This window comes from Schistocerca cancellata, chromosome 2 (assembly GCF_023864275.1).
Source record: "Schistocerca cancellata isolate TAMUIC-IGC-003103 chromosome 2, iqSchCanc2.1, whole genome shotgun sequence".
In the NCBI taxonomy this organism is placed as follows: domain Eukaryota; kingdom Metazoa; phylum Arthropoda; class Insecta; order Orthoptera; family Acrididae; genus Schistocerca; species Schistocerca cancellata.
Genome location: NC_064627.1, coordinates 297,635,958 through 297,924,315, shown reverse-complemented (window position 1 = coordinate 297,924,315; position 288,358 = coordinate 297,635,958). Strand labels below are relative to the sequence as shown.

Below are 288,358 nucleotides of genomic sequence, written 5' to 3'. Positions count from 1 at the left end.
AGGAAGAATGTGAAGAAATCGAAGAATAAATGGTTCTAGAAAGGACTGACACAGCATATATAAAAATCAAAGCAATAATCCGTCAAATTAAAAGCATTAAGAGTGCAATGGGTACGCCATTGTTACATGCAGAGGAGAGAGCGGGTAGGTGGAAAGAGTACACTGAAGGCTATGTTTGATGGCGTGATAGAGGAAGAAACAGGAGTCGATGTAGAAGAGACAGGGGATCCAGTATTAGAACCAGAATTTAAAAGAGGTTCGGCAGATTTACAATCGAATATGGGAGAAGGGATACGTACCATTCCATCATAATTACTTAGATAATTTGGAGGAATGTGTTCCAAAACAGCTATTCACGTTGGTGTGTAGACTGTACGAGACTGGCAATATACCATGTGGCTTTCGGAAAAACATCATCCATACAATTCCAAAGGCGGCAAGAGTCAACAAATGCGAGAATTATCGCACCATCAATCTAACGGCTCACGCATCCAAGTTGTTGACAAGAATAATATATAGGAGAATGGAGAAGAATATTTATGACGTGTCAGATGACGATCAGTTTGGCTTTAGGAAACGTGAAGGTACCAGAGAGGCAAATCTGACGCTGCGGTTGACAACAAAGTCAAGACTGAAGAAAAGTCAAGATACGTTCGTACAATCTGTCGAACTGGAAAAATCGTGCGACAATGTAAAATCGTGCAAGGTGTTCGAAATCCTGAGGAAAATAGGGGTGAGCTATAGGGAAAGACAGGTATTAAAAACACATACAAGAACCAAGAGGGAGCAATAAAAGTGGGAGACGAAGAATTATGCGCTCGGATTAAAAAGTGTGTTAGACAGGGATGTAGACTTTCGCCCCTACTGTTCAATCTACAAATCGAATAAATAATTAAGGAAATAAAAAAAGGTTCAAGAGTGGATTTAATACTCGAAATGCAAGGTTATCAATGAGTAGATTCGCTGATGACATTGTAGCAGAAATTCGGGTATTTGTGATGTGGTTTTACAGAAGAATTTTGAAAATTACCGGAGAATAGGCGAGGAAAGGACTATATGGAAAACACTGATACAAAGAGGGGACACGTTGGTCGGTAATGTGATGAGACGTCAGGGAATAACTTCCATGGTACCAGAGGGAGCTGTAGAAAAAAACAGATATTGAAATACACGTAACAAATTATTGAAGACATACGTTGCAAGTGCTTCTCTGAGATGACGAGGTTGGCACAGGAGAGGAATTCATGGCGGGTCGCATCAAACCAGTTAAATGACTAATGAATAAAATAAAGTTCCTTAGTGTTGCCCACAACCACACAGTAGATCTTTCTGCTCTTTATGCAGCTCTTTTCTTCTAGTCTCATCCTTCCGGCATGCCCTTTTGGCAATATCTTTCACTGAAATTTACGACTATCAATGTGTATTGATATTCTCCAGTAGGTTTCAGCGAAGCCAATGCGTAGTCTCGTAAGGTCCCGGTTCTTCCGTTGTTACCGTAACTGAACACCGCACGAGCATCATACGAGGAAATATTAACAGTTTTAAACATGGTTGTTTATCAGCAAACATGTACAGTTTTCAAACAGGAATTACACAGCCAACCGGTTGCAAATAAATGTTTGGTACAATTGACCTAATAAGGGTGTCTTCATTAGAATGCAATTTTGAGAAACCGTAAAATAACATTGCGAGAATCCAATGGTCAGACCTTACAGCAGGTATGCTAAAGTCAAAAATAAAAAAAGTATGTTCCAACCTTGCCACGTACGCCTAGCTAGGATGTTATTCATAGCTAGGCATTCTGCGAGTCGACATTTATATCTACATAATACTCAGTGAAACACTGTGAGATGCATGGCAGGGCTACTTTACATTGTACCACATACACACATCAAAAAAAGATTTGCATCACCTCGGTTCCGAGAGTTCCGGAACGTGTACAGAAAATTGGTATAGAGATCAACATAAACATCATTTCCGCCCTTTTTATTGCTCATGAAAACCACACATTGCATATTGTACCACCATACATCTAATACCCAGTAGCACGTCCTCTTGGATTGATACATGCCTGTATTCGCCGTGGCGTACTATCCACAAGTTCATCCAGGCGCTGTTGGTCCAGATTGTCCCACTCCTCTACGGTGATTCGGCGTAAATCTCTCAGAGTGGTTGGTGGGTCATGTCTCCCATAAACAGCCCTTTTCAATCTATCCCAGGCATGTCCGATTCGGTTCATGTCTGCAGAACATGCTGGCCGCTTTAGTCGAGCGATGTCGCTATCCTGAAGGAAGTCATTCACAAGATGTGCACGATGGGGGTGCGAATCGTCGTCCATGAAGGCGAATGTCTCCCCAGTATGCTGCCGATATGGTAGCACTATCGGTCGGAGAATGGCATTCATGTATCTTACATCCGTTACGGCGCCTTCCTTGACCACCAGCGAGGTACGTCGGCCCCACATAATGCCACCCCAAAACAGCAGGGAACCTCCACCTTGCTGCACTCGCAGGACAGTGTGTCTAAGGTGTTCAACCTGACCTGGTTGCCTCCAAACACGTCCTCGACGATTGTCTGGTTGAAGGCATCTGCCACATTCATCGGTGAAGAGAACGTGATGCCAATCCTGAGTGATCCATTCAGCATGTTGTTGGGCCCACCTGTACCGCACTGCATGGTGCCGTAGTTGCAAAGGTGGACCTCGTCATGGACGTCGGGAGTGAAGCTGCGCATCATGCAATCTATTGCGCACAGTTTGAGTCGTAACACGACGTCCGGGGCCTGCACAAAAATCATTATTCAACATGGTGGCGTTGTTGCCAGGGTTCCTCCGAACCACAATCAGTAGGTAGCGGTCATCCATTGTAGTAATAGCCCTTGGGCGGCTTGAGCGAGGCATGTCATCGACAGTTCCTGTCACTCTATCTCCTCCACGTCCGAACAACATCGCTTTGGTTCACTCCGAGACGCCTGGGTTCTTCCCTTGTTGAGGGCCCTTCCTGTGTCTGTGATACAATATCCACAGTCAACGCCTGTCTTCAGATGTTCTGGGAACCGGGCTGATGCAAAACTTTTTGTGATGTGTGTATAGCGCGGGATTAGCGGAGCGGTCTAAGGCGCTGCAGTCATGGACTGTGCGGCTGGTTCCGGCGGAGGTTCGAGCCCTCCCTCGGGCGTGGGTGTGTGTGTTTGTCCTTAGGATAATTTAGGTTAGGTAGTGTGTAAGCTCAGGGACTGATGACCTTAGCAGTTAAGTCCCAAAAGATTTCACACACATTTCAACACATTTTTGATATGTGTATAAAGGTTTCTTTCTGTTACGACCACATTTTAATTGTGTAAGAATGAGTGCTTAATTGCCTCTGGGTGCACTTTAATGATTAATGTTGTTTAAATACTCTATATAGAAGTGATACATATGGGGCTGCATCTACATTTCCATATTCTTATTATAATAGTGATTGTAGAAACTATTTAAGTGTGATTTCGCGGATAATTGGCTTCTGTCTTCATCTACATCCACATGTTTATTCTGCAACTGACAATGGAGTGCATATCAGAGGGTTCGTCGAACCATCTTCAAGCAATTTCTTTATCGCTCCTCTTTCGGATAGCGCACGGGAAAAACGAACACTTAAAGCTTTCTGTGAGAGCTCTGACTTTTCTTACTTTATTGTGATGACCATTTCTCTCTATGAATGTGGAAGACAACAAAACATTTTGGCATTCGGAGGAGAAATTTAATTCTGCAGCAACCAGAAACGCCTTTTTTTTAATTATTTCCACCCCAATTCTCGTATTATACCCGTGGCACTTTCTCCCCTAATTCGCGATAATACGAAACGGGCTGCCCTTCTTTGAACTCTTTCAATGTCTTCCGTCATTCATATCTGATGCAGATTCCACACGGTGCAGCAGTACTCCAGAAGAGGACGAACCAGCGTAGTGTAAGCAGTCTCTTTAGTAGACCTATTGCGTTTTCTTTCTGCGGATAAATCGCCGTCTTTGGTCCTCTTTCCCCACAGCATTATTTATGTGATCGTTCCAAATTAATTAAGTCCTAGTTATAACCCATAAATACTTAGTTGAAATCGCAACCTCTAGATTTGTGCGATTTATCGTGTTACAGAAATTTAGGGGAGTGTTTTTAGTACTCATGTAGATTACTTCCCACTTTTCACACCATACAAACATCTTGTCTAAATCATTTTGCAGTTGGTTTTGATCATCTTACGAGTTAAAAAGACGGTAAATATAAGGATAATCTGCAAACAATCTAAGAAGGTTGCTCGGATTGTTTCCTAAGTCGTTTATATAGATCAGAAACTACAGAGACTCTCTAATATTTCCGTGGAGAATGCATGGCATTATTTCTGTTTTACTCGATGACTTGGCGTCAGTTACACGAATTGTGATATTCCTGTCAGGAATTTACGAATCCAGTCACTCAAGTGAGACTATGCGCCGTATGCATGCAATTTGATTAGAAATCGCTTGTGAGGAACAATGTCGGAAGCCTTCTAGACATCTACAAATGTGGAATCAATTTGACATCTCCTGGCTACAGCATTCATTACTTGGTGAGAATAAAAAGTTAGCTGTGTTTCACAAGAAGGGTGTCTTTTGAATCTGTGTTGACTACTTGCAAATAAATCTACGAAGTAATTCGTAATGTTTGAACACAATCTATGATCCAAAATCCTATTGCAAATCAGCGTTAGTTATATGAGTGTGTAATTCAGCGTATTACTCCCATTTTCATTCTTTGGGACTGTTGTAACCAGTGCAATGTTCCAGTCTTTATGTACGGATCTTTCGACGAACGAGCGCTTGTATACGATTGCCTTGCCTTCATTGAGTGATTAAAATGCTTCGCTACACACGTTGAAGTTACTCATGTTGCTAACTTTTCTTGTTTTGGATTCTGGAATATTTACTTCTTGTTTGGTTAAGCAATTTAGGAAAAGCGTGTTTAGTTCAAAATGGTTGACATGGCTCTAAGCACTATGAGACTTAAAATCTGAGGTCATCAGTGCCTAGAACTACTTAAACCTAACTAACCCAAGTACATCACACACATCCATGCCCTAGGCAGGATTCAGCCTGCGGCCGTAGCAGCCGTGTGGTTCCGGACTGAAGCGCCTAGAACCGCTCGACCACAGCGGCCGGCCTCGTGTTCAGTAACGCTGCTTTAGTGGCACTATCATTAGTAACATCTCTTTGTGATTTCTGCCAGGTTTCGAGTTCCGTTGCAGATATTATCAAAAGCATTTCGCACTGAAGATTGCGTTTAATTTCGAATATCTGTAAACTTCGCAGATCTTGGGAATTTTGCGTTCTTTTAAATTTCGCATGCTTTTTTCGTTGCTTCAGCAAAAGTTTTCGAGCTGTTTTGTGTACCATGGGGTGCTAGTACCGTCTCTTATTAATTTATTTGGTATATATCTCTCAGCTACTGTCGAAAACCGAGCGGCTGAGAGCCAAAAGCGTATAACTCAGTTATTCTAAATTCTGTGAAATGAAAGGTTTTGCGTCTCGTTTAATGTAAATTCATGCTTCACAATAATTCGCGATTACGTTTACTATAGACATTTTAGTTGTTTTACCTTAAATTCCTTTTGATAGTCCCTCAAAGTTGGAGTACCACTTTTTCGCTCAGCAATTTACTCATAGTGAATTGTAAAGTGGTATAAATGAAACGCTGTATCACTCTTCTTACAAAATTTATGGTGAAGCTGAATACCTGAGAAGGAATGCGCTGTATTTTAATCTCCATGTTGCAATTTATTTATAAAACATAATGTGTTACAGCAAATGTGAGTCTGCACTTATTGCTCCCATTATGCACTTTTCTCTCTCAAATTGCGTTAAAATAACTGCAGTATTGTTCTTAATTGCTATAGAGTCAGTCTAATAGTTCAGCAGTTCGTTCATCTACGCATTATAAATAAATTTTAGTTTCTAAATGTCGAAATTTCTTAGAGTGTAGTTCTTTTCAGGCTGATATTTCAAGAGGCTATGTAATCGAGCATGCCTGTTTAGTCGATTTCACCGTCCACGTCATCTTTCTCTGCTAAAAGGACAACATGTCAAAGTTCAGATTCCTGAGTGGAACTTGCAGCTGTCAGTTGGTAAAAGAAACCGTGCTGTTCCTGAGGTATTTACGGGAGAAGTGTCATCATGACTCTTCTTTTTGCCTCGCTGACAGGACGCACAGCATTGTTGAGAGGGATGAGTTGAACACTAGACAATCGAGGGCGGCCACGAGCAAAACGTGAAGTTGTAATATCCGAAGTTTTCAAAGGGATTCCTGCATCAGGAAATTCTTTGTATAAAATGAGATGCGGACAGTCCTTCCGGAAACGAAAACATTGAACGCGAAGCCGGCTGAATTTTTCATTGTGCGTATTATTCTTTCTAAATGCCACACTTGTCTCTAGACCCCTCGTCGAGCCACAATCATTAACACCCATTCTACAAACGGTAAAGATTTTTTCTCTCCTTGCCTTTCAAACGACATTACACCAATCATCTGGGGTCAAAATTTGAGTGGTTCTTGATTTTGTCTCTGTAACTCCGAAATTCGGATCGTTTGGCAGAAAGGAGTCTCCCGATAACACAAACTTATGATCAACTGTATGGATTTCATTTGTTGAGTTCTTTACAATCTCTATCCAAATTAGCGGAAGTTTTGAATTCCGATTTTGACCAGTTGCAGCGTTACTGTATACTATTACGTGACAAGCATCGCGGGCATGGACTTCTACATGCCTTATAAGGCAGGAACCTATTTCTTGGGAGCCTTTTGATGCCAAAGTCTCATCCCAAATGTGCATAAAGCCACTGTCCGTTTAGAGACCACGAATGCCACAGTTCCTAAAATAATAAGCTTTTGATGTTGAAACCTGAGGGGAAAGGCAGTGCTTTCTGAAGATTAGAAGCTATGGTTACTATACTCATATTCCCTTGAAGTAATATGGTGTCCTCAGCCAAACACTGTTGCGCTACTTCTGCTGTTCTCCAATGTTTATTTTGTTTTTGCACTAATGCTGATGTAAGTGGCTCTTCTGCAGTCAAAATTCTCTATTTTAAGGAGTCGCATGTAGCACAGCAATCTTTCACTAGGGAGTGGAACGACGGTAAGGTGATCTCTCGTTGAAAATACGCCTGTTGAAACTCTGCTTTACTACACTCCTTTCTGGAACTTGTTTCTCAATGCAGTCATCTTTGTGTGCCCTAGTATAGTGACTTTCGTAAGGTGGGAACTGTTTACGGTGGTCAACTACCATGTTGACAACATTCCCGGAAATTTTGTTTTTTGGAATGTTCATCCCATCCAAATCCTCTCCAGGTTTTCGTCCCAGTTCTTCTAACTTTAGTGCACGAGTTAATCGACCATCGGAAATGGAAAAGGTATCGAAGTAAAACTGTTTGCAAATAAGAACGCTTTCTGTTTTTACAGTCACTAAGAATTTGTGTGTAACTGATTTTGGTCCCTTGCGCTTGCCTTCATCATCACTTGATCGCTGCTGTTGAACATGAAGACATTTCACCAGTCCGCAGAGGTAACCGTTCTGTTTTCTGAAGTTTCCCGAACCCCAAAATGCTTTAAAGAAAGCAAATCTCTAACCAGTACTTAACAGAGTCCCTCGTCCTTATAACAACCGCTGTCTTTTCCACTTAATTTTTATTCTTCACTTTGTTTCCCTTTGGTTGATGCATAAGATTCTCCTGGGTTTCTCTTTCTTGTTGTCAGCTGTTTCCGTTGATTTTGAGGTTGACGTTTTGGTTTTTTTTCCCCTGATTCCAACGTTTCCTCGGTTTCGTCTCTAGGCACTGGATCTTGTATTTTGCTGCTTGTTTGCTGTTGTTGGACCAGGCAAAAAACACTGTTCTAAACACTTGCAATTTCTGTGATTTCTCTCTGATTGACCTACTGTGAACTGTGTTCTCCCGTCTCACAATTATTATTTACGTTTGCAATTTAACTAAACCTGTGCCACATATTTTAAGGAATCGAGAACAGCGCTCTCAAAACTTCATCAGTCACAGAATACATTATAAAAAAAGGAAATATCCGACCTCATAACTTTAATGTCGATTAATTAAAATTGCTCATTCTGGTCGCGAATATTCTGTTATAAGATTTTTGTGAATAGATCAAACAAAGCAGAATGTATGGTTTATGCATTTAATCTGAGATATAACTGCTTGATTCGTGTAGGCTTTGACCTAAACTTCAACTTGGATTGCGAACTTCCCTTATAAAGACAATCTCCTTTAATAACATCTAAAGAAAGAAAACAATTCTAAAGAAAGAAAACAGTGCTAACACATACTGGCACTGTTTCAGTGTCTTTTTGATTTTAGAGTATAAATAAACACGCAAAACTACACAGAACAACACGACCACCTGGGCTTGCCGCTTGAGTTGTACCACTACTCCCGTGAACACACTTCACTCTGGCGTGAGAGGAAGAACGCATTTGGTGCTCTCAAGCGGCTCCGGTGGGAGTTATCGTTATACTTCTTCAAAACAAATTACCGTACGTTGTGAGTAAACTGAGTGGTATAACTCAAAATCTAATTTTTTTTGGACTTAGACCACTTTGCTTCACAGCGGCTCAAATTTGCCTTTGATTTAAGCCACATATAGTTTACACTTACATAGTCAGCTTGGAAGGAGTGGGAACAGTCTCTTAAGAAGGCATCAAGCGAATTTTTATCTGCTCTTTTAAATAAATTTTGCGGAATTTTTGATAGATTTAGACTTTACGGGATCCAGTCTTGCTATAACGACCTTGTGGTCACTCATCCCTATATCCGTCACGAAGCTACCTACTTGCTCAAAATTATTTGTTGCTAAGAGATCAAGTTTGTTTCCGCAACCAGTTACACTTCGAGTGGGCTATTGTACTAATTGTTAAAAATAATTCTTTGCAACAGCATTCGGTACGATTTCAGTCAACATTTTATGCCTACTACAGGTTTTACACATGTACACTCCTGGAAATTGAAATAAGAACACCGTGAATTCATTGTCCCAGGAAGGGGAAACTTTATTGACACATTCCTGGGGTCAGATACATCACATGATCACACTGACAGAACCACAGGCACATAGACACAGGCAACAGAGCATGCACAATGTCGGCACTAGCACAGTGTATATCCACCTTTCGCAGCAATGCAGGCTGCTATTCTCCCATGGAGACGATCGTAGAGATGCTGGATGTAGTCCTGTGGAACGGCTTGCCATGCCATTTCCACCTGGCGCCTCAGTTGGACCAGCGTTCGTGCTGGACGTGCAGACCGCGTGAGACGACGCTTCATCCAGTCCCAAACATGCTCAATGGGGGACAGATCCGGAGATCTTGCTGGCCAGGGTAGTTGACTTACACCTTCTACAGCACGTTGTGTGGCACGGGATACATGCGGAGGTGCATTGTCCTGTTGGAACAGCAAGTTCCCTTGCCGGTCTAGGAATGGTAGAACGATGGGTTCGATGACGGTTTGGATGTACCGTGCACTATTCAGTGTCCCCTCGACGATCACCAGTGGTGTACGGCCAGTGTAGGAGATCGCTCCCCACACCATGATGCCGGGTGTTGGCCCTGTGTGCCTCGGTCGTATGCAGTCCTGATTGTGGCGCTCACCTGCACGGCGCCAAACACGCATACGACCATCATTGGCACCAAGGCAGAAGCGACTCTCATCGCTGAAGACGACACGTCTCCATTCGTCCCTCCATTCACGCCTGTCGCGACACCACTGGAGGCGGGCTGCACGATGTTGGGGCGTGAGCGGAAGACGGCCTAACGGTGTGCGGGACCGTAGCCCAGCTTCATGGAGACGGTTGCGAATGGTCCTCGCCGATACCCCAGGAGCAACAGTGTCCCTAATTTGCTGGGAAGTGGCGGTGCGGTCCCCTACGGCACTGCGTAGGATCCTACGGTCTTGGCGTGCATCCGTGCATCGCTGCGGTCCGGTCCCAGGTCGACGGGCACGTGCACCTTCCGCCGACCACTGGCGACAACATCGATGTACTGTGGAGACCTCACGCCCCACGTTTGAGCAATTCGGCGGTACGTCCACCCGGCCTCCCGCATGCCCACTATACGCCCTCGCTCAAAGTCCGTCAACTGCACATACGGTTCACGTCCACGCTGTCGCGGCATGCTACCAGTGTTAAAGACTGCGATGGAGCTCCGTATGCCACGGCAAACTGGCTGACACTGACGGCGGCGGTGAGCAAATGCTGCGCAGCTAGCGCCATTCGACGGCCAACACCGCGGTTCCTGGTGCGTCCGCTGTGCCGTGCGTGTGATCATTGATTGTACAGCCCTATAGACCCTATAACCTAAAAAAAAGTTTCTTACTTCACTTGATTCAGTATTTTCGAGACGCTCTCTCGTGAGTCAAACAAACCTATGACCATTCGTACGAACTACTATCCTTAAAACGCTTCAGTATGACCTGTTAGTCCTATCTGGTACGGATCTGACACGCTTGAGTAGTATTCTACGGTTGGAAGGACAAGTGTTTTGTAAGCAGTCTCCTTTCTAAGCTGACTGAATTTTCCCAGAATCCTGCCAGTGAACGGAAGCTTGTCACCTACTTTACCTACAACTGAATCAATTATTACATTTAATATCCCTACAAACTTTTACACTCAGGAATTTGTGGGATTTGGGTGATTCGTGCTGTAACTCACTGATTTTGTAGTAGTAGCACGCTACTTTTCAGCGTTTTTTGAAGTGAACAGTTTTATATGTCTGTAAAGTTTAAGTATTTTGCCAGTCTTCCAATCTTATCATGATGTGACCGGACATTTTTAACTTGAGCTTTTCGCAAAGTAGGTATTCGAAATTGTCCAGTACGATTTCATTGGTGTCAATTCAGCACAATGTTTAAGATTGAACTATCCACAATTGTCCATCATTAAGTCACACTGCATTAGCGTCCAAGTATTCCACACAAGCGTTACTGCCAGAGGAGAAAAAAACCCGTAGCTGGTTTATTGTTAGAGACAGCTTCATTTAAACGTGTGTCGTTCGAAAAGTAACATGATCTAATGGCTTTAGAAATCCGATACCACAAGCACTCTTGAAATATACAAAAATATTTTCCGCTTGCTAAACGTGTCTCATAGTGTTGTTTCTGGGGCTCTCGGGTGTCGAGCCGGATGCGTTCGCTGAAGTCCCACGATATTTCGGCGAATAACCTTTCCGCCGTCACCAGGTGGTTCTGATGGGTTGGTCTGTCTGTCTCTCTCTCTCTCTCTTACTATAAGCCTTACTTGTAGGCTGAATTTGGTGAAGCGCTTTGTCTTCGTGACATTTACTTCTGCCTTTTGGAGGGGAAGGATAATGGTCCTGGCTTCTTTTGTGGCGTTCTGTCGTTTGTGAGAGAAGTGTTTTATTTCCCTGGATTTATCTGGGATTACGGAGTGGGTTTGTGAATTTTCATGTTAGTAGTGATTCAGAGGTTTTGATCCTGAATTCTCTGGGGTTGTAGTTACAAAGGAAACTTATCAGCGTATTCGGGGATTGCCTGTTTCTATTGTAGAGCACTTGGGCGAGATTTTTAAACCTTGTTTTAAGTGGTTCTATATTGACGGCAGCGTCCAAGTCTGCAGTGGGGAAACGAGTGTCCACATGTATGGCTCTTTTCAAGGCTCTGTTCTGTATTGCGTTCAATCTTTTGATGTGACTTTTTGCAGCGTAGCCCCATACAGGACAGTCGTATTCTAGGATAGGGCGCGCTAGACTCCAGTACGCCTTAACCCCCACACTGGCTGGTAGGCTGCTCTCTCTGTTTAGTATGGGGTAAAGTACTAGGAGCCTTTGACTTGCTTTTATCCTCAGGGCTTCTATGTGCCTACGCCATATGAGGCGTTAGTCCATAGAACAAATGGTTCACATGGCTCTGAGCACTATGGGACTTAACATCTGAGGTCATCAGTCCCCTAGAACTTAGAACTACTTAAACCTAACTAACCTCAGGGCATCACACACATCCAAGATTCGAACCTGCGGCCGTAGCGGTCGCGCGGTTCCAGTCTGAAGCGCCTAGAACCGCTTGGCCACTCCGGCCGGTGGCCCATAGTCACCCCGAGGTATTTTACGACAGACCGCCAGTCGGTGTTGAACCTGTGGAGGCGGAGGGTGCGATGTGGGTGGCGGCATGGAGGTCTCTTTCCTTTTCTATGCGTAAACATAATTGCTTGAGTTTTTTCACTGTTCAGTGTTATGCGTCATTTTTGGCCCATCTCTTTTGTCAAGGACGTTTTGTAATCATCTTGTGACAAGGTTCCTGTTTGAGCTCTGTGCGTAAAGGCAGTATCATCTGGGTGCTGCGCTGTTTCTACTGCCGGTTCGTTGGGGGTGTCCACTGTATATAAATTGTACAGGATGGGACCTATGACGCTACCTTGGAGTACTTCTGCTCGGACGCGTCTTTTTGTTGAGTTTGTGTTGCCGAGTTTTACTGCAAAACTTCTGCCTGAGAGGTAGCTTTTTATGAGTTTGACTATGGGCCCTGGCAAACTCTGCGTGTACAGTTTAATAGTAGTCCCTCGTGCCAGACCGTATTAAAAGCTTTTGCTACGTCTAGTAGGACCATTGCACAGTAGTGTATGCGGTTTAGGGCTTGGCCTCTGTCACTCTCATTAGCTGTTGTGGGGCAGCATGGCCTCTCTGAAAGCCAAACTGCGTCCTGCTATGTGCTCACGTATGGGGAGAAGCACGAGGCTTTCGTATAGTTTGTTCAGTGATGGTAGCAAACTTATTGGCCTGTAATGTTGTGGAAACATTGGATCTTTGCGTGGTTTCGCGATCGCGATCACTTCTGCATGTTTCCATCCCTTAGGGGACTTGCGTGATTGCGTGATCTCATTGAAAATGTTCGCAATGTGCGTAATGGTGCCGGCGACAGTTGTTTCAGCAGCTCGTTTTTGATTTTGTCGTGGCCAGGCGCCTTGCTAGTTGGTAGCGATTTTATGACTGCTACTACGTCTTCTGCAGTCTTGTGCTGCGAGGAAGGCGGCCAACTGCCTCCTGACGATGGCGTCGTGATCCCTATCCTGAGACTCTGACGATTGGAATTGTTTCTCGTCCGCGAGTGCGTTAGCCTTGTCAACAGCACTGAACGCGAGGCCTCGCTCACCGCGCAGAGGGGGCATTTTTGCGCGTCTTTTGGTAAACTGTTTGGTTGCCTGCCAGAGGCTGTTGTCTCCACTTTAAGAATGGAGACACGTGCGGACCATTCCTGGTTTCTGTGTTCTGTGAGGGCTGCTTACAGCTCTTTCCGGAGCCTGTTAAGCAGTCTCCTGGTGCCTGGTTTTCTTGTTAATTTCCATTCCTTCGCGATCCTGTTTTTGTTCTTAATCCAAGCAAGCAGGAGCGGTGGGAGCTGTTCAGAGGGGAGGTCGCTTTCTGGAGGCCTGGGTGTGGCTTCATGAGCTGCTTGTAGGATTGTTGCAGTGAGGCGGTGCGGCGCCTGTTCTGTGGTTTCCGCCTTGGGAGGTAGGGTGTCTGCAATGTCCGTGGATAAGTCATCACGGAATTGCTCCCAGTTGGTGTGTTTCTACGAGTACTGACACTGCATTATGGGGAGCCATTCGCTTACGTCGAGTTCACGGATGACGGGATTGTGGTCGGACGACATTCTGTTCAGTGAAATCGTGACCACAAAACGCGGTACCCTCTTTGTCATGGCTATGTCTAGGAGGTCCGCATGATTTCCGTTCAGGGGGAAATGTGTGGGCTCCTCTGAGCCCCACACGTAGAAGTGGTGTGTGAGCGCAAGTCGGCGGAGCTGGCGGCCGGCTCTGCTGACTGTTCTGGAGTGCCAGTCCGTGTGGGCCCTGTGGCCGTGAGCCGTGACTATCTCTATGGCTGCGGGGGGGGGGGGGGGGGTAGACTTGGTGGTGGGGAATTCTTCGTTTTATGAAAATCACTACCCCGCCGCCTCCTGCCGTTGGTCTATCTTTTCTGTAGCTAGAGTAGTTTGGCACCGAGGCTTTAATGCCTGGCTTCAGATGCGTTTCCGATATCAAACATACGTCGATGTCTTTGTCTTTTAGAAAGGAATTGTCTGAATTCCTGAACCTGATGACTGAGACCGTTTGCATTGACGATGCAAAAGGTTAGGCCTTGAATGTGGGTTCTATTCGTGTTTACGGGAGGTGGTGTTTACTGGGGTTGTAGCTGCGAATTGCGAAGATATGACTGCCACAGAGGCTGAATTTTTCGCAAGTTGCATTGCTAGTTTCTGCATCATGTCAAGAGTCTTCGTGACTGCTGACATGATTGTGTTCATTGAACTGGCCAGCTGTGCAACTTGTGTGCCCTGTTGGAGGTTGGGATGGCTACTGCATGCTGCAGGACCGACTGCGTGTGACAAACTGTGTCGTTCCCGGGCGGTCCTGCTTGAATGTCTTCTGCGTCCTTAGACTGACGTACTGGTTCAGATGTAGGGAGAGTGGCGTGGTGCTTGTCGTCTGATCTGTTGTCCTGTTATGGCGGATCGGTTCTGGCTCTGGGGGACACTGTTCCCACGTTGGTCGGCGATTCCCTGCCACTGTTCCGCGCTGGAATGGAAACACAGTAGAAAGCCAGATGAAGAACAGTCTAAAGAATAGGAATCAGGCCTTGCCTTTCTACCGTATGCAGGCAACGTGACGTCAAGAATTGGGAGACTGCTAAAACAACACAAAATTGACACGATCTTCCGACCACCGTCCTAGGAATTGGCGTCAAGAAAGCAGGCGTATATAATATTCCATGTGGTTGCGGCAAATCCCACGTCGGTCAAACGATCCAAAATGTCGAGGACCGCTGCAATAAACATCAACGCAACACGCGTCTCGGCCAGCCCAAAAAATCGGCACTGGCAGAACACTTCTTGGAAACTGGGCACAATGCGGAATACGAAGATACCAAGATTCTGGCCCCTACCAGCTTCTACTCGGACAGCATCTTCAAGGAGGCCATTGAAATTCGCGGAACCGTCAATCTCATAAACCGAGACACAGGTTTTCAACTGAGCAAGGCATGGAAACCACTACTTCGCTCCATCAAGGAGTTACGCCTCAAGCGGACACAAGATCCTTCCACGACGGCCGCCGGGGACACTCCACGGGATTCTGCATCTTCCACCACCCGGCGCGACGCCGGGGACGGCGCGGACCTGAGCCGGCGCCCGCAAACGGATTGTCGGCGGCCGCAATCGGACTGTCAGCGCAGTGAATCGAAGCCCGATTGACGGACATAAATAACACTGACTATGACCAGACAGACCAGATTATTTGTATCTGTATAGGAATAGCCAATGCACTATAAGCAAAGGCTGCCAAACCAAGAAACAGTTTCAAGCTACACCAAACCACAAGTACCCCGTCCTGCACGTTTTAAAGAGAGATACACTACTGGCCATTAAAATTGCTACACCACGAAGATGAAGTGCTACAGAGGCGAAATTTAATCAACAGGAAGAAGATTGTGATATGCAAATTATTAGCTTTTCAGAGCGTTCACACAAGGTTGATGCCAGTGGCGACACCTACAACGTGATGACATAAGGAAAGTTTCCAACCGATTTCTCATACACAAACAGCGGTTGACCGGCGTTGCCTGGTGAAACGTTGTTGTGATGCCTCGTGTAAGGAGGAGAAATGCGTACCATCACGTTTCCGACTTTTATAAAGGTCGGATTGTAAACTATCGCGATTGCGGTTTATCGTATCACGACATTGCTGCTCACGTTGGTCGAGATCCAATGTTTGTTAGCAAAATATGGAATCGGTTTGTTCAGGAGGGTAATACGGAACGCCGTGCTGGATCCCAACGGCCTCGTATCACTAGCAGTCGAGATGACAGGCATCTTATCCGCATGGCTGTAACGGATCGTGCAGCTACGTCTCGATCCCTGAGTCAATAGATGGGGACGTTTCTAAGACAAAACCATCTGCACGAACAGTTCGACGACGTTCGCAGTAGCATGGACTATCAACTCGGAGACCACGACTGCGATTACCGTTGAAGCTGCATCACAGACAGGAGCGCCTGCGATGTTGTACCCGACGAGGAACCTGGGTGCACGAATGGCAAAACGTCTTTTTTTCGGATGAATCCAGGTTCTGTTTACAGCCTCATGATGGTCGCATTCGTGTTTGGCGACATCGCGGTCAACGCACATTGGAAGCGTGTATTCGTCATCGCCATACTGGCGTATCACCCGGCATGATTGTATGGGGTGCCATTGGTTACACGTCTCGGTCACCTCTTGTTCGCATTGACGGCACTTTGAACAGTGGACGTTACATTTCAGATGTGTTACGACCCGTGGCTCTAGCCTTCATCCGATCCCTGTGAAACTTTACATTTCAGCAGGATAATGCACGACCGCATGTTGCAGGTCCTGTACGGGCCTTTCTGGATAAAGAAAATGTTCGACTGCTGCCCTGGCCAGCACATTCTCCAGATCTCTCACCAACTGAAAACGTCTGGTCAATGGTGCCCGAGCAACTGGCTCGTCACTATACGCCAGTCATTACTCCTGATGTACTGTGGTATCAAGCTGCATGGGCAGTTGTACCTGTAAACGTCATCCAAGCTCTGTTTGACTCAATGCCCAGGCGTATCAAGGCCGTTATTACTGCCAGAGGTGGTTGTTCGTGGCAGTGATTTCTCAGGATCTATGCACCCAAATTACGTGAAAATGTAATCACATGTCAGTTCTAGTATAATATATTTGTCCAATGAATATCATCTGCATTTCTTCTTGGTGTAGCAATGTTAATGACCAGTAGTGTACATCACTGATACGATTTAGAAGCGTACTTCCCTTTCCTGCCTTCGGCTCTGTTTTAAAATAAAATATAGATTTACTGCATAAACAGGACTGTCTTCCTTTTAAACGTTGCTTTAATAACACCTTCTCAAAGAATTATTAAGCACTATGTTGTACATTTGACAAATATTACTAGGCGAAGCGCGCTAAAAAGATATTTTTGTATATAAACTACCTGGTACAGCGTAGTAAAAATTACACAGCAACATTCCAGAACATTAAGAGCGAGTTAGTTCTGCGGACTACATAATATTCAGAAGTAGTTCTACATAATATCGTAACAATGTACTGCAAGAATTAAAATTTGTAAAGCTATTTAACTTGAAATATGAAATGATACGACGAAAATAAACGTTAAATTGCGATTAGCTTGAAGTGCACCACATATCTAAACATGCATACAAGTGTATACAATTGAAAGAATGAAGAAAAATTATGGTTTAACGTCTCGCCGTAAACGAATTAATTAGAGATGGAGCACAAGCACAGATTGTTTTAGTTAAGGATGAGGAAAGGAATAATATTACTTATAATTACAAACTGTGTAGGAAAACTAATCCAACAGAAATAGAGAGTTTTTCAAATCTTGTTAAGAAACAAGAGTGGCACGATATTGACAGTGCCGATAACATAGATGGCAAATATAATACTTTCCTTAACATATTTCTCATATTCTTTGAGTGGTGCTTTCCATTAGAACGTTCTAAACGGGGTACTAGCAGTAAAAGGCAGCCTAAGTCACTGATTACTGGGATAAGGATATCATCTAGAATAAAGCGGGAATTACATCATATTATAGAAGTAGTCATTATCAAGCTACAGTAGCCCACTGTAAAAGGTATTGTAAGGTGCTTAAAATGTTATTAGGAAGGAAAACAGTAGGTGGTACGCAAATAGAATAGCTAATTTACATGATAAAATTAAAACAATATGGTCAGTTGTGAAGAAAGTGTCTGGTCAGCACCACAAGGTCGACGATATAAAGTCAGTTCGTAGTAAAAATATTTCTGTACTGACAAGTGAGATATATCTACAGTAGTTATCAATCACTTTCTGAGCATCGCTGGTGAATTAAATGAAAACTTAGTTTCTACAGATAATCATATAACTCTCTTGGAAAATACCTTTCCGAGCTTGATGTCTGAAATACTCCTCTGTGATACTGATAAGGGGAAGAGTGAGTCAATAATTAAATCACTGAAGACTAAGGACTCTCATTGATAAGATGGAGTGGCTAGCAAAATATTGAAGTACTGTGCTGCACATGTTAACCCTGTTCTTAGCCATATTTGTAATTTTCCCTTTACGATTGGTCAGTTTCCTGAACCATTAAAGTACTCAGTAGTAAAGCCACTTTACAAAAAGGGAGAAAATGGTAACGTAGACAATTTTAGACCTATTTCTGTGCCATCGGTGCTGGTTACAGTTATTGAAAAGGCTGATTATGTACAGACAATTGATCATTTTATATCACTTAATTTGCTGTCAAATGTGCAGTTCGGCTTTAGAAGTGTTTAACAACTGAAAACGCGATATTATGTTTTCTCTGTGAGGTACTGGATGGATTAAACGAACAAAAGATTTCGATTGGTAGGCATATTTTTTGATTTGATTTAACTAAGGCGATTGATTGTGTTTATCACAAAATATTGTTACAGAAGTTGGACCATTATGGAATACGGGAGTAGCTCAGAATTGGTTCACCTCTTATTTTAACAACAGACAGCAAAAGATCATTACTAACAGTTGAGAATGGCTGTGATGTGGGGTCTGAGTGGGGCATGGTCAAATGCGGGGTGCCCCAGGCATCAATGTTGGGGCCACTCGTGTTCCTTATTTATATAAATGATATGCCCTCCAGCATTACGGGTGACTCTAAAATATTTCTGTTTGTGCTCATGACACTAGCTTGGTAGTAAAGTTGTTGTGTGCAACATTTCAAATAGTGCAGTTCATGGCATAAGTTCATGGCTTGTAGAAAAAGCTAACGTTAAATTACAGAAAGACTCAGTTTTTACAGTTTCTAACACACAGTTCAACAAAAACTGACATTTTAATTTCACAGAATGGGCGTATGATTAGTGAAACTGAACAGTTCAAATTTCTAGGTGTTCAGGTAGATAGTTAACTGTTGTGGAAAGCCCACATTCGAACGGTATCTGAAGTAAGTGATATTTGGACACGGAAATTAGTCTACTTTGCTTATTTTCATTCGCTTATGTCATATGGTATTAAATTTTGGGGTAACTCTTCCCATTCTCAAAGGACATTTTTGGCTGAGAAACGTGCAGTTTGGGCAGTAAGTGGTGTGAGTTAACGAACCTGTTGTCTACCGCCGTTCACTATCTGGGTATTCTGACATTGACTGCTCAATATGTATAGTCCTTACTGTCATTTCTTGTTAACAATATCAGCTTATTGTCAAGAATTAGCCGCTTTCACTCAGTTAATACTAGGCATTTGGATCGCACTTCCTTAACTCTTGTGCAGAAAGGTGTGGAGTATACTGCTGTATCTATTTTCAGTAAGCTACCACAAAAATTAAAAAATCCTAGCAGTAATCGAAGTACACTCAAACCGAAACTGAGAGTTTCCTCATGGGTTATTCTTTCTATTGTGGTGAGGAGTTCCATGATAAATTAGCTGATTCCTATGTTACACTGTTGATTGCGTTTACTTAAACTTATGGCTTGACTTTTTTTTAGTTCATAAACTATTTTATCTGTTATTACTTCTGTGTTGTAATTTCATGTATTGACACGTTCCATGAACTTGGAGACTTGCTCCTCAATTTGGTCCTACGGAACTAGATGTGTAAATAAAAAAATAAGTAAATAAATCGGCCGCGCCCTTTCAATGCAACCGTTCTGTCATTTGCATAGAGAGATTTAGGGAAAGCGCGGAAGATATAAATCTGAATGGCTGGAGATGTATTTGAACAGCCGTCCTCCCAAATGCGAATCCAGTGTACGAACCATTGCGCCACCTCCCTCAGTGATACAACTGAAATTAAGATGAACGATTTGTCCTCTTGTTGGTTGACTTTCAGCAGATAAAGAGCACGAATAATGATATGTAAATCACATAACACTGCCGTTTTTTATGATTCAAACTAAACTAAGAGAAAATTAATCGTCAAATAGAAACGGACTGTATTGGTTGCAATTATATTTAACCCAAGCTTTTATGACAAGGATGACAGAGTCAACCGAAATCTTGTCTATCACTCTATGTGACAGATAAGGAATAAACAAAAGTAGCTCTTTAAAACTTAATTTACAGGATATTCAGTCCTTAAACTATTCTGTTAGACACAAATTTCAATTACTGATGGCGAGAGCGAATTTATTCGCATTTATTGGAAATCGTCTGCATCACCTTATGCATAAAGATGAAACGGCAATGTAAAGCGTTAAATTTACTATAAACTTCGCCAAAGGGTTACTATGAACCTTCAAAGGATATGCTTATTTTCGTTAGTGTTTACTTGTGAGTTTTGATGCATTTTTACGAAACAGCAGGAAATTTTGTAAAGTGAAATGACTGAGATTGATTCTTGTTATGGTTTTGTGTACAGTTCTAAACACTAGATAAATTCAAGTTTTTTGGAACTGATGATATAGTCAACCAGTGGATAATGTCATACCTAACCAAAAGAACGCATAGTGATGTTAGTAATTCAACCAATGTAATGAGGTGAGATTCTTCTGACTGGGAAGATATAATATATATGGGGTTCCAAGCGGAATTAGTTCTTTTTGCGGATGGCACTACTACTGTAACCAATCCAAGCAACCATGCAACAACAGATGAAGTGGTAAACACTGTGCTTAAAAGTGTCAGTGACTGGTTTTCTGTAAATGGTCTCAATGTCTATTTTAAAAAGATACAACATATTGCGTTCCGAACATCTAAGACGTACTAAATCTGCGTTAATTGTAACATATAGTGAGGAAATAGTAAAGAAGGTGGTAACTTAAAAAATTTTAGTTGCCAAACTGATGAGAATCTAAAGAGAAAAAAAACGTTTTGTACCTCCTAAACGACTTAGTTCAGACAGATTTGCACTCATAATCATAGAAAATCTTCAGAGGGGCAAATTAGTAAACTGATATATTTTGCATATTTTGATTCAATAATGTCATGTTGAATAACGTTCTGAGGTAACTCAGATTTAAGAGAGAAAGTTTCCATTTCTCAAAAACGTGCTGTAAGAATAATTTTCTGTCCTCATTCACGACCGTTTTGTTAAGATCTGTTTAAGGAATTTGACTACTGCTTCGAAATACACCTATCCCCTCATGAATTGTTGTAAATAATGTACAGCAATTCAAAAGGAACAATGATGATCACAATTACAAAAGTAGAAGAAAAATGGCATTTATTATTCCACCTTAAAGGTGTCTTAAGCACAAAGAAGGCTGTAATAAAAACTTTTGACCATTACCCAGCGATATAAACTGTTTTACAGTCAGAAAAGGAAAATTTGAAAACAAACTGAAGAAAATTACTCCTTGAAAACTTGTCCTCTATTATTGTAATGTGATTGTTGATAGGAATTACTAACAGCTATATATTTTTCTTAAAAAAGTATAAATGTTACACATATACCATACTTACAAATTAATTTGTGATGTGAACGTAAAATGACTCGTTCTACATCATCACGATTTGTTGTGCAAGTGATCCATGGAACACGAAACTGACTAAATAACACGTAGGTGTTTGTTTACAGATATATTAAATGATTATCTTTTTTTAAATGAATTATGATGAGCACAAGAATTTTATTTTAAAGAAATTTAGGATATTTCTGGTATAAAGTGAGCCGAGAAAAGCTCATATGGAGTCCATTATCTTTTCCTGAATAATTTAATGCAGCGTGTCGCTTTTTCTCTTATGAGCCATTTTCTTCTTTCAACAATGAGAGTAGTGCTTGCACCGAACGTCTTTATTTATTTGTTGTCTACAATGAATTCTCTGTCTTCCCTCCCAATTTTTGCCCACTACGACTCCGTCTTGTACCGTGAAAGTTATTCGCTGATGTCTTAGCACACGTCCAGTCATTCAGTCCTTTCTAGTCATTGTTTCCCGTAGATTTCTTTCCTTGCCGATTCTACGAAGAAACTCTTCATTTTTCACCTCATCATTCCAATTCATTTTCAGCAACCTCCATTACCATATCCTAAATTCTTTTCGGTTTTCGTTTCTTACAGATCATTATTCACTCCCATATTGTGCTGTTGGCTACACGTACCTTCTCAGATGTGTATTTGTATAACGAAGGTCTATGTTTGGTACTATTATATTATGGCATGTTGGCACCTATGCATATGAAAATGGCATGTAAGGCGAAATTGGGAAGTTCAACGTAATTAGATAAAGCAAATATAACAGCTGTTGATGGTACCCTCTAGGAAGAAAATGATTACTGACTTCGTTTGGGGAGTAATGTTCTATTTTTTTGTTTCTTTTCTGCTGTGTCTACCATGGTAGATTTTCTTTCAGCTAATATAACTGCTTCACTTCGTTCATTACGACGCCTTCAGTTTTGATGTAACCCATCTCATTTCTGCAATGCCTCGGTACTTTTCTCCCTCTGTACATTTGTCTTTCTTTGGTTTACCTTCAGTACATATTTCGGGTTCAGCAGACAGTTCATTCATTTTAACTCATCTTTTAATTCGTCCTCACTTGGACTCAGAATAATAGTGTTAGCGAGTCTTATCATTAATATTCTTTAACCTTGAATTTTAATCCATTCCTGAAACGTCCCTTCATTCCCTTCCCTTCTTCGATTTGTAAGTTGAACAGTAAACCGTTTTGGATTATAAATCAAAGAAAATGATGTCGTCTGAGCACTGTGTGTGTGACAACACTTGGAAGTTTTCAGAATGAGATTTTCACTCTGAAGCGGAGTGTGCGCTGATATGAAACTTCCTGGCAGATTAAAACTGTGTGCCCGACCGAGACTCGGTCCCGAGTTCGAGTCTCGGTCGGGCACACAATTTTAATCTGCCAGGAAGTTTCACTTGGAAGTTTTGCTGAAATTTTATTCTTGGTTTACGGCAGCGTCATACAAGACCATAGGTTTAAGTACTGAATATTTCTTATTAAATTTTACGTCTAGATTACATTTAGCTTCATTCGCTTGAATTCACAGTATCGAAATAAAGAGATCATTGTTTCCACCAGCCTAGGCAGCAAGAACTTAGTTTTAAGATCTCCGTGACTGTAAACAACAACAAAATAGAAGTGTGACTATAATTATATTAATAGGTACCTAAGACAAACAACGACTCGGTAGTTTTACGGCGAAAATTTTCAGCAAAGGAACTAATGTTTAATACTTAGGGAGAAGGGTAAATGAAGACCATATTCATACCTGTTTCTACGGAACAGATAGTCAGCCTGAAACAGAGTGCTCGTAACAAATGAATGTATGCAGTAGATGCTGAGCAGTCGGTAATCTGTTGGTACCATACTTTTTTGTATGAACAAAATAGATACCCAGATGCAGACCTTTTTCCCTCATACGGACGTAAGTATTTCACGAGCAGTGGATGTTTTCTTTGGTAACTGTTATAAATGCCAAGAGCATTAATACCCAGAAAAATAGTGAACCTTCACAAAATTGTGCAAATTAGCGCAGGAACAATTTACTGCTGTCGTCCCTTGAATATCTTACAAACAATGGAGTCATAGCTCTGAAGATTATTCCAAAACATGTGGTAAGTTTAGAGTTCTAATTTGCATACGAATTATTTTTTAGCACCTTCTCTCTGATAACGTGAGATTCTTAAGGTGTTTCGCGGGAGACCCATTGTGTGTCTCCGACGCAAACGATGAATTACAGATTGAGCCTCCATCTTCGTGCCAGTTTTACTAGTGAACATTTCTTAGTCAGTACTAAGATACCGATTTCATTTACACCGCAATTAAAAGTGCAATATAAATTACGCCCAACGATTTAAATGATATGACTTTGGTGTGTCATTAGATAGTTACTTATTTAGTGAGTTAATTAGATATCTACGATTAATCGTAATGATGTGGAAGGAGTCATATCACATTCTTATTATACAATACATACTTAACTAACGCTACATGATGATCACTTTGATTTTTTTTTACATACAGCATGAATTTGTAATAATTACCCACTTTTTGCATATTGCATAAATAGAAATTCTTCTTCAGAACAGGAGTTGTGAGCGGAAAGTTTTTCATCCTCTTTTCAGATTTGACTTTCCTGACTCTCAAACGTTTCAGGTGATCAGAAATTATGTTATCAGCGTTGTGCACCAGTATTTGTGCTAAAGACAAGCTCAGTGTGGAATAATGAATGTCTTTTTTTTCTATTCTCGCATTGTAATTACGTAAGTCATTGTTCCCTTTGAGGTGTTCTTGATTATTTACAACAAGTTTAATGAAGGATTAAATGTACTGTGAAGCAGTAGTCAAAATCGCAAACTCCTTAAACACACGTCTATAAGTTGATCGTTGGTCAGCACCACTATTATCCTTACAAAAACTTTCTGAACAGTGAAAACTTTGTTTCTTAAAGATGAACTATCACAGAACATTGTTCCATACGACATAATTGAATGAAAATATGCTAAATACTTACTGATTCCCCCCCCCCCCAAAATCTGCGATCTTACTAAGTGCACATGTGGCTGAACTGAGTTGATTTAGGAATTCAAAAACGCTCTTTTCACTGTTTAAACTTCCGACAATAGGTACACCTAAAAACTTCCCATTTTCCACTCTCATTATTTTTTCCTCCCCACGTTCATGTGCTAGCTGCGTTAGTGTAGTGCCTCTAGATGTGCAAAACTGAACAGTTTGTGTCGTTTTAAAATTGATAATGTAATCACTCACAGAAAACCACTCAATAATGCCTTTAAGAATATTATTTAACATTTAACATTTCTCCTGTTGCTGTCTGTATGCTTGGATTGGTAACAATATTAACGACATTTCCTAAAACAACTAATTCTGCTTGTTGTGTGTTAGATGGAGTGCCATCTACGTACATAAGAAACAATAATGGATTTATGTTTGAGGGTTGTGACATCCCATAACTGATCTTCCAAACCAGAAGAATTTCCCCTGCTTAAATTTGTTGAATTATTAAGAACAACTGCCTGCACCCTTTTCATCAGACATGTTATTCCCATCTTGGCTGTACCACTAGTTGCATGAACCCTATGTTTATCTAGGAGTATAATTCGAGTGCCTTAGACGGGTCACAGACAAAGCCAACTGGTGCTATTTTGTTATTTAATGTTCGAACAATTTTGGTAAGTGAACGTGTAAATCGGATTCTGATTAGCGCAACTTTTCTAAAAGCCCAAATGTGATTTACTAAAGATATCACTGTAGTTCAGGTTGGATACTATTTATGGTAGGATGGTGTTCTAGGGTGCATTACCTTCTCACAAAATTTCGAAAACGAAGTCAGTAGTGAAACGGTCAGTAATTATTGACATCTCTCTTATCACTTCTACTATTGAGGGGCATAACAATGACATATTTGAACATCTCTGGAAAAATATTCTGAGTTCGTGGTACATTACATATTTCAGAAAAGATAGTACTCATTACTGTTCTCTGTGATAATACCCTGAGGTCTTACTGCATTACATATTTCAGAAAAGGTATCACCTATTATATGGGAACAACTCTTAAGTACATTGACGGAAACGGCTTCAGATCAAGATGTGCTTTTGATTTTGAGAGAATTTCCGAAGGAGAAGTGGGTGAAATATTCATTAATTTTTTTTTAAGTCATCAGTGTTCTGACCGGTTTGATGCATCCCGCCACGAATTCCTTTTCTGTGCCAATCTGTTCATCTCAGAGAGGCATTTGCAACAGACATCTTCAGTTATTTCCTGGATGTATTCCAGTCTCAGAGTTCCTCTACAGTTTCTATCCTCTACAGCTCCCTCTAGTACCATACAAGTTATTCCCCGATGTCTTAACGAATGTCCTGTCATCCTGTCTCTTCCTGTCTCGCCTATTCTGCAGAGAATCTCTTCATTCCTTATTTTATCAATCTGCCTAAATTTCAACATTCTTATGTAACATCACATCTCAAATGCTTCGATTCTCTTCTGTTTCGGTTATCCCACAGTCCATGTTTCACTACCAAGCAACCCTGTGCTCCAAACGTACATTGTCAGAAATTTCTTCCTGAAATTAAGGCCTACGTTTGGTACTAGTAGATTTATTTTGGCCAGGAATGACCTTTTTGTCAGTGTTAGTCTGATTTTGATGTCCTCTTTGCTCCGTCCGTCACTGGTTATTTTGCTGGCTAGGTAGCAGAATCCATTTACTTCATCTACTTCATTATCTCTAATCTGGTATTAAGTTTCTCGCTGTTCTCATTTCTGCTACTTCTCATAACCTTCGTCTTTGATTTACCCTCACGCCATATTCTATACTCATTAGACTGTTCATTCCGGTCAACAGATCCTGTAACTCAAATTCACTTTCACTGAGGGTAGCAATGTCATCAGCGAGTCTTATCATTGACATCATTTAGCCCTGAGTTTTAATCACATTGTTGAACCTTTCTCTTATTTCCTTCATCACTTCATCGATATTTAGGTTAAACAGTAAGGGGGAAATGAGTTCATCTCTGTCTTGCACCCTTTTGTATCCGAGCACTTTTTTCTTGGTATTCCACTCTTATTATTCCTCTTTGGCTCTTGAACACATTGTAATTTCCGGTCTGTCAGTATAGGTTACCTCTATTTTTCTCAGAATTTCGTATACCTTGCAACATTTGGCGTTGTCGAACGCTTTTTCCAGGTCGACAAAACCTATGAACATGTCATGATTTTTCTTTAGTTTTGCCTCTGTTATCAATCGCAACTTCAGAATTGCCTATCTGATACCAGATCATCTAGCACATTCTAAATTTTATTTTCCGTTCTTCGCATATTACTCTTGTCAGCATCTCCGATGCATGAGCTCTTAAGCTGGTTGTGCGATAATTCTCGCACTTGTCGGCTCTTACAATCTTCGAAAGTGTATGGAAAACGTTTTTCCGGAAGTCAGATGGTATTTCGTCAGTGTCATACATTCCACACACCAACGTGAATAGTCGTTTTGTTGTCACTTCCCCCAATTATTTTAGAAATTCCGGTGAAATGTTTTTACCCCTTCTGCCTAACTTCATTTTCAGTCATTCAAAGCACTTTAAAATTTTGATTTTGATACTGGATCCCTTATCTCTTTCCTGTGGGCACCTGTTTCTTCTTCTATTACGCCATCAGACAAGTCATCCCCCTCATAGAGGCCTTCAACGTACGGTTTCCACCTGTCCGCTCTGTCCTCTGGATGTAACATTGGAATGCCCACTCCATTCTTAATGTTATCGCCCCTTGCTCTTAATTTTACCGCTTGTTGCTTTGATTGTTCTGTATGCTGAGTCAGTCCTTCCGACAATCATTTTTCTTAGATATCTTTACGTTTTTCGTTCAACCATTTCGCTTTAGCTTCCCGTGTCCCGGGTCTTTCCCAAGTGTATCTCCTCCTCTTGTGGTTTTAGAACAGAACATTCGCTGCTATTGGCTGAAATTTCGCCTCTCTCATTCCTACTACCTACTCGATATTCTCCAGATATCCTTTCTTGTATTCCTCCCCCTACAACAGCTTCCGATTCCTCATGCCTGTTGGATTTTCATCTGTCCTTACGTAAAGAATTAGTTGTTCAATATCCTCATATACCTCCTCTCTCTCTCTTCATCTTTTGCTTGTGACGTCGACACGTGTATCTGAACTATTATTGCTGACTTTGGTTTGCTGTCCATTGTGATTACAGCAACCCTATCATTGAACTGTTAACAGTAACTCACTCTCATATTCCTGTGATTCGATTTTATGTGAAACGCTTTTTCAACATACAGCTGTCACTGATGTTCCTCTTGAACCGCTTGTCCCTATATTTTACACTCCTTTTAATAAATGATTTTTAACACCTTCTACCTGTGACTGCTTACATACAAACATTGTATTTAAATTAATAGTGATGTTACCCTGTTCTATGACTTGTTATCCTATCTCTACTTCCACTACATTCCGTGTAGACACAAGTCTGTTGATTTCTGATATAGCGTAAATGTTCTTTGTGTTTTAATAACAGTTTTTAGTCATTTTGAGCAGATTTTGTAGTGTATAACTATTGTACCATCTTTTTTTTTTTGTTCTTGCCAACAGTTTTCCTTTTCCTTTCACAAGACACAATGATCCACGGTTTTGTTACGTGGTCGTTTAATATCCTTTATTATTAACTTAAGATGAGAGCTAGTTTCAAATAATGATATGAATTTATCACAGAATGCATCAAATTTGACTCATCGTAAATTGCGGTCCAGCTTATCTCTTGCGAATTATTCCTAAAACCGTTTGTCCTGGAGACATTAACTATTCTGTTTTCCAATATGGCGAATCTATACTGTAAGGCACTATCTTATTTACACTAACCGTACATCATGAACATAGAGAGCTTTTGTTACTGTGTACACGTTATTTTCTTGCGTTGAGCTTCACGAAAGGCAATCAAATCTCTGCTGTATTAATCTACCAGTGCTGGAATATTAATTACTGCGATCGCATACAGTATCCAAAAAAGGTTTCCAGATCTTTTTCCTATCAGCATCCTTTAGAGAATGAACACTGAAATCACTACATACCATAAAAATGCTAAAAAATAACAGCTTTTTGTCTGTCAGACATGGAATCCATATACTTCGTAAATACACTGACGAGCCAAAACATTATGACCACCTGCTTAATAACTTGTTTGTCGGTCTTTCGAACGAAATACACCACTGCTTCTGCGTATAAGGAATACAACAGTTTGTTGGCAGGTTTGTAAAGGTATGTGGCAGTAGATGTCTATGCATAGGTCATGTAATTCGCTTAAATAACGGGCTACTGATTTGCGCACGCTGTGATGGCGCTCGATAGTGGCAAAGAAGGGTTCCATAGGATTTACATCAGGCGAATTTGATCGCCGAGACGTCAACGTGAGTTCATTATAATACTCCTTAAACCACTGTAGCAAAGTTCTATCTCCGAGACAGGGACATTTATTCCGCTGAAAGATGATATAGCCGTCGGGAAAGTTACCAATCGTGAAGGGATGCAGATGGTTCGCAGCTGTCATCTCGTCTTCGATTACTGCCACAGATCCCATGCAAGCGCAGGAAAATGTCGCCCATAGCATAAACCTGCTCCCACCGGCCTGCGTCAGCGGCGAGTTGCACGTTTCTAACCGCCGTTCACCTCCATTACGGCGTTTGTGGAGACGGCTATCGACCTAGTGTAACAAAAATTTGATTCACCCGAAGAGCTAACACGTTTCCATTGATCGACGGTCGAATCAAAGATGTGAACACGTAGCGGTGGTCTGCTGCAGAGCTCCATGTTCATCAACGTACGATGAATGGTGTGCTCCCAAGTACTTGTTCGTGCACCAGCATTGTGCTCTGTCGGCAGAGATGTCACAGACAGTGGTCTATCACCGTCTATCCTACATTACAGAACAGAAAAGCCTCCGAAACCCACGTTCTGTGAAAAGTGGTGGACGCCCAACCATTTAGCGCCTAGTGCTATTTTCACTGTCTTTCTACCTCTTTCTGTAGATGCTCACGACAGTAGCAGGTGAACATTCGACCAGATTCGCCGTGTTCGAGATAGTCTTTCACAGGTTCTGCATACTGCCCTTTGTGAAAATCGCTTATCTGAATGGATTCCCGCATTCGCAACCCATACCTTCGCTAAGGTGATCCCTCATCCGTGTCTGCCCCGCTTATATACATTTGTTACTGCATCACGTGCTCGCATTGCCACCAGGTGGCATCCATCTTCGCGGTGGGCAGTGGTCGTGATGCTATGGCTTAACAGTGTAGTTTAAACTTCCCAGTGGGGATCTATACGTAATTCCCATTGGAAGTGAACTTTTTATCAGTGTTAATTTATAAAGACACACTTCTGTGTGCTAACCTCCACAAAATCTATTTCTTTCTATAGTTTTGAAGTTGTGTTCTGTTTTAATATATTTTTCCTCATATTAATTCTAATGAGTTAGCTGCTAGAGTGTATTCTTTCATATTTAACTTCTGGAACCTTGTGGTTGAGCAGTGTTCTGATAGGCAGTGGATGTCTATCTTTTCAGGGCTCTGTAAATTTTCCCAACAGAGTCGTAGCTCTTATACCGTTGCAAACATTTGGTGAAACCGAAAGACTGTTTATTACCTTTTTATCCTTGCCAATCTGCGCCTCTGAAGGTACAACAGGCTGTTCGGGTTCTGACGAACTGCAGAGTCAGGACACTTTCAGCCAGATACCACACGGACTGTAATGAGGCAGGGGGAGTCCCAATTACAAATATTAGGGAGGGCTTTCCATTTTCAAAAGCTGCGTTTGAAACAAGGGTGGGGAGCAGTGTTGGAGTCCTCAGAGACATTTAGTTTTGAGTCCACTAAGTTGTGTTATGACACGTAGGATAGACTAAAATGAATGAAAAATAAGAACCATCCAATATTTCAATTTCTGGCGATCTGGTTTCAATAACTGAGAGGAACAGTCGGAAGAACATCCCTCATTTGGCCTTTCTGTTATTTTCCAAATAATTAGAAGCAAATGCCATGATGATTCTTATTGATTGAATATTATAATTCTAAACACAGCTAAGTTATAACTTTGGGTGTACTTTCCTATTGTTATTGTGTTTGTTATTACTGTTTGATACTTTATTATTAAGCTCTCTGACACTTATAATTTTTCCTTTAAAATAAATTCTCAACAGAGTGACATGGTACATGATCATGTCTCATAGACAAAAAGATTTAATGAAAAAACGAAATAAACACTTTAAAATTGGGAAACGTTCAAGTTTCTTTAAAAATAGTTGCAACATATTTGGCAGAATTTTTGAGTCAGGATTCAGACACCCCTGTGCGAAATAACTTACCATAATAGAAGAGCCTTATTACAATTCGTCTGGTATCTGGCTGAAAGTATCCTAGCTCTGCAAAGTCAGAACTCGAAGAGTCCGTAGTATCTTTAGAGGCACAGATTGGCAAGGATAAAAAGTAACAGGCAGTATCTCAGTTTCACGCATTTTGGAGCAGCACTCGCCTCCGCAACAAGCGCTTGTGCGATGGCGCCCGAATCGATTGCAGTCGGTTTGCTTCATAGTGGAGGAGGAAATTTTAACTGCTTATACTTTGCCAGTACCAAGAAAAGAAATCGTGGTGTATAGTTCCCGATGACGAGAGTTCTCAAATTCTATATTAAAAATTGATACTATGTTCTTGGGTTGTCAGGTAAGTGGCGGCGTCATCTTCAAGCAACGTTTCAAGTAGTTTCCCCTTCGTTTGCCGAGGGAGTACCAGGCGAGCGAGTCGCAAGCCGCCAGGAGAACGTGGCCCGGGGGGACAGGGGGGGGGGGGGGACACTTAGCCCTTGTGAGGCCCGTTGAGAAGCTACCTGATTGAGAAGTAGCAGCTCCAGTCACGGAAACTGTCAACGGCTGGGTCAGCGATGTGCTGTCCACATACCCCTTCATATCCGCATCCGGTGACGCCTATCAGCTGAGGACGATACGGTGGTTGATTGCTACCGATGGGCATTTGGAAACCAGTTCGGATAGAGGAGGATATATAAAAATACATGTCCTTTAAGTTCGATATCCTAGAGAACACACTACAGTGAGTTGTGGCCTGCCATGAACAAAGGTTACCAAAGTGAGAGCTGACATCACCTCGACTACAAACGAGGGAATTCTTCATACTGATTGCTGCCACGTGGATTTAGTTACTTACATCAGAACGCAGAAAGTAGTAACAAATTTGCTTTAGATTGACTTGTAAGGAAGGAATCACCACAGATGACACTAAAGAGCGAATGAATATGATGCAGAAAATGGAAAACGGCAGGCGGATCGTGTTTTAGAAGAACTGGAAACTACGCTGCAAAATCAAAAGAGCCAGACAGGGTGCTTAATGAGCAAAATGATTTTGCTCATTTATGGTGATCTCCTCATCTGAGGCAGGCGCTGCGGTTTATTTCAGCTGGAGTTGGCTCGTGACCAGACCACGGTGGTGTGCCGTCGCATCAGAGCCGCGTCGAAGACGCCATGGAAATATCCAGAAACGTAAATATCCTGCTGCCGGAAAACGAGCACCACCAGTGTTCGAAATTGTTGTGGACTGACAAGACAGCCAGTCCACAGTGACGGGTAACCGAAAGGCACGCGTTTACACACGCCGGCTGGCGTTATGTCTGAAACAGGATACGTAATGAATGCTATAAGAAAAGTACGTAGCTTCTGGAATACTTAACTTTAATCCATCATTTGTATACAGCATTCTTGATGATACAAGTGAGACTCTCTCTAGAAATGTTAATGGCGCCTTGCTAGGTCGTAGCCATGGACTTAGCTGAAGGCTATTCTAACTGTCTCTCGGCAAATGAGAGAAAGGCTTCGTCAGTGTAGTCGCTAGCAAAGTCGTCGTACAACTGGGGCGAGTGCTAGTAAGTCTCTCAAGACCTGCCGTGTGGTAGCGCTCGGTCTGCGATCACTGACAGTGGCGACACGCGGGTCTGACATGTACTAATGGACCGCGGCCGATTTAAAGCTACCACCTAGCAAGTGGCGTGTCTGGCGGTGACACCACAGAAATAACATTCGACGATATGCTTTCTTAAGTATGCAAACTGCACGTTTTCTAATTGTTTTGACGATTAAATCCTGCTTTTCCTCCTTGTATGAGGCATCTTCTTCTTCTCCTTCTTCGCGTTAATCCCGGCGTCCGCTGTACTCAATATTAGAAAAACTTATTTTATTTAACTTTGCGGCAGGATGCCCTCTCTGTTGCCGCAGTTGTCAGTTACCTGAAGGAAAGAAGTCGTGTGCGTCAACTCTGTGTGAAATGTATAAATTTTGTTACGTACGCGACTGTATTTCAACTGTTTGCCATATTTTTCTGAAGCGGAAATTGGGGGGCCGCCCCAGCATTTACCTAAACGAGTTGGGGAAACCGCCTAGAAACCACAGTCAGGGTGGTCGGTGCCGCAGTCACAGTCGTTAATCGGTCGCACGGAATGGATCGACGCCTGACTCACGTTATCTCGCAACCTGGTGGGCTGCGCTCTGTACTATAAGAGCGATTATTTTGTACTGACACATACCCCATCATATTATGAAGGAACGTCTTATGCATTATCACCGCAAAATTTTTATGGCCGTTAGTATGTAAATTATAGTATGACGCATGCTCCGTCCTGTTAGGGTATAGTTTACTTAATTTACAGTTTTAGATTGCTCATATACTCGTATCTTCCGCTCGGCAATGCTTGCAATGCTTGCACAATAAATTATAATGATAAAGAAAATCTTTTCTTGTTTTCTTGAAACTTACAGCTCTAGAGATTTTGTCACTTGAAACTACTACCGTCATTCATAGTTAGTGCCCTTGCTTCAGGATTAACTTCTTGCCGTGTTCTCGTTGTTTCTCATTTCCGTGTAATTTGGCCCATTTGTTTATGACGTCCTCTTCGATTCTGGCTATTTAGTAACAAAATCATACGCTCGATTGTGCTGGTCGCCCGACATTTCACATATTTTAGAAATCGAAGTCTCTTTCTCTTATTCTTAGTTTTTCACCTGATAACCTTACACGAGCTTACAATTGCGTCCTACCAAATCTACGGTTCGGTAGTTGCAGTACATCATATAAATAACATAGCAAATGGTAAGATTACCGGTAGTCGTGGTAGCACTGGTAGGGAAAGAAGCATAAATGTTGTGTTAGATAGAAACTGCGAGCCGAAAACTTCTTTTTGATTTTTTGGTGTTTGGTTGGATTTTTTTTTCTTTTTTCTTTTTTTTTTTTTTTTTTTTTTTTGTACGTAACTAGACCCGTACATCATTCAGTGTTAGTCCATTGTGTATTTTATGTTCTTATAGAATATAAATTGCATTTTATAAGTAGTATGAATTACTAGATCGGATGCATGTCCAAAGGAACTTTGCACCGCAATCAGAATAACACAGACATTGCAATATCGTATTTATCTGCAGATACCGGGCAAGCGACGCTCAAGCACAACGTCTGACCTGTACGGGAACGTACATAATGGATGTACTAGTACAGGTCATAGACGCATGGTTAACCACATATAGAAGTTTGGGTCTGGCCATGAGTTGTACACGTGTCGCCAAATGTTAAGGCGGCCCCTAGCCATAAGCAAGAACTCCAGGTTTGTGTCCCGGTCCGGCACAAATTTTCATTGTCGTCATTCCAATCTACAGCTGATGGTAGTCCTTATTCTCAATTGTGGAGTCATTTGATAAAATTTATATATAAACATTGTTGTTATTTTGTACTCAATAGAATGTTCTTAATAGCAGCCAAAGGCAAGTGTTTCCTTTTATTATTGATAAATGTGAAAGTTGTTTATGAATAACAGAAACATGTTTTACATCATTTTGACGGAATACTGAAACGATGTTGGGTACAGCGCTATGTAAGAGATATATATTTTTATACCACAACTTTTCTTTGTTTCCAATCGTAAATCAAAAATTTTCGAATACAACCAGGATTAAACATTGACAATTTCAGTATGCTATAAATACTGTTTATTCTTAAGTAACGTACAGGAAGATGTCTATTTGAGGAAAAAAATATTTTTTACTTTACCTGGCCGTTTATGAAGCCTCACTCAGTTTCTAGGCTGTTCACTGATTAGGGGAATCTAGTAAGACACTGACTGCTTACGTAAAGAAAGCGATCGTTATGAGGTAACGCCCGATAGGTATGCAATGCACCTCTCGTACATGTAATGCGGGTACAACATTAACTGACAGAAGCTACTAGGAAAGCTCCTGTAGACTTCTCTTACCTATGGTGTCTGTGGTGGCTTTTACAGCTGTATGCGAGCGTCATCTGGAACGCTAGACCGATAATCGTTTCAACTAACCACCGTATAATATTTAGTCTTCAGCATTTCTCTGCAATAAGTTGCTTCCTGTTTTGAACAGTGCCAATTTCAGTCCCATTTACTTTGGTTCTCTCTATTATATACGAGCAACTGTCATAGAGGCCACATATCATTTCGCAGACAGTCGTTGACATCTCCGTAACGAACCTATAAGTACACAAACACAAAAGGTGCAAAAGGGAACACTACTATATGAAAGTTAACATACGAAGTGTGAGTGTTTGGAGTGTCATCCACCGTGGTGAACGAGGCCTTTCCGAGCGCAGGTAGATCATGACATAGGGAGTCTTTCCGGTGCAGGTACGCTGTGCCTTCGTGAGAAGGAGTTTCCAGGAATACTGGGCGAAATTTCACAGATTTTTTATGTGTACATATTTTACTGGGGATATGTTCTATATATCCTTTATTTCGAGCCTCAGGATGGCCTGCCCCTCCCCGGGGATGTTATAGCAAAAAACCACGTACAGTTTTCCTCTCCAATTGTATCTAACTCCCAGTACCGCTGTAAAAATGCTAAAACACACTAAACTCACCACATTTGTCCTTTGTATCTCTGGCCTGCCATGCCACCATACATAATGAAAATTTGTCACCAAATACACTCCATGACAAGAAAAGTGAAATGCCCAGAAGACTTGATCATGTGTCATAGCAACTTCCTATACGTAAACGACATAAGAGGGCAGTAAATGATTCAGAGTTGCAGTCCTCTGTGACAGTAAGAGCGCCCACTGGAGGGTATTAGTCTCGTTCGTGTTTATCGATCTTAAGAATGCTGGTAGGCCACGTCAGTGGCGACAACAGCGTCAGATGTTGAAGTATCCCAGTGGAGGACACGGAGAGCTTGGGTATTCGTCTGAGACAGCGCCGTCAGTACCTTACAGAGTCTGAAACGTGGCAACTTGTGCGTCACCTGTGGCCGCCTGGTCGAATCGAGCAATGTCCCGAAATTTTGGGCATTCGGATGTTACTTTGGCCCTATGATGTACTAGATGGGAACGTCGTCAAAGTTCCTATGGACCACATCCAACCACCGCAAGAGAGGATCGCCGTATTGTTCGTCAACCCCTTCCCAACTGCCATATGAAAACGAAGAGTAGACTCCCTGCAACACTCTGAGGCAAGCAACAGCTGCACTGGGGAATTACCGCCCCCCTCGTAGACTACCGTTAACACCAGACGTGAGTCTGGAGTGGTGCCGTGACCGAAGCATGGAATGGCATCGCACTGTGTACAGCGCTACCCTGACGACGATCGTCAGCGTGTATGGCGACGACCTGCGGAGAGGTCCCATTATTTTAATGAATTTTAGAGGCAAAGTGGTGTTACTCCAGGAATGTCAATATGGGCAACCACTGGATGTGAGGGCTGGTAGTGATCGAGGGAACTCTGACAGCGCAACGGTGCGTCGCGGGTACCCTGCGACCACATGTGTTGTCTACAATGCAACAATATCGTGGTGCAATTTTCCAACAGGACAATTCTCTTCCATAGATGACACGTGTCTCTAAGAACTGTCTGAGCGATGTGGAGGTACTCAAGTGGCCAGCAATATCCCCAGACCTCTCCCACATAGAACATGTGTGGGACCAGCTCGGAAGTCAGTTCCGTCCCATTGCCAGTATTCAAATATGAAGGACCAGCTTGTCTCAGGAAACGATACGACGTCTTTATGACGAAAGCGCACATCAACGTGCCCTTGAAACGCACACTTTTAAGACTACAGTGTACTGCGTACTGGTAGAACAAGCATTGCATACCTATAGTAAAGAACTGCAAGCACTGGGACCAACGTATTTTGAGCCCCACATTCACTTCTGTCAATAGATTATCCACCGCAGTGCTTCAGTGAAGCGCGTCGTACATTTGTGTTGTTCACGTGTGAGGCACCATTCACCTTGATGATGTTTTCAACAGCCGCAACAGCCGTGTCTGGAATGAGGAAAATCCCCACACCATACACAAGGGTGGTGACTAGCAACTATTCTCTGTCAACGTGTGGGCAAGCATTGTCCAAGACCACTTAATAGTATCGTATTTTCTGCCTCTACATTTATCTGACGTTCCTGTGAGATGTGCTACCACTTGTTGCCCGTGGAAGGATGTAGTTTCAACACGACGGTGGACCAACCCACTTCAATATTATTGAACAAACGTCTCCTCATCGTTTTATGGGAATGGGAGGTCCCGTCCGATGTCCAGCCCGATCGCCCTATCTCACGCTTCTGAGCTTCCTCCTCTGGCGTCACGTCAAGACGTAGGTGTATGAAGACCTGCTTGCTAGGGTCCAGGCTGCCAGTTCTGGTACCACACACACCAGGGATCTTTGAGAGAGTGCTGCAGAGCTTCATACGCCGTTGTCATGGAAATAATGAGACTTGTGGTCGTCACTTTACTGGGAGTTACGTTGTGTACGGTGTGTATGCCCATAACACAATAAATATGCATTTCCAACCATTGGTTCACTATCTCAGTGTAATCAGTTGCGGACCCACTATCAACTGTTTCAATTTGAACCAAAGGGCGTGAGACACAACACAATGTATCTGTGTGTTTTATATTGTAACTTCCTTTCTACGAATATATGCTGCTTCAAATACCACTGCATTTTTATACGATTTGTTGTAGTAAAATGGAGGGAAACGTCAAATTGGTGGCACACGCATCCTTACAAGACAGGTAAACAGTCTCACGCCTGAGAAAGATCGTCCTGAAGTTCGCACATTCAACTCTGCACTGTATCAGAGGTGAATGAGAGATCTGCCCTGCAAATCAGGAACCAAATAGAGTCTCTGGTGCATTTACTTGACGAAGAGACTATACCGTGCTCCATGTTTAATCGCGAAGGCTGCTGTGGCCTTGCATCCTGTGAAAGCCTCCTCATCTCTGCATAACAGCTACAACCTACATAGGTATAACAGCCACAGCTTACATCCATTTGAACTTACTATACCCAAGTTTGGTCTCTCTACAATATTTTTTTCCCTCTTCCTCCCCCCCCCCCCCCCCCCCCCGCACACACACACTTTTCGCTCCAGTATCAAATTGGGTAGTCGTTAATGCCAGGGTCGTTTTCTGCAACCCTTCGCCGGCCGGGGTGGCTGAGCGGTTCTAGGCGCTACAGTCTGGAACCGCGCGACCTCTACGGTCGCAGGTTCGAATCCTGCCTCGGGCATGGATGTGTGTGATGTCCTTAGGGTTAGTTAGGTTTAAGTAGTACTAAGTCCTAGGGGACTGATGACCTCAGATGTTAAGTCCCAAGGTGCTCGGAGCCATTTTTTTTTTTTTTGCAACCCTTCTTTTAGAGGAGTTGGCCATTAATTTCTCTCCTTCCCATTTCAATTCACTTCGTTGGTTGTTCCATCTACCCGTCTAATCTTCAGTATTGTTCAGCAACACACAGTACACCAGCTTCTATTTCCTTCTTGTATGATCTGTTTGTCGTTCATGCTTCACTTCCGACGAAGGCTAACAATAAATTGAAAAAAAAAAATTGTTAATAATTAAATTTATATTCTATGTTAGCAAATCTCTCTTTTGCAGAAACGCTTTTGTTGTTATTGATAGTCTTCGCTTCGGACCCTTTCCGCTTCTGTCACCATCACTTATTTTCGTGCCTAAGTAACAAAACTCATATACTATTCTTAACGTCCCATTACATAATGTAATTCACTTATTGTCGTCTGATTTAAATCTGTTTCATTCCATTACCCTTGTTATATTTCTGGTGATGTTCATCTTACAATCTCTTTCCAAGACAGAAACTTCGGGGGGTTGTAGGAGCTGTCTTAGTAACAAATCGAGCACTGGAACCCGTGAAACTTCCTATCAGTTCAAAATTTGTGTGCCGGACCGATATTCTGCCTCAGGACCTTTGCATTGCGCGGGCCAAGTGCTCCACCAACTGAAATTCACACACACAACTCACCATCCAGCCTCACAGCTTTACTTCCGCGAGTACCTTGTCTCCTATCTTCCAAACTTCACAGAAGTCCTCCTGAGAAACCCGCAGGAGGTAGGAAACAAGATATCACGGAAGCAAAGTTGTGAGGAAGAGACCTTAGTCGCACTTGGGTGGCTCAGTTAGTGAAGCACTTGCCCACCAAGTGGGAAGTCTCGAGTTTGAGTCTCCGACTGGCACACAGTTTTAATCTGACAGGTAGTTTCATATCGGCTCACACTTTGCTGCGAGTCGAAAATTTAATTCTGGATAGGAAACCGTGTCCTGAAACTTCGTCCAACGACGTTACAGAGCGTCGAAGGTACAGGCGCCAGCGACTGTCACAAGGTCACCCCTTCGTCCCGGAACGTGACTTTATAAACTGGAGGACCGTAGGTGGAATGTCTTGGAATATCATTTGTTATTTAGTTATTGCGACTGATTTCCACGATCGCTTGTGGAGAAGATGGAGCTAGCTGCCATTCAGGAGGCATTGTCTCCTATTAATTCGATGCTCTGTTACGTTGGCGGGTCAAAAATGTTTCAAGTGGCTCTAAGCACTATGGGACTTAACATCTGAGGTCATCAGTCCCCTAGACTTAGAACTACTTAAACCTAACTAACCTAAGGACATCACACATCCGTGCCAGAGGTAGGATTCGAACCTGCGACCGTAGAAGCGGCGCGGTGTCGGAGAGAAGCGCCCACTTTGGTGGGATGACGGTTTCGAAGATGGGGTTCCCTCTGCCGTTTATTTTTCTACTGTTTACCGAAAAACGATGGAGATGTTAGAGAGCTCCAGGAGAAAAATAAACTGCAGATGGAGACCTGTGCCTGCAGTCGTCATTGAGCGACGTAAGACAGCATCTCATTCATAGGAGACAACGCCTTTCTACGCAGCAGTTAAATCCATCTTTTCCGCTGGCGATCGTGGCTATCAGTCGCGCCCACTGAATAACAAACAATACTGCGAGACGTTCCGCCTAAGATCCGCCAATGTACAAAACCACGTCTGGTGTCGAAGAGGTGGCATCGGTGCCTATAACTTCGACGGTCCATAACATCGTTGGATGAAGTTTCCGGACAAGGGTTCCGATCCTCGATTAGTTTATTGCAACATTTCTGGTACACACTGAATGTTCTGTTCAACTGCTCTTAGCCATCATCGACAAAACTTTAGTGTCGTCAGCAAATCGGGAAATTTTTATTTCTTATCCTTGAACTGAAATTTACTATGAAAATTTATCCTTCTTCCCTTGAAATATTGCTCTTCTCAGTTTCTGCTTCCCTTCCACGTCCTTCGACAAATACAACTGGAGCCTGATTTGTGTAGAAGTTGTAGATAACATTCAACTCCTTGCGTTTTGTCCCTGCTGGCTTGAAAATTTAGGCTGACATTATGTACCTGTTGAACAACGTTGCCTATCAAATAATCAGCGTATTTGAAGAGGAGAAGTGCTCCGTTTCTACGCGGTGAGTTTACGGAGAAATGATGACCATTTGCAGCGATTTATCTCCTTCTTTTCCTCCATTCAGTTAATTCTTAACACTTGGTAATAGTGTAGTCGAAGACAGAGAGAAAATTTGTCACGAGCAAAGATCAATTTTCGTGCATTTCTGGGTGAGGAATCCAAATAAATTCGAAAAACGAATATACTTGTTGGGTAACTGCATCGTTCCAAAACAGATATTGTATGATTATATGATAGCGGAACAAACACTGGTAGCAGTTACTTCTGTAAAATATCTGGGAGTATGCGTGCGGAACGATTTGAAGTGGAATGATAATATAAAATTAATTGTTGGTAAGGCGGGTACCAGGTTGAGATTCATTGGGAGAGTCCTTAGAAAATCTGGTCCATCAACAAAGGAGGTGGCTTACAAAACGCTCGTTTGACCTATACTTGAGTATTGCTCATCAGTGTGGGATCCGTACCAGATCGGGTTGACGGAGGAGATAGAGAAGATTCAAAGAAGAGCGGCGCGTTTCGTCACAGGGTTATTTGGTAACCGTGATAGCGTTACGGAGATGTTTAACAAACTCAAGTGGCGGACTCTGCAAGAGAGGCGCTCTGCATCGCGGTGTAGCTTGCTGTCCAGGTTTCGAGAGGGTGCGTTTCTGGATGAGGTATCGAATATATTGCTTCCCCCTACTTATACCTCCCGAGGAGATCACGAATGTAAAATTAGAGAGATTAGAGCGCGCACAGAGGCTTTCAGACAGTCGTTCTTCCCGCGAACCATACGCGACTGGAACAGGAAAGGGAGGTAATGACAGTGGCACGTGAAGTGCCCTCCGCCACGCACCGTTGGGTGGCTTGCGGAGTATAAATGTAGATGTAGATGAAGATGAACGTGTGCGGCGTTCGCTAGGTTGGGAAGCGCTCCTCGGTGCTACTCGCGAGCCGCGGTCAGCTGATAGGCGAGCCGGCGCCGGGGAGGTAGGCATCCCTTCGGGCGTCGGCGGCAGCGGGCGAGCATCGGGCGCGGCGCGGCGCGGCGGTCGCAGGCAGCCGGATCAATAGCGGGCCGCCGGCGGACGACGCCGCCAGCCGGGCAGCAGACGCTGCAGCGCCGCGACGCCGCGCCACACCACGCCACCTGCCGGTACCGCCGTCCCCCTCCCCCATTTACACGACAGCATTTCGCCCAGTACGCAACACCGTAACCTGTGGGCCATCACCAAATTCTGTCGGAGCACACGTATACACGGAGATGGCAAGTCATGGGATAGCGACGTACATATTTACAGACGCCACTAGTATCGCGTACACAAAGTACAAAAGCGGAGCTATCATTTGTATTGGGGTGACACGTGTAAAAACGTTTCCGTCGTGATTATGGCCGCTCTGAACACGGAATGATAGTTGGAGCTAGACGCGTGGGACATTCCATTTCGGAAATCGTTAGGGAATTCAGTATTCCGAGATTCACAGTGTCAAGAGTGTGCCGAGAATACTACATTTCGGGGGTTACCGACGACCATCACTTAACGACCGAGAGCAGCGCTGTTTACTAGACTTGTCAATGCTAACAGACAAGCAACACTGCTTGAAATAACCACAGAAAACGATATGGAAGTTACGACGTTAGGACAGTGCGGGGAGATGTGGCATTGATGGACTACGGCGGCAGACGGCCGACGCGAGTGCCTTTGCTAACAGCACGATATCGCCTTCAGCGCCTCTCCTAGGCTCGTGACCATATCGGTTGGAGAATAGGCGACTGGAAAACCGTGGTTTAGTCAGATGAATCCCGATTTCATTTGGTAAGAGCTGATGGCATGGTTCGAGTGTGTGGCCCAGACGCCACGAAGCCATGGACTCAAGTCGTCAACAAGGCACTGTGCGAACTGGTGGTGGCTGTGTTTTCATGGAATGGAGTGGCTCCTCTGAGCAAACTGAACGGATCATGGATTGGAAATCGTTACTTGTGGGTACTTTGAGACCATTTTCAGTCATTCGTGGACGTCACTTTCCCAAACAACAATGGAACTTTTATGGATGACCATGCGCCAAATCATTAAGCCCCAACTGGTTTGAAGGACATTCGGCGGAGTTCGGGCGAATGATTTGACGACCCAGATCGTCCAACAGTAAATGCATGGCATCGACACAATCGAGAAGTTAGCTCGTGCACAAAATCCTGCTTCGGCACTACTTTCGCAATTACGAACGGCTATAGAGGCAGCAGGGCTGAATATTTCTACAGGGGCTTCCAGCGACTCGTTGGGTCCATGGTACATCGAGCAGCTGCGATACGCCGGACAAAAGGGGGTCCGACATGATATCTGAGGTATTCCATTACTTGAAATGATAATGAAATCAAGACCCTAAGCTGTCGACAGGCGTTGATATGCATAAAGGGGAAGTTGAAAATTTGTGCCCCGACCAGGATTCGAACCCGGGTTCTCCTGCTTACATGGCAAACGCTCTATCCATCTGAGCCACCGAGGCTACAGAGGACAGTGCGACTGCATGGATTTATCCCTTGCACGCTCCCGGTGAGACCCACATTGCCGACATAATCTCCACACACACTACATTCGTAGTGATCCTGCCCATTACACGCATTACTCGCGGCAGACAATCTTACTGAGTCCCGTAAGAGTTCGGGCAATGCATGTGCATCCAGCACAGAAGAAGGTCAATGGCCGGTTAGCCTTAACTATACGTCCGAAAGAACAGATACCATCGGTGGCCAAGCAGCTCTCTTAGAATGAAATGATAATGAAATCAAGTCCCGAAACTGTCGACAGTTGGACAACTGAAAATGTGTGCCCCGACCGGGACACAAACCCAGCACCTTCTGCTTACAAAGCAGTCGCTCTATCCACCTCAGCCACTGAGTGCACATGTCCGAAAGAACAGATACCATTTTCATATATTTTCCATTACTTTGTCACCTCAATGTGCAAAGATTCGTGGACAGGCTTCAGGACTTCCTTGCAGACAGAACTCAACACATTTTCCTTGACCGGTCAAAATCGATAGATATAAAGCTAATTTCGGTAGTAACCCAAGGAAATGTGACAGTGCCGTTATTATTTACTATTTATACACGGTTATTCATATCTCTATGGTTTAAAAGAAAACTGCGGAAAGACGACAATACATGCAGAAAAAAGTGATACATATTAATGATTGGAGCATCTCTCTGAGTTTTGATTCGTAATATGTTCCGTGGTGTAGTTACGGTAGGGGTCAGATTTGTCAGAATGAGTGGACAGACAGTCTGCTCCGTATTGTCCCATACAGTGAGCTCGCTCCTGCAGACAAGAAACTCAGCGGACAGATTTATAAAGTGGTTATTGTCGCTTTCAAGTCAATCCGTGTCTGCGACTTCAGTGAATCTCAAGCACATACTGGCGTTTGCCACCATACAAACGCTACAAATACTGAACACTTCAAGTGTGAGTTAAAAATAGAAACGGTTTATCCACTGAGATCCGCATGTTTTCCGAATGTCCTGAAATCGTCGCACACTCGTCTTCTGAAAACCTCAGGTACCTACACTCATGAAAAAAACATACGGATTAAAATAATTTTCGCATCATATGCCACAGCCAAGTAATATACCTCGATGAAACTTAGATCACATATAGAAGAAAAAAGTTTCTGTATAGTACAGAATGTAACTGAAAGAAATACACCGTGAGACGAACAGAAGACGTCTCCAGCCCCAGTCGGGCTTCGAAATAATTTGATGGTGAAAATTGAAAATTTATGCCGGTCCCGTACCCGAAATGGTATCTCCCGCTCAACGGGAGACGTTCCCTTAACGCCTCGACCATCCGCACATTCTTCCCGTAGGACCCAAATTCTCATCTCCCACACGCTAGTGGCGTCTTCTGTCCGTTCACCTACTTGCTTACTGCGAATGCTGTTTTCCCACAAGAGGCTTGGACCCTTTTGTGCGTCCGCACTGAAATTATTGTCATGCCATCCGTGGTGGTCACACACCCTGTTAAGAAGCACGTACGCCTTTTCTAATGTCCAGGGGTCCATCATAAATCCCGATGACTTCAGTGTAATTATTGTCTTTGAATAAAAGTGTCATTTCTGATCGTCTCATAGCATATTCCTTTCAGTTACCTTCTGCACTATATTGTAACAGATATTTCTACGTATGATCCCACTTTCAGCGAACTGTGTTACTTGCCAGTGACACATCATACGGAAGGCAGATTCGTCATTAAGTTTCGTATACCAGTGTAAATGATCTAGTGCATAGTTTAGAAAGCACCACTAAGGTTTTCACAGACGATACACTTGCACATGGGTAACAGCAATGCCAGAAGTCAATAGCGAATCGCAGAAGACATGCAGATGACTGGTGCGTGGAGTGATACCTGAGTGGATCGTAATTAAATGTAACGTATTACGGATTTATAGGCGAAGGATTCTACTACTACAAATATACCACTGCAAACATAGCTACTGTAAGATATCTAGGATTGATCGTCCAGACCAACCTAATTTGCAACGAACACACAATACAAACTACGGGAAAATCCGTGCCAGACCGAGATCAGCAGAAGAATATTAAGGAAATGTAAGTGCTCCCCGAATGGAGTGGCTTTTAAAGAAAACTTGGGTGACCTTCGTGTGTATTTCTCTTGGAGCCTTACAAGGCGTTTTGTGATGGGATCGTTTAGTCAGCAAGACAGCTTTACAAAGACGCTCAACAAACTATAATGACAGACGCAACAGGCGTTGTGCATTATGGAGACGTTTAGTATTGAAATTCCGACAGAATAATTTCCGCAGAGAGACGATCAACATGGTCCTTCCTCCGATATACGGCTCACGAAATGACGATGACGAGAAAAACAGAGAAATTAGAACTCATACGGTGGTTATCGTCAGTTGTTCTTCCCACGGAACATTTGCTAATGGAAAGGAAACAAAAATAATTATCCTACCAGGAGTTCCAACACACATCTGAAGGTGGATTAGAATTATAGATATAGAACAACAAGCCTCTGTCAGAGTATCAGATTCAGGAGATTCACTAAGGTGAAAAGGTAGATAACGTGTAAGAGGATTTTGGAAGGTATGTAGCAATATAGCAATATAGCAATGTACAAAAATGTACACTAATACCGCTACACGATCTACTCAACCATGCCAGATATGTGACTATATCTAAGAATTTGTCCGTGAAGAAATGCAGTACGCCAGATTAGTTCCGCGTTCTGGCCCCGATGTGCCAGTCGCGACTGGCCGACCGACATGTCATCCTTTGCAAACGACGTCATTGATGTGGTGTGGAGAAGCTTGGAGCCAGGACACCACTTTCCCGCGGGTTGTCGGGTTTCTTAATCTTGGGGCCGCTACTTGTCACTTAAGTAGTTTAGCAGCTGGCATCACGAGGCTGAGAGTACACCGTTCCAGTCCTCCCACGAAGGGAAAAATCTCTGGCAGTACCGGTAATCAGACATGGCTCCTCCACATAACAGCCATAGACGATGACCACTGATCTACGGAGATGACAGTATGTCATATTAGAAGGTTAATGCTAATAAGAAGGGAAAGTGAGCTCGATGGAAGCGTAATAAAATGGCTAAAACTGAATGTTGAAAAGTCACTTGAAGACTTGTCTCATTCGAAGATGAGCCATGTATGGCGCTCGCATTTTTCGGTTACACGCTGCGTATGGTGTAAGTTTATAAACTATATCTGAGCAGTCTCTTGCAGACAGGTGTATGGTAAAGATGGTAGTACGTCACGAGTCAACCACCTTTGAACGTAGAGTGATAATCGGTGCAAAACGCATGGGTCTTTTCATATCGAAGACTAAATAAGAATTCGGTGCCGCGCGGAGTGGCCGCGTGGTTTGAGGCGCCATGTACGGACTGCGCGGCCCCTCCCGCCGGAGGTTCGAGTCCTCCCTCGGGCAAAAAAATGGTTCAAATGGCTCTGAGCACTATGGGACTCAACTGCTGAGGTCATTAGTCCCCTAGAACTTAGAACTAGTTAAACCTAATTAACCTAAGGACATCACACACATCCATGCCCGAGGCAGGATTCGAACCTGCGACCGTAGCGGTCTCGCGGTTCCAGACTGCAGCGCCAGAACCGCGCGGCCACTTCGGCCGGCCCTCCCTCGGGCACTGGTATGCAAGTTGTTCTTAGCATATGTTAGTTTAAGGTAGTTTAAGAAGTGCGTAAGTCTAGGGACCGATGACCTACTAAGCAGTTTGGTCCCTTAGGAATTCACATACATTTTTGAACAAGAATTCGGTGTTCCAACGTCTTGTCTATGGTGGATTTTCAAGATATCAGAGAAAATATTTCCATTCGTATAAACTGCTGCACAGGAGGACCATGAATATTTGAGGAAAGGGAGTCGCGTCGCCTCCGCAGAACCGTACGGGTCTATCGACTAGCTATCACGAGTCCGATCACCGCCGATTTGAATGTTAAGTGTCAATGACCCATTCCTCCCAGACAGACTCGTACACATGCGCTTTCCCCTAGCTTTGATCACTCAGTCGATTTACTATATTAGTTAGTGTTAGTGTGATCTCAGACCGCTCGAGTATGTTGCCGATGTCTGCAGAAATCTATCATCATTAGATCGTTGTAAGGAAACGTATAACGACTTAGCATTTCTACCTACAGTACTGATGCTTTCCCCGAAAATGGACAAATTCAAAATAATGGCCACAGACAAAGGCAGAGCACCCAAAAATTGCTGCAGTGCAATATCTTACACTGCACTGACGATCAACAGCGGCATTCAGTTAAGAATTAAAATTAAGAATGAACTCCCAAAGAGCGATTACAGTTCCGCATCAGCTGTTGAATGTTTCAGAACAAATGAAAAAGTCTTCCGGACCGGGACTCGAACCAGGATTTCCCGTTCGTCCCGAGCGGCAGCCATAAACACTTTGGCTATCCGATTACGGTCCCAGGAGTTCTCCTAATCCCCATTTGTCCTTGTGTCTTCTCTTCCTTGTGCGGGAACTACATTACCGATGGGAGAGTAGACATTGGGCAAATAGATGATGATGGTGTTTGGTTTGTGTGGCGCTCAGCTGCGAGGTCATCAGCGCCCAATTTTTTTCACACTCCAATTTTTTACGCAGTCCAATGTAGCCACTATCACGAATGATGATGATGACGACAACACAAACACCCATTCCCTAACCTGGCTGGAGTCGAGCCCTGGACTTCGTGATCCAGAGGCAGCAACGCTAGCCACTAGACCACGAGCTGCGGACTGGGCAAATACAGATTTGGGCCACTCCTGGAACCATGCTCAGATGTTCGAACTGATTAAGATCATCGCTCGCGGCCAGCGAGATACCCGTGTTCGAGGCCCAGTCGGGCACAAATTTTCATTTGTTCAGAAATATCCTACAGATGACCCAGAAACATAATCGCAATTTGCGAATTCATTCTTGTCCAAAAGAAGCATTTGACTACACCATTGGTTGTAAAATTAAGGAGCACATAGAAATAACATACAGGAAGGCGAATGTTTGACTTGGAGAGATCAGTTTGACAAGTAGGGGGTGGACAAAATAAAACTCATTCGGAAAATACTTTACAGTCTGGCATGAAACAAGTTACCGCAGTTTATGAAGAGTAGAACTACTGTTTACAGAAGTTACCGCAAACGGCCACCGTTGACGTCAATGACCGTTCACGATTTGTGAAAGACTGAGACTCGAGTAACAACGCTGTCTAAGGGATGGCAGGAGTAGCATCATCAGTGTGTTACGCTTTAGCTTTTCCCAATGTGAGAATTATCTGAGTACACCTGTCCAACTTACCCCACAGGTATAAAACATAGAAAAAGAGATCAGGGATCTTCGAAGCTAGGAGATTTGGCTCACTGTCCACCGACGATCAAAGTCGGTGGGCGAAACAGCGAACACTTTGTGCCAAGGTTGCATAAGAGTTGTGTACTACTACCACAGAGTCATACAACACTTCATTTTCAGTCAGATGATCCACGTTTCGATAAACATATTCCGTGCATTTAGAAAACACTTTTCATATTTTTGTCTCTCTGCACAATAATTTACATGTAAGGCCACAGAGCAATATGGAATACCAGCGGAATTAAACCAATGACACGCTGCTAGAGTCGCAACTCTTCTGTACAACTCGCATGAATGGAGAAAAGAAAAGCGAAATATATTTCAGGTAGGATGTGAAACTTGTAGATTACTGTAAAATGAATTGTGTTTTCTCATGTAAACAAGAAAAATTGCGTCTTTCTCAAATGAATGTTTTATTTGTGTGTACCAAATATTATTCCACTATTAGCCCTAGGCAACTTCAGTGATCTATAATAAACAAGAAAACTATTTAGTTATTCATATTTTGATAAGAGATTATTAGTGATTCTTGGCAGTTGACTTAATTATTTATTTAACACTATACGGTTAGGTTTTGGACGCTACATTCATTTTACTTTATTTCTATGATCTTCTGTGTGTACTAAATGCATGTAATACATTTTTGTCCAATTCGTAAGTCACATTTAAACACTTCACTTCACATAATCAATACTGCAGCGCACTGCACATGTTATTATTCACATGTTATTCTTCACATGCATTAGGGCTGACTGAGGGATCCATAGACAGTGTGAATATAGCGGGGTGTTGGCTTGGGGATCGAGTGAGGGTATGTGGTGAAGCAATGTGGGTGTGAAATATTTTTATTCATTTTGTTTTATTTTTTAATTTTTCTTAATAGTAGTCTTGAATTAGTGTTAGTGTTGTTCTGTTTATGGACTTTTTGTTACTGAGCATATATTCATTTTTGTTGGTTAATTAGTTACTTAGATACGTATTCCTTCGGTCAATCTCACAGCAGCCGTTATGTTGAGGAGCATGTCAAGTGCATAAGAAATGCACATATGAATCAAGGTTCTTCCTTTTTTTCTTTTTCTTTTTTTTATCTTTGAGTTTTTATTACCTATCCCATTCCGTTAAATGGCACAAAATGCATATGTTATACCTACGGATTTATTTATCCCTATTCAAGAATTCATCCATGGTATAGAAGCAGTTGTCAAGGAGATATGATTTTAATTTATTTTTGGAACTATTACTGCTGTCTGTCAGACATTTTATTTTACCTGGTAATTTAACGAAAAGTTTGACAGCATCATATTTTACCCCTAATTGTGCCAAAAACAGGTTAAGTAGAGGATGGTTTAAGTGTTTCTTTCTTCTAGTACTATAATCATGAATGTCACTGTTGTTTTTAAGCTGGTCCATGTTATTGAGAACAAATTTAGCTGCTGAGTTAATGTATTGTGACGTTATTGTAAGAATTCCTAACTTTTTAAACAGATGCCTACAATATGTGCGTCTATGAGCCACACGCACTATTCTAACCACTTTCATTTGAGCAGTGAATACTTCTTGCCTAAGTGTTAAGTTACTCCAAAATATTATTCTGTATGACCTTGGAGAGTGAAAGTATGCAAAGTATGTTAACTTACTAATTTCTCTAGCCTCAAAATCGGCAGTTACTATGATTACAAAAGCTGCCAAACCTAGTTGCTTTAGGAGATCCAAAATATGAATTTTCCAATTGGAAGATTCTCATCAATATGTAACCAAGAACTTAGTATGCTCTACCCTGGCTACTGACTTCTGTTAATGTGTTACATGTATTGAAGGAAATGTACTCCTTGCGGCAGAAAATTGGATGTACTCTGTTTTTCAAAGTTTACAGCAAGCCCATTCGCAGAAAACTGATTAATAACGTTCCAAAGACATTATTTGTATCATTTTCTATTGGAGTTTCTTTTACTGGATTAATAACGATGCTTGTATCATCATAAAATAGTGTCAGTTTAGCTTCTTGTTTCAGATAAGAAGGGAAGTCATTTTTATATATCAAGAACAGAAGAGGACTAATGATCGAACCCTGTGGAACACCTAATGTAATTTCACCCCAGTTACATGAAGCAGGAAACTTCCTTAAAACACTTAAACCATATAAAGAATCATTTTCCTTTCTGTTCTGTAGGTATGAATTAAAGCATTCATATGCTGTTCCATTTATACCATAGAATTGCAATTTCTGTAACATAATGCCATGGTTCACACAATCAAATTCTTTGCATTAGCCACAGAAAATTCCTATTGACTACATTTTACTATTTACAGTCTCTATTATGTGGACAGCGAAATTGTATACAGCCTTTTGAATGAAATATTGATCCTGTGGAGTAAGCATTCCCTTTGTTCTTTGTTGTGGTAGTATACTGTTATGTCTGTTTTTACACCAACTTGGAGATGATTTCCTTTTATTACAGTTTCTGAAGGCACTCTTCAGGATCCTTATACGTTTCCTGTATGTGATATTAAAATTAATCGCAGCCACCCCAGGATATTTACTATTGCAGCTTTTACATGTTAATTCATGTGCTCCTGAACTATTGTATTTATCTTTCTCTTCTGTCACAGTTTTAATTTCTTTTCTATTGTGTTATTGGCCTTGGGGGATATATTAATTTCATAGGCTTTCTAGATGATACTAGTATTCAATTTCTTTTCTGTTGTGCTGTTGTCATGGAGGACATACTGCAATAATTTTGTGGTCTTTGAAGATGTGACTAGTGTTGTGTGTGAGCTGGTTGTGGTATACTGTGGTGCGCCATTTTGTGTTTTTGTTGAGGCACCTGTGAGTATAAATTGTGTGTTACTAATATATGCTGGTATTCTGAAATTTTTTTTTAATTTTACTGTCCTCTGTTCGTATTTTTTTTAACAGTGTTGTATAGTTTGTGTAGTGTGTTGCTTTGCACCCATTGGTCTGTGCTATGTTGATGATTATGTTTAGTTTATCTTGATAGTTATTTCTGCTTAGAGGTGTACTGTAGAGTCTGTATACCATTTGTCTAATGGCTTCTCCTTTTTGATACTGGTAATGCTGATAGTTTGATTTCTTGTGTCTTATCATGTCTGTAGCTGTTTCCTTTTTGAAAATGATGAAACTGAGTCTGTTGTTAGATATTTTGATTTTGAGGCATAGGTAGTGTATTTTTTATGCTGTTTCTGCTTCTATAGTGAAGTGAACATTGTGTTGTGTGATAATTATCTGTCTGTGTAAACTGTTTACACGTTCTTGTGCTTCATCTATGCGACACAGGTCGATTTTATTTATGCGTAACTTCCGTTTTCGGTGTGATTCAGTAGGATATTTGCTTGTGTCTGTGAGATTAGGCTTTCCATTGACTCCTTCCTCTTTCAGTAGAGGCCTCTTGTCAGTAGAGGCCTCTTGTCAGTAGAAGTTAAATTGTAAGTAGTTTTTCTCAATGATTATTTGTATGATGTGTGTCAATTCTTCTATGGTTGTGTTTGGGATTCCTGCGTTTCCATTTTGTTGTTCCTTTACGATCATAATTATGTAAGCAATTGGTATTAAATGGTAGACGTCTTTCACATTAAAAGATATTAGTTTTTCAGTTGACAGGATGGGCATAACGATTCTCTTTTGTTTGTATTTCTGTTGCTCTCTAATTTGAAATTATTATTACTAATTTAAAAAGGTATTTGTGTAGGAATTCTGTAAAGTGATACGTGGGAGCATGCTTAAAACTGGTGACATTCTGATGACACCAGTTATCTTTAGGTATTTTTTGCTGGCTTCTGACCATTGATGCTGCTGGATTTTTTGTACAAAGTTTTGTTTCTGTGATTTTCTGAGTATGTTTCTTACCTCTTTGAAAGTGTACTTAGTTGCATTTGAAATCTAATAGTTGGATTAGATTTTAGCTCTTCTAGGACAAATACATTAGACTTGTTTGGTACACACACACAAAAAGAACATTCAGTTCAAAATATGGAGGTTTTTTTTTATATTATAAAGAATAACTTAAGGAGGCACAGAAAGAAAAGGCTACAAATATTAAGACTATTACTACTGCTTGCCAAACATATCCATTGCAAATCTACAACATGTACCACAAACTCTAATCCAGCTTCACAGTCCTAACAAGAATCTGAAATTGAATAAGAGGTGTAAGCAGTTCCATTAGAGACCAGATTACATTGATGTAAAAATATGTAACATTTTTTCAAGCGCAATACAATGCCAAATCAACAGTGCAGATATCTCGGTTAAATAATGAAATTAGGGAAAAGTACACAAAAAACCTGAACTAAACAAAAACCTTTCCAATTTTCACCCGCAAATGGAAATTTACCTGAACAGTCTTAAGGCACACGATGGATAAATCAGAACAGATATCTAAGAAAATGTCACCAGAACAGCAGAAGACACAAAAGATGAAATTAAATAAGTTCATGAGAAAACAACTCCAGGAGAACTTAAAACAAGTCCTCATAGTCAGGATATTCTAACACAGACGTTTACCTACGAATAATGGATCTCATTAGTAGACAAATGATGGATGTAGAAACAGATTTGTTCATAAAAGTTTTAAGTATAACATTAACATGAACGAAGAGCCAGATGCAGATATTAGACTCATAATAACGGAAACAAAGCATATTGTGGCACAAGAAAAAGAAATAATGAGATATGTTCAGGATAAATGATGGAACTGATAGCAAAACAAAGAAAATGACTTCATCAAAAACAGGAAAATCCAATATTATATTATTATAAATCCAGTCCTGGATCACAAATGTTTTCAATAAAGTTATTAATTTCAGTCAAAGAAGGTCGTCTTCAGACCCCAAAATAAGCACACAGAGTTAGCCTGACGTACAGATGTTTCCAAATTACACAAATATAGAACCAGATACCACTTTAAACATATATGACAACAGTCCTACACTCTCTTTGGTACAATATACAACAAATCTAGTGTCATTAAATATGTACATAGTACAGTAACGTTAATTAGCCATATATGGTTCATCGAAAGTTGCAAATTTTGAGTGTCATGAACACCATTGCAACACACATGTTGATACTTTGAGGAAACAAGGTATACTGTATTGCAATAACGAGTGATGTGCCAGCATTTGGGTATGTTCGTATATGTCGCTGCTGCACGTCAGTTCACTTATCTTCAATAGAAATATTCTTGTTAAATAAGTGTCTCTGTACAATGAGATCGATTATCAAAACAAGAGGTCTAGATCCCGTTAATAAACCAGAACAAAAATCTTCCCATCAAGCCCTCATCCTGTGCTCATGCAGTCCAGCTGCTAAACAGGAGCCCATAACCTGTTCACAGTTACATCAATAAAATGAGCAAATGTCATTCAACGTAACCAGCACTATTGTCACACATCATCTGTTCATGAGCTGCATTCAAAGCAATAAAATTTAAAGAGGGAGAAGGCTTCATTCAAAATATATCACTAAGCTACTTTATTGCTGGAGAACTATTTTAATTACTAATTGCACTGTACAATTGTACTGATAATTTTTGTAACGTAGTATTATATTCCTTGAAAATTGTTCTTCCTCGTTACAATTGTTTTATTTGTAGCTCATGTGAATATATGTTTGAAAATAGCGCTGATTTTGTCTAGTGACAATTGTTTTTCCATTTCGTGGCATATAATTGTGAACCCGTTTGTGTGTGCCTGTTTGTCAGGTAACTTGTGTGTGTGCTGAGAAAGAAAAAGTTTTTGTTCTGGTTTATTATCGAGCTGCAAACCTTATGTTTAATGATGCTTTGCATTGTACAATGGTACTGTATAGTTTTTGTTAGATAGTTAGTATTACAGTTTTAACAAACCTCCTTCCAATTTGCATTCCATTTATTGAATTGAGCAGATGAGTCCACGACGTTTGCTCACTTCATTGTAGGTAATTTTGAGACGATTATGACGCCCCTGTTTAGTGGGTGGATTGCATGGCCACAGTATGTGCGATTGGAGAAAATTCCTTTATTCTGATTTATTAACAAAATTCATAATTTTCTTTTAACGATCGACTGCACTGTACAACGACACCATAGAACTTTTCTAACATTTATCTATTTTTAATCCAGCCTCTCTCCTCACTACATTTTATTATATAGTGTAAAGTACAATCAGCTGTGCTTTGACATCTATTTGCACTAAACTATGCGAGAAGCGTTTTTTAAATTTATTTAAAAAGAATATTTTCATTGATGGGTAGCAGTGACCATTTAGCATGCCAGAATGCTGGCAAGTCACTCGTCGCTGCATAGCAATATAACATGTATGTTGGTATGGTGTTAATGGTACGGAAAAATTTGCAACTTTGTAATAAAGGTTGTGTGTACTTGAAAAAAGAGACAGCATTGGTCGTATATTTTTTATCGCAAAATCGATTTTCTGTCACTGAGTGACCATCTTCAGTGCTGTATGTGATTGCTGTAAGCTTAGTGACAACAGTGCATGACGGTGTGTGGTATTAGTGGGTAATTAGTTTCAGTCTCACGTCACCATATTTTGTTGATGGGTGACTACAGTTATGGCGGATGTGGAGAAGGTCCTCAGATCTTTGAAAGCCACAAACAGTGCTTTTCTTAGGTTCATTAACAGCACTGAACGCAAAGTTGATGTTGTGTGGATGAACTACCAGGGTCAACAAGTTCAAAACCCTATTACTAGGCACGTTCTTCGATGCAAACACTTATGAGTCACATCCGTGGCTTTTCATTGATGCAGATACTCGTGACAGACTAGTTGTAAAATCAAAAGATGTGTATTTACCAGAACCATGGTTCAAACAGTATGAAAGGATACCCATTCCTATAGCTGCATTGCCCATGAGGATTGAAAGAACCAAAGTATACATTAAAATACCTGTCTTTCCTCTGTGACAGAGGGCTCTTCAGATAGTAAGAGATATGCTTCAGAGGCCAGAAGATGCTTTCAAGCTTGAAATTCCAACAACACTGCAGAAGCAGCTGGCAAGAATGGTTAGGGAGTGTTCACAAACACGCTTGAATTGCAACCCACCATAATATTTATATAAGATGCTATGTTTTTTTTATATGTTTTTGTGCAGATTAAGTTATCCTTCAGTTAGGTTGTAATTTGCATAGGAGCTAATTGTCTGTGATCGTTAGGGTACTGATGAAGTTAGCCAAAATGACAGCAAATTATAACAGCAAGGATGAGGAGGGAGGTGCACATAATATGTGGTGCTCTACATGCAAGTCATATGCACTTGTTTTCATGGTAAAAATAAATAATTTTTATCTCTTAAGTGACTACTCCAGATAATGGAGTTATACTTCCAAATTTGCTAGCAATAGTGGGAACAAATAATTTTTTCAACACATTTTGATGGAAACAGCAGAATATATTATTGTTTTCTTTTTGAATCTTTTTGTGCTTTCATTATTCATCTGTATAGAGAAATGTTAATCAAGAAGTTTGACATTTGTGCATCCTAATTTAAGTTATACAATACAGCACTGAAGATGGTCACCCAGTGACAGAAAATCGATTTTGCGATAGTAAAAAATATACGACCAATGCTGTCTCTTTTTTCAAGTATACCTGTTATCTGGTCGTAGTGCACAAGACAACATGGAGTCGCCAATCAATAAAGGTTGTGTGGCTAATTTTTGTTACTGTACCATCAATATATGCAATGACATGAACTATGTAGTATATTGCATCTACTCAGGCAAGGAAATGTCAAATTTTCTTAACCATTTCAAACCTGATTTTTTTTCTGGATAAAGAAAGAATTTCCTTTATGTGGTAATGCTCTTAGGTGATTTTTTTAATGATCTTAGATGCAAGATTTTTACAAATATTTGTACCCATTTTCAAAACATATTTCCTAGATTTTGCTTCATTTATGGACTAAAATAGCTAATTAAGAAATATTCCTTATTGTAACAAATAGGTAAATGATCTTTCAATAATTACCAGGCAAAATAACAATAACAATATTCAATTATACAGTGGAATATAGCGAATCACCACATCCATGTAATGTGGCAGTCATGACCTGTTGTGCACTGCTACATTAACTTGCAGATATTTTCATAGTGATACCCAACAGTTGGCAGCAGTTGAGCATGATAAAAAGTATAAACACTCATAAATATTTACCTCAAATTTCCACTGGGAAAAAATACTTGTGTTGCAGCTATGGCAGAGTAAAAGTTAATGTGCACAATTGTAGCTAGAGGGTCTGAAAGGGTTAAAATGACATCTGACTCTCTACTTGTGTCATTTAGAACTACCTGTACATGAAGCTATCTCTCTGAGAAAAGTTTATGGTTCATGACTGGAAGAGTGGCCTGTGCTGCAACCCAGAAAATCAAAAAGGAAAATAACAAACTGGTACTAATAATTAAGACAATAAACAAACAATTTGAGGAAAGGGGAAGAATCTAGAATAGAAGGCAAAAGTAACACATTATAGTACTAATGGATAAACAGAACTGCATGAATAAAACAAAAGAACTATTACAAAAAAGTATGTAGAAGAACTACAATGTGATGCAACTAACATATTTCAAATAAAACTGAAAAACAAATTAAAATATGTCACTAAATATAGAAATAAATTTAAGTTTAAATGGTCAGGCACCACCAGTGCATAGAAAAGAGCCCAAAATGCATAAGAAAAATATTTTGATGTGTCGAGTTATCAGTTTCAATAGTGTTCCCACATACCACATTCAGAAGCTCCTACACAAAAACATCCGAAAAATTTGAACAGAAAAGAGCAGAAGTATAAAAAAACTTCTTTTAGAATTAATACAATGAAAGCAAGATACATGACTCCCATCAGCAACAAAACTGATACTTTGTTTAAATAAAATTAACCAAAAAATTTTAAAATATTATACTGGCACTGGTATATAAATGATGTCATATGTCTCATAGATGAACCACAAGAACATGTAAAAGTTTACACAGACATATAATTATCATACATCACAACGTTACTATACGAACAGAAAGAGAAGAAACAAATACACTTCCTAGGCTTCAAAATCACAAAATTTAACAACAGACTCAGTTTCAATATTTTCAGAAGGGAAACTGTTACAGGCATGATAAGACACAAGAAATCAAACTATCGACATTATCAAAAAGAAGAAGCCATTAGACAAATCGTATACACACTCTGCAGTACACCTCTAATCAGAAATAACTATCAAGTTAAATTAAGCATGATCATCAACATAGCACAGAACAGTGGATACAAATCAATATACTACACAAGCTACACAACACTGTAAAAGGAAAAAATTAAAAACAATCCAGATATACTCATATTCACACATCTCTCAACAAAAACACAAGAAGGCACACCACACAATACCACAATCAAGTCACACACAAGGCTAGTAACGTCTAGATAGACCACAAAATTACTGCAGTATATCCTCCATGACAAATAGCTCAACATAAAAGAAATTAAAGGCTAGTATGATCTAGAAAAATATTAAATTAATATATCCACCATGACAAATAGCACAATAAAAAGCAAATTAAAATTGCACCCAAAGAGAAAGATGAATACAATAGTTCTGGAACACATGAATTAACATGTAAAAGCTGGAACAGTAAATATTTTGTGGCGACTGTGAAAATTTTAATATCAGGTACAAAGAGCATATAAGGATATTGAAGCGTCAAGATAACCACTCCACATATGCAGAACGTCTAATAGAAGAAAATCACCTTCACACTGGGATAAAAACTGAAACGACAGTATTGTCCCACAACAACAAAACAAAGGGAATATGTACTCTATAACAAGAATATTTAATTCGGAAGGCCATAAATAAATATGTGCTCAGTAACCAAAAGTTCAATTACAGAGCAACAATATCCAAATTAATTCAAGATAATCCTAACAAAAAAATTTTTTAAATAAAAGAAAAGAAGTAAAAAAGTTACACACCTGCATTGCCTCATTGCCTACCTTCACTGGATCCCTAAGCCAACACCCTACTCTACTTACACTGTCTATAGCTCTCATGATCCCTGAGTCAGCCCTAATGTATGTGAACAATAACATGTGCAGTGTGCTACAGTATAGGTTATGTGGAGCTAAATGTTTAAATGTGAGCTATGAATTAGAAGAAAATTGTACTTGATGAACCTAGTAGATATAGAAGATCATAAAAAGGACTTAGAAATGAGTACAGTGTATAGAACTAACCATATAATAGTAAAGTTAGAGTTTAATGAGTTGCCAAGAATCCATATTAACCTCTTATTAAAATAGATATAATAAATTATATTCCTGTGTATTATAGACCATTGAAGATGCATAACATGAACAAGGGAGACACACTTGAGCACAAAAATAAAACATTCATTTGCAAAATATGGTTTTATTTCTTATCTATATCATAAAACGTCTTTGAAGCAGGAACTGGCAAGAAAAGGAAGTAAATTACTATAATAAAAAAATTGGTTAGTTGTTTCAACCCATTATTGCTTTCAGCAGCATTCTGTGTATGGAACTAACGTGTCGAATCTGGTCGTTTAATCATTTTCTTTCAGTTAGCCATAGGAACAGCAAAAAAATTTATCGAGACAGTGTAAGAATTCATCCGTGTCCATCACACTGTACACCAACGCATCTTGATTATTCATGGAAGCATATAATCATCTTCTCTCGCTACGTATGTAAATTGAAGAGGTAAGGAGAGTCTAATATTTGAACAAAATTTCTTTGCACTGTATTGTATAGTGATTTCTGGAGTATTCTTGTAGGCATGGGTTCCTTACATTGTGGTTGGTCACATAGATTTTCATCTTCATCTCTTCGTGGGTATTGCATCTAGCACATTCGTAAACTGAACCATGTAGTGCCTTCTTAGAGTTCCCTTTGCTCTGTTCCCGGTCACAGCCCTTCGTTGTTTTTATGAATCTGGTACGTCTGATTTAGCGTCAGATATACTGCATTTGTCTGCTACACTGAATTTCTCAAAATGATTGAGCACCTCGTGTCGGTTACAGGACGTCCGAGATCAAGCCCAGCCTTCAACGTCTTACACAGTGTTCGAGTGAAAAAAAAATTTCAAGGAAACCGATATCATTCAAAGGCTCTTACATTATAATTTGTTCGCTTTGTTTCAACATCTATCATTCTGAGAATATTTTATTCTATTGGAAATTTGTGGTAAGGCCTTATGGGACCAAGCTGCTGAGGTCATCGGTCCATAAGCTTACACACTACTTAATCTAACTTAAATTAACTTACGCTAAGGACAACACACACACCCATGCCCGAGGGAGGACTCTAACCTCCGAGGGGGGCAGCCGCGCGAACCGTGACAAGACGCCCTAGACTGTGGGGCTACCCCGCGCGACATTCTGCTATATTGAGAATAACATTGCACATATGTAAATGCGAGTAATGTGAGGTACTGGGTGACACGATATAGACAAGCCATCACCGCGAACCACGCAGCCTGTGAACACTAACAGTGACGTTAATCTGATGGCCGACACGGAGCAAACGCTGTGAATGAAATGAAGAAATTTAGGATCGTAGTAAACAACAACACACGAGCAATCAGAGTTTTAAATCAAAGTGCAAATCCAGTAAAGCTAATGGAAAACTTGTATTCACGAGGTGACGTAACGAAGAATTCACAGAACTATCGATACATCCGCCGCGCCAATGTATTTGTTTCCCGTAGCGAACCACGGACCATATTCAGGTGACGCGGCAGCCGAAAGGTAACTGAGCGCCATGGTAGTAATATTGCCGTCACCCTCCAACAATGGAAGCATGCAATGGAGGGGTCAGCGAGCTTGTTCATTTTTCGTAAGTTTCTACTTTTTCCCCTAACCTTCCGTCAAAAATGGGAAAGATACAATGTATCACTTTTCTTCAGAAACGAGCAATAACAATGGTAATGATAAAAATACTACATTTACTCGCTGACTGCGAATTCTTTCACATCATCTGTTTTGGGTATAGATATACGATCTATTAGTAACATAAGAAAATTTGTGCCCGACCTGGACTCAAATCCAGATATCGCGGTTGTCGCGAGTGTCTGCCTTAACCATTTCGGCTATCTGTGCACGCCCCCTGTCTTAGAGTGTGTATCACTTGTAAGTGATCTTGGAAATAACCACATCGTCTACATCCTTATGCAATAGTCCACTATATCTATCATTTTAAGTAGATTCATGATTTTCATATGTCACTAATAGGTACTTCATCTACCTGTAATGCAGATGATGTCAAATAATTTATAGTAGCGAATAAAATTCGAATTATTTCGTACAGCTGTGCCTCGACAGTAATGTCTGTTCTTTCAGACATGCAAGTAAAATGATAGTCGTATAGCAAAGATGTAAACTTTGGACATCGATTTCTGGAAAGCTCCTGAGGAGTGCATCGTAGCAGAGGAGTGTTTGCTACATCTAAGTACGAAAGTGAGAAAAGTTGGTGACCCGCTGAGGGTACGCTTACACCGTAGACCAGTGGTTTTCAAATTTGGGTGGTTACCCCCTGAGAAGCAGCGGGGTAAAAACCAAAATACACTCCTGGAAATTGAAATAAGAACACCGTGAATTCATTGTCCCAGGAAGGGGAAACTTTATTGACACATTCCTGGGGTCAGATACATCACATGATCACACTGACAGAACCACAGGCACATAGACACAGGCAACAGAGCATGCACAAAGTCGGCACTAGTACAGTGTATATCCACCTTTCGCAGCAATGCAGGCTGCTATTCTCCCATGGAGACGATCGTAGAGATGCTGGATGTAGTCCTGTGGAACGGCTTGCCATGCCATTTCCACCTGGCGCCTCAGTTGGACCAGCGTTCGTGCTGGACGTGCAGACCGCGTGAGACGACGCTTCATCCAGTCCCAAACATGCTCAATGGGGGACACATCCGGAGATCTTGCTGGCCAGGGTAGTTGACTTACACCTTCTAGAGCACGTTGGGTGGCACGGGATACATGCGGACGTGCATTGTCCTGTTGGAACAGCAAGTTCCCTTGCCGGTCTAGGAATGGTAGAACGATGGGTTCGATGACGGTTTGGATGTACCGTGCACTATTCAGTGTCCCCTCGACGATCACCAGTGGTGTACGGCCAGTGTAGGAGATCGCTCCCCACACCATGATGCCGGGTGTTGGCCCTGTGTGCCTCGGTCGTATGCAGTCCTGATTGTGGCGCTCACCTGCACGGCGCCAAACACGCATACGACCATCATTGGCACCAAGGCAGAAGCGACTCTCATCGCTGAAGACGACACGTCTCCATTCGTCCCTCCATTCACGCCTGTCGCGACACCACTGGAGGCGGGCTGCACGATGTTGGGGCGTGAGCGGAAGACGGCCTAACGGTGTGCGGGACCGTAGCCCAGCTTCATGGAGACGGTTGCGAATGGTCCTCGCCGATACCCCAGGAGCAACAGTGTCCCTAATTTGCTGGGAAGTGGCGGTGCGGTCCCCTACGGCACTGCGTAGGATCCTACGGTCTTGGCGTGCATCCGTGCGTCGCTGCGGTCCGGTCCCAGGTCGACGGGCACGTGCACCTTCCGCCGACCACTGGCGACAACATCGATGTACTGTGGAGACCCCACGCCCCACGTGTTGAGCAATTCGGCGGTACGTCCACCCGGCCTCCCGCATGCCCACTATACGCCCTCGCTCAAAGTCCGTCAACTGCACATACGGTTCACGTCCACGCTGTCGCGGCATGCTACCAGTGTTAAAGACTGCGATGGAGCTCCGTATGCCACGGCAAACTGGCTGACACTGACGGCGGCGGTGCACAAATGCTGCGCAGCTAGCGCCATTCGACGGCCAACACCGCGGTTCCTGGTGTGTCCGCTGTGCCGTGCGTGTGATCATTGCTTGTACAGCCCTCTCGCAGTGTCCGGAGCAAGTATGGTGGGTCTGACACACCGGTGTCAATGTGTTCTTTTTTCCATTTACAGGAGTGTAGTTAGGTTGCATTTCAGTCACGAAACTAAATTGGTTCTAAAATATCATTACTATTATCACAAGTTTGTAAAATTCTAGTACCGTTTACGTAACTTATCAATGATTACTTTTAACTCAATTACTAACATTAATACGTTGCATCATGCGGTGATGGTTACAGGTTCCTTTCATAGTCCACCAAATATGCAAATCCTTTGTGCCTTCTACAATACACTGATGACAGTAAAAGTAAGACCTAGACGTAAGAAACACTAAATATCTCGTGAAAACGTTTGATCCAAGTAGTAGACAATTGCTGCAATAGACCAGGAATAGCTCCGTTACTCACATCTAAACAGATAAATCAGCTGACAACACGACACAACTGTAGCTACATAAGGGCTACTGTACAGTATTTTTTATTATTATTATTCGAAACGTTAGACACAAAACTTTAAAAGCCTTAAGTCTTCCAATTTCTGCCATTCAGAAGTGAGGAGTCCAACAATCAACTAATTTACAAATAGTAAGTGTAGTCCACACATTTTAACTTGGTTGATTTTAAATGGAGGTGCAAGTGAAGTGATGGCCGCTATGGAGAGGAGCGGTGCAGGGGAAGTGCGTTTCGTAATAAACGTATATCCTTACTTCGGATGGTTCGTTTTCTAACAGAGGAGTTTAGGTAGCACCAGCGATACACTGAGAATTGCTTCATTACTCTTTCTAACACACGAACTCGCACAAACAAATACTACCCGAACCCAACACATTGGAAAGATATGTGGTATTCAAGATTCACGGATATGAAAGTAGATTTTTGACTATGATAGCAATAAAAATAAAAACAAGAAACTGACTGGAGTTGGAGCATGATTTAAGATGTGGACTGACTGTCAAAAACTCATGTATAAACAGTTTTTGATGTCGCTGAACAACAGTCATACAATAATTTTTAAATGAAAACACTGCCATTCGACTGTATTGTTATTTATTTAATTAGGATCGAGGACTCTGTCTTTTATGCCACTTCCAAGTGATTGTGTTTATATCATTAACATATACTGCTAGGTATCAAGTTCAAATGTTGTTAGACATAAGCAGTACCAGCTGTCTCATTGACTCGTTAAATAGTGGATTAGTAAAACACCCACAAAAGCTATGTACCATTCAATTTTCGTCATTTTAAGAATAAAAAAAGTGCAAAGAAAGTACTTATTCTTCTAAAATTTAGTTAGGCCCTTAAGTTGGAGAACGGAAGTAGATAGACACAGGATGACGTGGAGTGGCGGCACTGGCTATCAGATTGCGCTCATCGATACTGATCTAAGAAATGTTGAGAACCACTCCCATAAATTCACGTAGACTGCGCACACTTCTATCCCTGCCGTATTAAGATTTGAAACAAATATCTCAGACGCAAAAAACCGAATTTCTGTCTTTACACAGTATGCCAAGTCCAGCCGACAGTTTGACACTACCGTTTTTTCTCATTTACAGCTGAAATCTAGCACTGATTTTAACAACTGAACTGCTTGTTTGAATATTACTTATGGAGTAGCCTAGTTAATCTAATGAGACGCTTATCGTTTTTTGCGTTTGGCCAGGTAGGGGAAGAAAATCAACGTGCACTCCGTGTGCATACCGGGGGGAGTCATTCCAGATGTGGAAATGGTCCTTCCGGATGCCATGAAGGGTACAGGGTGCACCCATCTGCAGGTGGTCGTTCATGTCGGCGCCAATGATGTGTGTCGCTATGGATCGGAGGAAATCCTCTCCCGCTTCCGGTGGCTATCTGATTTGGTGAAGACTGCCAGTCTCGCTAGCGGGATGAAAACAGAGCTCACCATCTGCAGCATCGTCCACAGGACTGACTGCGGACCTTTGGTACAGAGCCGAGTGGAGGGTCTGAATAAGAGGCTGACACGGTTCTGCGACCGTGTGGTCTTCAGATTCCTCGACTTGCGCCATAGGGTGGTGGGATTTCGGGTTCCGCTGAGTAGGTCAGGGGTCCACTACACACAGCAGGCGGCTACACGGGTAGCAGGGGTTGTGTGGCGTGGACTGGGCGGTTTTTTAGGTTAGATGGCCTCAGGTAAGTACAGAAGGGACAACTGCCTCAAAGGGTGCGGGGCAAAGTCAGGACATGCGGGGGCCAAGCAGCAATAGGTATTGTAATTGTAAACTGTCGAAGCTGCGTTGGTAAAGTACCGGAACTTCGAGCGCTGATAGAAAGCACCGAAGCTGAAATCGTTATATGTACGGAAAGCTGGCTGAAGCCAGAGATAAATTCTGCCGAAATTTTTACAAAGGCAGACGGTGTTTGGAAAGGGTAGATTGCATGCAACCGGTGGTGGCGTGTTTGTCGCTGTTAGTAGTAGTTTATCCTGTAGTGAAATAGATGTGGATAGTTCCTCTAAATTATTATGGTTGGAGGTTATACACAACAACCGAGCTAGATTAATAATTGGCTCCTTTTACCGACCTCCCGACTCAGCAGCATTACTGGCTGAACAACTGAGGGAAAATCTGGAATACATTTCACATAAATTTCCTCAGCATGTTATAGTCTTAGGTGTAGATTTCAATTTACCAGGTATAGACTGGGACACTCAGATGTTTCGGACGGGTGGTAGGGACCGAGCATCGAGTGACATTATACTGAGTGCGCTTTCCGAATATTACCTCGAGCAATTAAACAGAGAACCGACTCGTGGAGATAACATCTTGGACCTACTGATAACAAAAAGACCCGACCTTTTCGACTCTCTAAGCGCAGAACAGGGAATCAGTGATCATAAGGCCGTTGCAGCATCCCTGAATATGGAAGTAAGTAGGAATATAAAAAAAGGGAGGAAGGTTTGTCTGTTTAGCAGGAGTAATAGGAGGCAGATTTCAGACTACCTAACAGATCAAAATGAAAATTTCTGTTCCGACACTGACAGTGTTGAGTGTTTATGTAAGAAGTTAAAGGCAATCGTTAAATGCGTTTTAGACGGGTACGTGCCGAGTAAAACTGTGAGGGACGGGAAAAACCCACCGTGGTTCAACAACAAAGTTAGGAAACTACTTCGAAAGCAAAGAGAGCTTCACGGCAAATTTAAACGCAGCCAAAACCTCTCAGACAAACAGAAGCTAAACGATGTCAAAGTTAGCGTAAGGAGGGATATGTACCGACTTGACACAAAATCCTAGAAGTTCTGGTCTTACGTTAAATCAGTAAGTGGATCGAAACAGCATATCCAGACACTCTGGGATATTAATGGAACTCAAACAGAGGATGACACGCGTAAAGATGAAATACTAAACACCTTTTTCCAAAGCTGTTTCACAGAGGAAGACCCTCGCACGAACGAAAAAATGGCTGACATTGAAATAATTGTCCAAGGAAAAGAAAAGCAACTGAAATCACTCAACAGAGGAAAGTCCACTGGACCTAACAGGATACCAGTTCGATTCTACACAGAGTACGCGAAAGAACTTTGCCCCCTTCTAAGAGCCGTGTACCGCAAGTCTCTAGAGGAACGGAAGGTTCCAAATAATTGGAAAAGAGCACAGGTAGTTCCGGTTTTCAAGAAGGGTCGTCGAGCAGATGCGCAAAACTGTAGGCCTATATCCGACATCGATATGTTGTAGAATTTTAGAACATGTTTCTTGCTCACGTATCATATCATTTCTGGAAACCCAGAATCTACTCTGTAGGAATCAACATGGATTCCGGAAATAGTGATCATGTGAGACCCTACTCGCTTTATTTGTTCATGAGACCCAGAAAATATTAGATACAGGCTCCCAGGTAGACGCCATTTTCCTTGACTTCCGGAAGGCGTTCGATACAGTTCCGCACTGTCGCCTGATAAACAACGTAAGAGACTACGGAATATCAGACCAGTTGTGTGGCCGGATTGAAGAGTTTTTAGCAAGCAGAACACAGCATGTTGTTCTCAATGGAGAGACGTCTACAGACGTCAAAGTAGCCTCTGGCGTGCCACAGGGGAGTGTTATGGGACCATTGCTTTTCACAATATATAAAAATGACCTAGTAGATAGTGTCGGAAGTTCCATGCGGCTTCTCGCAGATGATGCTGTAGTATACAGAGAAGTTGCAGCTTTAGAAAGTTGCAGCGAAATGCAGGAAGATCTGCAGCGGATAGGCACTTGGTGCAGGGAGCGGCAACTGACCTTTAACATGGACAAATGTAATATATTGCGAATTCATAGAAAGAAGTATGCTTTATTGTATGATTATATGATAGCGGAACGAACACTGGTAGCAGTTACTTCTGTAAAATATCTTGGAGTATGCGTACGGAACGATTTGAAGTGGAATGATCATATAAAATTAGTTGTTGGTAAGGCGGGTGCCAGGTTGAGATTCATTGGGAGAGTCCTTAGAAAATGTAGTCCATCAACAAAGGAGGTGGCTTACAAATCACTCGTTCGACCTATACTTGAGTATTGCTCATCAGTGTGGGATCTGTACCAGGTCGGATTGACAGTGGAGATAGAGAAGATCCAAAGAAGAGCGGCGCGTTTCGTCACAGGGTTATTTGGTAACCGTGATAGCGTTACGGAGATGTTTAACAAACTCAAGTGGCGGACTCTGCAAGAGAGGCGCTCTGCATCGCGGTATAGCTTGCTGTCCAGGTTATGAGAGGGTGCGTTTCTGGTTGAGGTATCGAATATATTGCTTCCCCCAACTTATACCTCCCGAGGAGATCACGAATGTAAAATTAGAGAGATTAGAGCGCGCACGGAGGCTTTCCGGCAGTCGTTCTTCCCGTGAACCATACGCGACTGGAACAGGAAAGGGAGGTAATGACAGTGGCACGTAAAGTGCCCTCCGCCACACACCGTTGGGTAGCTTTCAGAGTATAAATGTAGATGTAGATGTAAAAGCTAACATGCAGTTTAAAACGCTGTACTGATGATTTTCTTCCTTTTTGCAGGCGACAAACTTCCTGCATTTGTTACATTGCGAGTCATTTAGTTTACAGCTTCCGCAGGAGTGGAAGACAAAACATGTTTCGCAGGAAGCGTTTAGTATTGTCTGTTCCTCAGTAATCCCTGACGAATGTTTTATTGCGTATTTATAAGAAGTGACATATTTTTCTATCCATAATGTCCGATTTTAACAGAAAACAAGCGTTTATGTTTTATGACTTTTGCTTAATCCAGTACAAATACTGACACAATATCAAGATTAGCAAAACAAGTTTGTAAACCTTAATCATAGAGGAACTCTTATAGTGAGATCGATATTACCACTCTGGCGTCTGAAAATCTTGGTCATTCATCGAGGTTTAGATTCGAGTACCAATGTATTTTTAAGAGGTACCGGATGGCTATAATTAAAGTGCAGTTACTCACAGGGGTCCAGAGTGAGCCGTAATTATCATATAGCAGTGAAACTTGGTAGATATGTTAACGCGTTAATGTGAAACCGATTTGCTTGGGAACAAGTAGTTCCAATTTTGGCCACCAGATTCAAATCAGGGACTGTGAAAGCAAGACAGAAATAAAATACTTTCAAAAAGAAGACCAATCCATACGTAACATCACTCATTAGCTTCAGCCTGTAAATTCGCTGACAATCTGGAAAAATGTGGTTTATGAAATTAAAAGATTTTTTAAACTAAAAACTTTTAATGCCAAGACCGCAATTTTTCTATCACAAATAAACGTCGATAACCAGTTTCTTTTCTTATCAGCAACCATCTTCAGATGTGTAACACTTGTAGGAAACACAGAGTAAGAGCATTATGTACAATCAAGTAAAACACAAAAATTGTACAACACCTGAGCAAAAATAATGGGGAAGCAATTCTGGATGTAAAAGTGAACATTTGACAAAACCATTTACCAGTGTAGTATAAACTACGTTAGTGCTTATCAAGTAACGCACTGTTCAAAAAATGAAAAGGCGATGAATAAGCATTGGAAAGGATCGTTAGCTGTATTCATCCAACAACATGCATTCGTAAGTACCAAAAAATAACAGTACGTAGTTGAAAACGTTACCGTGAGCAAGCCAGGTTATAGACCTGTCGAAAGAATTGCAGACCACAAATCTCAAGAAAGTCACTGTACATCCAAATGGATTTTAAAGATAATAATGCCATAAAGTTAAGATTATAAGGCCGAAAGCTGTATTGCTTCCTGAATTTGCAGGTCCTATGTAATTGGCGTTAACCATGAATAAAATCCAAGAAGCTTATGCCTAAGTCCAACTAATTTTAAAACTATAAAGGTAACAGTGGAATTAAGTTAAAAACTACTAGCCAGGAAAGCTGCCTTATATAGCCAACTAGCAACGTGTCACATGAAAAAGATAGATCACATTTGAGAGTCAATTGATAAAAACGTGAAAGTACAGAGTAGTGCTACAAATATGAATAACATGCTGTAATTTCGCAGGTTATTCTGTAATTTACGTTTGTTAACGCTACTCTACTGTAGGTTCTTCATTTTGTTTAGTTTGCAAAGTCTTCGGTAGATGTTTCACATGCTTGGAAAGGACAAGGATACTCCCAAACGATGTGAGACAGTAATATCTGTATTGCAACAATAAGCGATACAATCGCAATCGGACCGAACTGATTACAAAATCTCGCCCCCCCCCCCTTTACCCCCTTTCCCCTTTCTCCCCTTCTTCTCCTCCTTCTGCGGCTGTTTTTTTTTTTTTTTTAGCTTTCTTAAGAAACTTTCTCCAAATGATAGCACGTAGTACTCATTCATGTAATTGGAGGCATTGATGTTGACAGATACAGAAAATCACTGTATAAAAGCAAATCGCCGGGTACATCTTTCTGAATACAAACAGAACAGAAAGGAAAGTGTTACAAACAAACAAGTTTATTTTAAACCGAAACAAAGTGGTTAACATTTCATGGTGGTTGAAATGCGTACGAAACGAATGCTACGCCATTGCATTCATGTTTGGAAGCAGCGTGGCATAAATCCAGTTCCACCAGTGTTCTTTATACTGATACCGTTATGGTTTATTGATCGCTGGTAACATCGATTATGTCGTGCTTCCTTGTCCAACTGAGCAACGGCTCCAATTATCTCGCTGTCGATAGAATATTAATTTCTACATTCATTCGCTTCTGCACCTTCCTCCACTATCCTCTCTCCCTCATATTTCACCTCTTCCTTTTCCTTTCTTTAAGGTATGTAGTTTTTCTTTATACTAAATTTTTAAAACAATATGGTATGAAGTGGTAAGTTTTCTGATGGTCTTTATTTACATAATACGACGACCTAAGATACATTGAGTCAAATACATGAAAGGGGGAAGTAAAGTTGGAAGCATTTAACCACGAAACGTGTACTTATACAATGTGAAAAACAGGTCTGACTTCGTGGCGGCTGAATGTTAGTAAATACACTGAAGCGTCAAAGAAACTGGTACCGGCTTGTGTATTCAAATACAGGGACATGTAAACAGGCAGAATACGGCGCTGCGGTCGGCGACGCCTATATAAGACAGAAAGTGTGTGGCGCAGGTGTTAGATCGGTTACTGCTGCTACAATGGCAGGATATCAAGATTTAAGTGAATCTGAACGTGGCGTTACAGCCGGCGCACGAACGATGGGGCACAGCATCTCCGGGGTAGCGATGAAATGGGGGTTTTCTCGTACGAACATTTCACGAGTGTACCGTGAATATCAGGAACCCGGTAAATCATCAAATCTCCGACATCGTTGCGGCCGGAAAAAGATACTGCAAGAACGGTACCAATCACGACTGAAGAGAATCGTTCAACGCGACAGGAGCGCAACCCTTCCGCAAATTGCTGCAGAGTTCAGAGCTGGCCCATCAACAAGTGTCAGCGTGCGAACCATTCAACGAAACATCATCGCCGGCCGGGATGGCCGAGCGGTTCTAGGCGCTGCAGTCTGAAACCGCGCGACCGCTACAGTCGCAGGTTTGAATACAGCCTCGGGCTTGGATGTGTGTGATGTCCTTAGGCTAGTTAGGTTTAAGTAGTTCTAAGTTCTAGGGGACTGATGACCTATGAAGTTAAGTCCCATAGTGCTCAGAGCCATTTGAACCATTTTGAAACATCATCGATATGGGCTTTTGGAGCCGAAGGCCCACTCGTGTACCCTTGATGACTGCATGGCACAAAACCTTACGCCTCGCATGGGCCCGTCAACACCGACATTGGACTGTTGATGACTGGAAACATGTTGCCTGGTCGAACGAGACTCGTTTCAAATTGTATCGAGCGGATGGACGTGTACGGGTATGGAGACAACTTGATTAATTCATGGACCCTGCATGTCAGCAGGGGACTGTTCAAGCTGGTAGAGGCTCTGTAATGATGAGGGGCATGTGCAGTTGGAGTAATGTGGGAACCTTGATACGTCTAGATACGACTGTGACATGTGACACGTACGTAATCATCCTATCTGAACACCTGCACCCATTCATGTCCATTGTGCATTCCGACAGACTTGTGCAATTCCAACAGGACAATTCGACACCCCACACGTCAAGAATTTCTGCAGAGTGGCTCCAGGAACATTATTCTGAGTTTAAAAGCTTCCGCTGGCCACCAAATACCCCAGACGTGAATGTTATTGAGCATATCTGGGATGCCTTGCAACGTGCTGTTAAGAAAAGATTCCACCTTTTCGTACTCTTAGGGATTTACGGACAGCCCTGCAGGATTCACGGTGTCATTTCCCTCCAGCACTACTTCAGACGTTATTGGAGTGCATGCCACGTCGTGTTGCTGCACTTCTGCGTGGTCGCTGGGGCGCGACATGATATTAGGTAGGTGTACAGTTTCTTTGGCTCTTCAGTGTATAATTACGTAGAATTTATATCAGTCGCATTCGTTTTCCAGTAGCAGTAAAATTCTGACAAAGTGGGAGCGCATGATATACAAAAGGGCAGTGACTGAAAGTAAAGGTTTACTGCTCAGGGTTTCCCAGGAGAAAAACTCAATATATGGAAAATTCGTATGAAAATATGCTTAATATCGGATGGTTCTTTAGATAAATTCCTGTAAATCTTTAATATCATTGCAAACTGAAACTTATTACAAACTCATTACAAATTGTTTCATTTGGATATTAATTTTCTGTATGAGTCATTTTTTTTTTATTTTACACGTTACAAGTTGACAATAGTTCGTAACATATTTCTAACGTTTCAAAATACGTTTACCAAAAGTCAACCATCAACATCAGTGCAGTAATGTAGCCTCGGCGTAACACGCTGCGTTGCCTGTCTTAGTGCTTCTCTAAGCTCCTTTTAAGGCAGCTGTGTCCGTAATATGACATGGTAGATCTTCTTGCGTACTCGTCTTTCATACCTACACTTCTGCCTTCGCCAAATCCTGTGGACAGAAATACGGAAAAACCACAAATACATCACGTTTCGATGCCTAAGCGTTGTAGGAAAACCTTTGGCATTGAAAACAACTTCCAGTCGTCTCGGATGGATAAATACAGGCACCGTCTCGTTTTCAGGGGAATCTTATACCATTATTCCTGCAAAACCGTGGATAGCGATCACACATCCTTCTCTCAAAAGTAGACCACAAAAGCTCAATAACTTTGAGATCTGGTGACTGTGGTGAACAGTGAAAATGCGACAGTTCATCCTAGAGCTTACAAAACCAGTACTGGACTATGCGATCTGTGTGAACATGGGGGTCCTGTCGTCTTGGAGCACAGTATCACAATTTGGGAAGAAACATTGTATCACGGGATGGACCTGATCAGCCAAAATGGTCACGTGATCATTGGCAGTGACGCGACCTTGCAGAGTAACAACATGGGGCCCATGGAATACCGTATTATCACCGAGGCCCCCGCTATGTTTCACTCTTCGGACGTAGATTCTGCCAGAAGTTGTAAAAGTGTGCAACAAGAATCATCCGACCAGATAACGTTCTTCCATTCCTCTATATGCCAGATTTTATGGCTTCGTTAACACGTTCTTGTGCTGCGGGCATTTGCTCCACGGAAAAGCGGTGTTTGAATTCCCGCTGACCTAGAGGTTCCCTGCTTCTGCAGCTCCTTTCGTCTTGTTTCGGTGGTGACAGTGTTCAAGTATGTGACATTCAGCTCTGCAATGACTTTTGCAACTGGGGTCCTCTTACTTTTCGTCACAACCCCCTTCAATTGTTATCCGTTACGTCACTCATCATACACTTTAGTCAGCGTTGTCACTCAGCAGATGGTGTTTTTCCGCATTCCCTGTCCGCATTATAAATCTTCCATACAGTGTGTCTTGAGACAACAAACACTTCGGCTCCTCGCTTACGGAAGCACCCACCATGCGAGCACCAACAATTTTCCCACTCCAGAATGAGACTTTCACCCTGCAGCGGAGTGAAGCTTTGAGGACGGGGCGTGGGGCGTGAGTCATGCTTGGGTAGCTCAGTTGGTAGACAACTTGCCCGCGAAAGGCAAAGGTCCCGAGTTCGACTCTCGCTCCGGCATACAGTTTTAATCTGCCAGGAAGTTTCAATTTTCTCACTCCTCAATTCACTTAGGTCCGACGTAATGCACTCACAACTACACAAAACTCTGTTCTCTCCACGATTGATAATTGCAACGCATTGGAGACGTTACACAAGTGCTGTTCACGGTCAAATACAGCAGTGAAGCTTCCTGGCTTGCTAGCATCTACATTTATGCTCAAACATTCATTTTTAGCGGTATTCACATTTTGTCCAACCACTGTACTTAGTGTGTTTGTCCACAGAACATTAACTATGTGCCGGCCGCGGTGGTCTTGCGGTTCTAGGCGCTGCAGTCCGGAACCGCGGGACTGCTACGGTCGCAGGTTCGAATCCTGCCTCGGGCATGGATGTGTTTGATGTCCTTAGGTTTTTGAGCCATTAACTATGTGCTTTATGCTCGTAATTGGTAAAAAAAACGTAAAATGATCGAAATTGCAGCTGTAATAAAAAATGGTTCGTTACTAACTAATGGAAGTGGCTTTTTTTTAACCGCTTGCCAGTATCGGGGGGAAGAAAAAGACAATGGGCCTACGCCTGAAACGTTTTATTGTCGCGGAAACAATTCGGAAAATACACTACTGGTCATTAAAATTGCTACACCAAGAAGAAATGCAGATGGACAAATATATTAAGACTAGAACTGACATCTGATGACATTTTCACGCAATTTGGGTGCATAGATCCTGAGAAATCAGTACTCAAAACAACCACCTCTGGCCTTCATACGTCTAGGCATTGAGTCAAACAGAGCTTGGATGGCGTGTACAGGTACAGCTGCCCATGCAGATTCAACACGATACCACAGTTCATCAAGAGTACTGACTGGCGTATTGTGACGAGCCAGTTGCTCGGCCACCATTGACCAGACGTTTTAAATTAGATGTGGAGAATGTGCTGGCCAGGGCAGCAGTCGAACATTTTCTGTCTCCACAAAGGCCCGCACAGGACCTGCAACTTGGGGTCGCGCACTATCCTGCTGAAATGTAGGGTTTCGCAGGGATCGATTGAAGGGTAGAGCCACGGGTCGTAAGACATCTGAAATGTAACGTCCACTGTTCAAAGTGCCGTCAGTGCGAACAAGAGGTGACCGAGACGTGTAACCAATGGCACCTCGTACCATCACGCCGGGTGATACGCCAGTATGGCGATGACGAATACACGCTTCCAATGAGCGTTCACCGCTATGTCGCTAAACACGGATGCGACCATCGTGATGCCGTAAACAGAACCTGGATTGACGTTTTGCCATTCGTGCACCCAGGTTCGTCGTTGAGCACACCATCGCAGGCGCTCCTGTCTGTGATGCAGCGTCAAGGGTAACTGCAGCCATGGTCTCCGAGCTGATAGTCCATGCTGCTGCAAACGTCGTCTAACTGTTCGTGCACATGGTTTTGTCTTGCAAACGTCCCCATCTGTTGACTCAGGGATCGAGACGTGGCTGCACGATCCGTTACAGCCATGCGGATAAGATGCCTGTCATCTCGACTGCTAGTGATACGAGGCCGTTGGGATCCAGCACGGCGTTCCGTATTACCCTAGTGAACCCACCGATTCCATATTCTGCTAAGAGTCATTGGGTCTCGACCAACACGAGCAGCAATGTCGCCATACGATACACCGCAATCGCGATAGGCTACAAACCGACCTTTATCAAAGTCAGAAACGTGATGGTACGCATTTCTCCTCCTTACACGAGGCATAAAAACAACCTTTCACCAGGCAACGCCGGTAAACTGCTGTTTGTGTATGAGAAATCGTTTGGAAAATTTCCTCATGTCAGCATGTTGTAGGTGTCGCCACCGGCGCCAACCTTGTGTGAATGCTCTGAGGAGCTAATCATTTGCGTATCACAGCATCTTCTTCCCGTCGGTTAAATTTCGCGTCTGTAGAACGTCATCTTCGTGGTGTAGCAATTTTAATGCCCAGTAGTGTAGCATATGTCTGCATGCTTTTACTTCGAATAATTATTTCTGTAATATCCTTGACTTTTTCCTCATGCGACTACACCCAGGATCTACATTTGGTGCTATGCCACTTAACAGTATCGCTTAAAATCCGGCATAGTTAAATGTAAGTTTGAACTTTGCTCTCAATTTCAGTGTCGTAATAGTAGCCTTGCATGTCACCTGATGTGTTCGTCCCCACTGGGGCACGATAAAAGAAAAGAACCTAATAGGTTACCACCACGTAATGAACAAAGTTCATCACAAATCTGATATGCTACGTACGGAAATTACGTGGTTCTAACAGTGTGCCGTATTTCCCAGAAACCGAAGCTTGACCAGAGCGCTGACTTCCCCTTACCCTCATTGTCTGCAGGCGCTTTTCAAGTCGACTCATCGTGCTGTTAACCTGAGTTCCGGCAGATTAGTTTCCCCTGGGAGGATTAACGGCCGGTCGAAGCTAATATTGACCACAGCGCTCTGCCGCTTTCGCCCGAGACGGCCGAAGAGATTTAATTCACCAGAAATTTAGTTGTGGGCTCACGTCACGTAAGAAGGATACTTTTCTCTCAGCTGGTGCGGCAATTAACTTGACGATGTCTGGAATTAAGTTATGCCCGACATTTAAATACACAACTACGGCGCAATAGGGTCTCTGCCTGAAGTCGTCCTTTATGACACATCAAGGTGAGAAAGTCGGTCTTACATTCTATGGGTTTTGCTGTTAAAAAAAGAATCTGGTACAACAAGACTGTGTCTTTCAAACGAATGGCGACGGTAATCTGTGGTGAAAGCCAACTTTTGCATAATTGCACAAAGGTTTTATTTTTATTACTTTTTTTCTTCAAAAGAACCATCTGATTTGATAAGAGTATATACGTACCAGGGCACTTTTTAAGGTTGCGTTTAATATCAAATTTGTCATTTAGGTTTCGCAAATGTTCAGTATCCTCTGAACTGTTAGATATCAACATGAAGGAGAGTGGATCTTGTACGTAATTTTTAAAATACTTTTAAAAATGTTCAACTTTGCCTTTGTATTTTTTCAAAATTTGTGTTAGACCTCTTGATCTTCCCATGTTATAGTCAACTTCAGGCTCCTAATGATTACGAATAAACTCGTATTACAAGGATGCAGCCTCTCACTTTCACTTTTTAACATGTATCTGGGTGAAAACTTACAAAGTTGAAAGAATATGTTGAAACTTAAAGGCGTAAAATTTGACGACAAAAGAAGAAAGATTTGCTGAAGGTCTTGTACTCAAGGACGACATGACAGAGAGAATGCAGTTCGCTATTTATATATTAAATCAGAGGCACTTCGACTACATTTCGCTGACCTCGAAAAAGAAATAAAGAATAAAGTTCTGATATTCGTAAGAAAAAACCAAATAAGTTAAAAATAACTATTCACAGTACGCCAATTCTCATTTTAGCTATTTAGACTGCGAAATCAGCTACAGATACGATAAGAATAAAAAAATTAATCTAGATTCTGAAATGTATTTGGAAAGAAAAACACGAATAGAAAGACAAATTTTATAGTAATGGCTCTATCGGAAACTTTCTATGGGTGCGAAATGTTGTTGTTGTTATGGTCTTCAGTCCTGAGACTGCTTTGATGCAGCTCTCCATGCTACTCTATCCTGTGCAAGCTTCTTCTTCTCCCAGTACCTACTGCAACCTACATCCTTCTGAATCTGCTTAGTGTACTCATCTCTTTGTCTCCCCCTACGATTTTTACCCTCCACGCTGCCCTCCAATACTAAATTGGTGATCTCTTGATGCCTCAGAACATGTCCTACCAACCGATCCCTTCTTCTGGTCAAGTTGTGCCACAAACTTCTCTTCTCCCCAATCCTATTCAATACTTCCTCATTAGTTATGTGATCTACCCATCTAATCTTCAGCTTTCTTCTGTAGCACCACATTTCGAAAGCTTCTATTCTCTTCTTGTCCAAACTATTTACCGTCCATGTTTCACTTCCATACATGGCTACACTCCAAACAAATACTTTCAGAAATGACTTCCTGACACTTAAATCTATACTCGATGTTAACAAATTTCTCTTCCTCAAAATGAAATATAGGTATGAAATATAGGTATGATTAAAAAGGACAGAAGATATATAAAGACAGCAGAGATGGATGTACTCAACTGGATAAGATAAAAAACCCGGTAGTAAGACAAGATGTTTTTAGTGTCAGTGACTACAGAAGGATGTGGAAGGAGCATTTAAATACGATTTTCAGAATTGAAGAATACCAAAAGTAGATCACAATTCAAGCCACTGGGTCGAAGAATTATCGGAGGACCTAGGAACAAGTAAGAATGACGGGCCCCGTAAAGTTCTACTCTTCGGTGCGATGACCAGTTGAATGCAGCTCTCAATGCTACTGTACGATGTGTAAGCCTCTTCATTTCTGCGTTTCTGCATCTTTTTTTTTTTTTCAGTCATGAGGCTTCCGACTGTTCTGATGCGGCCCGTCACAACTTACTCTCCTGTGTCAACCTCTTCTTCTCGTAGTAGCTGTTGCACCCACCGTCCTCAGTATTTGTTGTATGTATTCCAATCTCTCTCTCATCCTATAGTTTTTGACCCCCCCCCCCCCTTACAGCTCCGTCCAGCGCCATGGAAGTTATTTCCTTATGTCTTAACACATGTCCTATCATGCTATCCCTTCTGCTTCTCAGTCTTTGATTTGTGTTTCATTCTTCATCGATTCTGATGAGAAACCCGTGATTCCTAATTTTTATCGTTCTTTTCTAGCATCACATCTCAAACACTTCCATTCCCTTCCGTTCCTGTTGTCCCACAGTTCATGATTCATGACCGTACTGTGCTACTAAGGTACATTCTCGGAAATTTCTTTCTTACATTCAGGACAGTGTTTGGTATTTTTGTCTCCTTTTGACCAGGAACTGCTGAAACTTAAATTTATCTGAAACCGTTTACTGTATTCACAGCTTGGTCTCTAATTTTACCTCCCTTCTTCCCCCTCTCCATTCCTTTCCCTTCTCCCCTCCTCCCCCTTCAATGAACGCACTTCCATTCATTACCAAATTGAGGACATCTTCATGAGTCATGATGCGTCTTATCACCTGCATCCCTTTTGTTAGTCAGGCTGTTCGATAAATTACTTTTTCCCCAATTCGCCACTGTAACTCCTCATTAGTCAATGTACCCATCTAATCTCCAACATTCCTCTGCAACACCATGTACCAAATGCTTCTGTTCTCATAAGGGCTAAAATTACTTGAAAAGATACAAGAAGTATGTTGTTAATTTGCCAAGCCCTTGTTTTGTTACAGCAGTACTCCTTGTTACAGAAATACACAACTGCTGCGTTAATCAGTAAGCATCAACAACCTTCACGGAAGAAATTGGTGCATACTGAACGAGCTGGTCCAGCAGTCAGCATACTGTACTTGGTTGGATGTCAGTTCTGTTCATTGTCTGGCAATGCAGATGTATGTTTCGCCGTGGATCCCCTAAGAGTCAATGGTCTTGCTGGAGTGGTAACACGGGGTCCCGTCAGATCACTGTAGTTAAGCAATGTCGTGCTTGGATGGGACACCGTCCGGGTCTGCCGAGTGCTATTGGCAAGCCGGGTACGCTCAGTCCTTTTGTAGCCTTGTAGCCAGTTGAGAGCTACTTGATTGAGGAGTAGCGGCACCGGTCACGAAAACTGACAATGGCCTGGAGTGCAGTGTGCTGACCACATGCCAATCTGCATCCGCATCCATTGACGACTAAAGGCTGAGGATGGCACGGCGGTCGGTCAGTACCGCTTAGCCTTCAAGGCCTGTTCGGACGGTACTTTTTTTGTGGTTCCCCTAAAACGTTTAAGGCGAAAGCTGGGATGACTCAGCTGGAAACGACACGTCCAATTTTCTTCTTATCCTTGCCTAACCCGAGTTCGTGCTCCATCTCTGATGAGCTGTCGGTTTTGGGACAAAAACGATTCTGCCATTAAGTGAAACTTGAGAACAAGCTGCAACAGCTGCATGTCGTTTTTAATTTATAGCAATTTTCATAAAAATTCGTTATGATTATCTCTAAGCGATTTTGTGCTTGCGTCAAGGCACTGTTCCTGCAATGGGAGGATTGGGGTTCGATTACCAGTCCAGCCTGTGGACGCTTTAACCCATGCACAACAGTAAATTTGTGAGGATACAGGTAAGGTTTCGACATTATCTCGCCCTTGCACAGATGAAGGCCCTTGAGACTTCTTCGGACTTCTTTCCAGGCTTTCCTTCACCTGAGAAATGTTGTTGTGAGCATTTTGACACAGAAAACGAGCTGCAGACCAGGCTAGATAACCGGCGGAAATCGGGAGGACGACGGTTCAATCCCGTCTCCGGCCATCCTGATTTAGGTTTTCCGTGATTTCCCTAAATCGTTTCAGGCAAATGCCGGGATGGTTCCTTTGAAAGGGCACGGCCGATTTCCTTCCCCATTCTTCCCTCACCCGAGCTTGCGCTCCGTCTCTAATGGCCTCGTTGTCGACGGGACGTTAAACACTAATCTCCTCCTCCTCCTCCTCCGGCGGAAAGTACAGGCAGCTGCTTTTATGACGAGGCTTCGACAAATTTACAAGTCGGAACCGCGGCTATGTAGCGACGTATATGGAAGGTGTAGCTAAATATTGCAAATAAAACATTTTTGATTTTTACAATGGTTTCCGTTTCGCGACGGATCGCATTTTCCGGATAGCTTTCATTTTGCCTCCGCTGTAGTATCTAACAGTGTGTACAGGAAGGCTGATCGTCCAAGCATTTTAGACAGCAGCAGTTGCTTTTTTTGGAGGACATACCATAAGCCTACACCGCTCTCACAAAACTCACGCCACGGATCGTAATCTGTAGATATTATATGCTTAAAAGTAACTCAGGCTGCTTTTCTCATACTCCGCCATCATCCATTCTTATGGTTGATGTGTAATAGAGAATAAGGCGATTTGTTTTGGGATGGATAGCAAATGTTAATTACACGCAGTTAGCAATTGTGCAGCGTAGTTTTCATGTGGAGTGCGATTCGGGCTGAGGGTTGTGTAGGCGTGTGCTCAGTGAAACAATTAATTTATTAAACGTAATGTCTTCTCTACTACAAAACAATAACAACTAAACATAACTGAATTTCAAGCACAATATAAGGTTTGAACGCAAAGCTCAAAAAAAGAGACTCACAATTGAAACGCCTTCTGCGCAATGAAATATAATTAAAATCATCTTGGCCCCATTACATGGAATTGAGCAACAACAATACGGTCTTTGGTCAAATACAGTATAACACAATGAATACAGTTTCTGCATTTAACCATAGGAAATTACAAATACAACAACTCTCGGACTGATTTAGGATCACCCACATGGCATGTAACTGAACATTTATCTGCAGCGACTTCCATCACCAACTAGTTACTATGACACATTACTATAATGTATCTACAGGAGTACCTACGCATATATCTGAACAGAATTTCAGTACAATTAAACACATAAATGAAAAACTGTCAAGAGAAAAACAGCAAGGTAACTTCCTTTGTACAAATGGCATAAACGAAATCAGTTACACTCACAGTGTATTAAAAACGAGATCACCCTCTTTACAATAAAACCCTAAATAATTGACTCCAAATAACGAGAAGTGTGAGGTCATCCACATGAGTGATAAAAGAAATCCGTTAAACTTCGATTACACGATAAATCAGTCAAATCTAAAGGCCGTAAATTCAACTAAACACCTAGAAACTACAATTACGAACGAGGAGTGTGAGGTCATCCACATGAGTGATAAAAGAAATCAGTTAAACTTCGATTACACGATAAATCAGTCAAATGCAAAGGCCGTAAATTCAACTAAACACCTAGAAACTACAATTACGAACAACTTTAACTGGAAGGAACACATAGAAAATGTTGTGGGAAAGGCTGACCAAACACTGCGTTTTATTGGCAGGACATTTAAAAAATGTAACAGATCTACTAAGGAGACTACGAACACTACGCATGTCCGTTCTCTTTTAAAATACTGCTGCGCGATGTGGGATCCTTACCAGATAGGACTGATGAAGTACATCGAGAAAGTTGAAAGAAGGGCAGCACGTTTTTTATTATCGCGAAATAAGGGAGAGAGTGCCACTGACATGATACAGGATTTGGGGTGGACATCATAAAAACAAAGGTGTTTTCCGTTGCGGCGGAATCTAACGAAATTTCGGTCAGCAACTTTCTCCTACGAATGCGCAAATATTTTGTTGACGCCGACCTACATAGGGAGAAACGATCATCATAATAAAATAAGGGAAATCAGAGTTCGCACGGAAAGATATAGGTGTTCGTTTTTTCTGCGAGCTGTATTAGATTGGAATAACAGAGCTATTGTGAAGGTTGTTCGATGAACCCTAAGCCAGGCACTTGTTATGTGATTTGCAGAGTATCCATATAGATGTAGATGTACGTATACAAATCAATCACGCTCACGGCGTAATTAACAATATAAAAATGGCTCTTGCCTTTAGAGAACCCATTCATACGCCCAGAGTACCAACACCACAGGAACCTCAACACGTCACACTGTAACTTTGGACATTCCGTGCGTAGTGTTACTTATTAGCCAATACTCTGCATTGTCCACTATACCTGATCACTTAAATACTAGATGCAGCTGTCGGCTACCAAACCTCATTAGGTAGTGCCCATTTTGAAATACAGAAGCCTCTTTCCCCACCTTCACTGGAATCGCCATCCTGTAGCACTTGAAAAGACACCACCCAGTCCACTAGTTTTGTTACATCCATATAGCGGTTTGGCACCCTGCTGACCGTTATCGATGTCATGTAGACAGCTCCTTAGCGCAAAAGCTTAGAGAAGGCTTCCTATTCTCACACTGCGCACACACTGAGTTCCTCTTCTCCACCTCTTAGCCACTAAGGCCACTGCGACGTCTTCGCCCTGCTAAGCTCATCTGACACGAGTTGGGCCAGCGCCCCATTACTGGCCCCTCGATTCCACCAATACTAGCGCTGACCACTGGCAACTCCTTAGGCATCTCCCCCCGTCGGAGGTTCGAGTCCTCCCTTGGTATGGATGTGTATGTTGCCCTTATCGTAAGTTAGTTCAAATTAGATTAAGTAATGTGTAAGTTTAGGGACCGATGTTCTCAGCAGTTTGGTCCCATAAGACCTTACCAAAGATTTCCAAAAGCGTTCTTAGGCTTCCTGACCGTTCTCCCACTGTCATGATACTCGGTCCAGAACATGCGCCTACGCTTGTAGTGAAGCAGGTGACTGTCTCTCCTGCATTTCGATCCACCCCATCGAAGCTCCCAACGTCGCTATGTGCTCCACAAACAGTGCTCACGTGCCTACTAGCCAAGCTCCACAGTGATACCAGTGCCGACCAAGCCCGCTGTGCAGGTCATGAAGAAAGACGTGCCGCCAATTACAAATTTACGGCACAAAACGTAAACCAAAGAACTCAAATAATCACGTTATATGAGAAGGCATAGTAACATTGTATGATTTTTAAAATTTTTCCCTTTTGACTGTTGGAATTATTTTTAAAATCCATGACCGCACTTTCGACCCTTAGTCATTTTCAAGTAGAGTACGGTGAAATTTTCATGCTTAAGCACTTACGAAAAATTAAAAATATTAGGCATATGTGGTGTTTATAAATTATTCCTACAAAAGTTACCTATAATTCTGGAAAGGGTATATAACTTAAAGCAATGTTTGATTTGGTACTGAACGCAGTGTGTCTTCAAGTTTGAAGTACGCCTAACACTGTTAGTTCCTGATGTTCCCGCTAGGTGGCACGCACAAATGAGTTATTCCAGCAATCGTCTTGGAATCGTATAAAGACGCAGAATGTGCTCAGTGTTGTATACAGTTTCATGAACCCACAACATTCGCTACTACAATTCATAGACAATTCAGGACTAAATATCGCGAGTCACCACATCAAAGACAAACTGTTAGTAAATTGGTGCAATCGTTTCTCCGGAAGTAGCTGTATATCACATAGGACGCCGAGTCAGAGTTGGCTAACAATCTGACGCAGCAACTGAATAAGCTCGGCAGCCTCACGTTCCAGGACGTGCCGGATTAGAACTGAATACCCCTAGCGTTACAGCGAAGAAGGTATTAGGGAAACTTGTTATTCAAACCCTGTAAACTCGAACTGTTTCAAGTTTTAAGAGAAAGTTACAAAGAAAAATTAGCTGCGTTTTGTGCAGATATGTTTAACAAAACGCAGACTGAAGATGATTTTCTTAATAAAATTGTATTCAGTGACGAACCGACCATCCATGTCTACGGTAAAATGAATCTGCATAATGTTCCGATATGGGGTGCGTAGAAAGCACGCCACATAATCAAATGTATACGGGAGTCCCCTAACCGTTTGTTACCTGGACTACCAAAAATATGTAATTCTTTCAGTTTTTTTATGGAACACAGTAGTAAACTGTAACAAAATAACACTGAACATTTATCAGAATTTTTATTTTGTTGTTTTTACTATTTTACAAAGGTGATACATTCGAGAACCGTCTGGCCCTCTGGTGTCTTGCTCAACCACAGTTCTTTGCAGTGCAGATACTGAAACTATCGAAACAAAATTAGTTAGAACGCAAACAGGCTAAAATTAGTTAATATTAGGAAAGTAATTACAAGGCTACTAAACGGAATTAAATAAAACAATTTTTCTTTTCAGTGCAGCAGAGAAATTCTTGAGTGTGGGCTAGACTGAACATTTCTTTTAGTACATACCTAACTTCTTCCTCTGTTTCCTGCAAAAGTGACCACAATTATTTTATAATTTTATATCTTTTGTGGTTAAGTATTCTTATTTCCTCCTTTTGTTTTATATATTACTGTCTGTCAGAACTTTCCTTGCAGTTCTTGGTCTGATGTGCTTTACATTTGTCTGATCCATCAGGCCTCGAACAACATTTCACCTAAACTCCAGCAATCAAATCATTCTATGCATTTCACAGTACAGTACATAAGACTTAACAAATACCCCAGAACAGGCTCTGCCACCACCTTTTTTAGATTTTTTTCTTAGTCCAGGAGCAGATCCGTCTGTCAGCAAGTTCCACGCTTCCCATATTACAATTGTAGTCCTTCACTAAAGATGGATGCTGAAAATTTATTTTGGTGCTCTCTTTCTGCTTTCTGTACACAAAATTTACTCTGTTTCAATTGGAAGCCATACACACTGATTTGTTGTCTATCCACAAACACAACCCAATTCTAGAAGACGACATCCTATAGTGAAAGTCAACACTTTTTATTCCGTTGGAAATCGAAAGCCCTCAGGGGAAACAAAGATGTTGATCCTCAATGTGCCACAAGCTGAACTTTCCTGTGCTTTTATTCTTTCAAGTAGGGCTATGAAAGTAACAAAGTTGTAGGAGCACTGTATCCTGTTTTCGCCCCACATCATCTTGGCTAAACCTAAAACTACCCCTTCTCCTAATGCATAATTTTCAAATTCGCTCTCCAGAGCTTCATTTCTCCCTTTATAAATATCGTAGGCAGTAATGTAATCTTTCTGATCTGCAGTACACTCCTATTTGTAAAATCTTTTCACGGACTTTGCCGGGCTGTATTGTTTCAACACGAAAAGTGGTCTTTATCCTTTAAAAAAATTTTACAAAAATGACCACCGTGCTAACCTTGATGCACGCATATCAACATAGTTTGTAAAGCGCAACGAAAAACGCCAAAAAAAGCAACAAACTACACTTGTGTTGCATTGTACGAAATATACACACATAGCCAGACGGAACTCTAAAGTACCACACTGTTTTCTGATTACTGCGTGAATAAAAACTTCTGATTTAATAGAAGAGGTGCACGAGAAGAAAATAGCGACTAACCTACACCATATCAATGCCGGTAAACTCGAACATTTCAAACAATTTAACGACAATATACACAACAAATACACTCTTTCCAAAGCTGCCCTTCGGCTGTCACATACTTTTCGAACAGCAAACTAGGAGGTGTAGAAGTGTTGCCATTTCAAGAAAAACATGTTCTTACACGTACCATCTGTCCAGAATGTGGGATATATGTGTATAATGCCAATAAACAAGGACTGACAGAGGTGGTACTTAAAAGTGCCTACAGGCAACAAAGGGCTAAAGTAAATATCTTTTGCGCTGTAAGTCGTAACAAGATTTACGGTTCTTTCTTTTCTTCCGAGTAACTACAACTGGCACATCACACCTGGACATACTTAAAAATTCTGTAATGCCTCAATTACAACAGGATATGCACACAGAATTTATTTTTCAGCAACATAGAGCCCCACCACATTATCATCGTGAAGCTCTCGCGTATCTCCACTGGGGTGTGGCGACTTCAATGGACGTGGACTTCTGTATACTCAGTTTTGTTAAAGACAGAGGTTTAGTTCCTCAGTTCCCGGGGAACATCGACGAGCAGCGACAACGGATAACACAGGCAGTTGCCACCACACATCATTACTTGGTTCATAGGATATGGCAGGAAACTGATTACATATTGGATATCTGTCGTGTTACAAAAGGTAGCCAAACCGAACCATTGTAAATGAATCTTGAAGATATACTGTATTTACTACTGTATCACACATTTCTGTAAGTTATCTTTTTTCACAATTAGAGATTACTTTCGTATAATTAATTTATAAACACGATGTATACATCGACGTCTTTTAAAATATTTTGCATGGCTATGAACACCACACAAGAGAAGTAAAAAAGAAGCATTGCAACAAGTGACTTCTAACAAGGTTTTCCACTTCCAAAATAGTTTTGTGATTAATACCTGTTTTCCAGACGATAAGTACAATGGCACTCTGTAGTGAAAAGAAAACACAAGAATGAACTCGGCTTCACGCGAAGACATTTTGATATCGATTTGGTGATAACGCACGAAAGGTCAAATAATTGTTTTAAGTGTCAATTTAATCCGAACATCATTCAGACAAAAAAGTTCGATTTTGTGAAGAATATTCACCTATAGGTAATGTCACGAGATTTTTGCTGAACCCTCTCTAATGTGTTTCGACTCTCAGCTAAAGCGGTTACAACCCCCACAAATAATTCCATGTTGGTATAACTGTAACCTAAGATTTGAATAACTTTTCAAGAACTGAAGATGATCTGCCAGAACAGGAACACAAACTCTACCTCTAGTTCTGGATGCGTAAGTGAAAGAGTGGCACATTTGCAAGTATCTGTACTGCAGGAATGAAGCAGTGTTCCATCAGTTGGGACCACGTCCTCTTACCACCGACCACATTGTTGATTACACGAGTACCTCACTGTACCAGCCGGGCGGAGTAGCAGTGCGGTCTAAGGGCGCCTTGCCACGGTTCACACCGCTCACCCCGTCGGAGGTTCGAGTTCTCCCTCGGGCATGGGTGTGTGTGTGTGTGTGTGTGTGTGTGTTGTCCTTAGGATAATTTATGTTAAGTAGTGTGTAAGCTTACACACACACACACACACACACACACACACACACATCAAAAAAAGTTTTGCATCACCCCGGTTCCCAGAACTCCTTAGTTTAAATTAGATTAAGTAATGTGTAAGGCTAGGGACGGATGGCCTTAGAACTCTGATCCCATAAAACTTACCACAAAATTTCCAGATTTCACTGTATCATGTGACAGTTCTAACCCGAAACGCCAAGTGTTACCCAATACGCAGCGGTCTGCAGTGCAAGTACAAGTGGTCGTGGCCCCACCTTCTTTGCTGTCTTCACAGAATCCTCGTTCTCAATTTTTAAACTCAGTAGACCATTTCGTGACTGCGTGTTTATTTTTTCTACATTTCTGAGGTATCTTTCAGAAGCCTTGCGCATCACTTAAATGCATAACATACATCATGAGTTCTTCTGTCAATGGTACAAGATACACACTTCTCTCTTTGTTTTCCACTTCCACATTTTTCTTTCGTAGCAACGACGCTGTCGAAGTTGACAGAGGCAGTGGCTGCTCTGAGCCCACCCTCCTCCCTCGCCACGCCTACAAGCATTTATTGCAAATACTTAAGGGAATCTCTGAAATGATGGCAATATGTTGATCCGTCACAAACCCAATATTAGTTCCTCGACTTACATTCTCCATTCCTTGGTCTTCCCGTTCCATACAGGTACGGAACGCAGCAAGAGCTACAGTTCACATAAATCTGTTACGGACCCAACGATACTTCCGCATTCGATATTTTTTCGAGTGGGATATGAGCCGATAGAAGATTCAAATGGCTCTAAGCACTATGGGACTTAACAACTGAGGTCATCAGTCCCCTAGACATAGAACTACATAAACCTAACTAACCTAAGAACATCACACACATCCATGCCCGAGGCAGGATTCGAACCTGCGACCGTAGCAGCAGCGCGATTCCGGACTGAAGCGCCTAGAACCGCTCGGCCACAGTGGCCGGCGCCGATAGAAGACGTGGACAACATACTCGACAAAACTTTATCCTTGAAATTTTGTAAATAGCTCCCCGCCTATTCCTTTCTGTAGATGACTAGTAAAGTTATGTTCTCTGTAAAACTGAATTAAATACACCGATGCACAAAACTTATGAGCAACTGAATTAGCTTCTCGTAACGGGCAGCTTTACCTTTCACGCTGGTGACAGCGGGAGCTTGTCTGGCCTTGGAATGAATGACCTAAAAGAGGAAGCGTTGAGACGCTCAATAACCACCCACCTTTCGTAGCAGTTAGTCATATAAGTGCCCTTGAACAGAACAACTTATTATAAACGCTGGTTAGGATGAAGTCATGCAAGCTCTGTATCCATGCCACTGCTCTGTTATCCGTAAGTGTTATTAGAAAAACTGTCACACAATTCTGGAGCAATGGGATACATGTTCAGTTTTTACAGTAAAGATATGTAAATCCATTCTTAAAAATCTGGATTCAAGTTAAATCCTATTTAGCAGTTACACCTCATCCACTTCTCCACATCCAATTCGTTTCCTGCGGGGAGGTAGATATCTACACAGTGCAATGCTTTCTTGTCTGTTTCTTGTTGCTTCTCTGTGCTATTTCTAAAACCTATGTACTCGCTGCTCTGCTTCTACTCTATTCTAACTGAGCTACGCGGAACTATCTTCGTCTTCCTTTTCCATTAGCTTCGTGATTTCTACTGTTCTTACTATTGGTTCAAGTATAGTCTAAGAGCAGCTCTGTCCAGGACCACACACATATAGTTGCATCACTGGACAGATAACGTAGCCTGGTTGCTGGTAGATAAGCCTTCCTCCTACGGGGAAATATGAGGCTGCAGACCAGTGGTCGTTACAGCGGTATGTGCGAAGGAAGACCACCTTACGAAATTTTCGTTCTGATACCGTCCGTGTAAAAGCACCGGTCTCCTTCTTCCACAGTCCAGCCTTTTAGCTGACATTTATTTACTACACCAAAAAATGTCGAGGAGTATTTGCATGAAACTTTTAGTTCTGGTCCTTCCTCCGCTTCTAGCCTTTGCCAGGTTGTGCAGGGGAAACATATGGATAACAGAGGCAGACAGACCGACTAACGCGCTTCCTCTAATACTGTACCAGGAGATGTGACACAAAGGCTACATTACTTTATGTAAGTGCTGCCAGTTTGTGCAGCCTGTTCCACCGAAATATACTATGTGCAGAAGTGCTTTAATAGACACCTCATAGATAGTATGAAGAGGTTAAATTATGAGATAGCAAGTACATCAAAAATAACACTCTGAAAGTTCTTGTACTCATGTTTATGAGATATATCGACAGGTTAAAAGCGACAAGACGAGCGTAGCTTATAAAACATATGTACTTCCGTAAATTGCATGTAGGGCTTACCGATTGTAAGGCGCTTTTACCGATATTTTGATAGATGTGTGTGTGTGTGTTTGTGTGTGTGTGTGTGTGTGTGTGTGTGTGTGTGTTTGTGTGTGTGTGTAAAGAAGCATACAATACTCTCACAAATAAACCCCGATACTTTAAAGACATGCAGAATGTAAATTACTGATCCCCTAGAGAACAAACTTAGTAACGCGATCTAACCCGAAAATAAGTGGAGAAGTGTTACACACACACATATTCATAATTTCAGAGCAGAAAACATAAATGAATACCTGCATATCTAACAAGCGTAAGTAGCACATTAATGCATAGGTTCTTGAATGTTGTAGGTTGCATTGAATATGTGTTAGCTTCCCACTTACAGCGTCAAGCTGAGCAATTGGGGTCTTCCGCTTTTCCTGAACACATAAATGCAGAATCCGTAAAATGGTCACTTATCAGCGTGGTTAACTGCATCCCTAATTCGCTTCGTACAAAACATTGTATTAGAAAAGTGAGCGACGTAACACGGTGCCTCAAACCAGCAGGCTAGCAAATGATGACTTACCTTTCAGCAGAACCTGAAGCCAAATTAGTACGCAGAGAAATTCCACTTATTAGTATTTATAATTCTCAGTATCACCCCTATAGTCGAGTGTCAATTTGTCAGAGTGACTGTCACTAGTCAAGATCACATAACTCAACCACACGGTGACCCATTAGTGTGGCGTATTCAACCAGATCAAGTACAAAGAATGATATGTTTCTGGCAAATGAATTCATAAGACGTGAATTTAACATCGACTTTAAAGGCAAGACAAAAACTTTACAGCCCCGGAGGGAAATTTCAACCAATGTTCCATTTTACAAACCAATCAACATCATCTGAAATACGTAATTCTGATCACCTTAAAAATTAATCTTATCTTTCACGAAAATTTAATATAGATCAATTCATAACAGCATGGAATTAAATAAAGCAATCACTGATCCAACATTTAGTGATAGCAGCCTTAGAGCGCCTACTGCACTGTGCAGAAACATGGGACTGGCTACCTACGTGCGAAGTACTACAAGCGAGCACTCCCAAGCTAATATAGCCACATAAAGCTAATCTTCATCACGGTAAGTACATTGAGTTGGTCTCACCCATTGCAGTGACTGCTGAAAAGTGTGAACTTCGACTCGACACGAGCAGCTTCCTTGTCAACATTAGAAACGCAGCACAAAGTTCCTCTTCGACTACACACACCAAGTCCAGACAAGAAGTGGCCAAGACTCATGGCCAATTACTTATAAACCATTCATCCATGAATGAAAACTGTCGGTCAAGAAGAAATGCACTCACCAAGGACTTGAGTTAATCACAGTGTGCAAGCAACGAGGTTGCTGAAGAGCATGTGTCGGTACTTCGAAATTGGTTAGGGCAAAATCTCACAGATTATATCACATATGGAGGGCTTATTGCAGTAGTGGTACAAGTCTATTTTTGTTCATTTTGAGATATAGAGTTCTAAAGTTAAATGAGCGCTGAAAAATCTGCAGTTGAGATACCAGAATTATTCAAGCATATGGTTTCTTCATATAGATGAACCTGTCTTTCCGTTTGTTTGGATCATTAATTTCAGAAGCATTGTAGGCAGAAACGTGGAGGTGATGGACTTGTACCACTATTGAAATGACCCCTTCATGTAATCACAGCAGCACACAGAAAAGCAAAATACACTGCGACGAATTGAAAGAGCTAAGTAACGGGCAGCTTTCAACTTGACCTTCTCGTTTCATTGTACACATAGCTTAATGGAATTTCTTGTAGTAAATGCCTATTAACAGAGAAATTAAACGCTACAAGACAGTACACACATCAGGCTGTTGACAATATCTCAACTTGAAATGTAGGGGTATGAAAATCTTAGCTTCGTCGAGTGGGGCGGGTGGAGGGTGGTATGTTTAGAATGTAGCTGCATTCAGTTTCTGTGTTCAACTTTCACTTAATTATCTCCCTGTACATCCGCCGTGGATGAAAAAATCATCCGCATACGCTGTCAGTGTTGTAGGAATAATTTTATCCAGAAAAGTTTTAATAAGACTTCGTTTTATGCTATAGCTGTACTGTCTGAAGCACATCACAGCGAGTCATAAAAAGCTGAATGTTTCTCATCAAAGCAAACAACGAGTTACACTACATTTTACCGTCAGATTACATTTCCTACATGATGTCCGCCACATGCTGTCCCTAGGCGTTCCAAATCACTCTATAAATAAAACAAGGCTAAAATACACGCCGACCAAACACACGGCAGTACGCACACTAAGAGATGTAATATCACTGCCACCTCAGTATGCGGCTCCACATAACGACACACACGCCTAAAACCACAAAAACAAATGAGTTACCGGCGTTTCTCACTTGCCTTTTATCCCCATATACGTAAAATAACAGCAGATACTTCAACAGCGACAGCATAACAACAGAACTACCAGTCATATCTCTCTAGTAAAGATTCTCTCCCCACAAAGGAACATGCCTTTGCGACGCTAAAAATCTCCCAGAAGGTGAATCAGCGTTGGAGATCCAATGCAGGAAAGTTGGAAAACTAACCCTTGTGTGATTTCCTGGTGTTCAAGAACTATAGTTGTTTGCAGTATACTTAGATTCATTTTTAAATAAAAATAAGTTTATTTAAACCATATATAATATCATCATCATTATACAGACAAGTAAACGGTCTCGCATTCGGGAGGACGACGGTTCAATCCCGCGTCCAGCCATCCTGATTTAGGTTTTCCGTGATTTCCCTAAATCACTGCAGGCAAATGCCGGGATGGTTCATCTGAAAGGGCACGGCCGACTTCCTTCGCAATCCTTCCCTAATCCGATGAGACCGATGACCACGCTGTCTGGTCTCCTTCCCCAAACCAACCAACCAACCAAGTAAACGGTCATGGCTTATTTTCTACTTTTATTTTTTTGTTCACAACATCTGCATTGATCTGAGGTTAAGCTTGCGACTGTTTTAGGTTAAACGACAAGTAATACGCAGACCTTACAGTCACTTTCTTATTTAGTTGACCCACCATGTGTTTCGACGATTTTAATGACCGTTTTTTAGTGCTACATGTCTGTCGTACAATGTCACAACAGATACCCAAACAATTTATTACTTCTCAAGACAAACGATGATACGCATTAACTACAACAACATTGCCTATTGGTTATTTACAGTAGATCACAGGAAACGCTCTCCCCCTTGCGGAGGTCGATCGAGGAACATAAATACATTTAGATAACCAGCAACTTACTTCACAAGTTGATAGTGCTTCTGCCTTTGTCATTTTGTTAATATGATCAATGCTGAAATGAATTAGAATATTTGTGATTACGTGGGCAGTATTTCTTGGGATGTGTTCTAGGTAAACTGCTGACAAAATTACTATGAGTAGTGTTCAACAGCATTTTCCACAGCAATAACTAGTTGTGTAATGTTTATAGTAATATTACGCAACAAAAAGGCGACACTTCGCATAACTAACAAAACTGTCCAGCCGTATATGTAGCTGTATATGACGAAGCGAAACCCTCAGAACGACTTGTAGAACAAATAAATAACAAACAAGACAGTATTCAGTTTGTTTTGCCATGTAATTAAAACAAAAATGTGTTTCAAGTAGGTACATTATTACTTTTCCCAACAAATAAGATCTTACAAACTATCACTGATATTATTAATTTAAATTTTTATGCGATTGATTTACCTGGCAGTATTAACACAGACACATTCTCATATCTGGAAAGCATGAGCTCTGATAACATAAAATATGAAACCAGCTATTTTTAGCACAAATGAGATCAGTTAGAGTTAAATGAAATATAGCCATGGTAGTGTTGGTATCACTGATAATATAAGATCACTCATGAAATCAGCTGCAACATCAGTCGTAGTAGTCTTCTAGTTATCGAAGCTACAGACACGTTTAACGATGTTTAACACTATAATTTTTGTAGGTTTGAGCGTTTGACTGTAGCAGCTCATTGTAAACACGGTAGGTGGAAAACTTGCAATACTGACAGATCATAATGCCACATAAGACATTTCTCTGTCTATAATTACAAACATACAGTCACAAAAGATTTGGCTTTAAAGAACTTCGCTGCGGCCTATGTTTGACACTCATCATAATATTAATTATATGTATATTTCTTCAAATATAAATGACAAATAAATTCACACATTTTACATTCGCCTACAGCAATAAGCTTTGTGTAAGCATCTCTACAGTTTTCCATGCATACAGTGTCCGTCATGCTTACCAGAATCCCGTCCACCAACATTTTCTGTACCCATAAGGACCATTCTGTATGGAAATGATCTGTCGCTTCTTTGAGAACAGTTAGTTCACCAGAGAGCAACAATTACTAAATACTGAAGAACATCTGAGAGCTAAATCGCCAGTAGAAGCAGAGAGTTACTTGCTGTTCAAACCTGTTGCGTGCTTCATCTTGCCAGAAGACTTATGACTCCAAAAATAACTTAACCATCGACATTGATGCCCGCGACACGAACTGCTTCCGACCAACCTCCGTGCATTATGGAAGGCGTTTGCCTGGATGTGACCAACGTTGTTCCACAAAGCTGACAGAGTGCCGTGGAGTTCACATCATCATGATGCTTCTACGAGTAATAGAACTGTCATTGAGTGTACTGATTACAACAGCAGTATACTTGGAAAATGCGGGCGTTATAGGAATATAGTCTGTGTTATATATCTACACGAGTAAGACAAACGGAGGGAATATGCGGAATAAATGTGATGAGCGTGGCCCCACAACAAGAGACAGTGTGGCTAGGGCCTCCCGTCGGATAGACCGTTCGCCTGGTGCAAGTCTTTCAAGTTGGCGCCACTTTGGCGACCTGCGTGTTGGTGGGGATGAAATGATGATGATAAGGACAACGCAACACCCAGTCCCTGAGCAGAGAAAATCTCGGACCCAGCCGGGAATCGAACCCGGGCCGGTAGGTATGACGTTCTGTTGCGCTGACCACTCAGCTACCAGGGGCGGACAAGAGGCAGTTGAAGGATGGAGAAAAGACAGGTTATTTCCGGAACAAGGTTCGCAGGAGAGTTTCTGTACAGTTTGGAAAGTAGGAGACGAGGTACTGGCAGAAGTAAAGCTGTGAGGACGGGCCGTGAGTCGTGCTTGGGTAGCTCAGATGGTAGAGCACTTGCCCGCGAAAGGCAAATGTCCCGAGTTCGAGTCTCGACCTGGCACACAGTTTTAATCTGCCAGGAAGTTTCAAGACAGGTTATGTCAATCAGGGAGCAGCTACGGTGCATTGTGGTGGTGGTTCTCCCTACAACATGGCACTGAGACAAAATCTGGATGACTACACATAGGAAAGAATCATCGGGAAACTGGAAGAACGATAAAGTGCTACGAGTGTAGCCCACGAGTTTGGTACTGCTCGCAGCATTGTTTCAAGTGTACAGCGAGCGTTCCGATCCTCAGGCATTGCTGTCTGAAGGAGAGGAGAAGGTCGCAGCTGTCAACTACAGCAGCGGATGACCTATTTTTCTTTGTACAAAGGGCTAGAGGGAGCCCACGTCAAACAGCGGGTGCAACTGCAAGCACATTTGACATGACAAAGGCACTCAATCTCAAGCTCCACAGTGGCACGGCGACTGACCGATTATCAGTACGATGTGTTCAGCCACTGTTTGACGTTACCACGACACTGTACTACTTCCCCATGTGCGTCTCTTCATGGAGTCATTTCTCTCTTACTTTATTTTTGCGTATGACAACGCGCGACCGCATCGAGCAACGCAGGTGGAGGATCTCTCGGAACGACAGGTTACTCAGGGAATGGGCTGTCCTACCCGTTCCTCCTACTTAAATCCCATCTAGCACGTGTAGCATGCGATGGTGATACCTACTGCAACGCGTCGACATGCATCAAAGACCATCTGGTAGTTGTCAACCACACTGGTGGAGGAATGCAACTCCATACCAAGGAACGTGCCCCCCTTCTAGCAGCGGTGTAGCGTAGGTCTCTAGAAGAGCGTAGCGTTCCAAGGGATTGGAAAAGGGCACAGGTCATCCCCGTTTTCAAGAAGGGACGTCGAACAGATGTGCACAACTATAGACCTATATCTCTAACGTCGACCAGTTGTAAAATTTTGGAACACGTATTACGTTCGAGTATAATGACTTTTCTGGACACTAGAAATCTACTCTGTAGGAATCAGCATGGGTTTCGTAAAAGACGGTCGTGTGAAACCCAGCTCGCGCTATTCGTCCACGAGACTCAAGGGCCATACACACGGGTTCCCAGGTAGACGCCGTGTTTCTTGACTTCCGCAAGGCGTTCCATACAGTTCCCCACAGTCGTTTAATGAACGAAGTAAGAGCATATGGACTATCAGACCAATTGTGTGATTGGATTGAAGAGTTCCTAGATAACAGAACGCAGCTTGTCATTCTCAATGGAGAGAAGTCTTCCGAAGTAAGAGTGATTTCAGGTGTGCCGCAGGGGAGTGTCGTAGGACCGTTGCTATTCACAATATACATAAATGACCTTGTGGATAACATCGGAAGTTCACTGAAGCTTTTTGCGGACGATGCTGCGGTATATCGAGAGGCTGTGACAATGGAAAATTGTATTGAAATGCAGGAGTATCTGCAACGAATTGACGCATGGTGCAGGGAATGACAATTGAATCTCAATATAGACAAGTGTAACGTGCTGCGAATACATAGAAAGAAAGATCCCTTATCATTTAGCCACAATATAGCAGGTCAGCAAATGGAAGCAGTTAATTCCATAAATTATCTGGGAGTAGGCATTAGGAGTGATTTAAAATGGAATTATCATATAAAGTTGATCGTCGGTAAAGCAGATGCCAGACTGAGATTCATTGGAAGAATCCTAAGGAAATGCAATCCGAAAACAAAAGTAGTAGGTTACAGTACACTTGTTCGCCCACTGCTCGAATACTGCTCACCAGTGTGGGATCCGTACCAGATAGGGTTGATACAAGACATAGAGAAGATCCAACGGAGAGCAGCGCGCTTCGTTACGGGATCATTTAGTAATCGCGAAAGCGTTACGGAGATGATAGATAAACTCCAGTGGAAGACTCTGCAGCAGAGACGCTCAGTAGTTCGGTACGGGCTTTTGTTGAAGTTTCGCGAACATACCTTCACCGAGGAGTCAAGCAGTATATTGCTCCCTCCTACGTATATCTCGCGAAGAGACCATGAGGATAAAATCAGAGAGATTAGAGCCCACACAGAGGCATACCGACAATCCTTCTTTCCACGAACAATATGAGACTGGAATAGAAGGGAGAACCGATAGAGGTACTCAAGGTACCCTCCGCCACGCACCGTCAGATTGCTTTCGGAGTATGGATCTAGATGCAGATGTAGAAGAACTCCATACCGACCTAGTGGTCGTCACAAGAACACATCGCAAAGGATGCATCGCTGTTCGAGGTGATCACATGTGATATTACGAACCATGTCCCACCTTTTGTAATGTCTAAGGGCCATCATGAATATTGGTGACTTTATTGTAATTATAGTCACTGAACGGAAATACCATTTCTCCCCGTCTCATTTCCTGTTTCTTTCCGTTACCTTCTGTACTATATTGTAGCAATTCTTCCTACCTCGAATTATGTTACTTCGAGTGACATATAATGCGAAAGTTACTTTCGTCCTTAAGCACTGTACATCACTGTAATTGGCCAGGTCGAGGTTCAAATCCCTATCCTGTCATCGAGATTTAGGTTTCCCGTAGTTTGCCTAAATCACTTAAGACAAACGGAGGGATGGTTCCTTTGGTAGGAATATGGCCGGTCTCCTTCCTTTTCCTTCTCAGATGCCGACTTCTACTTCGTCTCTAACGAACCCGATGACTTTCGTCCTTTCTTCAGTATAGTTGCCACCGCAGCTTTGTTCTTTTCGTGAGTCCTATGTTATTTACTACAAACACTAATAATCTTCCATTTACAGTGTCACAAAATTGATATTGTTTTCATTTTTGAAAATCTTACAGGCATGGGAATTAAACATGGCGATAAATCTTTCACTGAAATGGCAATTAATGATATTTGAAAATATCAACAATGGTTAAATGCAAAATAATTGTTATCGCCTTTTGACTAGATTCAGCACACACAAGTCAGAACATCTCATAGACCACTATTACACACAATGATAATCATTTCTAACAAGAAGCACTAGCTGAAATTATCATCTTTTGACACTCCAAATAGATCAGAATCGGTATTCAATTACCCACTTCCCAAGCCTTACTTCAAAAATGTATTCAGTAGACATGATTGTACATTCAGGAGACATCAAAATGAAGCAAAAAGTTTATTTCCATCTACTAGAGAATTAAGGTATCTTTTTTTTTGTGTAGTGGAGGGAAGAGGAAGGCCAACAATCATAACATGACAAGATTACAGAAATGTGCTATGGGAGGTTCAGGGTGGGGGGGGGGGGGTGTTAAGCCTAGAACCTCTTGCAGAGATCGTTTTATAAAAGTTGAGTTTTGAGTACTATGTCGCGATACATATCGTTTTAACTATGTGTATCCTCAAGCGAAATTAGAATGCTATGGTATAGTTCACACCGAACCAAATGGCGCCGTGGTAAGACACTTTATCATTACCAAAATTTCTCTTCAGTAAGAAAACCGTTCAGTAGAAAAAATATCATATACTTATTTGTTTTTTGAACACTTGTGCTAAAGTTTTTACAATATTTTCGAGGATTTAATATTGTATTGTATGTTAACCGGGGACCCAGAAACGACGGAGAGACTCCGTCACCGCCGCAGCCGCGGTGGTCCACATCCCCACGACCACTACTGCAGTCCACTTCACACCTCCGCCGCCCCACACCGAACCCAGGGTCATTGTGCGGTTCGACCCCCGGTGGATCCTCCAGGGAACGTCTCACACCAGACGAGTGTAACCCCTATGTTTGCGTGGTAGAGTAATGGTGGTGTACGCGTACGTGGAGAACTTGTTTGTGGAAGGGAAGGTGAGGGGACAAGAGATTTCAGGTCCTGAATGATGTCTTGGACAGAAGCGCATACAGCGGCGTTAGGAAGGGGGAGATGGACCGCAAGAAATGTTGACACATACTCCAGCTAATAATACGGGTATATCAGAAACGCCGTGGTCGTGAGTATATTACAGTGGTATCGCCAAAGAGGGCTTGTATAAATTGGGGAGCTGACGTTGTTATGAAGAAACTGCAACATCGAAAACGAGAGATGCCTAGGATAAAGTTAACTGTACTACTGACTTGAAAAGTAAACAGGAATCGATTTATGGTAGAGCAATAAGTACCTCATTCGCTGCTAGTGTAGCATGGTAGGATCAGAAAAGTGTGTAAAACACTTAAATATGAAAATTAAGAGAGACGTTGCCAGACTTAACAGCTTTTTGGACAGATATTTGTCGATATCAAATTTATTTATTTATTATACAACTCATCTAACCAGAGTGAATCAGATTAAATAACAAAATAAGGAAATATTATTTGCTCTTATCTCCAATAAAAAAACATGAACATTATAATGCCCGGGAGTGAAGGGCCACTACAATGGATGGAGGAATTTGGGGTAGTAACACCAGGAGTTAGTACTTCATCAACATGGGAGCTATAGCAGCGAAGCGATCAGTGGTTACCCGGTTGAGACTGACGGTTTTCAAGAAAACATCATTAATTAAACATGTACTTTATTAGCGGACAAACTACAACGACTGTTACGACGCACTCCGGTGGCAAGGCCTCTAGGGTGTATGCTGAAGTGCTAAGACAGTATTCTGTGTCGGCATAAAGTAATAAGTTCCTATAGGACCAAACTGCTGAGGTCATCGGTCCCTAGGAAATCACACTACTCAATCTAACTTACACTGAGGACAACACACACGCTCATGCCCGAGAGAGGACTCGAACCTTCGGCGAGGGAAGCCGCGTGAAACGCGGCAAAGCGCCTGACCACGCGGCTACCCTGCGCGGCAGCGTGACAGCCTAATGTGAAATTTACAAAAATTATTACGTGAAAACAACATATATGAGCATAACATGAGCATGTAAGAAGATAAGATGCACACGTTGACTAGGGGTAGCGCCTTCTGTTAGAAAATCAAAACGTTCTCGATCTCGGCTTCGGAGCATGCCACCGCTTAAACTTCGATTAATAATCAGCATAGACGGCCGAAGACTTCCGACATAACAAGTTACCCTCATCCTGCCAACAGCCTTGTCAAAGAGGGCGGAGGAGCGGACAGGGATTCAGGGCACTCTCTTGTCCTTTGTGGTGGAAAAATCTCCCTAAAGGAGGAAGAATCAGCAACGATCAACGGCATGAGGATGCAGAAGGCAATGGAAACCACTACACAAGACACATACGCGTATCCACAGTACATGGACTGTAATTGAAAAAATGTCATGAGGATATCTCCACTGGATAAGATTCCGGAATAATCGTCCATTCGGATCCGCGGGACTGGACTGCCAATGGGGAGGTGGACATGAGAAAAAGGCTGGATAATCAACGAGTCAACCTTCTACGAGTCGGGGAGTGGAATGTCAGAATCTTGAACGTGGTAGGGAAGCTAGAAAATCTGAAAAAGAAATGCAAAAGCTCAGTCTAGATATAGTAGGGGTCACTAAAGTGAAATGGAAGGAAGACAAAGATTTCTGGTCAGATGAATGTAGAGTAATGTCGACAGCAGCGGAAAATGGTATAGCGGGCATAGGATTGATTATGAGCAGGAATGTGGAGCACAGAGTGTGTTACTGTGAACAGTTCAGTGATAGTGTTGTTCTTATCAGAATCTACAGCAAACCAACACCGACAACGATAGTTCAGGTATACATGCCGACGTCGCAAGCTGAAGATGAAGAGGCAGAGGCAGAGAAAGTATATGAAGACATTGAAAAGATAATACAGTACGCAAGGGGAGATGGAAATTTAGTAGTTATGAGGGACTGGAATGCAGCTGTAGGGGAGGGGTAGAAGAAATTACAGGAGACTATGAGCTTGGGACAAGGAACGAGAGAGGAGAAAGACTAATTGAGTTCTGTAACCAATTTCAGCCAGTAATAGCGAACACTCTCTTGAAGAATCACAAGAGGAGAAGGTATACTTGGAAAAGGCCGGGTGACAGGGGAAGATTTCAGTTAGATTACATGAAGGTCAGACAGAGATTCCAGAATCAGATATTGGATTGTAAGTCGTACCTAGGAGCAGGTATAGACACAGATCACAATGTAGTAGTCATGAAGAGAAGACTGAAATTTAAGAGGTCAGGAAGGATCAATACGCAAAGAAGTGGGATACAGAAGTACTAAGGAATAACGAGATACGCTTGAAGTTCCATAAGGCTATAGATACAGCAATAAGTGATAGCTCAGTGGGCAGTACAGTTGAAGAGGAGTAAACATATCTACAAAGGGCTATCACAGAAGCTGGAAAGAGAAACATAGGTAGAAAGAAGGTAACTGCGAATAAACCATGGGTAAAAGAAGAAATATTTCAGCTGATCGACGAAAGAAGGAAGAACAAAACTGTTCAGAGAAATTCAGGAATACAGAAGTACAGGTCGCTGAGAACGAAATAAATAGGTAGTGCAGGAAAGCTAAGACGAAATGGCTGCATTAAAAATGTGAAGAAATCTAAAAACAAATGGTTGTTGGAAGGACTGACTCAGCATACATGAAAGACAAAAAACTTTCGGTGAAATTAAAAGCAAGGGTGGTAACATTAAGAGTGTGACCGGAATTCCAATGTTAAATGCAGAGGAGAGAGCTGGTAGGCAAAAAGAGTACGTTTAAGGCCTCTATAAGGGGGGAGATTTGTCTGATGAAGAAGCAGGAGTCGATTTAGAAGAGATAGGGGATCCAGTTTTAGAATCAGAATTTAAGAGAGCTTTGAAGGACTTAATATCAAATAAGACAGAAGGGATAGATAACATTCATCAGAATTTCTAAAATCATTGGGGAAAATGGCAACAAAACGACTGTTCACTTTGGAGTTTAGTGTTTAGATTGTATACATTTGGAAACATACCATCTGACTTTCCGAAGAATATCATCCACACAATTCCGAAGACTGCAAGAGCTGACAAGTGCGAGAACTTTCGCACAATCAACTTAACAGCTCTTGGATCCAAGTTGCTTACAAGAACAGTACACGGAAGAATGAAAAAGAAAACTGAGGATGCGTCAGATGACGATCGGTTTGGCTTCAGGAACGGTGAAGGCACCGGAGAGGCAATTCTGACGTTGCGGTTGATAATGGAAGGAAGACTTAAGAAAAATCAAGACTCCTTCATAGGATTTGTCGACCTGGAAAAAGTGCTCGAAATGTAAAATGGTGCAAGATGTTCGAAATTCCGGGAAAAATAGGAGTATGTTATAAGGAGAGAAGTATAATATACAATATGTATAAAAGCCACAAGGGAATAATAAGACTGGACGGGACAGGATCTGCTGAATCGAATGAACAGTCTAATGAGCACAGAATATAGAGTAAGTCAATGAAAGACGAAAGTAATGAGAAGTAGCAGAAATGAGCAAAGCGAGAAACTTAACATCATGATTGACTGTCACGAAGTAGATGAACTTAAGGAGTTCTACTACGCAGGTATCAAAATAGCCAATGACGGACGGAGCAAGGACATCAAAAGCAGACTAGCACTGGCAAAAAGGGCATTCCTGGCCCAGAGAGGTCTACTATTATCATACATAGACCTTTACTTCAGGAAGAAATTTCTAAGAATGTGGTAGTGAAACATGGACTGTGGGGAAACCGGAACAGAAGAGAATCGAAGCATTTGAGAGGTGATGTTACAGACGAATGTTGAAAATTAAGTCGACTGATAAGGTAAGGAATGAGGAGTTTCTACATAGAATTGGAGAGGAAAGGAATATGTGGAAATCACTGACAAGGAGAAGGGACAGGATGATAAGACATCTGTTAAGACACTAGGGAATGACTTCCATGGTACTAGAGGGAGCTGTCGAGGCAGGCTGCATCAAACCAGACAGAAGACTGATGAATAAAAAAAAACTAAATTTTGAATACATTTCTTTCTCTCTTTTTTATGATACTCTACCCAATACTGCGAATATGGCAAAAAAATTCCTTGAACTTGCAAAAAACAATTATTCTTAAATAAGTAAAAACTATAGCGCCGAACGAAAAAATGTTAAGCAAGAAGGTTGTAGGCTTTAAAAAGATCTACCAATTGCTTTTTATATCGACCGATTCATTACATTACGAGATGTATCGAAAAACCCGTTAAAAATCGGATTCACGATAACTCATTTATATTCACGTTCCCATACTTGATACTTACTGTAAGCATTGCCCGCGGTATTCCGAAACAGCGCTTGTTTGCAAAAGTTTAATTATTTTTCTAGATACAGCGATTTAAAAAAAAATACTCTTCAGTAATTTGCTGGATCTCAGCGTATGGAAATACGGTAACAGTTTCAGGCGGCTCTTCACAAGGAGTTGCTTACTACGCCATTAAATAATTTTTACGACTTTTTTAATTTGTAAGGATGAAAAAGACTTCAAAGAATTCGCACTTTTGCTGAGCATGTTTTTTAACTAACTTTCGGAAATTTCATTGAATTTACATTTAGTTTATATTTGTCATCTTTTTAATAATTCGTATTATTACAACAGTATTTTTATGTGGGATCTTAAATGATTTGCTTATTTAATGATACGTTATACTTGGTGCTGTTTTATGTTTACTTCAGTATTTTGATGTAAATTAAAAATGAATTAAACGTTTCTAGAGCTATTTTGCTACTTAGACAAAAATGAGCTTAACATTCATGTATATATAGTCAAGTTACTCCAGAGTTGTACAAAAGGAGTTTTGTAAGTGGTACAGAAGTCCAGGCATCAAAGATTACGCAAGCGCAGGCCGTTTGGAATCAGTTTTCACAGCGGTTGCGCGCCAGTTCCCGCTACTCCGCCGCCTGCTCCAGCTGACGCACCCCGTGTTCGCACATTTCATTTTATTACTCAGTTACTAATACTAAAAGACGGTGAAACATATCCTAGTATTTTTTCTTGAAGTTTTAAGTATTCACTATCACCCTTAACCAAGCGCACAACTATAAAATGTTAAATGCGGCAAGGAGATACTTTTTAAAAAATAGTTATCTCAGCTCCAAAGAAAACACTTTTTTAATTTGTGAAAAAATCTCAGCTGCTTCTGTCTTTAAAAGTTACGTCCGTCAAATAAAATTGAGGTAGTTAGTTAAAGAAACGCGCCCAACAAAAGTGTAAGTTGCTCTAAGTATTTTTTTGGCCTTTACTGTTGAATCCTTGTCGCCACTGTACTGTCCTCGTACCCTAGCAGCAAGGAAGAGGATATTGTTTGGTGGCTGGTATCCTCTTTCTACAACACAACAGCACACATTTATTAACAGGATTCTTTATTTGCATAAATAAGAAGCTACATAATTTTAAGAGTCCATGTATTGTGGTAAAAGCTCTTCACTAATAGTCCATGTTAGCCTCACTGCTGGTGAAGTATAAGTCCCACTATGTGATGAATGACAGACGCAAGACTAGGATGCGAGTTAGTACACCAGTGGCTGAGCTAGTGACTGAGCGACTGCGCTGGTGACGGACTGAGACCTCCGGTCAACGGCGGCGATCTAAATACTAGCTGTGGAAAGGGCGTTGGCAGCTTGTTGCTAGTGAGTCTGTCTTTGGCCTCTCTCCTGACAGGCGTGCTTGATCCAGCGCTTCCCATCAGTCTTCGGTGCTACATCTTTGCCAGCAAGAGTGCTGGCGACAGCTTACGCCAGCACGCTTACAATTAATAACATCGTAAAAATTATTTAGTGGCATAGTATCACTAGGGTTTCTGAAGATAATAAGCTCAAAACCGTTACTGTTTCACCACCCACTGAGATCTAGTCAGTTATCGAATTTATTTAAAAAATTGATATATCTCGCAGAAAAATTAATATTTGTTTGATCTTTCTAGCAAGTACATTTTTTACTAACCGTGTGCTATAGAGTCCATGCAGAATGCCATCGCTGGGGAGAGCGGTAGCAGTGGGCGTGACGGGCAGATGCTATAGGGGAAATGCCGAGCCCTGGAGGGGCAGTGCCATTCAAGACTGAAGTTTATTCTCATATTTTTTGTAAATGTCCCATGGTGACCATCCAAAAAGATCTACTGTCACCTCTGCTTTGGTTAGTATCTAAAAAGAATTCCGCTGAAAATGCTGCGATTATTTTCGCTCTGATTGTTAAGCATTTGTAACTTTCAGAGAACCGTTATGAGTGGCGAATTTTGAGTCAAATCTACACATTTCTCTTATTGCCATGTTAAAATTTTCTTCTTTTTCCAAAACACGGCGGAATTTACACAGTATTGCCTCACTAACACATTGTGCACACGCAGTTGCGAGATAATTCTGAAACTGTGGTTCATTAAGTTTATTAAGTGAGTGACTAAGGAAAAATAAGGTCAGTAGCTTACGAAAAAGCGCATCCTCTGTATCAAATAAACGTCTAATGTCTTTACTCATGTTATTCCAAAACCCATATCATTTCTTGTTTCACCAGCTATCGATAACCCCTAAAAATTGCATTTTTCATCGATAAGGTTTGTAGTTAATGGAATAACAAGGTAGACAAGGAAGTTTTGCATAATAACCATATGAAGAAATACTCGCCTCTATGTGTATTTCGATATTTCAAACCGTTTATGAAATATAAGGAATGTTTTCAATATTTCACTCTGACCTTAACGCTGGCGCAGCGCGATCGCAAATGAGCGTGCTACATCAGATCAGTTTTCTCGATACTGATGACAAATAGAGACCTTCACCCAAGCCTAATGAAAAATTCAGCATCGAAAAATTCAGCATCTTAGCCAAATTTCATATGCAGCAACATATTACGTAATACACACCAAAAGCAATATCCATAGCGACCCCTTCTTCTCATTACAAACTTTTTCGAATTTCGCGCAATGGCTTACTTCCATATAAGCATCACACTAACTATGACCATTAACGAAATTTTGGCCACATCATCATGAGCCTCACATATAAAGCTGGAAGTAACGCTTGAATTATTTTTTTTACTGAATAATTCCTGTAAAATCGTCTGAGAAAGACTGCCGGGCGTGCGCCTTGATTCTGTCCTCGCCGACTGGCAGAAAGATGGCAAACAGTGTCGGCCTCCTCCTACCGAAAAATGAATGAACTCGCCCAGCTCTATGGTTGAAAACTGGTCACTGCGATTCTGCCACGGTATCCTGCACGACTCTACTTACAGTCAACATTATCTATGGGAACGTGAATGTTAACGAGTTATGGCGAATCCGATTTTTACTGTTTTTCGATAGATCTCTGAGCATAAGAAATCGGACGATACTTTAAAAAAAACGATTGCTAGATGTTTTTAAGCAGTCCAATTTTATTCTCTAAAATCTTAAACATGGCTGCGAAACAGCGACTGTGTAAATCTGAAAAGGTTGGAAAAAAAATCAGCCAATCAGTTGCAAAAAAAAAAAAAAAAAAAAAAAGTTTGTTAGCCCTTGACCTAGGTTTCGATATTTTTAAAAATATCTCCTGTTGAAGGAGATTATCACAAGACTAGGTTCAATGAAATATATACTTATTTTGAGTCATTGTAGATCATAAAATGGTGATTTTACTTATCCTTTTTTTTATCTTTTCGAACTTACTTATTTATTTCCATATGAACAGTTTTCTCGGTAACTTCAATTCTTTCAACTAGTACTTGCTGCACTCAGCTCTGACCACCATCAAGTCATCCCTAATACAACTTTTCTCTAGTAATCAGAACCAACCAAGTCGAGATTCCTTGCACATAAGAACCTGGAGATGCCTATTGCAACGACAACTAATGTAAGGTTTTGGAGGTCCAGTGTGTTGTAGCCTAAGAATCTGGAGATGTCTATTATATTGCAACGTCAACTAATGTAAGGTTTTGGAAGTCCAGTGTGTTGTAGCCTAATAAGAGCGTATTTTTACCAATTCTAATTACTTTTTGCAGGCTGTGTATTCATTCTAACTGGTAGAAGTAGTTCATTCTGAATTTTCCAAATACATTTAGCAAAAAAAAAAAAGGAAGAAAAAAAAAGATTGCTCTGAGCACTATGGGACTTAACTTCTGAGGTCATTAGTCCCCTAGAACTTAGAACCACTTAAACCTAACTAACCTAAGGACATCACACACACCCATGCCCGAGGCAGGATTCGAACCTGCGACCGTATCGGTCGCGCGGCTCCAGACTGTAGCGCCTAGAACCGCTCGGCCACCCCCGCCGGCTGCATTTTAGCAAGCACGAATTTGTTTTTCATATCATGTTAACTTAAAATGTACCTATCCGAAATAAAAAGCTTTTCTTTCATACTGAACTTTCTCTACGCTACGTTGCATGCCACCAGAATGTAGTTTTTAATATCCACTTAGCCATAATTTTTTTCCTATTGCAATCAACGTTTTTCCTAATTTTAGAAACTCTATATACTGCTAAATGCCAACGGCCTTTCCGCAGTGGTAACACCGGTTCCCGTCAGATCAACGAAGTTAAGTGATGTCGGGCTGGGCTACCACTTGGATGGGTGACCATCCGGTCTTCCGAGCGCTGTTGGCCAGCAGGGTGCACCCAGCCCTTGTGAGGCAAACTGAGGAGCTACTTGGGTGAGACGTAGCGCCTCCCGTCTCGGAAACTGACATACGGCCGGGAGAGCGGTGTGCTGACCACGTGCTCCTCCATATCCGCATCCAGTGACGCCTATAGGCTGAGGATTACATGGCGGCCGGTCGGTACCGTTACGCCTTCATGGCCTGTTCGGGAGGAGTTTTTTTTTATATACTGCTAAATGGCTGCAAGTCTTTAGCAACATATCCACACACTTGTGAGCCATTAAGTCGTTGTCCTTTTTCAGAATATTTATGGAATGAGGAATCTCCTGGTCAGAAGTGTTTAGAAACTTTTTACATAATTTGCATTGCGAGTCACAGATTTATTTGAATCTGCCTCAAACACGCTATAACTTTTCCCCCGCTAGACTTGGCTTTTGTTTCATAACTGGTATATATTGCCCAATCTCCTCTAAGTTTGGTTTATTCACTCTTGTGCTTGCACCGTTATGGTAAATGAGCTGCAGTGAAACCACGCAAGCAAACAAATACCTGGCGAATCACGTTGGGTTGACGACGAAACCTCTTGTCAGGTGTAGCAGGCTGAAGTGGCCCCGAAAAAGTGTGCCAGGCTTGCGAAAATCCAAATTGGCATGCTTTAACCACAGTTCTTGAATACAGATGCACTCTTGTGTCTCCGTACCGGCAGGTTGAGCTACATCAATGGTTGAGGCGGATATAGGGGCAGACAAGCTAGAAAGATAATTTGTACGTCCCTGATGTGAGCGGCGTGTGTACCGTCTGGACTCAGCTACACAGTTCAGGCCAGAATACACCGGAAGTCACGTCGTGGATCGCTTAGAGGAAGACAACTCTCGGCAGTAGGGCCTGCCCTGCAGCCGGAGGCGGGTAATAGTATGCCCTCTTACCTGAAGGTGAGTGGGCGGCTCTATCACCCTGGTCTCGAACGCTGGTCCTACAGGTTAGGAGGCTGCCGGCTGCTGGAAACAGGCTCGGAAATGGCCCGTCTCGAAGGCATCGGACTCTGAGTGAGCAGTAGGCCTGAAGCCAGCGGACGCTAAGTGCCTTGGTGGCAGTTTATAGACCCTTGTCGATTCGTAGACTTCACATAGTAGCCTATGGCTGCCGGACTGTATGCATCTACCTAAAAATTGAGGGTATTTACGCTGGCTTGGTGTGCACTTGTTTCGCCAAGCGATCGATTCCCGTCACGTAGACCCAAAAGAGCTTACGGAGCGGGTGTGAAGTAATCAAGCAACCGCATCACAATAGTTACGTCCTCCTGCAGTGTCGCTGTTACTACGATGCTGGTCCCACACCTGCTTCACGATGTAGTTGTCGGCCGCCGCCATAGCGGCAGTTCTTGTTTCAGCAGGTTGTCCATTACGTAAATGCGTTTGGTCGCTGTGGACTGGCCTGTTTCCATCGACTCTTTCGATAGCAGTGGCGCTGTCGTTATTTACTCAGCAGCGCCAAAAACTAGTGGTTGCGCTACAACAGTATACCTTACATTACACGTCAACTTGACAAAAATCTTAATACCTTAAATAAATGTTCTTTAACAGAATAAGGATAGCACAATACAAATCAACAAGCCAACAACTTATTAACTATTCACACTTGAAAAGAAAAATAGTAAAACAAGGTTGCTGGTCACTAGCTCAACGTACTATTTTCTAAATAAAATATAAATGAGCGATGACAGACGACACCGAAAGGCTCTGCAAATCATAGCTAAAAGTAGCAAGAAATAAACAGTTTAAACAGCAGTGAAATAGGCCTACACAACACTAGAATATGCGCAAGGAAAGACTGAGTCAAAAAATTCGTAAACATTAGTCCAGACTAAATATAAGTAAGGCTAACTAATTAAACATAATAATAAAATAAGTGCACGCAAAATACTAACACGTATTCCTTAAGGAAGAATGGAAAAACCGCTAAAGCCAACCTTAGGAAAGATCAATTCGGATTCCGGAGAAATGTAGGAAGATGCAGGGCAATATCAACTCTATGTCTTCTCATAGAAAATAGATTAAGGAAAGGCAAACCTACGTTTATAGCATTTGTAGACTAACCGAAAGCATCTGACAAGGTTACTGCAATACTCTTTTTGAAATTCTGAGGGTAATAGGGGTAAAAGGTAGAGAAAGGCTATTTACAACATGTACAGAAACCAGATGGCAGCTGTAGGAGTCTATGGGCATGAGAGGGAAGTAGTGGTCGAGAAGGAAGTGAGACAGAGTTGTTACCTAAACCCGATGTCATTCAATCTGTACATTGAGTAAAGGAAACAGAAGAAAAATTTGGAGTAGGAATTAACGTCCAGGGAGAAGAAATAAAACTTTGAGGTTTGCCGATGCCAATGTAATTCTGTCAGAGACAGTGAAAGGACTTGAAAGAGCAGTTGAACGGAATGGACAGTGTCTTGAAAGGAGGATATAAGATGAACATCAACAAAAGCAAAATGAGAATAACGGAAAGTAGCCGAATTAAATCAGGTGATGCCGAGGGATTCAGATTAGGAAACGAGACACTTAACGTAGTAGATGAATTTTGCTATTTCGGCAGCAAAATAACTGATGATGGCCGAAATAGAGAGGATATAAAATGTGGACTGCCAATGGCAAGAAAAATATTTCCGAAGAAGAGAAATTTGCTAACATCGAATGCATTTTTGTGTATTAGGAAGTTTTTTCTTAAGGTATTTGTGTGGAGTGAAGTCATGTATGGCAGTGAAATATGGATGATAAACAGTTTAGGCAAAAGGAGAATAGAAGATTTCGAAGTGTGGTGCTACAGAAGAATGTTGAAGATAAGGTGGGTCTATCACGTAACTAATGAGGAGCTACTGAAAGAACTGAGGATAAAAAAAATTCACAGCACAACCTGACTAAAGAAGAGATCTGTTGGTAGGACACATTCTGAGACACAAGGGATCAGCAATTTAGTACTGGAGGAAAGCGTGGGCGGTCAACATCGTAGAGGGAGACAAAGAGATGATTACAGTAAGCAGATTCAGAAGTACGTTTCTTGCAGCAGTTATTCGGAGGTGAAGAGGCTTCCACAGGACAGAGTAGCATGGAGAGCTGCATCAAACCAGAGTGAAGACCGTAGTAACAACAAGTGCACACCGATAGGATCTAATTTAACACAGAATCTTCCACAAATGTGTCATATTTCTTGCAAGCACAACTTGACCTTGCAGTGGCAGCTCAGTAAACAGGAAAACGCTGAATCCTACAACTGCTAGCACAGCTTAAACATGAATCACAGCCAGACCGCAGGCGACTGCACAGCCGATGTTCTCTTGCCTGCACACCACTCTTCTTTATGCATCACCTTTCACAAGCTAATACCTCGGGTATCATTCACTAAGCACAGCCAGTATGGCTATCACTAGAGCCAAGACTCCAGACACAATTCGCCTATTCGAGTCAGCAACAAATTGTTACATACAGCAAATAGCTCAGACCCGGATGTCACTCCAAGCATTACCATACCGCCTTTGAATGGCATAAATCAGATCTTTTAATTAGCATTGAGAAAATGAAATTAATAAAAGTGTCTGTGTTTTAAGTAACACTTTCTGCAGTGAAGCTCTGACAGTGCTTCGCGCCTGAAATAAACTCTTTTTGCCCTCATAATGTTTCTGTAATAATTAAATGCACGGACTCGATAATCATGGATTGGAAAAACATCGTACAGAGTGCGAAGTACTTTCTTGTTAGCTAGTGGTCGGCAGTTGCTGCATTACGAGTAAATTCGAAATTTGGTGTAGGTGCTTGTCGCACAACCACTTTCCTCCCCGTGAGGTGCCTTTGCTCTTTAATACAATGAAATGACCTAGAAATATCAGTACTAAATTCTCACCTTATATAGGCTTATTTATCTTGCAAGGATATATCCATGCAAAGACAAAAAATATTGTTGACATTTATATCAACTATTGGAGTCTCAATATTGAGAGGTAACAACTCTCAATTTACTTTTTTTCCACAGATAATCTAAAAAAAAAGAAAAAGAGAACATGTATACCGATTATTGTATCACGACCTTCCAGAATAATTCCTTGTTTATTTCCCCTAATAGCCGCGGAGTAAGGAACGCAAACCAACGAACGCTGAGCACAATGCACTCTCCGGAGTAACTGATTATGGATATTATCTTGGTGCACTGTGAGCACGGAATTTCTCTAATGATATAGTACGCTGGGCCAATGGTAGTAGAAGTCTTACAAGGATTAATAGTTCTGCTTAAATTTCTGCCCAAAATCTCTAAGGTTTCCAAAATTACAATGGGGAAAACATTTCAATCCAATTGTTTAATATTTGTATTAAAAGTGTCTGGAAAGAAAAATATAGAATCTTCTTTCAAATTTATGTTCAACGAGTGAACTACATTATTGAGCAAACATTATCACTAGCATACAAGAATAAACTTAACGTATTTAATTAAATTTAAAAAAATTATTCAACTTACATCTCAAAAATCAATTATTATCCCCTGTAGATTTTATGGAGTAAATGATTATCACCAACACACCTATCATCATACAAATCTTACTCAGTACAAAAAATTATGCTAAACACAAAAAGAAAACTTATTATGTACCCATATTAATGATAAGTACTTCATAGTTATCGGATTCGACTGGTTTCCCATCTACACCTTCCCATTCGTTCAATTAGTGATTTTCAGGAAAATATTGTCTTATACCTTGATGTGTATAAGAATCCTTGATTTTGTTATTTCTGGAACGTCCTCCTGATTTCTGTGTCCACTACTTCCTTCTGTGACCATGGTGTCGGATAAAAACTATGGCAAAATGTGTTATGTGGTAATGCTGCTAGTTGATAGGTATAACCTCGAATTATTACTGGCTTCTCCTCAAGCGCATCTACAGGGTGTTACAAGAAGGTACGGCCAAACTTTCAGGAAACATTCCTCCCACGCATATAAAGAAAAGATGTTATGTGGATATGTGTCCGGAAACGCTTAATTTCCATGTTAGAGCTCCTTTTAGTTTCGTCAGTATGTACTGTACTTCCTCGATTCACCGCCAGTTGGCCCAATTGAAGGAAGGTAATGTTGACTTCGGTGCTTGTGTTGACTCATTGCTCATTGTGCGTCTCTTTGCTCTACAGTACTAGCATCAAGCACATCAGTACGTAGCATCCACAGGTTAGTGTTCATCACGAACGTGGTTTTGCAGTCAGTGCAATGTTTACAAATGCGGAGTTGGCAGATGCCCATTTGATGTATGGATTAGCACAGGGCAATAGCCGTGGCGTGGTACGTTTGTATCGAGACAGATTTCCAGAACGAAGGTGTCCCGACAGGAAGACGTTCGAAGCAATTGATTGGCGTCTTAGGGAGCACGGAACATTCCAGCCTATGACTCGCGACTGGGGAAGACCTAGAACGACGAGGACACCTGCAATTGACGAGGCAATTCTTCGTGCAGTTGACGATAGCCCTAATGTCAACGTCAGAGAAGTTGCTGCTGCACAAGGTAACGTCGACCACGTCACTGTATGGAGAGTGCTACGGGAGAACCAGTTGTTTCCGTGTCATGTACAGCTTGTGCAGGCACTATCAGCAGCTGATTGGCCTCCACGGGTACACTTCTGCGAATGGTTCATCCAACAATGTGTCAATCCTCATTTCAGTGCAAATGTTCTCTTTACGGATGAGGCTTCATTCCAACGTGATCAAATTGTAAGTTTTCACAATCAACATGTGTGGGCTGACGAAAATTCGCACGCAGTTGTGCAATCACGTCATCAACACAGATTTTCTGTGAACGTTTGGGCAGGCATTGTTGGTGATGTCTTGATTGGGCCCCATGTTCTTCCACCTACGCTCAATGGAGCACGTTATCATGATTTCATACGGGATACTCTTCTACCTGTGCTGCTAGAACATGTGCCTTTACAAGTACGATACAACATGTGGTTCATGTACGATGGAGCTCCTGCACATTCATACGCTTCGCAACAACAGATTCGGTGACCGATGGATTGGTAGAGGCGGACCAATTCCATGGCCTCCACGCTCTCCTGACCTCAACACTCTTGACTTTCATTTATGGGGGCATTTGAAAGCCCTTGTCTACGCAATCCCGGTACCAAATGTAGAGACTCTTCGTGCTCGTATTGTGAACGGCTGTGATACAATACGCCATTCTCCAGGGCTGCAACAGCGCATCAGGGATTCCATGCGACGGAGGGTGGATGCATGTACCCTCGCTAATGGAGGACATTTTGAACATTTCCTGTAACAAAGTGTTTGAAGTCAGGCTGGTACGTTCTGTTGCTGTGTGTTTCCATTCCATGATTAATGTGATTTGAAGAGAAGTAATAAAATGAGCTCTAACATGGAAAGTAAGCGTTTCCGGACACATGTCCACATAACATATTTTCTTTCTTTGTGTGTGAGGAATGTTTCCTGAAAGTTCGGCCGTACCTTTTTGTAACACCCTGTATATACTCACTCAAGAGGTCTAACAGATGTTTTCTTTGATGACTGATAAATGTTCTGGATCTTATACTTTAAGCTGGGTCCTTACTCCACTCCTTACTCCTCTTGGCATCTCCAGCTATCCACTTAATCCAAAATTCTTGATAACATTTATCAAGCTTACCCTCATTCCATAATAGACAGACTTGAACTTTTACATCTTCGATCAAGAGTGATACCTGGCCTTTAGAATCGTCAGTCCTTGTGTCCCTCATTTATTGAATGAAACCAGACCCCCAACATATTATCGAAGATTAACCCTTCTACTACAATAACGTGCATGTTATCGCCATATTCTCTAGTTGTGCTTCCAGTCGCATCTGTATCGTCAAATTCTTTCATCTAATGCCAATTGTGGCAAGTGTCTTGCAGCTGCGCACCAGCAGTGCTAGTTTGCTCAGATACCTTATTAAAAAAATTGTTCGAAATTGTGTTAATAACATTACCTGTGTCCAATACAATTGTAATATATACGTCTTCTATAGCCAATGTTATGGCCGACAGCAGTGCCGAAGGGTATTCCTCATTACAGATAACATCAGAGCATAGTTCTTCTCTCGTATCTATTCTGTGATAAACCCTAACATTCGCAGACTCCAGTCATAGCCCATATCCCACACAACGGCCAAGATTCTGTGGCTAGATCCAGTCAGACTTAGTTTACTGGCCGTTGATCTGCCGGACGACCATTATTGTGATCGACCTCTGTGATTATTGGTGGTTGGGATTTTCGAACATTGTTAGTATGTTGCTGTTGCTACTGTGAGTTCTATTGCAAATAGCTTTTCTGATCTGAGGTACGCTTGGGACTGAATCTTGATTCACGTCTCTCTTGTTTATTCCAGTCGTAATGAAATTAGTCATTCTTGTCCCCATTTCCTTGGCTCTATATCGGAAAAACATTTTGCTGAGATGCGTGGCATTTGGTTCGTATGACTCTCCAAACCAACATCTGTTGTTTGTACAAGGTTCTCCTCCTTGATGAGATCCTTGACTATGTCTTGGTGTCAGATCTCCTTGGATCCGATCGATAGTGTCTAATATGGTTAAAATGTCCTCGGCTCAGACACATGGATTAGCTTTCCTCCGAAGTCACTTAGTAATTTTTCCTACAGAATTCTAATCTTTGTTAAGCATAAGCTCTTCCAGATACACTCCTGGAAATTGAAATAAGAACACCGTGAATTCATTGTCCCAGGAAGGGGAAACTTTATTGACACATTCCTGGGGTCAGATACATCACATGATCACACTGACAGAACCACAGGCACATAGACACAGGCAACAGAGCATGCACAATGTCGGCACTAGTACAGTGTATATCCACCTTTCGCCGCAATGCAGGCTGCTATTCTCCCATGAAGACGATCGTAGAGATGCTGGATGTAGTCCTGTGGAACGGCTTGCCATGCCATTTCCACCTGGCGCCTCAGTTGGACCAGCGTTCGTGCTGGACGTGCAGACCGCGTGAGACGACGCTTCATCCAGTCCCAAACATGCTCAGTGGGGGACAGATCCGGAGATCTTGCTGGCCAGGGTAGTTGACTTACACCTTCAAGAGCACGCTGGGTGGCACGGGATACATGCGGACGTGCATTGTCCTGTTGGAACAGCAAGTTCCCTTGCCGGTCTAGGAATGGTAGAACGATGGGTTCGATGACGGTTTGGATGTACCGTGCACTATTCAGTGTCCCCTCGACGATCACCAGTGGTGTACGGCCAGTGTAGGAGATCGCTCCCCACACCATGATGCCGGGTGTTGGCCCTGTGTGCCTCGGTCGTATGCAGTCCTGATTGTGGCGCTCACCTGCACGGCGCCAAACACGCATACGACCATCATTGGCACCAAGGCAGAAGCGACTCTCATCGCTGAAGACGACACGTCTCCATTCGTCCCTCCATTCACGCCTGTCGCGACACCACTGGAGGCGGGCTGCACGATGTTGGGGCGTGAGCGGAAGACGGCCTAACGGTGTGCGGGACCGTAGCCCAGCTTCATGGAGACGGTTGCGAATGGTCCTCGCCGATACCCCAGGAGCAACAGTGTCCCTAATTTGCTGGGAAGTGGCGGTGCGGTCCCCTACGTCACTGCGTAGGATTCTACGGTCTTGGCGTGCATCCGTGCGTCGCTGCGGTCCGGTCCCAGGTCGACGGGCACGTGCACCTTCCGCCGACCACTGGCGACAACATCGATGTACTGTGGAGACCTCACGCCCCACGTGTTGAGCAATTCGGCGGTACGTCCACCCGGCCTCCCGCATGCCCACTATACGCCCTCGCTCAAAGTCCGTCAACTGCACATACGGTTCACGTCCACGCTGTCGCGGCATGCTACCAGTGTTAAAGACTGCGATGGAGCTCCGTATGCCACGGCAAACTGGCTGACACTGACGGCGGCGGTGCACAAATGCTGCGCAGCTAGCGCCATTCGACGGCCAACACCGCGGTTCCTGTGTGTCCGCTGTGCCGTGCGTGTGATCATTGCTTGTACAGCCCTCTCGCAGTGTCCGGAGCAAGTATGGTGGGTCTGACACACCGGTGTCAATGTGTTCTTTTTTCCATTTCCAGGAGTGTATATGGTTTTATTGAAACACTTTTCATCGTATTTCCTTACACTGCCAGTGCAGAAACAGAAGGGCCCAGGTTAAAAACTACCTTTGATAGTCTGTTCAACACTGTCTGACAACAGCAGAAAGGAATATCTTTTCGAATTACACTACAGTTTTGACACATTTCACTAATCAAAAAATGCTTCAAATGGGTCTGAGCACTATGGGACTTAACATCTGAGGTCATCAGTTCCCTAGAACATAGAACTACTTAAACCTAACTAACCTAAGGACACCACACACATCCATTCCCGAGGCAGGATTCGAACCTGCGACAGTAGCAGTCGCGCGGATCCGGACTGAAAAGCCTAGAACCGCTCGGCCACCGCGTCCGGCTATTTCTCTAATCTCAGCAACCAATAGGGCTCCATCTTCATGTACGTATCTTATAAGGGAGCATGGTTTTTAGGTGTCAGTCCATGACTGCAATAGTTCTCCTGGAAACTCACTTATGAATACAACCAGATAAATCATTTTCTTGTCTGAGGAGTACAGCCGAAACCGAGGATGCTCTGAAAGTTTTTGCTGCATAGGCATTTATTGCTGGCAGCACGCCATGCACAAATACCTTTTCAGTCTGACACATCATGATGTTGGCACTTCGAAATGGGACTAGGTGCAGACGCCCTCGCAGAACCACGCAACTCATTTCGACGAATCAAAATTTTTACCGAGGCCGGGGTTTCGAACCTGGGTCTGCCGCTCACTAGACAGACGCGCTAAGCAGTACGCCACCCTGACTTTGCACACCTGCATGGATTACCCTAACGCACCTCTCTCCTCAGTCTAAAGTCCCATTCATGCCTCAAGCTCACTTGAAATTCCCCATAAACTCGTAGATGTTTCAGTTTTGTAAATATCTCTCGAAACATAGAGTTTCATTTGATCAAAGCACCTGTGCCAGGGTTTCAGGCAGGATTCCTCGTTTCCTTCAATGGAAGGTGCAATTCCAATACAGTTTGAAGAGCCTCTCCAATGCTATTTGTGGTTGGGGGCAAGTACCAAGTGGACTGAGTCGTGATGGGAATTTGAACTGAGGAGAGAAGCATGCTACTGTAGGCTGTGCAGTTGTACAAAGCGCTGGCGTAGTGGTTAGTGCATCTGCCTAGTGACCAAGAAACGCAGATTCGAATCCTGGCCTTTGTACAAATTTTCATTCGTCGCTTCAGTTTGTGAATATACATCATGGATGTTTGAGACTTAAAAATGTCTCTGGACCCATATACACTCCTGGAAATGGAAAACAGAACACATTGACACCGGTGTGTCAGACCCATCATACTTGCTCCGGACACTGCGAGAGGGCTGTACAAGCAATGCTCACACGCACGGCACAGCGGACACACCAGGAACCGCGGTGTTGGCCGTCGAATGGCGCTAGCTGCGCAGCATTTGTGCACCGCCGCCGTCAGTGTCAGCCAGTTTGCCGTGGCATACGGAGCTCCATCGCAGTCATTAACACTGGTAGCATGCCGCGACAGCGTGGACGTGAACCGTATGTGCAGTTGACGGACTTTGAGCGAGGGCGTATAGTGGGCATGCGGGAGGCCTGGTGGACGTACCGCCGAATTTCTCAACACGTGGGGCGTGAGGTCTCCACAGTACATCGATGTTGTCGCCAGTGGTCGGCGGAAGGTGCACGTGCCCGTCGACCTGGGACCGGACCGCAGCGACGCACGGATGCACGCCAAGACCGTAGGATCCTACGCAGTGACGTAGGGGACCGCACCGCCACTTCCCAGCAAATTAGGGACACTGTTGCTCCTGGGGTATCGGCGAGGACCATTCGCAACCGTCTCCATGAAGCTGGGCTACGGTCCCGCACACCGTTAGGCCGTCTTCCGCTCACGCCCCAACATCGTGCAGCCCGCCTCCAGTGGTGTCGCGACAGGCGTGAATGGAGGGACGAATGGAGACGTGTCGTCATCAGCGATGAGAGTCGCTTCTGCCTTGGTGCCAATGATGGTCGTATGCGTGTTTGGCGCCGTGCAGGTGAGCGCCACAATCAGGACTGCATACGACCGAGGTACACAGGGCCAACACCCGGCATCATGGTGTGGGGAGCGATCTCCTACACTGGCTGTACACCACTGGTGATCGTCGAGGGGACACTGAACAGTGCACGGTACATCCAAACCGTCATCGAACCCATCGTTCTACCATTCCTAGACCGGCAAGGGAACTTGCTGTTCCAACAGGACAATGCACGTCCGCATGTATCCCGTGCCACCCAACGTGCTCTAGAAGGTGTAAGTCAACTACCCTGGCCAGCAAGATCTCCGGATCTGTCCCCCATTGAGCATGTTTGGGACTGGATGAAGCGTCGTCTCACGCGGTCTGCACGTCCAGCACGAACGCTGGTCCAACTGAGGCGCCAGGTGGAAATGGCATGGCAAGCCGTTCCACAGGACTACATCCAGCATCTCTACGATCGTCTCCATGGGAGAATAGCAGCCTGCATTGCTGCGAAAGGTGGATATACACTGTACTAGTGCCGACATTGTGCATGCTCTGTTGCCTGTGTCTATGTACCTGTGGTTCTGTCAGTGTGATCATGTGATGTATCTGACCCCAGGAATGTGTCAATAAAGTTTCCCCTTCCTGGGACAATGAATTCACGGTGTTCTTATTTCAATTTCCAGGAGTGTAGCTTCATTCTGATGGAGTATCAGTTCAGTAGTGTCCGGTGGAGGTGTTTATTCCGTAAGTGTAGACACGTAAATTAGTGCTCATTTCACTGCGCGTGGTGCAGAAGTGCAGAAATGGTGCAGCACACTGGGGACTGAGAAGAGCGAGCTGGCGGACAGCTGGCTACCGGGTTCCGCTTTGTGGCGTCGGTACGTGCCTGAGGGCCACCTGCGCGACACCCCACGTGGCGTTTGACGCCAGGCGCCGCCGCCTTATTGATTTATTGTTGGCCGGCGCTGGCTGGCGTCGCAGCCCTCCTCTCGGCGGCCGGCCTTCGGAGCCGGCGTCGTCACGGCCGGCGGCGCCTCCCCCTCCCACTCCCCCTCCCCCTCCCACCCCCTCCACCCACCAGACGCAGACGGCGGACCGGCACGCCAGCGGCCACTCAGCCACCCCTCTCGTCACGCCTCGTCTCGCCAAATTTCCCGAGACCACACGGCGCGGGCCCTCCGCTGCTGCCCGCCCCGCACGCTGGCGCCTGAGCGCCCGTTTACTTCAGCAGTCGCCCGTGTCAGCTGCTGCTTGAGCCGCCTCTCGCCAATAGTGCCAAGTCTGTAAATCTTACGGAATGCTCAGGAGGGAACAAGTTCTTTTTCCGAAATATACTGACACATTAGTCAATTTTTTTTTCTCTTGAAAACAAATTTTATCGAAAGTTTTCCAAAATAATATGAAGGGCTTTCAGTATTTTAAACATAGCTGCGCAACAGCAACGGTTCCACGTAATAAGACTAAAAACAGTCGACCAGTTGCAATGGATAAAGTAATCTTTACCTAGGTTTCGGCAGATTTAAATCTGTCTTCTTCAGAAGGCGGCAGTATTACATTAATATGGAATGATGTATCATTGTCGTTTTTACAAATATCTGCATAGATCCATTAGTCCAAAATAAAATATAGCCCTGAAAATAGGGTTTGTCATGTAAATAAAAATTAGTACATGGATGTTGCAGAGCTCACAAGCTCATTCCATATTAATGCAATACTGCCGCCTTCTGAAGAAGACAGATTTAAATCTGCCGAAACCTAGGTAAAGATTACTTTATCCATTGCAACTGGTCGGCTGTTTTTAGTCTTATTATGAAGGGCTTTCTATAAGTAATACTACAATTTTCTTTTTCTCGGCAAATTTCGGTTGAAAAAAATGCAGAATCTTTTCTGGGTTGTTGTGAAATACACTACTGGCCATTAAAATTGCTACACCAAGAAGAAAATCAGATGATAAACGGGTATTCAATGGACAAATATATTATACTAGAACTGACATTTGGTTACATTTTCACGCAGTTTGGGTGCATAGATCCTCAGAAATCAGTACCCAGAACAACAACCTCTGGCCGTAATAACGGCCTTGATACGCTTGGGAAACGAGTCAAAGAGAGCTTGGATGGCGTGTACAGGTACAGCTGCCCACGCAGCTTCAACACGATACCACAGTTCATCAAGAGTAGTGACTGGCGTATTGTGACGAGCCAGTTGCTCGGCCACCACTGACCAGACGTTTTGAATTGGTGAGAGATCTGGAGAATGTGCTGGCCAGGTCAGCAGTGAAACACTGTTCAAAGTGCTGTCAATGCGAACAAGAGGTGACCGAGACGTGTAACCAATGGCACCCCACACCATCACGCCGGATGATACGCCAGTGTGGCGATGACGAATACACGCTTCAATGTGCGTTCACCGCGATGTCGTCAAACACGGATGAGACCATCATGATGCTGTAAACAGAACCTGGATTCATCCGAAAAAATGACGTTTTACCATTCGTGCACCCAGGTTCGTCGTTGAGCACACCATCGTAGGCGCTCCTGTCTGATGCAGCGTCAAGGATAACCGCAGCCATGGTCTCCGAGCTGATAGTCCGTGCTGCTGCAAACGTCGTCGAACTGTTCGTGCAGATGGTTGTTGTCTTGCAAACGTCCCCATCTGTTGACTCAGGGATCGAGACGTGGCTGCACGATCCGTTACAGCCATGCGGATAACATGCCTGTCATCTCGACTGCTAGTGATACGAGGCCGTTGGGATCCAGCACAGCGTTCCGTATTACCCTCCTGAACCCACCGATTCCATATTCTGCTAACAATCATTGGATCTCGACCAACGCGAGCAGCAATGTCGGAATTCGATAAACCGCAATCGTTATAGTCTACGATCCGACCTTTATCAAAGTCGGCAACGTGATGGTACGCATTTCTCCTCCTTACACGAGGCATCACAACAACGTTTCACCACGCAACGCCGGTCAACTGCTGTTTGTGTATGAGAAATCGGTTGGAAACTTTCCTCGTGTCAGCACGTTGTAGGTGTCGCCACCGGCGCCAACCTTGTGTGAATGCTCTGAAAGCTAATCATTTGCATATCACAGCATCCTCTTCCTGTCGGTTAAATTTCGCGTCTGTAGCACGTCGTCTTCTTGGTGAAGCAATTTTAATGGCCAGTAGTTTATTTTCTCGCTTTAGCCCTTATACATAGTTTCATGATGTTCACTAGGTGTCGAGGCTAAACATAGCATTCAAAATGCGTCTGTAACAGAAGTGCACTCCAGGCAGAGCGCTGTCTTTGAGTTTCTTTTTTCCGGAAAGACAAAGCATGGCAGATATTCATAGGCTCTTGCAAAATGTCTAGGGAGACCTGATAGTAACACTGAGTTGTTGAGTGAGGGGTCTGTCATCATTGAACCAAGGCCGCCCGACCTGTCCGATCTTCTTCGTGTCGGTCGGCCACACAGCCGTGACTCCTGCAACGTTGGAACGTGCGGACACTCTCGTTCGAGGTGGTCGACGGATCGCTATCAAACACCTCGTTGCTCAACTGGACGTCTCTGTCGGTAGTGCTCAGACACTCGTTCATCAGTTGCAGAAGACTATAAAGAGCAACGAAGGTCCATCTGTGTGGAATTGCTTGCGCGTTACGAGGCTAATCGTGCCAATTTTTTGTCACAGACGATTATACATGTATTCATAACTCCGAACCGGAAACAAGACGGCAGTGCATGGAGCGGCGCCACACCACGTCCCTCCGAAGAAAACGTTCGAAGCACACTTTCAACCGGTACAGTCATGGCGTCGGTTTCCTGGGACTCTGAAGGGGTTATTCCCTTTGACGTTCTCCTTCATGGTTCAACGGTCAACTCAGTAAGATGAAGAAATGACTTCAACACGTTCGTCGCCAAAAAAATGCACTGGAACGTGTCCTTCTCCGTGACAACGCAAGGCCTCACACAAGCCCGCACAATCGGCAGGAGTTCACGAAACCTCTTTGCAGTGTTCTTCCCTCTCCAACCTACAGCCCAGGTCTCGCACCTTCTAACTTCCATGTGTTTGTCCCAATGAAGGATGTACGCCGCGGAAAGCAGTACGGGTATGATGGGGATGTTATTGGTGCGGCAATGACGTTGCCCAGTAGAGTTGTACCATGTGGGCGCACTGATCCTCGCAGTAAGGCTGTGCAAGGCTGTCCCATTGACCGGAAATTATGTTCAACTATAGGGTTTTGTACCCAAAAGAGTGAGGAATAGTATGGTGTACTGAAATCCTGAATAAAACCAATTTACCTTCAGAAAAAAATAATGCATTAGTTATTGAATGCCCCTAGTGTGTAACCTCTTTGAGACTGATTGTTTCTTTAGTCAAGGCAAACAGAAATTTTCGGTAATTAATAATTCAGAATGCAGTGTAAAACATGACATCGCTTACATTTGTTGCAGGATATGGAATAAACGTCGAGTTACCGATAACAGAACGGAAGTCGATGGTAAACTGTTAGTGAAAAAAAAAAGATAACGTCAGTGAGGTTAAATGATGTTCCAGACTTAAATTTCAAACACCATCCCCGTCAAGCTTAAAAGCTACAATAATCTGAGATAAGTTCGAAGTTGGTAGGAAGAATGGACGGATCCGAGGAAAGAGATCTTCAGCTGACAATGGAAGTGCTGAATCATGCAGTGGTTCACCACATACACGACCCTGAAAAATTCTGTGAGGCAATACTGTCGTGACAATGGGATCAGCAAACCCGACAGGCGAACTGAAGTATGTGACAGGTTCTTCAACATTTGGGAAGAATATGAACGTTCTCATGACATAATACTTTGATCGCAGAAAGCTGTCATTAGACTTTTTTTGTATACACTATCCGATCAAAAGTATCTGACATACCTACTTAATGCGGAACTGACCAGTACTTAACGACGAGAGGTGGACCCGCTACAATAAAAGCAGGCGGGAGGTATAGTGTTGACAACAGAGAAGCTGCAACAGCACAATGGGTCGCTCAGGAGAGCTGTTTGACATCGAACGTGAACTAGTCGCTGGATGTCACCTGAGTAACAAATTCGACAGGGTCATTTCCACCCTCCTAAAGCTGGCGAAGGCAACTGTTAGTAATATGAATCACCAACTGCTACATAATCGCGTGTACAAACAGTGATCCAATACTGTAAAATGCTTTTTTATTCCAGTCTGTGATCACAAATGAATTCTTTAGACGATGACCGTTTTCAGTCTGTAATGACTATCCTCAGATCTTTTTTGCACCATGTCCTAAAGTGAAACGGCCATAATGGCATAGTCAAAACATATAAATATAATCAGCATAGCATCGTCACATAGATTTAAAATATGGTGTAGAATAGGCCACAGCCGGCCGGAGTGGCCGCGCGGTTAAAGTCGCTACAGTCTGGAACCCCACGACCGCTACGGTCGCAGGTTCGAATCCTGCCTCGGGCAAGGATGTGTGTGATGTCCTTATGTTGGTGAGGTTTAAGTAGTTCTAAGTTCTAGGGGACTTATGACCACAGCAGTTGAGTCCCATAGTGCTCAGAGCCATTTGAACCATTTTTTTGAATAGGCCACATCGTCCACATAGCGATTATTGCCAACTAGCTACTCAATGTGAATGACAAACGGGAGCGCTAAGGAATGGCCTGAGCTAAGCCAGGCAGATCTCATAAACTGATGTACAGATACCGTCGAGCATTGGGGAGGGTGATAGTAAAAAGTCGCACCAAATTAGCAGAAGGAATCGTGTGTAACTTCCCAAGTGCTGCCAGAAGTCCAGCTAGCAAAATGCGTAAGAGTTAAAAAGAATCTGGTACAATGATCGAGCAGCTCCTTATCAACCATAAATTTCTATGGCTAACGTTAAGAAACTCTCTTGAGATGGTGCAAAGAGCGACACCTCTGAACAGTAGGTGACTCGCAACGACTGATTTGGACTAATGAATCACGCTGTACCCTGTGGGAGTCCGATAGAAGGGTTTGCGAATGCCTGGAGAACGTTACCTGCCACCATGTGTAGTGCCAACAGCGATGTATGGAGGAGGTGGTGATGCGGTATGCAGATTTTTTTCTTGGTTATGGTGTGATCCTGCTAGCGCGCTTAATAAAGCCCTGTACATGGAAGAACATGATCACATTTCACTGATTTGTATACTGCACACAACAGATAAACAGTAGGGAGAAGATGACTGTTTGTAAGTCATGACAATGGAGCTTGTCATAGTCATGCAATGGTCTGTGGCCTTTTTTTTTTTTTGAGTCATCAGTCTTCTGACTGGTATGCGGCCCGTCACGAATTTCTCTCCTGTGCCAACCTCTTCATCACAGAGAAGCACTTGCAACCTATGTCCTCAATTTTTTGCTGGATGTATTCCAATTGTAAGTAGGCTGTTTAGGTTTTTATGTTGGTGACGCCATGTAGCGCTCTGTACGAAAATCGCTGACTGTGCTGTGTACAGTCTGTGGCTGGTTGGACTCATTGTTGGAATATTCGCTAGTGTAGTGCTGGGCACTTGGATGTGAACAGCGCTTAGCGTTGGGCAGTTGGAAGTGAGCCGCCAGCAGTAGTGGATGTGGGGAGAGAGATGCCAGAATTTTGAGAGGTTACTATGAGAGGACGATCTGGATGTCAGATCAGAAAAAGGAAATTTGTGAAACTGGATGTCACTAACTGACTTTATATATATATATATAATGACTTTTGAGCACTATTAAGGTTAATACATTGTTTGTTCTCTATCAAAATCTTTCATTTGATAACTATGCCTCTCAGTAGTTAACGACTTCACTAGTTAGAATCTTTTATTTAGCTTGCAGTATTGGCGCTCGCTGTATCGCAGAAGTTCGAGTATCGAAGATTTTTGTGAGGTAAGTGATTCATGAGAGGTATAAGTTATTATTATTCAGGGCCATTCTTTTGTAGGGATTATTGAAAGTCAGATTGCGTTGCGCTAAAATATTGTGTGTCAGTTTAGTGATGATTAGAATAAGTAAAGAGAAAACTGTCTGAGTACGTTCAGTTTTGCTCAGCTGTTTGAAAATGAAATAACGTAAGAGCTTTTAAAGCTCTGTCATTCTTTACATACACAGGGGAAGTTCCACAATCTCCGTCTTTTTCTACAGTTATTGCCCTCTACAGCTCCCTCTAGTACCGTGGAAGTCATTCCCTCATGCCTTATCGTCCTGTTCCTTCTCCTTGTCAGCGTTTTCCACATCTTCCTTTCCTCTCCGGTACTGCGCAGAACCTCCTCTTTTCTTACCTTATCAGTCAACCTAATTTTCAATATTCGTCTGCAGCACCACATCTCAAATGCTTCGATTCTCTTCTGTTCCAGTTTTCCCAGAGTCCATTTGTCACTACCATACAATACTGTGCTTCAAAGGTACTTTGTCAGAAATTTCTTCCTCAAATTAAGGCCTATGTTTGATACTACTAGACCTCTCTTGGCCAGGTACGCCCTTTTTGCCAGTGCCAGTCTGCTTTTGATGTCCGCCTTGCTCCGTCCGTCACTGATTATTTTGCTGCCTAGGTAGCAGAATTCCTTAACTTAATCTACTTCGGACCTGCAGTCCTGGTGCTAAGTTTCTCACTATTCGCATTTCTGCTACTTCTCATTACTTTCGTCCATCTTCGATTTACTGTCAGTCCATATTCTGTACTTATTAGATTGTTCATTCCATTCAGCAGATCATATAATTCTTCTTCACTTTCTCTCAGAATAGCAATGCCATCAACGAATCGTATCACTGATATCCTTTCTCTTTAAATTTTAATCCCCCTGCTGAACCTTTCTTTCATTTCCATCGTTGCTTCTTCGACGTTCAGACTGAACAGCAGGGGTGAAAGACTACATCTCTGTCTACATTTTCAATACGAGCTCTTCGTTCTCGGTCATCCACTCTTATTATTACCACTCGTCTCATGCGCATATTGTATATTACCCGTCTCTCCCTGTAGCTTACCCCAGTTTTTTCATAATTTGGAACATCTGGCACCATTTCACAGAGTCCAACGGTTTTTTCAGGTCTATAAATCCTATGAACGTGTCTTAACTTTTCTTTAGCCTTGTGAGCAATAATAGTCCCGAAAACATCCGCCCTGGCCAAGATCCCAGCCACAACACAGTGAAAAATTTTAGCAATGAGCCAGAACGTATTCTTCGCTCTAGATCCCAGTGTACAGTAACACTACCTAGATTTCGGGCTCTAATTGACCAAATACGGCTTGAAAAAGGGGAAAAAATGCAGTACGAGAAAACACTATCTTCCCTGGTTTCGGATCCTGAAGATGAATAGGATGTCATTCCTCCACAGAAATTCAGACACTTCTTTGGAAGTGTCTCCAGCAGAGTTCAAGTGGGGTGAAGGCGAAGGGTGGACAGTTGGACACATCCTACATTGATGTCCACTAATGGGTTCAAAAATGGCTCTGAGCACTATGGGACTCAACTGCTGTGGTCATAAGTCCCCTACAACTTAGAACTGCTTAAACCTAACTAACCTAAGGACATCACACACATCCATGCCCGAGGCAGGATTCGAACCTGCAACCGTAGCGGTCGTGCGGTTCCACACTGTAGCGCCTTTAACCGCTCGGCCACATCGGCCGGCCCACTAATGGGGGTCTGGATGCTTTTGACCAGATAGTGTATGCATTAGTTGTCAGTCTGCGTCCCCAGTTACTTGTCGGATGCAGTCCGGTCTCCTTCCTTACAATTTTGACTCTCTACCGCTCCCTCAGATTCCACGGTAGTTATTCCATGACGTCTTAATATATGTCCTATTATCCTGCCCCGTCTTGTCGGTGTTTTCCGATTGTTCGCCGATTCTGCGGAAAACTTCATTGTTCCTCATACTTTCATTCCATCTAACTTTCAACATCCTTCTATATCAGCACAACTGAAACGTTTCAATTCTTTCTTTACCGTGTTTCTCACATCCCGTCATTCACTACCATACAAAGCTGTACTCTAAACATACACTCGCAGAAACTTCAGATTAAGGCCAATATCTGATACTAGCTGAGTTCTCTTGCTTAGAAATGTCCCTTTACCTGCGCTAATCATCTTTTTATGTCCACTTTGCTTCACCCACTTTATGCTGTTTTGCTATCGAGGTACCGGAATTCCTAAGTTCGTCTACTTCATGGTATTCAATTATGATGTTAAGCTTATAGTCAACCTCTTTTTTGCTACTCCTAATTGGTTTCGTCCTTCTTCGGTTTTCTCTCAATTGGTATTCTTTATTCATTAGACTGTTCATTCCATCCAACACGTCCAGTATTTCTTCTTCGCATTCGCTGAGTACAGCAATGTCATCAGCGAATGTATCATTGGTATTCGTTCACCCTGATTTTTTTTTTCACTCTTGACTGTTTTGTTTTTCTTTCGGTCATTGCTTCTTGGAAATACAGATCGAATAGTAAGTGCGGAAACCAGCATCCTTGTGTACCATTTTTAATCCGAGTAATTCGTTCTTGGTCTTATATTATCATTGGTTCAAATGGCTCTGAGCACTATGGGACTTAACATCTGAGGTCATCAGTCCCCTAGAACTTAGAAGTACTTAAACCTAACTAACCTAAGGACATCACACACATCCATGCCCGATGCAGGATTCGAACCTGCGACCGTAGCGGTCACGCGGCTCCAGACTGTAGCGCCTAGAACCGCATGGCCACTCCGGCCGGCTATATTATCATTGTTCTCTCCTGAGAACATACTGCATATTACGTATCTTTCCTTTACTGCTATTGGTCTCAGAATTTTGAACATCTTGTACCGTTTGACAGTGTCGAACGTCGACAGATCCCATGAAGGTGTCTCGATTTTTTTCAAGTCATGCGTGCATGTCTGAAGGACATTCCAATGTGAAGATAAATTTACTGTAACTGTTATATCCTAGCCAGTAATGCCAACCGAGCCCGCTGCCAAAAGGTTGGCAGCATCAAAGTCCGGACGCCGTCCGCATAAGCAGCGCCAGCGATACGGGAAATCGCCGCAAGTCTGCGCGCGCCACTGCTGGCTTCTGGCTTCTTAAGCGCTGGAGTCGCGAGCGCTAGGACAGTTCTGTATTCGCCGCTCAGTTGTATACTCGCCACCGATTTGTGTACTTGCTAGTCAGTTGTGTGTTCATCGCAGCAGAGTTGTTGTTTGTCGTCAGCCGACGCTGACCTAGCCGCTCCGACTCGAACTAGACAGATTTCTGTAGACACGGAGTTCACTACTGTGTTTCTGTATCTTCGTTAATAAAGATAAGTACCGACTTTTATTTAATCAGAGTGTTTGGGTTTTCATCTTTCTGTTCACTGTTCCAGCGGACCGGTCGGCCCGCTATTAAAAGTGTGGCGGTGACGTCGTAAGCCGTTTCTATAGCGAAGTGTTTGTCGCTACGATCACCGCCACAAAAGTAACCATCAATGATGTATCCATGCCTCGACGGGCTAAAATGACGGTAATATATTTGTCTCTCCCTTTGCAGTAATCACGAAATGCGCTAGCGTAAGCGTTGTAGACTCAATGAAATATGGTAGTCTGGAGAGGTCTTGCGGGCCTGGGTGGCCGTGCAGTTCTAGGCGCTACAGTCTGGAACCGAGCAACCGCTACGGTCGCAGGTTCGAATCCAGCCTCGGGCATGGATGTGTGTGATGTCCTTAGGTTAGTTAGGTTTAATTATTTCTAAGTTCTAGGCGACTGATGACCTCAGAAGTTAAGTCGCATAGTGCTCAGAGCCATTTGAACCATTTTTGAGAGGTCTTGCAGACGTTCTCGATTAGCCGAAGCGGACAGTCTGCCTTTGGCATGCATGGCAACAGAGCGGAAACACCAGTGTTCCCGTGTACGGAGGGCGAGCTCGCCTTGTTTACATTCTGACGGTCGTTGCTTACGTGCCCGTTTGACGTCTACGATACATTGCGAACCGTTACCGTAAATTTACACTCCGGTTTACTTTCTGCAACGACGCTGCCCGACCCAAAGCACTGGAGGTGGAGCGTTTTCTGCGAGAGGAAGTGAAAATCCCGACGGCATTGTAGGAATACATCTATCGACCGTGAGCAACACGGTGTACGTTAAAATTGTTAACGTCGAGGCGAGCGAGCGCACTGTACGCGAGACCAAACAGGGGCTTCGCTTCTGTCATGCTGACGGCAATGTCGAAGCTGTAGCCGTCGACCACACAGCCTTAGGAATGCATACGACACACATTTTCGGATTGCCATTCGAACTTGCTGCAGAAGAAGTCGTCACGGCACTCCGACCATACGGCACGGTCCGAGACCATACTGTGGAGAAGTGGACGCAGTTTCGGACGTATCCTGTCCTAAACGGTGTCTGACAGTTCGCCATTGGCTGCAGAAGAAGTCGTCACGGCACTCCGACCATACGGCACGGTCCGAGGCCGTAATGTGGAGAAGTGGACGCAGTTTTGGACGTATCCTGTCCTAAACGGGGTCTGACAGTTCGCCATTGGCGCCTCGGAAGGCCCGCCGCCATGGCTGACCATCGACCCCAATCCTACAGTACCGACGCTGGCGGCGGCTGACCAAACTCTCGGCAACACGAAGAAGATCGACTCGCTCATTGTCCCTAGGGCAGCCATCTTGCCAGAGCGATGCGACTCTCTGTAGTTGTCGGACACGGGCAGTCGCGTAAGGAACCAACGTTCTCTGAAACGTCGAAGAGAAGACGTCGAAGAGGAGATATTGCAGGTCGAGGACGAGGCCGCCGCCGACCCGAACGACGCCCACAAATCCGCCACTGCCGAAGGAGGCGATGTGAGCGCGGCTGCATCCACCTGTGTGCCTGCGTCCATCCCCCCAAAACACCACGAGGATGCCGAACTATTTAATGGACATATCACAGCCGAAACTACACCACGAACCACTACTCCATCTTCCAAGGACAAAATGGACGATACACCGGTGCCAGCCTCAGAGCCAAGGTACGATGAGAAGGCAGAGAGTAGGACCTGTTACGGGACACTACGTCTTCGGCGCCGCTCTACTAATCATACTGTCCCCTCAACCACTTGGGGGCGAGCGTGATGACGTTCCACACGACATCCTCGCCCTTCCGTTGATACCAGTGTACCAGCTTCCAGCGGACCGCCACCAGGCCAATTGGATAGCAACAAACACCACCAACAACATCTGTTCAAGGTTGAAAATCCGCATTATGCAGGAAATGCTCTAGGCTTCTGATATTGATTTCGCGCTGCTGCATAACTTCATTTGGCCAGTGGCTATACGGCCCAAGCCTTCGCAAATGATCCCATGGACCGTGGATTGGCCATCTACGTTCGCAAAGGGATTCCTGTCACCGACGTTACCTTCCTTCCATCAGTTCGGGGCATGGCACTCCCTGCCATGGGGACACGCCTCATTAGTGCCCCTTGGGGCATCAACCAATGGTATGAACGGGCCCAGTTTTATTCTGAGGTCATCGCCCCCCCTCCCCCTATTTTTAGGACGATACAAACACTGCGGGCCAGAAAGTGATTTTAACTGCCTTCTGCACCCAAAAGATCAGGTTCCACTCTATACTACATGCCAGGAACTACGTATGGTGGTGCAGTACCTGTTGCTGTATGATACCTAGGTAGTCCAACATGGCATCTGTTCTCGCCATACCTTACTTAGAGTCATTCTGCAAGCCATCTGGACAGGATATATGTCTCACAGGATAATATATCTGACATACAGGACGCCGAAAACTGGCGACTGGACTTTTCGAATCATTGCGCTTACATCCTCCCTCCGCTCCATACTGTAAGGCGGAGCCGTGCGCCGTGGAAACTGAATACTTCTCATTTGCATGACTTGGCTTGTCGCTAGCAAATCAACGAGACATGGGCAGCCTGTGAACGACACCTTTCCTGCTTGCAAAACCATCAGGTTCTAGTATGCTATCCTCCGAGATCTGGACGCTCAGCTGTCAACCCCAAACAACCTGTTGGAATGGGAAGGCACTAAGGCGAGGATAATTGCCCTAGTACGCCACAAGTTGCAGGGAGTAGTGTTATGGACGCGGCGCCATCATCAGATGTGGTAGGAAATCCCATCCACGCATCATGTAAAGTCCCACGAACGACGGAGCCATTGGCAGCTCATCGAAATTCTAGTCACGCCTCATGGCTCGTAGGTGACCAATCAGAATGGCACTGTTAACGCGTTCCTCGAACACTACCAATGTACTTACAGGGAAGAAGATGCCTGTGCTGAAGCAGACGACTCCATTTTGCATTACACTACACGCACTCTCTCCCACACTTTCACAGTGATGGAGACATGAGACGGAGTCGACGACGCAATCCATAAAAGTGCAATCAACAGATTGCCCGACGTTGGCGGCTTACTGATTGAGTTTTACTGAGCCTTCTGGGGATTCATGGCAACTCGGTGGACTACTGTGTTTCAAGAACTGATAATATCTGACTAAGCATACCCACCCGACTTTGCTGAGGGCATGATCATTCTGGTCCAAAAACCAGCCCATGGTTCGACAGTCAGGAACTATAGATCGCTCACCTTGCTCAACGCCAATTACATCATCGCCCGCTTACTGGCAGTGCCTCTCCAGACAATACTCCATGTCCTATCCCCAGAGCAAACGACGCTTGTGGCACAGGTTAACATACAGACTGACGCAGGGAAGGCCGCGACTTAATTACGATGGCGGTAACCTGCAGACTGTGGAGCGGCCATCGCTATATATTTCGCTAACACCTTCGATGAAGCGTGCCACTGTTTCCTGCTTTCAATGACAGCCCGCATGGACATCCAACCTCCAGCGCCTTTATAGCAGTGCCAATTCACGAGTCCAAGTCAATGGACGCTTAGATAGGGCGGTACCATCCACCGGTCAATTCGGCAGGGGTGCCTCCTCTGTACCCTCCTGTATGCTACTGCCCTAGAGCCCCTCATTGGGGGCCCGACGACCAAGCTTCGCCATCACACTTTTCCCTGTCGGGCATACGCTGATGACCTTCTCCTCCTCGTCCGCTCCGGCTCCGAGATTCGAGCAGTCCACAAACTGATTACACGTTATGTGGCTGCCGTAGGCAGTGCCATCAACGTTGCCAAATCTTCTGTGATGTGCAATGGACGAGGCCTCCAGGAAGGTGGAGTGGCACCACTGCCGCTAACGCGGACTTTCCAGTACCTGGACATTTCCTTCACCCCTGCCGTCTATGACCGCGACTAATTTCAAATGGCTCTGAGCACTATGGGACTTAACATCTGAGGTCATCAGTCCCCTAGAACTTAGAACTACTTAAACCTAACTAACCTAAGTTCATCACACACATCCATGCCCGTGGCAGGATTCGAACCTGCGACCGTAGCGGTCTTGCGGTTCCAAACTGACGCGCCAAGAACCGCTTGGCCACACCGGCCGGCCGCGACTAATTTCCGTCGGCTCTTACACGTCATCCGTAACGACGTCACCAAAACCTTCTGCGCCGCTAGGACACACTTCAACGCATTGAGATCCTTAATTGTTATGTGGCATCAAAACTGGTCCATGTCGTGCAGATGTTTCCTTTGCTGACGGCGGTTTGGCGCAACGTACAGGCGGCCCTTGGCATTATCTTAAAGCTGAATCCTTGTTTAAATTCCGTTATGAGGCACTTACCTTGCCCCCTCAGAATGGTAGCCTCAGACTCGTCAGCTTCCGTATGTGAGCTGCGGATTTGTATTTGAGTAGTTTGAGAAGACAATGGACCAGACGGGGCACATCCATAACGCACAGCTTGTTTGAGGTCCTCCTGCATGCACCCACCTCTCCACCAGTGTCTCTCGGCCACATCGAACCTCATCTGTCCCACAATTGGAGCTTTTTCGTCGACTATAGTTACACACACTAACCTCCCAGGACCATAGATTTTTCCAACCCACTACTGTGCCAAGTTTCCCATAATGTGATGGTGACCAACTATGCCTCCATCCGGTGGCCCATAGTGTGTAGTACGTTCCACCAGCCCTTCCCTCCTAAAGATGTGTGTCACATAGTCAACAGGAAATTTGTCAACAGAAAATTTACCACAAAACAGCGACCACACAATATTGGTTTGTCGGAGTCCCGTCTTCGTCTTCTCTGCCAGGAACGCGACGCTAACGAACACCGTCTGACCCGCGCCTCTTCGCACGACGTCTGTCGATTAGTGCAGCAAATAATTGCCCGCTACATCCAAGTGCCACCAGATGTTTTTCTACAAGGTGGACAAACATTTACCCCCCGCCAAATATCATGCCATTACGCGGGTCAAGGAGTGGGCGGTCGGTTACCTATTCCGTGAGGGACCGCCTCGACTTCTGAACCTATTTACAAACAGCCCATGTAGCGCTCGAACACACGCCACGTTGCCGAACATTATTTTCCAACCGAACTTATTTGCCAACTGTCTTCGAGGTGTCTTTATTAGACATCAACTCAATTTGGGAGCATCTGGTCCTGAGGGCACCTCCCCCTTCCAACCGCCTCCGCCGGTGACTCGCTTTAAGCCTCTTATGATCGATTTTATTTATTTTTCCCTTCTTTTACCAGTATTTTGTTTTTTCTTTTGTATGTCTGTTCCACATAATTTCATAATAATGGTAAAAATTACAGAAAAAATAAATAAACAAAAAATAAAGCCTTACACTTCTGTAGATTCTAATGTCCAACTTTCCTGTGCCCCAACGGCTCGATGGCTGCGCGGGGGACACACTGTGGCTAGGTTTCGGGATTCAACATCTGCCCAATCTGCCCCCTGAGCCCCCACCAGTCCACCAGTCCATTCCTTAAAAAAAATTTAAAAAAAGGTTAAGGCGACCACATGCGATAAGCGAGAAATACGGGTTCGAGTCCCAGGGTGGCATAAGTTTTTATGTGTCACAAACAATTGATATCAATCTGGATTCGCAAATGCGAATCCATTTTCGTAATGAGCTTTTACCTTCCTTCCTTAAAGCTAAACTGATCATCTTTCAACAGATCCTCAATTTTTCCCATTGTTCTGGGTATTATTCTGGTCAGGAACTTGAATGCGTGACCTGTTAAGCTAATTACCTGGTAGTTCTCAAACTTATCTCAAAAATGGGTTAATGGCTCTGAGCACTATGGGACTTAACATCTGAGGTCATCAGTCCCCTATAACTTAGAACTACTTAAACCTAACTAACCTAAGGAAATCACACACACCCATGCCCGAGGCAGGATTCGAACCTGCGACCGTAGCGGTCGCGTGGTTCCAGACTGTAGCGCCTAGAACCGCTCGGCCACACCGGCCGGCTCAAACTTATCTGCCCTTGCTGTCTTGGGTAAATCGTCATATAATGTACGGTTCCACGCCGGCCGTTGTGGCCGAGCGGTTCTAGGAGCTTCAGTCTGGAACCGTGCGACCGCTACGGTCGGAGGTTCGAATCCTGCCTCGGGCATGGATGTGTGCGATGTCCTTATGTTAGTTAGGTTTAAGTAGTTCTAAGTTCAGGGGACTGATGACCTCAGATGTTGTCCAATAGTTCTCAGAGCCATTTGAACCATTTTTAGGGTTCCACGATCGGTGTTTGCTTCAGTTTAAACTTCCTAGATGAAAGATCGTGGTCGACATATAAAATTATTCTCTGACGTTCCTTCTCCGAATGAAGAAGACATCTTCGGACGTAAAAGACCTGGGGTTCCCCAATTTATAGTGCCGCATAGAGGGCACCACCATTCGTCAAGCGATGCCGATAACGCTTACGCTATCGTTCTCAATTAAAAGTAAGCTATCCTCATTGTGTTGATGCAAAATCGACTTCTACATCTATTCTTACTTAATAACTTCGTCTTTTCTGTTAAAATTATTATAGTGTTTGTGAATCTCTGCCGGCCGCAGTGGTCTAGCGGTTCTAGGCGCGTAGTCCGGAACCGCGCGACTGCTACGGTCGCAGGTTCGAATCCTGCCTCGGGCATGGATGTGTGTGATGTCCTTAGGTTAGTTAGGTTTAAGTAGTTCTAAGTTCTAGGGGACTGATGACCACAGTAGTTAAGTCCCATAGTGCTCAGAGCCATTTGAACCATTTTGTGAATCTCTATGCTGTCCCTGAAAACGCATGACAACTGGCTGTTTTTGCTGAAAAAATTATATTATTTTGTGCTATCCATCTCAGAAGGTATGTTCTGCTACAACCGATTTATCAGTATGCCAGGTGGTAGTTCCTTTTGTGTCAGGCTAACCGGATGTTAATACTTCTTTCTGTGGTTCCAATTTATAATTCAATACAACTACGTGGAATTTTGTATATACCAGGTGTCGCAGATGGGCGTCGTATGTCTTTTCCGTTTTCAAGCATACTTTGATGTTCTTGGTGGAGCTGAAGATCGTTTCAACCCCATAGATGGCCATCGCTTTCCCAATCCGATCCGAAACCTTGTTAATGACCGGGAGAAAAATTTTTACAGTTGACGACCGTCGTTTCTCTTTAGTCCAGCCGTTTGTGATCTTGTACGGAGAGCTCGATCCACCTCCTTATTGCAGTAACAGTTGATCTTGAAAGCCGATCTTAGATGATTCAGCTCGTAAATAAACCAGCTCGCAAATTTTATTAGCCTTGTCCACCAACTTTTTAATGATACCGCTTTTTTGTCTTCAGAGATGGTTGGATTCCTTATAGAGAAATCGACCAGTGTGCGTAGCTTCCCTGTGCACGCTGAATCCGCAGCTGTGATACATATTATGTAAATTGGAGTGGGAAGGGGGAGAAAGGAAAGGGAAGGAACTGATGATGTCAGCTGCATCGGATCTTTATGTGCAGTTAGCGGCAACGAGTGAAAATGTATATTGGACTCGGCCGACTCACACTCCCAACGAGCGCTACCCCTTACCTGCAGTCTTCGTCCATGTTGGCTTGGGCTCGATCACCAGATTTCTTTACAATACAGCACACCATCGGACGATAATTTCAGCGTCACACACAACAAGTATCAAGCGTCATGATTTGATCGGCCAAGTGCAACAGGCATGGAACTCCATCCCATAAACTAACATCCGGCACCTGTACAACACAATGAATCCACTTTTGCATGCTGGCTTATTAATGTACCAGCATTTCGCATTTGCAGCGGCTTATCCCGCGCCTACTTTACCTGTGACTTTGCAATGTTAATCACCTAAGTATGTTATCTAGACGAATTTCATTACACTACATTAATTATTTTTTGGTATTGCGATTTTCTTCCGTAAGTCTGTAACAACATTTGGATTAATTTTTAAATTATTTTTTGAAATTCATACATCAAAAAACGTTTTGCATCACCTCGGTTCCGAGCGTTCCGGAACCTGTACAGAAAATTGGAATACAAGATAAACATCATTTCGGCCCTTCTTACTGCTCATGAAAACCACACATTGCATGTTGTACCACCATACAGCGAGACCTTCAGAGGTGATAGTCCAGACAGCTGTACACACCTCTAATACCCAGTAGCACGTCCTCTTGCATTGATGCATGCCTGTATTCGTCGTGACATACTATCCACAAGTTCATCAAGGCACTGTTGGTTCAGATTGTCCCACTCCTCAGTGGCGTTTCGGCGTAAATCCCTCAGAGTGGTTGGTGGGTCACGTCGTCCATGAACAGCCCTTTTCAGTCTATCCCAGGCATGCTCGATAGGGTTCATGTCTGCAGAACATGCCTGCCACTCTAGTCGAGCGATGTCGTTATCCTGAAGGAAGTCATTCACAAGACGTGCACGATGGGGTCGTGAATTTGTTGTCCCTCAACACGAATGCCTCCCAAATATGCTGCCGATATGGTTGCACTATCGGTCGGAGGATAGCATTCATGTTTCGTACAGCCTTTACGGCGCCTTCCATGACCACCAGCGGCGTACGTCGGCCCCACATAATGCCACCCCAAAACAATAGGGAACCTCCACCTTGCTGCACTCGCTGGACAGTGTGTATAAGGCGTTCAGCCTGACCGGGTTGCCTCCAAACACCGACGATTGTCTGATTGCAGGCATATGCGACACTCATCGGTGAAGAGAACGTGATGCCAATCCTGAGCGGTCCATTCGGCATGTTTTTGGGCCCATCCGTACCGCGCTGCATGGTTCCGTGGTTGTAAAGATGGACCTCTCCTTGGTCGTCGGGAGTGAAGTTGCGCATCATGCAGCCTATCGCGCACAGTTTGAGTCGTAACACGACGTCCTGCGGCTGCACGAAAAGCATTATTCAACATGGTGACGTTGCTGTCAGGTTTCCTCCGAGCTATAATCCTTAGGTAGCAGTCATCCACTGCAATAGTAGCTCTTGGGCGGCCTGGGTGAGGCATGTCATCGAGTTGTCTGTATCTCCTCCAGCTCCGAACAACATCGCTTTGGTTCACTCCGAGACGCCTGGACACTTCCCTTGTTGAGAGCGTTTCCTGGCGCAAAGCAACAACGCGGACGATATCGAACCGCGGTATTGACCGTCTAGGCATGGTTGAACTATAGACATCACGAGCCGTGTACCTACTTCCTGGTGGAATGACTGGAACTGATCGGCTGTCGGCCTCCGTCTAACAGGTGCTGCTCATGCATGGTTGGCCGGCCGGTGTGGCCGAGGGGTTCTAGGCGCTTCAGTCTGGAACCGCGCGACCGCTACGGTCGCATGTTCGAATCCTGCCTCGGGCATGGATGTGTGTAATGTCCTTAGGTTAGTTAGGTTTAAGTAGTTCTATGTTCTAGGGGACTGATGACCTCAGATGTTGAGTCCCACTTGAACCATGCATGGTTATTTACATCTTTGGGCGGATTTAGTGACAACTCTGAACAGTCAAAGGGACTGTATCTGTGATCCAACATCCACAGTCAACGTCTATCTTCAGGAGTTCTGGGATGTGTGTAGATATATGAAGAACCCCGGAAAAAACGAGGTAAATCACATTTAGTACATTATTCAGGAGAGGACATTCAAACTTCCAATATCATAACTAATACTTGAAACACTACAATCTAGTGTAAACAATATAACTGCGATGTCAAATGTAATTATTGTACAGGAAGTATCTTAGAAAAAATAACAATTGTAATTATATGGTAAAAAAGACAGTACATGCAAAGAAAGTACATCTTTGTCACTAAAAGAACGTGGTAAAATCATTAACTTTTGGTAGACTTTTGTCCCCTCTTTGTGTTGTTTAGCTTTGGAAGTCCTTTTTATTGGTCTTGAATTTTGATTCGTTATGTGGTAGATTAGAATAGCGATTTCTTGAGTCTTGACCACAATACTGTTTAAGTTTTTGAAGGTCAGCATATATTTCGTAACTAGGAACTCTAAAAGTATACCCCAAGAGTTAGTTATCTCCAAAAACCTTACGAAAAGTTTCATATAACTGAAAACAAATCATTATATCCTCGATGAGGCTATACGAAATCGTCAGGTCCGAGCGGTTGATACACTGGCTACACGTGTAAGTGTAGATCATGTGAACATTTCAAATCTAAAGGTGGCCAGGTTCCATCGTAAGTAATCCTGTATGTGAACAACTTACCTTTCTACACAACCAAAGATTCTCTGAACGGTCGTGTCTTCAAAGAATTCTTCAGTTTGTAACACGCTTTTAAAAACGTCGTCTAGTCTCGTATAATTTATTGCTGAACAAGAATGGCTTTGTCATTGGATTCACTCTCGTGGTTGCAAAAGCTTTTAATCCAGTCTTTTGGTAACCCTGTAGTAGTTTTCTGTTTTATCAAACCGAAGTTTTATCGCATTCCATGTAGAAGTGTCCTCATGCTGGAAATACTATCTTCGTACTATCTAATCTCTGAGCCGTATGAACGACATAGTGAAGATATAAAAACACTGCATAGTTTTTATTCTCTTCTGAGTACGAATAACAGAATATTATAAGAACACTTACTTTTGATTTCAAGCACATAATTGTACAAAAAAAACTAACAAATTAATTCAGTGATTTACTCCCTACATTTTCGGTGTAAGTATTAAATATTGGCTCAGTCATGGTCATTTGATGAATGACGAAATGTTAAACCATAAATGACGCTTGTAATAAACATCACTTGGCCAAGGTAGGTACTTCTTGACAGTCCATGCGTGCTGCTTCATTTTCGTTTATCTTTTGACTTTCTTGCATTCCTATTCGCTTTCTTGAATTAAATTTAACAGCCCTTATCTGATGAACCTGGTCTTCCGAGCGAAGTACATTGATTTGTAACTTCTAATTTTTCTTTTTCAGAAATATTTTGGGAAAACCTTGCATTCAACGTTTAAATTCTGCTTGAACTTTGTCACATGTTGAGCTGGCATCAGTACGCAATACCCCAACGATAAGTTGAATTTTCTGTTAAATATATTCCGGTACATCCCATTGCCAACAGAAAGTTACGGCCAATTTTCTTTGTACAACTCAAGTCATTTTTTTATTTATAGGTCTTCTTGAAGGTACATTCTATCTGTCTTTATCTTGTTATAGTGGGTCTCTCTTCCCTTCAATGCACCTGTGTTTTTTATAACGGCTGCCTCCTTTTCTTTGGATAGTTTCGAAGCACGTATATTTCATTTGTCTTTGGGAGATGTTCCAACATCCTTTGTATTCGACTATATAGTATGCAGTCTGTGGTTTGTTATTTCATGCAAAGCAATAACAGCCTTTCGGCAAAGAGAAATTTCACTCATCGCATCATTTCGTTTGCTTCTTACAATGTGTTAGAAAAGGGAATATCTGGCATTGGAATCGTGAGACCTAGACCTTCTACGAACAATTAATGCCACAGAAGTTATTTCAGTTACCTAACAAATTAAAATCCTTTGTAAGCTGTTCTTTTTCTTGAGCTCAGATTTGTCTGAAACATTCAGACAGTGAGTATTTGCAGTCACTGCCTAACTTGTCCTAAGATCCTTGCAAACCTTACTCATTCTGCTAAAACTTTTTCTCTTTTTTAGCTGATTGATTAACAGATGATTTCTTACATTCTCGTGATAATCCACAAATTTTGAAAATCCTGAGAGGATCACACTACTGTCACATTTCTAACTAAACACCTTTACTATAAGGAAATAACACAGAGTAAGAAACACAATTTATCACGTTTGCAGTCGCAACTCAACTGACCTAAAAGGTGCAATGTGAACAGTGGAAGCAAACCTTGGACTTGCCCCATCCTTTTCGTGAAGAGACGGACGCAGAATGTTCTTTCCGTTACCACTAAAAGTGAAACCCTCTGTACCTCGGTAACTTATCACTGAAAGTCACTGTAACTGCCCTGTAATAACGACGACAAGCTATCAGAATGTGCCATAAACTCATTACTTATTAAATGGACTTATCCCATTTTATCCGTGAGTCTTCATGTATTACTTGAAATAACTGTCATTTTCTTTGGGAACAGTCCTTCTACAGAACGTTGATTAAGAACAACTATAGTAAAAATAGGGGTCTCACAGTAAAACTAGACGTTATAAAGGGTTCGACTTATGGAAACTGATAAATGCTGATCTACAACGCTAAACGAGCCGTATTTCTTTGAAGAGAGTGCCACAGATGACTCTTTCCTAGAAATACTGCTCATGATAACTCCAGATACTAACAACATTTCTTTCAATGAAGAATGGGGCGCCGCCTCATTTTCAGCTTAATTTGAGGTAGGAGCAGGAGGAGGAGATTAGTGTTAAACGTCCCGTCGACAACGTGGTCATTAGGGAGGGACGCAAAAGGAAAGCGGCTGTACCCTTTCGAGTGCCCTATCACAACATTTGCCCTAAGCCATTTAAGGAAATCCCGGAAAACCTAAATCAGGATGGCCGGACGCGGGTTTGACCCGGCGTCCTTCTGAAAGCGAGTCCAGTGTGCCAGCCATTGCGCTACCACGCTCATTGTTGACGTGAGGTAATTTCTCAATCGCAGATTCCCCAGAAGAGTATAAAGAGGGAGAGCAAAATGTTCAAATGTTTGTGAAACCTTATGGGACTTAACTGTTAAGGTCATCAGTCCCTAAGCTTACACGCTATTTAACCTAAATTATCCTAAAGACAAACACACACACCCATGACAGAGGGAGGACTCGAACCTCCGCCGGGACCAGCCGCACAAGTATCTAGCCATTTTGATTTATATCTTTGGGCCACTATCTGGAATACAGTGTATGCCAGAAACCACAGAAATGTGGCGACCTAAGAGAGAAAATTGAGCATATACACCATGGTCTTCCATAATAAAAAATACAATAGGTATGTCTCTCTATTCTAAATTGTTGTCGACGATATACTGCGATGGACGGAAGTCATTTTGTGCATATACCATCACAGTGTATACGACAACATAAACTTTTCATTTATATCTGTTTCAATTAGAGAAATATTCACTTTCAGAGATTCTGTAGGTTATTTTGGGACTTCTGTACACTTTTTCTGATAGATCGCCCCTGAATCCAAATCTGATTTTGTAATTTGCATTTCTGCTTCAGTTTTTCATGTCATAATGGTTTCTGTATATGCTTGCAGTCGCAATGTGTCCCCGAGTTGTATGTCCAAAGAAATTGCAATTACATTGAGATCTCCACATACCCGCCATTTGTATTTCTGTGGATAAGTGTGAGTAGTCGTTTAAAGTTCTCATATATCTCCGTCGGATTAACAACATGAGTAAGGGGAACTGAAGGAAATCTGTTCCCATTGTAAAGAAGTACTTTGCTGAATGAACAAACACCATTCGTTTACACTGGTCAAGAGTTTTTACAACCCTTACCCGACTCGACAACCTTACAAAAAATGACGTCACCTTCTTTGTAGAAATATTCAGAAAAACCACATGGCATTCACGATAAACAGTCACACACGTACCGCAGAGAAAAGATTCCGTACTTTAATTTCGAAGCTAGAAGCTCAACCCGTTACTTCGACGAATTTAATTCACGATCAAGATCGTTGACACACCCTTGATACAATTTTTTGTGCTCAGTTAATTGATAATGGCCTTGAAATGTTGGGTCGGTATGCAAGTATTCCTTGCCGTCTCCTTTTTGTCTGAATTAACACAGAACACAAACCACAAACGTCACGCTTGGAACAACTAGCAAGCAGTCACTTCCAGCAATGGTTAGATCTCAATGCTGAGATACAAGTAGTAACAAAAATTGCAACAAGGATAGGGTTGCAGTAGATGTGAGTGGTGGTGGATTGAGAGGAGAATGCATGCTCGCACAATTTTATTTATTTTCTTTAGACAACTTTCCTTCCAGGAAGGCGAGAGACAGATGGAATACGCTACTTCTAACATCAGATTTGAAATAGGTGCAATAATTTAAACATAAGAAATAAAATACATAATATCAATGAACATCCAAGATAGCAATTAAATATCAGTCACTTTTTTTCCTTCTTAGAAACCAAAAGGCCCTATAATTTAGCAACATCAGGCATAAGTTGCAAAAAATATTATATGTTATCACACAATCATAGTTCAACCCTCTACCATGGTACCCAACAGCTTTCGTTAGAATAACTTCAACGTATCTTGACAACTCAACTTAACACTTTTTTTTTCCGAAGCCTGTTACAAATGATTACTAATGCCAAAAAAAGGCCATTACAAGTACACATTCGACGATTCAGATTTTCAACTTTCGTACAGTCACCAAAATTAGCAGGAAAAAAGGTTACAAATGACAAGCCAGCAGTGGTGAAAAGTGAACGACCTGAGCCAATGTTTCGAAATACACCCTAACCGCTGATAGGCTGAACGAAAAACACATCAAATAAGCCCTAACCGTCCAAGCCAAGTTATCTGCTAGGCGCAGGCAGAATCACAATTTCCTTGATTAGACCTCCCCACAGGGGAATTCTGCAATAGTAGTAACACAGATTAATGTGTTTAACTTCATCCAGCCACCAAGGACACGAAGACATGTACAAGCATAATTTCTTATTTACCATACGCCAAAGAGATAAACATGTCATATCCGCCCGTTTCCTATCCACAGGTTTCTGAAACAAACTCGCAGAAGCAGCAACAAAGTTTCTCTAACTTAACCTCACTTTTGAAGCAGCTGTCAGGATGCGAGTCTGGTCAGAAGTATTTAGACACTTGTGCGAATGGCTACCAATGCAGACGAAATATTTTTTGCAGTGTTTAGCACTGTGCATATAGAAGAAAAAGGAAAAAAGAAGCTGGTCTACGGAATGGTTGAAACAGAGATATGTTTATCTACGAAATATCTGCTAAAGAAAATATTATACTCAGAGAACCCGATCATTATATCAACTTTTTCCGAATAGACAGTCAATCTTTTAATAACTTGTCATCATTACTTTGCATTCACATTAAAAAAAGACAGAGTTATTGGAAAATCTATTGTCTTCAATTGGTTCTCTAATACTATTATATTAAAATACCACAACATGGGAACATAAAGATCAGTCTTGGAAGACCTGGAGAGCTTCGATTTTCTTATTTTATTGTACTGCCGCTTGTATGTTGTACGTGGAAGATTCATTTTCTTCTTAATCTCATACTGTGTAATACCTGCCCAAGAAAGGTTCAACATCTCTACCATTTTCATAATTTCCAGTGTTTTTCTTTTTTTCTTGCTTTTATCCTTGGCCGTAATGTCTATAATTGTGTAAATTCACTAAACAGTAAGACAAATTGTACTAAACAGTCTTTCTCGCTAAACATACGCGGTGAAACATCGACACAAACAAAGTCCACCATCTCGTCAGGTAGGCCATCAATGAAAATTTTTCTTAAACACATCAAACACCGTCTACGTTCGTCAAACAAAGTCGCACACTACCAAATATTTGACAAAACTAGTGAAGTTTGAGTAATTACTTGATCGTTGGCAGGGATCTTAACGTGACTCACCGACAATGCTACCCAACTTCACTGCCTAACGATACATTTCTTAACTGAGGGTCACTGGCCGTAATTCCTTACACGTATTTCAATTGTTTTCCGAGAACTAAATCTGAAGGGAATTTAGTTTCCCAATTCAGCACCCACGACTTGCCAAGGAATACGGTACACATTCCTTGTAACAAAAGTATTGTTGAGAAGTGTTATTTTACGGTCGCTCTATTTGCCTGCGCAACAAGAAAGACGATCATTAGCAATGGTGCGGTATGTACGGTACGTGTGTAAATGTAGGTGTGGAGGATCTGTTTGAACAGTCAAAATCGTAGTTCAATTTTCGGGCTTCTCTGCGTGTTTACATGACACGTAGGCGAACAAATATCCACGACAAACAGACAAAACTGAATTTTACTTTACTTAAATCCTATCCCGCTTTCAGTTTATTTACAAATGACCCCCGTTACCGGTTTTACCTTCACTTTATTTTAAAAACATTTCAAATACTGTGGGCTCTCCAGGGATTGCTGTCCAATACCCAGCTTGGTAGTCAGTCCAAGTGGGAGGCGGGGAAGTCAGTGAGTACCCACACGGCGGTGGACACCTGAGTGCACGTGCATCCATTGGTCTCTGCACTGTTTCCTGCCCATGAATGCTGAGAAGTAGATGTACATCTAATTTGGGCCGTCGTTTATGCCGTGTAGCATCCATGAGAAGAACCCTCGTTAAGGTCGGTGGCACCAAGGCGGACCAGTCGCAACAAGGGAAATCGAACCACGCCGGCGGCCGTATGTCCCCAGCAGTCCCATCACAGTGATCATCTCACACCCAACTTCGTAAAATACACAGAATCCGCAATCGAATGGTATTCATTAAAACAGCCTCCTTCTCACAAAGCACAATCATGGGTATTGTTTAGCTGTTAGAAACTTCCCTGTCACAATTTCTCCTCAAAGGAACATAAACAGGATCAAGAAAATAATATTCCAGAGCAACCATACAATTTAGACGAAAGGAAGGAAGATTAACATCCTGTCGACATCGTGGTCATTAGAGACGGAAAACAAGCTCGGATTGTGTCAAGGATGGTGAAGGAAACTGGCCGTGCCCTGTAATAGGAACCATTCCGGCATTCGTCCAGAGCGATTTAGCCAAATCACGGAAAACCTAAATGTAGATGGCCAGAAGCGGGTTTGAACCGTCTTTCTTTCCAATGCAAGAGCTGTGTGCTACTACTGCGTCACCTCACTCGGTATGGTGTTCATTTTAACCGTCGGGTCTAACGAAGGTCTAAAGTGAACAAAATAGTCGCCACTGTAATTACGTTTTCAGAGTGATTTACTATCGCATATAGATTATAATTTATCTAATCGATTCCAAGCACAATACAGCATCCACTATTAAGTGCTTCAAGTGCAAGAAAATTTGGCCACAAATTTTCTAGTTGTCCACTGTTCAAAGTGCCGTCAATGCGAACAAGAGGTGACCGAGACGTGTAACCAATGGCACCCCATACCATCACGCCGGATGATACGCCAGTATGGCGATGACGAACACACGCTTCCAATATACGTTCACCGCCATGTCGCCAGACACGGATGCGACCATCATGATGCTGTAAACAGAACCTGGATTCGTCCGAAAAAATGACGTTTTGCCATTCGTGCACCCAGGTTCGTCGTTGAGTACACCATCGCAGGCGCTCCTGTCTGTGATGCAGCGTCAAAAGTAACCGCAGCCATGGTCTCCGAGCTGATAGTCCGTGCTGCTGCAAACGTCGTCGAACTGTTCGTGCAGATGGTTGTTGTCTTGCAAATGTCCTCGTCTGTTCACTCAGGGATCGAGACGTGGCTGCACGATCCGTTACAGCCATGCGGATAAGATGCCTCTCATCTCGACTGCTAGTGATACGAGGCCGTTGGGATCCAGCACGGCGTTCCGTATTACCCTGCTAACAGTCATTGGATCTCGACCAACAAGAGCAGCAATGTCGCTATACGATAAACCGCAATCGCGATAGGCTACGATCCGACCTTTATCAAAGTCGGCAACGTAATGGTACGCATTTCTCCTCCTTACACGAGGCATCACAACAACGTTTCACCAGGCAAGGCCGGTCGACTGCTGTTTGTGTATGAGAAATCGGTTGGAAACTTTCCTCATGTCAGCACGCTGTTGGTGTCGCCACCGGCACCAACCTTGTGTGAATGGTCTGAAAAGCTAATCATTTGCATATCACAGCATCTTCTTCCTGTCGGTTACATTTCGCGTCTTTAGCACGTCATCTTCGTGGTGTAGCTGTTTTAATGGTCAGTAGTGTATAAAGTTTCCTCTCCTGCACTATTGTTAGGAGGGTGGTTAGGTAAGTATAGTAAATTTCCATGAAAGAATGGAACGTCTTTGTTGCGCCTTCATCGTTGGTAGGCCTGATTAGTCCAAGGATCTTGAGACATGCGCGCCTCCTTCCAGTATTTCTGTGTGCAATCATATGGGACTTAACTGCTAAGGTAATCAGTCGCTAAGCTTACACACTACTTAACCTAAATTATCCTAAGGACAAACACACACACCTATGGATGAGGGAGGACTCGAATTTCCGCCGGGATCAGCAGCACAGTCCATGACTGTTGCGCTCAGACCGCTCGGCTAATCCCGTGCGGCCTTCCAACATTTCAACAAAGGCTTAATCAGTCTTATAAGAAACAATCAAATATTATATGTGGAGATAGGAAATCACGGGAACAGCTGAAGTAGCGCATCACTTCACCACAACTTACATTTATAGTAACACTTGATAACAGACCAAGAAATTTCGCGTGTTACGCTAGACAGATAATAGCACTAGAACAATAATAAACACCTGATTCAGTTTTCTGAACTTTAGTTAAAGTTCAACAGGCGAACACAATTTAAGTTCTCCCGTAAAACTCACATAAAAATAAATATGCGCGTAGGCGCGTTAAAGAACTGGTTGTGAAACAGTCACTTATAACTTCAAGGCAGGCACACCCCACTTAAAGGGAAAATATTTAGCATGTTTACACATTGACTAGAACATTAAGGTGAATAACAGGAAAGTACACCGTCGACAACAACTTACAGCGACAGTTAACCTCCGATATTTCTTTACACATCACATTAAGTACAGCTCAACAGTATATGCGCTTAAGCACGATTAAAACAGGTGGAAAAATAATAAATTGGAAATTGACAAATCGATACCCAAAGGAGCAGCACTCGATCTAAACACCCCAAAGATGGCAGCTTTAATAATGGGTAATAAAGGTCATTTTCCCATGTAGTGTTGTAGGTATGAACGTCACTGTTCTTCTCAAATTTCATTAGTGAATACATGTATTGTGACGGTGCAGCTGAAACGTCTATCTCCTTGAAGAATTACCAAAAGTAAAGTAAAAGTAAGTAAAGTATAGTAAGTGAAGTAACAAAATTAAGAATAGCATGCTTATAGATTGACTAGAATAAAGGAATAAATAACACATACACGGCTTCTGGGGGCCGACAAACTGTGTTGGGCTATTGAGTAGTGATTAATTTAAGCTAGCCACAACATACGCTAACCAGGTTAGCGGCGTATTTACAGACAAGCTTCGAGCAAGAACCCTGGTCAGAAGGTAATGGAACTACAGCATTGAAATCGACTGATGACAGGTTGACCATTGCCGATGTGGCGTACGATGGACAGTCAATAGACTGAACACTCATCTGAAACCCAAGTATAATACTGAGGGGCGAAACGCCCAGCCCAAAGCACGTTCAGCGCAGACACCTACTTTGAGAACAAACAAGCATGAAACAACAGGATTATATTGCAGCTTGCAGTACAAATGCCATAGCCCGAATATAGGCTTAACCCAAGGCAGGACTAAAGCACACTAGTTTCTGTCTCAACTTAAGTCTCGAAAACAATCAAAACTTGCAGTATTCTCTTACACGGCAGACGTGCCAACACTTCCGTTCAAACCCCAGAATCAACTAGCGCAACATAAATCATTGACACATTTCAGATAACATTTTAAAACAACACACTTAATAACTTTATTTACCACAAGCCTTAATTAGTTAACAGGTTAGGCTTTGTTACTTATACCACGCAAATAAGGTAGCAAGTTAAGATCTACAATTCTACTTTGTCATTTAACACGCGTCGTGACGAGGAAAGAAAGAATCCAGCTAATTAATTGAAAGTCTCTACTTGGATTCAGTATTTGACGATGCGCTCAAAATCAATAGACAAGGGTGAGAGTCAAGTTTACACCCGTAAGCAGAACACGAGCATAAGGTGAACATTAAATAAACTGCTCCTTGTTCAGTCATTTACACACCGACGAAACAAATAATCTCCGTCGAATTACTGCAGACGTCAGAATCCCCAGTTGCTTGCAAAGACGCAAGTAATGGTCAAAACGTGTTATTTCAAGTCCGATGACATGAGTAGGATAGGAGTTTCAATGGACGGCCAGGCCTCATCCCCTTGGATCCACCTGCGACCAAGACAGTAACATTGGCTGCTATCACGACTTCAACGATGCATCACACCAGACACGAGTCACGCCAAACCATCAACAAAACTGCGTGGCCTCCTGTACGTCCCCAGACGTCCGCAGAGTTCCTCCTCCCGCCCGACGCTCTCCCGCAAACACGGCAGGAAGCCGGCCGCAGCAACGCCACAGCGCCCTCTGGCTACGGTAAGGAAACAGCAGAGCGCGAAGCGGGAATTTCAAAAGGAACGCGCTACAGACAAGGAGGAAACGCAGAGGACCAACCGTGACATTTCGTCACGAATCAGATCGTATAAAGAATTTTAATGTACAGCATACAGTTTATTGTTGACAACCGTCTGAACTGGTCAGTGTGTCGATTAAGACTGGAAATGGAGAAAACCGATTCTCGTGCTGTTATTAAACATTTTCATTTGAATTGTTGGACTCCCGCCCAACCACAATGGAATTGGATAAAGTTCACGCTGGCTCTGAACCGTAACTGAAGACCATTTACTTTTGGATTTTTGAATTTAAACGTGGTCGGACAAACAACCAATTCGAATCGCGCTACAGCCGTCCAATTGAGATCACCAAAAAGGAAGTCACTGACAAAATCCATTATATGGTAACGCAAGACCGACGAATAAAAAATTAATGAGATTGCTGAGACTATGGGCATCTCAACAGAGCGAGTGCTGCACAGAGAATTGGCTACGATGAAGCTGTGTGCGAGGTGGGTTTTTCGATTGCTCACAATCGATCAAAAGCGCATGTCGCACAACATTTCAACATAATATCTGGTGATGTTTAGTCACAATTCATAAGACACTTGGTGCCGATTTGTGACTGTTGATGAAACGTGGATCCATCATTACACGCCAGACTCAAAACGGCAATCAAAACAATCGACAAAGGATGGCGAAAGTGCGCCGAGGAAGAAAAATACCTTTTCTTATCTGGTAAGGTGACGGTTACTGTTTTTTGGGATTCCCAAGGAATAATTCTCATAGATTACTTGGAAAGAGCCGTAACCATAACAGGACCCTATTATGCTTCATTTCCGGATCGTTTCAAACCTGCGTTGGCTGAAGAAAGAACAAGGTTGGCACACGAAACGTGCTCTTTCACCAGGATAATGAACCATCTTGAGGGGAAGGTGCACGAATTGGACTTTGAATTGGTTCCTCATCTACACTCTTCACCAGAATTAGCCCTAATTTACTTCCTCCTGTTCCCGAGCTTTGACTTCGTGGGAAGAAATTTTCTCGTGATGACTGGGTGTTGTGTGATGTCCTTAGGTTAGTTAGGTTTAAGTAGTTCTAAGTTCTAGGGGACTGATGACCATAGCTGTTAAGTCCCATAGTGCTCAGAGCCATTTGAAGAAATTTTCGTCAGATGATGAAGCGTTAGTTTCAGTCAACGAGTATTTACCAGATGGGCTGAAGACGCTAGAGGATTGCTGGACCAAGTGCATATCCCTCAAAGGAGACCGTGTCAAGAAGTGATTTGCGATGTTTAGTAAACAAACGTTTTTCATGCTTTTTTACTAGAGTTATACTGAGGTGACAAAAGTCATGAGATGGCGATATGTATACATAACGATGGTGTTAGTATCACGTAAACAAGATGCAAAAGGTCAGTGCATTGCGGAGATGCCATTTATTCTCAGGTGAGTCACGTGAAAAGTTTTTCGACGTGATTATGGCTGTACAACAGGAATTAACAGACTTTGAACGCGGAATGGTAGTTGGAGCTAGAAGCATGGGACCTTCATTTCCGGAAATCGTTAGGGAATTACATATTCCGAGATCCACAATGTCAAGAGTGTGCCGGGAAGACCGAATTTGTACCGAATTTCAGCCATTACCACGCACCACGGGCAACACAGTGCCAGATGGCTTTCACTTAACGACGGCAAGCAGCGGAATATGCGTGGAGTTGTCAGTGCTAAGAGGGAAGCAATACTGCGTAACGTAACAGCAGAAATCAATGTAGGACGTACGACGAACGAATCCGTTAAGACAGTGCGGCGAAATTTGGCGTAAATAGTCTATGGTAGCAGACGACCGATGCGAGTACCTTTGCTAATAATTTGCCTCAAGCGCCTCTCCTGGGCTCGTGACCATATCGGTTGGACCCCAGACGACTGAAAACCAGTGGCGTGGTCAGATAAGTCACAATTTCATTTTGTAAGAGCTTATGGTAGTGTTAGATCATGGCGCAGACGCCACGGAGCAATAGACCCAAGTTGCAAATAAGGCAGTGTGCTAGCTGCCGGTGGCTCCATAATGGTGTGGGCTGTGTTAACATGGAACGGACTGGGTCCTGGCTGTATTCGTATACTTGGAGACCATTTGCAGCCATTCATGGACTTTATGTTCCCAGACAAATATGGAAATTTTATGAACTATAATGCGCCATGTCACTGAGCCACTGTTGGGTTGGGTCGTTTTGGGGGAGGAGACCAGACAGCGAGGCCATCGGTCTCATCGGATTAGGGAAGGACGGGGACGGAAGTCGGCCGTGCCCTTTCAAAGGAACCATCCCGTCATTTGCCTAGAGCGATTTAGGGAAAACACGGAAAACCTAAATCAGGATGGCCGGACGCGGGATTGAACCGTCGTCCTCCCGAATGCGAGTCCAGTGTGCTAGCCACTGCGCCACCTCGCTCGGTCGAGCCACTGTTGTTGGCGATTGGTTTGAAGAACATTCTGGATAATTCGAGCGAATGATTTAGCACCCAGATCGCCCGACATGGATCCCATGCATCATGTATGGGATGCGATTGAGAGGTCAGTTCGTGCACCGGCAACACTTTCGCAGTTATGGATGGCTACAGAGGTAGCGTTGCTCAATATTTCTGCAGCGACTTGTTGAGACATGCCACATTGATCTGCTGCACCGACGCGATATTAGAGGTATCCCTTTACTTCTGCCACCTCGGTGTATCAAACCACCGAGGGTCGCCCGAATTTACACTTGCGGCTATTTTTATAATTCTTCCTCCTTCGCACGGTGATTATTTTGATGATGGTTGTGGTGGGGGTAATCACGATCGTGTAGCACAAGTAAAAGAAAGTGCACTGCCGCGACACGCGTACAAAGGTTATGAGACCAGCCAAATGGTGGCACTGGACGGGGAACGAGAAGCGATGGTAGCCGGGAGCAGGGAGCAGGGAGCAGAGAGCGCGGGCGGAACATTCCCAAAGTGTGGCGCCGCTCCGTCCTTATTACGGCGGCTGGGCCGGCAGCGGCTGGCGGCGGCGGCGGCGGCGGCGGCGGCGGGCTGAAAGCGGAAGTGATTGCGGTGTAATTAAAGCGGGTCGCGATGTCGCCCTCACCGCGCCTCACCGACAGCCTATCGACCGCCAATCAGCCGCCGGCTGCGCCCGGCACACAGCGCCGCCGCCGCCCCGGCGCTGCCACACTCCCTGCACTCCTCCAGGCTGAAGCTCACCACGCGACAAGGGGCAGAGCACTCCGTAATGTTGTTGTCTTCTTAGAATTCTCTAATGTCCGTCCTATGTGGTCTGCTTACTATTTTTAAGTCGGCCATAGCGCCGCTTTGATCATCACTGCAGGGTTAGCTTTTGCACATAGGCTATCGCCTGTACTGTCACGCTTACCATAGAGATGGCTTGAAAATGGACACAGGTGTCCAGAACCAGTCACCATCAAGAAATTAAAAAAAAAAGTATTTCTGAATGCAACTTATGACGAAGATGCGACTATTTATTTCAATTTTAAAACAAGTTGCGGGCCTATTTTTCACCTGCAGCATGCCGAAAGTTCGTAAAAAGACTGTTTCATCGCCGCTCGGTATTAACCGAGAGGTCTGGGGCGCTGCAATCATGGACTGTGCGGCTGATACCGGCGGAGGTTCGAGTCCTCCCTTGGGCATGGGTGTGCGTGTTTGTCCTTAGGATAATTTAGGTTAAGTAGTGTGTCAGCTAAGGGACTGATGAACTCAGCAGTTAAGTCCCATAAGATTTCACATACATTAGAACATTTTTTTGAACAGTTTCAGCATTGCTCAGGCTATCTCGTATTCTTTTCCACTTTGAACACTTTTTTTAAGACAATTCAAGGAGTCGCACACTTCCAGTCTGGATACGCCCTTTTCTTTTGTCAGGATATGTGGTCTGAGAATTTTTAGGTCTTAGTTTGAAGTTAACAAAATAACATTATTTATTTCCTAGTTTTTGTTCAATTCCTACTCTACTCTAAAGGGGGGGGGGAGAAAAAAAGATGGTGCACCACGAGGGAATCATCCGAAAGAAACGGAAATCTGTAAATGTAATGCCCATCTACAGACAAACCAACGATAACTGTCTCAGAGGAATTGGATGATTATCCAAGAGGAAGAGCTGTACAAATTGAGGAAGTCAATAATGCTTTGGTCCACTTACGCAAGCAGTTATTCGGCATCACATTGAATGATAGTGTTGTTAGATGTCCTCCTAAGGCATATCGTGCCAAATTCTGTCCGATTGGCGCTTTCGATCGTAAAAATCCAGAGATGGTTGGAGGGCCCTGCCCATTAAGCTCGGAAGGTTCTGAATTGGGGAGAGATCCGGCGACCTTGCTGACCAAGATAGGGTTTGGCAAGCACGAAGACAAGCAGTAGAAACTCTCGCCTTATGTAATCTCGGGATTGCTTGCCCTGAGGGCAACAAAAAGGGGCGTAGAATATCGTCGAGATACCGCTGCGCTATGAGGGAGCCGTTGATGACAACCAAAGAGGCTCTGCACAACACACCATCTCTCCTGGTCGTCACGCCGATGGTAGTCGACAGTCAGATTGGAATCCAATCGCTATCTGTGGCGTCCCCAGACGCGCCTTTGGTCTAGAATCTCATTGACTAGAGTAGCATTGTCTACAGTGATGAGGCCCACTTCAAAGAAGCCCCGAAGACCAACGAAGACGTTTCTGGACACGCCCAGACTGTAGTGAGATACCACTCTGAATGTCGCCCGCTATATGGCCCAATGAGTAGGAGTGATGGTGAGGGATACCATTTCTTTTCATAGCAGTACCCTTTGGTTGTCATCTGCATCACTGTTACAGCACAACTGTACGACGACGATATTCTACTCCCTGTTCTGTTTCCTTTCACAGCAAGCCAACGTGGGGTTACATATATGTGAAACGTTTCTACTGCTTCTCTTCGATCTTGCCAACTCTACCGTGCCAGCAATGTGACCAGATCTCTTCACAACTGGGAACGTTTGGAGCATTATGGGCAGGGCCCTCCAATAATCTGGCGATTTTGACGATCTAACGAGCCAGTTGGACAGAATTTGGCATGATATACCTCTGAAGGACGTCCATCAATTCTAGCAATCAGTGCCAAGCCAAATAGCTGCTTGCATAAGTGCCAGAGGTGGACCAATGCATTACTGAATTGCTCAATTCGTGAAACTCTTTTCGTGAATAAATCATCCAATTTTTCTGAAATTGTAATCATTTGTTTGTCTGTACATGTACATTATATCCACCGATTTCCATCCCATTCCGATGATTCTACCATGGTGCAGTATTCTTTTTTTTTTCTCATCTTAAAGTTTACATCTCAAAACTGTGGCCCAAGCGATGGCTGGTTGCTACATAGGCTGTTGCGGAATCTGCAGCCAAAGCATAGTCTAGACATCTGGTCTTCCAGGTTGCCTGCACACCGATCTGTAGGTGCTTCCCGTGCGGCAGTTCCACTGTAGAGGAGACGTGACCGCGGTGCATGTGTTACTGATTTACTCTTTGGTCACTGCCTCTGTTGTTCCATCAGGTGGACTGCCATGGAGTCTGTAGTGATGTTTGCTGATCCTAGCCTGCCGATTAAGTAGGTTGTCTGATCCAAATGATACCAAACTACCAGTGCAGCTTGGGCCCCGATCAGTAATGGTGTTGTTGGACTCGTGGACTATCCATCAATGGCGCTTCCGATCTGGACTCTGGCATTAGTTATCCGCAGTTACAGAACTACTGTCATCATACCAGGTAGCGACAGTGTTACTGGCACAGCATGACAGTATTTGAACAATCTTACATAAGATGTTACAGTACAGTAATCAGAGAACTGAGTGGAAAATTCATGGATCCCAATGATCCTACTAACCGACTGCCTCCAAGCTAGCTGGTTGGGGTATTTATATTGAACTGAGGAGAGACTTTGCTTTGACAAATCACCTGTAATGATCGAATCTGTCCAGTTTATTAGGAGTGATCAGTTGTCTCCAGTCCTGCTACATTTGCTTTCAGGTCTGTTTCAGTTTCGTAACTGCTCCATCAGGTCCCCAATAGGCGTTATTGCATCCCATCTAGTTCTTCTTACTCAGTGTTGTGAGGTCAATGAAGTCATATCAGTGTGTCCTTGTCTTACACTTTTCCACTGAGCTCGTTCGCACTCTTATACAGAAGTGTCGATGTCATACTCTCGGTTACCGTCTAGCTGTGTCAAAATGTCTGTGCAGCTGGTTTATATAAAAACATCCCTGTGCTGAAGCAGTGCTGGGCTGTGGTCCATTTCCATACTATCTCAATATGTAACAAAATGGTCAATTAAGTCGAATTCCCTGAATATTTTGGCACATTTGATGATGAAGAAATGGTAAAAAAAAGCTCTTTCACTAAAAATGTAATAGAGTAAACACTATCATGATCATGTGGGTAAGACTTCATTTCAGCTTCATTGACCTCTGACTTACTGGAACACATTTGATATTATGAGCAACAGTAATGAGTAACTACTTGTTATAGAGACTTCAGAAAGACAGTTGCGCAACAACACTGTCGCTTTGTCAGGAGAGAGTACATGTTCTGGGTTTACAGCAGAAACAGTTCTGATGCATTACAGGTAACAGGTGCCGCAGCAACTGGAAACGTACTACAGAGTTGAAGCACATGGGGCAGTACGATTCTTGTGGGTAAGACGCTAAAATTAAACGCAGATTCGCTATCAAATTCTGCCAGTATATAAACCAAATGCCATGTCACGTCCAGCCACCGAGATATGTGCCAACAATTTGAATAAGACCACACGGACGACGGTGATGTTGATCTGCCATAGTCTAGACCTTGCACAATGCTATGTCCATCATTTCGGCAAGCTGAAAGAACTTCTAGTGGAAAGACAGTTTCCAACGATGACGACGCTCGTACACAGATTCTCGAATAGCTCCGTCACAAAGCAGCGAATTTCTAACGTTAAGGAATTGAACCACTGTATACAGAGACATGGTGACTACGGTGAAAAATACACTCCTGGAAATGGAAAAAAGAACACATTGACACCGGTGTGTCAGACCCACCATACTTGCTCCGGACACTGCGAGAGGGCTGTACAAGCAATGATCACACGCACGGCACAGCGGACACACCAGGAACCGCGGTGTTGGCCGTCGAATGGCGCTAGCTGCGCAGCATTTGTGCACCGCCGTCGTCAGTGTCAGCCAGTTTGCCGTGGCATACGGAGCTCCATCGCAGTCTTTAACACTGGTAGCATGCCGCGACAGCGTGGACGTGAACCGTATGTGCAGTTGACGGACTTTGAGCGAGGGCGTATAGTGGGCATGCGGGAGGCCGGGTGGACGTACCGCCGAATTGCTCAACACGTGGGGCGTGAGGTCTCCACAGTACATCGATGTTGTCGCCAGTGGTCGGCGGAAGGTGCACGTGCCCGTCGACCTGGGACCGGACCGCAGCGACGCACGGATGCACGCCAAGACCGTAGGATCCTACGCAGTGCCGTAGGGGACCGCACCGCCACTTCCCAGCAAATTAGGGACACTGTTGCTCCTGGGGTATCGGCGAGGACCATTCGCAACCGTCTCCATGAAGCTGGGCTACGGTCCCGCACACTGTTAGGCCGTCTTCCGCTCACTCCCCAACATCGTGCAGCCCGCCTCCAGTGGTGTCGCGACAGGCGTGAATGGAGGGACGAATGGAGACGTGTCGTCTTCAGCGATGAGAGTCGCTTCTGCCTTGGTGCCAATGATGGTCTTATGCGTGTTTGGCGCCGTGCAGGTGAGCGCCACAATCAGGACTGCATACGACCCAGGCACACAGGGCCAACACCCGGCATCATGGTGTGGGGAGCGATCTCCTACACTGGCCGTACACCACTGGTGATCGTCGAGGGGACACTGAATAGTGCACGGTACATCCAAACCGTCATCGAACCCATCGTTCTACCATTCCTAGACCGGCAAGGGAACTTGCTGTTCCAACAGGACAATGCACGTCCGCATGTATCCCGTGCCACCCAACGTGCTCTAGAAGGTGTAAGTCAACTATCCTGGCCAGCAAGATCTCCGGATCTGTCCCCCATTGTGCATGTTTGGGACTGGATGAAGCGTCGTCTCACGCGGTCTGCACGTCCAGCACGAACGCTGGTCCAACTGAGGCGCCAGGTGGAAATGGCATGGCAAGCCGTTCCACAGGACTACATCCAGCATCTCTACGATCGTCTCCATGGGAGAATAGCAGCCTGCATTGCTGCGAAAGGTGGATATACACTGTACTAGTGCCGACATTGTGCATGCTCTGTTGCCTGTGTCTATGTGCCTGTGGTTCTGTCAGTGTGATCATGTGATGTATCTGACCCCAGGAATGTGTCAATAAAGTTTCCCCTTCCTGGGACAATGAATTCACGGTGTTCTTATTTCAATTTCCAGGAGTGTATGTCACTTTGAAGTGTAGTGGAAAATTCAATAAAAGCTACTTGCCCTCCATACCAATGTGTATCCCTTTTAAAGTCCTCTCGTACTTCACTTTTATGCGACAGACACTCTAAAAAATGTTACACATTTATAACATATTTTTTTGGCATAAAAATGTAATAATCACAACAAATCTATAACGTTTGTAACAGAAACACATATTGAAGGTTGCTTCACATTTCGTGAAAGATAGTAAAACGATCCTTTCCCTTCACAAGACAAAATTACAACTTGCATTTTGCCGGCCTTAGTCGCCGAGCGGTTCTAGGCGCTACAGTCTGGAACCGCGCTACCGCTACGGCCGCAGGTTCGAATCCTGCCTCGGGCATGGATGTGTGTGATGTCCTTAGGTTAGTTAGGTTTAAGTAGTTCTAAGTTCTAGAGGACTGATGACCACAGTAGTTAGGTCCCATAGTGCTCAGAGCCATTTGAACCAACAGCTTGCATTTTATGCACTATTAGTTCTGCATCTGCAGTGCTCATGTTGACATGCTCGTGGTGACAAAACGACATACACTCTGTGCCAGTATTCACAACCATCGTATGATCTTAGGTTACACCTGTATATGACAAAACTAAGTAGCATCAAACCTTTCTCGTAAGAAAAGTACTAAGAACTATGGTACAATAAACTCATAAAAGTGTTCATTTAATGCTAAAGTAACGCTAACGTACACAATCGTACTACTAAAAATTTAACTCAAAATTACTGTACATACACATGAGATTATCAATAATTGTCGACACTACGACATTACATTGCCCATCCAAACAACCTAACCCAGCAGCCCGACGGAACCACTGGGATTAAGGTAATTACGAGCTAATGACCTAGCGACAGCGGGGTATTTTCGTTTTGACAAAAATCAGTTACATGTGCCGTGATCCATGGGCGCCAACTGGCACCATGAACAAGAGAAATACGTAGCACATAACATGTAAAACGTTGCACATTGGTTGGAAGCAAGGCTAAAGACTCAGCACGGCAGAGAGAAATAAAAAATTAACGAAGAAGATCGTTGGACGCGGATGGAAGGAGCTATCAAACGATCTCTTCTTTTAGTCAAGTTGTGTCCAAAATTTCTAGTCCTCGCTATTCTATTCACAACTTCCTCATTACTTATTGGGTCTATGCATGTCATCGTTAGCATTCTTCTGTAACACCACATTTCAGAAACTTCTCTTCTTGTCTAAACTCGTTCTCGTCCCCAGCTCTCTCCCGTATATGTTTACACTTTGTACAAACATCTTCAGAAAGACTCGGTGTTAACAACGAGGGGGTAGAGAGCTGGTTGAGGAGTGGTAGGATGCTTGGTTAACAAAATTGCATATATGTAAATAGCTTTTCATTATCAAAAAACAAGTGAGGACTTTACAATTAGTAAAATAAGCAGCTTGAGTGCAAGGCGATAATTTTAAAAAATCAAAGATAGCCGCATGTTTGCAGATCCAAAATAAAGACTCCTTCCTTTTCGTACATAAACAATCTACAGTACTAAGTAGTTGCGTCAAGAATTATTGTCATACGGTATTGTTCGTCAAGACAAAGGTCAATAGCTTGAATTGATCAAACAAATAAATACAGTTAGCAACAGCACAAACTGATTAAGGCCCAGTAATAAATGTCGACCACGGCAATTAAACTTAACATACAAATTTCATTAAAGAACAAGATGCTTCGCCTAAAGACTAGCTTAAGGTAGCCCCGACCAATCTCAAGTGAAGAAAATCTCACTACTCAAAAAGCTTTAAAACCGTTTAAGAAAGATGCACAATAATAGAATCAAGAGTTGACGGCCATGAAAACAAATCTTACAACGGGCGCGATTGCTTTAGGATTTACACGAAATTTGATTAAGAATACAAGGTGCTCTTTAGCAATTATTTTAAGAGACATGTAGCTTACGTCTGAATACTCCTCCAGGGGCAGGCAGACTATCGGGCTTACGAACACAGCTACTTAAGCGGAATTTAGGAATCAGCTGTAGTAAATCATACGGGAAACTAATTATAAATATGAACATCTCCTGGCTGGTATCACATAAAACTGAAATATAGAACGCCAAATTAAGCAAACAGTCCCATGGGGTCACAGGCAAGCAAACAACGGCTGTAGCCGATAAGATATACAGAAAGAATTTGCTAAGTCCGTCGGGGAGAAACGGAAAACAAACAGTTCACAATATAATTATTACACAGGTGGCTACTTCAGCAAAAAGCTAATGACAAGTAATGCAGATTTACTAAAATCAGATGGCCAGCTGTCTTGCAAAACTAGATACCTTTTTCACAGATGTTCGAGGCATTAACATTGGCAAAAATGATCTGATGACAGCACAAGCCCAACTAAAGAACATAAGAAGTGCCTTTCCGAGTTCGCTCTTGAATTCTGTAAACAAGGTATTAAATATTGTATAATCTGTCCTGTAAATCACATAAAGGCAGAATTAAACGCTATTCTAATAAAACACAAACAAATAAAACAAGGCTGGCAACCACTAAATAGGTAATATGCCAGGAAGATACCTTACAGAAAAAATTTAACAGTAAGAGTGAGCTTTCGTAGGCAACGAACCAAGCCACGCCACCTAGTAACATGGTCATAAGGAATGAAAATTAAATCAACGTTTCCACAGTCACGACAAATCGCGGGTCCAGATTATTGGCTTAACACAGTATAGTAGAAAAATACAAACGACGCCTTCACCGGCAGCAGAGCTTCGGAGAAACGACCACAACTTCCAGCTGAATAAGGAAGGAACCAGTATACGGTGGGTCACACGTAGACGAAGAGCGAAATCACTCCCCTTTACAGAAAAGAGCTCACCACAAATATACTCAAAATAGGCATGCACCTGTTTCCCGAGCAGGCTCGCTTCTTCCAAAGGTCGAGTATCTGACAAACTCCAGCCAGCAAGATGGCGTTATTAACACCCAAAGGCTAGGCCGCTGCCTTTCAGCTTCACACGTCCCAGGTGAAACCGGACCTCCAACCCTCCAAAATGCTCCCAGCGAGTCCCTTCTCAACTTGCTGCGCACGCCCCTATATCAGCACACATGTGTCCTCTTGTAGGCCTGCGTCTTTCAGTGCACAGCAATGAGGCAGAGACATGCACAGAACCAAAACTATAGAAAACTGAGCACCAAGGCTGTAACACGTGCACGGCACAATTTTCTCTTTTTGGGAACTGGATTTCTTGCTACTGGCAGTCTCCATTTTGTATACTCTCTACTTTGGCCACCCTCATTTATTTACTTCCCCAACAGCAAAAACAACCTACTACTTTCAGTGTGCCATTCACAGTTATAATGAAGAACAAAATTAAAGGGTCACTTTTTCGAAACGCGGTAACTGTCTACCATTACGACTTAGAAGTTGGAAATTTGGCTCAATGGTGTCTACAATCTTCCTCTGTAATTGTGCAAAAGCGTCGCACAATGAAACGTCACGCTCTGGTTCGGTGACACTTCTAACAGCACGGTGTCGACACATGCGAAAACGAGGACGTGGCTCAGAACTTCGTGTGAAGTGCGAGATGGCTTAATAATATCACATTGGCACCAAATTTCACCCCAACTCTGTCCAACGCAACCGTGGACGATGTAACGCCGCTTCCTTAGGACGAAAAGATAAAAATATAAAAATAGTACCCAAAACCCCAAAAATTTCATTAAAAAAGAAAACGAAGTCCCACTGTGATAGCATCACTTGAATAGTTGCAAGTATAGTGAAGAGAAACAATATAAAAACAAATAGAAAAGAAATCCAGTATAAAGTAACTTAGCATTTTTGCAAAAGAAAGTAAAATAGAATCCGTTTGGTATCAAATTAAAGTAAAAGTACATCGCAAAGTAGTGTACTTATAGATCACAGAGTAGAACAAGTGACCTCAAAGAATATTCCTCGTGAATACTCTTTGAGGACACCGCGGAATACAGAAGATAAAGTTATACATTGTTAATGTGCTTCCAGCGCTTGCTTGATCGTGTCGTAACTTAACGTGTGCTTTCGTACGTAGGCGATGCGAGATTCTTTTTACATTTTGGAGATTTACGATCTGCTACAAATCGTTAAGCTTGAAATAGGTAGAGCAGCAACTTTGAGTATATCATTACGAAAAGTCAAGACAGGAAAAGAACCGAAATTTGTCTTAAACTGATTATTATCAATGGAAGACTGAACTTTGTCCCAAAGTGACAGACTGTTAGTAATTTAACGAAAAAGGAAGTGAATATTCGTATCGAACTGTGAGAAAATACTTAGATTTCGTTAAAACAACTGGTGAAATCTGTATCTTATTGCAAATTCTTTTACTGAAATTTACGTAACTAATTCCATCCAGCTTAGGGAAAGGTTGCTTCTTTAAGACAATGATAGGATGTGCTTAGACTATAATAAACCAGCATAACGTGAATTTACCGTGTTTGACATTTATTTCAAACCAAATACTATTACGTGCTTACGAAACCTTTTATCAGTGCAACGATACGGATTAATAACAGAGCGCTGCAAATATATATATTCTTTGCCACTCTAAGAAAAGTTATCATACTGATTCAGACTATTTAGCTTACGTAAACTGAAAACTTTAGTGGAGAAACTTTTGTTGTATATAGACTGTAACCACGATTAGTGCAATAACAGCAGTTTGTATGCAACTACGTGTAGCTGTGCTGGTACACGTCGGGGATCGTATTGTAAGAGGTCCATGACTAAAGAATTTACTGCTAGCGCACTCGAGCAGATTCAATTTCGATGGACTGCTCACACGCTGCCTGCGATATGTAAGCTACAATAGATCGCAGACCAGAGAGCTGTGTCGGCAGCAGTAGAGGTAGTAGCTCGCAGTCGGGCGGTTGGGTCAGGCCGCTCTTAGAGAGCAGTTGTCTAGTCGTATAGCTCACAGAGAGCACTTGTGTCCTGTATGGAATTACCAAGGCCGGTCGTGGAGAACGGTGGCGGTGCCTGAGCGATGTAGTATAAGGTAAAAGCAAAACTTATGATTATTTATTGACGCGCGCATATGTAATTTGTAACAACTCATTTTGTATTATTGTTATATCAAAGTCACATGTAAATAATTTTCAATAATTTTTCAATAATAATCTTCCTTATAAAGATAACTTTTGACAATCATTCATCTGAATTTAAAGATCTTACTAATTTCTACTATCCATAGTCATGCCAATTATCGTAAATAAAATCAGTTGTTTTTCATACACAACAAAATCTAGTGACCAGCATTGCACTTGACTGTGCCAGAAAAATTTCTTATAGGGGCAGGTATATACGCGTTATCCGGTGACATAGTTGAGGTAAGAATTTTCAATTTATTCAGAATGATCTTTCAGGGCCATGACGCAGCACTGCTGACGTCCAAAATTAACAGTTTAAGTTCACAATCAGCTAACTATTGAAAGGTTATATGTGAGCCACAATTTTAGTGAGAGATTAGTCACCATTTATTGAGAGATTACGGAATTTAATCTGTTGGGAGGTTACACTAAATGTGGATGTTATAATTAAATAGACTGTTGGGAGGTTACAATATGATTATTTTGCTGGCCGGTACCTTTAATACGCACTCGGCGTGAATATAGTGCAGCAGGGCAGACTTCTTTTGTAACGTTCCTCACCAGACAGTATACAGACATTCTACCGCTAGCTGGTCGGAGCACGAACTTCATCAACGAACATTTTCAATAGAAGGAGCGGTTACAACGACAACTCTGCCCAACGATAGCGTGGGCGTGTCACACGATGGGGAGATTGGGAAGGTCATCGAAGTTCCACTTACCCGCATTTCACTTCGTTTCGAGCCCTGCGATGGTCAGAATTGAGATGCCCAGCACTGAAATCACGCGGTTTTCTTAAGGGTTGCTGAGGAAAACATTTCAGACGCATCGCCGCTCAGAATCGGCATTAAAAGGCTATAGAGGGTGGCATAACGGACATCAAAGAACCATGCTTTTTCTTTGCGCGTTGATTCACACACTTTCCTCAGAACCTTTAACACTGCTAACATCTCCCAACCTCCACCTGACCATTCAACCTTACTCTAAGGACATCGTGGACCAGCAAGCACCACTGAATGTGATCGCACCCCTTTGAAGTGTAGTTCAACTGTTGGTTTTGCTCTGATATACAGAGTAAAACCATTAGGCACCGTTCAAAACTGTTCGACGCAACAGGAAAGTGATCCAAAGCAGCTGAGTGCTTATGCCTTTTCAGCACTCCTGTTTCGCTCCCTCCTGTGACATGATCATGAAAGGGTGACGCATTGTATTGAAACATGCATGAATCAAATGGTAAATGGCCGGGCGAAGTGGCCGTGCGGTTAAAGGCGCTGCAGTCTGGAACCGCAAGACCGCTACGGTCGCAGGTTCGAATCCTGCCTCGGGCATGGATGTTTGTGATGTCCTTAGGTTAGTTAGGTTTAACTAGTTCTAAGTTCTAGGGGACTAATGACCTCAGCAATTCAGTCCCATAGTGCTCAGAGCCATTTGAACCATTTTTGAATCAAACGGTAAACAGTTCCTGTAAGAACCTGCAATTGGCAACCCCTTTGGTACCACCCGCCTGCCTTTGTTGAAAACTTTAAAAATTTACCAGTATAGTGACAAACTGTGGTGAGTATCCTAGGCGCCTGCAGGCAGGCTACGCTGCTATCCTTGCAGGATTTGGGGGGTGTCAAGGGGCTCCCTGCTTGCAGTTTGTCACTGCGCAGGTACATTTTTAAAGTGCTCAACGAAGGTGGGCGGGTTTCACCGAGGGTGTCGTCGAACTACGGGTCTAAGACGGTTCTTTTGCCGTTTTATTCAAGCATGTGTCAATGTGCCACCCACCTGAGAATACGCCACAGGAAGAAGCGAAACAGGGGGGCTGAAGAAACATGAGCACACTTTGCTGCTTTTCATGGGTGCCTCCTATACACTGTAAAGGGATGCGATCGCTTTCAGTGGGGTAGCTGGCCCACGATGTCCTTAGGAAAAGGTTGTATCGTCGGGGAGGTGTCAGCGGAGTCAAATGTTGTCAAGAACGTCATCCTCTTGATCATTGAAGCATCCCCAACTCTCTTGTGGTTCCCTTTTTAGGTACTCCACGTCGACGTCTGCTCGTAGATACGTATCGTCGGTAGGTTTTCCGGCTTTACTTCCCGACGTGACAGCGACGACTCTCCGATGAGATGCGGGCCTTGTGTTTTGCTATTACTGCGAGTCTTGTAAATATCGCTTTTATTTAGTAATTTGCCCAGCTAAAACTCTCCCCTTTTATGATTAAGACAGCCTGCGCCACCTTTCGGAGGGAGTGGGGACGTCAAAGAGCCACAAAAGTTCATATTAAGCAGTCCGTAAAACACGTAAACGTTCACTTCAGTTAGCGCGTTAGTTAATGCCTACGCTTTCCGCTAGATGGTGCTGACTTACTGCTGTATAGCTTTGGTTCCGTAAAACCTTCACTGATTAGTACTAGGTAAATGAAATAAGTACAACACTCTTGTATTTCACTTACACTCTATATTCAGGGATTAAGATTGTGATGGATGATGGTCTATTTAAAAGGTTCCTAGCCTGGAGGAATCTAAACAGTCCGCAAATGCCGATATGCACGTGCTCTAAGTCCAGATTCGCAACTAACGGCACACGACACTTTCAAAAGTCCACACCTTAATATCTGAATACCGGTACCTCTGAATTCACTCGTCTCAGCAGATAATTTGAGTTTCTGTCGTCTATATGTCCGTAAAGTTCCAATCCAGCACTAAAGTCCTAAAATCCCCTTAATACTCTGTTGCTACCAACAGTCAGACATCGTACACTACATCACTTTTAATCTCCGTAATATTCTAACAGTCTATCGTGAATCAACACGATAAAGTCCAATCTAATTATTGCCTCGTTGACTGACACGGGTTCCCCGCCCTTTAACGAAACAATCAAGAAAAAAAGGCGGAATTAATGACGATCAGGCCTTTTTGTAGGTTTTACATCACAAGAGTTTAATGTCACTGCCTTCTCCATGACGGAGCTTTGCTGTACTTAGACGTTAAACTACTTGCGAAACTACTGCGAAAGCAAAGAGAGCTTCACTCCAAGTTTAAACGCAGCCAAAACCTCTCAGACAAACAGAAGCTAAACGATGTCAAAGTTAGCGTAAGGAGGGCTATGCGTGAAGCGTTCAGTGAATTCGAAAGTAAAATACTAGGTACCGACTTGACAGAAAATCCTAGGAAGTTCTGGTCTTACGTTAAATCAGTAAGTGGCTCGAAACATCATGTCCAGACACTCTGGGATGATGATGGCATTGAAACAGAGGATGACAAGCGTAAAGCTGAAATACTAAACACCTTTTTCCAAAGCTGTTTCACAGAGGAAGACCGCACTGCAGTTCCTTCTCTAAATCCTCGCACCAACGAAAAAATGGCTGACATTGAAATAAGTGTCCAAGGAATAGAAAAGCAACTGGAATCACTCAACAGAGGAAAGTCCACTGGACCTGACGGGATACCAATTCGATTCTACACAGAGTACGCGAAAGAACTTGCCCCCCTTCTAACAGCCGTGTACCGCAAGTCTCTAGAGGAACAGAAGGTTCCAAATGATTGGAAAAGAGCACAGGTAGTCCCAGTCTTCAAGAAGGGTCGTCGAGCGGATGCGCAAAACTATAGACCTATATCTCTGACGTCGATCTGTTGTAGAATTTTAGAACACGTTTTTTGCTTGAGTATCATGTCGTTTTTGGAAACCCAGAATCTACTATGTAGGAATCAACATGGATTCCGGAAACAGCGATCGTGTGAGACCCAACTCGCTTTATTTGTTCATGAGACCCAGAAAATATTAGATACAGGCTCCCAGGTAGATGCTATTTTTCTTGACTTCCGGAAGGCGTTCGATACAGTTCCGCACTGTCGCCTGATAAACAAAATAAGAGCCTACGGAATATCAGACCAGCTGTGTGGCTGGATTGAAGAGTTTTTAGCAAACAGAACACAGCATGTTGTTATCAATGGAGAGACGTCTACAGACGTTAAAGTAACCTCTGGCGTGCCACAGGGGAGTGTTATGGGACCATTGCTTTTCACAATATATATATATAAATGACCTAGTAGATAGTGTCGGTAGTTCCATGCGGCTTTTCCCGGATGATGCTGTAATATACAGAGAAGTTGCAGCATTAGAAAATTGTAGCGAAATGCAGGAAGATCTGCAGCGGATAGGCACTTGGTGCAGGGAGTGGCAACTGACCCTTAACATAGACAAATGTAATGTATTGCGAATACATAGAAAGAAGGATCCTTTATTGTATGATTATATGATAGCGGAACAAACACTGGTAGCAGTTACTTCTGTAAAATATCTGGGAGTATGCGTGCGGAACGATTTGAAGTGGAATGATCATATAAAATTAATTGTTGGTAAGGCGGGTACCAGGTTGAGATTCATTGGGAGAGTCCTTAGAAAATGTAGTCCATCAACAAAGGAGGTGGCTTACAAAACACTCGTTCGACCTATACTTGAGTATTGCTCATCAGTGTGGGATCCGTACCAGATCGGGTTGACGGAGGAGATAGAGAAGATCCAAAGAAGAGCGGCGCGTTTCGTCACAGGGTTATTTGGTAACCGTGATAGCGTTACGGAGATGTTTAACAAACTCAAGTGGCAGACTTTGCAAGAGAGGCGCTCTGCATCGCGGTGTAGCTTGCTCGCCAGGTTTCGAGAGGGTGCGTTTCTGGATGAGGTATCGAATATATTGCTTCCCCCTACTTATACCTCCCGAGGAGATCACGAATGTAAAATTAGAGAGATTAGAGCGCGCACAGAGGCTTTCAGACAGTCGTTCTTCCCGCGAACCATACGCGACTGGAACAGGAAAGGGAGATAATGACAGTGGCACGTAAAGTGCCCTCCGCCACACACCGTTGGGTGGCTTGCGGAGTATAAATGTAGATGTAGATGTAGATATACTATAATTTTGATCTGCAATTACCGAACTCTGATTCTACACCATTTTCCCCTCTAAAATTTCTATTCTTAATTTTAAATTATTCTTTCTATAGCTTTTATCACTGTAAACTGAACCGAGGTGTTACATCATCTGATTGCGAACTGTAGTTTTCGACCGCAAAATGTGTAGGAATCAATATCTCAAGGGGTGCTTTCATTGACTCCCTTCATGCCACCCCCGAAGGCCCTTTCGCTTCGGTTCTGAGCGACGGGGCGTCTTGGATATTTTCCTTGGTTACCCATAAGAGAACAGCGTGGGCGTTGCAGTGCTGTCCTCCATTGCAGAAGCTTCAAAAGAAGGTGTGAAATGTGAGTATGATGGGAACGTGACGACCTTCCCATCGTGTGATACGTCCAAGGAGGCGTTGGGCAGAACTGTGGTGAAATTTAGTGTCAATCTGACATCATTGACCTACCTTACACCTCACCTTCTGAACTCTGTCCTTTTTTTCGCTTTTGTTAACACTTTGCTGTTTGAAGTGTCGCCGAGTCCGAGGGCGCCCCGCTTTTGCTCCAACCAGAGAAAAGTTTTGAACCAAATTTCAAACTCCCATGTCATAATGGGAGACAATTATGGCGTTTCGAAAAAGTGATGGTTTGATTGTGTTGCGAAACGTAATTTGGCCAGAAACGCCTGATTTAACTCGACTACATTCCATTATCTTTCTTTTACTATTTTCTAATGTTCATTCATAGTCTCTTTTCAGGACACTATTAGTTCCGTTCAACTGCCATTCCAAGTCCTCTACCTTCTCTGACAAAATTACAAATATCATCGGCAAACTTCCTTCTTCTTTGAGCTTTCCCACTAGAGGTTAGTCGTTTTGTCCTTCCACTAGTCTCAGTTACTTTAGTCAAAATCTATTATCCCCTTCTCATCCATTTCTTAATCAATAAAATTCCCATGACAAAGGTAGCTACTCCCTTTTAGTTCTTCTCGGATTCCACATTAACGCTTTCTTGGGCCACCCATCATTTCTCATTCTTTTAACATGCATTCTTTTAACAGTCTGCTTGTTATATATTGTGTCACTTTCATTTCTTAACATATTCGTGCTGTTTTGATTTTATTTTCACGGGTGACCTGAAGGAATCTCCTCATAAAATCAAATTGCACTGTTAGGATCTTTTCCCTTCTTTTATTCGTAAGTGGTCAGATTTATATTTCTTTGAGTACTACATTTGTTCCTTATTTACTAGTACACATTTATTCTGTCTTTTCTAAATTAATTTCTAGTTACCATCTTGACTATGCCACCTGCAATTTACCCAGCATATATCCCATGTCTTGTCTTCTGTTAGCGAAAATTATTTGGCCATCTGCAAAAAGTAATGAATGCGATACTGAATGCATTCTGCGCCACACAATTAACATACCCAAGCCCGAATATTTTTTGTACCATGCCACTGGCGCTTGGCCTGTGTACATGTGCTGGGCAGGACACTGGTGAGGATCGGAAGACTCGAACATGCTGGACACCTCTGGATCCCCACAGCCGGCCCACAACAGTGGTGCCCATCCACAGCAGCTTCAAGCCGTGTAACCGAAGCCATCACAGCCTGGAGGTGAGAACGAAGTGTCACCAACTCGGTTCGCATCGACACACAACAATCGCGGTCTGTATCCATACTAAATACCGTGGAAAACTAAACTACCGAGATAAACGGACTATCAGAGCATGTGCTGCGAAACTCTACTGAAGACCCTGACAAAAAAGCAGGAACTGTGTCTAATAAATTAGATTAGTACGCAGAGATTCAAAAACTCATCAGCCAAAGCACTCAGGTGAAATTAAATAATTCACTCCTGATTAGGAACTTGTAATACGTCAAAATAGGTTTACTTTCCGACGCAAGCGAAAACAAATGCGGAAATTGAGGCTGTTAGATATTAAATTAGCATGCAGAAACTCAAGTAACTAAACTATTATAGCACACAGATGAAATTATGCAATTCGCTCCTGGTTACTTCCGTTTGCTGCGTCTGACTCGGCCCGTCTCTGCTAGCTGACTGTTCCTATAGTGAACTGAGGAAAACAAAATTAAAAGAACAGAACTTCTTTGATAGCAGTTTTTGTTTGATGGGCACACTGCTCGGTAATTCCTAGAGCTGAAAATTTTAACACAATGGTCGCTGTAGAGTTTGTATGCTCCATGGTGCTACAGCTGCTATTTCTTGTAAATGCTGAAGGTTGAAAAAGGATTCGGTGAAGCGCTTCAAACAGATTGCAGACTACCATGCTCTCCGTGGAATAACGATCAACGGTCTTCTTAAGGAGGAAATTTTTATTTCATGTAACGGCTTAAACGGGGAAAATTCTCCCACGTATAAGTGGGCTCGAACTCACAATCATTGTTCGAGGATTTCAACTGCCTGAATGCTGTTTGTCTGTAGCGGTTATTATCTCGGTAGGTTTTGACGAAGAAAGTATTTATGCTTGTTAAAGTTTAAGATGAAGAGATAGACGAAGTATATGAGAACACTGAAAGGCTAATGCAGTACATAAAGGGGAGATGAATATCTGATAGTCGTGGGGGACTGGAATGCAGTTGTAGGGGAAGGAATACAAGGAAAAAGTTACAGGAGAATTTTGACTTGTGACAAGGACTGAGAGAGGAGAAAGACTAATTGGGTTCGGTAATAAATGTCAGCTAGTAATAGCGAATACTCTGTTCAAGAATCACAAGAGGAGGAGGTATACTTGGAACAGGCCGGATGATACAAGAAGACTCCAGTTAGATTACATCATGGTCTGACAGAGGTTCCGAAATCAGATACTGGATAGTAAGGCGTACCCAGGAGCAGAAACAGACTCAGATCACAAAATAGTAGTGATGAAGAGTAGACTGAAGTTTAAGAGATTAGTCAGGAAAAACCAATACGCAAAGAAGTGGAATACGGAAGTACTAAGGAATGACTACATACGCTTGAGGTTCTCTAAGGCAACAAGGAATAGCTCAGTAGGCAGTAGCAGTTGAACCGGAATCGATGTGTCTATAAAGGGCAGTTTCAGAATTAGGAAAGAAAAACATAGGCACACAGAAGGTAGAGGCGGAGAAACCACGGTAATAGAAGAAATACTTCAGTTAAACGATGAAAGAAGGAAGTACAAAAATGTTCAGAGAAATTTAGCAAAACAGAAATAAAAGTTTCTGAGAAATGAAATAAATAGGAAGTGCAGGAAAGCTAAGACCAAATGGTAGCATGAAAAATGTGAAGAAATGTAAAAAGAAATGATTGTTGGGAGGACTGATTCAGCATATAGGAAAGTCAAAATAACCCTCAGTGAAATTGAAAGCAAGGGTAGTAACATTAAGAGGGTAACGGGAATTCCATTGTTAAATACCGAGGAGAGAGAGAATAGGTGGAAAGAGTACAAAAAATGAAATGAGCATATGGCATCACTGGCTAGGAGACCACAACTGGGGAAGTTCGGCCGCCAAGTGCAAGTCTTATTTCAGTCGACGCTACATTGGGTGATTTGCGTGCCGGTAATGAGGATGAAATGTTGATGAGAACAACACAACACCTAGTCCCCGAGTGGAGGAAATCTCAAACCTGGCTCGGAATCGAACCCCGTCCTGCTTGCATGGAAGGCGATTCGAGGACTCTATGAGGGGGAAGATTTGTCGGATGTGATAAAAAAAGAAACAGGAGTCTATTTAGAAGAGATAGGTGATCGAGTATTAGAATCAGAATTTAATAGCGCTTTGGAGGTCTTAAGATCAACTAAGGCATAAGGGACAGATAACATCCCATTAGAATTTCTAAAATGATTGAGAGAAGTAGCAACAAAACGACTATTCATTTTGGTGTGTAGAATGTATGTGTCTGGCGACATATCATCATCCACACAATTCCGAAGACTACAAGAGCTGATTAGTACGAAAATTATCGCACAATTAGCTTGAAGGCTCTTGCATCCAAGTTGCTGACAACAATAATATACAAGAGAGTGCAAAAGAAAATTGAGAATGTGTTGTATAACGATTAGTTTGGATTTAGGTTAGGTAAAGGAACTAGAGAGGCAATTCTGACATTGCGGTTTTTAACAAATAAAAATAAAATAAAATAATAATAATAATTTTGTAATAATAATACTTGTTTGTTTGTTTGGATAAGTAATTGAGAGATTAAAATTTACGCCGTGAATTTATCGAGCTTCGCACGTCCGAAGATGTACGGAACGTAGCCAGGGCTCATTATATATTTTTTGTAGACAAAGTCTGATATCTGACCTCAGCTTCAATCATGACAATGGAGTGACTGAAACTAATAAAACAGAGAAAAGCATACGATTAAATAAAACATATATTCATTTCAACATATACATTACGATATAAATGACACTTACGTAAAATTCTAGGTTAATAATTGCAGATAATTCACAAATGAGAGCGACTTTTAATTCTGCGTCTCTTTACTGCAAATAAGTATCAATATGGCTAACTGTGGAGCCACACAAAATATTACGTCCTTCTAGGACAACGAATGACATGAGAGTGTAGATGGCTACTGGCTGAGACAAGAGAGCGGCGTTTATGCCATTATTTTGCTTTCTCTTGTCTTAAAAAATCGATACATATAATCTAAGTTCAGTAAATTAAATATCGTCTGTGCTCGAGTGCAAATGGTTCCTTAAACTGCCCCCCAAATTGCGAAGGCAAAGGTGCACCACCTGCAGCTGAGCAATTTGTTGACGTATTTTCTTTATTTGTCATGTTATGAATCGTAAGTTATTACGCATCATGTTTCACAGATTCATCATACATAAAATATCATAAAGTGTCATAAATCTATATAAATACATAAATAATATTTACAAGTTAATTGAAAGTGAAAAGAAAAATTAAAAATATTTGTTTCTAAGCAGAATTGAACCCGTGGAAGTGGGTCCCAGAGTTCCGTAGCTATTGATACTTGCAGGAATAAGTCTCACAGTAACACATACACATAGACTGTAACATTCATTTCACAGTCCGTATTCACTTGTGCTTAGTCACTTTGTAAAAAATTGTTGGGTATATAGTCCATTGTTCTCTTTCACTTCAAAATGTTATTACACATGTTCATTCAATAAATAAAATTAATTAATGTTTTTAATGCCTATTCAGAGATATGTGAACGTATTCTCTTTAGAATGTCGCTTGTCAGAAAAGGTTTATACTGTGATAAAGTCTCTGCACTTTAAATTAAATATCACGTGACAGATGTTTAGTTTACGTTGAGACGAAAGTTCTTGATGAAATAAGTTGGAAATCGACAATCCTGCAATGAAGCGTGCTTTGGAAGACGTAGTTAAAATGTGGTTTCTGCTTGGTAGGAATACATGGTGTCAGTGGTTCCATGCTGACCAGTCCATGTTACATCTACACAATAACCTCCAATTTCGTCTTCCGAAAGGCGTATGTCGTCTCGTCGAAAAGTGTGCCATGGTTTTGCGACTCACGTCACCTATAGTGTCCCATCATGAGCACAGTGAACCGTTTTTTTAAAAATTTGCATAAAACTTGCTCAAACATTGTTCGTTGCAAAACAAAATGTTCGTTCACAACAGAGAGCACAAAACATAACAAATATCACTTCACATTGAGTACAGTTTTCTGTTACATATGTACAAAGATACAAAAAATTTTCTGTGAAAGATGTACATTTACATTGCAATGTTTGGTAATACATATACATATTTTACATTTTTCAATTGCATTAAACTAGATATTTACAAATACATTTGGGTCAGACATAGAAAAAAATTATCTTCTAGGTTCAGTGTTTTTTTTAATAAAGTTTTCCTTTTAAGTATATTTTCCTTTACATCAGTACTACACAATAAGTGTTCTTCCTCATTAGATGTTTCCTGCAACATAAACTTTCATAGTAGGTTAGAAAACATCTTGGAGATGATCTGTCCTGGAAAGCCATGATTACAATCAGACACGACACGTCACATCCACAATCAATTCCAAATTATCACATGCACAAAGTATCATTTACAAATAAAATAAAGTATATAGCCTTGGTCAATCAAATTTGTCATTTCCTGTAGAGTGTTTTTTGTGCATGTTGTGTTCATGTGGATTGTGGCGTGAGTGTGAATAGCAAATCAAATGTCTATCATGCCCATTAATATATCAGGTTCAGGGCAGAAATTGTCTCTGGTCATTTAGTCTGTCAGCTTGTCTTCAGGGTATTAATAAATATAATCAATAGATGTGCTTTGCATGAAAATTGTTAGTTCTTCCTGTGGCTTATCTTCTTGCTGCTGCTGTTATTGCTGGTGCTGTAAAATGTAGATACTTAAGATTATAGCTTATATCTTCTTCTTCTTCCAGCTTGAAGTACCAGATGTGACTTACCTTGTTGTTGTATCAGCATACTCTGCTAAGGGCTAAAAGCTTTCAAATCTTTGTGAGGGTACAAACCTAAAATTCTCTTATTTTTGGGGTTTTGTAGAAGATATGCTCCAGGATGTGGTATATCAATGATTGTGTAAGGACCTTCATATAATGGACGCCACTTAACATTAAGTTTTAGAGGTGATGACGATTTGTAGTGGGTCTTAAGTAAAACTTGCAAGCCAAGTGTAAAGTTTTGCCTTCTTTTAAGATTAGCACCATAGTTTATTTCTAATGTCAGCTTGTTCAGTAATTGCAGTGAGTATTTCCCTTACCTTTTCCTCATGTGAAGGTTTGGTGACAGAAAATTTTGGTATTGGGTTGCTCCAGTAATTAGTTTCCTTTGTGTCTAACATGATTTCACTGGGAGTATAGGGTGTATTGTATACATTTAAATTGTTGTGTATTTCCTCAAAAAGTGCTAGGTAATGTATCCAGTTTGTGTGCTGTGTTGAGGTATAAGTTCTCATGAATCTGTTTAATTCTCTAAAACTTCTCTCACAAGGGTTGGCTGATGCATTAAACTTTGAAATAAAGATGCTGTTAATGTTATTGTCCTTTAGAAATTTTCTCCAGGTAAATCTTGCATAATACGTGGCATTATCTGATAGAATGACTTTAGGTTTTCCACAGTGTGGCATGTAATCATTTGTGAATCTTCTGATGATGGTGTTTGCTGTGGGTGACTTAATGGCAAAAAGTTTGAGGTGCTTAGAAAATATGTCATAAAGAATGTCTTTACAACCACTGATGCTAGTTGGATGAGGTCCGCTAACATCTGTACAAAGTATCTCTCTAGGTCCAGTGGGTAAGATAGAGTGCAAATCTGTTTTGGTGGATTGATTTTGTGGCTTGGATTTTTGACATATGAGACATTTGCTGATAACATCATGTATTTCTCTTCTCATGTTTGGAAAGTAGCAATATGTATGTAACTTGTTTAGACATTTCTTTGTTCCATAGTGTCCCCAAACTGTGTGAGTGTGTGCAGTGAGATTGTGTACAGAATCTTGTGGTATGCAAACGCACCAGTTAGTAGCATTTGTGTGTCTTTTGTAGAAAAGTATGTTGTTGTGTAACATGAATCTGTCTTGTAAAGTGTTGTTGTGTTGTTGCACTATGAATTTGTTTTATTTTGTACCAGTGTGGATCTGAATCTTGTAGTGTTGCCATGTTCTTGCATAGATCTTTGTAGTATTGTGTAAACTGGTTACATTGCATGAGTAGTATTCTGTAATCGTGTGTGTTCTCAAAGTCTGTATTGTTATGGTGTGATCCTTGTCGTAGTCTTGAAAATATGTATGCTATTATGTTGTCTTTTCCCTTGATGTGCTTGATTTCAAAAGAGTAATTCTGTAATGCAAGTGCCCATCATGTAAGTCTAGGATGAATGAGTTTACATGACAAAAGGAAGGTAAGTACTTGATGTTCACTGTATATAATGGTGTGTCTTCCATACATATAATAATTAAACTTTCTAAATGCCCATATAATAGATTCTTCTTCATCTTCTTCAGTAGCTCTACAGCCCTTGGTGAGCCTTGGCTTCTTCAACAATCTTCCGCCACACTTCTCGGTTATTTGCTGCTCTTTTTCCAACCCTGGACTCCCATATTGCTGATATCCATTATTACCTCATTGATCCATCTTCTTCTAGGTCTCCCTTTTCGCCTAACTGAATGGATCATACCTTTCATCATTTTCTTTGGAATTCTATCCTCTGCCATTCTCTCCAAATGTCCTAGCCATCGTATTCGCTGTGATTTAACAAATTTTACTATGTCCCTGCCTTGTATTAACTCTTGTAATTCAGCATTGTAGCGTATTCTCCAGCCTTCTTCCTCCCTTATTGGCCCATAGATTTTGCGTAGTATTTTCCGCTCAATGCTTCTTAGAGCATTTTTATCGTGTTCTGTCAACGTCCATACCTCTGAGCCGTATGTGATAACTGGGCGGACTAGGGAATTATATATTAGCAATTTAGTTTTTCTTGTAACAAGGCTACTTTTGAAAAGCTGCATATTTGCAAAGTAATCTCTGTTTCCTGCTTGTATTCTTTCCCTTATAGCCTTTCCAATACTGTTATCATTTGTTATTAGGGCTCCCAAGTAGTTAAAAGAGGACACTCCATTGAAGTGTTTCCCATTGATGTTTAGATTTTTAGGGGTTCTTATGGCCTCAGATTGTGACATTACGATATATTTTGTTTTGTTTACATTTACTATGAGGCCAATTTTTAAGGCTTCTGTTTCCATTGCCCGGTATGTTTTTAGGAGTGTATTGGTATTTCTTCCTACTATTGCAATGTCATCAGCGTAAGCACATATCTGGCTAGTTTTCATAAATATGGTGCCTCTTTTGTTGATTTTATTTACTGCACTATGCAGGACAATGTTGAATAGGACAGTGGAGAGACTATCCCCTTGCTTCACACCTTTATTAAAGTCAAAGCTTTCACTTGTTCTGCTAAGGACCTTTACTTTTGCTCTTGTCTCTGTCATTGTCATTCTGATTAGTCTTATTAATTTAGCACATATACCAACTTCTTTCAGTACTCTGTATAGTTCTTGCCGATTTATGCTGTCAAAGGCTTGTTTGAAATCGATGAATAAGAAATGCAGATCTATATCATATTCATAGAACTTTTCCATCATTTGCCTTATCATAAATATTTGATCAGTTGTTCCTCTGCCCAGTCGAAAGCCACACTGATATTCCCCTAGTATGCCTTCTGCACACTTCCGTATCCTTTCGTTTAATATACTTGTGAAGATCTTATAAGCTGTACTTAGGAGTGTTACACCTCTATAGTTTTCACATGCTGTTCTGTCCCCTTTCTTATAAATGGGGACTATTATTCCAATTTTCCAATTATCTGGCATAGTTTCTGTTTCCCATATATCTGATATTAATGTGTGCAGTTCCTTTATTACAGCCTCACCACCAGTTTTTATTAATTCAGCAATTATGCTGTCTCCCCCAGGGGCTCGATTGTTTTTTGACTTGTGCACAGCCTGGGAGACCTCTTGTAGTGTTGGCTTTCTTGCCTCATAGCTTCATTGTCTACTTCCAGCTCCACTCTTCCCTCCTGTGCAGCTGTCTCTTCATCTTCTAGGCTGGTGCTTAGTGTATCTTTGAAATATTCTGCCCATCTTCCCACTATCTGTTCTTCCTCCCTTATCATTTTCCCATCTTTACTGGAACAGGCCATTGTTTTTGGTTGGAATCTATTCTTCATTTTGCCTATGGCATGATAGAACTTTCTTATTTCACTCTGTTCCTTTAGTTCTTCTAGTTCTTGAAATTTCTTCTTATTCCACTCTCTTTTCTTTCTCTTGCACAGTCTGTTAGCTCTTCTCCTTAATTCTCTATATTGTTCCACATTATTTCTGGTTTCTCTCTGTAGCATATAATAGATAATGTTGCCAATTCTGTGGTGGAGTAAGATCTTTCACATTCCGTTAAAGTCCTACTGGCAAAACCAATGATCTTAATATGTTCTGAAGTTTCTGTTTTAACAAGTTGAAATAAACAACATCCCAGACCAATGTTTGATGCATCACAAGCAATACAAAAGTTCAAATTGAAGTCTGGATATTCCAGCATGTTAGAATTTACTAAGGCTTCTTTGATTTTGGTAAAGTCATTTTCACAGTCTTGGTTCCAAATCCATATCTGGTTCTTCTTTAATAAGTTTAATAAGTGTCTGCTATTGAGTAACTGTTTAGGTATGAATCGTCTGCAAAATGAGCATAGACCGAGACATGATTTTAACTGTTTCTTTGTAGTGGGATTGGGGAAATGTCTGATAGCATCTAATGTTGAAAGGTCAGGTTTAATGCCTTGTGTGTTGAGGATGTGTCCTAGGTATTTCATCTCAGAACAAGCAAATCCATATTTACAGAGATTGGCAGTGATACTAGCTTGTGTGAATCTGCATAGTAAAGTGTTCAGGGTATCAGTGTGTTCCTTCCATGTTTTTGAGGCAATTAGTATATAATCTACATAGTGTGTAACAGTTTCTAGTAAATCATCACCGAGTACAGAGTTTAGTGCAGTAATGAATACTCTTGAGCTTACATTTAGGCCAAATGGTACTACAGAAAATTGATAAGTTCTACCACCAAACATAAAGGCTGTATATTTTCTAGATTCTTTGCCTATTGGCACCGACCAACACGAATTTTTAAGACCTATTGTAGAGAAATAGTTTGCATCCAAGAATTTCTGAAGTTCTTCATCAAGATTCTCTGGTTGTGTCCTAACAGGTAAGATAATTTGGTTGATAGCTCTTGCATCTAATACTAACCTGATACTCCCATTGTGTCTTTTCACTACATGCAAAGGTCTACAATATGGAGATGTTGATGGTTCTATAATATTCTATGTAATCATTTTCTTTAGTTCTTCCCAAACCACAGGTCGCAGAGCTAGAGGTACATTTTATGACTTATGGTAATAGATTTGGTGAGGCTTGACTTCAATCATATACATATAAGTGTTGATCCTACCTGGCTTACTAGTGAAAAATCCTTATTTTTAAGTATAATATGTTTGAGCTGGGATCTCTCCTCTTCATTAATAGCATCACATTCTGATAACTTATAATTAATTTGTGTAAGTACATCATTCACCAATTCACTGTGTGATACAGGTTGTTGTGTGAAATCTACGTCAGTCTCATGTATAATCTGTATCTTGTAGCCAGAACAGTGCTTGTTATGGTCTACTCGTCGAGTGTCGAAGTTTAAAACTATGTCTCTGCCTTCATACTTACAATAACAAATGCCTTTGGAGATGTCTATTGTGCAGTCCTTCTCGCAAAGAAAATCAATGCCCAATATACGTACAATTGGCAGCAAGGTTTTGGACAACTAGGAAAGGCCATTGTACGATTCCATTTCCCATATTAACAGTCACAAATACCTATTAACCCTACTTGACTTATTACCTAATGCAGTTAATATTAAACAGTTTTCAACTGGGAACTCTGGTATCTTAGAAGATTCCTTCATCATGGTATAACAATTGTGAGAAATCACACTGACAGCAGCTCCTGTATCAATAATTATGTTATTAGGTATACCTCCTACAATGCCTGACGTGGAAGACAGTACAAATCTTTTCTTTACATTGTGACATTGTGTGTTGTCATTTATCAGATCATCAGCTAAGTTTCCACTTTCATTATATCTTAAGAAGAGTGCAGGAAACTCTTGTTGTGTAAATGTTAATTTTTCTTGGTTCACAGTCTCACTAGCAGGTGTGTATTCAAACATAGTTTCTAAATTGAAGTTGCCCCCCAAATGTTCCTCAGTCACGACCTGGGGCTCAGTAATGACTGGTTCTAGTTAACCTGGTTTGTCTGGTCATTGGCAAGTGTAGTTGTAATTTCATTAGCTACCTCAATAATATTTACATTAGGATAGTGTCTTTGCTAATCGCCTGTCTGTTTTCGGTTGGCTGATGTCATTTGTTGGTTTGTGTTGCTTGTTTGTGTAGAATTCCCTTTTGGCATCTGAATATGACTTTTTGGTGGCTGTTGCTGTGTTTGCCACTCTCTCACATGATACTGGTTGTTGTTCTGGTTAAATTGCGGTGTAGGTGTTCCATTTATTGTGTAATCTGTGTTGTTGTTTCTTTGCCAGTGTTTCTGTTTGGCTTTGTGTCCGTTGTTGTTTCCGTTATTCCTTCTTGAATTAAAATTGTCGTTTCTTCGTTTTTTGTACGGGTTATTTCCCTGTGTATAGTTACAGTTGTTGTTTGTGTGCAGCTGTGAGTTTTGGTGATTGTCTTGCATGTTTACTGTGTGTTGTGAATTTTGCTGCGTGTTTGGTAATATAGCAATGTAGACATGTTGATTCCTACTGCGTGAGTTGTGTGTTGGTTCTTATTCTTCATACAGTAAATCAACAGCATCTAAATTTTCCAAAAAATATTCAGGATCGTCGTTCGGTAAGTACAGTAATTTCTCTTTAATATTGAAAGGAAGTCTTGCTTTCAGTGATCGGATCACATCTTTTGGTTTCACTGGTTCATTAAGGAAGTGTATCATGTTTAGGTACTTCTCGAAGTATCGGTGCAGATTGCCGATTTTAGGATTGAAGTGTTCGGGTTCAGTGACTTATTTGCGGATACGTTCCTGCACTGTGGATGACCAAAACTTATTCAAGAGGGCGCGTTCAAAGTGCTCGTATGTTACACATCTGTCGCTTTCATGGTAAGCCCAGACAGCAGCGTCCCTTTGAATGTAATTCACAACGTGTGCAATGCGTTTGTGGTCGCTCCACGAGAGTGGGAATGCGTTCCTAAAAGCTTTTAAGAAGATGACAGGGTGTACAGTGTTTTTTCCTGGTATAAAAGGTTGGAATTTACGGTACTTGAATAGACTTTCTTCTTCTTTGTTACGTGTTCGTCTGTTTCCTTCCATGTAATCATTGAATTCTTCCCTGTGTGTACGTGGTTCTTCATCAAAATGATAATTGTATTGTATTTCAGGTGATGGGTATCTGTTGCTATGCGCGTCAGTGTATTGCGTATTTGAGTGCTGAAATTCGTGTGTGTACTTGTGTTCATTTCCGAATCGTGATTTCCTTCTGTGTGTGTTAATATGTGTATTGGGTGTACTATTCTGTTGTGCTTGGCACTGAGTTGTCTTTGTTTGCATATCGTCATCGATTACTTGTCTATTGTTCATGTATTCCACTACAGAATCGTGCACAATATGTGGCAATTTGTTTTGTATACATTCTTCAAATATTTGGTCTTTCTGTGCTGTACATTTTTTAAATTGTGAATTAATGCTAGAGAAATGAGGTTCAGCCTCTCTCTGTATTGTTGTGTGAATCTGTTTGTGAATGGCAGCTACGTTTATTTCTATTGCATTCACCTTTAAATTAATTTCGTCACATGCGTGCGTGTTTGATTCTAATTTGCAATTAATAGTTTCACAGGTTTTTGTGAATGCATGGATGTGATTGGCATTGTCGCTTTGTCGTAACTCTAAATTTTCAAATTTTTCCGTAAGATCGTCGACCTGTTTGGAAAGACGTGTGCTAATTTCATCTGATTTTATTTCACTTCTGAAAGCTGCATTGTCTGTCATTAACTGTGTGAATTTTTCGTCATTATCTTGCTTAATATTGGATATGCCTTCCTAAATTGAATTCAGTGTAGAAGCAAAATTTTGATTGCAAAGTGAGCTTGCCCCCGCCGCGTCATTAGACGTGACGTGGTCTCTCAGGCTTGGTTCTGAATTGCTCCTTTCGGCGTTTGTTTGTGTGAGTAGCGGGTTATTTTGATGTGTTTGCGTGCCTGTATTAATTTCTGTTTCTGAATGTGTCTGTGTATCCATGTTTGCGTTACTTGATTGTTGTTCCATTGTGTACTGGTGTCGAGTATTTACCATATCGTGAATAAATGTTGTGCAAAAGAAAAATTGTTTAAACGCGTAGTGTGAAAATGCACTGCCTATGTGTGTGTTTAAAGACTGAGAATGATTGAGAGATGACTTTAAAGATCGAAAGTAGCATACGTGTTAATGCTGACTAGCCATATTGCTTGAATCTTGTACAATGTCGGCCATATTGTGCAATGTAACTTGCGTATTGTTGGATCGGAACGTAATCGTCTGAATAATGAGATTTCGCGGAATTTGGAAAAAATTACTGAAGGGAAACTGAATATCGAATTTAATGCTGAGAAAAATAATTTTGAATGAAAATGTGCTTGGAATCAATTGTGGATGCGCGAGTGCTGCGTCTTACCGTACATGTGGTCTTGCTGCGAAGATTGCATTTCCAGTCCAAATTGTCTCCCGATTTTATTCGTTTTCTTCAATATTCTCGTCACATAGGTTGTTGCCGGTCAGGATGTACATGAAAAAGATCAATTAGTTGTAGTACAGATACAATAATGAGTCCTGTCACACAGTCCCCAGTTTAACAAATAAAAATAAAATAAAATAATAATATATAATAATAATAATTTTGTAATAATAATACTTGTTTGTTTGTTTGGATAAGTAATTGAGAGATTAAAATTTACGCCGTGAATTTATCGAGCTTCGCACGTCCGAAGATGTACGGAACATAGCCAAGGCTCATTATATACACTCCTGGAAATTGAAATAAGAACACCGTGAATTCATTGTCCCAGGAAGGGGAAACTTTATTGACACATTCCTGGGGTCAGATACATCACATGATCACACTGACAGAACCACAGGCACATAGACACAGGCAACAGAGCATGCACAATGTCGGCACTAGTACAGTGTATATCCACCTTTCGCAAACAATGCAGGCTGCTATTCTCCCATGGAGACGATCTTAGAGATGCTGGATGTAGTCCTGTGGAACGGCTTGCCATGCCATTTCCACCTGGCGCCTCAGTTGGACCAACGTTCGTGCTGGACGTGCAGACTGCGTGAGACGACGCTTCATCCAGTCCCAAACATGCTCAATGGGGGACAGATCCGGAGATCTTGCTGGCCAGGGTAGTTGACTTACACCTTCTAGAGCACGTTGGGTGGCACGGGATACATGCGGACGTGCATTGTCCTGTTGGAACAGCAAGTTCCCTTGCCGGTCTAGGAATGGTAGAACGATGGGTTCGATGACGGTTTGGATGTACCGTGCACTATTCAGTGTCCCCTCGACGATCACCAGTGGTGTACGGCCAGTGTAGGAGATCGCTCCCCACACCATGATGCCGGGTGTTGGCCCTGTGTGCCTAGGTCGTATGCAGTCCTGATTGTGGCGCTCACCTGCACGGCGCCAAACACGCATACGACCATCACTGGCACCAAGGCAGAAGCGACTCTCATCGCTGAAGACGACACGTCTCCATTCGTCCCTCCATTCACGCCTGTCGCGACACCACTGGAGGCGGGCTGCACGATGTTGGGGCGTGAGCGGAAGACGGCCTAACGGTGTGCGGGACCGTAGCCCAGCTTCATGGAGACGGTTGCGAATGGTCCTCGCCGATACCCCAGGAGCAACAGTGTCCCTAATTTGCTGGGAAGTGGCGGTGCGGTCCCCTACGGCACTGCGTAGGATCCTACGGTCTTGGCGTGCATCCGTGCGTCGCTGCGGTCCGGTCCCAGGTCGACGGGCACGTGCACCTTCCGCCGACCACTGGCGACAACATCGATGTACTGTGGAGACCTCACGCCCCACGTGTTGAGCAATTCGGCGGTACGTCCACCCGGCCTCCCGCATGCCCACTATACGCCCTCGCTCAAAGTCCGTCAACTGCACATACGGTTCACGTCCACGCTGTCGCGGCATGCTACCAGTGTTAAAGACTGCGATGGAGCTCCGTGTGCCACGGCAAACTGGCTGACACTGACGGCGGCGGTGCACAAATGCTGCGCAGCTAGCGCCATTCGACGGCCAACACCGCGGTTCCTGGTGTGTCCGCTGTGCCGTGCGTGTGATCATTGCTTGTACAGCCCTCTCGCAGTGTCCGGAGCAAGTATGGTGGGTCTGACACACCGGTGTCAATGTGTTCTTTTTTCCATTTCTAGGAGTGTATTTTTTGTAGACAAAGTCTGATATCTGACCTCAGCTTCAATCATGACAATGGAGTGACTGAAACTAATAAAACAGAGAAAAGCATACGATTAAATAAAACATATATTCATTTCAACATATACATTACGATATAAATGACACTTACGTAAAATTCTAGGTAAATAATTGCAGATAATTCACAAATGAGAGCGACTTATTAATTCTGCGCATCTCTTCTGCAAATAAGTATCAATATGGCTAACTGTGGAGCCACACAAAATATTACGTCCTTCTAGGACAACGAATGACATAAGAGTGTAGATGCCTACTGGCTGCGACCAGAGAACGGTGTTAATTCCTTTATTTTGCTTTCTCTTGTCTTAAAAAAATCGGTACATATAATCTAAGTTCAGTAAATTAAATATCGTCTGTGCTCGAGTGCAAATGGTTCCTTAAAGGTTGATAATGGAAGCAAGACTAAAGAAAAATCAAGACACGTTCATAGGATTTGTCGACCCGGAAATGGTGCAATTCTGAGAAAAATTTGGGTAAGCTACAGGGAGGGAGGAGTAATATACAATATGTACAAGAGCAAAGAGCGAATAATAAGAGCGGACGAATAAGAACGAAGGGCGTAAGACAGGGATTTATTCGTTCGCCCCTCCTCTTCACTCTGTACATCGACGAAGCTATGATGGAAATAAAAGAAAGATTCACGAGTAGGTTAAAATTCAAGGTGAAAGAATATCAATGATACGAGTCGGAGATGACATTGCTATCCTGAGTTAAAGTGAAGAAGAAGTCATGCTCTGCTGAATGGAATGAACAGTTTAATAAGTACAGAATGTGGACTGAGAGTAAATCGAGAAAGACGAATGTAATGAGACGCAATAGAACTGAGAATAACGAGAAATTTAACATCAGGATTGATGGTCACAAAGTAGATGAAGTTAAGGAATTCTACTACCTAGGCAGCGAAATAAACAGTGGTGGATGGAGCAAGGAGGACATAAAAAGAAGACTAGCACTGCCAAAAAGGGCATCATGGCCAAGAGAACTCTACTAATATCAAACATAGGTCTTAATTTGAGGAAGATATTTCTGATAATATACGTTTGGAGCACAGCATTGTATGGTAGTGAAACTGGACTGTGGGAAAATCGGAACAGAAGAGAATCGAAGCGTTTGAGATGTGGTGCTGCAGACGAATACTGAAAATTAGGTGGACTGATAATATAATGTATGAGGAAGTTCTGCGCAGAACCTGACAGGAAAGGAAATGTGGAAAATGCTGATAAGCAGAAGGGACAGGATGATCGGACATCTGTTAACACATCAGGCAACGACTTTCACGCTACTGAGGGAGCTGTAGAGGGCAAAAACTGTAGAGGAAGACAGAAAGACGGGAATAAATCCAGAAAGTAACAGGTTGCAAGTGCTACCCTGAAATGAAGAGGTTGGCACAGGATAGAAATTCGCAGCGGGCCGCATCAAACCATAAACGCTCGCTAATGTCAAATGGTGCAAGAAGTTCAAAATTATGAAGAAAATAAGGGTAAGCTACAGGGAGAGATGGGTAATAAACAACACGTAAAAGAGCCAAGAGGGAATAATAAAGGTGAAAAACCAAGAACGAAATGCTGTGATTAAGAAGGGTGTCAGAGACGGATGTAGTCTTTCGTCCCGACTATTGAGTCTCTAAAAGAAAGATTCAAGAGTGGAACTAAAATTCAAGGTGAAAGGATATTAGTGATCAGATTCGCTGATGTCCTGAGTGAAAGTGAAGAAAAATTGCAGGATGTACTGAATATAAGGACTGAGACTAAATTGAAGAAAGATTAAAGAAATGAGAAGTAGCAGAAATGAGAACAGCGATAAACTCAACGTCACCACTCACCACTGATGATCACGAAGTAGACGATGTTAAGGAAATCTGCTACCTAGGCAGCAAACTAACTCATGACGGACTACTCTGTGATAAAGATGTTGACACAGGAGAGGAATCCGTGAGAGGTCGCATCAAACAGGTGAGAAGACTGATGACACATAAAAAAAGAAAAAAAATCAGAGATCAGATCCAGATATGCCAGTCTCCTGACTCGGTTTACGAGTAGCCACTCTGGCTAACCTGTCACTAAGTCCTGGGGTCCATACGAAGACCACTGACCATCCACGTTGTTCGAGGATGTAAGCGAATTGTTGGATGGCCGTTACCAAAAGATGCCGTGAATAGAGCTGGTCGGGAGCTTGTAAGGCGCTCAAGGAGCCGCTACAAATGAGGAACAGGTATGCTCAAGAGTGCAAGAGATGGCTACCACCTCTGCAGTGAAAACACTGCAGTCATCTGGCAAGGAGCGCATTCGGCATGTGCTGCATGAGCAGAAGCGAACCCAAAATGAGCATCAAACATCGAGCCATCCACGTAAACTACCTCTGAAGTCTGGGATGCGTCAAGAATAGAGAGAAAGAGGCAGTGGAGCGCAATAGGATGAACTGAGATTTTTGGCGCCTGTGATAGGTCCAGACGAATGTGTGGTCGGCGTAGACACCATGGGGTGGTAGAGGCTTGAGTTCAGTGAGAAGGGACTGGACATAGACTGCAAATGTAATTCCCAACCTGGGCCGCCGTTATGGGGGATGGATCACAGCATTAGGGAAAAGAAGACAGTGATTTTGATTCGGATGTTTAGGCGAGCTGTGAATATGTGTGGCATGATTGGCAAGCAGCTGTTGTCGTCGTATCCACAACGAAGGAACCCTAGCTTCCTCGAGTAAGCTGTTCATAGTATTTGTTAGGAAAGCAAGTGGCAAGTCGAACTCCACACTGGTGTACAGGGTCCCGCATCCGCTATGCTGAGGGCGATGCTGAACCATACGCCAGGCTCCCACAGTCAAGACAGAACTGTACAAGGGCTCTGTACAGCTGCAGCAGTGTTGGGCGATCTGCACCCCAGTCGATGTGACTCAGGTAACGAAGAATGTTAAGATGCCACTAGTACTTTTGCTTAAGTTGACGAAGATGTGGAAGCAAATTAATGTGGTCGTCGAAAACCAGTCCTAAAAGGCGATAAGACTCAAGTACATTAAGAAGATGGTCATTAAAATGAAGTTGTGTGCGGATGAACTGTACGACGGCGACAGAAGTGCATCACGCAAGTCTTGGTGGCTGAAAAGTGAAACCCGTGGGTGAGGCCTTTCATTTGGCCCTCTGCTGTCGACGTTCAGCCACACCAGTAGTAGATGAGCAAAACGAAAAGCAAAGTCGTTACCATATAAGAAGGGTGACACTGAGGATCCCAAAACTGCTGCGTGGCCATTAATGGGCATTTAAAAGAGAGGGACGCTCAGTACAGAGCCCTGCAGGACCTCATTCTCTTAAATATAAGGGGGGGGGGGGGGGGGGGGGACAGAGTGAGCTCTAAAATTGCGTAGTGACAAAAAGTTTGGTATAAGAATTAGGATCTGGCCCTGGAGACCCCACTCGTATAACGTAGCCAGGATGTGGTGTCGCCAAGTGGTGTCATAGGCTTTAGTCACATAAAAAAAACGACAATAAGATATTGACGGCGGGAAAAGGCCGTTCATATGGCAGACTCCAGGTATACCAAGTTGTCAGTGGTGGAGCGACCTTGGAGAAAACCGCCCTGGGACGAAGCCAGAAGGCCGTCGAGACTCAAGGAGCCAACACAACCGCTGGCTAACGATACTTTCGAGCAGCTTGATCAGAACGCTGATGAGACTAATACGACGATAGCTATCCATATCTTTCTCACCGTTGCGACAGAAATTCGGCATCGCTCCAGATGCGCTTGAAGACGACAAGGATGTGGCCCTGGTAATACGATGAAAGATGTTTAATGATTTGCAGATGGATGCGGTCTGACCCAGGGACTGTGTTGGGACAATGTACAAGGGCACTGAGAAATTCACACTCACTGGGTGGAATATTCTATGACTCAGGATGGTGTGTAGTAAAAGATGGGTGTTGTTCCATCGTCTGTTTTAGAGAACGAAAGGAGGGGTGGTGATTCTCAGATGAGAGGTTCGAGCATAAAGCTCACAAAACGCTCTGCGATTGCGTCTGGTTTGGTATATACAGTTCCATGTGTGGAAATTTCAGGTGTACCTGCAGGGCTCTGATATCGGTAAAGGCGTCTGATCATACTCCATATCTGGGACACCTGGGAACGAGAGGTTCATTTTCCAACGGTGGAAACCTACGGTTCCCGCACTCCTGCTTCCGTCATTTAATTGGTTGGTTGACCCAGGAATGGAGCCGTTTGAAGGCGATGAGGTGCTTCATCGATGGGTGCTGCTTATGATGTTGGAGGGCCCTCCTGGGACCTCTAATGGCCGCAGCGATTTCTGGCGCCCATCAAGGCACTTTCTTCCACGGGGGGCAACCTGTGGAACAAGGGACTGCCGATTCAGCTGCTAAAACAATGTGCGGCAGGGAGAGTTGGTCTTTCACTATCCTATCTCTGCCTGAATAGGTTTCAGGTTGTCTGACCCTTCACTCTGCGATCAAAGATACTAGTTTAGCCGATAAAAGCCGCGTTGACGAAAATTCTACTAAATACCTACCGCGCAAAGGCCACACAACTCCACCCCATAGGCAGTACCTGAAAGTTAGTGAAACTATCGAGCGTTCGGGATTCTTTAACGAATCGTTTGAAGAAATGTCTAAAATTTCCATTAAGTTGGTTTACTGTCTTTAAAACACCGAAAATGGCTATCAAGTCCGTATTTAATATCCCGACATCAGTTATGCAATGTTAACTGACTGTCTCTGTTACGAGTTCACACCCGAAAGCAGCCAGAAGATATTTAGTCCAACCCCATATTTTGAGCGACCTAAACAATCACTGACCCACGACTTCTCGCGAGTTAACACACTCAGTCGTCCAGTAGGGTTCTTGTAAGGAAGTGCTCGCCATAATTTCTAGTAATCTGCACGAAACACACCACGCAAAGTGTTCGACATGAAATGTTCACACGCGTAATGAAACTAAAGAAAATTCCAGGAAATTAGGTTATATGAACCTGTCCTCTTGGTTGTAGTTTCAAGTGATGCCATAGATGAATACATTACGGTCCCTAACTCAGTTTCAAAATTCCAGCACGGTTATTTTGCGTTTTAGGATAAAAATTCATGTCTCCGAAAGTATTGAAGTTATTGATTTGAAATTTTAACAGTATGGGTGTGTAATCCATAGAATTTGGTATACATAGTATGGAAAAGCATGTTTAATATTTAATAGTACTTCTTCAGATTCACAGAGAGTATGTGTAACGCATTGCATGCAGCGTTCGGCAAGTACATGGCTCGCTCGGCCCAGTAGCCAGTGTCAGCTGTGCCAGTGGGAGAACCAAAATCTGCTCTCCTCCCGTCTCCACGGCAAGTTACACTTTCAGTGAACCCGTAAATGACAACCCGTAATAATTTGCTACGTTACAAATGGTCTTAGTAACATTCTGGATCACCACATCGATGTTGCCATGCAGTGCAGATCCAACGGTGGTAGCAGAGGGGAAAGCGTCCCACTCAGTCTTGGTAAGAGCCAATCTGGGCAAGTGTCCAGGTGTAAGACACTAGGGAAGGGACAGGAAGAGCGGAAAGTGGTCACTACCACACAAGTCATCGTGAGTTCTCCAGTGCATACATGGCCGAGTATGTGCCGTGTGCCACACTGAAATGAGTTCAGGCATCTCTTTTTAGTAGGCAAAGGTTGAGTTGAGGTAGTAGCTTCTCGACATCTTTACCATGGCCAGTAATTTTGTTTTCACCCCATAAAGAGTTAGGGCATTGAAATCACCCAAAAGCAGAAAAGGTGGGTGAGTTGAGAAATTTGTGCAGCCAATACATTTCTTGGTATGTCACCATATGGAGGAAGGTAGACGTTGCAGATAGTAACTGCCTTGGTTGTTCTCACACTGACAGCCACAGCATGTAAAGTAAGGTAATATATACATACTCCATCTGACACCCTTTCTGTTATACCCCTGATAGCCACAAAGGGCGGGGGTCCACATTGCTAGAAATCAGGTTTCCTGAAGGGTAACGTAGAAAGCGGGTGTAATGCTTAAGAATTGTCGTAGCTCAGCCATGTGAGAGAAAAAACCACAGCAATTCCACTGGAGAATGAGGCTTTCTATAACCCGGAATGGCACGAAGGGACCAAGAAAGCTATTTACCCTTCAGGGTCATCTGCGTCCTCCAAATGAGTGCTTGTATTCATTTCCATTGTTTTCGAGGCATCAAAAAGATCGAGGTCCCTGGGAGACAGTAGACTCTCCACCTCGTCCTCAGACGCGGAACCTGTAGGGAGTGGTGGTGTGGGGCCCACCGGTCTCTCATTTCTTAACAGTCTTCTTGTTCGTTTGTTTACCCTGCAGCTGCTCATTATGGGCTTCCTCTGAAGTAGCTGCAGCGACGGATGAAGAGCATGAAGCCCTTCGATCAGCAGTTTGTGAGTCCTTCGGCCACTGGCTGGTGTCCACTTTGGTACAGGTGGAGTCCTTGGAAGGTAGAGTGAGAAGGAGTCTATCCATGCAAGAGGAGCCACACGAGGCTGTTACTCCTACAGCTGGGGGGGGGGGGCATTTCTCCCAAAGTAGGTGCTTTGGGAGCAACAGAAGAAGTGCCCCCAACCACCAAGCGCACTCCTGAGGGCACAATGAAGGAGGCAGAGACGAAGGGGCTACTGTCGCCAGTGAGGGCGACGTCATTGTAGCTGCAGCACAGGACTATATCAATCGAATGGGGTTCATTTGGTCATATTTCTTGTTAGCAGTCCTCCACCCATACCAGAGGATCCGGTCCGGGGCAAGAGACGGGCTCCTATCTTTTTCACACGTCTACGATCATGGCTGAACAAGACGCGAGTGACTTGAGTGTGCTATCGAGGTGTTCCTATCCCAGAAGAGGGCCTGGGACAGAGCGTAGAAAATGTTACTGATTGGCACACTAGAATTAATTAGTTGCTAGATTCTAGTGTTAAGAATGGTAAGATAAGTAACACAGCAGTCCTGGCCATCAAAAGAGAACTCGCCGCCTCGCCCATCGCTAGCACGAAGCTCGAGGGGCAATTGGAGGAATTGCTGAAGGAAAATTAGCGGCTACGAAAACAACCAACCAAAACATGGGCTGGAGTGATCGCGTAAGCGGCCACCAAGACACCAACTACTAAGGAGACAATCACCAAAGTGTCTAAAAGACCGGACACGACGGTCTTCCTGAGACCTCCGCCCGGTCAGGACATTAAAAAAGTGCAGGAGATCTTCACAACAACTGTGAACCCCGAAAAACATAAAATTAAAATAAGCAAGGTGACGGCGACTAAAAATGTAGTTGTAGTGGATGTCGCCACGGAGGAGGACCGAAACAAAATTCTTAATCACACAAAATTAAATAAAGTAATAAAATGTGAGCCACCCAACTAGCGGAACCAAGTTGTAATTCTATATGACGTACCTGTTGCAATAAATGAAAATGACTTATATGAGACAATCAGTCAACAGAACTTTGAGGATATTAACTTAGAAAATTTTAAAAATGAGTTTAAATTGCGCTTTAAAACTGGACCTCGGGGCCGCGATGTCGTGGATCACGTTGCCGAGGTCTCGGGGAATATGTTGCGCAGGCTCACCACTACAGGCAAAATATACATGGGTTTTCATGCAATCTGGTGTGTTGGCAGAAGAGCCAACACCGTGTTGCTAGAGGAGGCCAAAATGCACGCGTTAAGCTCACGCAGACTGACGTGAGGTCTGGAACAGTTAAGGGAAATTATAGTAGCAAATAAAGTACGTAGTTGAAGTAATACTTAACTTTATTCCATAATTGGTGAACATCTCTCTTGACGGTACATGCATCCCAAGGTTAATTACAATCTCAATATAAACTGGTAATGGCGCCTTGCTAGGTCGTAGCAAATGACGTAGCTGAAGACTATGCTAACTATCGTCTCGGCAAACGAGAGCGTATTTGTCAGTGTAGCTTCGCTAGCAAAGTCGGCTGTACAACTGGGGCGAGTGCTAAGAAGTGTGTCTAGACCTGCCGTGTGGCGGCGCTCGGTCTGCAATCACTGACAGTGGCGACACGCGGGTCCGACGTATACTAGCGGACCGCGGCCGATTTAAAGGCTACCACCTAGCAAGTGTGGTGTCTGGCAGTGACACCACACAATCAACGTGAGGGACTATTTAGTAGTTCCCCAGTGCCACAATTGTGGCAACTCTGACCACGTTTATAAACATTGCGAATGAAAGTTGGCTTGCTCTAGGTGTGGGGCCTAAGACCATACAAGGAAAACCTGCGTCAAAACTGGGATATGTAACCCATGCCCAGGGTGAGGCAAGAAAAGCTGGAACGCCAAAAGAAGAAACTACCCTACCTAAAGGATGCTAGAGCAAGGGCTCATTGCAAGAATTGATTATGGCTGAGGCCATACCTGTACATAGGAAACCTAAGAGAAAGTCCCCGAGCAAAAGGTTGAGGGATGCACTGAGGGCCAGTAGATTCAGGGTATTCATACAAAAGTTCTCCAAGATGCAAACCGAAAGAATGGAAATGAAAGATGTTTGTGCGCAAACGGACCCTTGGGTCAGAAAGATGCTCCCTCTCCTTCAAACCGGGTACTAAGGTCGCCTGAAGATCATCAACGACCGAAAGGGCATCGTGTGGTGGAGAGTCTTCCGATAACAAAACACAACGATACGGTCACTAAAGAAAGTGTGCAGGTCAACATTGTGAGCAGCACGAGTTCGCCTACATATCCATCTTTCCAGAGAGGTTTGGATGTAGACCCCATAAGGGTAAAACCAAACCTAGAACATGCAATACAATTAGCACGCTTGGAGGAGCCGGCTGTCCTCACTACAGCTGTGAGACATGTGGTGCATGTCGGTCATGAGTATTGTAGGGACGTCACCTACTCTGTGATGGAGGCTGTGGGTAGGATACAGCTGAAGACGATGAATCTCCCCACCGACTTCGGAGAAAGACGGAACGAAAAATTTGATTTAGTCGACTTGTACAATCAATCTGTTATTACAAATGGGAGACTAGCATATGACTGGAGCAAGAACTGGCCGGAATCCCACATCAGAACACATTTTCCACGTGAGTCTTTTAAAGGTATGACAGATAAACGCACATAATGCATGAACTCCGAAGAGTGGTGGAGGAGAGCAGACTGGATGTGCTCTGCCTGCAGGAGACATACTCCCATGCTGGGAGAATCCCCTTCGCAGCAGCCAACTGGCAGGTAATCCACAGTGAAGTGAAACCAAGAGCTGCAGTTATAATCACCAATAAGGTGCTCAGAGCTACGGTTCTTGAACAGTTTTCTGATGACCACTGCAATGTCGTCGAATTACAGTCACCTGTTGGAGTGTTGTACATTATCAACATGTGCTTCCAGTACGGTAGGGGAACTGATGAATTCCTGGGCAAATTAACTCAAGTGGCCATGGTGTTGCGTCACAGGAGATATAAATGTTAAGTCCCCCTTGTGGTTCAGCGGCACCCGAGACGACTGAGGAGAGAAAGCTGAAGAGACCATCATAGCATTACAACTAATGGTCGCCAATAAGCAATGGCAACCTCCTACCTACACAAGTGGTGGGGGTGAAGCCACAAATATTTATGTTATCTTGGTGAGGCCTAATCTCGTAACTAAGGTAACAGATAGGATGGTCTGGTATTAAATCACGACCAGCGACCACAATCTAATTACATTCTCATTGGGAGACAGGGAGTGCCGCTGGGACATGGGGTGGGAAATAAAGTTTAACTATAACAAGACTGATTGGGATTGCTTGGCGAGGGAGTGTGACATAACGAAATTGCCAAAAGATGATGAAAATGTGGAGGAATACGCCGAAGAACTGGTGAAAGGAATCATCAGGGCGGTGAAAGCAGGTGTACCAACCAGGAGGACAGCCGTTGCGGTTTCCCCGTCACCATGGTCAGCCGAATTGGTACAGATGGGCCAGTCTGTAAGGAGGGCGATGAGGTACTACCAGCGAAGTGTCGTCTGGGAATAAAAGCAACGTTGGCTGCAAATAGACAGGGAGGGAAAGAGCTGTCAGGCTGGAAGGCTTTGAAAATATATACAAGGCCAGTTGGCTACGGACCCATGGGGCTTCCAGTACAAGTTAGTACGGGAAAAGATACGATCGCCTATGGTGTTGTCTACCGTCAGGGACGGGGGCCAGATGACGGAAACTTGGCAAGAGACTGCCGAGGTCCTCCTCTGGGTCCTGTTGCCTGACGACAGAGACGAAGATGATTCAGAACTATAACAACGAATTAGAAGAGAAGACCAATAGGACTATGGAAACAATAGTATGTTTTATCCCTTCTCTGAAGAAGAAGTGGACCCCAGATAAAGGCATCACAGCGGAAGTGGTGCAATTCCTGGCCCCCCAGCTGGTGGCACCTCTCGCTAAGTTATACAAAGAGTGCGTAAGACTTTGAAAATTCCCCTCCATTTGGAAAAAGGCAGATGTAGTAATAATCAAGCAAGTTCCAAATAAAGAAGCCAAATCACACAGGCCTATCTGTTTACTGGACCTGCTGGGGAAACTTTTTGAGAGGTTGCTAGCAGACAGACTGGCAGCACACCGCCTACTGTGTGAGATGAGTGACAGGCAGTTGTTTTCGGCCGGGAAAATCAGCGTCTGACGCAATCGCTCTGGCCGCGGAGGTCTGTGGCTCAGCCCCGCACAGATACATAGTCGGCATCATGGTGGATATCAGTGATGCCTTTGACAACCTGTGGTGGCCTTCGATCTTTTCCTGCTTGCGGGAGAAGGAGTGTCCAGGGCCGCTATATGGCTGTCTTAGGAGCCATTGTGAGGAAAAGGACGTCTGGCTATCGTCCCATAGCGGGAGAATCACTAAAAAGATTACAAAGGGGTGTCCACAGGGCTCTGTCCTGGGGCCACTCTTTTGGGACATAAATATGGAACCCCTCTTGGATAACTTGCAGAACAGCGACGATGTGCTAAAGGGCATAGACTACGCAGACGAACTCCTCCTGCCTGTTGGCGGTCGTAGCAGCGAGGACTTGGAACCGAAAATCGAAAGGCCATATCTATGTTAACAACATGGTGCTGTACAATCAAAATGACAATCTCACCTAGCATACCTACTACTTAAGGGACAACTCGTAAGAAATCCAACAGTAAGAATAGATGTCTCGCCAGTTCTTCGGCGTCGTCGATGAGAGGTGGAACTGTATATCACATATTGACACTGTGACCCAAAGATCCCTAGAAACACTTAATAACTTGATTGGGACTGGACATAAACGTTTCCACCTGTCACCAGACTTAATAAAAATTTACGATGATAGTATTCTGACATCAGTCGTAGGACATGGGTCAGGATTCTGGGCTCACAGGCTCACGAGGGTCATGCCCGCCATGGCCGTAAGAAGAGTGCAGTGAAATATCCTCTTGCGTTCTGTAGGGACATATAGGACAACTCCGGGGTGAACATTACTAGTACTAATGGGACTGTGTCCTCTTGATATAAAAATCAGAAAACAGGTGGCATGTTACTGGGAAAAAAAGGAGAAGAGGGACAAAATAGTCGAACTAATGGGGATTCACGTAGGAGTAAATCTGAAATTAAACGTAGGGGGAGGAGCTATGCAGGAACAATGGGATAACGACGAAACGGGTCGTAGAACGCACGAATTGCTTCCCAACATTATGGAGCGATTACAGCTCAAACACTTCAAGCCATCAAGAGGACTGCTGCACTTCGTCACCGGACATGGACCCTACCCGGCATACCTATGCCGGTTTGGGAAGCGGACTACACCAACGTGTGACTGTGGGGCCATGCAAGGCACCTCAGACCATGTGATGGAAAAGTAGCGGCACAATTAAGACAAAATGTCCGCCGCTCGTGGTCTCGTGGTAGCGTTCTCGCTTCCCGAGCACGGGGTCCCGGGTTCGATTCCCGGCGGGGTCAGGAATTTTCACCTGCCTCGAGATGACTGGGTGTTTGTGTTGTCCTCATCATTTCATCATCATCCAGGAAAGTGGCGAAATTGGACTGAGCAAAGATTGGGTAATTGTACGGGCGCTGATAACCACGCAGTTGAGCGCCCCACAAACCAAGCATCATCATCATCTCACAATTAAGACAACAACTACCAAATCACGACACATACCAACTGCTCAGGCAAGAGGACCACCTTCAAACCCTAAATAAACTTTCCAATGAAATATCGAGCAAAGTCTTAAAAGAACTCTTATGGAACAATCAATAATAGATTAAACCCGATTTAGACTCCGTACACCTGTCCTGTTCCGCCGAGGCGTGGACTTGGCCAGCCGCTTCAGGGATAGGATCTGCCACGTCTCGGACTAGGGGGAGGGTGGACATTTAAACTGATCAAGACACTCACCGGACATGACAGTAGGACTCAGTATTAGGTTAGACGCAGGATAAAATAGAATAATCCCATTAGCACTGAACTGCAGCGATTCAAATATGCTGCGCCAGCCCGGTGCCAGGGCCATGCCCACTGGGATTAGCTCGGTGGGCTCGGCCAGTAACGTAGGTTTATAACACGCTGGTACATCTGTAATGCAGCAGGTAGAGAAGATTAGTTAATAAAGTAGTAGATACGGGAAAACATCAGTAACTCCAAGAACATACCAATAAAAGAAGCATGTAGAACAAGACACCAGTAGAACTTAGAAATGCCCATGGTGAAAATAGAAATAACAAACATTCCTAGTTACTAATTAAGATAAGCTGCAGTATTCTAACATAAGTGTATATATTAGGACCCACTAATCTATTAGGTGGTGGGTTAACATGTATCATGTAGTTTGAAGAATAAAGAATTTAAAAAAAAATGAAACTAAGTATCGAGGCGAATATGGCTCTCGTGTTTCTGTAGCCCTACATTCTTCCCATGATGTAGTTATGGAGGTGTATGATGTGGAGTCATACGTCTCAGCGTTAAAATCTAGCCTTCGTTTCTTAGAGACTGCTACGGCCATTCGGCCACTAGCATAAGACAAATTCGTCCGATTCATTGTGAGTGATCTGTCTTGGTGCCACTCACTCCAAGCAGGCGCTGTCCCCACAGGCGCCACCCAGTCACAGCAAACGCCACCTCGCGGATGCCCCAAGAAGACAGCATCTACTCCTTGCCATACCTGGTGAGTTCGCTGCTCAGGCATCAGCAGTGTGATCCTTGTTGTCAGGAGGCTGCAACCAAGAGAGTGCATGAACGATCCCCCATGACTGACTGGCTATCACGCTGGATTTTGAGTGCAGGAGATGACAGCACACAATGTCTCTAAATGGTGCACCCTGTAAGACTTCCTTGGCAAAAAGGCTGGATTATGCGATTACATTTCCATCACAATAATAGGTGCAGAAGGTCTCAGCACACGATGGATACATGACGCACCATGTAAGGCATCCTTCCCCAAGCGACACGCACTTCTGCCGAATTTTGAAGTTTGTAGGTCAAACCCTGAAAGAGGACTATAACTGATAGGCAAGAACGTAAGAGACTCCTGTTAGTCGCCTCTTAAGACAGGCAGGAATACCCCCCGCGGGGGAGGGGTAAACCTGGAAATCTGGAAACAATTCAGCCTGTTCTCATACTCCGTCCACTACAGCTGTTATGTCTTTTTTTTTATTTTTTTGGTCATCAGTCTACTGACTGGTTTTATGCGGCCCGCCACGAATTCCTTTCCTGTGCTAACCTCTTCATCTCAGAGTAGCACTTGCAACCTACGTCCTCAATTATTTGCTTGACGTATTCCAATCTCTGTCCTCCTCTACAGATTTTGCCCTCTACAGCTCCCTCTAGTACCATGGAAGTCATTCCCTCATGTCTTAGCAGATGTCCTATCATCCTGTCCCTTCTCCTTATCAGTGTTTTCCACATATTCCTTTCCTCTCAGATTCTGCGTAGAACCTCCTCATTCCTTACCTTATCAGTCCACCTAATTTTCAACATTCGTCTATAGCACCACATCTCAGATGCTTCGATTCTCTTCTGTTCCGGTTTTCCCACAGTCCATGTTTCACTACCATACAATGCTGCACTCCAGATGTAAATCCTCAGAAATTTCTTCCTCAAATTAAGGCCGGTATTTGATATTAGCAGACTTCTCTTGGCCAGAAATGCCTTTTTTGCCATAGCGAGTCTGCTTTTGATGTCCTCCTTGCTCCGTCCGTCATTGGTTATTTTACTGCCTAGGTAGCAGAATTCCTTAACTTCATTGACTTCGTGACCATCAATCCTGATGTTAAGTTTCTCGCTGTTTTCATTTCTACTACTTCTCATTACCTTCGTCTTTCTCCGATTTACTCTCAAACCATACTGTGTACTCATTAGACTGTTCATTCCGTTCAGCAGATAATTTAATTCTTCTTCACCTTCACTCAGGATAGCAATGTCATCAGCGAATCGTATCATTGATATCCTTTCACCTTGTATTTTAATTCCACTCCTGAACTTTTCTTTTATTTCCATCATTGCTTCCTCGATGTACAGATTGAAGAGTAGGGGCAAAAGGCTACAGCCTTGTCTTACACCCTTCTTAATACGAGCACTTCGTTCTTGATCGTCCACTCTTATTATTCCCTCTTGGTTGTTGTACATATTGTATATGACCCGTCTCTCCCTATAGCTTACCCCTACTTTTTTCAGCATCTCGAACAGCTTGTACCATTTTATATTGTCGAACGCTTTTTCCAGGTCGACAAATCATATGTAAGTGTCTTGATTTATCTTTAGTCTTGCTTCCATTATTAGCCGTAACGTCAGAATTGTCTCTCACGTCCCTTTACTTTTCCTAAAGCCAAACTGATCGTCACCTAGCGCATTCTCAATTTTCTTTTCCATTCTTCTGTATATTATTCTTGTATGCAGCTTCGATGCATGAGCTGTTAAGCTGATTGTGCGATAATTCTCGCACTTGTCAGCTCTTGCCGTCTTCGGAATTGTGTGGATGATGCTTTTCCGAAAGTCAGAAAGTATATCGCCAGACTCATATATTCTACACACCAACGTGAATAGTCGTTTTGTTGCCACTTCCCCCAATGATTTTAGAAATTCTGATGGAATGTTATCTATCCCTTCTGCCTTATTTGACCGTAAGTCCTCCAAAGCTCTTTTAAATTCCGATTCTAATACTGGATCCCCTATCTCTACTAAATCGACTCCTGTTTCTTCATCTATCACATCATATAGAGGTTTTCAATGTATTCTTTCCACCTATGTGCTCTCTCCTCTGCATTTAACAGTGGAATTCCCGTTGCACTCTTAATGTTACCACCGTTGCTTTTAATGTCACCAAATGTTGTTTTGACTTTCCTGTATGCTGAGTCTGTCCTTCCGACAATCATATCTTTTTCGATGTCTTCACATTCTTCCTGCAGACATTTCGTTTTAGTTTCCCTGCACTTCCTATTTATTTCATTCCTCAGCGACTTGTATTTCTGTATTCCTGATTTTCCCGGAACATGTTTGTACTTCCTCCTTTCATCAATCAACTGAAGTATTTCTTCTCTTACCCATGGGTTCTTCGCAGCTGCCTTCTTTGTACCTATGTTTTCCTTCCCAACTTCTGTGATGGCCCTTTTTAGAGATGTCCACTCCTCTTCAACTGTACTGCCTACTGCGCTATTCCTTATTGCTGTATCTATAGCGTTAGAGAACTTCAAACGTATCTCGTCATTCCTTAGTACTTCCGTATCCCACTTCTTTGCGTTTGATTCTTCCTGACTAATGTCTTGAACTTCAGCCTACTCTTCATCACTACTATATTGTGATCTGAGTCTATATCTGCTCCTGGGTACGCCTTACAATCCAGTATCTGATTTCGGAATCTCTGTCTGACCATGATGTAATCTAATTGAAATCTTCCCGTATCTCCCGGCCTTTTCCAAGTATACCTCTTCCTCTTGTGATTCTTGAACAGGGTATTCGCTATTACTAGCTGAAACTTGTTACAGAACTCAATTAGTCTTTCTCCTCTTTCATTCCTAGTCCCAAGCCCATATTCTCCTGTAACCTTTTCTTCTACTCCTTCCCCTACAACTGCATTCCAGTCGCCCATGACTATTAGGTTTTCGTCCCCCTTTAAATACTGCATTACCCTTTCAATGTCTTATGACATGGGAAAGAGCACTTTTAGCTCTAGAATTGCCATTTCCACGTGGAGCAATATCTAGACGTAGGGACAGACATCTCTCAATGTGACTACTTGAGCCATGAACAAAATTTGAACAGAAACAGCTTCTTCCTAATGAGCAATACAGTCTTGGGATCTTAATAAAAATCACATACTAAATCATGTAGTAAATCTGACATCACTCTGTACTAGTCCTATCCTTTCACAACACATTGGTGGTTTCATAACGCATAACTGATTAAATGGGAGAAATACTATTTGAATGGGAAGTCGCAAGTAAAAACAATAGACGTGGACAAACACTTCACAAATTTTACAACAAATGTAAGGTTAATTACACACAATAGGAAAAATTCTGTTTCCCTGTAGAGTGTCTCTACAGCATTTGTCAAAATTATCTGGTCATCGAGATGGTCAGACAGCAGCTGCGAGGCGCCTGCTGTCGGACAAGGAGAGTGGGCTGCGGTGCTGCAGATCGATCCTCTGATCTGATCTGCCTCTGGGCGGTGTTTAGTGGGGAAGGCAGGGTATTTATCGGTCGAAACCCACAAGGTTATAAAATGCAAATTTTCGTGATCATAATTGTGACACTTATTAAAATAATACCATTATGCTGTGGTGGTATGAATTTCATGTTCAAACACAACGTTTCTTCCCCGTCTACGGAGGACATCTTCAAGTGGGATTCTAGCTTTTTCGAAGGTCCAACGTACAGCTTTGCTTCCCACCGACTGAAGTACAATTCCGCCTCTGCATGCTCCCGCATAGAGGTGTGACATCACATGTTTCGAAAACTCGAGCGCAATCAGCCGTTGTCGGTTGCTGTGGCTCACTATTGCTCTCACCCCAAGGAGGAAACTGGTACACTTTTTCTTCGGCTTCGGACTCCAGATATTATTCTAATCGACATCCCCTTCCTGTCGATAAAAATCGTTGCGATGTGCCTTTGTTAGCCGAAGTAATTCATTTATACGCATACAATGTGATCAGAAACAGTCTGGAAAGCTTGTAAGGGTACTGCGGTGTAGGTTGTGGTGATAAATAATTGTTAACAAACAAATCGATTCGTTGCACCGTTGCCGAGTTAATTAGTATCGAAGGTAGCAATTTAGCCGCTGTGCGCTCAGATTGAAGTGGGCCACCGGACAATTGTGTCAGTTGTTCTCATAACGTAGATGGTAGCGCACGAGACTGCTCCGCCCTTGGCCCGGGTTCGATTCTTGCTACCGTCTCACGTCGGATTTTTGTATCTCTCATTTGTTCGGTTTTAGTAAACTAAATTAAGAATACGTTTGGTGACACCGTCTCTGGCAGGCCGCTTGAATTTGCGCAAAAATCGGCCTGACTGGATAACTTCAATGCTAGTTAACTCGGAAATGGAGCAATTTATCAGATTTTTTCTTAACAATTATTTCTCAGCTCAACCTACCCTGCAACATTCTTACAAGTTTTTCGGACTTTTCTGACCATATTATGTCCGATTAGACCCTGTTGGATCACGCAGAGCTTATTGATTCTTTTTCGCTTTTTTCTACACTACTCTCATTTTTCCTCTGTTGATTTTGTTCCTGCTTTCTTCGGAGCTTCGTTCTCTGACTTAACTTTCCATCTGTCAACTTTCTGCTAAAATACCTTTCTGTCCGAAATATCCGAATAATTTATCTGAGCTTTTTGTGGTCCTTTTTGATCTCTTGTATCCAGAGTTTAGTTTTAAATCCTTCTACGTATTTAAGAATTTTGTGCTAAGTCTTGTTTTAGGAAGCCTAGAGACGTGCCCATAAAATTTTAATCGCCTTTTTCTAATGTCTGCTCCAAGGTTAGACAACTTCTCAGTTGTTTGACGAGATCGTAGTCTATAGCGCTCTTCTGTTTTCTTTGCCCTAGTACCTTTCTGATGAGTTTACGTTCTTCCTTTAATAAGTTTTCAACGTCACCTTTTATGTGGACTGTCAGCGTTTCACTGGCATACAGGACTTCAGGTTTTAATATTGTATTATAATGCCTCATTTTAGTGTCTTTGGACAACCACTTTATATAGTAGACCTTGTAAGGTTCTTCTATAGGTTCTCTTTAGTTTTTGGAGGAGAATGTTTTGTACTATTTTCTCTCGTACCGTAGGTTCAAGGACTTCACCTAAGTATTTAATATATGGGACTCTATTGATATGACCGTTTTTTGTGGTCAAGTTTTGGGTGTCAGTTTTTGTGGCGATGAACCCAGACTTTAGGAAAGATATCTGCAAACCAACTTTCTCTGCACATTCTTTAAGGTTTCAACTTGTTCGATTGCCGTTATCTCATCATCCGCTGGTAAGGCTAAGGCGTCAGCAGAAGCTAAACATGAAATTCTTATGTCATCCTTGACTCGCTCCATCTGTACAAGTTTCCAGCAGTTTTTATTTTTCAGTTCCTTTTCCCATTCGAGGATGGCCTCGTCCAGCACAAGGCTGAATAGGAGAGAAGACAGACCATCACCTTGTCGGGCGCCAGTTATTTCACCCATGAATTTCACCTTGGAGGTAGTATCGGTCAATGTTTCTTTGCTGAGGTTAAGGGTTTTTGGATCTGACCCTTGTTCTTCAAAGATATCGAAAAGTGCTTGTCGGTCAACTGAGTCGTATGAATTTTTAAGGCAACAAACGTGCAAATTATTGGGCTGTTTCTGACTGCTTTGTATTTTAGCACGGTCTTTAGACTGAAAATTTGTTCAGTGCAGGATTTGCTGGGGCGAAAGCCACCTTGGTATTCAACAACTTTGTTTCCAGTTGCTCTTGTGCTCTTTGAAGAAGACAGGCTGATAGAACTTTGTATGCGACCTGAAGCAGGAATATGCCTCGATAATTATTTTCATCAGATTTGTCTCCTTTTTTGTGTAATGGATGAAGAAGCGCACTTTTCTATTCCTGGGGTAATTTTTCTTTCTCCCAAATATCTGCAATGATTTGGGTTAACTCTCTGAGAGAATTTGGTCCTAGAGTTTTCAGCAGCTTAACAGTAATCCCATCTTCACCAGATATTCTATTGTTGTTTAAACTAATAATGTGTTTGTGAATTTCTTCTTGTGTTGGTAGGGATGAATCAGGGTGAGTGTAAGTAGGTCTTTCTATAGGGAATCTCGAAGGTGGTTCCGGGCAATTAAGGAGTGTTAAAAAAAATGTGCCAGTTCCTTACAGTTTTCCTGGTTAGTGAGTGCAAGTTTCCAGTCAGATTTCTTAAAACACAAATTTTTTGGACTGTATCCGCCAATTTTTTCTTCAACAGTTTTGTAAAATTCTTATATATTGCAGTTGCGGACGTTTTCTTCGATTAAGTTCAGTTGATTTTTCAGGTATTTTCTTTTGGTTTGCCTAATGATTTTCGCCACTTGTTTCCTGGTTGCATAAAAGCATTGAAGATATTCCGGCGTTTTCTTTCTGTTGTATTTAAGAAAAGCCTTTTTTTCTTTTCTCCAAAGCTTGATCAAACTCTGTATCCCACAATGCATGTTTTGTATTTTTCTTCAGAGAAACTAAATCTTTAGCCTTATGGATTATTTTACTGTTTATACTCGTATATGAGTGGGCCACCCTGTAAATCTTTCAGCACAAATATCTATGGAACAACAATAGATATTGAAAAACGACTTTCACGGGTATCAATTTAAGGCAGGGGCTAATGAAAGTAAATACCGTGAGACATTCTAAAACGTAAGCGATTTCCAATGCTAACTTATATTTTTTAAATGGGCACCTCGTATTATTTCTTACGCAATCAGTAATATGGAAAATATTGGAGAATGGCGTTGGTTGCATCGCTATACCTCAATTGCATACCGAGAAATTGCAAAGTGAATTTGACTCTGGAAATGAACGAAATGCCCCTCTGTCGCTCATCCCGAGACGCGAGGGTGAGCCCCACGTTGTTCGTAATCATGAAGAGGTTGCTCGTTTGTGCTTTTCTTTACCACAGTACTTTCGTAAGGATAATGAACAGCCGAATATCACCGACCAAGGATCTAACAGAGGGGTCTGTGGTAGTTTACTGGACATCTGCATTGTTACTAATTCACTAAAAAAACAGAGTAAATGGCAATAACTACAGCGTTTTGTGCGTGTATGTCAATCACATCGTGATAACGAACAACATGGAGTTCACGTTTGCATCTCCGGCTGTGTAATAGCGACACATTTCTTTTGTTTCAAGCGTCAACTTCACTTTACAATTACTCGGAATGTAATTGTATTGTGATACAACCAACGCCATTCTTTTGTGATTTTTCTTATTATTGACTGTCTAAGAGGCACATTTAAAAAACATATTTTGCGTTGAAAATAACATTTGCTTACGTTTTATAATGTCTGACAGCATTTATTTTCATGATCCTCTGCCTGACACTCATAACCGTGAAGGTCTTTTTTCATTGTCTATTGTTGTTCCAGAGATATTTGCGCTGAAATGTTTAAGTGGACCACCCAACACCAAGAAGGAGTTGTACGATATAAACGAAAGTTCGTAGGCGTGTTTCTACTGCTGAAAGATGATATCTGTTCCAACTTCGCATCAGTCGCATTACAGTGGTATTAGTAGCACCACTCTCTCTCTCTCTCTCTCTCTCTCTCTATTCGTTTAGTCGGTTCCGACTCTTCGTGACCCCATGAACCAAATCACGCCACTTTTTCCTGTCTTGCACTTTCTCCCGTAGACCTACCAGGTTGGAACACATTGCTTCTGTGATGCCATCGATCCATCTCATCCTCTGACGTGCTCTTCTTCTAGTTCCTTCAATCTTCCCCAGCATTAATGTTTTTTTCCAGCGAGGCATGCCTTCGCATTGTGTGTCCAAAGTAGGTCAGCTTTTGTTTTAACATTAGACCTTCCAGGGAGAAGTCTGGTTTTATTTGCTCCAATATTGATCTTTTGGTTCTCTTTGCAGTCCATGGAACTCTAAGAAGTTTCCTCCAACACCACAATTCGAAGGAGTCAATTCTTCGCCGTTCAGCCTTTCTAATGGTCCAGGTCTCACACCCATACATCACAAGTGGAAAGACCATAGCCCTCACAATACGGATCTTTGTTGCTAGTGTTACATCTCTGGACCTTATAACCTTGTCAAGGTTTGACATCGCCTGTCTACCGAGCAACAGGCGTCTCCGGATTTCATGGCTGCAGTCGCCATCAGCAGAGATCTGGGAACTGAGATAACTGAATGTGGTCACTACCTCCATGGTGCAAATCAAGGTTGCTTTAAAGACACGCTGTAACGGCCGTGATCGGTAGCAACCTTTGAGATTGGACGTGGTAAGTTGATGTTAGTCAAGAATGCCTTTAAGGCTACAAAGACTCCATTATCGACACCTCGTGTAATAGGGTTAGAAGAAATTGGATGTTCCTTCTGCGTTACTGCAGAAAGCCTTGGCAGGAATGTAGGCACTGTACATGACTGTTGGCAGCGTGGTCACTAAATTGTACACTATCTAGAAGACCGGACTCCGGGAGGCTACATGGCACTACCGAGAGGGAAGACCATCTTTTTCGGCGTATGGCCCTGGCGGTTCATGGGCAGCAGCAATGCGATCAGCAGTTGGCCCCACAATGGCACAACGAACTGTTACAAATCGGTTCCTTCAGGGACAGGTTCGAGCCAAACGCCTTGCAGCGTGTATTCCACAGCTCCCAAACTATAGCCATTTCCGACTTCAATGGTGTCAAGTGAGAGCTCATTGGAGGGCAGGATGGAGGTCTGTTATGTTTTCAGGTAAAAGCTGGTTCTGCCTCGGTGCCAGTGACGGCCGTATGTTGGTTAGACGGAGGCCAATTGAGGACCTGCAACTAACCTGTCTGCATGCTAGACACACTGGAGTGTCGACCTGTTGCCTTGGCCTGTTCGATCACCAGACCTGTCTAGAGTCCAACGCCAATGGGACATCATCGGACGACAGTTCCAGCGTCATACACGAATGACATTAACCGTCCCTGTATAGAGCGACTAAGTGAAACAGGCATGGAACTCCATCCCACAAACTGACATCAGACACTTGTACTACACAGTGCGTGCACGCTTGCTTGCTTTCGTTGAACGTTCTGGCGGTTACAACGATTATTAATATACCAGAATTTCAGATTTGCAATGGCTTTTCTCGATTTTTCAATGGTGTTGAGACGCCCTGCTTAACCCGCAGGACAGGACAAGTAGGAGGAATTGTGGAAGGGGGCAAAAATGAGCGGCTGTCAGTTACACTCCAAACATAACACTTTACTTAGTTGTCCAAACATCACAGTGCAACTTCTAAGCTTGACTATCGACAGAAAAAGTCTTTAATTCTAAAACGGCTGAAGGCTCACGAATTAAATACAACTGCTGTAATTCTTTTTTTTTTTTTTTTTTTTTTTGGAGACAGAAGGCTCTACGCTATAACCTTAAATAGTATTTATTTAAGGCCAATCGATGTAAGACTTGACTACTCAGATAGATTAAGTTTTTTAAAAGCGGCTGAAGGCCTATAAATTTTAAACGACATAACTACAATAACCTTTCAATAGGCAGAAGGCCCAAGCTTTATGACCAATTAGAATCCTTACTCCGAAACGGCTGAAGGCTTTTTTTAAAAAAAAACTGCAACCAGTTTTCCAAGGCATAAAGCTCAAAGCTTTTAACCTTAAATAGTATTTAAGCCCAAGAGATGTAAGACTTGATAAGTAGGATCGTTAAAACTTAAAGCGGCTGAAGGCCGATGCTTTTAAAAACAATACACTACAATAAATTTTCAAGAGGCAGAAGGCCCAAGCTTTATCTTCAGACAATGTACGATTTGCCCAATTTAGAAAAACTTACTTTTAAAACGGCTGAAGGCATTTGATTTTAAAAACACATTTACAAGCATACAAATTCCAACCATCGGCTATGAGCCATTAAAAATACACAATCAAATGTCAACAAGAAAGACAGTACAGGCAACGGCGCAGGGTGTTCGGCCTGACCTTGAAACCTTAACGTTCGCTTAGGTGAGACAAGAAGTCGGTCCAACTATACTCGATCTGACGGGAACATAATCAAGAGACAGTCAGGCACCCACCGACAAGACGACTTGCTAATCACCGACGAGTATACGAGGATTCCAAAGCCAAAACGTTACAGACACAGCCGCCCACAGTCAAATATACATTAAGCTGTCAAAAACTACACACCATGTTGGACAGCGACAACAGGTGAGGAAAGGACACTGCCTGAATTTACGTCAGCGACCAGGGCAGGTAACCGGAACAATAACGGCCGCAAGGCAGATAATTCCGCTGGTACAGTTGAATTTCAAATCGAAAAATATAGTTGATTCCACCAAACGGCGGCTAAATCTTCACCAACTCGAACACTTGCTGTTGCTCCCAGGAACACCACCAACAGCGAACCACCAACCAACGGGACAACGTGAACAGACGTGGCTTCGGTAATTAAATCGCCACTCAACGTTCATGTCCTGGGTCGGTGAGCCACGAACCTCGCAGCACTCGGAACAGCCCCCACACGCTCCGACACTGCGTAGAGACCGCCAGCAGGCCCAGCCGACTCGCCGCGCGGAGGCTTGCTTGCTGAGCCGCTCCAACTGACCGACTCACTGCCAGTACGCCGACAACATTTAAAACAAGTTGTCAGTGGAAATGACACCAACTACGCACACAGTTTGACAGACACTTGCACGAAGACTTGAGCGATACTCAGCAGTGGCTGAGCAATCACGAAGACAAATCAGGAGTCGATACACACACACAGCCAGCCCACAAGCGATCGGCGAGCCAATTCACGTCGTCCAGTAGGACGACCGAGCGACGATCCAGGAAGACCGTCCCCAGCTCAAGTGATGCGTGGCGGCAACGGCCGGGCGAGCCATGGACATTCAGGCCTCACTGCCGCTCCAACCTGACTGAACTAGTGCCACGTTCCAACTCCACGACCGGCAGGTCTGAACTGCCCTCCTGGCACGTTCCAACTGACTCCACGACAGACGACAACCGGGAAGTAATAGAGGTGCAGCATAGATAACACGTGAGGGCTATATCGATAGGCGCTGCTGCTGCTGCTGACCGGCAGACAAAGCAGCAACTCACCAACAACAGAAATTGAAACTAACATAACGAGATGGCAACACGAAAAAAAACAGGATGTAAAATGAGAGATGGCACGAGCGCGAGCCCCACACGGCTTAGGTGTCAAGTGAGAGTTCATTGGTGGGCAGGATGGACACCTGTTATGTTTTTAGGTAAAAAGTTGGTTCTGCCTCGGTGCCAGTGACGGCCGTGTGTTGGTTAGACGGACGGTTAATCTGTAATCTTGCAATGCTAATCACTTACATATGTTGTCTAGGCAAAAGTATTTCCGAAATTTGATTAAGAATTTTATAGAGTTCTAGGCGTCAGCAGATGACAGAGTTTGTAGGTGTACCAGCTCTTCAGGTATAGTAGAGGAAAGCGTGAGCGATCACTTTTGTACCAATTCTCTTAATATCTGCAGCAGTTCGTACACTTGTTACTGTAACGACGTTTATCATACAAGTAAGACTGAATGTTACCCGTTTCGTCTAATCATATTGGACATCCGTGGTGGTCTACAAAAGAGTAAAAATAATTATTTAACTACGTATAAATATTTTTGTGAGATGTGGAGCAAATTTTGGTTACATTTATACTTACGCTATTTACACTTACAGGACTGTGAATTATTTACTTTTATGATTCCTATACTTTTATACTTTGTGGAGATAGTGTTTCACAGCTCGGAGGCGTTTTGAAAACGTCATACTTTACCGACAAGACCTGCTAACAGTTGCTAGCAAGGGAAATCCCCCATTCCTCCCCCCTCAGATTTATTGGTAAACTTGCCCATTGGATAGCTCGTCAAAAACTGAACATAGATCAGGCATGAAAACAGGAAGAAGTTATACTGAACTGTGAAAAAAGCAGCAAAATAAAACCAGTGAGCCTTCGAAGCTCAAAATGTGCAACATTGAGCGCATTGCAGGAAACACAGCGTCATGGTTGTGTGGTCACGGTATTTGACTGCAAAGTGGGAAATTCGTGTTCCAATCTCCCTCCCGCGTCATTTTTTTTTTCTTTTTACAAAATTGTGAACTTCCGGTCCGGCCGTTGACGTGCCTGTTCTCCTTCTGTAGTCTTGGCAATTTTCATGCTACAGATTGGTTATAGAGTATCAGTCGTGTGGTAAAAATATATTATCGTCAAAAGTAAATTTGATGAATAGTGAGAGCAGGCGAGATGCTGCATAGGCCTCTCACAGACACGAAAACAACAAATAAACTGGTGTGAACTAGGTACAACATAGGAATTCAAGAGTCAACACTTCCACTACAGAAAGCAAGAATAATAACATGTGGTACCTGTGTAGAGCAACTAGGAGGTGCGATTGTATGGAGGTCACTTCCTTACCTCCCTGTTGCAAACTGACGTTACAACAATGGACAAGTTAGAATACAACGAACAGACACATCAGTGACGGGACAGTCAGTTCACAATTTTGAGAAGACCAATTGTGTGATTGGATTGAAGAGTTCCTAGATAACAGAACGCAGCATGTCATTCTCAATGGAGAGAAGTCTTCCGTAGTGAGAGTGATTTCAGGTGTGCCGCAGGGGAGTGTCATAGGACCGTTGCTATTCACAATATACACAAATGACCTTGTGGATGACATCGGAAGTTCACTGAGGCTTTTTGCAGATGATGCTGTGGTGTATCGAGAGGTTGTAACAATGGAAAATTGTACTAAAATACAGGAGGATCTGCAGCGAATTGAGGCATGGTGCAGGGAATGGCACTTGAATCTCAATGTAGACAAGTGTAATGTGCTGCGAATACATAGAAAGAAAGATCCCTTATCATTTAGCTACAATATAGCAGGTCAGCAACTGGAAGCAGTTAATTCCATAAAGTATCTGGGAGTACGCATTAGGAGTGGTTTAAAATGGAATGATCATATAAAGTTGATCGTTGGTAAGGAAGATGCCAGACTGAGATTCATTGGAAGAATCCTAAGGAAATGCAATCCGAAAACAAAGGAAGTATGTTACAGTACGCTTGTTCGCCCACTGCTTGAATACTGCTCAGCAGTGTGGGATCCGTACCAGATAGGGTTGATAGAAGAGATAGAGAAGATCCAACGGAGAGCAGTGCGCTTCGTTACAGGATCATTTAGTAATCGCGAAAGCGTTACGGAGATGATACATAAACTCCAGTGGAAGACTCTGCAGGAGAGACGCTCAGTAGCTCGGTACGGGCTTTTGTCAAAGTTTCGAGAACATACCTTCACCGAAGAGTCAAGCAGTATATTGCTTCCTCCTACGTATATCTCGCGAAGAGACCATGAGGATAAAATCAGAGAGATTAGAGCCCACACAGAAGCATACCGACAATCCTTCTTTCCACGAACAATATGAGACTGGAATAGAAGGGAGAACCGATAGAGGTACTCAGGGTACCCTCCGCCACACACCGTCAGGTGGCTTGCGGAGTATGGATGTAGATGTAGATGTAGATGAAAAAAATATAGACGATGATGGAGATTTGAATACGGGTTTTTTTCTTCGGAGTCGAACAGGGTGACCACACAACCACGACACCATTGCTGTTCAAATTTGATCGAAGCTGCACGTCTTGAGCTTGGACCGTTCACCGTTTCGATTTTGCTTCCTTTTTTCACAGTTCAGTACACCTTCTTCCTGTTTTCATGCTTGATCTGTGTTCAGATTTCGACTGGCTTTCCGCTGGGCCATCTTACCACTAAATCTGAGGAGAGTGCGATGGGAAGTTTCCTTGGTAAGTAGGCTCGTTTATATGATCTCTTTTTAAGTGAGTTTTGCCTGAGAATGTACTCCAGATTGCGTTATACTGACGTATGTTCTTTCTCTTGTTAAACGGATACGTGATGATGCTCTGAGGATTGAAGCCGGTTGTACAAATGAAGGATTTATTATCAGCTCTTGAAAGTGAACCATACCGTTTTCTAAACACTGTAGAAACATGAAAGGCAGATTTACTAGATTTAAATGATATTCCGAGTGATTGAAAAAATATTGATGACACAAAATTTGATTAATTTAGTACATTCAGACATCGAATGAAAGTAATTTGACATATTACAATGACAATACAAAATTTCATAGTCTAGTGAATTGAAATGGCAGCAAAAGAAAATTTATAAAGTGATATAAGGGGTAAAGTAATGAAGAAGGCTAAACCTATAAATTCAGTTACTCGAATTAAAGCTACCTATGGATTCTGAAAGAGAAACTGTAGTGTCTGGAAGCAACAGCTGGTTATTTTCCCCTGAGCGCCTTGCAGTGGGACGTCCGCCATCCCAGCTGTCGCACTTTTGCTTTCCCAAGTTTTGGCCGCAGCTGCCTCAGGCACGGAGGTCTTCCGTATTTATGACACCCTTGGCTCGGATTCTAATCACTAAATAATTAAAGCGGCTGGCAGCCTTCCATTCATGCCATCTGTTGCTGCGTGGAGTGTGGAGCAGCCTGTTGAAAGTGAGATTGCGAAGCTGGAGCTACGAAAGTTGTCAGGAAATCATATTTCTATCTGCTGACATAGCTGGTAAACCAGCTGTTCAGTAATAGCACTGCTGTTCATTCATTCTGTCCCCCCCTGTACTATTACGAACAATTTTATTTATTTCGATTCCGTGTTTTTCAGTTACCTTGCGACGCAACCGTTTGGTTCACGTGTTTAAGAGGTACCCCTAGAATTAAAAATGCGGAAAATGGTTATTCTTGGGGTACCAAAAGCTTCTTGAGACATCCACAGAGTTTAAAGCAATTGTAATGGTAATAAGCCGAAATATAGCGATGTTCAATGACATCCGGTGGCGCTGCAGTCGCTAAGCAGTGTAGAAAGAATATGAGCGGAGCGGAAACGAATACGCAGTCATTCTAGCTACAGTATGGGCCGCAAATGGAGATACATTCTTATAGTTCGGCCATTGGGAAGGAGCATCTTCGCGAAGCTGGTCTGCTGTTCCCGTGCTAAAGTCGTCAGCTTCTATGGGAAGTGGATGAAAGGTGAGATTAGATCAGAACATGCTGCACACCTACGCCTCATTATATTACGTAGAAATCGGATGCTTGTCCGCTAAGTAAACTAGCATAGACGGCGACGATAGAACACAATGCTGGTGAAGGCACAATATCTCACGAAAAAGCCGTGAAGATAAAACATTTCTTTTTAAAAATATACTTTTGGTTGAAGGAACATTTCAAATAATATCAACTTCTATACATTTGGACCGTCTCTTGACAAGAGGCCGAATCCCATCCTAGAAATAGTTCTGTGGCATCGTGCACCTGCCCCACAACCTCGTCGTCCGACAACTTTGATTCCCGATTTCACTTCTTCTTCGGAGGCGAAAATCATTTGGACGTAAGTCAGGACTAGTTCGTGTGCGCTCTATCAACTCAAAACCTCGGTTTTGAATACAGTGGTCACTTGCTGTGGGTGGTAATACCATGAAACAAAATATTTTCGTAAGCTCCATTCTTCGCTTTAATTTTGAGTTTCATATCTAGCAGTAGCTTCTGTGCGAAGCTTCTCTTCATTCTTTGATCTTTACGAGTGTAATCGATCAACAGTGCAGCTTTCTATTCCACAATTACAAGGGGGCGAAGGACATACCGGAGGGCTGAACGGAAGGCCTCTCCAGTTTGTCTGATGAACCGGTTTCAGGCTCTGTCTCCGGCTGATACTGATCTTCGGCCGGACATGGCTGTTGTCCTGTTCCAGAGGTTGCCCCTCAGTCTGCAAGATCCGGGCGGTCGCAGAGGGTGGGCTTACTGGTAGTTGGGAGCTCCAACGTCAGGCGCGTAATGGGGCCCCTTAGGGATATGGCTGCAAGGGAGGGGAGGAAAACCAATGTGCACTCCGTGTGTATAACGGAGGGGGGGGGGGGGGGGTTGATTCCAGAAAGGGTCTATCCGGATGCCGTGAAGGGTACAGGGTGCACCCATCTGCAGGTGGTCGCTCATGTCGGCACCAATGATGTGTGTCGCTATGGATCGGAGGAAATCCTCTCTGGCTTCCGGCGGCTATCTGATTTGGTGAAGACTGCCAGTCTCGCTAGCGGGATGAAAGCAGAGCTCACCATCTGCAGCATCGTCGACAGAACTGACTGCTGAACTTTGGTACAGAGTCGAGTGGAGGGTCTGAATCAGAGGCTGAGACGGTTCTACGGGCTGCAGATTCCTCGACTTGCACCGTAGGGTGGTGGTGTTTCGCGTTCCGTTGGATAGGTCAGGAGTCCACTACACACAGCAGGTGGCTACACGGGTAGCAGGGGTTGTGTGGCGTGGACTGGGCGGTTTTTTTAGGTTAGATGGCCTCGGTCAAGTACAGAAAGGGCAACTGCCCCAGAGGGTGCCCGCACAGAACATGCGGGAACCACGCAGCAGTTGGTATTGTAATTGTAAACTGCCGAAGCTGCGTTGGTAAAGTACCGGAACTTCAAGCGCTGATAGAAAGCACCGAATCTGAAATCGTTATAGGTACAGAAAGCTGGCTGAAGGCAGTATAAATTCTGCCGAAATTTTTACAAAGGCACAGATGGTGTTTAGAAAGGATAGGTCACATGCAACCGATGGTGGCGTGTTTGTCGCTGTTAGTAGTAGTTTATCCTGTAGTGAAGTAGAATTGGATAGTTCCTCTGAATTATTATGGGTGGAGGTTACACTCAACAACTGAGCTAGGTTAATAATTGGCTCCTTTTACCGACCTCCCGACTCAGCAGCATTAGTGGCAGAACAACAGAGAGAAAATCTGGAATACATTTCACATAAATTTTCTTAGCATGTTATAGTCTTAGGTGGAGATTTCAATTTCCCAGATATAAACTGGGACACTCAGATGTTTAGGACGGGAGGTAGGGACAGAGCATCGAGTGACATTATACTGAGTGCGCTATCCGAAAATTACCTCGAGCAATTAAACAGAGAACCGACTCGTGGAGATAACATCTTGGTCCTACTGATAACAAACAGACCCGAACTTTTCGGGTGGCTCGAAACAGCATATCCAGACCCTCTGGGACGATGATGGCATTGAAACAGAGGATGACACGCGTAAAGCTGAAATACTAAATACCTTTTTCCAAAGCTGTTTCACAGAGGAAGACCGCAATGTAGTTCCTTCTCTAAATCCACGCACAAACGAAAAAATGGCTGACATCGAAATAAGTGTCCAAGGAATAGAAAAGCAACTGAAATCACTCAACACAGGAAAGTCCATTGGACCTGACGGGATACCATTTCGATTCTACACAGAGTACGCGAAAGAACTTGCCCCCCTTCTAATAGCCGTGTACCGCAAGTCTCTAGAGGAACGGAAGGTTCCAAATGATTGGAAAAGAGCACAGGTAGTCCCAGTCTTCAAGAAGGGTCTTCGAGCAGATGCGCAAAACTATAGACCTATATCTCTGACAGCGATCTGTTGTAGAATTTTAGAACATGTTTTTTGCTCGTGTATCATTCATCTCTGGAAACCCAGAATCTACTTTGTAGGAATTCACATGGACTCCGGAAACAGCGATCGTGTGAGACCCAACGCACTTTATTTGTTCATGAGACCCAGAAAATATTAGATACAGGCACCCAGGTAGATGCCAATTTCCTTGACTTCCGGAAGGCGTTCGATACAGTTCCGCACTGTCGCCTGATAAACAAAGTAAGAGCCTACGGAATATCAGACCAACCGTGTGATTGGATTGAAGAGTTTTTAGCAAACAGAACACAGCATGTTGTTATCAATGGAGAGGCGTCTACAGACGTTAAAGTAACCTCTGGCGTGCCACAGGGGAGTGTTATGGGACCATTGCTTTTGACAATATATATAAATGACCTAGTAGATAGTGTCTGAAGTTCCATGCGGCTTTTCGCGGATGATGCTGTAGTATACAGAGAAGTTGCAGCTTTAGAAAGTTGCAGCGAAATGCAGGAAGATCTGCAGCGGATAGGCACTTGGTGCAGGGAGTGGCAACTGACCCTTAACATAGACAAATGTAATGTATTGCGAATACATAGAAAGAAGGATCCTTCATTGTATGATTATATGATAGCGGAACAAACACTGGTAGCAGTTACTTCTGTAAAATATTTGGCAGTATGCGTACAGAACGAATTGAAGTGGAATGATCATGTAAAGTTAATTGTTGGTAAGGCGGGTGCCAGGTTGAGATTCATTGGGAGAGTCCTTAGAAAATGTAGTCCATGAACAAAGGAGGCTATACTTGAGTATTGCTCATCACTGTGGGATTCGTACCAGGTCGGGTGGACAGAGGAGATAAAGAAGATCCAAAGAAGAGCGGCGCGTTTCGTCACAGGGTTATTTGGTAAGCATGATAGCGTTACGGAGATGTTTGGCAAACTCAAGTGGCAGACTCTGCAAGAGAGGCGCTCTGCGTCGCGGTGTAGCTTGCTGTCCAGGTTTCGAGAGGGTGCGTTTCTGGATGAGGGATCGAATGTATTGTTTCCCCCTACTTATACCTCCCGAGGAGATCACGATTGTAAAATTAGAGAGATTCGAGCGCGCACGGAGGCTTTCCGGCAGTCGTTCTTGTCGCGAACCATACGTGACAGGTAATGACAGTGGCACGTAAAGTGCCTCCGCCACACACCGTTGGGTGGCTTGCGGAGTATAAATATAGATGTAGATGTAATTGTAGAACACTATCAAGAACCTTCCTTTACAAGCCTGACATTTTATCTTTCATGATAGTTGTCATTTCCTGTGTGGTTCGTAATGGGCCCTCGTCTCATCAACGGTTACTACACGACTGGGAAATTTTTCCTTTTCAAATGTGATTTCGACAGTTTCACCCTCTCTATCGTGTAGTAGACAGGTGTAGTGCTAGCACCTGATACGGACAAGACAAAGATAGTCTTTGCTTCGGAGCTACGCTTGCCGCACCAATGAGACGGAAGTAGCAACACATGCCCACAGAAGCTCCCCGCGCCTTGCCTTGAAACCGAGCGACATACGGACACGAGGCCAGTTCTTCGTTGCAGTACTCAGCAAAAACCGGGAAGAGGATCGTGTCCATTTAGAATCATCCAGTTAGACTCTCCAAGTTAATCTTCAAGTCGTTGCATATGTTAGTGAATTTTGAAGAATGCTTCGTTGTGTTATCCACATCTTCACAAGTGTTAGATTGGTTCTGTCAACGTATGTAAATGTATCTTTGTTCTGACCCACAGTCACCGCAAAGAAGAAGTTGTATAACAAAAAATAAGCGTTCATTTGGACTGTAAGTGTATTATAGTTCTTACATTTTACGTGTGCAATAATCATGTCATTTGTCACTCGTTCAGAACCCAATTCCTTTGGGAAGGCGACTATCACGAATCATTTTCTTAACTCTATCATTGTTCCCGTCCGTTTCTAAGTGGATGTCCTACCCGAACGTTCTTCGTTGCAAACATACGTTCAGTTTTAAACCGATTTATCCACTCGCCAATCGTTTCGTTCACTAGGACAGCTATCTCTATACTGAAACCGCATTCCGCGAATAATCTCCCCAGTTCAAGACTCTTTAGAGTACAGAAAACGCATCAGACTCGTTTCCTCCTTGGTTCATACGTTCAATGAAGCACTCATAATCAAACGCTGTGAAAACACTACGAATAGAGCTACACACTGAAACAGCACACCTAAGTCACACGAACAACAGTGAGGTTAAGACATGTCGTGGTACACTATGTCCATCTTTTCAGAGATAGTTGCGGGACTCGGCTGTTCGATACAGGTTGTCAAACCAAACACCTTTCAGCCGTCTAGTTTCCAAACTTATTTTATTTGGCTACCAGTTTCGACGCCATCATCAGCCCCTGACCGACTTGTAGAAAGATTCCACCTTGGTTCTGGTGAAAACAGGGGCCAGCAATACTAGTATTAGTAGATTTCTTCTTGCAAGAGCGATCACTTCAACGATCATCTGCTGACTGTTTGGCATATGACGGCTGAAAGGTCTTTGATTTGACTTCCTATCATTGTAGAGACCGTGCGTCAACTAGTAACACACACACACACACACACAGATATATATATATATATATATATATATATATATATATATATATATATCAAAAAAAGTTTTGCACCACCCCGGTTCCCAGAACTCCTGAAGATAGACGCTGACTGTGGATATTGTATCACAGACACAGTCTCTTTGACTGTTCAGAGATGTCACTAAACCCTCCCAAAGATGCAAACAACCATGCACGAGCAGCGCCTATTAGACGGAGGGGATCCGACAGCCGATCAGTTCCAGATTCCACCAGGAAGGAGGTACACGGCTCGTGTTGTCTGTAGTTCAACCATGCCTAGACGGTCTATACTATCCGCATTGTTACTTTGTGCCAGGAAGGGCTCTCAACAAGGGAAGTGTCCAGGCGTCTCGGGGTGAACCAAAGCAATATTGTTCGGACATGGAGGAGATACAGAGAGACAGGAACTGTCGATGACATGCCTCGCTCAGGCCGCCCAAGGACTACTACTTCAGTGCGTGACCCCTACCTACGGATTATGGCTCGGAGGAACCCTGACAGCAACGCCACCTTGTTGATTAATGATTTTCGTGCAGCCATAGTACGTCGTATTACAACTAAAACTGTGCGAAATAGACTGCAGGATGTGTAACTTCACTCCCGACGTCCATGGCGAGGTCCATCCTTGCAACCACGACACCATTCAGCGCGATACAGATGGGCCCAACAACACGCCAATGGACTACTCAGGATTGGCATCACGTTCTCTTCACCGATGACTGTCGCATACGCCTTCAACCAGACAATCGTCAGAGACGTGTTTGGAGGCAACCCAGCCACGCTGAACGCCTTACACTGTCCAGCGAGTGCAGCAAGATGGAGGTTCCCTGCTGTTTTGGGGTTGCATTATGTGGGGTTGACGTACGCCACTGGTGGTCATGGAAGGCGTCGTAACGGCTGTACGATACGTGAATGTCATCCTACGATCAATAGTGCAACCACATCGGCAGGATATTGGCGAGGAGTTCGTCTCCATGGACGACAGTTCGCGCTCCCATGGTGCACGTCATGTGAGTGACTTCCTTCAGGACAACCACATCGCTCGACTAGAGTGGCCAGCATGTTCTCCAGTCATGAACCCTATCGAACATGCGTGAGATAGATTGAAAGGGCTGTTAATGGACGACGTGACCGACCAACCACTCTGAGGGATCCTTGCCGAATCGCCGTTGAAGAGTGGGACAATCTAGACCAACAGTGCCTTGATTAATTTGTGGATAGTATGCCACGACGAATACAGGCGTGCATCTATGCAAGAGGACGTGCTACTGGATATTAGAGGTATCGGTGTGTACAGCAATCTTGACCACCACCTCAGAAGATCTCTCTGTATGGTGGTACAACACGCAATGTGTGGTTTTCATGAGCAATACAAAGGTTGGAAATGATGTTTATGTTAATCTCTATTCCAATTTTCTGTAAAGGTTCCGGAACTCCCGGAACCGAGGTGATGCAAAACTTTTTTGATGTATACAGGGTGTCAGTTTTTGAAATATGTGAAATCAATTCGTCATAACTTCTGAACGTTTTGCGTTAGCACGTGCTAAAAGTACGGTTGGCCGCAGGGCGTGATGGGAATCAGTATGCGCTGTATGGTTTGGTTTAGCGACGAAGCCCACTTTCATTTGGATCGGCTCGTCAATAAGCAAAACCGGCGTATTTGGGGGACTGAGATTCCGCACTTGGTGATCGAGAAGTCTTTTCACCCTCAACGGATGACTGTGTGGTGTGCAGTGTCCAGTCACGGAATAATTGGTGTGACGTTCTTTGATGGGACGCTGACCCCCGAACGGTACGTGAAGGTTTTGGAAGATCCTGTCATCCCCATTAAAAGTGACCGTAATTTCGACAAGATGTGTTTCATGCAGGACGGAGTTCGACCCCATCAAAGCAGGAGATTGATGTCCTAGAGGAGCACCTTGATGACCGCATTCTGCCTCCGGGTCACACAGAGGCCGCTTTCATGGGCCTCGATTGACCACCATATTCTCCGGATATGAATACATGCAACTCCTTTTTGTGGGGCTGTATTAAAGACAAGGTGTACAGCATTAACCCCAAAACCATTGCAGAACTGAAAACAGGCGTTCAGGAGGTCATCGACAGCATCGATGTTCCAACACTTTAGCGGGTCATGCGGAATTTCGCTATTCGTCTGCGCCACGTCATCGCCAATGATGGCAGCTACATCGAACATGTCATAACCTAAATCCTAATATCGGTAGTGACGTTTACATATGCGTAATGTGTGTGCATGCCGTCATTTGTAATTAATTTATGTTCTCTTCATACATTTCAATAATTATCAACTTGTATGTACTGGTGAACCAAAACATGAAGACCACCTTCGTCACAACGTGTTACACCAAAATTGGAACGCAAGCAACAGTCATTCCCTGCGGCATACACGCGACAAATCTTCCGTGCCTTTCCGGAAGTGTGTGGAACCAAATGTCTACGAAGAGGTCACACAATTCCCGTAAATTACGAGCCAGTGGTTTCTGGTCGCAGAGGTGCCACCTGCATCCGACAGCGTTCAAGATGTATTGCAGCGGGTTCGGATCAGACGAATTTGGTGGCCGATACATCAATGTGAGTTAGCTATCAGGCACCTCAAATCACTGTATCGCGGTGCTCGCCTTGTGCCACGGACAGTTATTTTCCTGGAAGATGCCAGCGAAGTCGGGAAAGACATCAAGTGTGGCAGGATGTCCCCAGAAGTGCTCACGTAGTCCACAGCTGACGTTGTGCCATTTGCCATGGAAGCGCAGGTCAGTGTCTTCTGTAGCACAATACCGCCCCTGTGGGCCTGCTTCCGTGACGTGGTGCGTGTTTCGAGCGGCTGTTCGCTTGCATTACGACGTATCCGAAAACGATCATTTTTCTAGAGTAACAAGAAACGTGATTCACCCGAAACGACGACACGTTTTACGTTGTCCACTATCGATGACCGCACTTGCCCCGCTGCAGCTGTAATCGACGATGGCTGATGCAGAAGATAGGGGTCATGAGCTGCGTAGTCCAACGTTCTGACATTAACGAGTGGAAGGTCCACGGAGAGAAATGATTTTCTCCAATAAACTTCAGTTATTAATATCAAATACTGTGTTCAGTAACCACAAGAAGAGGAGGTGTACTTGGAAAAAACCTGAAAATACGGAAAGTTTCAAGATGGCTTACATCATGGTCAGACAGACATTTTGGAATCAGATACTGAAATGTAAGGCGTCCTTAGAAGCAGATACTCGTACATACTCGGACCACAATTGAGTAATAATTAAGAGTTGGTTGAAGTTTAAGAGACTAGTGTGGAAGAAACAATGCGCAAAGAAGTGGGACACTGAAGTACTAAGGAGTGATGAGGCGTACTTGAAATACTCTATTGCTATTGCACTAATGAATTGCTCAGTGTGCCATCTTCAAATTTTGTAGTCCTGTCTTCCTAAGTTGGGTGTAATATTACGTATATTGATAATTTTTACTTATGGACCGTCTGACAGAAACTGAATAAAACACAATTTTAGTATCATACGTGGCTCCCCTTTATTTTCTGCAAGGCATCATCAGTGGCCTGGAATATGTACATATGTTTGCTATTTAATTTACGTTTTGGTCACTGTACCTGCAAGTTATAAACAGTTCTGGTGGTTGGTATTTCCTATTAAGTAGTAATTTTTTGAACTGTACTTACAGGTTGCGAGGACGATTTCCTACATATTACACTCCTGTTGCATTTTTGGTGTTGTTCTTCTTCTTATAAATGTCAATTTGCGGTTTTTTCCCACATTTCACAGCACTATGAACTGAACACTTGTTTCGATGCAGTGTTTTGGTTTCTGTTGCCGACTGTCAGATGTTTTTTCCAAACATCGAAAGTTACTGCCAAATTTTCGAGTGTAATTATTGAAGTATCTGTGATCTGTTCGTGTATGCATTTGTGTGTGCGTGCGTCTGTGTGTGTGTGTGTGTGTGTGTGTGTGTGTGTGTGGGTGGGTGTGTGTGTGTGTTTTATTGTGTGATCTGTCTGTAACGGAGGTGCGTTCCGAGTTGAGAGCTGTCATTGAGTTTTTTTTGGCGGAAAACCAGAGCATCGTAGATATTTATAGGAGACCTGCCAGTGAACAGAAGCACGGTGAGTCGTTGGGCGAGGAGTCTGTCATCATAGCAAAAAGTTCGCACAAACCTGTCCAAGTTCCCACGTGCCGGCCGGCGACACACTGCTGTAACTCCTGCAATGTTAGTACGTGCGGACACTCTCATTCGAGGTGATCAGTGGGTCACAATCAAACACCTCGCTGCACAACTGGACGTCTCTGCTGGTAGTGCAGACACACTCATCCACCAGCCGGGGCACCCAAAGATGCGTGCCCGCTGGGATCCTCACTGCTTAACAGGAGACCTCCGTCTGTTTGGCCCAATGAAAGATATACTCCAAGGAAGCAGTACGTGGATGTTGGGAAGGTTGCTGATGCAGCAACACATTGGCTCCTAAGTCAACCAATAAAGTGATACTATGCAGGGATATAACCCCCCTCCTAGTGAGATGGCGTAAGGCCTTCACATTTAACGGAGATTATTTTGAAAAATAGAGTTTTGTAGAAAGAAAATGGTGATATAATATTGTGTATTGGGATCCTGAATAAAACCAACCTGCTTTCAGAAAAAAATTCTTGCATTACTTATTGAAAGCCCTTCGTATTAACAAGCCGATGCGTCAAACACATGCAATGCTCATCTTTATGACTGCAACGAGCGACTTCTTCAACGTGTTTAGACTAGATCCAAACTCTGTGTCAGTCATCAGCGGCACAACATGTTGTAGAATGAAAATAGCGTCAGATCGCTGCACACAGAACCCGGTACACCCTGTGAAGATTTTAGTCAGCCGAATTTCACCATCACATCTGACAAACTTACGCCAGTTCCAGTCAAAATCGGCAATTTGCCACTTGTAGACAGACGATGTCAGTGCGGCACCGCTAAATAAGTAGTGACACTCGAATGCCAGTCTTAAGTCACAGGGGGTTAGGCACGTAACTGACTCCTAGTCGAGACTGCAAGAGATCCCGAGGCCGCCGGTAACACGGAAACATATCATCGTACCGCCAGCGCCACACCACCAGGCGAGCGCTGCAACAGATGTTGGACGGCGATAACATGTAGGATTGATCACAATCGTTTCTTCGGACTGGAGACACTATCAAAGTGACTCAAATGATAAAATCACTGGGGTCATTGCTGTCCTCAATAAGTGTGAAGATGAAACTTAAACCAATAACAGCCCTCAGTCGCGAAAATTAAGTCTTTTGACCTGGTTTCGGCACTACTGTGGTTCAAAAATGGCTCTAAGCGCTATGGGACATAACATCTGAGGTCATCAGTCCACTAGACTTAGAACTACCTAAACCTAACTAACCTAAGGACATCACACACATCCATGCCAGAGGCAGGATTCGAACCTGCGACCGGAGCAGCAGTGCGGTTCCGGACTGAAGCGCCTAGAACCGCTCGGCCACAGCGGCCGGCGGTACTGTGAGTGCCTTCATCAGACCTAAAACATTAAAATTGGCCTATAACATAAGTAAAAAAATTACGGGAAATTTTTTTATATAAACATAGGTACTGACTAACACTACAAGAAATAAAGTGTATAGGTGCTCATTAAGAATGTGGCCATCATTTCTAGAAAGTACTGACTAACAGTACAAGAAAGAAACAGGACTTGCATGTCAGGTATAAAATATATATCAAGCTATAAAGCCTTAGTCACAAAATTTTTGATTTTATGTCCGCTCTCTCCCCTGGATTTGACAGTGGAATTCCCGTTGCACTCTTCATGTTATCACCCTTGCTATTAATGTCACAGAGGGTTGTTTTGACTTTCCTGTATGCTGAGTCAATCCTTCCGAAATCATCTCTTTTTGGATTCCCTCACATTATTCATGCAGCCATTTCGTCTTCCCTGCACTTCCTATTTATTTCATTCCTCATTGACTTGTACTTCTGTATTCCTGAATTCCCAGAACATTTTTGTGCTTTCTTCTTTCATTGATCAACTGAATTATTTCTTCTGTTACCCATGGTTTTTTAGCAGATACCTTCTTTGAATCTATGTTGTGCTTTCCAACTTCTGTGATTGCCCTTTTTAGAATTGTCCATTCCTCATCAAATGTACTGCCTGCTGAGCTATTCCTTACTGCTGATTCTATAGCCTTAGAGAACTCCAAGCGTATCTCGTCATTCCTTAGTATTTCTGTATCCTACTTCTTCACGTATTTATTCTTCATGACTAATCTCATAAACTTCAGCCAACTCTTCATCACTATTACATCGTGATCTGAGTCTACATCTGCTCCTGTGTACGCCTTACAATCCAGTATCTGTTTTCGGAATTTGTCTTGCGATGATGTAATCTAACTGAAATCATACATCACCCAGCCTTTTCCATGTGTACCCTCTCCTCTTGTGATTCTTGAACAGAATATTATCTATTACCAACTAAAATTTATTACAGAACTCAGTCTCTCTCCTTTCTCATCCCTTGTCGCAAACCCATACTCTATTGTAAACTACTTTTCTACACTGTCCCCTACATCTGCATCCCTACAAGCAGATTAGTACTGGCAAAGCAGACATACCTGGTCAAGAGAAGTCTGCTAAAATCAAATATCAGCTTACCTCAGCAATAAATCTCAGAAATTGAATTTTTATTGTACAAAATTGTATGGTAGTGAGTTATGGACTGTGCGACAACCAAAAAGGAAGAGAATCGAAGCATTTGAGATGTGATGCTACAGACGAATGCTGAGCATTAGTTGCACTTATGAAATAAGAAATGAGAAGGCGAAATGAGGCTATGGCATGCATGTATTTTGTTCATAAAATTCGTAAAAACTGTATGATACGCAATTTACACATGTGAAACGTCGTTTAAATTCCCTCTATACCAGCAGTGAAGATAAGTCAATTTCATGACTAAACAAATTAATAATTACTTATAAACAGCTGAAGAATATAAATTAAGATTTATACACAAGGACGCAGTGGATTAAAACTAGCGTGAGGACCCATGTTTGACATCTCATTGATTCCTAAGTTTATTTAAACATAATTCGATGTTATATTGCAGTTAAAGTTGATTTTTCCTAGCATCAAGTTATAGCGCAATTACATGTACGAGGGCCGTCTGGACAGTAAGGTCCAATCGCGTGCGAAATGGAAACCACAGTGAAAATCCGACTAAACTTTGCACAGATGTGTTGGACAGTGTCTCTAGTATGCCCATCGATCGCGTCACGTTGCTCTTTTCTGAGCACATAAAGCGCCTTCCGCCAAGTATGAGGGCCTGGTAAGAGATTTCGCCTGATGTCATGCAGCCCACATAACACAACTGTCGAGCAGTTCCTTCTCCATGACAATTCTCGACCGCACTCTGCAGAGGCAATAAATATGCTCCTGCAACGTTTTCGCGGGAATTGGTTGATCACCCACAATACAGACCGTAATTGGCTCCCCGCGAGTTTCATCTCTGCTCACATGAACTGCTGGCTATGAAGACAACGTTTTGACACAGACAACGAGCTGCAGACCAGCATAGAGAATTGGCGGAAAGCACGGACTGCTGCCTTCTGTATTGGGAAGTTGGTACAACGCTACGACAAATGTCGAAGTGGCGACTACGTAGAGAAGTAGATGGAAGGTGTTGCTAATTGTTGAAAATAAAACATTTTTAATTTCCACAGTGGTTTCCATTTCGCGACCGATTGGACCTTGCTTTCCGAATTATCTTCGTACACCTGATAATTTGACCAATTACGCTGCAGCGCCGGATTTGGCGAACAGGGGAGAGTTGCCTACGTCGTACCGGCTCCTAATTTGTGCATAAAATTCGTACCTCTTGTACTACCCGACATCTAGAAATAGCGTTATACACGTGTTTCTTAGCGCCACGTTGTCAGCTATAATTCTGTGTGTTGGGGAACAAATCGTCTGACGAGTGCGTTGATTTTGTTATACCCTTCATCTAACACTTTGTGTACGTGCTGGAGAATGCTACTGTTATAACTGGCATAAAAATGCTTTATTTATGGGTGACTCTCAGTTTTCAGACAGTCATGAATCTGTGTTCGTTGTCCATTTGTAGCAAGTCGACAAAAAGAAAATAGCCACATTGCCTGTAACGTACCACCGTAAGTTTTCGATATTGTACCAGTGCAATATAAGAAACTTCCTCGTACAGTGTGCTTTAAAAATGCATTTAACATTTTCAGTTCAACATAATTATGTGGCGAATTTTTGAATGTGTTCTTTATACTAAGTTAATAATGTAATAATTATTTTGTATTGTAGCATGTCAACAGAAAGGCGTTATGGAAAGTGGAGCACACATAAATTGCATTTAGCTCTAATAGTAATCAATATGTGGATCATGGATTAAATGAATGTGAAGGCAAACTGGGATATAACAATTTATGGCCGCAGTAAAGTGTTCCCAACGAAGCTGAAAAGTTGGAAGAGACGATGTTCGGTTTAAGCACGTCAGACATGAGAAAACTTGCCTGTGAAAGGAAGTGTTTAGGAGACTCTGCAAGGAATTCACCACAGAAACTCTTTAGTAAACCTGAGTAGTGGTGTATAGAGCTGTGTGAGGGAGCTCGCATGTAAGAAGTAATCAGCTGCAAGAAATGCAAAATGTGGGCTCATGCGAAGTGTATAGGGGCAGGGAAAGGAGGAAAAAATTTGTTTTTCTGTGCTTGGAAATAGTTAAATTTGCAATGCTTGGAAGTAGTGAGTGTAAGAACTAATATATATAACATTCCCTTAAACATAAACTATTACATATCTTTAGCCTCAGGGACATAGTTTATAAGGGTAGTAAAATTTATGCACCCGCTGGTACAAATTAGGGAACCAGAGTTATGTGTAGCCTTTGTAGACGTTTAGAAAATTAAATCTAGTGGCCATCTTTTTCTTAGAATTTCCAGATTTTCAGTCAGAAACTAAGAACAACTCCTCCAATTGAGGTTCGCATTGTTTAAATGATTTTGTAATTTATTGTTTAAAATGGTACATTTTAGACAACTGTCCCTCCTTCTCCTAAATTTAATTATTATAGGATTTGGATTTAAATGTTTTCTTATGCGGTCACAAATTGACTGAATATTTACCAAGTGTTGTAAAATGTGTGTACAGTTAAAGAACAACTTTCCCGAATGGTGTTCGTGTTGGAAGACAATATATTGAATAACCAGCAATAAATAAACCAACAGTTGTATTTTCATCTCTGATTTATTCCACAGGCAACCGCATTCCGCATTCTATTATGCCATTATGTGGACCTGTATGGTAATGTAGTGGCTGAGCTTATATTGCCTGACAAAATAGCATGCAAAAGCGAACCAGTATCCCCGCCTATGAACATAGAAGCAAGTATACATTTATAAGTAGTAAAATATGCAGAAAATATAAAATAAAAATTTACATCACTGAAGATGAGCTTGTATCACACATACATGCTTAAAAAATGCAATACCAAAAGTGGAGATATTTGCAAAATATAATATTTTGCTATAAAAGAGCGTTCAATGAAGATATGAATTTTAGTTTCACCTTCTTAGACTACAGAAAGTTTGATTTAAAGTTCTTGGATTTTAAGAAACTTAGTTGGGTAATAATGAGAAGTCGCAAAAATAGCTTCAACCAAAATAAATTAGCATGAGGGGAGCATATAATGGCTGATGAAAAAACACTTAGCTGCGGTAAATGGCGTGTCCTCATCTTTCCTTGACAGCCCATAAACCGAATTAGTATAATCCCTATCAAGAACTGTCACTGAACTTCTCTCCATACACTTACATGCAGAAGAATAATTTACAGTCTCCTCATTCATTCAAGTATCTATAAACGCATGATTAAATAAGTCACATTACAGCCTTCTACGGACCAAGTTCACCTTTATTAACTGAGATCTGTTTCACACAGAAAGAAATATGTTCCCCACGTCCGTGCGCGCATCCTGGACAGACCTAAACTTCCATACGTCACAGTGTCTGCATCTCTTTACCATATCCCCCTACATTCATTAGTTAATACTCCCAGCTTTACTCTGTATTCCCACACTAGTGACAAAGAGACTATGATATTGTCGTCTTGTACCCGCCTCGGAGTACTTGCATGTCTGAATGAACAGACACTAATGACGATTGACAGGAGTCCGAAATTAATTCGAAATAAATTCTCCGACTTCCAAAATCTTAGGATCAGTTGTTAGGTATAAAAGTACTACCTATTACATACAAAAATTTGTGCCGGACGGGGAGTTGAACCCGGATTTCCCGTTTATCGTGGGTGGTGGACTTAACCACTTCGGTGCACGTGCACAAGACGATATGATATCTCGGTTCCTTATAGTTTCGTTCTCACTGGTGGTGATATACAGAGTAAAGCTGCGGGCATTAACTAATGAATGCAGGGGGCTATGATATAGAGATGTAAACAGGGTGAAATATGGAAGTTTGGGTCAGTCCGTGACGTGCACGCTGACTTCGGATAACATCATGTTTCTTCTCTGTGAAGCACGTTTCAGCTACATTAACGACTGGCTGTCAATTTCCATTAATATCTGTTCATCCACACAAGCTTTCGGTCCCATTTGTACAATTCCTTTCGGCCTGCGAGCTTAAAACTCTCTCGCCATGTTCTGATTATTCGTACGCAGAAACTGTCCGTTCTCTTTGCAGTCAGGCAATTTAGTCCGCAGTGTGCTGTACACTGAGGCGACAAAAGTCGAGATAGCGATATGCTCATACACAGATGGCGGCAGTATCGCGTACACAAGGTGCAAAAGGGCAGTGCATTGGCGAAGCTGTCATTCCTACTCAGGTGATTCATGTGAAAAGGTTTCCGACGTGTTTATGTCCGCACGATGGGAATTAAGACTTTGAACACGGAATCGTAGTTGGAGGTAGACGCCTGGGACATTCCGTTTGGGGATCGTTAGAGAATTCAATATTCCGAGATCCACAATGTTCAGAGTGTGCCGGGACCAAATTTCAGGCATTACGTCTCACTGTGGACAACGTATGGGCCGACGTTAGCGTAGAATTGTCCGTGCTAACAGACAAGCAACATTAAGTGACATAGCTGCAGAAATAAATATGCGACTTAAAAAACGACGAACATATCCGTTAGATCAGTGCAGCGAAATGTGGCGTTGATGGTGTATAGCAGGGGACGAGGAGCGCGAGTGCCTGACAGCACGACATGCGCCTACCGTGTCGGTTGGAGCCTAGACGACTGGAAAATCCTGGCCTCGTTAGATGAGTTCAGATTTCAGTTGATTAAAGCTAACGGTAGGGTTAGAGTGTGGTGCAGGCTCCACGAAGCCACAAGTTGGAAACAAGGCACTGTGTAAGCTGGTGGTGGCCAAATAACGGTGTGAGCTGTGTTTACGTGAAATTGGACTGTGACCTCTGGTCCCCAACTTAACCAATCATTGACTGGAAACGCTTGTGTGTGGCTACATGGAGACCATTTCCAGTCATTCATGAACTTCATGTTCCCAAACAAAACAATGATGGAATCTTCGTGGATGAGAATACTCCATCTCAGTGGGTCACAATTGACCAAGATTGGTGTTGTAACAGTCGCGGGGTGTCCGAGAAAGCCCGGCGGGACCAAACATAGAGCAACCCGTGAACAAACAAATGAACGGAAAGGACGGACACGAAAATAAGTCGGACGATCGAGCGATACCTTACGACGGCAACAAGCAAGAAGTAACGGGGTGACAGAGACAACCAAACGAATCCAAGACGTCCACTAGTGACGAAAACAAAGAACGGTAAACACGCTGTCTGTTGTCGAGGCGATATATCAAGAGACGTACGCAAAGATTAGACTGGCTGGCTGAGCTTTTTTTTTTCCTTTATTGAGTTTCGATTCCCCCTAAAGGGGGCGGGCTGGCAGCAGCTTATTACGCCGCTCTTCAGCCTACAGAATTTGTTGTAAAAAGATGAAGATAATAAATAAAAATAATAACAGTTGGCGATAAAATCGGTGACTTAAAGGTAGAACGGCAGAAAATTCTAGAGCTTAAAACATAAAACACAGGGTGTATGATGCTAATAAAATACACAGGAAGCAGAAAAATAATAGACAGACAATTAAAAAACACGGCGACAGTCTGGGTTCTGTTCGCAAGAGATATAAAAAGCACACCCAGCGACAGCATGATTTCTGTTCGCATCACTGTGGAAAGACGCACAACACTGAACACTCACTTAAACACTGCACGAAAAAATTGGCACAAATATGACATACCACACCCTAGAGCAGGTGGGGGGGGGGGGGGGCTGGCTGAGCGAGAGTCAGGCGCTTAAGTATGTTGTCGGGGGCGCCGCTATTGTCCGCTGGGACCACGTGTTCCACTGTGGCGCCCTCACATTAAACGGGGGCCAGATGGTGCGTGCCGCCACGGCTTACGGCGCGATGGTGTAGAGACCTGTAGGGGTCTTCGACGTCCATGCCGTCTGGCGCAGATTCAAATTCCGCGACGCGCGGTACCAGAATTGGTTTGAAGAACATTCTAGAGAATTCGAGCGACTGATTTGGCCACATAGATCGCCCGACGTGAATCCCATCGATATTTATCGAACAAAATCGAGTGCGCAAAATACTGCACCGGTAACACTTCCGCAATTATGGACGGCTATAGAGGCACCATGGCTCAGTATTTCTGCAGGGGGCTTTTAAGGACTTGTTAAATCCATGCCAAGTCGAGTTGATGCATTACATCGGGCAGAATGAGGTCCGACACAGTATTAGATGTCCCGTGACTGACATTGTGCCGGACCAAAAGGACCACAAACTAGATTTCCCGCTTATCGTAGCGCTCTCCGTGCGCAAGAGAATAATATTGTAGATCTCGATTCCTCATTCTTAGTCTCACCGTTGCGGGAATGTGGAATAAACATGTGACCATTAACTGATGAATGTAGGGAGCTATGATACAGGGGTGTAGACACTGTGATATACGAATGTTTGGGTCGGTCCGGGAGGCGTGCACAGACGTCGGAAAGAGTTTTTCTTTTTCTTTTTTTTTCTGTGTGAAGCATGTTTGAGCTGCATCGTGGACTAGCTGTCGATTGTCATTATCTGTTCACCCAGAAAACCCAAGTAAACGCTAGTACATGTACTTTCCTGTTGTCGAGTTCATTGTTCTGGATACGGAAAAAGTAAACAGGAGTTGAAGTGGTATCTCTTTTCGGGTAGGCCGGCCGCGTTTTTATGGCAGCGCAAGCTGCCGATCCGCTGTCCCCCAGCGGCTGCCGAGCACTCTAACGGCGCGTGCCTCATGAGATTGCACATACAATATTTACCGATCAATCGGCGCAGCGGGCAGTCCGCGAGGGGGGCGCGACCGTCCGGCCGACGGATTCTCCCGGGCTCTCGGTTTCCTGTTGCAGAGCCAGGGTCGGACGTGGGCAGCGTTCAGCTTTACTGGTGTTCTCGTAGCGTTTAGCAAACTAACCGAAACTCCTACGTACCTAAACATGCACACAGGACAATAAATTAGTCATGCTAATACCCTGCAACACCGTCTCCGTACACCGCCTCCATACCTAATGCTGCTATCAATTCGGCGAGATGTTAATTCAGGGGTACTATAGCCACCTAAAGCTACCCATTCACAGATACCCTAGAGCTACCAAACTTCCAGGAAGTTGATTGCTATTGTTCATATAATCCTAGACATTCCATGCAGTTTCAGGATTGCAACCGAATGACGTAGACTTCCTGCCACGACATTTCGGCTGACAGTTCAGCCATCTTCAAGTGAGTGTTTAGCACTGGAGATTGCTAGTTCATGTCACTGAATTTATACTAAAAGACTGGCGCGGAGAAGTATGCAGGTAGTCGCTACATGAGAGATGTCTTTAGAGTTTCACGCCTTCGTCGAGTATTGTATCATCTATGGCGGACTGGCGCATCCAAAATGGTGATACGACATGCGCACTCTCTGTATCTACATCTACATCTACATCGATACTCCGCAAGCCAACGTACGATGCGTGGCGGAGCGTACTCTGTACCTTTCTCTGTCGCAATGCGGGCTCGCGGAGTTAAAATTCAGACATCAAATTAGTAAAATTTTGTCGCCAGACGTGTGACTAGTCATAAAATGTTTCCTTTCTGTAGACATTAAAAAAACACCGGGTCCCAAGAGTTATCCAGTTACAAGCCGCCATCGCAATTAAACAGATCGTCTACCAAATGTACTTCCGTGATTTCTTTATAGTTATATCCCTGAAGCATATCGTAGAGGGCAAGATTTCCGTGGCAGAACAATCGATGGAATGTCATGTGGAGATACAGTGCTCGTCTGTGGCTGACGTACTGCGCTGCGAAAGGTGAGTTGCAGCGACCAAATTCAACGCACCTTCCACACACTCTGCGAGTTATTTGACCAATGTAGGCTTTGCCACATTGGCAAGCTGTTGTGTAGATTCCAGTTCGCCGCAATCGCAGATCGTCGTTTGTCGTACAGCAGAAGTATTTGTAGTTGGGTGGACGATTACTTTGACATGATGTTTACTTAAATTTCTGCATTATTTCGACGAAATATTACCGGCATATGGGAGGAAGGCCCCGAACTTTCACAGCTTCTACTTTATTTTATGCGTTGTCACGTTTCTTCCGCCTTAAAGCTGTGCAGATCTGACGTGGAGTAAACCCATATTCTTTGAACACAAACTTCTAACAGCCGTGTACCGCAAGTCGGTAGAGGAACGGAAGGTTCCAAATGATTGGAAAAAAGCACAGATAATTCCAGTTTTCAGGAAGGGTTGTCGAGCAGATGCGCAAACTATAGGCCTATATCTCTGACATCGATCTGTTGTAGAATTTTAGAACATGTTTCTTGCTCGCGTATCACGTCATTTCTGGAAACCTAGAATCTACTCTGCAGACATCAACAAGGATTCCGGAAACAGCGATCGTGTGAGACCCAATTTGCTTTATTTGTTCATGAGACCCAGAAAATATTGGAGACAGGCTCCCAGGTAGATGACATTTTCCTTGACTTCCGGAAGGCGATCGATACAGTTCCGCATTGTCGCCTGATAAACAAAGTAAGAGCCTACGGAATATCAGACCAGCTATGTGGCTGGATTGAAGAGTTTTTAGCAAACAGAACACAGCATGTTGTTCTCAATGGAGAGACGCCTACAGACGTTAAAGAACCTCTGGCGTGCCACAGGGGAGTGTTATGGGACCATTGCTTTTCACAATATATATAAATGACCTAGTAGATAGTGTCGGAAGTTCCATGCGGGTTTTCGCGGATGATGCTGTAGTATACAGAGAAGTTGCAGACTAATAAATGCAGTAAAATTGCAGGAAGATCTGCAGCGGATAGACACTTGGTGCAGGGAGTGGCCACTGACCCTTGACATAGACAAATGTAATAAATTGCGAATACATAGAAAGAAGGATCCTTTATTGTATGATTATATGATAGCGGAACAAACACTGGTAGCAGTTACTTCTGCTAAATATCTGGGAATAACCGTACGGAACGATCTGAAGTGGAATGATCATATAAAATTAATTTTTGGTAAGGCGGGTGCCAGGTTGAGATTCATCGGGAGAGTCCTTAGAAAATGTAGTCCATCAACGAATATGGTGGCATACAAAACATTCGTTCGACCTATACTTGAGTATAGGGGATCCATACCAGGTCGAGTTGACAGAGGAGATAAAGAAGATCCAAAGCAGTGCGGCGCGTTTCGTCACAGGGTTACTTGGTAAGCGTGATAGCGTTACGGAGATATTTAGTAAACTCAAGTGGCAGACTCTGCAAGAGAGGCGCTCTGCATCGCGGTGTAGCTTGCTGTCCAGGTTTCGAGAGGGTTCGTTTCTGGATGAGGTATCGAATATATTGCTCCCCCCTACCTATACCTCCTGAGGAGATCACGAATGTAAAATTAGAGAGATTCGAGCGCGCACGGAGGCTTTCCGGCAGTCGTTCTTCCCGCGAACCATACGCGACTGGAACAGGAAAGGGAGGTAATGGCAGTGGCACGTAAGGTGCCCTCCGCCACACACCGTTGGGTGGCTTGCGGAGTATAAATGTGTATGTAGATGTAGACGTTCCTGCTCCTTTGCAAGGATGTCTTCGTCAAACATCACATGTTCGCGGTGGGCAAATGTTCAAAGAATGCACGTAGTTTGTGATGTGTGGCGGCAGCTAGACGCCTGCAAATACCGGTCTCTATGTGTGGCCTTACAGTAAAAGCAATGCCCCAATAATTCATCCACTTTCCGACTGAGCAAGATATCCGCGGCAGACAACAGCGTTCCTCCACTTCCGTCGTAACTTTGATAATCTCATGAACTGAACTCAGTTGCTGCAACAAGTGCAAAAATTCTTCACCATGGGAGCACACAATAAAAGCATCATGTACATACCGCCAGAAGACTTTTGGTTTATGTTCTGCTGAATCAAGTGCCTCAGAGTCTTCCACAAATAAGTTTTCTTCCGGAGGGGGGGGGGGGGATAGGACTACCCACCGTAACACCGTCAATTTGCTCAAAATGTTACTTTTGTTCTTCTATAAACTCAGCGACGTGAACCAGCAATCTCCAGCGCTCAACTCTCACCTCATGACAGCTGAATGGTTGTCAGCCGAAATATCGTGGCAAAAAGTCATCATATGGCCTCAAATCCGAAATTACATGGAATACTCTTTACGGTGGAAAAATTTCAAGTATTCCTAGACCTTTTGTGAGTGGTTAAGATCGGGTGATTTAGCGGTACAGTCAAGGTACGATAGGGTGCCTGAGTGTTCAACAAATGATGAACGTGTTCGTGCAGCCCTGTGGACATGGACACTGTAGTAATTAGACATGTTCTCGGTAATCCGACTTTACCTGTGCAGATAGCTGTGCATGTTAAATTCCCGCTACGGGCCTGGGGAGACGTGCCGGCCCCGGCTCGATTACACCCGGCGGGATAGCGGCGAGGGTGGGTGTGCCGGCCAGGTTCGAGTCGGTTTCTAGGCGACTTCCCACATGCCACTTGGTGAATAATGGTCTGTAACACTAGTCCCCGTTGGCAAACATTTAGACTACTTTCGCTCACTTTTACATGCATTACACTACACGCTGGGACTATGGGTACAGCTACTCCGTCCCAGGGGGGGGGGGGGGGGTAATGGGGTGGCGACAGCGAGGGAATCGTCCACCCCTTTAATTAACCGTGCCAAATTCAAGGATCTATCAGAAAGTTCCGTTCAAACGTCGTACAGGCCAGAATTGGTATCGGGTCAGGCGAAATCGCCTTGAGCATTAAGGCAGTCTTCCCACTGAACCACGAGGTTGAAGACACCCGTTTGGTAAAACGAAGCGTCCTGCTATGTGAAGAAGTCAGCAACTGCCTGCTGACCCTGAGGAAGGCCACTTGCAACAGTGGCCGAAACGTCGGACAATTTTGTATACTGACAATGCGGTCAGCGGCCCAGAAGAACTTCATTGACAAAGGGATCTTTTGTTAATGTACAAGTTAAGATGGAAAATTAAACATTTGTCTCTCCAAGGATTTTGTCCCTATGGATTTTCGGTATTTTCACAAGTCTTTCCTGACATGGACTAAACTCAGATTTTACAAGGCTGGTCAATCACCGTGAGGCCTGTAAGACAACAAAGCATAAGAGTAATGTTTTATTCCAGTTTCAACATTTTGTTGATTCAGGAATAGCAACCTTTTTAATATTTGATAGCGTTCATTAACAGACTCGCTGCAATTACAACACATACGATAGGCAACTAGTTTCGAGCCTACTGGTACATTATGAAACCTGTCCTACTAAAGTTACAAAAAATACTTGTCAGTGAACAGTGAATACAAATGTGAAATTACGACATAAATGGAAATTAGTTAATTGAATTCAGCCTTATCTACCCTGAAAACGCTTGATCTTAATAACAAACATCAAAGTAATGATATTCGTTTGATAAAATGATCACAGATGACTTTCACAGTCAACAGGTGCCTACTTAACAGGTCAGGATCGAACTGGAGACAAACAGCCAGAAGTACCAGGACACTTTAATGTCCGCTGCCAGCGGGTGTGTCGCGTTATGGACGCGTCGAACCACATTTATTAATTTTTTTATCAATGTAGTATACGAGAATGGAAAATATACAAGTATTACACAAATACAAATAACAGTGTCGTGCATACAGGTTTACATATTTGAACATAAGCTTTTTGTATTCAGGTGCGCGTACACAGCAAATGCGTACTTTGAACTAAATAAGTGGCATAGCAGCGCCTTTATTAATCACTCAAAATCAATATAAAGTACAATAAAAGATAAGATCACTTTTGTTGCTCAAATTATAAATTTGGCATCATACATACAGATGGTTGTCATCTAAAAGCTTATATACATAAAACGTTTACATACTGAAACATTTAGAAACAATGCATAGTTTTTGTTTAATCAATATGTAAAAAAACGTTATATAGTCCTAAAAAACTGCGTCTCATGTTACAGAGACATTATATCATCTCATCGTACGCAAGCACATTGGAATCGCCCTGTCCTGGAATCGGAGTGCATATCCGTTCGTGAAAGTCTTATGGATAAACTAAGGAGGACGAGTACTGAGCTATGGATACTCAAACATTTTACAGAGTTTTAAATAGTTATGTTACTGGTCATCATGCTGTTTTTTCACAGCCTTTTTCATAATGCGCCTCCATGAATTACGGCACCTGTCAAACATCATGATTCGACAGTTTACTAGATAGACTTGTTAATCTAATTACAGATACACTTAAATACTCTGAAATCCACTATGAAGCGCTCTCCTATGGAACATTGTATTAAACTCAAACACCATGTTCTCATTCATTTACTGGCTTAACATTCATATCTAGTAACACATTACATTCAAGTGTTATATTCATTGCAAATACTCTTAAATAAAACACTGTACTACGTGTCATATAGAGCACTGCTTTTCTTGTTTATTTACTGTTAGGTCATAATACACTATTCAGGGTGCAAGCGTAATAAGTAATCAATGACAAAGGCCATTATATGTAGCCTACATGTGGAAACCCACTCGTCATCAACTTTAAAAATAAATGAAATTAAAATAAATAAATAAAAATTTTAAAAAATCGTGCCACACACAACTTAGCCTCCATTGATGTCCCTCCCACCCCCCACCCCCCAGGGGGCTCACGGTTCTTCCTTTTGTTCGTGCGTGGCGCACCCTGGGCTCCGAGCTATTGCAGCTCATTCTTTATTCCCTAGCTGCATTTCCTTCTCCCTGCCCCTCCATCCCTATCCCCGCTCCTTCCCTGTTACCATCGCCTCCCCTCTCTCGGTGTTCCGATTTATGTCAACCTGACTGTTCCCCTGGTTTCCTGTATTGGTTGCAGTTTTGCTCCTTTTGCCTGTTTTTTCACCCTTTTGGCATTTCGTTCCCCACTTGAGATTTTGACATCCACTTCAAAATTTCCTCTTTTAGGTGTGAACCATATGGGGAAGAACACTCTCCCTAGCATCTATGGTGTAGATTCCTCCCTCCCTTCCTCTCTCCCTTCCTCTCTCCCTTCCCCACTGTAGCCCCCTTCCATCCTGCTAGGTCACCAACATGTAGGCCTCTAGCCAGTCCGTGTGGTGGGGCTGCTGTGTACCCTGAAAACACAGGGATCGCAGTACTGATACCTGAGCTCTCCCCTCCTTGTATATGCCAAGGACTGGTTGCTTGTCTTCTTGGAGCATAGGAACTCCCGGCAATGGCCACCGTGCCCGACGGCCCTTGCTGTGGCTGGATGGTGCTCATGGGGAGAGCCCCTGGTCTGAGTGGGTGGTATCTTGGCTCATGAAGCGTATCAATCTGCAAAAACCTGCTGTTCTCACACAGTCGTGTCCTCGAATTGTGAATAATCTTTAAATGCTGCCTCGTATGACCTGGCAGCCTTCCCTTCCCTGTCTACCCCATGGGAGGAGGGCCAGTCTCGCCATCTTGTGCTGAAACCCTTTCCCAGTTACCTCGTCTGTATTAGGACAGATTGGCACACTTTCACCGCCACAAATCCATTGTTTACCGTGGAAAATATTGAGGACAGGTTGGGTGGAGTTTATTAGTAATATGCTCCCTATTGATCAAAGCTTCTTCTGCCTCCAAATCCACAGCTCATCGTGCCTGTGATCGTCTTGGCAACATCCCACTGTCTATTACTCCTCACCAATCTCTGAGTATGGTCCAGGGCGTCATTTTTCATAGGGACCTCGACCTGCAAACTGATGAGGAACTCAATGCTAATCTGGAGTGGCGCGGTGTTCATTTTGTTCGACATGTGCAGAAGGGTCGCAGAGACAACCGCACTGATACTGGCGCCTTCATTCTGGCTTTCGAGGGGGTACCCTCCAGAGAAGGTCAAGGTTATGTGCTACAGATGTGACATGAAGCCGTACATCTCTCCACCTATGTGGTGCTTTTGGTGCTTGCGTTTTGGGCATATGTCTTCCCACTGTACAGCGGACCCTTTGTGTGGTGACTGAGACCACCTAGTCCATGAGGGAAGCCCTTGTATTCCGTCGCCTCTGTATGACAGCTGTGCTGACCACCACTCCCCTCGCTCGCCGGAATGGCCAGCTAACAAGAGAGAAAAGAACATACAAGAATACAAGTCCCTGGATCACCTGTCTTCCTTCGTCTTTACCCCAGCCCCACCCCACTCTCCTCACCACCTCCCCTGCAGTTCCCACGATCTCCCATTAGGGAGTAGGTCCCCCTCCCTAGCCAAAGAAGTGCCCCCATACTTCAGCATCTGCCAGTGATCAGGCTTACTCCCAGGAACCCTCTCCCTGGCGTCACCACCACTCAGCCATGAGGTGCACCATCTGTGCACCCCAAAGTCGCCCACTGTCTTTCGGTCTCCTATCTTGCAGACACCTGTACTCCCCCTGTGTCTTGGCCTCCTCCATCTCAGAAAGAGAAGAAGAAGAAACATAAATCCCACGTTGGCACCCCCAGTGCCCCTGGAGGTGCCAACTCCCCTCTCACAACCTGAGTCTGGCGTCTTACTTATGGATGTCACCCCATCCTAGTCGGTGACAACCACTGACAAAGTGACCTGACCTCCTTAGCTCCTTCATGCCTATCTTGGACTCGCATTGCATGATCACCCAGTGGAACTGCAACGGATACTATCATCACCTACCGGAACTGCAACGTCTTGTCTCATTCTGCGTTCTGTCATGTTCTCCAAGAAATGCATTTCTGTGCTGGCCACTCTCCAACATCTCATGGTTATCCAGCATTCTGTCAGAACTGTGTTGGCCCTGGGATAGCATCTGGTGGAGTCTGCACTTTGGTTCTCTCCAGTGTCTTTAGTGACTGGATCCCCCTACGTACCACCTCAGAAGAGATAGCAGTTAAAGTGCAAATGACTCCGGCAATTACCCTTTGCAACGTCTACCTCCCTCCAGGTCTGCCACTTGCTTATGTTGCACTATCTACCTTAATCCAGCAACTCCCACCCCCATTTCTCCTCCTTGGGTATTTCAATGCCCACCATCCACTGTGGGGGAGCATTACTTAAATGTTCGGGGTATCCTAATCGATCAACTTATCATGGAATTCGACGTGTCTCTCCTCAATGATGGCTCCCCTGCCCACTTCAGTGCCGCTCTTGGCACCTTCTCTGCTGTCGATCTCACGATCTTCTCCCTTGCCCTCATGGCTTCCCAACATTGGGCATCCCATGATGACCTTTGCGACAGTGACCACTTTCCCGTGACACTGTCGTTCCCCTTCTGCTGCCAGGCAGACAGGTCCTCACTCTGGGCATTCCACAGGGCCACCTGACCCTTTATACATGTCTGCTGTCCACTTTGACACCTACCTCTCTAATTCCATTGATGTAGACATGAAGGCATCTCTGCCGCTTTTCTTCATGCTGCTGGCACTGCTGTCCCCCTAGCCAGCTGCAGTGGTCTAGCGGTTCTAGGCGCTCAGTCCGGAACCGCGCGACTGCTACGGTCGCAGGTTCGAATCCTGCCTCGGGCATGGATGTGTGTGATGTCCTTAGGTTAGTTAGGTTTAAGTAGTTCTAAGTTCTAGGGGACTGATGACCACAGATGTTAAGTCCCATAGTGCTCAGAGCCATTTGAACCATTTTTGCTGTCCCCCTATACACAGGGCTCCTCGTCACCAGCCAGTACCATGGTGGAACAAGGATGTCATAGTCTCTGTCCAGGACCGCCGACGAGCGCTGCAGCGGTTTAAGCGACACCCCTCCCAGACCAACCTCCTTTCTTTTAAATGGCTCCAAGCTAAGGCTCATTACCTTATTAAGCAGAGTAAAAAGGAATGCTGGGAGCGCTATGTTTCTGCCCTGGGGATGTATGCTTCTTTCTCACAGGTTTGGTCAAAACTCCATAGCATTTTGGGCCGCCAGCAACAATCAACTGTCCAGGGTCTGAACCTCCAAGGAGCTCTGTACACTGATCCATTGGTCCTCGCAGAACACCTTGTGACACACTTCGTGATGGCTCGTTGACTGCTTCCTACCCTCCTACCTTTCTCTATTAGAAATGCAGAGTTGAACAGATCCCCTCAATTTCATCCTACACTACGCTGAGCACTATAATGCACCTTTCGCTGAATGGGAATTGGTGCAGGCTCTTAGCTCTTCACAAGACACAGCCACACTTACATGGTTCAACACTTGGGTGTTCCCCAGAGGCAACAGCTCCTCAGGGTCTTCAATCACATCTGGCTCATGGGTTCTTTTCCGCCACAATGGCGAGACAGTATAGTTACCCCTGTGCTTAAGCCTAGGAAAACCTCAACTTCTCTAGACAGCTACTGCCCCATTAGCCTTACAAATGTGCTTTGTCAACTACTAGAAAGGATAATCAACTCCAAATTATGTTGGGTACTCGAATCTCAGGGCCTTCACCGTATCAGTGTGGCTTCCAGGCAGGGCAATCTCCATCTGACCATTTACTCCGATTGGAATCCGCTATCTAACAGGATTTTCCTCACTGTCAGCACATTGTCGCAGTTTTGACCTACATAAGGCATATGGCATGGCTTGGCGCCATCACGTTTTCGTTACCCTCCATGAATGGGGCTTCTGTGGTCCCCTTCCGATTTTTATCCACGAGTTTTTATCTTACCAGCTCTTCCTGGTTCGAGTTGGCACTTCACACAGCACCCCTCAGATTCAGGACAATGGTATCCCACAGGGTTCTGTGCTAAATGTCACACTCTTCCTCATTGCCATAAATGGGCTTGTGTCCTCTGTTGGGCCTCTGGTTACCCCGGTGTCGTACGTTGACGATTTTTGCATCTGGTGCGACTCCCACTCAGTAGCGTCTGCTGAGTGCCAGCTCCAAGGCGCCATCCAACAGGCCTCTGCGTGGGAAATTATCCATCGCTTCCAGTTTTCCCCCTCCAAAACGTGGGTTATGCATTTTTGTCGGCAACCCACAGTACACCCTGATCCAGATCTTTATTTAGGCAGTCCGCTCCTCGATGTTGGAGCACAGTCCCTTTTCTTGGTCATTATTTTTTATAACAAGCTGTCATGGCTCCCCCACATTCGCCACCTAAAGACTTCATGTATGTGGAAGCTTAACTCTCTCCGCCTCCTGGCAGAGGTGCAGACCGTTACACTCTTCTCCATCTTTACCATGCTCTGGTCTTGCCCCAAACTCGATTACGGTAGTCAGGTTTATGGCTCAGCAGCTCCTTCCACTTTGAAACTCCTTGAACCTGTCCTGTTGATATTCTCCTCACAGAAGCAGGGATTCCCCTTCTACACATGCGATGGAGCCAACTCCTTGTTTACTATACAGTCGCCATTCGCCAATTCCCTGACCATCCTGTGTACCCTGTGCTCTTCACCAATGGGATACGCTTTCATGTCTCCTACCAGCTTCGAGCACCGTATGGTGCCAGGTTCTTGTAGTGTATTTACAGCAGAGCTTCTAGCCATTCACAGGGCCCTCCTTTCTGTTTCTCAGTCCTCCCTCCATAGTGTTTTAATTTGTTCAGACTCTATGAGCAGCCTGCAGGCTATTGATCGATGCTATTCTCGTCCCCCCTTGGTCTCTGCCGTCCATAACCTTCTCTCTACCCTTGAGCATGCCACCTGTTCAGTGGTCTTTCTCTGGGTCCCAAGTCATGTTGGAATCCCAGGGAATGAATTGGCTGACCCTTTGGCCTGAGAAGCAGATATTTACCCCCCTCCCCCATTTCCTTTCACGATTCCAGCTGCGGATATGCGGATCCACGTCAAATCTCTCTTTGCCCAACAGAGGAATGCATTCTGGAGCGCTACTGCTCACAGTAATAAAATCCGCGCAATCAAGGAGTCTATTGCAGTTTGGGGCACTTCTTTCCGTCCCTCTTGGAAGGAGTCCACTGCTTTATGACGTTTACACATTGGTCATACCCAGCTCACCCATTGTTTCCTCCTACATAACGACCCACCCCAAAAGTGTGGTTGTGGCGCCATACTGACGATATCTCACATATTAGTGGCATGTCCCCTTCTTTTGACCTGTCATGCTAAGTATAGTCTTCCTGCTTCCTTAAATTTAATATTAGCAGATGATCCACAGATGGTTGACCTGATCCTCAGTTTCCTCTGTGAAAGTGGTTTTTATTTCCAGATATAAGGTTCTCCTTTAGTCTCGCAGCAGGGGGGGCAGATTCGTTGTGGTTGGGACTCCTTTTGCAGTCTTCATGGTCTGTGACACCGTGACTGCCTCCTTTTTTTACTGTTTTTCGATTTGGTCTCACTTTTTATGCCTTTACTGTGTGTGTTTAATGTTCATTCTTTTATAATTTGACTCCTCTGACTGAATCCATCCACTATTAGCAGATCCTCTTTCTTATGTAACCGAATTTGGAATTGCGGGACTGATGACCTCATTGTTTAGTCCTATACTCTCTCAATCAATCAATATGTTGATGTCTTTACATCATCCATCTTGTAGTTATTGGGAAATGGCAATGACGCCCTAGGACTCGTAATAAAGACATTGGTCACGTTAAACAGACATTCAGTGTAGTGCAAATGTATGACAAAAACCGTGGGTGTGTGCAGAGTGTTAACATCGTGGTAATCTTGCCCATGTGCCATTGCAAGCCCCCAAACAATTTCGGGAGCATGAGTATACAACTATAGGCTCCGGAGGGTCAGCCAACACACCTGCGGATAGAAACACTATATCCTCAATGTACTGCATAATTTCTTATCCAGCCCCCAAAGCAATTCAGGGGTATGCAACCATAATAAACGTTTGAAGTAATAAGACTAATGGATTTATGTACAGCCACTTTATGCCTGTATGTAGCTTCTTCTACCCATGTTGCTATTTACGAAAACTAATCCCTAAGTAGCACTTAAAAAGAGGAGCAAAAAAACATGGAAAAACACTAAGGATAAACCACTGTGTATGGGTGTTCGTTGTCCTATGTATCATACCAACATAGTTGTAATGTGTATCCTTGACTGTATGGAGATCGGTATGTTAAGCTTCACACACTGCGGAATCTGTCCTTGTAATAAGCAATAATATGACTTACTACGCCAGCATCCTGCATGTAAAAGCACTGACACTGGTGCGTCATGGTCACATAAACTAGACGATTACCTATTTCTCGGAAGGTGCATCATAATAGCCAGATATACTTGAAGACTATATGTGGACTGCTACAGATTGAAATTCAATGTGAGTGGATGTAGAAATGTTAAAATTGTGTCAGCCTTGCAGACCCACTGTGCACAGCTGACCATCCGTTGTGTCTCACTATTGCAGGTGAAAAGTGCTTACCATATAGCCTCACGCATACATCATCGTCAGTGTCACTACAGCATGTGACTACATACATTACCAGGACCCATTTTCTATGACCCTTAGCTATATATGTGGATCTAGGGCAGTACTTAGACGTTTGGGGATTCAACCAGCTACATTATGGTCATACGTGAAACAAAAGTCTACGTGTGTCTCATGCAATGACTTGAACCTACATTCAAATTAAAATGTTCTCCAAACGAATGCTGGTGCTGATTTTGTAAACACACTATTTGTCTGCTACAGTGTGTAACTTATCACGCAGCTGTCTCAGCAGTGATAACAGTGAGGAAGTGGAGTAGAGAAGAATGGGAGTTAGAATTCAGAGAGCCAACCCACTCAGTAGAGAAGAGTGGGTGGATATTGTCTAGGAGGTCAAGACCCACACGGTCTGTAGCGCTAAGGAGTAAATAAGTAACTATTGCTGACTTTATCCAAAATTTTGCGTCTAATTCCATTTTGTAGTGGCCCAGAAACACAAAATGTGTTTCTGTAGTTCTTAGGGAACAGACGAGCCAATTTTTGAGATAAGGGGCCATGATACTGCAAAGTGACAAATTTTTATCCTTGCGTGACGTTTTGCTTTTATGCTTCTTTGTAACTTTGGTTGACTACACTGCTTTTAAATCCACTGGACACCGCTACCTGTTTGAAGGTGTTTAACTCACACTGCACTTCTTCCTCCTCCAAGGATTCCTTCAATAGGCGCAATATCATGTGTTTCTTATGTCGCTGGATATGATTACAACTTTCATTAGTTGTGTCAGTATGGGTGGGTTTATGGTACAACCAGTAATACATAATTGTTTAAAATTATGTAAAATGCTTGAGTATCCATATTTCAGTAGTCATCCTCTGTAATTTACCATAACAGGTTTCGCACGAATGGATATGCACTAAGATTACAGGACATGACGTTTCCAATGTACATGTGATGAGATGTTGTAATGGTTTTGTGCAATGAGATGCTATTTTGCTGTTTTATTAGAACTATGTTTTTACAAAGCCTAGTGGGTAAACAAACACTATATTTTTAAATGTTTTATGTGCATAAATTTTTATGTATGTAAAGTTTTAGATGACAAACACTTGTAAACATGACGCCACATTTGTAACGGTGCAACAAATGTAATTTTTAATTTATTTTTATTGTATTTTATTATGACTGTGACTGGTTAATACAGGCACTGCGATGCTTTGGCTGTGTTGGCTTCTGGCTTGCTAAGCAGCCACCTGTTGACTATGACAGTCATCTGTGATCGTTTTATAAAACATGTATTGCTGCTTTGATATTTCTTTTTGATATCAAGCATTTTCAGTGCAGGTATGTGTGAATTCAAGTAATTAAGTTCCATTTATGTTTTAATTAGAAATCTGTATTCACTGTTCACTGACAAGTATGTATTATTTTTTTAGCCTCAGTAAGTCAGGCTTCAGAATGAACCAGTTGGTTTGAAACTAGTTGCCAAACATATGTACTGAAATTGTGGCAGGTTTTTTACTAAATGCTTCATGAAATAATCATAATACTCATAGTGGTTTTCTCCATTTAAGCAATGAAGAGAAACCAATGGAAAACGTTTTTATGGATCCTTTTCTTTGTATGAAGATGGTAATAAAAATACGTATTTTTTGCATCGAATTTTTTCCCTCTGGGGTCCAGCTGAGTAATAATGCCACCACTTTCGTGTCTAGAGAGTTTGGAAAGTTCTGTTTTGTGAATAAGATATCTCATACTACTACTATTCCACATTATCTACAGCATTCCACCACAGAATGGGTTGATTGCAATCTTAAATCTGCACTGATTTTTTTTCATGCTCACTCTCTGTGGGACAAGTGCATAGCTTGCATGAATTTCGGCATTTTGTTCTGCCATTCGTGACACTCTTTAATTCACTTATAGAAAACCTTTGGTCTTTCAAAGATCTGTTTCCAGAAGAGACTAGTCCCGAGATCATCCAGCAAAATTGTATGTGCACAAAAAATATCTATCTTGCATATAAGAGAGAGGCTGGGAATTATATTAAAGATGTGTAACCAGCCACATTGCTGCTTGGAGATGTCGTCATTATTACAAATTATTAAATCCAGAAATACTTTGTAAATGCTAAATATTTATGGGAATTGGATGTACATCTTAATCTCCTTCTCCCCTTCTCTCTTTGCACCTACTCCTACCCTTAACTCTCATCCACCCTCTCTATCTCCTCCTCGCCCCTCACTCTCTCTTCCTCCCCTCTTCTCCACTGTCGCTGTCTTTGAACTTTGTTTATTGTTACTGCCAACGAAACAGTGCCTGCTCGAACATCAGCTGAGCTAGAACCGCCAGTATTCAACTACTCGAACTGACAATACTCCGATCCATCTCCCCTAATTTCTCACGCCCGAAAATTTTAAGGTAACTAAAACCAGGAATATTATACTTTCCCTCTGTTCAACTGAACATTACTCTCACATATGCAAGTAATTATCCAAAAGCTATAATAGCACGAGTGATCACCCATTAGTCCCAATTAAGCAGATTACCATTGATATTTTCGTAAAACAAGCCGAACAACTCGTGGCGTGCTTCTGCCTGCTAATGTAACAACAGGTAATGCATAGCGCACGTACTTCACCGGCACAGCGCAATAACTCTCACTAGATTAAATACAAAACAATAAAACATGCAAATGCAGATAAACACTTACAAACTACACAAATAAAAAAGATTGCCAATTAAAAGTGACAGTAAAGGAATAAAATTGTTTAACTTTTATCCCATTAGTACTGACAACAGTTGTTTGCAAATATTAAGAACTGTGTCGTAAGTTAATGAATTTGCTAAGTTATTATGAATGAGAAAAGAAATAATTCAATAAATGAAACCAAGTTTTAACTACTTTGTTGTTGTTGTGTGAATCTGCTTGCTGTATTCATCTCTTGGTCACCCTCTACGATTTCTGCCCCTCACACTTTCCTCAAATAGAAAACTGGTGATCGCTTCATGTCTTAGAATGTGTCTTATCAACTCACTTCTTCTAGTCAGGTTGTGAAACAAATTTTTCTTCCCAATTCTGTTGATCACCTCCTCATTAGTTATATGACCTACCATCTAACCTTAAGCATTCTTCTGTAAGACCACATTTCAGAAACTATTCTCTCCTTGTCTAAAATGTTCATCGTTCATGTTTCACTTCCGTGTATGGCTGCACTCCATACAATCGCGTTCGGAAATGACTTCCTAACACTTAATCTATATTGGATATTAACAAATTTCTCTTCTAAACAAACACTTTTCTTTCCATTGCCAGTCTACATTTCATATCATCTTACTTCGGCCATCAACCGTCGTATTACTGCCCAAACTCATCTACCATTTTAAGTGTCTCATTTCCTAATCTAATTCCCTCAGCATCACTTGATTTAGTGCGACTATATTCCATTATCCTTGTTTTGCTTTTGTTGATCATCTTATATCCACCTTTCAAGACACTATTCTATTCAACTGCTCATCCAAGTCCTTCGCCGTCTCTGACAGAATGACAGTGTCATCGGTAAACCTCCCTAAACTTTAATTCCTACTCCAAACTTTTCTTCGGTTTTCTTTACTGCTAAAACCTCCTCTCACTCCCTTCTCAATTACCGCTTCCTTTTCATGCTCCTCGGCTCATAACTGGTAGCTGATTTCTGTATAAGTTATAAATAGCCTTTTGCTCCCTGTATTTTACCCCTGCAACTTTCAGAATTTGAAAGAGAGTAATCCTGTCAACATTGTGAAAAGCTTTCTCTACGTCTACAAATGCTATAAACGTAGGTTTGCCTTTACTTAACCTGTCTTCTAAAATAAGTCGTAGGGTCAGTACTGCCTCGCGTCTTCCAACGTTTCACCGGAATCCAAACTAATCTTTCCCAAGAACGGCTTAGCTTTTCCATTCTTCTGTAAAGAATTCGTCTTAGTAGTTTGTCTTATTATACCGGTATTTCGGTAATATACACAATTGTCAGCACCTGCTTTCTTTGGAACTGGGATTACTACGTTCTTCTTGAAATCTGAGGGAATTCCACCTGTCTCATATATCTTGCACACGAGATGGAATAGTTTTGTCATGGCTGGGTCTTCAGTGTCCTCGCAGTGCTGTTTGGATCTGGTGCTGTTTCCAGACGTAATGGTTACAGCTCGCCTGACAGAATGTAAAAAAAGAAAGTGATTGTAAACTGGGGTCCTACCATTGTTTATTATCACTGGGTTTAAAAAATGTTTCTATATAATATTAAAGGTTGTTTTATTTAATACTAGCAGATTTATGGATTTATAAATTTTTATGCAGAATTCTAAAAGCTTTCTTATTGTCTTTTTTCATGTATTCTTTATTGTGTATGTATTGTCTGCTTCTGTGTTTGATGAGAGCCTTCCAAGTGTTAGAGCTACTACGTGGTCAGTTTACTGCCCTGCAAAACTGCATCGTCTTACGAGGTGGTGACCACGTCAAGACTTGGTGACAGAGGCCAGCTGCTTATTGTAAATTAGCTGCATTAATCCACGTTCTATAAATTACTGTAGGACTGGTGGAGCACATGATTAATTCTTATGTACTGGTGTTAAGCCTGATGGCAATAAACATGTATAGATCTTACTGTGTTTTGTTAAGAGCAGCACTGACTACGAGTGAAATAAAATAATTTAGATTTTTTGGATAATGGTTTCTTACTGGCAACTTCTACTAGCAGCTGCTTGCACTCTATCTTATCAATTGTCAATTTCTTACAGAAGTACTGTAGATCAGACATATAAATGAACTCGAAATCATAGTCGCAAATAACAAATCATTCTTTGTACTCTTTGTATTAATTCAGTTTTCTAATTACTACGTACGAATTTCATTATCTTGATTAGACCATTCGTACGCAGGTAATAATATTACGGACTATCAGTGGTCAGTTTCGGAGCAGAGAATCAGATACAGACTTGCTTCTTCATTTTTTGCTGATAGGACTATGGTGCACTGCGAAATATATTTCGTAGAGTCATAGATATCCATTTCCCATCACAGCCGTACTACAAGCTGAAGACGTTCCATTACCTCATTCATCGTATTTGACCAGGCATTGTAGGCTAACGTGTTACCGAAGTGATGTGGAAGGATGTGGCCGAGTGATTCTGTGGTGGAGGTCGAGAAGAGATGAAGAAGATGAAGGCAACCAGTGGTTCCAACTACTTTATTGACTTCCTGCTTAGTGTAACGCCGCTACCAGCCTCGGAGCTACGATATTTCCGAACCGGGGCAAAAACTTAGTAGGGGCACCCTCCCCCTCCGACTCGAGCCTCTTTTTTTATCGATTTTTCAGAAATATGTTCATTTTGTGGCGCATATCTATCTGAAGAGGTTGATATATAAAGTATATATGTTCGAGGAAATGTAAGACGTTATTTGGTCTCAAGTGTGCTGAAGTCCAGTGTCATGCCTCTTCACATAGCATTCTTATATCGCACGTCACTGTACTTCGCTCTGTGGAATTCTAACGTGTATATTTTCTAGTGCCTTCCATTCAGGACAGTGGAAATTAAAAAGTCCTGTGCTGCCTCTCCAGCTTCCAGTCGGCCGGTTTGACATCCTACCTCCCTTTAAAAAACTACAATTAATACTGGATGGGATTATTTGTGACCGGGAAAATAAGAACTCTTCAGAAAACGTGCAATCTTTGTTCCTTACTGGCTAATAACTTTCTCTTTGGTGTGTCATAAAATTAAATGTAGGGAACAACAAACTAGTAAAGGCAAGTGACAAGCAAGACAGTAAACATTTCTTCAATCCTGAGGTCCGAACATTTTTTTCTCTTTAATATTGTTACAGCTATACACCTTCATGCTTTCTTTTCCGCGAAAAAAATCTATTATCTCATCAAAGTTCGTCAAACGCTTTGCTACATGAAAAACCAAATATCGTTTCTAATACTGAAAAAGGTGTTAATACGTATAGCACTCAAGACTGTTGTGGTTTCTATTTGATTACGTCTATTTTGTCACTGTATGCTAGATAAAATGAAATAGGCCTTTCTCATATTGCAGCAGTTGTAACATACGCCAAATAAGCGAGACTATTTTGGCACAAATGGTCATTTTTATCTACCACATTTACATAAATAACAAAACAGAATACAATTGACGAATTACCAGTATCTAATGCCTATTACACGTACTAAAAGCAAAAAGTTTTATATTAGGAAATAGTTTCACGTTTCGTTCATATGCTCTGGTTCCTCAAGCATGCGGTGGAGAAGTAGTAGTAGTAGTAGTACGAAATTTTTATATAAATTTGGGGGGGGGGAGATTAGTGTTTAAGGTCCCGTCGACAACGAGGTCATTAGAGACGGAGCGCAAGCTCGGGTTAGGGAAGGATGGGGACGGAAATCGGCCGTGCCCTTTGAAAGAATCCATCGCGGCATTTGCCTGAAGCGATTTAGGGAAATCACGGAAAACCTAAATCAGGATGGCCAGAGACGGGATTGAACCGTCGTCCTCCCGAATGCGAGTCCAGTGTGCTAACCACTATAAATTTGGAATTGTCATTTTATTCTACATGATTTGAGTGATGTCGCCGCTCCTTTTCCTTTCTCCTTCTAACAAACAATATTGTCATCACTAATTCTGTAACTATTGCTGCCCCTGTGGAAACTTATTCTCTGGTTAACTTCGCTAATCCTTCCAGAATCACTGGTTCAGTCGTCCGCATTTATTCTGCGGTTAGGCGTTATTATGTGTTCGTACAACGCGTTTTCCGCCCTATTCAGATAATATAACTTAAGCAGCTGCTAACTGAGGACTGTAGAGCTAGCCCTTAGTAGTGTAACGATTTGTCAAAAATTATCTGTCAATGTTTTATATTATTGGATACATCAAGACGATTATATGTAATCTTTCTTATATGTTATTGGCGTTAGTATTTTATTTCCATTATTTTAGACCGAATCTTCGCGAGTAATTATAGAAACGCTGATCATTCACACGCCCAATCAACCACACCAACAAACAGCAATGTACATTCACCCGTTCGGGTTTATTCAGTCAGCTGGTATAGCCCCGTCTGTGGGAAAGTTTTTTTTATTTATTGATGCGAGGGGATTTTCACTGGCAGAGACATCATGTACCCTATTCACGCATTCAAAAATTATATTATGATTTCGTTCAGAAATCAACTTAGAATGTGTTCAAAAATGCTCAAAATCAAATTGGGATGCGATTCAAAATCATATGAATAATTAATAGACCAATTTGCGCTGGATGCTAGGCGCTTTGTGAAACAAAATGTTTTTGGCTCCCCCTGAAATTGCCGCCCGGGACAGATACCCCACTTTGTCCCTCTCCCCTCACCCTCCCCCCCCCCCCACCACCACCACCATGATCCGGGCCTGGCAGGTACCAAAATTTAGCCAAAATAATGAGCAGTTGTGAGGAAGCCTCCGTGAATCACTACATTAACAGCTGCAGGCTGGTAGTCACGGGTGTGGTGACAGGTGTACCGGAATAACGTACGCATAAGGGTATTGTGAGACGAGTCTACCCATACTCAGAGGAAAAGTGTGCCACACAGTGGTAATACATATAGCAGACTAGTTGATGTCACTACACGAGGCCAAGTCTCTGTTTTATGGGCAATGCGACTAGGGGCCCAGTTTTAGCGAAACAAATACGCCGAAGCGATACAAATATATCTGGATTTTGAGACAGACCCATTCACTCGTCGCCGGAGTCGAGCAGCACCCCCACGAAGCCAAGGGTCACAAAGGGCAGCTAGACGACTGGGCATCGCCAGCAGCAGCCATGGGTTCGAGGCCGTGCTGCGCCTTCCACCACCAGCGCTAAGTTCCTCACTGGACTTGGTGCCACAGCCCCACCAACCTGCCATCCGTGCCTGCTGCCGCCGGCTGTGGTAGGACGTAGTGCCTCAGCACCAGGTGCCATCCGACTCCTGCCAGAAGGCAGCGAGTCCAATCCCACGCACAGCCATATCCACACCTCACTGTGACAAACGCCTGTGGAGCCAAGGGCCTGCCAGGGCAACATAACATGAGCTTCAAATCGGTGAGAGAGAAGACTATGTTGAAGTTGTTCATTACGATTAAAATGTATTTCTCTTACCCTGTCAGTAACTTGAACACGAAGCATTTCCCTTTGAATTAACAGCCTTGCTTAAGCATAACTGAACGACTATGAAATTGAAAATTATATGTGAGCCAATTTTAGTTCGCATTAGTGAATCGGACTTCATCGAAAAATGAAAACAACACACAAGTTCTATGTGATGTATGTAGGTAATAATTATCTCAGTGATATGGTCACGATGGCTGCTGACCAAATCGCAGGCAAGCTGCCTAGATCTGATTAATACAAAAACCTCACACCTTGTTCCACGAGATGAGCTGTGAAAATGTAATATTGTGGTTAAAATAAAAGAGCAGAATACAATACATTCCCTCTCATTTTAATTTTATCCGACTAATAGACATTCATGGACCATGTGTCCGCACAGATACACCCAAGAAGGAAAGCAAAAGAACATATAACAAGAAAAAAGTAAAAAAGAGCTGACACAAAAATTACAGAAATTCTTCTTTCTTACTCAAAGACATAAGACTTAAATCAGCGTTATTACGATTCAAGTCCGAATAGTAAACGACTTCTTTTCTCGTGATAACGGTATTATTTCCACTCAATAAACATCACTATTTTTCTAAACTATGTTACGGAGACTAAGAAAGAAATTAAAAATATCATTGAGTTCTTTCAGATAATAGAAGTTCAGACAAGAAAAGAATAGAAAATGTTTTTCTGTGTTGCTACATACGAATGCTGAAGACTTGATGGGTAGATTGAATAGCTAAGAAACTGGCACTGAAACGAATAGAAAAAAGAAATATATGGTCGGACCTGACTAAGTTTAGAGGGTACATCGCGTGACATCAAGAAATCGTCAGTTTGAACTGGAGGTAAGTGCAGAATGTAAAAGTTGTAGAGAGAGAAAATGGATGTGGGTTTCAGAGTTTATGCTGCATATCACATACTACCATAAATATTCCTGAATTCCAATCAAAAACAACTGTCAAGTGAGAAACATAGAAGTAGATATCCTCGGTGTAACAAAGCAGCTTAAATTACTTACTTTTCAACAGAAAATGCCATATATGCTTTCACCAATCAAATTTTGAGCGATCTGAATAACCGAACACCAACCATTGGGATTTTTTGTGATCTCTCAAAGGTTTTTGATTGTGTAAATAATGAAATTCTGCTACACCAGCTCAAGTATTGTAGCATGAGTGGGACAGTGCACAAATGGTTTAATTCGTACCTAACTGGAAGTGTGCAGAAAGTTGAAATAAGCAGCTCTCATAATGCAAAGATCAGCACATTCCTGAAACTGGGGAACTATCAAGAATGGGGTTCCACAAGGGTCGGTCTTGGGTCCTTTGTTGCTCTTAATATATATTAATGACTTGCCATTCTATATTCATGAAGAGGCAAAGTTAGTTCTCTTTGCGGATGATACAAGTATAGTAATCACACCTGACAAACAAGAATTAACTGATGAAATTGTCAATAATGTCTTTCAGAAAATTACGAAGTTGTTCCTTGTAAACGGACTCGCACTGAATTTTGATAAGATGCAGTACATACAGTTCTGTACAGTAAATGGTATGACGCCATTAATAAATATAGACCTTAATCAGAAGCATATAGCTAAGGTAGAATATTCAAAATTATTAGGTGTGTCCATTGATGAGAGATTAAATTGGAAGAAACACATTGATGATCTGCTGAAACGTTTGAATTCAGCTAATTATGCAATAAGGATCATTGCAAATTTTGGTGATAAACATCTTAGTAAATTAGCTTACTACGCCTATTTTCATTCATTGCTTGCATATGGCATCATATTGTGGGGTAATTCATCACTGAGGAATAAAGTATTTATTGCACAAAAGCGTGTAATCAGAATAATAGCTGGAGTCCACCCAAGATCATCCTGCAGACATTTATTTAAGTATCTAGGGATATTCACAGTAGCTTCTTAGTAGATATACTCTCTTATGAAATTTGTTATTAACAACCAAACCCAATTCACAAGCAATAGCAGTGTGCATAACTACAATACTAGGAGAAAGGATGATCTTCACTATTCAAGATTAAATCTAACTTCGGCACAGAAAGGGGTGAATTATACTGCCACTAAACTCTTTGGTCACTTACCAAATAGTATCAAAAGTCTGACAGATAACCAAGAAGTATTTAAGAAGAAATTAAAAGAATTTCTAAATGACAACTCCTTCTACTCCATAGAGGAATTTTTAGATATAAATTAAGAAATAAAAGAAAAAAAAATTATTAAAAAATTTAAAAAAAAAATAAAAAAGTTGTTTATATTAACTAAATTATGTTGTTAAATTAACTTAATTATGTCATGTATTGGAAAATTTGACTCGTTCCACATCATTACGAAATATCGTGTTCATGATCCATGGAACTAGTATTAATCTAATCAAATCTAATAAAGGCAGGGCCTCTGCCTTCCAGATTGTATACGTCAGGTTCCTCTCAGAATATGCTGATAAAAGAGCTCCATATTTAGCAATTACATACAACCACTCGCTCACAGAAAGATCCATACCTAATGACTGGAAAATTGCTCAAATCATACCAATACCCAAAAAGGAAATTAGGAGTAATCCGCTGAATTACAGGCCTATATCACTAACGTCGATTTGCAGTAGGGATTTAGAACATATACTGTATTCGAACATTATGAAATACCTCGAAGAAAACGATTTATTGACATATAGTCAGCACGGATTCCGAAAATATCGTTCTTGTGAAACACAACTAGCTCTTTATACTCATGAAGTAATAAGTGCTATCGACAGGGGATGTCAAATTGATTCCATATTTTTAGATTTCCAGAAGGCTTTCGACACCGTTCCTCACAAGCGTCTTCTAATCAAACTGTGTGCCTACGGAGTATCGCCTCAGTTGTGCGACTGGATACGTGATTTCCTGTCAGAAAGGTCACAGTTCGTTGTAATATGATGGAAAGCCACCGAGTAAAACAGAAGTAATAACCGGCGTTCCCCAAGGAAGTCTTATAGGCGCTCTATTGTTCCTCATCTATATTAACGACATAGCAGACAATCTGAATAGCCGTCTTAAAATGTTTGCAGATGATGCTGTCATTTACCGTCTTGTAAAGTCATCAGATGATCAAAACGACTTGCAAAATGATTTAGGTAAGATATATGTATGGTGCGAAAAGTGGCGATTGACCCTGAATACAGAAAAGAGCGAAGTTATTCACATGAATACTAAAATGAGCTAAATTTCGATTACGCGATAAGTCACACAAATCTGAGGGCTGTAAATTCAACTAAATACTTAGGTATTATAGTTACAAATAACCTAAGTTGGAACGATCACATACATAATGTCGTGGGTAGAGCAAACCAAAGACTGCGATTGATTGGCAGAACACTTAGAAGGTGCAACAGGTCTATCAAAGAGACCGCTTACACTACGCTTGTCCGCCCTATTCTGGAGTACTGCTGTGAGGTGTGGGATCCGCATCAGATGGGACTGACGGATGACATCAAAAAAGTACAAAGAAGGGCAGCGCGTTTTGTATTATCGCTAAATAGGGGAGATAGTGTCACAGGCATGATACGTGAATTGGAGTGGCAATCATTAAAACAAAGGCGTTTTTCGTTGCGACGGGGTCTTCTCATGAAATTTCAATCACCAGTTTTCTCCTTCGATTGCGAAAACATTCTGTTGGCACCCACTTACATAGGGAGAAATGATCACCACGATAAAATAAGAGAAATCAAGGCTCGCACAGAAAAATTTAAGTGCTCGTTTTTCCCACGTGTCGTTCGGGAGTGGAACGGTAGAGAGACGGCATGAAGGTGGTTCATTGAACCCTCTGTCAGGCACTTTATTGTGAATAGCAGAGTAATCACGTAGATGTAGATGAAGATGAAGAAGAACTGTGTCAATCAGTCTTCAGAGTGAAGACCACAACAACAATTACATCGAAGTTTAGAGTTGTTAGAAGAAAACCTGCAGTCCATTTACATTATGCGTCCCTGCAGGGAAGCTAGCTGTCTCCCTCGAAATTGCCAGCGTGGAGTGAAGTGGACGAGGCCTCCGCCGCTGGCAGGGTGTCGGCGCTAACCTCCCGCCCCCGGCCGGCGTCGAAGCGTCACACGCTGTCCTGTCCGATGGCCGCGCCCCCACCCTCCCCCACACCTCCGGCTGGCGCCGGCCCGGGGCACAACAGTGTTTGCCGATAATAAGGCTACACGGGTCGATCTGACAGACAGCCTCTTTCGGCGCTGCTCGCTCTCGCGCCCGCCCGCTGACTAAGATAAATGACAGGAAAATCCGGCCCCTCGGAGGCGAAAAAACTTTGAAACATTCAGTGCGACATCTCCGCAGGCAGCTTTTTCTGTCGTCGCCGCCGTCCACTGAATGGCGCTCAGCGCTGCAGTTCTTGGGTCATTTTCGATTTTAGCTCGTGATCCTTCGCGTTACAGGTACTGCCCTCCGTGAAGAAACCGACGACCGTACCATTCAGTTACCTAGCGAGATTTCTACAATCGTCGTTAGTATGCCACGTTTCAGGAAATAAGAAATTACTATGCTCTTTCAAGCAGAAGTGGACAAGCAAAAATAAAGTCACCATACGAGAAATAGTAGTTGCGGTTTTGTTTGGGTATAATATATAGCCAGTAGTTTTTTCTTTTATTTTCTGATTCAATTCATTTTCTGTAACATAAAATACACTGAAGCGCCAATGGTACAGATAAATGCAATCAGGCAGAATACAGCGCTGCGGTCAGCGACACCTATATAAGACAACAAGTGTCCGGCGCAGCTGTTAGATCGGTTACTGCTGCTGCAATGGCAGGTTACCAAGATTTAAGTGAGTTTGAACGTGGTATTATAGTCGGCACACAAGTGATGGCACATAGCATCTCCGAGGTAATGATGAAGTGGGGAATTTCCCGTACGACCATTTCACCAGTGTACCGTGAATATCACAAATCTCCGACATCACTGCGGCCGGAAAAACATCTTGCAAAAACAGGACCAAGGACGATTACACAGAATCGTTCAACACCTCGCCTGGACCCGTCAGCACCGACATTGGACTGTTGATGACTGGAAACATCTTGCCTGGTCGGACGAATCTCGTTTCAAATTGTATCGAGCAGATGGACGTGTACGAGTATGGAAACAACCTCATGAATCCATGGACCCTGCATGTCAGGAGGGGACTGTTCAAGCTGGTGGAGGCTCTGTAATGGTGTGAGGTGTGTGCAGTTGGAGCGATATATGACCCCTGATGCGTCTGGATACACTTTGACAGATGACTCGTACATAAGTATTATGGCTGATCACATGTATCCATACACGTCCATTGTGCATTCTGACGGACTTGCGCAATTCCAGCAGGGCAATGCGACACGCCGCACATCCATACTTGCTACACAGGAGCTCCTGGAACACTCTAATGAGTTTAAACACGTTCACTGGCCACCAAACTCCCCAGACATGAACATTATTGAGCATATCTGGGACGCCTTGCGACGCGCTGTGCTCCACTCCCCTCGTACTCTTACGGATTTATGGACAGCCCTCTAGTTATGAAACTGAAAGGTTGTCATGTCTTGGGTACTTACTTTTGCACTGTCTGGTAGTGCCCATGGTGAACCCGATCTTTGACAAAGAGTGATATCTATCATACTCACTTTCTTTGTGTTTACATTCAGTGTTTACGTACTGTGAATGAGCTGAAACCAAGTGTAGATAATTACTGTGTGTATGAGTATATAACCTAGAAAACGTGAACTATCAGAGACGATGTGCCATAGTTTCCATTTAAACGTAGCTACCCAAAACATAAGTCTCTTCGTTTCAGAAAAGCTTTGCCAAAAGTAAATGAAGTTGCGACACTTCCGCCATCACCGCGACCACAGCGTCTAGCTACACAAGGAATAGAGAATGTTCCCGTAACACATCCATTTGACGGGGGGCCTGCAGCGGCTTGAAAACCCTTTGACTGTACAGAAAACAAACTGTCAAAAATTTTACAAAAGCGACTAGTTGCACATTACACCCAAATAAATCGCCAATCATATACATTATTTCTCAAGTCAACATTCCTTATTCTCAACACATTCTAATCATACGGAGATTAATTAGATATCGGTTGAAAGATTTTTTAGCCGGCTTGTGACACTGTATACCAATTTTGCGCTGTAATTTATTATTTGTTTAATATTGTAACATAAAGGAGACTTCTAACTGTCGTAGGCAAAGGAGCATCACAGATGCCCAGTTTCACATATATATTTTACGAAGCTAACTTATTAATCGCGAATAAGAGACTCCAATTTTATATTATCTTATTACAAAACATACTATTTTGTTTGTTTTAAAGTTCTTATTAACTGGTAATTTAAGTACAGCATTATCATAGACAATTACCACCATCACTGCCCGTCATACAAGCTGACTTTTCTAAGTGAATATACTTTCCAAAACGACAAACATACATGTCATTGTCGCAAACTACCTTTATCTCAACCACTACACTTTTCCAAATACTGCCATCTATGGTAGCCCAGTGAGAGCTTCCTAGTTTGTCCTCAGTGTCCCGTGAGTCGTTGTGTGCATCACATCGTTGTTTGTCTCTCGGCGTCTCGTGTCTGTGATTCAGTTCTGAGGCGGCGGCGTCTTGCGTCGTGATGTCGTCCTGGGCACCCAGGAACATTCCGCGCACAGGTACCGTCAGTTTTAGTTTTGACAATTCCCCACCGCACATGTACCCAAGTCGATCGTCCAGACATTCATAAATTCCGCCAGATCACAGCTAGTACCGTCGAGGACTGCGTTTATGAACCGAGGATGAAATATCACATCTCTCGTGGCCACCACTATCACCAGATCTGAATATTATGGACGTTGAACAGGACTGTGACGAAAAATAATTTATGGTCTACTTTGAAGAGAAGAGTTTGTGATTGCTATCCGCTTCCATCACCGTTTCTTGAACTTTCCACTATTTTGCAGGAAGAATGCCGTAAGATTCCCTTGAAAACAACACCGAGACTTTTGAATGTTAATGGGTTTCTTACACTGTGTAATGCTTAGTAATGTGCTTTTGGTGTGTCCACATTTTTTTCACCTCCTGTACAATTTACTCAAAAATAACAGTAAATTTTCATCTTTTCTTGTGGTATACTCTCTGTTATGTAGGCCGACTAGAAAATGGCACTTTCTTCTGAATCTAGTAGTCAGTAAAACATTCACTAAAAACAGTCTATTTCCTTACATTGTGAACAGGCAGAAACTTGGTTGAATCCAGACGTAAACAGTAACTAAATCCTAAACAAAGACAGAATGTATAGCGCAGAGACAGGCTGGACAGTGAAGGGGGAGGCGTGTTTATAGCGATAAGAAGTCCAATAGTATCGAAGGAAATTGACGGAGATCCGAAATGTGAAATAATTTGGGTGAAGGTCACGGTTAAAGCAGGCTCAGACATGGTAATTGGATGTCTCTATCGGCCCCCTGGCTCAGCAGCTGTTGTCGCTGAGCACCTGAAGGATAATTTGGAAAATATTTCGAGTAGATTTCCCCACCATGTTATAGTTCTGGAAGGAGATTTTAATTTGCCGGATATAGACTGGGAGACTCAAACGTTCATAACGGGTGGCAGGGACAAAGAATCCAGTGAAATTTTTTAAGTGCTTTATCTGAAAACTACCTAGAGCAGTTAAACAGAGAACCGACTCGTGGCGATAACATATTAGACCTTCTGGTGACAAACAGACCCGAACTATTTGAAACAGTTAACGCAGAACAGGGAATCAGCGATCATAAAGCGGTTACTGCATCGATGATTTCAGCCACCGTAAATAGAAATATTAAAAAAGGTAGAAAGTTTTTTCTGTTTAGCAAAAGTGACAAAACGCAGATTACAGAGTACCTGATGGCTCAACACAAAAGTTTTGTCTCAAGTACAGATATTGTTGAGGATCATTGGACAAAGTTCAAAACCATAGTACAATATGCGTTAGATGAGTATGTGCCAAGCAAGATCGTAAGAGATGGACTAGAGCCACCGTGGTACAACAACCGCTTTAGAAAACTGCTGCGGAAGTAAAGGGAACTTCACAGCAAACATAAACATAGCCAAAGCCTTGCAGACAAACAAAAATTACGCGAAACGAAATGTAGTGTGAGGAGGGCTATGCGAGAGGCGTTCAATGAATTCGAAAGTAAAGGTCTATGTACTGACTTGGCAGAAAATCCTAAGAAATTTTGGTCTTATGTCAAAGCTGTAGGTGGATAAAAACAAAACGTCCAGACACTCTGTGACCAAAATGGTACTGAAACAGAGGACGACAGACTAAAGGCCGAAGTACTAAATGTCTTTTTCCAAAGCTGTTTCACAGAGGAAGACTGCACTGTAGTTCCTTCTCTAGATTGTCGCACAGATGACAAAATGGTAGATATCGAAATAGACGACAGAGGGATAGAGAAACAATTAAAATCGCTAAAAAGAGGAAAGGCTGTTGGACCTGATGGGATACCAGTTCGATTTTACACAGAGTACGCGAAGAAACGTGCCCCCCTTCTTGCAGCGGTGTACCGTAGGTCTCTAGAAGAGCGTAGCGTTCCAAAGGATTATTCGGAAGGACGACGGTTCAATCCCGCGTCTGGTTATCCTGATTTAGGTTTTCCGTGATTTCCCTAAATCACTCCAGGCAAATGCCGGGATGGTTCCTCTGAAAGGGCACGGCCGACTTCCTTCCCAATCCTTCCCTAATCCGATGAGACCGATGACCACGCTGTCTGATCTCCTTCCCCAAACCAACCAACCAACCAACCGTTCCAAAGGATTGGAAAAGGGCACAGGTCATCCCCGTTTTCAAGAAGGGACGTCGAACAGATGTGCAGAACTATGGACCTATATGTCTAACGTCGATCAGTTATAGAATTTTGGAACACGTATCATGTTCGAGTATATTGACTTTTCTGGAGACTAGAAATCTACTCTGTAGGAATCAGCAGGGGTCTCGAAAAAGACGGTCGTGTGAAACCCAGCTCGCGCAATTAGTCCACGAGACTCAGAGGGCCATAGACACGGGTCACAGGTAGATGCCGTGTTTCTTGACTTCCGCAAGGCGTTCGATACAGTTCCCCACAGTCGTTTAATGAACAAAGTAAGAGAATATGGACTATCAAACCAATTGTGTAATTGGATTGAAGAGTTCCTAGGGTAAATGACTTTGTGGATGACATCGGAAGTTCACTGAGGCTTTTTGCAGATGATGCTGTGGTATATCGAGAGGTTGTAACGATGGAAAATTGTACTGAAATGCAGGAGGATCTGCAGCGAATTGACGCATGGTGCAGGGAATGGCAATTTAATCTCAATGTAGACAAGTGTAATGTGCTGCGAATACATAGGAAGATAGATCCCTTATCATTTAGCTACAAAATAGCAGGTCAGCAACTGGATGCAGTTAATTCCATAAATTATCTGGGAGTACGCATTAGGAGTGGTTTAAAATGGAATGATCATATAAAGTTGATCGTTGGTAAAGAAGATGCCAGACTGAGGTTCATTGGAAGAATCCTAAGGAAATGCATTCCGAAAACAAAGGAAGTAGGTTACAGTACGCTTGTTCGCCCACTGCTTGAATACTGCTCAGCAGTGTGGGATCCGTACCAGATAGGGTTACTAGAAGAGATAGAGAAGATCCAACGGAGAGCAGCGCGCTTCGTTACAGGATCATTTAGTAATTGCGAAAGCGTTACGGAGATGATAGATAAACTCCAGTGGAAGACTCTGCAGGAGAGACGCTCAGTAGCTCGGTACGGGCTTTTGTTGAAGTTTCGAGAACATACCTTCACCGAAGAATCAAGCAGTATATTGCTCCCTCCTACGTATATCTCGCGAAGAGACCATGAGGATAAAATCAGAGAGATTAGAGCCCACACAGAAGCATACCGACAATCCTTCTTTCCACGAGCAATACGAGACTGGAATAGAAGGGAGAACCGATAGAGGGACTCAAGGTACCCTCCGCCACACACTGTCATGTGGCTTGCGGAGTATGGATGTAGATGTAGATGTACTCGCTTGGCATGCAAATCTGGAATGTGGAAATTTAAGACACTACTCCAAGACCAGCTCACTGTTGCGGAGTGTATTACGTTCTTGTACGTGAATGCTGGGCTGACTTTGTTCAACAACACACAGTTCATTTGGTTTGAATCGTTTCCCAGCAGTGCTAAGCTTCGTCTGAAATGCTGACGATTTCAACAGGACATGAAACTCTACGCTTAATCTTTTCCTCTTCCCGGTTTTGGTTCAGGGGTTGGGCAAAAGTAAGGAAATCCAAAAACGGAACACGTTACCAAGGCTAATATGGTGTGGTAAACCCACTGGCTTTCCAAACTACTTCCGGAAAATGGATGGATTAAGGTCCAGTACGGTTTTCAAAGGACTCTTATACTATTCTTTCTGCAAAATAGTGGAAAGTTCAGTTAACGATCATAGTGGTGAACAGCGATCACTCGAAATTCTTTCCAAAGTAGACCTCAGAGGCTCAATAATATTGAGATCCGGTGACTTTGGTGGCAGGAGGAGATGCTACAATTCATCCCCATTCCTGGTCAACGTGAGCTTTGTGAACAGGGGCTCTGTCGACTTGTAACACTGTATCACCATCGTGGTACAACCTGAATTATGCTTGCTGCCATGATATAATTTTGTAGGTGAATGCATATGTGAATACTGTCTGCGAAATTTATTACGAATAATGTTAGTAGCACAGCATTCAAACGTCATGCATAATGCGGCAGTACTTCATGCATCTCAATGTTTATGACGTATATCTCCTGAGCTATGATAGGAAGGTGGTTCTTACTCCCATAGCAATTATTGCCTGACAGTACCTTACTTTGGAGAAATTGGTCCAGTGGTTTAGGAGGAGGTATGGAGCATATACACATTCACACTGAAACTTCCCCTTTTAAAATTAAGAATGACTGTGCTGGTAAACTTCTACGTTATTTGATACATAAACAGCTGAGATAAACTCAACGTGCTCAGACGGTTTCCTCTTTACTTATTCTGATCATCACAAAACTGACACACAATATTTTATCGCAACGCAATCTGTCTTTCAATAATCCCTACAAAAGAATAGCCCTGACTAACAATAACTTATACCTTTTATGAATCACCTTCCTCACAAAAATCTTCGTTACTCTAACTACTACAACAAAGCGAGCGCCAGTACTGCCAGCTAAATGAAAATTTCTAACTACTGGAGACGCTAACTACTGATAGGCATATAGTTAGCAAATGAAAGATTCTGATAGTAAACAAAGAATGTATTTACCTCAATAGTGCTCAAAAGTCATTATATATATATAATCAGTTCGTGACATCCAGTTTTACAAATTTCCTTTTTCTGACGGACATACGTCCAGATCGTCCGCTCATAGTAACCTCTCAAAACTCAGGCATCTCTCTCCCCACATCCGCCACTACTGGCGGCTCACCTCCAACTGGCCAACGTGGCCAACGCTAAGGGGCTGTTCACATCCAACTACCCAACACTACACAAGCAAATATTCCAACAATGAGCCCAACCAGCCACAGACTGCACACAGCGCAGTCAGCGATTTTCATACAGTGCACTACGTGGCGTTACCAACATAAAAATCTAAACAGCGTACTTACAACACATTCATTTTTATAATACGTATAGATTATAATACCTAAGATGTATCCACTGCCAAATAACGAGGTGAGAGATGTATTTGCTCGAACTGTTTCAACTCCGTAAGTACTCACTTTTATTTTGTACCTCTTTTTAACTTCATATTATATTTTTGTGTACTACATTTGTCTATGTTTGTACCTTTGGAATGATATCCGTCGATGATCGTCTAAGACCGAAACCGGTTGATACTTAAGTTTTCCAACAAAGAAGCTGATGGTCAAATATGCCTTTCATGAATTAAGTATTTTGGTAGAGCATGATCCCCTGCTATTGGTATTTTGTAAGTTACACCATCACGGAACATTACACGTTTTCTTCAAATGTCTGCCAATTCCAATTTTGCACCTTATCTGTTGGATTCCCTCGCTAGACGAACATACTCAAGCCGCTTTTCTTCACGCATGTTCACTGTCGCCTAGTACTCCTATATGACATATGGCTCCCCATACTTGAGCAGCATTCTAGCATAGGCCTACAAGTGCGCTTTTAATAAATCTCCTTCACACAAAAGATGTTACTGCTGAGTGTCCTACGAATATACCTAAATTTGTCAGTCGCTTTCTCTGTAACTGCTTTCAATACGTCTCTGGTGCATTTATTTGACAAAGCATGAGTTGAATGTACGGCAGACAAAAAGTAGTAGTAGTAGTAGTAGTAGTAGTAGTAGTTTTATTCATCCGTAGATCTCTTTTTTTTAGGAACAATTGAAAGTGCCAAGCCACTGAAACACATAGTTGAAAAGCTATGAGGCTAATAACTGAGACACATGTAGGAAATATAAGGGAAAGAAGAAATCTCTGTAGAAAATCCTATCCGGAAGGTGGAATGTGCCGCCTTGCGAGATATTCAGGATAAATCAGTGTAACAATAGAAGTACCGTTAAAGGTCAGGTTCTGGGACATCATGATAGCACCGTTATTGGAGTGAAAGGAAAGAAGAAATCTCTGAAGAAAATCCTACGCGAAGGATGGAGTGTGCCACATCACGAGGCATTTAGGGTAAATGAGTGTAAGAATAGAAAAACTGTTAAAGTTCAGTTTCTGGGAAAATTCGACAGCTCCGTTCTAGTCGTAGTGAGATCAATCCAAGCTTTATTACTGAGACATATAGATGTGAGATTGTCAACGGAAGGACTTCTTTCGCAAGAAAGTTTCGGAGTCTTCTTTCTACAAGCTAAGTGTCCCCATTAGTGAGGACTGAAAGAGTAAAGAAAGTAACCCCCAGTAACAATAGCTTCAGTATTATGAAAATAACTACGATGCTATTTTCCATCATGTTTTATGTTTGAGAGTTTAGGAAAACTAAAACCCCTTTCGACATTTAAAGTTTTCTCTTACATGATATCGATCTGTAGACATTGCAGAGTAATCTGTAATGCAGTGCGGCCGACCAGCGACTGCCGTGACTTCTCATAAATCCAGCGTGTTGACCAACTCATCCATGACGACTGCCGGGTGCCAACGCGTGAATTGTGCCACCAGTTATCCGTTGCTAAAGTCAGTGTGATTGTCACTACTGAAAAACAGGGATACTTCAAGATTTGTACACGTTGTTGACCAACGAGAACACAGAAGCAAAAACGATAATGACATCCCATGTATTGCATCATCAGATTTCCATCTTTTCGACTACTCAAAGAAGCTCATCGGAACAACAGTTCAAAGATGGAGACACCTCGGAAAACTCTGTTGAGCCAGAGGCTCAGGAAGCAGGACTATGACTTTTACAGTACAGGTATATGAGCTTTTGTTTCAAGGTAGAAAATAATTGTGGACAAAGATGGTGATTATATTGAAAAGTGATAAATTAATCGCGAGAAATGTAGCTGTTATCTAAAGTATATGGCATTTACTTTTCTTGTAAAATACAGGTAAAAAATAAAAAGCATTATATTCTGGCTGACCCTGGTATAATTCAGACTGCTATATATACACTACTGTCTACCCATACGATTCTATTCTATGATTTGTCGAAGCTGATTATTCGACTGTTTCGTACGACGAACGACGTTCTCCACTTACAGTTACCCCTCTCACGTCTTAGCGCAACGGCGTGCAGTGAATTTTGCCAGGCAACACTTCCGAGAACAGCATCTGGCATGTTGCTGCTCACGGACGATCCCGCTTTGGGAATGTTGCTTCATTCCCAGCACTTCTGCACTCGTCTCGTGTCCACTTGCGAACACTGCACATCAATTTTTGTTTCCATCACATCAGGCACTGGAGAACCTCTTCTGGAAATCGTGCTGGGAGAAAGGCGCTATTGAGACCGCGCATGGCGTTTCATTACGCTTCCAAAGGAATTCCGCAATATAGCTTACTGTTAGATTACAATTGTATCTCCATCGGTAACTGCTATTTTTGCTGAAGAAAGCATTCATCGTAAGTTCTGAGTCTTAACATAACCCTAAATTCTTGACGCTTGATTTGCGTCTTGTATTACGAACGATGTTCTTACTCCAGCCGAACAGGCTCGAAGAACCCATAGATCATTCATGGATTCCCATGTGCGGAAAGTCTGAAGTACGCTGACTTTATGCGGATGACCAGCAAGTGAAGATCACAAGTATCAATTCCTATTCAAAGCAATCTCCTCGCGCAACGACGAACAGATTTAAAACCATCTTGTGAAAAAATTCTGCGACTATGTTCCAGTTCCTCGGCAGCAGTAAAGAACTGATCTTCCTCAGTTGAATCTTTACTGCATGACTTTATGTCTCACATTAAATCATAAGGATCCGCAGTCCTAGGATCCGATAAACGAAATGCCAACTGTTCCCTTCCAGCCTTCCGTCACCGCTATCAAGCATCAACGTGTTTTATACCCATCGCCCTTTTCCTTTCACCGCCCCCGCAACGCTGAGGTGAACGTGTGCTCATAATGCTTTCCGACTTCTGGAGGATCTCTCCCAGCATTTGATATTTCCCCCTTCACCTGTTGCCTTTCCTCAAACACCACTTTTTAAACTGGTGCCGTTCAATTTACGGGGTCTGCTTACCTGCTATGCTTTTGCCTCATTTGTAAATTCTACATACTTCCAGTAGACCCTTATTAAGAAGAACTGCAGTGTTTTCCTCAAAAGTGGAAACCAAAGTCAAAGTCGACTGAGCACTAAAATAATTCCTTACAATACATTTAGTGTTGCTAGCCTGCCACAATATTCAGATTAGTCGCCGTCGCCGTGACGTTCTTATGAGCGGTGGACGTGCTGAATGGTAACGCCACCGAATTTTTTATGTGAAAATTCTTTTTAAACAAAACAAGAGTTATTATCATTCTACATCTTTATTCTTCATCTCTATATGTTTATTTCTAAACGTAGTCAACCTAGCAATAAACACATTTCTCCCAACGAAAGAACAGTTCGTTGATACCGTCACTATAGAATGTCTGACTTGGGTGACAGAGCCACAACCTCACTTCCGATTGAACCGATTCACAAATATCAAAGTAAAGTTCTGGAAGGTTTCTTTAAGTTTTGGAAAGAAATGAAAATAGGATGAGGCCAAGTGGGGTATTTGTGGAAGATTATCGGTGACAGTTAACACAAGGCGTCAGGTTTTTGCATATGTCGCAGCTCTCGTGTGTTGTCTGGCGTTATGATGCTGAAGCAGAGGGTGCTCCATGTGTGACGAACTCTTCGAATTCAAAACTCGATTACAACCCGCTGTTTCTCACGCACCGACATAGTTACGTTACACAACGCCATGTTACACGCTATTACTGGGGACCCAGCAGAGGGCAGCAAACATGTAGACATGAAGAATAAAGATATAGATAGTTCATAACATTTGTTTTGTTTCAAAAAGTTTTAGTGTTTTCACAGACAGAATTCGGAGGCACGCCCTCTTTACATAATCTTCTAGTGTTGATGATGTTTCTGTCATCAGATCTGATATTCATCTGGGGTTGAAGGTCTTTTTTCCGTGTTTGTTTTAACAATACGTATGTTTTTAGATAGGGTCCGCCTTTTCTCTATATTCAGGGAAGTGACCACCACCAGCACAGCCATTTACAAAGACACTAATCAACCGATTACACACAAACTAGACGGCTTTCCAATACATGCTACAAAGACTAAACAAAACCCCACTCACTGAAAACAACTACAAGAATGAATTGCAGACAATCAGACAAATAGCAGTAGAGAATGATATGACACAAACACTATAGATAAACTGAACCACAAAGATAAAACAAAATTAAAAAGGACACCCAACACACAAAAACAATCGGCTGCTCATCAACTTACAAACACACATAAACCACAAATGAGCACACACGAACAAGAAACACTCCTAATGACAAACAGGTGGTACACTCTCACCTACAACAACAAAGCAGCCCACAGAATAGGCAACATACTCAAAAAACAAGGGGTAAAAATCGCCTACAGAACGGACAATTCAACACAGAGAAAATTAAGGACAACTAACACAAGCACAGACAAACACGACACATCTGGTATTTACCAACTAACATGTCAGGACTGAAAAGCAGTTTTTACAGGGCAGACAAGCAGAAACTTTAATATCAGAGACACAGAACACAGAAGAGCATTAAAAAGTAAGAGCTGTCATTCCACTTTTGCTGAATACCTCATGGGCAAGAAACATAACCCAACAAACATCAACACAGATTTGAAAATTCTCAAATGCAGCAACAGTTCCCCCCCCCCCCCCCACACACACACACACAAACTAATAATTGAAGAAAATTATCAGATACATAAAGCCATAGTGGAAGGCAAACAAGTGATAAATGAATACACAGCTCTGTGCAATGGTACTCTGTTCTTTGTCCTCAAAGAATTATTAGACAAGACCAACCTATAAAGCTCTCATCCTACCCCCCCAACCCCAGCCCCCCACCCCACACACACACGAAGTAAAATAAAAAATCTTGTTTTTACACCTTCAACTGTTCCACTGCGCGCCATATTTATATAATTATGATCATTGTTTATTGGTCGATTTGGATGCAAAACTTAGTTTTTTACTTACTGCAACAGAATGGTTGGCTTTTTTCCGTTAGTGTCCATCTGTCTGCTTTCATTTTGATAGCCAGTTGGTACATCACTTCACAGTGTAAATGATACAGATTGTGTAAAAGCGTGTCAAGTGATGTACGAACTGGCCATCAAAACGGAGCAGACAGATGGACACTAACGGAAAAAAGCCTACCATACTGTTGCAGTAAGCACAAAACTGAATTTTGCATCTATATCGAAAGATAAACAATAGTCATGGCGATACATTAACGCGTGTTGCATCTTCTTGTCACAGAGCGTTATGCTAGAAATAGTGATGTAACTTCCAGAAAACCATCTTAAGATGAACCCGAAAAGATTCGAAAACCGGTTCATGGAATTATAAACAACTATTGAAAAACGTGACTGGTTGCAGTTTTATGTATTTACATCCAATTAACAGTCACGGATTCTAAAACATCAGTAATGGATAAGCTTAATCTACTGGATGAAGTATCAATGAATTCCAAGTTGATCTTTTCCAAAGCCTTCCTCTTGGTGTACACAAATAGGGACTTTCGTAAAGTTATAGCCCTCTTCTTTGGTGACGTATAGCAGAGTCATTGTTGACTACACCATAACGTGGGAAACCTCCCATGGGGGTAACGGTCTTCTTCGTAAAATCGTATACGGTGCACCTATTGGTTTTCACCACCTTTCCATATTTCGCTAGAATTTCCCGACCTATGCGATATATTTTCTTCATCATTTCTGTTATGTCCTTTAACCAACTGTGACTAATGTGAATGATACTCCATTAGGATACCAGGCAAGCAAACTTATGCAAATCCTTAGGAGTCTAGCGAGGCAGTTTCTTTGTGTTCCAACATGAAGTGACACCTTTGTATCCACGACGTTTTGTAATGTCATTTATCATCTCACCAGGAGCATTTGCTGAACAGCTATTAAGTTTTTCCACGTGTTCACGTGCCCATTTAACTTTATCTGCAATGGAACCACCATTAAGTTCGATTTCCATTATGTGAGATTTCTTTAAAAGTTTCATCTGAGCGTGAGCAATCACTCTTATAGTATCTTTCAACGTTTTTGAAGTCACTTATCACATCTTGGAAGCTTTTGTAAATGCTTTCTTCTTTACTTGTACCAGTTCTTGTCGAAACGCCTCATGCGGTCTTCTGAGAAGTGCCGGCCCACACAGTCTGAAGGGCTCTTAAACCATGTGGAGTTTAGATGTAACCAACAATACCAACTATGATCGCTGGTGGTGTCACAGCTTCCACAGTCTCCTTGTTGCTAACATTTGAACCAGGTCTATCATCTTCTCTCAGCACGTGGGTCATACCAGCTTTAGCCAATAAATGCAAAAAAATGTTCAAATGTGTGTGAAATCTTATGGGACTTAACTGCTAAGATCATCAGTCCCTAAGCTTACACACTACTTAACCTAAATCATCCTAAGGGCAAACACACACACCCGTGCCCGAGGGAGGACTCTAACCTCCGCCGGGACCAGCCGCACAGTACATGACTCCAGCCCCCTAGACCGCTCTGCTAATCCCGCGCGGCGATAAATGCAGTAAGGTCAACTGGTTTCATTGGATCATCTTTTGGAAATGCTGTCACTTTGCCACGATGCCTCTGTGATCTCTTCCTCTGATGGTACCCCGTGGAACCAGGTCGAGGGGCTCAGAACTTTCGATGAGACATCTTAATAACACGAACAAAATGAGGCAGTTGACCACTACGCTGCCAGGCTCGGCCCTCGAATTCCCTCCATCGTAGCGACGACGTTTCCCTGCTTAGAAGATAAAGTATTGTCACACCAGCAGGCCGGTGTTTTAGCGCGGAGTCCGAGTGTCCGTGGTTTTGCAGGACTCGATTATTTTTCATCTAAAGTGCCTTATCCTCATCGACAGTCCTCGACGTCGTCACTGTCGGCGAGTTTGTATTCGTTTTTAATCACGCGGCGCCGGCAATATCTGCAGGAGATGTTTCAGAGGGACCGGCCGCAATTAGAGGCCGCCAGCCGTGGCGGAATTCCGCGCCGGATGGCCGCCGTCTCGCCTAAACGGCCCCCGCGCAGAGTGTCTTTAATCTGGGCGGTCATTCGACGCCTGGCGAGAGGGTCTGCAACGCGCGACTTTATTAATTTTCGTCCGCTATCTGAAGCACAGCTGTAATTAGCGCTTAAAACCCATTTCCACTGCCACTGCGATATTTCGTGACGTGCTGTAAGCGTCCTCTGCCTGCTCTCGGGTAAAGATCTGCACTGCGCCACACAATTAAAGGATCACTTTTTCGAAACCCAGTAATTTTCCACCCACAGCAACGATTAAGTTCGGACTTTGGTTCAGAGATGCGTACGACCTTCCCCTGTAATAGTGCTCGGCGACGCTTCAAACAGCAAGGTGTCGACAGAGTTCAGACGTTCACGTGACGAATAAGGTGGGTTAATGATGCCATGGAGAAGAAATAAAGTTTTTAGGTTCGCCGATGACATTGTAATTCTGTCAGAGACAGCAAAGGCCTTGGAAGAGCCTACGGTCGGAGGTTCGAATCCTGCCTCGGGCATGGATGTGTGTGATGTCCTTAGGTTAGTTAGGTTTAAGTAGTTCTAAGTTCTAGGGGACTGATGACCTCAGAAGCTAAGTCCCATAGTGCTCAGAACCATTTGACCCTTTTTTTTTTTTTTTTTTTTTTTTTTTTTAAGAGCCGTTGAACGGAATGGACAGTGTCTTGAAAGGAGGATATAAGATGAACACCAACAAAAGAAGCAAAACGTGGATAATGGAATGTAGTTGAATTAAGTCGGGTGATGTCGAGGGAACTAGATTAGGAAATGAGACACTTAAAGTAGTAAAGGAGTTTTGCTATTTGGGGAGCAAAATAACTGATGATGGTCGAAGTAGAGAGGATATAAAATGTAGACTGGCAATGGGGAGGAAAGCGTTTCTGAAGAAGAGAAATTTAAGCGTCAGGAAGTCGTTTGTGAAAGTATTTGTATGGAGTGTAGCCATGTATAGAAGTCAAACATGGACGATAAATAGTTTGGACAAAAGAGAATAAAAGCTTTCGAAATGTGGTGCTACAGAAGAATGCTGAAGATTACATAGGTAGATCACATAACTAATGAGGAGGTATTGAATGCAATTGGGGAGAAGAAGAGTTTGTGGCACAACTTGACTAGAAGAAGCGATCGGTTGGTAGGACATGTTCTGAGTCATCAAGGGATCACCAATTTAATATTGGAGGGCAGCGTGGATGGTAAAAATCGTAGAGGGAGAGCAAGAGATGAAAACACAAAGCAGATTCACAAGGATGTAGGTTGCAGTAGGTACTGGAAAATGAAGAAGCTTGCACAGGATAGAGTAGCATGGAGAGCTGCATCAAACCAGTCTCAGGACTGAAGACCACAACAACAACAACAATGATGCCACGTTAGCAGAAGGTCGTCACACCCCACATTTCACCCCATGTTTTGACGCCTCTGAGATGGAGGTCAGAACCACTACGTCCAACGCCGAAATACGCTGTTTTCTTATGAGAGGCCGAGGAAAGCATTCCAGAAATACCGTCACTCATAATCGGCACGAAATGGCCTCAGGTGTGGCACAAAGCACCTCAATGAAACCAACCGTTTCCCTGGGGCGTTAATTCCCACACGTATCACTGTTGAGAATGATAGTTCGCAGTGCAGTGACCAACTGGGAGACTTTCTTCACAGCCTGTGACACTGCAACCCTTCTCTATGGACACTGTGGGGTTGCGTACCTATTAAAAGTGATCTGACCCCTTTGCAGCGCAGCGTGGGCGCAGTTCTTGCTCTCGTGTACAGGTTGGAACCCCTAGGGACCGTTCAGTACCATACGACGAAATCTGAAAGTCACCCGAAGCAGCAAAGGGTGCTTATACTGCTTCATTCCTCCTACTTTACAGTCTCCTGTGGCTTGATCACGAGAGTGGCGGGGGGAGGGGGGGGGGGCAGCGGCGGAGGCGGGGAAGAGCGAAATGGACACATGCTTGAATAAAACGGCAAAGGGTCCTGCTAAGACCGTGGTCACACTATAGGAGGTCACAAAACACCTGTAGACAAGAGCAAAAATAGCGGTGGAGCTGTGCTCCAAACGCGTCAGTTCACCTTTAGTGGTGGTACAGCCCCAGAGGGGGCTTGAACGTCCGAGGGTGCCAGTGCTGTGAAGAACATCTTCCTGTTGCTCATCCCACTGTGAATGTCGTTGTCAATCACGAAACGATTGGGAAAGGGAAAGGGGTGGTTTCGTTGAGATCATTTATGCCAGCTTTTGAGGCCTTTCCGTGCTGATTCTGGGTGGCTGTGTATCTGGAACGTTACCCTCTGTCGCTCATAAAAAACCGAGTGATTTCAACGCTGTGAGTCGCGGTTCTATCCCCTATCGCAGCGATGTCACTAAAAGGGGTGAAATGTGGGTAAGAGGGGCTGTGACGACCTTCCGAGCGTGTGAAATGTCCACGGTGTCGCTGGGCAGAACTGTTGTGTGATCTACGTTACAGCGAAGTGAGCCGTGCTCGGCTCATGTTCAAGCCGTTTATTCCTTGTCATCTTGTCTTTACCGTACTGCCGCCTCGTTTCTTATTCGATTTACTTGCATCACTAAGTTGCTGGGTTGCCTGCCCGTGAGAGGCAACAACAGCGCTTATTGATAAGAGCACTGTCGTGTTATATTTGGAGCGACCGCTAGCATTTCCGGGTAGTCGTGTGTCGGGAATTGAGTCGGGATTGAGTACCAGTGAGGTCCGGACAGCGAGTACTAGCACGACCGATTCCGAGCGAATTCAGTTGGTCATCTTGCGGGACGTGGGGCGGTTCCTTGCTTGTGTGGAGATGTCGGGTGGCCAATGGCCAAGTGTTCCCTCCGCATGGTTGGGTTCGAGCCAGTGTCTCTGGGTCGGCGTGCGTCTGAGGGGAGTTGGGACGAAGTAGCGGTGAGGTCCAGACAGCCATGACTCGCCCGACTGTTACCGATACACATGACTTGAGTAGGGACGACCTTGGTTGGTCGTTCGGTCGGTCCTCTCATCGGACGATGTGTGTTTGATCGCCGATCGCTTCTCGGTTCTCTGTGTGTGTCGACTTGTGATTCGTCCTGGTTCTTCCCCAGTGACTGGTTTTAGTATTGTTTGAGTTTTTTGTTTAAGTGTTTCCGTGGAACCGTGTGTAGCTTGTGGTTTTGACTGATCAGTTATTGTAATGCTGTCTGCGTGTTGGCTGCGAGTGAGTCGGTTGGGACCGATCAGCAAGCAAGTCTCTGCGGTACAAAGCCAGGCTGCGGCCGCTGGCGGCGTTCACACGTTGTCAGACCGTGAGGCGCTGGCTGCAAGAGCGACAAGTTCGTTGCCCACTGAACCTGGACGCTGAAGTTGAGCGATCAGTTAATCTGTTATGAAACTTCAACTATTGTGACATCTCTTCGTTCATTTGGGGGTTGTTGCCCCCTTGGCCATTCGGGCTAGCAGTATCGTATGATGTGTTGGAGTTGGCGAAATCTTGCAACCGTCTTCCTATGTTGTGATTAATTATTAAATTGACTGTTACTTATCAGTGAAGTGCACCAGCGGTATTTTCTGTCCTGTGGTCGTTAACGCCCCAGTTACCTGCCCTGGTCGTTAGTGCGGTTTGTAGGCAGTGTGCCTTTTCCTCGTCATGTTGTTGCTGTCCAGCACGGAGTGTAGTTCGACAGCCTTTTAAGTTGTTTCATTCGTATTTGTTTAGAGGCTGTTTTTAGGCGCCGATTTCTGGAGGCGTAGTGCTGTTCATATTTTCGTCCTCGGCCGATCTCCATCGTTGTGCCGTTGGTCGGGCGGAAGGGAATTGGTTAAATTGTTGGTCGGTCCTTTGGCCATCCCTAGTTTTGGTTGCCATCCGATTATTTAACTTCAACTCTTGGCTGCCTGTCTCTTCTCACCTTACGTTTGAGCTACCTTCCCAGACCGACCCTTGGAACACTTCTGAGCATCACTTGTTCCGTTTGTTTTAAACTGTGATTTTCATTTTAGTTGAAGTATTGTGCGAGGCCTTTGGCTGTGTATTAATTCAGTTTTTTTTTAATTTTACATAAAGGCCTTCAGCCGTGTTAAATTAAAATTTTGAGCATTGATTGTTTTAGGGAAAAAATGTTTTTCTTAGAAATTGTTCTATCTGAAATTGTTTGTAACCCAGGCCCTAAACCGTTAATTGTTCCATGTGTAATGTGTGGCCTTCAGCCGAAGATTTGCGTAAACCCCTTAATGAGGTCTTCAGCCGTGTGTATTATTTAAAGGAAATTTTTTTTAATAATTCAAAATTATTTATCTGTCTTGTTGTCCAGTCCTTCATCCATTGTTCCAGATTTGTTTGTGGCCTTCAGCCGAACAGTAAGTTAATTTCCTTAATCAGTCTCTGGCCATTCTGTTGTAAGTTCAAAAGGAAATTTCCTTGTTAGAAAAATTGTTTATTACTGTGCTTTAATTATAGTTGTCCTTCAGACATGTAGTGAAGGCCTTCAGCCGCTAATTGTTTTCATTGCATGTTTTTTTTTATTTACCTTCTTTTTACCTACTTTTACCTACTTTTAATTGCTTTTGATTTCTAAGCCAGGCGTTCAGCCGTTCATGTGTTTGCTGTGATTTTGGGGCCTTCAGCCAGGGAAGCATCTCAAGTTTTCTTCAACTAGGCCTTCTGCCTTATTGTTTAAATGTGATCTTTTAAGCCAATGTGTAAATAAGAGATTCTTAGAAAATAAAGTTGTGTGTTTGATCGTGCAACGCACAGTAACTGTTTACGGCCCTACCCACAACGTTAAACTTATCCTGTGCGCTCTCTGGTTACCTAGCAACAGTTCTCACGAAGGAATTCAAGATTCGAAATTTCCAAAATGGAACGCAAGTTTCATAACATGTGATACTTGTGTAGAACAAATAGGATGTACAGTCGTGGACAAAAGGAGCGAGACCCCTCGCCTTTTCGTTATGCTGATCCGCACAGCTTTAAAGTCTGCTACACAGCATAACAGGCAAGGCGACGAAGTGCTACCAACATACTATGCAAGTTCGCTCAGCTGATGTGCTGAGATAGCACTGGAGAAACTCGCGCTTCGAAGACGCCACAGCATCGTCTGCTGCCACTTCGTGGGAAACGAAATACCTCAAGTATAAGCCAATGTGTTGTATTCGCATATCTGTGACTATGACTTGGATCTAAAGTGTTGTTATGGATAGTACGTATGCTCAGATTGCGAATCAAACATCATGAATAAAGGGGAAATGAATTAGGAGTCCTTCCTCTTTCGTAACATCAAATATATTTTAGTTATTCTTTTTTAAATGAACTGCGCAGAAAATCATTCACCAGAAGTGAATAACTTTTTAGCAACACCAGACGATAATAACAGCTTGCCGACGCGGGTTAGCTTTGCGCTCAGCGACGTCGTGTAGCGGACCGTGCGGCTCCTTGCGCCGTCAGTTCAAGTCCTTCCTCGGGCATGGGTGTGTGTTAGGCTAGGTAGGTTGAAGTAGTTCTAGATCTAGGGGTCTGATGACCTAAGCAGCTTGGTGGCACAGTTCTTAGAGCCAATTTTTGACCTTTCGCGTAAATTTTCTTTACATAAACGGCCGTATCTCACTTTTTTACACCACCAGGGGACCGTATACTGCAGGAAGTGCGATATATTTCCGCTTATTATGGCCACGTACTCGAGGTAAACGGGTTTTAAGGGTTGGGTAGACAGATAGAAGGTCAAGAAAGTGAGACTAGTAGGTTTCCATTTTTACCGATTTACGTGACGAAATCCTAACAATGAAAATAGCTACCACAATTACTGAAAATGAGGGCCGCATAATAATTTCCCCTACTCTTTATTCGAAATGTTCCAGTTGCAGATGATACATTAGCGTATTAATCGTAGCTACGCTTTCGATCCGAATCACGTTTACAGGAATTCAAATAGAATCCATTTGCTTATACACGTGGAAATTCAGATCCCACTATTAATGCCACCGCGTTTTATATGTGCGAGCATTCCCAATACTAGCTACCTTAAGGAACACTTCAGCTAATGAACGTTTTCTGGCTGTGGCAAGTCTAATGGAAAATTCGAAAGATTGTGGAATACGTTTCGCAGCTACGTCGCCGTTTATTTCCTGGGGTGGTGCAGAATTATCCTACTGAATTTACTCACTAATAACAGTTTTTTGTTATTTCGATAAACATCCCGAATCATTGTCACATAAGCGGTGACATAAAGGTAGACAATTCATATTTTTGAGTCCAAAAAGCTCTATGCAACAGAAACTGCAGATCATTTTGCCATTTTCCTTGCGAAATTGCCGGCTTATTCACGTCTGGGGTAATAATAGAGGGCTGTTTGCCTGGGTTGTCTGTTAGCGTAGCGAAAGGTGTTTGCTACTGCAAGGGAGGTCTGGTTTTTTTCGGTTCTAACCTCGATGGATGCAGATAGACCATCAGTAAAGGAATTTTAAGAAATTCTCGCGCACCCAATACGTTTTATTGCTACCTTTATTCTGTACCGGCGCCCTGTGGATCTCGATATGAAACTCTTGTAGAATTTCATAGTTGTTTCTGCTTACTTTTTCCGCTTCTGTCAATAACTGAATTGACTTAAATGTGGCACTGAATGATTTTTAACTGCATTTCGTTATGAATCTTCACGCATTGCTAAATTTGCACACTTTCATGGTAGGTCAGCAACGGTAATCCAGCATGACTCGTCGGAACGTTGAGACAGACAATTTCGCGGGCGAATGCGCATAATATTTTGCTAATTCGTAACGATCTGGGGTATTTTGTCTAACTAAAACAGTTATGTTATCTCGATAAGCTGAAATTAATTTTTATTAGCACAGTTCATACTAATTAGCGTTTCTTCTTTCATTTATATCTTATATTTAGGTGTTGTGGTTAACATAACACACTAATCAGCATTAATATAGTCTTACACATGACTGAAAACAGTCTGACAAATCGGATAGTTTTTCAATTTCACGCCTGTGCATAGTATGTTGGTAGCAATTCGTCGCCTTGCCATTTATGCTGTGCAGCAGACTTTAAAGCTGTGTGGATCAGCATAACGAAAAGGCGACGGGTCTCGCTCGTTTTGTCCACGACTGTACATACGTCTGGAGGCTCCTCCCTTACACCTTGAAACGTCCCCTTAGAACAATTTATACACGACTGTGCTTAACCTGACACACAATATTTTTAGCGCAACGCAATCTGACTTTCAAAAATCCCTACAAAAGAATGGCCCTGACTAACATTAAACTACACCTTTCAGAAATCACTTACCTCACAAAAATCTTCATTACTCGAACTACTGCAATACAGCGAGCACCACTACTGCCAGCTAAATAAAAGATTCAAACTACAGAAGGCACTAACTACTGATAGAGATAGTTAGCAAGTGAAAGATTTTAATAGAGAACAAACACTGTATTTACCTTAATATCATCAAAAGTCATAATATATGTAATTTCAAAACTCCGCCATCTCTCTCCTCACATCCACCACTGCTGGCGGCTCACCTCTAACTGCGCAACGCTACGCGCTGTTCACATCCAGCTGCCGCTGCCAAACACTACAATGGCAGACAACAAAGCAAACTAGCCACATACTGCACACAGCACAGCCAGTGATTTTCATACAGAGCGCTACGTGGCATTACCAATATAAAAATCTAAACAGCCTACTTACATAGCCCCCACGCTCCCCACAAAATATTTTACAAAATATTTTTGGCCAGTGGCCAATAATGATTTGATAAAATTTTTCATAAATACAATAACAAAGAAATCAAATGCACACACTTATTGATACAATGTTGGTCAAAAGCTAAAATTTTCTCACAGTCCATAAAGACAGTCCTGATCATTCATCATAAGAATAAACCTGCAATTTGTTTTCTCAAAGTCTGAGCAGTAAAAGACAATGCACATGGAAGTAGTGGATTTCCATGCAGTCGTGAAGAAGTAGTGTTGTCCTTCCAACGGAAAGACTGTGCTGACTCTTGACATGCAGACAGGTAATGGGCCACAATGGAGCAAACCCACAGCAGAGTCATGCGACGTTTTGAAGAAGATTGGTAGGTAGGTCATCACAGAGTAGACCCACTGTAGTCCTGGTAGAGAGTGTGGTATTGGTGGGCCACCAGAGGTGCAGACCCACTGCAGTCCTTGTAGAAATTGTGGACAGGCCCACTGTAGTCCTTGTAGAGATTGTGGTATTGGTGGGCCACCAGACGTGCAGACCCACTGTAGTCCTTGTAGAGAAGGCCAGCAGCCATCTGTTGTGACTGTGCGGGTGCACAATCACCATTGAAGGGTCTTGCAGTTAATATAGCAAGTCCATAACCACCACTTGTGCACTCACAAAGTTTTTGGAATTGTCCTTAGAACCAGCAATGCTGTTATCCAGTCCCTTGCTGAATTATTAACACACATGCAAACACTAACAGTCCCTACTTCTCACATATTGTCCATATACTATGACCAACAGAAACGTGTGCAGTGAAATGGAACTTACAAGTTACTTAATTTGATGAACTGGTGTCAATTACAATGTTATGACATGAGAATACAATTACAAAGGTACAAAATACATCATTAAAGAACATAACAATACAGATAACATTTTGTAGTACAGGCTTTACAAAAAAATAGAAATAACATATACATCAGTGTTACAGGAATTATGACATGAGTACATACATAAAAGATCAGAATAACTTTTGAAACATCAACTTTACACATGAGCATGAGCATTAAAACAGAACAGGATACATAATGTCTAAACATCTTTACAAAGAAAATAACATATTATCAGAAAAATTCTACAACATAACTCTTATTAGCTAAACACATAAAGACAGGAAAAACACAAATACACAAGGGTACACGAACATATAGTGGGATAACACAAAAGGGAAAGGACAGGGTTTGTTTTACTGCAGTATTTTGCATGGAGATCTCCCTTCATTCATCATTATCCCCAAAAAGTCCTATCTATACCTCCTTCCTGTATTCTATTCATATTTCTTTCAAAATAATTATTTCTGATTGTACAATACTCATTTGGGCCCAAATCTTTTTCATATAACTTCGCAATGCATTCTTTACCTATTCTCCATAGTCAGTTTCTTATATAGTCTACCCCCTCTTAAGCTAACTTAAATCTACTGAGCTCAGATGCTAAACTAAGGGACGAGGCAATGCAGCATCACATAAAACAGTTAATATAAACAGCAATGAAAAAAATAGAAATGACAAAGCAAGCTACCGTAAATCTAAATTACCAAGCAATGCAACATTACAACTAATATGAGCCAATGTGCAGCAACAAGAAAAATAAATGAGTAGTAAACTGGCTTAACAGCGTAATACAAAGTCAAATTAAGTAACACTATGCCTGGCAAACAGCAGCAGCAAATGCTATAACTTATACCTAAACATGACATAGCTCAAGCAGAAAAAATATTACACTAAAATGGTCATGTCTAATACCTATGTCACATCTTAACACTAGAGTGATGCATCATGAGAACTTACACTAGCAGATAAGTTACCAAATCGTAAAGAAATTATTTATGCAATTCCTGTGAAGGGAAATGTCTATTTATGTGCCCTCGTTTTCTTGGAAGTAAATCATAAATTTCTTATTGACTGGATCTGTAGGCATAAATTAACTATATTAGTACATATATTAAATTTTATTTTAACCAATGCTGCAGTGCAGCTAGAAACTTGATATTAAAAAAATGAGCAAATATGTACAAAGGACGGCATGAAACATCATTCATTAGCCATATGTCATTTCATAACGCAGTAAAATTTCCCTCAATTCTAGAGAAAGACGCTTGTCGTAATCAGGTGTGCAGATGTAAAAATATTTCTCGTCATTTCATTAGACATTACAGTAAATATCATAAATTACGAGCTCCACAGTATGCTTTCAACAAGAAAATGTCAATAGCGAGGATAATGGCCTCCTTTTTTTTTGCTACCTGTGCTTCCGGAAAGGCACACCCTAATGGCTTGTTCTCCAGGTGTCTGACACAGCTGTGTGCTGATGACGCACGTGCAGGTGGTCACTTAACTTTCTTATGGAAATATTTACGACAGCAGTTTCCGCTACAGTGACAGTCTCATATAAAAATATTTCACAGGTCAAGAATTTGCGTTGCAAATGTGTAGAAACAAAATCCTATGAATATAACAGTGTCCAAAAAATTTTCGCCGGCATTGTGATACATTCACGCATTTAGATACATTTCATAACTCATAAAGTACGATTCTTGGTTTCCAACATCCTTTTTCACAAGTCAAGAGTCCCTAACTTCTATTCATTATTCATATACATATAAACACGTAATCATATTCCTCATATATGGTAGCATCATCTTATTGACATAAACATACCTCAACAGCATAATACACATCGTCGTCGTAAAAATAACAACATAACACCTCAGTCAAACCTCAAAAATGTCGTAGCTTTCTGCAATAATGTCAAAACCTAAAAAATTCTCTGCTCATTTCAATAGTGTCATCTACCTCAAACGTACTTTAAAATCATGCTCCCTTACCAAATACATCATTCAAAGCTCTCATAGTATCACAATGGTTCCGAAAAAATATGAACAGTTCACAAAGTACAGACAAAATACAATTTCGTAAGTGTGAAGTTATCCAACGCTGTAATTACATAAACATCTGTCACTGATGTAAAAAAAAAAGTATATCTCTCAGTTAAATGATCAGATAGCTGTGTAATTTATGTATTAGAGAAATATGGTACCGATGTGTAAAGTTGTATAAGCAAATACCATATTAGCTAGGGCTCCTTGTGCTTGCCAAACACATGATACACAAAGTAGGCGTGTACCCCCCTGAGGATTAATGTAATTATACCCTCAGGTGTTACAGATTACAGCAATGGAATGAAATGTATCACGGAAAACTTTCTTTGTAATTCAAAAATCTTTAAAAATAAATGTTTTAAGTACAAAATTAATCACTCAAATACGTGTCCTATAGCGCTAAATGTGCGTCTTGCTGTAAGATAATCTCTGTGGGAGTGTCGTAGTTATCGTCCTCCGAAAGCTAAGTTCAGCAGAAGCCAATGTGCTTACCTCATGATAAACAAAAGTGAAATGCTTTGCGTATAGATTTCTTACTTATTACGCTTATTGCCGTGATGAAGAATGTACTGTGCTGTAACGTATTGTTGTGCTACGGAAAAGGCTGTCTCATTGTAGCTATACCACAAAAGTTACTACTAAAACATGTTTTGCTTTCCAGAAGGATTCAGAAAAAACTGTGCCGATATAAAACAGATACACCGCAAAAGCAACATTGTAAATTGTCACTCATTAGTAACGTCGTGATATGATCGTGTAGCTGTCACATAAACTAACCACTGTGTCATCTGGTATCTCTCAGAAAGTACTTTAATTCAGAATGTATTTTCAAGTAAACCAAAATGTTGCATTAAAATCTCATTAGCAGTACTGGTAAATGTTCTAAGTATGTGAGCCTTATAGTCGTTACATAATCGTGCAACTAACAAGCAAGAATGTACACAAACAATAACACTGTGTCGTCTGTTCGCAATAACAATGCATTCGTAATTTCTGTTTGAATAAGTTCTCTTGATTCTTGACTGGATATTTAACTTTAAAGATTGTTGCATGGTAACAGTTTCTAAAGCGTACTAGTAACGTGAAGTGAAACGTTTTATGGCAAAGACAAAGTTAAAAAGCAGATTATTTTTCAATAAACGGTTTTACATGTGAAATGTGGTGTAAGCCTTTGCTCTTCTCAGTACACAGAGTTTCAACTTGAATGCAATTATCATGCGGTATTCGTCCGTAAAGAATACTGGAATTTTGCTCAAGGTTAGCGTCAATGTTATTTGTCCCTAAGCCAGCGGGCGCAGGTGGCTGCCTGTGGTGCAAGTCATTGTCTGTCTCTTTGTTGCCGCGCGTCATTACTGGGATTAGGAGGCCTAACTTCCACAAATTCGCCTTGCCGAGAGGGCCCAGCTCTGTTAGAAACCCACCAGTTCTGATAGAATTCACGTCTGTTGTTTTGTCGGTAGTTTACATAGTTTCTTGTTTGTCGGTCATGTGGTGGAGAATTTCTCCCTGAATTGTAACTGCGCGCTGAACTGTAGCGTCTGAAATTATTCTGTCTCCCTTGATAATAATAGTTCTGATTACCATATTTTCTGTTTCTATGGATATCTCTGTCATATTCATTAATACGGAAATGCGATCTTTGTCTGTAACTATTACTCTGCCAGTGGTTGTCATACGGATGGTGTCTGTTTTGGTCACGATTTGTGTTGTGAGAATAGGTTTGTCGTGGCCATTTATTATTTCTTTCATCGTGGAATTGCGACGGATGTGACCTGTAGTTGCTGTGTTCCTGTTTTCGCGTCACGCGATTGTCAGTGTCAATTTCTAGTTCTTGTAACAGTCCCTGAAAAGCTTCAATGTCGTCTTTGCAACGTCCTGCCAAAATAATATGCCGTAAATGTTCAGGCAGTTTGATTAAGCAAATGCGGATGAGTTCTGAGGGGCTGTATGGGTCAGACAGGTACTGATTCTTGTGCAACATGTCTTCAAAATATTTGACAAGATTGGAAAATTCAGATTGTTCAAAGTATTTCATCATCATGATGCTATGTTTTACTCGGTCTTGTGTAGCTTGAAACCAATATGCTAAGAGGAAGGCATGATAAAATTCTCCTTCACTGTGACAATCGTGAATGACCGATCGCATTCTTACAGCTGGTTCATTCTCCAAGTAGCCACACATAAATTCTAATCTGTGTTCTAATGACCTGTTGGGAGGAAAACAATGAGAGAATTGATGGAGCCACACTTGTGGATGAATGTCGTTGGCTGAATTCTTAAAGGTTTTGAATTTATGTGTAGTAATGAACAGCTTATAGTCAAAATCATCATGTCGGCGAGTCGCATGTCGGTCATTGTTACGTCGTGTCGGCGGTTCCATCTCAAAATTCGGTGCACATTGCCAATTTCTTTCATAACTTCCGAAATGCCCTGTGTTATTATTTTGTGGCTGTTCCATATTTCTATGTCCCTTTTCCCGTATTGGAGCGCGAGTGGCCTCTGAAATACGTAATTCATGTATTACCTGTGTCAGCTGATCTTGTACTTCCCGGATTTCTCTTTGGTGTTGCGTATTAATTTGATTCTGATTTTGTTTGAATTTTCTTATTTGTTCATACTCTTCTGTGTCAGTGAAGGCTACGGGTCTTGTGTCATTCAGATCATCATCTACCTTTGTAGATAAGTTAGTGACCTGATCCGAAAGTTCGGCTACTTTCTCCGATAGTGTACTTATTTCCTCCATGTGTCTTTCTGAACCAATTTTCAGGGAATCTACTGTGTCCTTTAAATTTTCCTGAGTTTTTGCAAGTTGCGTAACCGAATCGGTAGATGCAACTGAGTCAGTTTTAGCTTGCAAGGTCTCATGATTTTCATGAACAATAGTTTGCAGTTCTTTTATGGCTGCTTCGTGATACTGTAATGCATTTTCATGCCGCGAAAAAATAGGTTGGAAATGTTCACAAATTTGTGTTTTTACATCATTACAGACTTTTTGACATTTCGATTCGATGTTATGTAACTCAGTAGTTAAATCTTCACGTGTTTGTTCAAGTGTGGTGTCTAACTTTTGAAGATTTTGTTCCATTGTGTCTAACTTTTTAAGATTTTGTTCCACTGTGTCCAACTGTTGCTGTGTTTGTCTCTGGTGTTGTTCCATTGTGTCTAACTTTGGAAGATTTTGTCTCATTGTGTCTAACTGTTGCTGTGTTTGTTTCTGATTTTGTTCCATTTTTTGCATTAATTGCAATAATAATGTATTAGTGTCTGGAATCTGTTTCTCTATGCTTTTTGGCAGTGCGTTTTCACCGGCAGCATTCACATTTTGACAAGCAGAAAATGTGTCTTGACTCATTTGAGAAACCGGTGAGGACCCAAAACCTAAGTCTACAGTATTTGCAATATTGTGTTCTCTCATTTCGGATTACTGAGGCGAGCTGTTGCCGACCGATCGATCGATAATGCTTCCCTGTTCACTACCTGTTTGACTGTCTTCACCATTATTTGCCGCCCGCTCCATATCCCTATGCACAGTTACCAAATTACTACTTCGAATGTCTGTTAATTCACTACCCAGTGGTGCTGATAAACTACGCTCGTCGTCACTATTATTTCTCAGTTTACTTTGGAGCCGAGTGTTACGTTTTTCACACGCCATTATTGTCACAATATTTCACACGATAACACAGAAAAGCACAATTTGAATAGCAAAAATAAGAGAACACGTTAACATAGCACTGAAAATAATATGTAGTTAATTACAAGCGCAGCTGCGAAATACTTGGTGCAAACCTACATGCATGCCACAACTGTTTTACAGTACAACAATGAAAAACCACAACTACCAAGGAAATTCTCTCTATAATTACGCGCTAGCAATAAACAAAAACTACACTAAATACACAAACTACAAGAAAAAATCAGAAGATTCCAGTGAGGTATCCTAGGCTAAGGGTCGACATATGAAACGTCCCCTTAGAACAATTTATACACGACTGTGCTTAACCTGACACAATATTTTTAGCGCAACGCAATCTGACTTTCAAAAATCCCTACAAAAGAATGGCCCTGACTAACATTAAACTACACCTTTCAGAAATCACTTACCTCACAAAAATTTTCATTACTCGAACTACTGCAATACAGCGAGCACCACTACTGCCAGCTAAATAAAAGATTCAAACTACAGAAGGCACTAACTACTGATAGGGATAGTTAGCAAATGAAAGATTTTAATAGAGAGCAAACACTGTATTTACCTTAATATCATCAAAAGTCATAATATATGTAATTTCAAAACTCCGCCATCTCTCTCCTCACATCCACCACTGCTGGCGGCTCACCTCTAACTGCGCAACGCTACGCGCTGTTCACATCCAGCTGCCGCTGCCAAACACTACAATGGCAGACAACAATGCAAACTAGCCACATACTGCACACAGCACAGCCAGTGATTTTCATACAGAGCGCTACGTGGCATTACCAATATAAAAATCTAAACAGCCTACTTACAACCTCGCTGTTGCAAACGGACGTTACACCACGACACAGACACAAATTTAAACACAGCGAACAGACACGTCAGCGACCCGAAGGACAGTTCATAATTTTGTGAAAAAAAAATTATGGGGCACGGGGGACATTTGAACACAGATCTCTCCCTTCGCAGTTCAACACCGTGAACAGATGGTCATAACGCTTTTGCTATTCAGATTCGCTCGATGTTGCAAATATTGCACGTGGATGGTGCACTGTTTCGATTTTCCTTCTTTTTTCACAGTTCAGTACACCTTCTTCCTGTTTTCATGCTTTATCTGCATTCTATTTTTGACGAGCTGTCCACTGGGCCATCTTACCACTAAATCTGAGGGGAGGGGGGGGGGCGTGATGGGAAGTTTCCCGAGTTTTCCTTGTCAGGAGAACGTCTGTGTAGTGTGGAAGATAAGAGATGAGGTACTGGTGGAAGTAAAGCTGACAGGACAGATTATGACTCGTGCTTGCGTAGCTCAGTTGGTAGAGCACTTGCCCGTGGTAAGTAAAGGTTCCGGGTTTGTGTCCTGATCCGACACTATGTTTTATTCTGCCAAGAAGTTTCGTTCAGATGACAGCCAAACTAGTCCCATACCTTTGCAAGCATGTCTGTAGTAACTGCATTCACTGATGCAGTCCATCCAAAACATCTGGATGGTGAGGCATACAGGTACCTGTCAACCTCCATTAAAAAGGGCCATATAACGTGACTTCAGGTTGCTTTAAGGGCCAATGATGTGATGCGAAAACCGATCACACTTTATAGTACAGGAGCCGCAGGTTTTCGCCACACCACGCTTTCTGAATGCACCTCCACTGCGTGAGAATTTGTTTCATACTTCACGTTTCTCAACAACATAGATCAAAAATAAAATAAATGTTCAGTATTATTTAAGTATTTTTCGCGCGCTGAATACATATATTTTCTATCTGATACAAACTGTCAGCATACGGGCAGAAGCAGAAAATTTGACAGGTTTTCGCGCTCAGGGTGCCACGTAATCGTGATTTATTTATTTTCATAACGCCTTTCATACACGTATGTTGATCGAAATATTGTATCACTTTTGAAACCTCACTATGAAGTCGTGGAAACTCTACTTCAAGGCCGGCCGTTGTGGCCGAGCGGTTCTAGGCGCTTCAGTCTGGAACCGCACGACCGCTACGGTCGCAGGTTCGAATCCTGCCTCGGGCATGGATGTGTGAGATGTCCTTAGGTTAGTTAGGTGTAAGTAGTTCTAAGTTCTAGGGGACTGATGACCTCAGAAGTTAAGTCCCATAGTGCTCAGAGCCATTTGAACAATTTTTTCTACTTACAGAAAGCAGTGTAGACGTCCTGGACAGTGTTAACGGTAAAAGAATTTGTCTTTAAAACAGGAATTTCACAGCAGATCAGTCAGTTACATCTGCAAATTCACCCGGGCGATTTCAACAGAAACGGCAAAGGGCCTCTAAAACACCTAGAAAACAAATGTGAGATTGCCAGTGTCCTCAATCCGGGTTGGAAACTATCCTTGTAATACTTTCAAGGCCATAATCAGTTCTTCAAACCTAGCCTTTTCTTTAACGCTAGTGATACTAGGGAACTGGACTATGTTACTTAGAATGTGTCCCTTCTAGAACGCGATTTTCTCTGTAGATGCATCCCCATAAAGTTGTTTCTCTCTTGTACAGTCAAGTCCACTTAAAATGCGAAGTCTGCAATCCATTTCGGATATTTACGTGTTCGTTCCTGAATTCTTTTTTGCTTCATAAATTGAACAACAGCGAGAATCGTTCCAGGCGTGCCCCTTGACTTGATCAATGTATTTTACAGTAATATATAAAGTCTTCATACTCTTTCTTCAGTTTCATCGGAAACTGTTGCAACTGATAGCGGAGTAATATGTCTGTCTTCAAAAATGTTCTATTCGTGCCGCCCATTATTTCACGTGCTCCATTATTGCATTTAGCACGAAGTAGGGAATGTGCTAAATCTTTTATTTTGGCGCCCTTTTCTGGGCTTGGCATGATCATTTATATATATAAGAGCAAGAGGCTGCCTTGAAACAGTCCTTACAGTGTAAGTCTTCCGTCGCCATTACTGATAATTGGTATTCAGAATTTAAGCAATAGGTGTGATCAGACACTTGACCCAGGATGTTTTGATTACGACTCAAAGACGCTACTCTTAGACCAAGGGTGACATCTGAGATACAAAGATTAAGTAAGGAGGGACCCAGAACAAACACTTGCAGTAGTCCGCTATTCAGTATTCTCTCTTTACTTATATTGTTGCTATAACACGAAAGTAACTGATACTGTGCTACTGATTAGCCACAGTATTTCGCGGCATGGTACTACCTTAATACAATAGACCGTACTTCTAAACTATGTCCTACGCAGTTAAGTATATGAAAACCACCGTTGTTTTTTCCTTGCTTTTCGAATGCTGCCTCTATACGTACAGCTTCTGTTCGGCATAAAGCAAGCTTGGTCTGGAGGACTGATGTTTAGAATTTTTGGACCGATTCCGATGAGGGACAGCGTCTGCAGCGCTTTGTATACATTTGATAAGATTCTTTTTCATACAACGTTTGAATAAAACTTCGCAAGCGACTTTTGCCTTACATTACCGTAAAGAACAAGAAGCTGAGGGTGTATTACATCAAACCTGGTGCTTTGCGTGTTTCGATGTCACAGCGGTTGATTGTTCTTTGCTGATAAAGGTATCACAAAATTTTAAGGAGTGCTTTTTAAAGTTGTCTGCAAAATTCTTATTTAATGTTCAAAAAATGGTTCTGAGCACTATGGGACTTAACTTCGAAGGTCGTCAGTCCCCTAGAAATTAGAACTACTTAAAGCTAACTAACCTAAGGACATCACACATATCCATGCCCGAGTCAGGATTCGAACCTGCGACCGTAGCGGTCGCGTGGTTCCAGACTGTAGCGCCTAGAATCGCTCGGCCTCCCCGGCCGGCATTTAATGTGCCATGTATGTTATTGATCTCGTGGTGTTCGAGAGACGAATTTTACACATAGGCGTTATAAAGCTCTTCGCATTCATTGTTCGATTCCGGAATGCATCCATTTCTGATGTCTATTTGGATGCAGTTTTTAGCTGTTGCAATAACGGCGCCAACGTAATCTAACTATGCGGCGTAGTTGGAATCTCCCACAACCTTATCAAGATCTTGAGAGAAGGCGCTCAAGTTTGCTTCCCGGAAATTTCACTACTTGGAATGGAAGTAATTACTAGCATTTTAATGACTACTTCATACAGAATAGGCCGATCATGACTACATGGGAAGTTTGCGAACACGTTTCGAGTCATGTAGAGAGATTGACTGACAGTATTTTGTGTTATAAAACACAGGTAATGTTTGTACTCCGTGTACTGCTGATCTAAACGTGTCTTGTCCTTATCATCAAACAGAAGCTTTAGATTTCTCTCTCCATTCCATTTTACATTTCCATTTGGTTAAATGTTGGTGGAACTTATTCGGACACTGAACTTGCGGAGTTTTATACATCTCTGTTGTTGATATCTCTTTTATGTTGTACTATGGATGTTATTTTCAGTTCTGTAACCACTAAACAGTAACCTTCTATGGATCTTCAGCATTACGGGTTAACTGCAGGACAGCAACTTGTGTTAAACTGTAAGATACAGAAACAGCCAAAGTTGTAAGCTTCACCTTTTATTTAATTGATGACTAGTTTCGTGTTACACGAACGTACGTATGCGTGATTTGAAAATGGGTTCAAGTAACATGAAACTAGTCACCAATTAAATAAAAATTGAATCCTTGTAAGGATAATTTGAAAATGGATTCAGGTAACACAAAACAGGTCATCAGTTAAATAAAAAGTGAAATTTGCAACGTCGAATGTTTCTGTATCCAGTCATCTTTTATGTTGCTGCGAAAATGTACAACACATCCACAAATGTAACGAAATGTGGCTACTAGTACTTCATATTTCGATGTTCTCCCCATTCACTTCAGTTTTCCCTCGCTATCCACAGGCTTCTCTTCAATGGCAACTATGTCACTCTTCTTGTCTAGAAGGATTTCCGACATCTCATCGAATTCTGATCTACGAAGTCCTTCTGTATTTAGCTGACAAATTCGAAGACTGGACCGTGTAATTCTTATTCGATGGTTCTAATAAGTACTGTCCTGTTGCTCCAGTGTATCCATGAGTAGACGAGACATATCGGTGAAACGGTTTGGCTGTCACCAATCGCTCAAGCCCGTTCAGCGTTATCCTGGGTTCCTCGCGTGGTGTTAGATTTCCACACCGAAAAGCGAGTGGTAGTTGTACGTAGTTTTCCTTCCTATATTAATGATAAATTTGTTGTTTGGTCAGGAAAAAATCATATTAATTCAAAAATGCCAGCGTTAATCACGAGGGAATTGTGGAAAATATGCTACCGTCAGTACAGAACTATCATGGGAAAATAAGGTCATACACAAAATCAGCATTACTTGAGTAGTACACAGGAATTTCTTCGACCTCTTATCTACAAAGCGCACGTGCTAACATTAGCGTAAATACTTCTACACATGTTAAATAATTGGATCTGAACCTTGCGATATATTGAACACTGCTGTATTCAAAAAGATGTGAAGATTGCAACCGTGATTTAATACAGAAACATTTTCTTACTTTTGTCCTGTCAAATCTGCTGGTCAGTTCGAAACATCTGGTTACTCACTAAATACATTATCGAAATAAAAGGACAATGCAACAAGGCGAGCATTAAATGTAGTTTGAGCTTGCGAGAGTATTAATATTGTTTGAATAGAAATCTTAATATGGATCCAGTTCTGTTGCACGAGTACCTTCCGGCGCCTGCTTCCGAGTACGTGTAAGAGGACTGAGGTTTAAACCAGACAGCGCGCAAGCAAAACCTGATCTAGTTCCTCTAGCAGCGAATACCAGCGTGTCACGTTGATAAGTCGGGCCCGTTAGTTAATCAAGAGAACCTTCTCCACTCTTTGTGGCGCAAAAAGAAAG

The 288,358-nt window shown here is 42.8% G+C and overlaps 1 non-coding gene and 1 pseudogene across 1 annotated transcript; both read right to left on the bottom strand.

Annotated features, from left to right (window-relative positions):
- Window positions 1-42,704: 42,704 nt before the first annotated feature.
- Window positions 42,705-42,778, bottom strand: Trnat-ugu (transfer RNA threonine (anticodon UGU)). Its single transcript has one exon. It is a non-coding gene; the product is annotated as a tRNA-Thr (tRNA).
- Window positions 42,779-129,223: 86,445 nt separating this feature from the next.
- On the bottom strand, window positions 129,224-267,870 carry LOC126153553 (60S ribosomal protein L3-like; annotated as a pseudogene).
- Window positions 267,871-288,358: the final 20,488 nt, after the last annotated feature.